The following is a 284508-nucleotide window of genomic DNA, read 5'->3' as shown; positions in this document are numbered from 1 at the left end:
TATTCCTCGTCCTCTTCTTCCTCCTCCTCCTCCTCCTGCTCCTCAGCTGGTTGCCGTATGGCTGGTGGCAAGGGCTGTGCCCTCATAATGGCGAAGTTGTGCAGCACACAGCAGACCACCACAGATCTCCACACTCACTCTGCCGAGTACTGCAGGTCTCCTCCACACCGGAAGCATTCCTTCAGCATGCCAATGGTCTGCTCAATTATATTTCATGTCAGTCATACCATGACTTTCATTGTATGAATGCTGGCCATGTGTGCATGGGTTGTGCACCGGAGTCATGAGCCATGTTGTTAACTGATAGCCCTTGTCTCCCAGTAGCCAGCCTCTGGTTTGTCGTGGTTTCTGAAATGCAGATGGGATAGCGGACTGCCACAGAATGAAGGCATCACGACTGCTGCCAGGATATCGGGCATTGACCCGCATGATGCGCTGAGTATGGCTGCACACCAGCTGGACATTGTGGGTGTGGTACATCTCAGAGTTTACATACGGCGTCCACAAAGTGACGTGCGTGCAGTCAATGGCACCCTGCACCATGGGGAAGCCTGCAATCCTCGTGAAACCACGTGCTCGCTCTGCCTACTGCTCTCTGGCCAGAGAGAAGGAAATGTATTCAGCTCTCTTGAAATACAGAGGGCTGGATTTTACCAGCCCTGAGGAGGTGGGACTGCTGGGAAAAAACCCAAAAATGGGAGCGAGTCCCAAACCCACTCCCAACCCGCCTCCAATCAATCTTCCTGGGAGTCAGGTCCCCAATTTGCGCAGGGTCCCGACTCTTAGAGGCGGGAAGAGGATTACAGCCACTTAACTGCCTGTTAACAGTTGGTTAACAGGCAGTTAAGAGGCTTTTTCCCATTTTTCCACTGCTGCTGTGGGCTTCCTGACATTGGGGAACCCCACCAGGGTAAGTGAGGTGTGATGTAGGTCTACTGTAATTTTTGTGTATATATGACGGCTGCAGAAGTGGTTTAAAGGATTCAATTGTTCACTGGTGAGTGTCAGAGGTAAGGAAAAGTTATGAAAGTAATGTTTAATGTGTTTAGATGTTTCTGCAGGTGACAAGCTGTGAAGTGTTTGTGTAGACTCATCTCATCGGGAGAAGTGACAGATGGCTTCTGCAATCTCAGCTTCAGCTGCCATCTGTTTTATCCTAAGGAGAGGGTAATTGGAGAGCCTGGGTACAAGGGCTCACCTTTGGACAGTGATTGTCAGTGTTTGACAGCACCTCAATGCTGTCAAATACTGTCAAATCATCTGTCAAACAAGTGTGGTGCATACGCCTTTAAGAAAACCGGCAGATGAAGCGTCATTAACTGATGTCATCTGACACTGGCTTTCCCTTAATTGCCCGGCAAGCCCACGGGGCGAGCTTAACAAGGCCAATCAGGAGAAAATAGCATCAGCACGTCAGACGTTGCTGGGGGCGGGACTGGAACCTGAAAACCAGCAGTCCCGCCTTGAACTCGGCCTTCCAGGTAAGGTAATAGAGAACTGGTTGGCAAACAGGAAGCAAAGAGTTGGAATAAATGGGTGTTTTTCCGAGTGGCAGGCAGTGACTAGTGAGGTACCGCAGGGATCGGTGCTAGGACCCCAGCTATTCACAATCTATATTAATGATCTAGATGAGGAAACTAGATGTAATATCTCCAAGTTTGCAGATGACACAAAGCTGGGTGGGCGTGTGTGCTGTGAGGAGGATGCAGAGAAACTCCAGTATGATTTGGACAGGTTGGGTGATTGGGCAGATGCATGGCAGATGCAGTATAATGTGGATAAATGCGAAGTTATCCACTTTGATGGCAAAAACAGGAAGGCAGATTATTATCTGAATGGCAATAGATTGGGAGAAGGGGACGTGCAACGAGACCTGGGTGTCCTTGTGCACCAGTCGCTGAAGGTAAGCATGCAGGTGCAGCAGGTGGTTAAGAAGGCAAATGGTATGTTGGCCTTCATAGCGAGAGGATTTGAGTATAGGAGCAAGGATGTCTTGCTGCAGTTGTATAGGGCCTTGGTGAGACCATACCTTGAGTATTGTGTGCAGTTTTGGTCACCTTATCTGAGGAAGGATGTTCTTGCCATGGAGGGAGTGCAGCGAAGATTCACCAGACTGATACCTGGGATGGTAGGATTGACGTATGAGGAGAGATTGGGTCGATTGGGCTTATATTCACTGGAGTTTAGAAGAATGAGAGGGGATCTCATTGAAACTTATAAAATTCTAACAGGACTAGACAGACTAGATGCAGGAAGGATGTTCCCGATGGCGAGGGAGTCCAGAACCAGGGGTCACAGTCTAAGGATAAGGGGTAAGCCATTTAGGACAGAGATGAGGAGGAATTTCTTCACCCAAAGAGTGGTGAACCTGTGGAATTCTCTACCACGGAAGGCAGTGGAGGCCAATTCATTAAATATATTCAAGAAGGAGTTAGATATAGTTCTTAAGGCTAAAGGGATCAAGGGATATGGGGAGAAAGCAGGGACAGGGTACTGAATTTAGATGATCAGCCACGATCTCATTAAATGGCGAAGCAGGCTCCTATCTTCTATGTTTCTAGGTTCCGCCCAGAGTCTCAGTTACCTCCCTTATGCAACAGTGCACAGCAAACTGGAAATGCTGCAAATATCTCCTGCTCCAGCCTGGAAGGAGCCCAACGCATAAAACTTCATGGCTACCATGATCTTCACAACCACTGGCAAAATGGTCCTCGCCCTGCTCTGAGGTTGCCGTTGTGGCTGCAGCAGGTGGCACATTTCAGTGAGGACCACCTTGATGAAGCACAGAAGTCTCATACACTGTTCCTCGCTGAGGTTCAGGTAGGAATATTGCTCCCTGAATACCCTGGGCGAATATGGCCTCCTGCTGAGAGCCCTTCTCCTCCTCCTCCTCCCTCTTCCTGCAGATTGTCCTGCTGTATGTCACCTCTGCTCATTCTCCCTGTCATGCTGTAGGCCCATGTCTTGGAGCAAGTGGTCTGTGCAGAATCCTAAACGTCAGGACAAAGTCCTTCAGCACCTGCCATACCACTCCCTATAGACGTTAGCAATTTGAAATAGCTGTACAAACCACCAAACACTTCTACAAACTCAACAACAGCCAGTAGATATCAATCAGCAACCAACCTGCAAGTAGTTGATGATCCCTTTAAATAGTGCTGGTGGGGGGTCCTTTCTGCTGCTGAATGTGTTTTCAGCTGTGTGAGCTTAAGAGAGGGCGTTAGCTGGAGCGCTGAGCTCCAAAATGGCAGCGCTGGCATCAAGTCAGCGTTGCACACTGATTGACGTCACGATCTGCCTACTCTGCATACTTCTGGCGCACGCTCTCTGTGCCCGTGCTAACACCCTACCCAGATGACATCTAGCGTGACCTGCACCAGAAGTGTGCACACACGTCGTAGACACCATTTTGGAACCAAAACGCCATCCGTAGCGCCCAAACAATGGGCACTACATGTAATGATCAATAACATGTCATTCTATGGTGGACACTAGGTGGAGCCGTAGAGCTGTGTAGAGCTGTATATAGCTGTCTGTATAAGACTACACTACCCAGCTGTATATATATTAAGACTACATTACCCATGAGGCACTAGGCTACCCACAAGGCAACAGTCAAGATGGAAGCCTCTACAGATACTGTACCTAGTCCACATGTGCTCAATAAAGTAACTAGCAAAAGCTAGCTGTGTTCATAATAAGAATGTTTATTTATTAATGAACATAAGATGGTACCAGGATGGTGAAGATCTGCTAAAAATTGTGAAAAGCGACATGGAGAATTTGGAGCCACCAGAGCGTTTGAAACTCACAGAAAAAAATCGACTACAATTGGCAGACTTTTAAACAACAATTCGAACTCTACATTGCAGCCATCGGATTCGGTACGAAGCCAGACGCAAGGAAGATAGTGTTGCTGCTTACGGTTGCAGGCCCACAGGCAATAGAGGTATTTAATACATTTGTATTTAATCCAGAGGAGAACAGAGAAAAATTAGAAGATGTGCTAAAAAAATTTGATGCACATTGCTCTCCCAAAAAGAATGAGACCTATGAAAGATACATCTTCTGTTCTCAGACACAGCAGCAAAATGAGACTTTTGATAGCTTTATAACTGATCTGAAACTGAAAGCACAGACATGTAATTTCTCTGAGCTCAAAGCATCCATGATTTGTGACCAGATTGTGTTTGGTATTCATGATAAAAAAGTCAGGGAACATCTGTTGAGAGAAACCGAACTAAATTTGGTAAATGCGGTGAAAATATGCCAAGCCAGCGAGCTAGCTCGAAAGCACGCAAAGACTTTCAGTGAAATCAATAATGATGCGATTGTAATGAGTGATAATGCTGCTGTCGGTGCTGTGTCCTATAAGGGGAAGAAACATGGGCAGAACAGAACTGAAAAGCAATCGGAGGATGACATTTTTAATTGTAAATGCTGTGGTTACAAACACCAGTTAAGACAACGCCCAGCGTTTGGAAAAATGTGCACAAAGTGTAATGGAAAGAATCACTTTGCCAAACAATGCTTTTCAAAAGTACAAACTAAGAAAGGGCAACGAGTTAATGTAATTGAGGACACTGATTTAAGTGAGACATTTTTTGTAGGAATGGTGTCATGTGACAATATCAAAAAGGATACAGAAAATGTGCAGCCCTCAGAAATGGACAATGCTGAACATAAAGTTAATGCAGTAAAAGAGGACAAATGGATGATCCCACTGCAGGTAAATGGAGCATTAGTTACCTTGAAACTAGACACTGGGGCAAAAGCAAACTTAATCAGTATGAGTGATATTAACAATATGAAAGAAAAGCCCAAAATACAGAAAAAGTCAGTACTACTGAAGGACTATAATGGACAGAAAATAGATAGTTTAGGTGCATGCAGACTTAAAGTGACAGTCAAAGACAAAGTGCATCATCTCATGTTTTCTGTTGTGGCTGAAAGGCTTGATTCACTACTTGGTGACAAAGCTTGTGAGGACTTAGAACTGGTCAAAAGAGTCTACCGTATAAACTGTGCCATAAGCAGACCAGATGACTCGATGGATTCTGTAGTGAATAATTTCCAGGATGTGTTCAAAGGATTTGGAGTTCTACCATTCACTTACAAGATCCAGCTAAAGCAGAATGCTCAGCCAGTGGTACATGCTCCACGAAGAGTTTCAGCACCCCTGCGTGACCGGCTCAAGAATGAACTGGACAGAATGACCACACTAGGGGCTAGAAATTCAGTTGCGTGTGCGACCAGTTACCACCCAAAGAGGGCTTCTGCACCAGTAGAGGAGTTTGCGCTGATATTCAGCGCTGCGGTAATGGCGGTGGTAGCCGGTAGCGCTGCGCCGGTACCGATGACGTCATCGGTGTGCGCAGTGCCCCGGTTCCGCCCCGCTACCGGCCCGACCCCCATATTTAGTTGCGGCCGCCTCTTCCGCAGCGGCCGCAAACAACGTTCTGAAGACCGGGCCGTGCTGCAGCCTTAGTGGCGCTAGTTAAGGCGGAGGTGCGGCCGGCCGCTTTTTCGGCGGCCACCTGGCCGCACCTCCTTCCCCGGCCTCCTCCACCCCCCCCCCCCCGCAGCATTGCCGGCTGCTTTCCGCGAGCCCAGCACTTCTCCGTGGTGCCAGGCTCATTTGCCGGCACTATCAAGCGGCAAGCTCCCCGTTGCAGGCACCTCCCCCTTAAGAGAAGGAGGAGGCCTGCAGTACCGCAGCCTGCCGCTCCGCAGGGGGTGGCGCAGCGGCACCTACAGCGCTGAAATTCAGTTTCAGCGCCCCAAGCGGGGGCGGGCACACCCTGGAATAGCGCCCGGTTCCGACTTGGGGCGCAAAAACTGAATATCTGACAGGCGCAACTGGCTCCGCGCACAGCGCTAACTTTTGGGCGCTAGCCAGCTGGCGGGGCCTTACTGAATTTCTAGGCCTAGGAGTCATCAGGAAAGTCGAAGAGCCAACAGACTGGGTTAACTCCATGGTATGTGTAAAGAAAAAGAACAATGATCTAAGAATATGCATGGATCCAAAGGACTTAAATGCAAACATAAAACATGAACACTACCAGATTCCCAAGCGAGAAGAAATCACCAGTGAAATGTCAGGTGCCAGATACTTTACAAAGCTCGATGCCTCACAAGGATTTTGGCAACTAAAACTGGATGAAGAGAGCACCAAATACTGTACCTTCAACACACCATTTGGCAGGTATTGTTTCCTCAGAATGCCTTTCGGGATAATATCTGCATCTGAAATCTTTCATAGAGCGATGGAACACATAATTGAAGGTCTGGAAGGAGTTCGGGTCTATGTTGATGACATCATCATCTGGGGCTCCACACTGAAAGAACACAATGAGAGACTGACTAAAGTGCTACAGAGCATACGCCGGAATGGACTGAAGCTCAACAAAGCCAAGTGTCATTTTGGCGTCCAGGAAGTCACTTTCCTAGGAGATAATCTATCTGGTAAAGGAATAGAGCCAGATATGGAAAAAGTAAACGCCATACTCAAAATGCCCCGACCCACTGACAAAAAAGGAATGCTATGCATCATGGGGATGATAAACTTCATTGGAAAGTTCATTTCTAACTTGTCAGCCAAGACAGCCTGTCTGCGAGACCTGCTACATAAAACAAATGAGTTCGCATGGACAGAAAGACATGAACAAGAGTGGATAAACCTCAAAACATTGCTGACAACCACACCTGTACTCACCTTCTTTGACCCAACAAAAAGAATCAAAGTGTCAACGGATGCATCAAAAGATGGCCGAGGTGTGGTCTTGCTACAAGCAGAGGGTGAAGATTGGAAGCCTGTTGCCTATGCCTCCAGGTCTATGATTGATACTGAGTGTCGATACGCCCAGATTGAAAAGGAATGCCTAGGCTTGGTAGTTGGACTAGAAAAGTTTCATGGCTACATATATGGACTTCCCACCTTCACAGTTGAGACAGACCACAGCCCTCTGGTTGCCATCATAAAAAAAAACCTGAATGAGATGTCTCCAAGGATTCAACGACTCATGATGAAGCTGCAAAGATATGACTTTGAACTGATCTACACACCAGGCAAATACATAGTGTTAGCAGATGCACTATCCCGAGCACCCACAATGAGTCATGTGAGCTCTACTGAAGAAGACGTGGATGTTCATGTGAGTATGGTCACTGCTGCGCTGCCCATGTCAGACACAAAATCAAAGCAAATAGCAGAAGAAACAGTAAAAGATACAATATTACAAACAGTAATAGAGAACATTCATCATGGTTGGCCAAAAGGTTCCTGTCCAAAATATTTTCACATAAGGTCAGAATTGAGTGTCGCAAGTGGACTATTACTAAAACAGAACAGAATAGTCATTCCACGGGCTCTACGTCAAGACATGCTCAAAAGGATTCATGAGGGACACCTCGGAATTGAAAAATGCAAATTGAGAACAAGAGACACTGTTTATTGGCCTGGCATAAATAAGGACATTGAGAACATGATAGGCAAATGTGAGACATGTCAGAAACACCAAAACAAACAAGCAAAGGAACCAATGATAGTAGCTGACATACCAACAGCAGCATGGCAAAAGGTTGGTATGGACCTTTTTCGTTTAAATGGTAAAGACTATCTAATAGTGATTGACTACTATTCTAACTATCCTGAGATGGCGCTGCTCTCAAGCACCACAGCAAGCAGTGTCATAATGCATGTGAAATCCATCTTCGCCAGACATGGAATTCCCAGGATTGCCGTTAGCGACAATGGTCCGTGCTTCAACTGTAAGGAGTGGCAACAGTTTGCAGCACATTATGACTTTCAGCACATCACATCCAGTCCTTTGTATGCTCAGTCAAATGGTAAGGCAGAGAAAGGTGTTCAAGTTCTCAAGCAGCTACTGAAGAAAGCGACAGAAAGCAAGTCTGATCCTTATCTCGCCCTGCTGAGCTACCGAGCCTCACCTTTAGACTGTGGTTCTTCACCTGCTGAACTACTAATGGGTCGCAAGTTGCGCACCACGCTACCCTGCTGTGCAAGAGAACAGCAAAGTGAGGAACTGAGACAGAGACTTCAACTGTTAAAGCTGAAACAGAAATCATACTATGACAAGTCATCCAAAACTCTAAAACCATTGACAAGGGATGATGTTGTCAGGATTGAGGATCCAGATGCATGGAACAGGAAAGCTACAGTTCTTGAGGAAGTAGGACCAAGGTCATACACTGTTAGAACTGAGGAAGGACAGATTCTCAGGAGGAACCGCCGTTCCCTCCTAAAAACACAAAAGACTATTCAAGACCAGATTGATGACAATGCTGCAACTGCATCTTGTCATTCACCGCCAGAACAATCTCATGAAGACTCATCAGACTTACCCATGTTGAGAAGATCCACACGTGAAGTAAAAGAGCCTGATACACTTAATCTTTGAGTACAATGTAAAGCTTTGAAAATGTGTTGACTGTTTTGAAAATGTTTATGTTTATAGAGCACTAACAAAAGTGTTACTGATATTATCTTTATTGTTTTCTTGAAAGTTGATTGATATTGATTTTGTTAAACCTCAAAGAAAGGGGGATGTAATGATCAATAACATGTCGTTCTATAGTGGACACTAGGTGGAGCTGTAGAGCAGTATATAGCTGTATGTATAAGATTACACTACCCAGCTGTATATATATTAAGACGACATTACCCATGAGGCACTAGGCTACCCACAAGGCAACAGTCAAGATGGAAGCTGTTAGATCCGTGTGTTAATGGAGACACGGAATGCAGGAGTTGATTTAACAAGTGTTTACTGAACAAAGTCTGGAGGTGAACTAACAACACAAGACGCTACACAGGCTTATATACCCGAGTGGTCACTACTGGTACTACAGTATAGAGGGGCTTCAAAAACATAGTTCCTCTTAAAGGTACATACACTACAATTACTCCCCTTTTAGATAAATAGTACATAACATTTTTACAAGAACAATAATATACACATTTGCTGAAGTTAATCAATTACAAATTCAGTCTCTCTGGAGGCTTCCTGACTCGGTCCGGATAACGCCTCGGTGGTGTAGTAGGTTCTTTTGGCAAGGTCGATTCAGCTTCAATGCCAGTGTCGGGTTCATCTGGTTCCAGTATCACCGGATCGGAGGTAGATACTATGGGTATCTCTGCTTCATCACTAGGCGTATAGAGTTGCGGTGTAGGTTGTCCTTTTTCGGATGACTCTATGATCTGGTCAGCATGGTGCCTTATTATGCTTTCTCCAATGTCCACGGTATACATCAGCGGTCCTAGTCGTGTGCAAATAGTTCCAGGCTGCCATTTCTCGGTACGGTAGTCCCGGGCCAAAACTGGTTGACCTATCTGGAAGGTTCTAGTTGGCCTTTCATTCATGCTTTGAAATTGCTGGTTCTCTACGTCCCTTCTGACGTTTGGCTTGACCAAATCCAGCCGGCATCTTAGTCTTCTATTGAAAAACATCATGGCGGGGATTTGGTTTGTAACCACATGTGTTGCATTCCTGTACGCAAACAAGAAGTTATCTACCTTATGTTGTAGATTTATGTCTTCATTACCCATGGCCTTTATGGCCTTCTTGAAGGTCTGGACAAACCTTTCAGCCAATCCATTGGTGGTGGGATGGTATGGGGCGGACGTGTAGTGCTTAACCCCATTGTTTTTTAAGAACTTCCTGAATTCTTCGGATACAAATTGCGGTCCATTATCAGAACAGATCTGTTCAGGCAGCCCATTCCTGGCGAATATGGTCTTTAATACTGTGATGGTTTTTTCCGTGGTGGTGGAGGACATCTTTATTACCTCCGGCCACTTGGAGTGTGCATCCACCGCGATTATTGAGTCCATAAATGGACCAGCAAAGTCGATATGTACCCTTTGCCATGGAGATGAGGGCCACTCCCATGGATGTAGAGGGGCTTGTGGTGGGGCGCTTTGGACCTTCTGGCATCCTAGACAGCTCTTGGTCATTTCTTCGATGTCTCCTTCGATACCTGGCCACCACACAAATGCTCTGGCTAAGCTCTTCATTTTCACTCCACCCAGATGCCCCTCGTGAAGCTCCTTTAGCACTCTATCCTTGAGTTTGGGTGGAATCACCACTCTGGATCCACACATCAAGGTTCCTCGGCACACTGACAGCTGTTCTCTTCTTTGCGAGAATGCTGGCAACAGTGGTTCGCCATGTGCTGGCCATCCCTTCACCATTAAATCGTAGACTCGTGAGAGAGTCGGGTCATTTCGCGTTTCCTTTTCAATGGTAGAATTTGTCACCGGTAGACATTCCACTATGGTCGAGTGGAATATCTCCACTGGGTCCACTGTAGGCGCCCCTTCCACCGTTGGCAACGGTAGGCGCGATAACCCATCAGCATTCCCATGCTGTTTTGTTCCTTTGTACTCTATGTCATATTGGTGTGCTCCTAGGAAAAGGGACCACCTCTGTAGCCTTTGCGCTGTCATAATGGGAATGCCCTTTTTAGGGTTGAATATGGAGATGAGGGGTTGATGGTCAGTCAACAAGGTAAATTTTTGTCCGTGTAGGTAATGGTTGAATTTCTTCACCCCCCACACCAGGCTGAGTGCCTCCCTGTCGATCTGGGCATTGTTACGCTCAGCTGAGTTTAATGAGCGTGACGCAAAAGCTATCGGCCGCTCCGAGCCATCAGGGAATCTATGCGATAATACCGCTCCCACGCCGTAAGGGGATGCATCGCACGCCAGTCTGATTGGCAGTGATGGGTTGTAATGAGCCAACGCTTCCCTGGACGTGATTAAGCCTTTGCATTTATGGAAGGCACGTTTACAGTCTTCGCTCCATTTCCAAACTACTCCCGTTTGTAGCAGTGCGTTAAGCGGGTGCAGAACCGTCGACAAGTTTGGTAAAAATTTATGATAGTAATTTACTAATCCCAGGAACGACCTTAATTGTGAGACATTTTCAGGCGCTGGGGCCTTTACGACCGCTTCAAATTTTTCAGGTGACTTATGCAACCCTTCTTCGTTAATGACATGGCCACAATATGATATTTGTTTCTGGAAAAATTCGCACTTGGGGCGATTTGCTCATAGGCCCCGTTCTCTCAGCCTCATGAGCACCTGCTCCAAGTTGGCAAGGTGCTCGTTGTCATTTTCTCCTGTTACAAGGATGTCGTCTAGGTAGCATTGAGTCCCCGGAATCCCTTGCAGGACTTGCTCCATAGCTCTTTGCCAGATAGCTGGAGTTGATGCCACTCCGAAAACCAGTCGACTGTACTGGTACAGGCCTTTGTGTGTGTTTATCGTGAGATACTTTTTAGAGGCCTCCTCAACCTCCATCTGTAGATATGCCTGTGCCAAGTCAATTTTGGTGAAACGTTTCCCTCCGGATAGTGAGGCGAAAATATCTTCTATCCTCGGAAGAGGATACTGTATCGTGTGAAGAACCGGGTTTACAGTCACCTTGAAGTCCCCACAGATGCAAACTTTTCTCTGTTCTTCATATTTATCATTATTCAATGTTTTCTTCATGACCGGGACGATGGGTGTTGCCCACTCGCTCCAATCTACCTTGGATAGCACGCCTGCTTTTTCCAAATTCTCCAGCTCTGCCTCGACGGCTGGACGAATTGCGTATGGCACCGGCCTTGCCTTAAAAAAACTTGGGAATTGCCGCATCTTCCACTTCTTTTGAGGCGGTGGTGCCTTTCAGGGTTACTAGTTCCTGTTGAAACACTTCTTTGGCGTTAGCCAAGATTTCTTTTAATCATCCAGGTATGACGTCATCATCATTTTTTTTCTCACTCGTCACCGTCAGTGCCTGAATTCACAACAACGGTGGACCACCATCTTGCAGAATGTATAAATACAACTTCTGTATTTCCTTACTGTTGTATACAACAGGCACCCTTATTTTCCCTCTGGGGTATACTTTCTGCCCCGTATATGTCTTCAAGACAATGGATGTGTCTTTCAAAGGTATATGCGGAAATAGCCGCTCGTAATCCCGTCGACTCATGATGGTCAGAGCTGATCCTGTATCTAGCTCCATTTTGACTGGGGACCCCGCTATCGTGAGGGTAACCCAAATGGTCTGGTAATCTTCTTTGGCAATTACATTATGTAATTTGAGACAGCTTAGTCTCTTGTTTCCGGAGTCGCTATCGCTCTTCTGGTCTTCGGAGCTACTGTCCGTCATCATTTGTACCTTTCTGTACTTTTCCTTATTGACCTTTTTACTGTCAGCGGATTTCTTTCCAGATCTGCATACACGTGCAATGTGTCCCATCTTTCCGCATTGCCTGCATGCTTTGTCCTTGAACCAGCAGTCCTTCTGGTCATGGGTGGACCTGCCGCAACGATAACATCTCTCGAAACCCCGTGTCATTTCATGGGTGCCGAAGTCCTGTGGCTTTTGCTGTATCTCTGCAGCTCCTCTTGCTGCTGCTTCGTATGATACAGCCACACTGAAAGTCTTGTCCAGTGTCAAATCTTTCTCAGAAAGTAGTCTTTTTTGTGTTCCTTCGCTTAGGAGACCGCAGACGAATTTGTCTCATGGAGAATCTGCCAGTCCTGCACCGAATTGGCAGTGCTTTGACAGCTTTCGTAATTCGGTGAGGTAATCAGCGTTACTTTCATTCTTGTGCTGATTCCTCCTGAAGAATTTGAATCGTTCCGCTATCAGCAGCGGTCTTGGGTTTAAGTGCTCCTGTAAGGTATCAACAATCTCCTTAAAATTCTTGTCCGTCGGTTTGGCTGGAGTGATCAAGTTTCGTAACAGCCCGTATGTCCTTGCGCCCATCAGATTTAGAAGTACCGATGCCTTTTTATCATCCGCTACCTCATTCGCCTTGCAATATACCTCCACTCTTTCCACATATGTGGTCCAATCTTCTATATCACTATCGAAAGCAGTAATATTGCCAGTCTTCGGCATCTTGAAAATCTAAAATGGCGCTTCCGCGCTTTTCTTTCTTCCCCGCCGAGTTAAGATGGCGCCTCCCGTGCTTTCCCGCTGCTGCTGCTGCTGCCAACGCTGTTCTCCATGGTTCCCGTTGCGACCTGCAGCTTTTCGCGGTATTTCTATATTTTTTTTATATATCGCTTCAATATTCTCTCCGTAGTTGAAGAACCGTTCCCGTTGTGGAGCGGACCCTCTGGGACTTTCCCCTCCCTCTGCTCGTTCCGAACGCCGGCCACGCCCTGAGTGCTCCACCCTCTCTCTCTCTTTGCTTCTGCTTCCCGACTCGTTGCCCGGCCCAATTGCAGAGCCACCCGATCGAGCTGTAGCCCGCCGCAGCCCAGGAAGGATCAGTGCACTACCTGCCACCAGCCCGTTTAGCTGGGGAAACCACAGACTGGAGACCAAGCCTGGCCCTCGTTTTCGAGTTTCTTTGAGTTATTTTTTTTTTTCTCTTGCTTCTGGCTTCGACCTTCGTCTGAGGAATCAATCCCCTTGAGGTGCTGCCGAATTGCAGGTAAGTTCATTTCTAACTCGTCGCCACTGTTAGATCCGTGTGTTAATGGAGACACGGAATGCAGGAGTTGATTTAACAAGTGTTTACTGAACAAAGTCTGGAGGTGAACTAACAACACAAGACGCTACACAGGCTTATATACCCGAGTGGTCACCACTGGTACTACAGTATACAGGGGCTTCAAAAACATAGTTCCTCTTAAAGGTACATACACTACAGAAGCCTCTACAGATACTGTACCTAGTCCACATGTGCTCAATAAAGTAACTAGCAAAAGCTAGCTGTGTTCATAATAAGAATGTCTATTTATTAATGAACATAAGACTACGGAGCCAAATTTTGCGGCCACTGAGTAATCTTTCTTATGGAGTTAATCCACCTAGTGCAATTTTGTACTATGAATTTCGTTCTATTGGGAACTGGGTTCATGCTGCTTAAATTAATTTTGCTTAGGACCTTCATAGGTCATCAGAAAGAGGATTGTTTTCAGGATTTTTGTCTGGGTTGGATTTGAATTTAGATCCTAGAGCCAAAACAAATGAGCACTTCCTGCTCCTCTGCAGCCAATTATATAAAGTAGTGTAAATATCTCAAGTAGTTAAGGTTGCCTCCCAGTTGGTTCTCAATCTAAGTCCCACTGCTGCCTGTCACTTGTACTCACACTTGACTCAGTTGGCAGGCAGTGCATGTGTACGTTTGGAGGGAGGGGCCGAAGGAATCTGGAAATATTGACATCATCCCGGGTAAGGCTGGTTGAATCGAGCCTCCTGTTAGATGATCAGGAAATTACGTTGATGGTTTTGGGTGGATCTCGAGCTCAGGCTGACTGACTCTCCAGGCTGGAACTAAATGAATGAACACATCCAAACTGAAGATAAACTAGCAGTTCAAGGGATAATTGGTTTAGATTTAAGCCAGGCACTGAGGTGGTGCAGATGTTGGGGAGCCAGTGACTGATGGTACAGTAGTGGGTGGATACAGTTTTAATCCCCCATTTCACTGAGTTTCTAAACTCAGTTGGGCTGTGGGGATGTGGTGTGATGAGGCCCAGTGCTTAGGAAGAAGTGAAAATCAGAGAGGGAGCGACTCTTGAAAGGTTGCTTTATCGTGTCTCCTAGCAGCTGCCTTAAGCATGGCACAGGTGGAGGCCTGAGAACAAGTGTTGCTTGCTCAGTTGCAGAGGTTACACAGCCCAGCATTGTCAGAACGAGGGAGGCTGTTGTCTATGTTCTGCTGACTTTGATGTTACTGGTGCACCCATGAATTGCTGCTTGCTTTTGTCATGGTTCCAATTAACTACACAGCATGAAAGTAAACTGTGAGTCATTTTCAAAATATTTTTTATTGACTAGACAATCTCCCATTACTTACCGCTGGCTGCTGTTGACTGGACAGCACAAAAGTGAGGCATGGTGTAATGGAGAAAGTTGAAGCTGCTTCAAGCAATCTGCCAGTTTGCCATTGTGTCACCATTAGGCAGGCAAATAACCATCTGAACCTCTGCATTAAGTGTTAGCAGGCTATGCAACTGCAAAGGCAGCAGATCTAAGTGTAATTCTGTTGTTACCTAATGTGCACAATCCAGCAGTGATCACCAGATAACGGTTCGGAGCAGGAACCCCAGCTCATTCGTCTATCTCTGAGACCAATTGTAGCATGCCCACTGTTGTTTCAGCTGAGATCAGCTTAGACCATGGATAGAACCTGGCACCTTCCTGGTCTCTACGATCTAGGTACTCACTGGATAAATTCCCCAAGCCAGAGCTTGGTTCTCAAGTTTTAACCAGGGAACATCTGAAGTTGTAACTAAATGAAATTTGAGGCTTGAACCAGATAACATCTGAGCTTTTTATTGCATGGGGAAAAATTCGGTATCGACCGTCTTGGGGTGCTAACTTTAGCGCCTGGCACTAATTAGCGCCGGCGACCGTGAAATTGAGTTTTAGTGCCCCAAGAGGGAAGTGGAGTGCTAAATCAAACGCTACACACTTCCTTCTTAGGGTGCTAACGTCAGAGAGCAGGGCAGAGACTTCAGCAGTGCTGCACACTGGGCCGTGCAGCGCCGCCGTGTTCAAATCTCCTTCCCTCCCTTAAAGGGAAGGTCCATCACTGTAGGCTCTGCAATTTAAAAAGTACCTACCTGGACCACCAAGGCAGCCGTGATCCCACGCGATCAGTCCGGCACTCAAGCAGAGTGCTGGGCTGAGCGATCGCGGGCAGGAGCCCGTGGAAAAAAGCTAGAACAGGAAAGGTAAGTTCTTTTTCCACTTACCTTGGCCACTTCGCCTTTAATCATTGCCCCTGAAGCGGCCAGCCACCCGATGCACGCCTCCTGCAGCTGTCGGTGTTTTCGACCGGCGCTGCTGCAGGGAGTGGAAGTCAATTGCAGGTCCTGGGCACTAGCGGGCGATGCACACACCAATGATGTCACAATCTCCGGGCCAAGGAGATCGGGGCGCAATGTCGTAGCGCCGCCACAAAACTCCTGCCGAATATGGCGGGAGTCAATGTCAGTGCCGCGCCCGGTCGCAAAGCCATTTGTGCCCCATTAACACCCCCCGAGGGCACTAACGGGAGGCGCAAAGACACCCAATTTCACCCCTAGAGTTTCCAAGGGAACTAGGGTACCATAAGACAGTTTATGAACCAGAACTCAAAAAAGGAACAAGAAAAATACATTATCTGAAAGTGAAGGGGGAAAATCTAAGACAGAAACTGAGAAAAAGGTTTTAAAAAGTAACACAGAAAACTCTTCATGCTTATTACTGAAAAGATTGAAAACAACACCCAGGTAAAGTAATTAAAAAATAAAGTGTTAAGTCATTTGGAGAGACATGTCTTTCTCACTAAAGAAGATTAATTACTATTGCAGCAAGGAAAATGAGTTTCATATAAAGTATACAAAAGCAAAATACTGTGGATGCTGGAAATCTGAAATAAAAACAGAAAATGCTGGAAATGTATTTTGTTCTGACGAAAGGTCATCGACCTGAAACGTTAACTCTGTTTCTCTCTACACAGATGCTGACTGACCTGGTGAGTACTTCCAGCATTTTCTGTTCATATAACGTATTCTGTGTTGGGTAGACCTTCCAAAAGATCAGTGTTTGTACTATCTGCAGTAGAGAGTCTAATGTCCATGAATGGTTGGCTGAATGCCTGGCCCAAGACCGCACAAAGTGGAGAAGAAGCATCCGAGAAGGCGCCGAACACCTCGAGTCCCTTCACCGGGAGCAAGCGGAAGCCAAGCGCAAACAGCGGAAGGAGCGCACCCACCCGCCCCTTCAACCGCCATCTGCCCCACCTGTGAGAGAGACTGTAGGTCCCGCATTGGACTCATCAGTCACCTGAGAACTCATTTTTAATGTGGAAGCAAGTCATCCTCGGTTCCGAGGGACTGCCTAAGAAGAAGAAGGAATGGCTGCACAAGATGCTGCAGGGAGCAACATTGTCCACTTCTTACCAAATTGTCACTTCTTTACGAAACTGCAAGGGACTATCTCACAATTGGAGCTACTTTGGGCCAATTTACTTTGGGCCAATCTACTTTGTGCCAATTTTGTATCAAACTATTCAACAACATTTTTTTCCTGGACAACAATGTAGCCAAGAAGTGTCGACCATACAGCAACATGCAAGCGTGGCATTTAGCTTTCTTGTGTAGTGCACTGGTTAACACGTCCTTATGAGGTTGCTTTGTATGCTCTTTTGACATAGTTAAAATAAATGAGTTAACAACTATTTTAGAGAAGCCCACAAAGGAACTTTATGCAAATACATTAACCAATACACCACCAGTAAACAATACTGCATGAACTTGGGCTCCAGAACTTCCAGTTTCATAAAGATAACACCAGTAAATCTTCATATAAATGCAATTGTTCATCCCTGTCACCTTGCACACTTGTGTACAGATTAAGGCAGCAAATTATCTGAATGTAGATGTGAAGTGCCTTCTTATAGATCAAATACAGTGGCAAAAAAGCAGTGAGGCAGAGGAAGTTTACACGATTCTGCAATGTGACATTTAAGAAGATTTTGAAGTGCTGCCGCATGAGATGATTAAGCCACAGGCCGGGCACCAAGAGAATTCTCCTGGGACTGAATGTCCTCGGGTCCTATTTTAACTCTGATGAAAGCATTGAAAATAACAGCAAGGTAAGACTAGCACAGATGTTAAATGACCACGAGGCTGAATTGCAGGTGCTTTACCTGCGTTCAACTGCTGTGGTATTTGACAAGCTCACCATCTTCTTAATGCACAGATTCACAAGGTCCATGATAACATTATGGGTGTGGTGAGGCAACATATTGGCATTAGTGCAGCCAACTGTTTATCCATGTATCTCTACACTATTAAGTATCCCTTAGCGTGATCCTAATTACAACTTAGAAATCGGCAGCTTTCTGTTGGATTTCCGACAAAGCAATTCATGCAATCCACCTTGAGACTTGGCATCACATTCTGTGAATATTTATTTTACCAAGAAGCAGGTACTTTTCTGCAGGCTGCTCTGGACTACATCATTCCTGAATTCATGTAAAAGATCAGATTCTTTTTAACATGCAAAAATGATGGATCACAACAGAAGAATGCCATATTCTTTTGAAGATAGCACACATGTCACTTCCAGATGTTCCAACTGTTTCCACCTGCAGACATGAAGTATTGGATCTCCCTCAGCATGTAATGCACTCTTACACAGTGGATGACATTTTATACCTGGATAGGCTGTGCGGGCATGTTTCAATTTTTCAGTGTCTGATTACTGAGCAGAATTGTGAAATTCTGCCTGGCTTTACCACGTAGAAACACTGGGGTCAATTTTCATCTTCAGCACAAATTATGCGGGCGGTGGGTGAAGGAATCGCAACGCCCGCCCAATGCCAGCGAGAGGCCCGAACCATTTGGATGGCCAGGCCTCCAACAGCGAAGCTGCTGGTGCATTCCAAAGACTGATAAGCAGATCGCTGTTTTTAGTGGGTGGGGGAGACAGTGAGCCATCCACTGAGCATGAGCCTGCACGGGGATTAAAGGGGAGGGCTGGGCTGATCCGTAGGGGGAGGAGGAAGGATTATAGCGAAGCACAGGGAAGATAATTATGCGCATCTTTTTGCCTAAAAAAATACCAAATAAATTATTTTTTATTTCTCAGAGCTGCTTCCAGTGATACCTTTAAGCAATACTGGTTGTGCCCATTTTCCGCACTGTGTAGCGGGTGGGTCCAGCACTCAGCGGGCGCCATTCTTAAATGCATCAAAATGGCATTGGGGCCCTAATGACATCATAGAACCCCAATCTGCATTGAATAGTGAGGCTCTGCCTGTTTCTGGCAGGATTGCTCAGTGCTTAAATCAAGGCTCACTTGAAAATGACAACAGGCATTTATTTTAGTTATTTGGTTTTGTTGCTGCCACGTTCCCACTGAAAAATAGGTTGGCAGAAAGACCAAAATCGGGGCCAATGACTTAAAAAGATGTTCAGTATGATTAAGAGAATCAAGACAGAGTGATGATTATCAATGGACTTTAAGGCCGTGATCTTATCTCGGAAGCGGGGAGGGAGCGCAATTTTGTGGTCGGGTTTCCCTCAGGACCTGATGAATTTAACGGCAGGACCTGATTACCACTTTTTGTCTCTGTTTCCCAGCTGCACCCAGGCAGATTGAGAGGCTAGCTGGCTGTCGGGCGGGTAGGCTTTCAGCACCACGCCGCAGCCGGGGAGCGGATAGGAGGGAGGGAGGTATTGGAAAAGGCCAGGGGAGGGTATGGGGGGTGGTGAAGATTGGAGGACAGAGGGGAGATTGGAGGCCAGGGTCGGGGGAACATTGGGAACTGGGGTAGAGGGGAGATTGGAGGCCGGGGTAGGGGGAAGATCAGGGTCCAGAGTAGATGGGTGATCGGAGGCTGGAGTCGGGACAAGATCGGGGTTTGGAGCAGAGGTGAGATCGCAGGTCAGGCCGGGGAAAGATCAGAGGCCAGGGTTGGGGAAGATCGGATGTCAGAGAGATTGGAAAGGTTGGGGGTAAGTTCAGAGGGTTGGGAGGGAGAGCAGAAGGGTTGGGGGGTGTCCGACCATGGGGAGTGAGTGAAGCAGGTAAACTGGATCAAGCGGGTAAATGGAAAGGCACTTGCCTCCTGGATCCAGCAGTTCTCGCCTCCCTTTAGCTGCTGGGTTTCCCGAGGCCTGGGAAACCTGATCGGCCAGTGTTAAATTTAAAATGGTGGTTAATTCTGAGGCACGGAGTCTCATTATAATATTTAAATGACCAACCCACCTCCTGCGAGCGGGTTGGTTACCCACCCCCATCCTGTCTCTGTTAAAACCAGAAGTGGGCAGGTTGGAGGCAGGTTGGGTTTGGGATTCAGATTTTTAACATTTTAAAATCCCACCTGGGGGTAATATCTGAACCAGCCTGGTCCAATCCAAGCTCAATCATTTTGCAGAACAACTCTTTCCCGTTTCATCTACCTGATGTTGTACTGAAGAGAGCAGAATGCTTGTGTTGAATAAGACAAACAATTCCAAGATCAATGAAACCCACTAACTATGAAGGAGTCATCTGTCTACTGATGCTTCAGACAGACAACATATCCATCCTGAGATTTAAACAAGGCATTCCTCTGGAAATGTCTGTGGTATCTTTGTGCAGAAAAAGGTTTTGATTGAAATTATGCAACTATATGATTCCAGGTATCAAGAAAGTAAGTTATGCTGAAAACGTAAAGAAGCTGGACTTGTTTTCTTTCAAAAAGAAGAAATTTTGAGGTGATCTAAATGATCTAATCAAATTATTCAGTATGGCAAAAGGTTGAAATACCACAGAAACCAAATTAAAATTGAGGAAGTTAGCAGTAAGAAGGGAAGTCAAAAGAACCAAAAAAGTAATAGAATTCTGGAATAAATTAGTAGGGAAGGTAATTGAAACAGACAGTACGAATAGGTTCAAGAGAGGGGTGATGTGATTCTGACGAGAAGGGATTTAGGGATATGATGCAAGTTGTGATTGATCAATCAAAAAGGGACTGATTTGTTGCTCATAAATATTCTTAAATTCAGAATTACAAAAGATATAATAAATCTAAAATATCAAAATCTCCCCAAGAGACTGACCAATCTCCTGCACACCAATAGCATAACTCTCTAATTAGGATATTTTGGAAAGTATAAAACAACGTGCATAATTTTTTTCAAATTATAAACAGAGTGGGAGGTTGGGAGAACTAGCATACTGAATTCCTAACTACTAACAACTTAAAACCCTTTTCCCAGGTACTGTGTGATACAGAGGGAGAGGTGGTAGGGTCATTAGACACTTTCACATTACTGCAGATCAGGCACAGTCAACGGCACTAACAAATATATGAAAATGGAAATGTCAGGCGCAACCAGAAAACAGGATTTTCTATTTTTCAATCACAATGATGGTACCAGTTTCACCCCTTGTGTGTAATCCTGTACAGTGGTTAGAGTAGGACTGTATGCTTAGCTGGTGCATTCAAGGATTTATACAAATGATTCCAGACTGTACAATCACGTATTGTGTCGTCAGTTTTTATTTCCTCTCTCTTGGTCTGTAACTTCCATACAGTGGTGCTTAAAAGTGACAAATCTGCAAAACTTTTTCTTTTTGTATATTTGTCTATATTAACAAAGTACTTAATAAAAGTTAATGAAAGCTATGTTGATATAAGTAAGACTAGCATCACTTGCTATTATCTTCTTTGAACTGTTCATTTATTTATCGTTTCAGTAAAGATATCCTGAGTCTGTATTTGCTGTTTGTTTTCCAATCCATTAAATAGACAACACCTTGTATATTAGCATACTACAATGTGACTTCTATAATACAAGTAAAATGGCAGGCTTAGATGTTAATGGTAATAATGACCAGTAACACTTCTGACTGCTTTTGAGTACAGCATTTTGCTTCACTATGCTAAATATTGACAGATTGGCAAAATTAACAAATTGGGTAACCAACTCCTTAAAAAAAAAATCTTCACTGTGATGTCCAAATGATAAAAATGCTGTGCTAGTCATCAAAGAGTTAAGGTTGGGGGGGTGGGGGTGGGGGGTGGGGAGGAGGGGGGGAGTCAATATCATGGACGAAGGATTTACAAGAAATAAGAACCCTCTCCCCAGGCTCATGCAGCTGTCTTTTCCCCTATAATTTTTCCCTGTCAGGCATTTAGACTATAATTAGCCTGAAGACCTTGGTGACACTGCACAAGTGTGAGTGTGTCTGCAGGGCCTGTCACCCAGGGCCTTAAGCCTGTCTCACTGATTGACAGATTCATATGGAGAGACCTTTACGGCTGTTGGGGGCCATTGGAAACACGAGTTTGAGTAAATATGTCCAGATGGTTCTAGCCAGGCAGTGGCGAGCACTGATGACGGACACTTCAGATAACTATAATGCTCAGATCCTGTGGAAATGACTTGGCAGTGGAGAGCAGAATTAAGCTCAAGTGAGAAATAATTAGCTGATGTCAGCTGGAGGATCAGAAGAAAGGTTTAGGCTTCTATGGTAACCTTTCCTGCAATGACTGGAGGTTTTACAACACAAATGGCTGACTGAAATTGGATTTCACTGGCTCTTCAATTACTTTAATTAAAACTTGTTGCCATAAAATAGCCACGATAGATCTCCATTGAGATATGAATACTTTAGATATGAGTCTGACTGAAATTTGATGATGCATTACTTCAAAATAGTCATGTGAATTTCAGAGAATTATGCCTTCAGGTACATTAAAGCCCTTTAACTTTGAAATCCCTCCCCTTCCACAACACTGGACACAAGGGACAAAGAAGTGTTCCTTGCACCCAATATTACTATGGTGTGGAGATGCCGGTGTTGAACTGGGGTGGAAAAATGTAAGAAGTCACACAACACCAGGTTATAGTCCAACAGTTTTATTTGAAATCACAAGCTTTCGGAGCACTGCTCCTTCGTCAGGTGAAGTGGAGAGATGCCTATAGACACAGATTATATAGTCAAAGAATAATGCCAGATGATTACAGGTAATCTTTCTAACTGCCATTTATCACACCTCGGCAGAGAGATAATCACAGCACTCAAAGGTGTGAATGGTGTCCAAACAGGTCAGTCAGGAAAACATTACATCAAAGACGTAGGGTCATCCAGACTCGAGTCGTCTTTGGCTTGTTCTCTCTACACAGATGCGGCCGGACCTGCTGTGATTTCCAGCAAAGAAAATGTTTTTTGTCTGTTTTTTGTTTTTCATACAGACCCCATTTTACCCCTTGTGACCCCACCTCATTGTTCTTTGATGTAATGTTTTCCTGACTGACCTGTTTGGACACCATTCACACCTTTGATTGCTGTGATTATCTCTCTGCTGAGGTGTGATAAATGGCAGTTAGAAAGATTACCTGTAATCATCTGGCATTATTCTCTGACTATATAATCTGTGTCTATAGGCATCTCTCCACTTCACCTGACGAAGGAGCAGCACTCCGAAAGCTTGTGATTTCAAATAAAACTGTTGGGCCTAGAAATTTAGTTTGGGCCCGCCAGCTGGTTTGCGCCCAAAAGTTAGCGCTGGGCGGGGAGCCATTTGCGACCGTCAGAAATTCAGTTTTTGCGCCCCAAGTCAGAACCGGGCGCTATTCCAGGGTGTGGCCGCCCCCGCTTGGGGCGCTGAAACTGAATTTCAGCGCTGTAGGTGCCGCTGCGCCACCCGATGCGGTGCAGCAGGCTGTGGTACTGCAGGCCTCCTCCTTCTCTTAAGGTGGAGGTGCCAGCAACGGGGAGATCGCCGCTGGATTGTGCCGGCAAATGAGCCCGGCACCACGGAGAAGTGCCGGGCTCGCGGAAAGCAGCCGGCAATGCCGCGGGGGGGGTGGTGGAGGAGGCCGGGGAAGGAGGTGCGGGCAGGCGGCCGCCGAAAAAGCGGCCGGCCGCACCGCCACCTTTATGCGCCCCACTAAGACTGCAGTAAGGCCCTGGTCTCCGGATGTAAGTAGCGGCCGCCACGGAGGAGGCGGCGACAACTGAATATGGGATTCGGGCCGGCATCGGGGCGGAACCGGGGCACTGCGCACACCGATGACGTCATCGGTGCCGGCGCAGCGCTACCGGCTACCGCCGCCATTACCGCAGCGCTGAATATCAGCGCGAACTCCTCTATTGGCGCAAAAGCCCTCTTTGGGCGAAAACTGGGCGCAAAGCCAACCGAATTTCTAGGCCTTGGACTATAACCTGGTGTTGTGTGACTTCTTACATTTGTCCAATATTACTATGGCATAAATGATGGAAAATATGTTGCATAATGTATTCCTGTCTTTTGTGTGTAATGCTGATATTCTCATCTATATTTCAGTAGATGTATTATGTGCCCAATGCCACTTCTGGTGGAAAATGGCCAAGGTGGTGGTGGTGGTGGTGGGGTGGGGGCAGGGGGTGGGGGGGTTGGGTGGGAAGCAGCAGACCAGCTCCTGTAGAACTTTCTGCTGCATTCCTGTTGGCGTTATGTCAGAAAGCTGACGGAACTCCAGCAGAAACTCCAGGCTGCAGTGTTCACAAATTCCAAACAGAATTTCCCCATAGATCACACCTCCTTCCTGTATTCCTTAATTTCTTTAATACATTTTTCCACTTTAAACCCACAAGAGTGTGAGGAAGGAATAGAAGGATAGGCTGATAGAGAGAGAGATGAAGAAGGGTGGGAGGAAGCTCGTCTGGAGCATAAACACCAGCATGGACCGGTTGGCCCGAATGGCCTGTTGCTATGCTGTAAATTCTATATAATACTATGTAAGAGTGGGAACTCTCAAAGAAAATGAGCAAAATTTTAATATTTTAGATAAGTGGTAAAGATATTCAATAGCTGCACTTGGTTGAGCCTGGTGGCTTACATTAACTCAACCCTGCCAATTCACCAATGGACATTGAAAGGTGAACATTTGTTGGTTCCTTTTAGATCCCCATGAAAGATTCAAATATCCTCCCTGTTGTCTTTTTACATACATTGTGCTGTCCCAACTTTAAACTGTAATTTGTTAATGTGGAACTGGAACAAATCTGTGATACTAAAGCTAGTATTTTCCAACGGGGGTTAAAATAGTAAAATATTCCTCAATGATACTAAAACAGCAGTAGGAATGGAAGGGGCACAACAATGGCAGATTAAATTTAATGCACTAAAGTGTAAAGTGCTGCACATAGGAAGAAAAAAAATAGGTGACACACATACTCCATGAATGGTGTTGAAATAGCTGAAGCTTCAGCCTCAGTTTTAACTCTGGGATATTTTGGGGCAGGTGGGCAGTGGTGTGAGTTAGATACTCATCCATTGCTCCAGAAATTAGGCCTGGGCCATTTTAACCCCCCAAGGCCTCATTTAAACCCTATTGCCTGACTTCCCACGCATTCTGGCCAGGAACTCGGTGGAAAGCGACAGAAAATCACACAGCCCAGAAGCCACCTGGCTTGGTCTGTCCCGCAGGGGTCTAGTGATCAAACAGGAAGGCGATTCTGTGGCAGGCTTAAAGGAGCATGCCTTCTCCTCGTGGCCCCACAAGAAAAGTTTTTTTTTAAGTTTAAAAACTTACCTTTTTGGGCTACTTCTAGCCCCGATCCACTTCCCTGTTGGGTTGTCCTGGGGGGAAAACGCACTGCGACTCCCACTCAGGCCACCAAGTTAAAATTCCAGTTAGGTCCCGATTATGTCGTCTAGTAAGTCACCAGGGCGGTTTTAACTACTGTACTGTACCCACTCACCTGGCTTCCACCAGTAGGCTTGACACTAAACATGTCCAACCAATGCAGAGCAGCAATCAACAGACCCAATAGGATATTGAACCGCATAGCAAAAACAATTGAATTTAAATCAGAGAATGTAGTAATCAAACTTTATAGTGCTCTGGTCAGACTACACCCTGAATACTCTGTCCAGTTCTGGTCATCAGGAAACAAGGGAGATATTGGAGTGCTGCAGGAACTGCACAGGAGAGGTACAAGGCTGATCCATTCATGTCAGTGGTGTTCTGAGGAAGGACTGGAGAAACTTTGACTTTTCCGCCTACAAAGGAGGTACTTGAGAGGCCATCTTGTGGAGGTATGAATTATTATTAAAGGGTTGGAAAAAGTAAACTAATATTACTTCAACTTATACTGTGAGAGTAGAACTATAGGCTCAAAATAGTAAGTTATTTTTGGAACTGAAAGCAGTAAATTCTTCATCTCACAAAGAGTGAGCAATGTGTGGAATAGACTTCCAGATAGAGTAGTGGAGGTGAGAACCTTGGAATCATTTAAGGAACAATTGGATGCTGCAGTGGGGACACTTTAGATCTTCCTGGATAGATGAATTAACATGGACCAAAGGGCCTTCCCCAACTGCAATTATCTTGTTATTTTATGAAGAGTAGAGAGATGTCAGGGTTTGCATGCAGAAATCTTTAAAGTGGGAGGATAAGTTAATAAAACTGTAAAAAAAACATGTAGGAGCCTAAGTTTCATAAATGGTGGTACGGGTACAAAAGCAAAGAAATAATGCTAAACCTATACAAGTCATTGGTTTGGCTGCAGTTAGAATAATCATGTCCAGTCGTGGGCACCCTATTTTAGGAAGGAAGTACTGAGTGGGGTGCCTCAGTGTTGGGACCACTACTGCTTCTAATTTATAAAAAATAACTTGGATTCAGAAACTCAATGCAAAATGGTCAAATTTTCAGATGATACCAAACTAGGAGGGACAGTTGAAACAGAGCTCTGAAACTACAGAATGAGTTGGACAAAATATGTAAGTGGGCAGAGCAATGGCAGATGAAATTGAATGCAGAGGAGTGTAGAGGGTTGTACAAAAAAGGGAAAATGGGGATTCATGTTCTCTATGAATAGTGTTTAAATAATTAAGGATGAAGCTGAAGGACATAAGAACATAAGCATTAGGAGCAGGAGTAGGCCATATGGCCCCTCAAGTCTGCTCCGCCATTCAATAAGATCATGGCCGATCTTCGACCTCCACTTTCCCGCCTGATCCCCATATCCCTTGATTCCCTAGAGTCCAAAAATGTATCTATCTCAGCCTTGAATATGCTCAATGACTCAACATCCACAGCCCTTTAGGGTGGAGAATTCCAACGATTCACAACCCTCTGAGTGAAGAAATTCCTCCTCAAAGTCTTAAATGGCCGACCCCTTGTCCTGAGACTATGACCCCTAGTTCTAGACTCACCAGCCAGAGGAAACAATCTCTCAGCATTTACCCTGTCAATCCCCCTCAAAATCTTATATGTTTCAATGAGATCACCTCTCATTCTTCTAAATTCCAGAGAGTATAAGCCCAATCTACTCAATCTCTTCTCATAGGCCAACCTTCTTATCCCAGGGATCAATCTAGTGAACCTTCGTCGCACCGCCTCTAAGGCAAGTATGTCCTTCCTCAGATAAGGAGACCAAAACTGTGCACAGTGCTCCAGGTGTGGTCTCACCAAAGCCCTGTACAATTGTAGTAAGACTTCCTTACTCTTGTACTCCAACCCCCTTGTAATAAAAGCCAACATGCCATTTGCATTCTTAATTGCTTGCTGTACCTGCATGCTAACTTTCTGTGTTTCCTGTACGAGGACACCTAAATCTCTCTGAACACCAACATTTAATAGTTTCCCACCTTTAAAAATATTCTATTTTTCTATTCTTCCTACCAAAGTGAATAACCTCACATTTCCCCATGAGTCTTAGTAGACTTGATATTCGAAATCTCCAATCAATGCAGAGCAATAGTAAACAAAGGCAACAGAATGTTGAACTATATAATTACACCAGTAGAATATGTATCAGAGGGAGTCATGATCAAACCGTACAGTGTTTTGGTCAGACAGCACTTTGTGAACTGCATTCTGTTCTAGTCACTGAGATACAAGAAAGACATTAAAAAACTACAGGCATTGCAAAGAGGAGCCGAAGTGTCAAAGGCCTGAGTTATGAGAAATAACAGAAGAAGCTTGAGATGTTCAGGCTGGAAAGGAGGCCTCTGAGAGATAAGTTTATAAAGGTATGTAAAGGAATGGAAAAAGTAAATCCAGAATGTTACTTTAAATTAAATTGTGATAGTAGGACAAGGGGACACAGGTTCAATCTAGCAAGAGTTACATTTAGTATTGATATCAAAAAATTCTTCTTCACACAGAGAGTGATCAATGTAAGGAAATTGAGTAGTCAAGGCAAGAACTCTAGAATTATCATTTAAGAAACAAAATTCATTGCTGATATGGAGGAAAGTTAGGATCTTTCTGCATGGATGAATTAAGATGGGTCGAATGGCCTTCTTCAGCTGTAATTATCTTGTGATCTTCTGAATTGCAATTCAATAGTTTACAACAGTCCAATGTTAAGATATCCCTTGCTTCCAGTCTAGAACATGACTGGTCTTTAATATTAAGTTTCAAGAGATTTCTGGGAATTTTTAAAAGAGGAAACTTTCCATGGGAATTTTTGGGAATTTATGGGATCTTTGGGAATTTATGGGAATTTTGAGTTTTTTTGCACACTGATGGTTTTTGTCTCTGACCCTTATAATATCTTTGTCATCAAAATAGACACACTCTTCCATACAAATAAAAACAGGCTTTCAAAACTTTTTTTAGGTTATAATTTTAAACTTTATTGAACCCCCACAAAGAAACCCATCTAAAATAAAATAAAAAGAGCGTCAGCTTATTTAGCCTGTAATTTGTCCTTATTTTGTCCCTTTGAGTCTTCTACTCATGAGTCTTCTGAGTCTTCTACTCCTCATTGCTCCTCCTGATTCTCTGACTCTGGCTCTGACGTGTCCATTTCCTCCTCTGTGTCACTGTCTAGCTGTGTGGTGGACACTTCTGTATCTGGCTCAATAAGTTGTAGGTTCGCCTGGATAGCCACCAGTTTCTCCACTCTCTTGCGCACCTTTGTATGCGTATTCCCAAAAAGTGACCAGTTTCGTTCAGAGGCCGCTGATGAAGATGGGATTTGGAGTATCACCGATGCAATGGGTGACAGGGCCTCAGATGCACAAAGTCCCTTCCACCAGGTATGTGCACTGATATGCTTGCATGATTCCCATATCCCATCCCCATTCCAAAGACCTTGCTTGATAGAGAACTTTGCCAGACTTCCCAGAACTTTGCCCACGTCCAGATTGAGGTGGCGTGAGAGGGTAGAAATCACACTGTAAGCACTGTTGATCTGTTCTCCAGAAAGTATTGGTCTCCCAACATGCTTTAGGTCCAGCATGTATGCTGCAGCATGAATTGGCTTGACGCAAAATTCTTGACGCGTCTGTATGAATTGAACAATTGCCTTCTCCTCTGCTTTGAGCAGCAGGGATGTGGGTAGGGCAATGCTGATTTGTTCTTTTAAATCAGCAAAAAGCCTGAGAACATCTGACAAGACAGCATTATCTCCTTCAATCTGAGCAATTGCAGATGCTACTGGTGAGAGTAGTTTAAGGCTGCTAACCACTCTCTCCCAAAACACATCATCCAGCAATATTTTCTTGATGGTGGTTTCCATATCCCCAGACTGGGATATTGCCATTTCTTGCAGCGACTCCTTACCCTCCAGAAGGCTGTTGTACATTATGACAACGCCACCCCATCTAGTGTTGCTGGGCAGCTTCAGCGTGATGTTCTTGTTCTTTGTCATTTGCTTGGAGTTGTAGGTTGCTGCAACTACCTGTTTTCCCCTGACATACTTAACGACTTGCTTGGCTCTCTTGTAGTGTTTCCATGGTTCTCAAACCCATGATGTCCTTGAGGAGCAAGTAGAGCCCATGAGCTGCGCACCCAATAGACGTAATATAAGGGTAGGCCTCCTCCACTTGAGCCCAAGCAGCCTTCATATTCGCAGCATTGTCAGTAACCACTGCAAAGACCTTTTGTGATCCAAGATCGTTGATGACCGCTTTCAGCTCATCAGCAATGTATGTGCCTGTTTGTCTGTTGTCCTTCGTGTCTGTGCTCTTGAAGAACACTGGGAGAGGAGTGGAGACGATGTAGTTTATGATGCCCTCCCCTTGTACATTTGACCACACATCTGAGATAACTGCAACACGGTCTGCCATCTCTATCATTTCTTTGAGCTTTCCTTGGATCCTTTTATACTCAACCTCCAGCAAATAAGTAGACAAAGCATGTCTGGTGGGAGGACAGTATGCAGGGCAAATAACATTGAAAAATCTCTTCCAGTACACATTGGCTGTGAGCATGAGGGGTGAGCCTGTCGCATATACAGCTCGAGCAAGGCACTCATCTGCATTCTTCTGGCTATGGTTATCCATTGTATCAAAAAACCTTCCAAGTGGGCCAGGAGTTGCTGATGATAAGGAGTCTGATGCTGAATGTGAGCCATCCTCTTCTTGCATGGAAGCAGAGGAACTCTGGGCTGACTGCTGTGAGCTTTGAGTGAAGTTGTTGCATTTGGATAAATGCTGCTGCATCTTTGTGGCATTCTTTACATATGGCTTTTTACAGTGTTTGCACATGTACACAGTCTTTCCATCTTTAATGCATGGGGTAAAATGCTTCCACACATCCGACGGTAAATGTGGCATTGTTCTATGCAGAGAAATAAAGGGCATTCATCTCTGTGTCGAACTGCAGTCGATCAGCACGATTGCAACAGGGTGAGTAAATTTTTCTTGATGCTCCATGTGATGGAAGCATGACCTGTGCACGCACGATGCTACATCACCAATAGAGGGAGCTAATCGCTCATCCACTCATCCAACCAATCAGGACACATTTGTTCACAGGCACACACAAATCTTGTAATTATTAAAACAAGTCAAGTAAGAAGATAAACATATATTGATTAAGAAATTCCTTAATAATTAAAATTCCATCTCTGTTAGTAATTTTAAGAGAGGACCTGTGAAAAAAATGAAAGAAATACAAAAAAATACAATATTATGTTAGGATGTGCTTTTTTGAGCAAAATTACCCAAATTCCCAAGCTAAACTTCCCGTGGAAAATTTCTGGAAATTTACCCGAAGTTTTCCACCCCTTCGCAACCCTAGTGCTGAGTGAACAGATACTGCAAATTATAAATGTTTGGATTTTATTTGCCAATTTAGCCTTCATTTGCATAATTTTCAAAGGTCTAATGATGCTGTAGCATATTCTGTGTGTGGGGAATGAATGGCAGTGGACGGTCAGGTCCATGATTTTGGGTGATGTATTATTGGAGCAAGGACCAAGTGGCCTCATTCACACCTAAACTCTGGACTCCACCAGTCCAAATCATACAGACAGATCCACCTCCACTGGACGGAATTCTTTTTTCCCTATGGCGCCAAAACCATTATGACAGGCCATAAACTCAGGGGAATACAAGCATAGGTAATGTAATCTGTTCTCATAATTTAACCCTTTCAAGGCCCACATATCTTTCCTGAGGTTCAGTGGCCATAACTGAATGCAGTACTCCAGATGGGGTCTGACCAAGGCACTGTAGAACTGAAGCATCACTTCCTCACTTTTGAATTCCAATCTCCTTGAGATAAAGGCCAACTTTCCATTAGCCTTTTTGATTACTTTTTGCGCCTGTGCACTAGATTTTAGTGATTTGTGTGCATGGACACCTAAATCCCTTTGCTCCTCCACAGCTCCTAGTCTCTCACCAATAAAAAAAATTCCGATTTGTCTTTTCCGGATCCAAAGTGGATGACCCACATTGAACTCCACCTACTGTATTTTTGTCCATTCACTTAGTCTGTCTGTGTAACTTCCTGCTCTCATCCACACAACTTACTGTGCCCCTTAACTTAATGTCACCTGAAAACCTGGATATATATTTCTCTATTCCTTCATTAAAGTTATTAGTATATATGGTGAAAGGCTAAGGCCACAGTATAGAACCCTGCAAAATCAGCCGCCTGTTGTACGCCCCAACCGACTTAGCTTTGCATTGAGGTCAATGGACAGAAAAATAGGGTGTGACATATAATATATGGGCGATCTGCTACTACCCATTTTGTGCCTCTGCTGAAGTTGAATTTGGACCCAAAAATAATCATGCACCATAGAAAGAATAACTAATAAGAGCTCTAAAACACAAATAATCCATTTAAAATGAAAAGCAACATTTTGGCAGCAGCCTGCACAGCCCCCTCCTGCAATCTTAGACAAGAGCCAGTGCCCTCAGGAAGGAAGGCCATGATCCAGCAACCCACCAATGGAAATAATTAGGCAACATTGAGCGAGCTCTGAAACAAGACCATTCCTTCAGTATTTCCACATATTTTCATCTGCAACCACATGTGGTATAAATAAAATAATTGACAAGGAGGGTGCGATGCATAATAACATTTGGCCTCGTAAATCTATGCAGCTTAAAGCTACGTGCCTGCTGCGCAATTTGATGTCACTCTATCTGATTGTGTCAGCGCCCCCACTCTGTTTAATCATTAACCTGGTAACGGAAAGTAACCTATTCGTTCCCTGATGGCTCAGTGGGCAAAATCACTAACTGATCAGGAAGGCTTCAGGTTGGATCCCCCATCTGTGATGAGTTAGCAGACCTTCGGCAAACGAGGCGGTAAGGGAGCTACAGTTGGCCTCAGCACCACTGGCTAGAGAAGGGAAAGATCAGCCAGGGCTCCCACTTTCGATCACTATCCAGTGATGACTGCTGGGAAGTGCGCATATGTGAAAGCTGAGCGAGAACCGAAGAAAATTGAAGTGGTGATGCCCCCATTGTCGAATAGTCTGATGATGCCATTCGTGTGAAGATTGGCCATCGTGTACGTACCAGAGGGCTACTGCTATCCATAGAACTATACCTCAGCATGAATCACTGTTTTTGGAAGAGAAAATTGAAGAGGAAAAAATCAAAAATAGTAAACAATCCAACTCTGCCCCACTTTCAGAATAGTTGGAGGCCTATTGTGACATACAGTCTACATAACAAGTCATTGCACTCCAAAAGGTAATCCATTGTGTGAAGCACCTGCATTTCAACAATGATATAGTCTATAGAATTTCAAGTATTCTTTGGACAATTTCAATTTTGCAACTGCACCGTGGCCTTGGATGAGACTGTTACTGAGGCTTGGAAGCATTCACTATTACAACTTCTATATCCATATGCATGGATATCTGTACAGGTCTCATTTGTGTGCACCTACATGTGAATGTGCGTGTGGTGCATATATTTACTTCTGAGGTAATAACCATAATTTACTTAAATGGAGGTAATGTATAATTGTCAATTTACTGTATAAGTGGGAGGCCTAGCTTCAATCCACAGCTTCGATCATTTGTTAAAGTAATTGAAAAGATTACTGGAACAAAACCCGACTGTTCGCCTTATATCTGTGCTCTGTGATGGTTGACTGCTGCTGAAAGGTTACAATGCAAGGTAACTCAGTAAGGGAGATTCAGCTGAAGCAGATATAACAGATCCCATACTATCACTACTCATACAGTCACTTAATAAGAGTTTTTATTTTCTTTGTCAAACTGATCTACAGAGGCTCATAACAATGAGACACTCCCAGCACATCCATCCGTGACTATTTCAGGACTAAAATAACCAGTGGACTAGCAAATACTCGACCCCCAGCAAGTTTTCAGACACTTGTTGGAAAGCAGTGAATTTCTGTCCTGCTGACTGAATCATAATAATGAAAGAAAGAAAGATCTTACACTTATATAGTGTCATTTATGGCTCAGGGCATCCCAAAGTGTTTCAGAGCCAATGAAGTAATATCAGTAAATCTATATATCAGTAAAGCAAGTGCCATGCTGTATCTGAAATAAGAGATGTTCCAAAATGCTACACAGGTCTCTGATTATAATTCTCACATTTTGTGTTATAATAAATCACGAAATGAAGAATAGGCACACAAAAAATCCTAGTTGGGTTTTGGGCCATTATGTAGATGAGTGGCACAGCCACAAGGGATTGGATAGAATCCATGACAGGGAAAATTGATCATGATATATGAAAGGAATGCATTTAATGGTCCAATGGTCTTGCCTAGTTTAATGCATTTTTAAAAATTCTTATGTGGGCCAAAAATATATAGGGGCCCCATACAGGTCTGTGATTCATCCACTCACCATCTGTTAATTTTGGATAACATCACTACAAGTTCTATTTCATTAACTCTTTGAAAAATGTCCCATGCAATGTCAAAGACAGTGGCCTGCGCAGATGAGACTGTCAGCAATGGAGAACAGTGGACCTGTGACTTGAGAGGTACATCACACTGCTGCTTCAGATGGGAAATGCAAATTTGCAGAACATACGGATGAAAAAGATATTATTTTTAGAAAACACAATGGAAGTAGCCAGCATTTGGAAATGGAGTTAGGTTTTAGCCATAGGAAGCAAAGGAAGTATAATGCCAATAAATGATTAAATATTATAGAAATGTATTTAATAATTAACCCTAAAGTGCCATTTAAATCATCTACTCCATGATTGACTGTGGGGCTTGGATTTGCCATTAAAAAAAAACTTTTAACATTTTCAGACAGTTTTCAGGCAGTCTGGTGAGTAAAATGGAGCAGAGAAGCCCTCCACTGAAGCCAGGATAGTACAGCACCAGAAAACGCTGGAAAAACTCAGCAGGCCAGGCAGCATCCGTGGAGAGAGAAACAGAGTCAACGTTTCAGGTCGAAACCCTTCGTCAGAACTGGAAAAAAGCAGGAAATAGAATAGATTTTAAAGCAAGTTAGGGGCTGGGAAAAGGGGGAGGGGATGAAAGAACAAAAGGGAAGGTCAGTGATAGGATAGAAAGCAGGAGAGATTAAGAGACATTGAGAGACATTAAGAGATATTCAAGGCAAGAGGAGGTGGTAATGGGACAGATTAATTAACAAAGGATGGCTCTAGATGGAGTGTGAATTGCGCTGGCAGAATGAAGGACAGCTGCCAAGTGGGAATGGGAAAAAAAATATTTAAAAAAAAATAATAATAATTTTAAAAAATATATATGTATATATGTGATAGGGGCCAAGGTTATGATCTGAAATTGTTGAACTCTATGTTGAGTTCAGAAGGCTGTAAAGTGCCTAATCAAAAGATGAGGAGCTGTTCCTCGAGTTTACGCTGAGCTTCCGTGGAACAATGCAAGAGGCCGAGGACGGTGAGGTCTGAGTGGGAATGGGGCGGTGAATTAAAGTGACAGGCCACCGGGAGCTCGGGGTCCCCCTTACGGACTGAACGGAGGTGTTCCGCAAAGCGGTCACCCAATCTGCGTTTGGTCTCCCCAATGTAGAGGAGACCACATCGTGAGCAGCAAGTACAGTATATTAAATTGCAGGAAGTACAAGTAAATCGCTGTTTCACCTGGAAGGGGTGTGTGGGGCCCTGGACAGTGGGAAGGGGGGAGCTATAAGGGCATGTGTTGCATCTCCTGCGCTTGCACGGGAAGGTGCCGGGCAAAGGGTGCTGGGGGTGGTAGAGGACTAGGGTGTCGCGGAGGGAGCTGTCCCTACGGAATGCTGAAAGGGGAGGTGAGGGGAAGATGCGTTTGGTGGTGGGATCACACTGAAGGTGCCAGAAATGGCGGAGGATTATCCGTTGAATGTGGAGGCTGGTGGGGTGAAAGGTGAGGACAAGGGGAACTCTATCGTGGTTCCAGAGGGAGGGGCGGGGGTGAGGGCAGAAGTGCGGGAGACAGAACGGACACGGTCGAGGGCTGTGTCAACCACAGTGGAGGGGAATCCTCGACTGAGGAAAAAGGAAGACATGTTGGAAGCACTGGTGTGGAAGATGGCATCTTCAGAGCAGATGCGGCGGAGACGGAGAAACTGGGAATAGAGTCCTTACAGGAGGTGGGGTGGGAGGAAGTGTAGTCCAGGTAGCTGTGGGAGTCAGTGGGCTTGTAGTGAATGTTAGTCAATAACCTATCCCCAGAGATGGAGACGGAGAAGTCAAGGAAGGGAAGGGAAGAGTCGGAGATGAACCATATGAAGGTGAGGGAAGGGCGGAAATTGAAAGCAAAGTGAATAAAATTTTCTAGTTCAGGGCGAGAGCAGGAGACGGCACCGATACAGTCATCAATGTACCGGAAAAAGAGGTGAGGGAGGGGACCCAAGTAGGACTGGAACAAAGAGTGTTCCACATATCCCACGAAAAGGCAGGCATAGCTAGGACCCATGCGGGTACCCATAGCAACATCTTTGATTTGGAGGAAATGAGCGGTGTCAAAGGAGAAGTTGTTCAATGTGAGAACAAGTTCAGCCAGGTGGAGGAGGGTGGTGGTGGATGGGGACTGGTTGGGCCTCTGTTCAAGGAAGAAGTGGAGCACCCTCAGGCCATCCTGATGGGGGATGGGGGTGTAGAGGGATTGTACGTCCATGGTGAAAAGGAGGCGGTTGGGGCCGGGAAACTGGAAACTGTTAAAGTGGCGGAGGGCATCAGAAGAGTCGCGGATGTAGGTGGGAAGAGACTGGACAAGGGGAGAAAAAGTAGTGTCGAGATAGGAAGAGATGAGTTCCGTGGGGCAAGAACAGGCTGAAATGATGGGTCTACCAGGGCAGTCCTGTTTGTGGATCTTGGGAAGGAGGTAGAAGCGGGCTGTGCAGGGTTGGGGAACTATGAGGTTGGTGGCCGTGGGGGGAAGATCTCCAGAGGAGATGAGGTCAGTGGCAGTCTTGGAAACGGTGGCTTGATGTTCGGTAGTGGGGTCATGGTCCAGGTGGAGGTAGGAGGAAGTGCCGGAGAGTTGGCGTTCAGCTTCCGCTAGGTAAAGGTCGGTTCGCCAAACAACAACAGCACCACCCTTGTCAGCGGGTTTAATGACAATGTCGGGGTTGGATCTAAGAGAATGGAGTGCTGCAAGTTCAGAGGGAGGTAGGTTGGAGTGAGTGAGGGGAGCAAAGAAATGGAGACGGCTGATGTCACGGTGGCAGTTAGCAGTGAAAAGATCTAGAGAGGGTAAGAGGCCAGGGGGAGGGGTCCAGGTAGAACGGGAATTCTGAAAGCGGGAGAAAGGGTCAGCCATGCGGGGGGAAGACTCCTGGCCAAAGAAGTGGGCACAGAGGTGAAGGCAGCAGAAAAAGAGCTCAGCATCGTGCCGAGCTTGAAATTCATTGAGGTGGGGGCGTAAGGGGATGAAGCTCAGGCCTTTGCTGAGGACTGATCGTTCAGGGTCAGAGAGTGGAAGGTCAGAGGGGATAGTGAAAACGCGGCAGGGGGTGAGATTGGGAGAAGGGGGGTCAGAGGAAAGTGAAGGGGAAGAAGGTTCCAGAGGGGCGTTGGTGTTCAAGAGTTGATGAAGCTTGTGATCTTTGACATCAGAAAGGAAGAAAAAAAGTTTTTTGTTGAAGCGTCGGATGAGTCGAAGGATGAAATGGAACTGTGGACCCGGACAGCTTTGAGATAGAGTGCGTCGGTGCTGCTGAAGAGAGAGGTCGAGAGTGTACATGTGGCGCCGCATGCCGTTGAGCGTGGATCTCAAGATGCGGCGAGAGCAGTAGTTCAAGGGACGATGAATATCTTGGAGATATTTGTAATCCTGGGTGGATCCAAAACACGAAGGGTGGAAGTTTAGTTGGAATCCACGTGGAATAAGTCGGAACCGGAGACAGTTGCAGAGGAAAGAGATGTGGCTGTGAAACCGAGTCTTGGCAGATACCTGATCAAACATGACATCATCACAGAGCTATGCCTGACTTGTAGCCTGACAGCACCATGCACATTACAACAGCCGACCAACAGGTAGCCACACTATAGGGTCTACACACCATGGTGGACCTATTTGGAATTTTCCTACAGGTAGTGTCTGAGAAAGCTACATTTCCCACCCTAACATCATCACAGAAATATGCCTGACTTGTAGCCTCTTTCCACAGGGGCACTACATTGTCAGTGGCTGTGAAGGTGACAACAGCACTTAACTTTTATGCATGCAGATATTTCCAGGTGGCCTCTGGTGACATTAGTCACATCAGTCAATTAGCAAGCCATCACTGTATTAGACATAATAATATCTGGCCCTTTGGCAACACAGCAAGGTAACAATGAGGTTGGGCCATCTAGTTTTATGGGTTGCTGGCTTTCCAAAGATCCAGGGTGCAATCAATGGAATCCACATTGCTTTGTGAGCTCCTATAGCAACCCCTCCCCCTCCACTTTTTCAATGGGAAAGACTTCCACACCCTGAATGTACAGATTGTGTGCAACATACCTACGTGTCAATGTGAAATATGCTGAAAGTTTTCATGGTGCATTCAGCCTGCAAATTCAGCCCTCTCTGTCCTCTTCAGGGAATAAAATTATGTCAACGAACGGCTTGTGGGTGACAAAGGCTATCCCCTACTCCCATGAATAGTGATCCTAAACTGCAGCAGAGGAGCACTACAACAAGGCACATACCTCTCTAAGAGTTGTTATTGAAAGGACCATTGGAGCCTTAAAGAGGCACTTTCGCTGCCTGGCTAGGTCAGGAGTTACTCTGCAATATGCTCCAGCTTGCGTGACATGAAGGTGTGAAGGTTGCAGCCTTCTATGCCCTGTACAACTTCACCACACAAAAAGATTTGGACTTGGACATTGCTGGTGAGGTGGCCTTACCTGTTTCAAGGGGCATCTGAGCACATCTTAACACTAAAATCTTCTCCTGTTTAATACAGTCTACCTTTGACATCAGAACCTTACCTCCTTCTCCCCAACCTTCAAATAAAGGAACAATCCTTCAGTCCTGTACCCATCATAGAATATGACAACACATTGGCCCACTTTACTCTTACATGACCATGCCAATAATCATCACCTCATCGAATAAGTTAGCACCAAATAAGTGCATCCTTTCCTGTGCAACTCTAACTTCCAGGAATAACAAAGCACAACATAAGTGCATGTTCTATTTTAATACAACACAGTCCAAAGTAAAGACAAGCCAACCTATCTGTCCTAACACTGTGATTCTATTGGGTGGCTAAATGTACCTTTCTTTCACCTATTCTATTGCTTCTTCTGGGTGTGACCTGAGGGTCAATATCATGAGGTGGTTAGTTGCTCATGTTCTACAAAAGGGTCATGGAACTGAGTTGGTCCTCCTCTCACAACAGCTTGCTCCTGCCAGGGAGATTCTGTTGACTGCTTCTCTGGTTCTTGTTCCTGGGCATCCTGGTGTTGTGTCTTATGTTCTATTGGTGTGGTATTGAGAGGGGGAAGGCCAGAGGCCTGGTATGTACTGCTGTTCTAAGAGATGCCGGTATCAGGCAGGTCAACTCCAGCCATCAACTTTTCACTGGGCCCTGGATCTGTGTTCCAACTGAACTGCGCAATTGTTGGTCTAATCATAGCTATCAGATCCTGCAAGCCCTGAGGGACAGCAGTGTGCTTTCCAGTGCCATGATCTAAAAGCCATTACTCAGGTGCCATTTATTCTCTCCCTTATTGTCACCACAGCTGCAGTCTGCGGAAGTGGAGGCACCTACTGGTGCCTGGCCACCTCTTAGGTGGGCATCCAGTAAAGATTCCAATGAAGCTGTCACATTGATGCCTGCAACTGAGAAGAAGCTTCCCTGATGTTGCCGCAAGTTAGGGTCGTAGACTCTAGTCACACCTGTCAGTTGATGTACATCCTCAGAGTTTGATCTCAGAGCCTGCACATAGGTATGATGTTCATAGAATCATAGAAAATTACAGCACAAAAGGAGGCCGGTTGGCCCATCGAGTCTGCGCCGGCTCTTCCAAAGACCTATCCAGTTAGTTCCATTCCCCCGCTCTTTCCCCATATCCTTGCAATTTTTTCTCCTTCAAGTAGTTTCTTAACATGCTTCTTTTTAGGTGAGGACCTACGTGTTCTGGGTGAGGACCTACATGTTCTGGGTGAGGACCTATGTGTTCTGGGTGAGGACCTATGTGTTCTGGGTGAGGACCTATGTGTTCTGGGTGCGGACCTATGTGTTCTGGGTGCGGACCTATGTGTTCTGGGTGAGGACCTATTTGTTCTGGGTGCAGACCTATGTGTTCTGGGTGCGGACCTATGTGTTCTGGGTGCGGACCTATGTGTTCTGGGTGAGGACCTATGTGTTCTGGGTGAGGACCTACGTGTTCTGGGTGCCATGACTCTAAAGCCATGGGCAGCCTTCTACTCTGCCTCTGCTGAGAAAGTTGCACATCTTCACCCCATCCGCACTCTGCTACCTTGTGCTCTGTGAATCACCCAGTGCCACTTCCTCATTAACACTGACTAATTCCCCCCTGATGCAAGTATCTGAACTGATGACTGGGAGTGAAGAAGCAAGTGACACATGGGTGAGTTCAAGGGTTTGGGGCAGAGGAACACAGAGAAGGAGGTCTCTGCTGAACTCATGGGTGAGCTTTGATCTAACTTCATCTTCATCTCCCTCTTCACCATCATCCTCTTAGTCTTCCTCACCATCATAGTTCAAAAGGAAGTAGTTATGCCTCTGTTCTTCATCCTCCTGTATCCACCCCCAACCCCCCATTTCTGTGTGGCTCTGCAGGAAAGAAAGGTACACGCTAAGAATGGATGAGCATCATTCTCTTGGGATTAAGGAGACAAAGACGGGGGTTGAAGCTTGTGGCTGTGTGGACAGGGATTACAGCAACTGTATAGGTGTTCAGTCACTAACCTGGCATAGGCACTATGCCCCCACCCTCGCCATCTCCTATGGCAAGGGCAGAGTGCTTCCCCATGATCTTCATGGCCTTCTCCTCATAGAGTAACAGTGTCATACTCTTGTCCCTTCTTTGCCAGTCTCTGCCGGTTCTCCTTGTTAGACATGTTTGTAAATTGACAGATTAACAGTCCAGACACATACCCGGTCCAGCTAGCTGACAGTCAATTGACTGAGCCAAGCATTGTTCCTCACTTACCCATTGCTCTCCCAATCTGCTGCAGCTATTTTTAGCCAGGACTGGCTTTTTAAAAGCTGTTCTCTAATTTCCATGCATCCCAGCACATTACTCCCATTTTACATGGGTTTTACGCCAATGGATATGCAAATGAGATGGCCCACGAAATTCTGGTGTAAATACCTATCCAGACTATCGGCTGGTGCAATTAATTTTCAAATGGTGTAAAAGCAGTCGACTGGAATTTCTAGTCCTGTATGTTAATCCCAATGTTGTACACTCCATATGGTCTTGCACAGTTATTTCATTATATGAGGGTGAAGCAAAACCAGCTGCCTTCAAACTGAACCGGATTAATTAAAGATTACCAATGTCAAAGCATCATAATCAGGCACTGGACCAACTCAATAGAAATGATGGAAACATTATTTTTAACTAAATTAACAAAAGTTACAATTCTCCCGTATTGCAAATAGAAAGTGAAGCTTCAAGTTTCTGAAAAATATAATGCATTTCTTAACCACCCGAATTAGAGTAAATGAGTGGGCCATCTTACATTTTTAAAAATTTGTTGACTGTTGTCCCATATCCAAACAAAAATAATGATTATTGGTTTTAAAAAATGTTTAGTAAAATATTCAAGGATACCTCATTGTCACTGTGAAGCAAATGCCTACCAAATGAAGTAACGTTTCAAGCATGATGCTTTGTGAATAATTCCAGTTATTGGATAAAATTATGCAAAAATTGAGCCAGTACAAATGTGTGCCATGCTTGTGGGATTCAGCCATCTGATGCTATAAAATTAGCAGTATTAAAGAAAGATAGGAATCAGGTCATCAATCTTGACAAGGTCCAAATAAATTGGCAACTGATATCAGCTTCGTACAGGACTAACAATATTTGTTCTTTTGTTACCTTGTCAACTCTAAATGGATGTTTTTAAGGAACTTTGTAAGAGCAATGGATACTTGACTATACTGGAAATTCAAATTGCCCACAATGGGACCAGTTCATGTTTGGATGCACCTGTTCCTTAAAAGAAAATGGTGGAGCGCATCTGCAGAGGAACAAGATATATGCAATGATGCAAATTTCCCTGCCATCATGATGATTGGTAATAGGCATTTGATGTGTCGGTTTGTATGGCTCAAGTCACATCAACAGGGGTATATGACTTCCTGTTTTATTTATTTAATTAGGGTTTAACTGTTCATGTGCACGTTTTAACAATCTTATTTGTCCCTATTTGATCCTGTTGCTGGTGCAGACATCACCTTCATCGTAATCTTCATCTTTCCTACCACCTCCTATAGCTTTGTAAGGCTGTCTGTTAGGGCTTAAATTCCTCTTTCACAGGTTTGGTGTTGCTCCCAAGAATTTTGACTTGAGTTTGAAGCTTACACCCTATCATGTTAGTCAAGCCAAGTTTTGACACAAGTATGCTATTCAGAGCCTCAATAAGTTAATTAAGAAATTGAGGGGTACCTCTTATTTCTCTTTAGCTGGGACGATATTCTTACTCCTAGTAAATTTGGGTGGAAGCTCTAACAATAGTAAGTTTAGTCCTCTGAAGCCTCTTGTGTGATATTATATGACTCTCCGATAGCAAGGCCTTAAAGTTCTAGGCATGGGTTTGATGAGTAGAGTTGTATAATTGAATTATTCCCAAGTTTCTAATCACCAGTTTTGACAAAAGATCTACACCCAAAATATTTATCTGCCTTCTCTCTTCTTAAGAGTTGATGGACCTGCTGTATATTCCCAGCCCTTTCTGCTTTTATTTCAGATTTCTAGCAATTTTTATTTCTTGATTTACTATTGGCATGCTTATTTAGTAACAATTTGCATTTATCTTAATGAGCATGATTCCTTAAATATCTATTTAATTCGTGGGAGAAGCATGGGCAATTTAGTAAAAATGCATAGAGATGGTAGAAGGCAAACTAGATGGACCTTGGTCTTTTTTCATCTAGCAATTCCTATGTTCCTATGATGTAAGGAGGCAGAACTGACTATATGAAAATGCTATCACAATGAAGCTTGAAGGCCACTCAACCTTATAGAGTCAAATCTCAATGACATACCCTAGTGCCAGTTCCCAGAATCAAAACTCAATGTTAATCTCCAGTGCTGTTCCTCAGTACCATTGCCTAATGCATCTCCCCAGTGCCACATTCCAGTTCTGCTCCCCAGTGCTAGTTCCAGGTATCTTCCCTATTGCCATTCCACAGCTCCAATCTTGTAAAATATAAATTGGTACTACACTAACGTTATACAGCGAAGAATGGATTTGACTGTTAAAAAAAGACTTGCATTTAAATAGCACCTTTCACACCATCAGGACATCCCAAAGCGCTTTACAACCAACTTTTGAAGTGTAGTCACTGTTGAAAAGCAGCAGCAATTGCGCACAGCAAGCTCCCACAAACAGCAATGTAATAATGATTAGATAATCTGTTTTTTAGTGATGTTGGTTGAGGGGTAACTATTGGACAGGACACCAGGGAGAACTCTCCTGCTCTTCTTTGACGTTCACCTGAGAGAGCAGATAGGGTCTCAGTTAAATGTCTCATCTGAAAGAGCACCTTCAACATTGCAGCACTCCCTCAGTACTGCGCTGGAGTGTCAGCCTAGTTCTTGTGCTCAAGTCTCTGAAGTGGGATTTGAACCCACAGCCTTCTGACTCAGAGGCAAGAGTGCTACCCATTGAGCCACGACTGACACACTGTTGCCATGGTAACACGTCAAGTTTATTTCCCCGCCGGCAAAATTGCCTAAATTTCCCACAAGATGACACAGGGCCATAAAGAAGCAGACACTTTGATTGTTACAGTCAGTTTGCTTTGGTAGCAGTAGTAATGTTACTTTCACTAAAATTGCACAACGTCAAGGCAGATATGAGGTAACTAAAAAGATAAAATAAGTATCTGAGAGTGCTGTCTCTATATAGCAGGCTAGAGACAAGAAGTCGTTTTAAAAAAAGCCCTGAAATTACACGGTAGAATATTAGCATAGAAAAATTTAAACACACGTCTGAAATTTCTCTCTGCTATTTTAGCGGAGGTGCTAACCCATAGTGGAGAGCGGAATTTCACAAAATGCGTTGTGTCATCTGCCAGTTTTCAATGGCATAATTTCAACGTCCAGGTTCTAAGAAATGTTTACTCAACTATGGTAGATCGCAGCAGATAAGTGCAAGAGTGAAGTGCTGAAGCACTGAAGTGTTGAAGCATTGAAGTGTTTCCAAGTATATTCAGTCATAACTGCTAAGTGGACAATCCCACCATCACAGATACCAGTGTACAGCCAATTTGGGGCCCTCTGTGTGACATTAAGAAGCACTGCATGCATTGGACACTGTGAAGACTATGGCCGCGATTTCCCCTACCTCGGCGGGTCCGGTACGACCGGGGTTGGTGGCAGGTCCCGACTTCGCTGTTGGCTCCAGCCCGCTGTCCAAAGTGATTTTACGTGAATTGGGCTTGTTAAGCCCGCCCAGCGCATTTGCCGGCCAATTGAAGGAAGCGGGTCTGATGGCGTCACTTGATGACGCGTCATCAGCCGGTTTCCTTAAAGGGACCATGCGCAAATTTATTTTGACAGTTGTGCTGTCAGTGTTCTACAGCATTGAGGTGCTGCAAACACTGACAAGCACTGCACAAAGGTGCATGACTCCACCCAGGCTCTTCCATGACTCCCTCCATATGCTTATTGAGGGAGTCACAGCATGCAGGGAGGTTCTCTTCCCTTCCAATGGGTGGAAGCGACCTCCCCATGAGATCAATGCAGCCTGGTTGCACATTGCACAGGAGAGCACAAGCAGGGATGTCATCAGGAGGACCAGGCTGCAGTGGCGCAAACCTTTCAATGATCTCAGTAGATCACGAAACGTTACTGCAAAGCCACACTCAACCTCATCCTGCTGTGCCACTCATCACATCCCCATCACTCTGCCTTACCCTACTTCTGCGCATCCTTACTCACACCAACTTACCTTGCACTTCCACCCATCCCTCTCTATCTACATGATCATTTCCCCATCTCACTAGCCACCCCTCACACTCACACTAGTACAATCATACCAGCTAACAACACAAAAGGGTAGGCACTTGGGTGTTTTAGCCAATGTTCATGTGAAGTTTCTGTTAATGTGCTGTCAAACATTGAAAACTTTATTTTCCACACATTGCGTTCTTGGACAGTTTTGTATGCACCTTTGGAAGTGGCTTAGTGAGTTGCAGTGAATGGTGAGACATAATGGTACCCCCGGCAATGGTGATGCATATGAAAGGAATGGCTTGGGCATTGTAGGGATGCTTTATGGTGTTGGCGTAGGGTTGTGCCAACCTGGCGTATCGTGTGGTAGCCAGGGTATACAGCGTCATGTGAAGTAAATCTGGCTATGGTGAGGCCATCCCTGGCCTCCCAGACAGCAATGTGGTCGGGTGCTGATGCCCTGTGTCCTGTGCAACATTAGATGATTGTGGAGAAGGTTGGTGTTGTTGTTGGTGCTGCTGGTGTGCCTGGTGCTCCTGGTGTTGGGGCTGATCGTGGTGGAATTCTGAGGACCAAGTTTCAAGGGCACCGATGCTGATGTAATAGATGGCAGGTGAAGTTGAGATGACAGAAGCGATCTGTCAATGGTGAGAGAGGTTGTTCCAATGAGGTGATACTGGATACAGAGTTTACTCCAAACACTTGCAAGCTGCATAAAGCTCAAACTGTCTTCCAAATGCAGTAAGCAACAGCTTCTGAGCTTGGAAAGTGAACAGCTGTGAGATGGGAGCTTTTATACCTCGTTTGCAGCTGTCAAGTAAAGAGATCATTTCATGGTGACACAACTCCCGACCTCCTTATCTGACGTGATCCCCTAGCCGTGTGGAACCCATGGGCGACCTTGTAAAATTTTAAGGTGAGCTCAAAATTCTCTTTAACAGACTGTTAACAAGCTCTTAATCACTTAAATTGCCTCCCCTGCTGTTTGGTGTCAGGTCTGTTCAGCGCTGACAGACCTGACATCTGGGAAACTAGCGCGGCAGCAGTTCACTACCCGCTGTCAAAAAAATGTTTTCCCCACCCGACCCACCACCAAACGCACCCGCTGACTCCCCAAAAAATTGCCCCTATGGGTCCCAATCATGTCCTGGCTGTAATGCTGAAGACCTGTGCATCAAAACTAGCTAGCCACTAGCCAAGCTACTTCAGTCCAACTATGATACTGGCATTTACCCAACAATGTGGAAAATTGCCCAGATATGTCCTTTCTACAAATAGGCAGGACAAATCTAACCCTGTGAATGTTTTGTTTCATTCATTCTTGGCATGCCAGCAGTTGGCTACAACTGAGGGGCTTGCTAGGCCACTTCAGAGGGCAGTTAAGAGCCAATCACATTGATGTTGGACTAGAGTCACATATCGGCCAAACCTGGTAAGAACAACAGGATTCCTTCCCTAAAGGGCTGCAGTGCTTCAAGAAGAAGGCCCATCACCAAAATCTTAGGGCAACTAGGGATGGGCAATAAATGCGGCCTTGCCAGCGTCACCCACATTCTAAGAACAAATAAAAAAAATTGATGTTGTACAAAATATCAAACTGCACCCAATAAAATGCTCAACTCAAGATATCTAGCTCCCAAACTAACTCACAATACATAGCAGGAGATTAAAAATCACCTTACTGAAGTACACAGGAGTTACTAAGTGGCCAACTAATATGATGCCCAGCTCCCTACTCCAAAGCTTCAGTTACACATGGTTTACTGGTAAACCTTGGTTACTGATATGAATAATTTAGTTTACGCAAAACAAATTGATCTTAGAAGCAACATCCGTGATCTTTTCAAGAGTGATAGAGAAGCCCTGAAGCGAGTTGAATTTCATTGTTTACTTAGATATTAACAGGAGGCAGCAGATCAACACCTTTGATGATAAAAAGAGAGGCAGTGCTGATTTATTGGGCACTTGATTGTTGATTTGATAATTTTCATCGCTCTCTGGCTGCATACTTCTTTGGGTGAGAACTTTATCACGTGTTGGATACATTGTGCTCCCCTGCTGTTGATGTTATTTCCTCTTAAAAGGAAAGGATTACTTTTAGTTGGTCTGTGTGTTAGACACAGCTCCTATCTAACACGGTGTAATGGTTGGCTGCTCTTGGGTTTAATAACGAAATGAATCCAATGGAGGCTTAACAGCTACAAAATGTAGCCTCCACATATAACTGGGAAATACCTGCCAAGATTATCAAGCCCCTTCCCACCCTGAGCAGGGTGACCGCACTCTCCTACATTCCCCCCTGTGTGCACTTCCCCCCTGATTTCTCAGCAGTCATGTCCTACACTGCAGAATGTGTCCACGTCTAGGCTGGCATATAGTAAATAAATGCAAATGATGGAAATATTTCTTCTAACATATTTGTGTAATTTGAGTGCTAGACATAAGGGTCCCAACATTAACAGGGAGTGGAGTGGCGGGGGTGGGGGGGGGGGGGCGCGGCGGGCAGTTTTGCTGTCCCACAGATCCTGCTGAATTTAACAGCAGGACCTGATTACCATTTTTTGACTCAATTTCCCGGCCGCAGCCAGCCAGGTTGAGAGGCTGGCTGGTTGTTGGGCAGGTAGGCCTTCAGCACCAGGCCGCAGCCAGGGAGTGGAGGGAGGGAGAGATTGGGGTTCAGAGGGAGGACATCGATGTGGGGCCGGGGGAGATCGGGGGTTGGGAGGGGTCATCGATTGGGGGCTGGAGAGATTGGGGGAGGAGGGGAGATGTTCGTGGAAGGGACCGGAGAGATCAAGGGAGGAGGGGAGAAGAACGTGGGGGGCCCATGGCCCATGGAGGAAATGGGGGGGGCGGGAGCACATCACGGGCTGTGGAGGACATTGGGAGAGCATCGGATCACCGGGGGGGTGGGGCTGTGGGGCCCGATCACTAGGGAAGTTAACAGGTTTACTTGATGGGCCTGGGGGAAGCACTCCTGCTCCTCTTGGCCCACAAGCAATGCTGGAAAAGTGCTTACTTGTTCCATTCTGCGGTCCTCGCTTCCTTTTAGCTGCAGGGTTTTCCGAGGCCCGTAAAACCCGGCCGGTCAGCGATAAAGCTGGAACAGAGAAAAATTCTGAGGAGCGCAGCCTCGTTAAAATATTTAAATGAGTGACCCGCCTCCTAGGAGTGGTTTGGTCGCTCGCCCTATCCCGCCTCTGTTAAAACCAGAAGTGGGCGGGTTCGAGGTGGGTTGGGTTCAGGTTTGAGATTTTTTTACAATTTTACTTCCCACTCGACCCAAACGTAGCCATTTTTGGGGGTTAAAATTCGCTATTAGGCAGGGTGTCCAACATTCTAAGGTGGGTGCAAGCATTGAAGAAATTATTTTTGGGAGTCAGGGTCTGTCCAATTTCTCAAGGAGTGCTGTCTTGAACAGACCAAAGAGAAGCCAGAATAACTAAAATTATGCCAACAAATCGATGCATGCTATTTAAACAATGTACAACTGCATTAATATGGAAGCCATGTAAACAGTAAAGTATTAACCATTGAGAAATTCCTTTCTCTAAAAAACATTAGCAAAAAATATTTTAAATGTTCCATTTTAGGTGCAAGGGGAAGATTGGTCTTGATGGTATCAGATGATACCGTAGCCATTGCTTCTCACGTCTGCTTTGTTCATGGCATTTGCAACTAATTTACAGTTTTGCTTTTGTGTCATACCTATTAAAGCTTCATCGGACAGATGAAAATTGCACATATCTGTTTTATTTCAAAATGAACTGTTCCTTATCCTACCTAATAAGCTCACCCAGCTGTCTCATAGGCTGAACACTGCCCTGTAGAACTTCTGAAATAACAACAGAAAATGCTGGAAATACTCAGCAGGTCAGGCAGCATCCATGGAGAGAGAAACAGAGTTAACGTTTCAGGTCTGGGACCCTTCATCAGAACTGGAAAAAGCTGGAGATGTAACAGATATTAAGCAGGTGCAGAGACAGGAGTGGGGGGAGGAATTGAAAGAACATACTGTACTTGATGTGCCTCAATAATTCCGAGACTCGATGTTAGCGAAACAAAACAAGGCTTTTATTAACTTAGAAAGTAACACGTAAGAGAGAGAGGTATCTTCCTTCTGGAGACTGAGGCCAGACTGAGCTAGCTTACAAAAGGGGCCAGGTATGGGCGGAGCCCTACACACAGCACATTCCAGCACATTCCAATAAACAATACAATGAGGACTGGGGGAAGGGAAATGACACTGAAACCGACCACAGTCACAGGCAGTGATGAATGGAATATTTCATCACATTCACCCCTTCTATAGATTTAGTCTGTTCGGGGGTTTGATAGTCCTCTGCGACCGACGTGGCTGTTGTGGTGCCGCGGGTGTCGGCTGGGTGTCCCCGGTAGCCTCCTGGGTCTCTGCCGGGGGTGCCGCCAGGGCTGTTGAAGGGGTAGTTGGTGGGGGTGCCGTTGGTCGATGTTCTTCCGGGGGTGATGAAAGAGTAGTGGGTGGGTAAGAGTTGCTGTGATCGTTGTTGCTGCTATTGCCGTGGTTGTTGTCGATGCCGGCTGGGGCGACGTCTTTTATGGACACGGTGTCCTCCCTTCCGTCGGCGTGCCGGACATATGCGTATTGGGGGTTGGCGTGGAGTAGGTGTACTGGCTCCACGAGAGGGTCCGTCTTGTGGCCCCTCACATGCCTTCGCACGAGTACCGGACCTGGGGTGGAGAGCCATGATGGCATGGATACGCCTGAGGTGGATTTCCGGGGAAAGACAAACATTCGTTCATGAGGCGTGGCATTAGTGGCCGTACACAATAGCGACCGTATCGAATGGAGCACATCCGAGAGGACTTCCTGCCAGCGGGAGATAGGGAGGCCCTTGGTCCTTAGAGCTAGAGTGACTGCTTTCCATACTGTCCCGTTCTCTCGCTCCACTTGGCCATTACCCCGGGGGTTGTAGCTGGTGGTACGGCTTGTGGCGATCCCCTTGGACAGCATGTACTGGCGTAGCTCTTCACTCATGAAGGACGCCCCCCTATCCGTATGGATGTAGCTCAGCATACCGAACAGGCAGAACAGGCTGTTGAGGCATTTAATGACCGTGGCGCTGGTCATGTCTGGGCAGGGGAAGGCGAATGGGAACCGGGAGTATTCATCCACAATGTTCAGGAAGTAAACATTGCGGTCGACGGACGGGAGGGGGCCCTTGAAATCTAAGCTGAGCCGCTCAAAGGGCCGTGTAGCTTTGATTAAGTGGGCTCTATCTGGGCGGTAGAACCGAGGCTTGCACTCAGCGCAAGTGCGGCAGTTCCTGGTCAGAGACCGAACTTCCTCAATCGAGTAGGGTAAGTTACGGGACTTTATGAAGTGGAACAGCCGCATGACCCCTGGGTGGCAGAGGTCATTGTGGAGGGTCTGTAGCCGATCCCCGGTGGCGCTGGCACACATCCCTCGTGAGAGGGCGTCAGGGGATTCGTTAAGGGCCCCTGGCCGGTAAATGATGTCGTACTCGACGGTGGAGAGCTCGATCCGCCACCTAAGAATCTTATCATTTTTAATCTTCCCCCTCTGTTTATTATTGAACATAAACGCTACCGACCGCTGGTCGGTAAGTAGGGTGAAGCGTTTACCGGCTAGGTAGTGGCGCCAGTGGCGCACTGCCTCCACGATGGCTTGGGCCTCCTTTTCCACGGAGGAGTGTCTGATCTCGGGCCCTTGGAGGGTCCTCGAGAAGAAAGCTACGGGCCGCCCCGCCTGGTTGAGGGTGGCCGCCAAGGCGAAGTCAGACGCATCACTTTCCACTTGAAATGGAGTGTTCTCGTCCACTGCCTGTAGCGTGGCCCGCTCAATATCCTGCTTAATGCTTTTGAAGGCGGCGTGGGCCTCAGCAGAGAGCAGAAAAGAGGATGCTTTCAAGAGGGGGCGGGCTTTGTCGGAGTAGTTGGGGACCCATTGGGAATAATAAGAAAATAACCCCAGGCACCTTTTCAGGGCTTTGGGAGTGTTGGGCAGGGGCAGCTCCCGTAGGGGGCGCAATCGGTCGGGGTCTGGTCCGATTTCCCCATTCTCCACCACGCTGCCTAGTATGCAGAGGCGCGTGGTGTTGAAAATGCACTTGTCCTCGTTGTAGGTGAGGTTGAGTTTTTGTGCGGTTTCCAGGAACCTCTCGAGGTTCGAGTCGTGATCCTGCTGATTGTGGCCGCAGATGGTGACGTTGTCGAGGTAGGGGAAGGTTGCCTGCAAGTGGTGGTCATCGACCATGCGGTCCATCTCCCTCTGAAAGACCGAGACCCCATTCGTCACCCCAAAGGGGACTCTGAGGAATTGGTAGAGGCATCCGAGTTTCTCTGGGCCACATCCAGGGATCGCGCGGTGTCCGCAGCCTGTTTCAGGTCCAACCCCGTTTTTTCCAGCAGTCTTTGCCGGATGTAAGTGGAGCTGAGGCCTGTGATAAAGGCATCGTGAACAAGTTCGTCAGTGTACACTGCGGCTTTTACATCTCGGCACTTGCAGTCTTTGCCAAGCATTTTCAGGGTGCTTAGGAACTCCTCCACCGATTCCCCAGGTCGCTGTGCGCGAGTAGCGAGCAGATGCCTAGCATACACCTCATTCGTAGGCTGCTGGTAATGCACCTTTAAGATGTCGCAGGCGGCCAGGTACGTATCGGCGTCTTGGATGAGGGGGTAAACCCGGTGGCTTACCCAATTCCGCAGAATTCCGAGTCTCATCCTCGCAGCGTCCGTAGCGTCTTTGATGGCTGCGGAATTGTCCAGGAAGAATTCCATACACTCAAACCAGTGTCCGAAGCGTGCTGATGCGTCCGGAGCATGTTGATCCAAATCCAAACGTTCGGGTTTCAGGAGTTGATCCATAGTGTTGAAAAATAAGTTAATAAAATTGATGTGCCTCAATAATTCCGAGACTCGATGTTAGTGAAACAAAACAAGGCTTTTATTAACTTAGAAAGTAACACGTAAGAGAGAGAGGTATCTTCCTTCTGGAGACTGAGGCCAGACTGAGCTAGCTTACAAAAGGGGCCAGGTATGGGCGGAGCCCTACAAACAGCACATTCCAGCACATTCCAATAAACAATACAATGAGGACTGGGGGAAGGGAAATGACACTGAAACCGACCACAGTCACAGGCAGTGATGAATGGAATATTTCATCACAGTACTTACGTAAGAGGCAGGAAAGATAAAATGTTGCAAATGGGAATGGCAAAATAATACAGCATGAAAAATGGGGGCAGGGGTTATTGTCTGAAATTGTTGAACTCAATGTTGAGCCCGGAAGGCTGTAAAGTGCCTAATCGAAAGATGAAGTGCTGTTCCTCGAGCTTACGTTGAGCTTCATTGGAACAGTGTAATAAGCCGAGGACGGAGAGCTCATAGTGGGAGTGAAGTGGAGAATTACAGTGACAGGCGACCGGAAGCTCAGGGTCACCCTTACGGACTGAACGGAGGTGTTCCGCAAAGCTTACTTCACCTGTGTTGTGCCATTTGTATTGTGGAATGCAGTTTATAACTTGCATGTTGTGTGATATTTACATAATCAATACTTTATACAAGTTTGCAATGATTTAATCTTTGCTACCACATCCATTTTGAATATTGTTATACTTGAATAGTTATAAATACCTTTATGGAAACAAAATGAAATGCAGGGTAGCTTTTGACCATTTATTTGTTACTTTGTTTTTAAAAAAAATCTGGCTTATGTAGGCCAATTTAAGGTACACTGTCTCTTTAAAATTTCAAAAAAAAGTTGTTCTATGGTACCACCAGCTGAAAACTTGTCATTCTGTCCACACTTTCATCAACTTTCCCGTCTCCTTTAAAAACTTGATTGATAACTTGCGTAAATTGTCTCAAAATAAGCTTGGCAATGCTGGTGCTTGTGCTGGCGGTGGCATGTCAATGCAGTTTGTCCAATCAGGGGCATATGTGGAGTGTTAGAAATAGCACGCACAAGCAGCAAGAAAAATAGCTGCTCTATTTTCGTCTAATGTGGGGAGGTGGGGGCAGTGGACACTGCAAAAAATTGGGATCTACTTTCACAAACAGTGTAGAGTTGCAGTGTCGCTTCTCTTTGGAAGCTGTTCAGTCTCATATTGACAAAACCCAGTGCATCCTGTCCTTCTGGTCACCTTGACTTTACCGCCACCTGTTTTTAAAAAAAAAATATTATTTTTTCTCAGAAACAATGATTAGCTTGGTCCTGCACATGGATTAAGCAACCACCTGCTAACATGGGAGAAGGGGGAAGGGAGCATTTCAGCCCCAACCAAATGCTGACATCCCAGTACAGGGTAAAGAGGACACTGCTACTGCGCCAATGTCATTCAGATCAAATGTTGAATTGCAATCCCATTTTTCTGTCTTTGTGATGGATAATAATCCTACAGCCCATAATCCCATATTTTGTTTAAATGAAGAGACATAAGTGAAAGCCCAAGAGCCACAGAATATCACCAAGGCTGAAAACAGTAGTGAAAATCAAGAAAGAATGAGGAGAGGACATATAAACTAAATGGTACAATGCTGAAGGGGGTACACGAACAGAGAGGGGGTATATGTGCACAAATCGTTGAAGGTGGCAGGGCAGGTTGAGAAAGCAGTTAAAAAGGTTTACGGGATCCTGCGCTTCATAGAGGTATAGAGTACAAAAGTGTGGAAATTATGATGAACCTGTATAAAACACTGGCTCGGCCCCAACTGGAGTACTGTGTCCAATTCTGGACACTACACTTTAGGAAGGATGTGAAGGCCTTAGAGAGGGTGCAGAAAAGATTTACGAGAATGATTCCAGGAATGAGGGACTTCAGTTATGTTGATAGACTGGAGAAGCTGGTGTTGTTCTCCTTGGAGCAGAGAAGATTCAGAGGAGATTTGATAGAGGTGTTCAAAATCATGAGGGGTCCGGACAGAGTAGATAGAGGGAAACTGTTCCCATTGGCAAAAGGGTCGAGAACCAGCGGACACAGATTTAAGGTGATTGGCAAAAGAACCAAAGGCGATGTAAGAAAAATCTTTTTTACACAGCGAGTGATTAAGATCTGGAATGCACTGCCTGAAAGGGTGGTGGAGCAGATTCAATTACGGCTTTCATAAGGGAGTTGGATAAGTTTCTGTGAAGGAAAGAAATTTGCAGGCCTACAGAGAAAGGGCGGAGGGAGTGGGACTAGCTGAAGTGTTCTTGCAGAGAGCCGGCACGGGCTCGATGGGCCAAATGACCTTCTTCCGTGCTGTAACCATTCTATGATTCTGTATGCCATACAGGTTGTCCAGGCAGATCTTGTACCGAGTGAGTGAATGAGTGAGTGAGTGAGTGAGATAGAGTGAGTGAGTGAGATAGAGAGAATGAGTGAGTGAGTTAGAGTGAGTTAGAGTGAGTGATAGAGAGAGAGATAGATAGATAGATAGATAGATAGAAGCTGTTGATTGCAATTGCATTCACATGTGCGCCATGCTATTATAGTTGGAAACTAATGACAGGATGTCCACAGATGAATATTTTGACTTTTTACATGTTACTCCCATTTTGTAAAGGGGTAGCCCAAAATGATTAAAATTAGACGACATGAGTATTTGTGATATCATGCCTGACTTTTGTCAAGTTACACATTTGTCTCAGTGTTCATAGTTAGCTGATCTACAGGTCAGGCTTACACACAATATTTTTGTCGCGCTGCACATCTTTACTATCTGTCTGTCTGCCAGTCTGTCTATCTTTACCCATCTTGTACATAGATATATATATCCTGAATTTTGCTGTATCCAAGAGTTGGCAGGCTGCAGATAGAGACAAAGATAGAGACAATGTGTGGAGCAGCAACATCTGTTGAAGGCCACAGGTGAGGAGGTCAGCTGCAAGTGCTCCCTGGGCCACATTATAAGTTCTAGTGCTACAGGTGAAGCTTGAATTGCTGGAAAATGTGCAAATAGTCATAAAGAATCCCTGAGGGCACTGGGAATATGAGTAATACTTCCTCTGTAATGCATATTAAAGCAGAATTCATGGTAGTTGGTTAATAGGAAAAGAAAACAGCTCCTTGTAGAATAAAATGGTTTTACATTTTAAATGTGCAGATACAGTGAAACACTGAGCAACTTGATTTTATTAAGTGAAAATATTGCTCAGAAGAGATAATTGATCTCAAAAGGGATGTAACTATGAATAGACTGGGTTTGGGTATTGGCATAGAATACAGATGTAACCCAGTGGAGCTCCAATGCAAGGTCTTGATCTTCATTGTACCAACCTGGGGGAGAGGCTAAACAGATGGCAATTGCTGGATCAGTCACACCAGCTCTCTCTCTCTCTCTCTTGCACCTGATCAATGAACAACATTGATGGAGGCTGGGAATAAGCCATCTGCCCTCTTGTTTGTGTGATACCTGGTGTACTGGTTACTGAAACCAGGGGAGAAAAGGAAAGAAAGATAATTGAAGAGGGGAAATCTTCACAAAGGGATTTGTCAGTCTAAATGCATCCAATAACAGAAAGGTTGAACATGTTATTTTCAGATATAAATCATGACATTTTTGGCCAGACAGCGATTGGACTCATGCTGGGTGAGTCTCTTCAGATCTTGCTTGAATTACAGGATGGTATGGCACTGTAGTGAATTTCCACCTTGTGGAAGGGCAAAAAGAATAATAGTAGTCTGGTTTAATTTGCCCTTTTTGAATCAATCCAGGGCCCAAAACCTACTGGCAATCCCCCATAGAAGGAATTGCAGCAAGGTGTTCAATGGGCAGTGATGGGTGATAGTGGGATAAAACTGAGTGAAAAAGCACTGAAAAATAATTTAGTAAATTGACTTAATGAGAGGTTTGGTTCAATCATAGTCCATCATAATTAAGCCATAGTGTGGCCTCACTCCCTGGTGAAAGAGCAAGAGAGCAGAATCCCCATCCACCCTATCCCGAAGTCAAAGGCCCCATTCCAAATCCAGGCTGAGGTTATTTGCATGACTCGGGCAAGCTTACTGCACCTGCAAGGGCACTTCAACAGTGCCCTCCTGCTGGAAGGCAAAAGCAGCCCACAGTCACTCCATCTGATGTGCTCCCAAGCCCTTCTGGGTCAAAGAATAAATTGGCCAGAAAATTCTTCAACTCCCAGTAGAGTCATTAGGGGTGAAATTTAACTTTGGCAGGGGTGCAAAATGGACAGTAGTGAATCGGCCACCCGTTACACACCCCGCCTGATTTTACTTGTCATTGACTTCGATGAGTTTGATTACCTTAGTCCCGTAGAGGTTCAGGGCCTTTTCAAAAATCTTAATGGGACTCACACTAGTTCTTAACTAGCTGAGTTCTGCCGATTTCCCATGTTCCCACCCGCCTCTCTGCTATTCTGTTGTAACCATTTACAAATCCTCTAAGTCTCAGATACATCTTTTATTTCTCTCATTATTGCCAACTTTTGTTACACCATTATCACTTCTGTTAATTAATCAGCTCCTGTCCTCCACCGAATCACAGACTATTATCATTTTCCTCCCTGCCCCCTTTTCACTGGCTCTGTTCCTCCTTATAAGCTGTAACATTTCCCAGTTCTAACAAAAGGTCACTGACCTGAAATGTTAACACAACCTTCCTCTCTCCATAGATGCTGCCTGACCTGCTGTATTTCCAGCATATTCTGTTTTAACTGCAAATGAGGTGGAATCCTGGTGTAACTGTTCCCAAAATTCCTGCTGCCCCCCACCCATTGGAAATCAGGCTCTCCACTCTCTGAATTTTCAGAATCATTGTCCTTATTGACTTAAAAGGGGTCCATTGTATAGCTTACAGCTCGTGGCTAACTGGTGTGGAAATCTTTATCCTTGGATCATAATCTTTATGTAATAGCAGTGAACAGGATGGTACACTGCAATACTGTGGTTGGAGCAGGTGTTTACTGGACTCCACTGTGTATGTTGAAAAACTTGAACTGAAAGGGAAAAAGGAGCAGCTGGAAAAAGTAAATAAACACCGTGGAATTCTAAATGTCATCGGGGCAGAAGCTGAGATGGAGAGAAAAGAAAATCAATGGAAAAGGGCAATGGAAAGGCCATAAATCAAAAGGATTTCTGAATCTGATGACAAACCCGATTCGTGTGTGAAGAGAGCAGAGTGATACCCTCACAACTGTCATCGAATCCCCATGCAAGCATCACAGTTGTCAGGGAGGAATCTCTGGACTCTGCTGGGGCATGTGATCATAGGGTTCCTCAGCACCCAAGCAAGCCAAATCCAGAAGCTTGTAAATTCCACTGCGCATTTTGTCACAACCCTCCCTGAGACATTTGTTGAAGGGCATTAAGGATTAAAATGGAGATGATGGACTTCAGTGGAATCTTCAATTGGACTGCAAACTGCAACAAAAAATTATGGTTCATTAATCGACAGGGTTAGTTCTTTTCTATCTGATTAACCATTTGAGTACTGAATTTTCTTGGAAGAAAATTACAGAAGTAAATTAGAATGCACTGTAAACACTGCTGGAAGACTACATGACTATCGAACCATGGTACTAAGTTAAGGACTGCTATTAATCATTACACCCTCAGTTCCCCATGTGGCAACTGCAGTCGTACCATGAGAGACTGCGGGCTGGATTTTGCCACTGGGATTGGGCTGGGGCGTGTCAGGTGGTTTTCGTGTCAGGACCCCGACTCCGATGTGAAGTGAGACAAAAGTGCGATTTTCCCCTAATTGGGCACTTGATTTCCAGCATGTGGGAACCCCTGGCCCAATTAGTCTTTCCATCCTGAAAGTTGCCTCCGATGGCGTCATCAGTGCTGCTGGATTTAAAGCCTGCAAGCAGCCTTGTTTCTTCTGGAGACTGGAAGCGCTTTGGACATTTTATGAAGGACTTCATTTACCGACCATGTCCACCAGCAAGCAAACGTGTGCACCTCGATTTGATGATCCCTCCCTCCAAGCTCTGGTGCAGGGAGCAAGATCTAATAAGGAGGTGCTCTTCCCTTCCTCAGGGAGAAAAAAGCCACCACAACAGACTAAAGCTGTGCGGCTGCAAATGGCCCAGGAGGTCAATATCATAATCATAATCAACTTTATTGTCATTGTTAGTGCACAAGTGCAGTACAACGAAATGTAGGCTTGCGGCTCCCGAGAGTGTACATTTAGATTAAGACATTTAAACATTCAACATTCATTTGGCTTGTAATACATTAACATAAACATAACCATAATAAAGTGCATTGGCAGATGTGCAGGCTTTAGAGTTTATTTGTGGAGTTCAGTAGGATGACAGCCCTGGGAAAGAAGTTGTTCCTAAATCTGGTCGTTCAGGTGCGAATGCATCTGTAGCATCTCCCAGATGGCAGGAGGGCAAACAGACTGTGGCTGGGGTGGGTAGGGTCTTTGATGATGGTCCGTGACCTCCGTAAACAGCATTTCTGGTATATGTGCTCTATGGTCGGTAGCCGGGTACCGGTAATGAGTTGGGCAGTTTTGACTACCCACTGCAGGGCTTTCCGGTCATAGTAGCTACAGCTGCCATACCATACTGTGATACAGTTCATCAGGATGCTCTCTATTGTGCAGCGGTAAAAGTTAGAGAGGATCAGGGGTGACAGGTTACATCCCTTCAGCCTCCTTAGGAAATATAGGCGCTGCTGGGCCTTCTTCACCAGAGAGGGGGTATTGAGGGACCAGGAGAGGTCTTCCGTGATGTGGACTCCGAGGAACTTACAGCTGTCCACCCTTTCCACGACAGCCCCATGGATGTGGATGGGGGTGTGACTTCCGCCTTTAGACTTCCTGAAGTCCACAATGATTTCTTTGGTTTTCTTGATGTTAAGGGCCAGGTTGTTATCGGCGCACCACTTCATGAGATGCTGGACCTCCTCCCTGTAGGCTGACTCATCGTTGTTGGTGATCTGGCCTACTATCGTGGTATCATCCGCAAACTTGATGATGGTGTTGGAACCATGAACAGCCACACAGTCGTGGGTGAAGAGGGAGTAGAGGAGGGGGCTCAGCACACATCCTTGTGGGGCCCCCGTGTTCAGGGTCAGGGGGGGTAGGTGTGGTTACCTAATTTGACAGACTGGGGTCTGTTTGTTAGGAAGTCCAGGGTCCAGTTGCAGAGGGAAGTGTTCAGGCCAAGAGTGTGGAGTTTGGTGGCCAGCTTGTTGGGGACGATAGTGTTGAATGCTGAGCTGTAGTCTATGAACAGCATTCTGATGTAGGTCTCTTTACCATCTAAGTGATTCAGTGCAGAGTGTAGAGCAGTTGTGATTGCATCCTCCGTTGATCTGTTTGCACAATAGGCAAACTGGTGTTGGTCAAGAGAGGCAGGAACACTGGCTTTGATGTGAGCCAGGACCAGTCTCTCGAAACACTTCATTATGATGGGTGTGAGTGCGACAGGTCGATAGTCGTTCAGGCACGTCACAGCCATTTGCTTTGGCACAGGAATAATGGTAGCGGTCTTGAAGCATGTAGGGACTACTGCCTGGGCCAATGACAGATTGAAGATGGCGGTGAAGACATCAGCCAGCTGATCAGCACATTCCTTGAGTACCCGTCCAGGGATGCTATCCAGTCCAGCAGCCTTTCGTGTGTTCACTCCGCGTAGAACACCCCTTACGTCGGAGGTCGACAGAGTGAGCACCTGGTCTTCCGGGGGTGGCAAGGCTTTGGTAGCCGGCTCCCTGTTGTCCCTGTCGAAGTGAGCGTAGCAGTTGTTAAGCTCCTCCGGAAGAATGCTGTCTCTATGTGCAGCAGAACCTGGCAGCACTGCAGGAAGAGGTTTCATGACCTTCTCCGCACAGGAAAAGTGAGTATGACTTTCTCATCACCCTCAATCTCATCCCCATCACCTCTCCTCACCAGCACTCTGCTTTGCCAACCTCTTCTTTCACATCCCACTTGACACTGACATCCCTGCACCCTTACCCATTCCCTCTCTCCCTATGGTCACATTCACTTAACTATTTGACCATGCAGCCCTCACACTCCCTATCACTGTGACGCAATGACAACAACTTACAACACATAGGCAGGGCCCTTTGACTCCTTCTAAGCATCTATGCTATGGATTCTCTACACTCACTCCTTCATTCTCACTCAAACTCCACTTGTGTCCCTCATTGCCGGAAAAGAGAGCTCACAATAAGAGGGAAAGAGCGAGGACAGGAAGAGGGCCGCCCTCAGTAGCCCAGCTCACCACCTTTGGCGGGTGTCCTCTGGGGTTGCGAACCTGTGAGGGCTCGGCAACAGTCTGCTGCTCCTGCGGCTGTGCAGGGGTTGAGACGCCAGTCTCAGTTGGGTGGGGACTCTGGTGGGGCTCTGACCGAGGGCTCTGCAGTGGCATGGTTGTGTGAGAACTTGGAGAGAAGCCCCCACTTCCTTGTTGTATGCCACCAACATCCCTCTCATGGGTCAGCCCCACTTCAGAGCTAGCAAGTGACTGGACAGCACCTTGCTGCACTGCAGGGGGACCATGAGGACCCGTTTCTGCACTAGAAGTCCTACTCCAGAGGACTTGCATGAAGGTCTGGAAATTGCCGGGATCGAGGAGGATTCCCAAGTGGGGGACAGGCAGGCGGGCGCATCACAGCAAGTTGGTGACAGAATAGTTTGGAATCGCTCTCATTGACATTGCATGAGTGACTGATAATGATTCTGATGCTCCAACAGATTGACTTATCATCTGCACAATTCAATGTGCATGCAACCTTTACCTCACATCTCTAACTCTTTCCTTTACTCCCCCACAGGACCATCGAGAGCCCCGTCCCCACTGTCCAGGAGGAAGAGCCTGAGCTTCCAGACTCCTCAGAGTAAGCTGTAACCTCTGAGGGCACTCCGTCAGCAGAATTAAGCGCACCCTGCACCAGCGCAGACACTCACACCTCGGTGGGACCTTTGGGACATAGAGTAGAGTTGTCACCTGGTGTATCACAGCTCACAAGTGAGCATCAGCAGATGGTGGAGACAGGGACAGCAGTGGAGAGTCCTCATCGCAGTGGAGAGGACGCTCCCAGCTCGGCTCCGCTGCATGTCGACCCTGTGCCTCCGGGTCCATCCAGAAGGAGAGCGGTGCTGGAACTCCAGGAACAGGTGCAGGAGTCTTTGGCAGGTTTTGTCTCCAGGGTCGCTGCAAGTGTGGAGCGAATGGAGGAGTCCATTGCTAACATGTGCAGAGCCTTTGTGGAGGCGTTGGTGCATGAATGCATCACCACGGAAAGGATGGCAACCTCCTTGGAAAGGATGGCTACCTCCATGGTAAGGCTGGCTACCATAGAGGAGAGGGTGGCTACGTCCATGCAGGAGCTTAGTCGCCACGGTATGGAAAACATGGTAATTGTTCAGAATAGACTGACATCGCTTGAGGAACGATGGTCAGCTATTGAGCAAACAAACCAGACCTTCATGCAAGTCCTCTGAAGTAGGACTTCTAGTGCAGAAACGGGTCCTCATGGTCCCCCTGCAGTGCAGCAAGGTGCTGTCCAGCCACTTGCTAGCTCTGAAGTGGGGCTGACCCATGAGAGGGATGTTGGTGGCATACAACAAGGAAGTGGGGGCTCCTCTCCAAGCGCTCACACAACCATGCCACTGCAGAGCCCTCGGTCAGAGCCCCACCAGAGTCCCCACCCAACTGAGATTGGCATCTCAACGCCTGCACAGCCGCAGGAGCAGCAGACTGTTGCCGAGCCCTCTCAGGTTCGCAACCCCAGAGGACACCCGCCAAAGGTGTCGAGACAGGAGCAGCAAGAAAGTGAGCAAGGGGCCTCCACATCTGCTGAAGCCACTGGGGAAGCACCACGTAGGAGCACACGTAAGAGGAAGATAATACACAAGTAGTCCCAAGGGTAGTCACTTGGGTCCAGTTCTGATGAAAGATCTTCAACCTGAAATGTTAACTCTGTTTCTCTCTCCACAGATGCTGCCTGGCTGGCTGAGTTTTTCCAGCGTTTTCTGTTGTTATTTTGGATTTCCAGCATCTGCAGTATTTTGCTATTGTACTTGGGTGTAATGTTGTGTTTAATTTTGAAAAGCCATCAGTTGATTATTGTCATAAAAAATTCTGATGGCAAACTGTTGCAGTTGTGGCGTGTGTCATTTCGCTAATGGGACTTCCACATTGAGGGCTTAGGGCGACTTGCAATTGTCAGTATGGTGGTCAGAGTGATAGGAATCTGCAGGTTCTTGGCCATTGTCGATGGTCTGATAAGAAGGTGTGAGGCAAAAGTGTTTGATTGTGCAGGCTAAGCCAATCTGGCCAAGATGAGTGCGTCCCTTGCAGCAATGTGGTCGCACGCTGGCGCCTTCTGGCCTGTGCAGCTTCATGTGGGTGAGCAGCAGCTTGGCGCTCCTGTTGTTCATGGTTCTGCTGCTGCCAAGGCTGGTCTTCATCCGAATCTGATGTCCAGGAGGAAAGGAAATATATGGTTCCCATGCTTCTGGTATATGCCTCAGTTGAGGAAGCACTCAGTCAAGGTGGTGATCGGGTTTCCCAGGAGGTCACACTGGAGATGGGTGTTGGGCTCCAAACTTCCACAACAAGGGGTATGCTTGCTAAAAGTTCCCCCAGACCTGAGACAACAAAGTTCTGCCACCTGCAAATGATGATTGCTGAAAACTCCTTTTTAAAGGTGGAGCTGCAGCTGTTAGTAAGCAGTCCACTTGTGAGGCCGCCAGGATTCACTGGTGTGTTCCAGAGGAGATCTGCAGGACGTGGGAAAAGTGGTAAAATCAGAAAAGCCTCTCAAAATGGGATTATAGAGGCAATGAAGTGGTTGTTAAGGGCCTTAAGGGCCTATCCCGCCTCTGGGAGGTGGGATGGAAACAGGGTCAGAAAACACGCATTTGGGAAAATTGCTCGGCAGCGGGATCGGGCCCACCTGCCATTTTTTGCGATTTTACCACCTCACATCCCTCCAATCCCGCCACCTCGGGCCTGGCAAAATTGAGCCCTGCATCAAGTAGAGGCTAGTCACTTCCCCACATGGAGAGAGGGAAAGCCAGACAGTTGCTTATTGTTGCACACCTTTGCAGCTGGATCAAGAGTTACACAGAGTTGGGCCTGAGATCAGGTTACCTGACAAGAGTGACCACCTGTTTTGAACTGGTGAATTTGAGGAATGAAAAGCAGACAGTAAAAGTCTGGTTTTCAACAGTTTTAATATAATAAAGGTTGTTTGTTTGACTGGGCAGACCCATCTTGCATTTGTGTGTATGGAAGACAACTCACCTTGCATTGGTGCATTCTCGAGCAAACCTTTTTGTGCGCCCATGGTCAACCTGTTTTATGCAGTGTTTTTCAAAAAAATCTCATATTATAATGGGTGAAAGGTTCAATTAAGCACGTTCATAACCAGGCTTTATTCAGCCTTGAATGTAACCATACTTTCTTTATTCCCTGTATACCAGGGCTTTCTTCATCCCCACTTCTACCCAAGCTTTGCTCATCCTTAACTAAACTTTATCCAGCTCAATTTGGGTAATGTTTGGATTTATTTAAATTTGATTAAAGACTCTCCTTCCCTTTTATGAAATGCTAGACGTTTATTGGGATGAAGGAATGAGGCCCATCTGCCGAGCTGCACTTTCCACTTGGTTGGACATTGTTGTTTCTAAAACAGTGAAGGGGATTTTAATTTGGAGCAGGAATCCAGTGAGGAACCGCGCCGGCAAGTTAATTTCCCGCCCGTCAGCAGGAGCAGGAGGCCTTCGCCGATTTTAACCACTGGGCCTTATTTAAATGTTGCCGGTGATCTTTTTGCATGGAATAAGCAGGAAGAAGGCACAGAGCGGCTGCTGGCTACCGAAGATGAGACGCTTCTTGTCCACCTGCTGCTTTCCAGGTAAGCGGCGGGAAGTGGATATTAGGAGGATCTCACTGGGGAGAAGGAGGGGGAGGGTGTCTGGAGCAGGGAAGACAGCAACCTTCCTTGTGGGGCTCTTCCTGAACCCACAAAGGAAAGTTTCTGACTTACCTTTTAGGCCTCTTCGTCCTTCCTGAAACATGCCAACCGCTTTTACCTGCCACAGGCCTCCTTGCTCAGGCCCAGGTTAAAATGCAATCAGGATCGTATTGACGTAATAGGACCCCTATTTGTATAAATTCACAAGACCCGCCTCCCCCCCCCCCTGCTTTATGGGGCGTATCAGCCTCCTGCAGAACCCTGCAAGTTAAGATCATAGGTGTGTGGGGTGGGATGAGTTCCGAGCGGGTAACAAACCTGCTCAGCTTTGACTGCCCACTCGCCTGGTTTCCACCTGATAGATGGGGGTAAAATTGACCCAATGTGTTTTTACACATTCTTGCCATTGGGATGAGTGCAGATACTTTATTCCTTTTATATTACATAATAATAATGCCACGTGGCTATATTTCTCTCTAACTTTACTTGTGTAGCTTGGAAAGTGCCAAAGTATCAGGTGTGTACTGCCATTCCCACATTACACATGTGCTTACTATTAACTTGACAACATTTAGGTGTATGCAGGTCAAAGAATAAACTGCAAGATTAACTCACAGTTCAAGGAATTCATCCTGTCAGGTAGCAGAGGACATTGTTTAGATTGCATTTTGTGGAAATGGAAGCTATGTAAGAAAACTGAAATAAAGTGAAGGAATCACCATGTGTAAGGGATAATGGATAAGTAATGCAGAGGTTCAGGAATGTTCTAAACAGAGGACTCATAGGTAACCTCGTCAGACATGAGTGAGGTCACTACAGACGCCAGTTAAATGAAGTAAGACGTAAACTAATCAAGGAGATGAGACAGGGTGTGGAATAGGGTAAACTAATCATCAGGATGCAGGAACAGTAACAAATGTGTAACCAAAGAGATGGGACAGATTATAGGATAGTATAAGCCAGGAGGAAAAACCCCAGATAGGGAGCGAGGACCTAGGAGCAACACTCGACAGCAGGAACCTGGGGACAGAAACCCTACATAGAGGTTTGGACAGAGATTGATCACCTCGGACCAAAATCGGGTAATATCAATATAAGTTGTGAGTCTTATATTTTGGAATTGTACTTTTGATGCGCCATCAATTACTCAAAAGACTGAGGTTAAGCGAGTAACAACCAGGCTTTTATTAACTAAAGAATGAAGGTCTAGTCTCGAGTGGTCGACCCGTCCAGAATACTAAGGGACTGGGAGGTAGTCACTTATATACCTGGAATAGTGGGAGGAGTCAGCCGAGGCATGTCCAGACCTGTACCTAGTGGAATACACATACACATACAGACAGGTATAACAGTGGTTTACCACATTCACCCCTTGTTTAAAAATGAGTCCGGCGGGGTGAAGTGTATTTAAAAGTTTGTGTATTGGAGTCTCTCCGGAGGTCTTGTCTGCCGCTGTGATCGACATGGCGACGGCAGGGGTGGTGGAGCTTCCGGCGTCGCGTCCCGTGTAGGCTGGGGCACTGGAGTGTAGTCCTCGTGGGTGACGGTCCAAGGCGAGCCGGCTGCTGGGGTTGGATATCGGGTCGTGGGGGGGGTGGTAATGGGTAGTGGGTTACAGCGGTCCCCGAGGGTGTCGTGGGGGGGGGTGGTAATGGGTAGTGGGTTACAGCGGTCCCCGAGGGTGCGAGGTCTCGTATGGAGACTGTGTCCTCCCGCCCGTCCGGGTACGCAATGTAAGCGTACTGGGGGTTGGCGTGGAGGAGGTCGACCCTCTTGACCAGGGGGTCCATTTTATTGGTCCTCACGTGTCTTCTCAGTAGTACCGGCCCTGGGGACGTCAGCCATGGCGGTAACGCTGTCCCCGATGTGGACTTCCTTGGGAAGACAAACATTTTCTCGTGAGGGGTGGCATTGGTGGCAGTGCAGAGCAGTGACCGGATCGAGTGGAGCGCATCGGGGAGCACCTCCTGCCAGCGGGAGGTCGGAAGGCCCCAAGACTTTAAGGCTAGTAGGGCGGCCTTCCAAACTGTTGCATTCTGTCTTTCCACCTGTCCATTCTCCCGGGGGTTGTAACTGGTGGTCCTGCTTGTGGCTATACCCCTAGCGAGCAGGTACTGGCGGAGTTCGTCGCTCATAAGCGATGAGCCCCGGTCGCTATGGATATAGCTGGGGAAACCGAACAGGGTGAAGAGGCTGTTCAGGCATTTAATGACCGTGGCACTGGTCATGTCCGGGCAGGGGATAGCGAACGGGAAACGGGAGTACTCGTCAATGATGTTGAGGAAGTACACATTGCGGTCGGAGGAGGGGAGAGGCCCTTTAAAATCGACGCTCAGGCGTTCGAAAGGGCGAGTGGCTTTTATCAGGTGGGCTCTGTCTGGTCTATAAAAGTGCGGTTTGCACTCAGCGCAGACTTGGCAGTTCTTGGTCATGGTCCTGACCTCCTCAATGGAGTAAGGCAGGTTGCGGGCCTTGATGAAGTGGAAGAACCTGGTGACCCCCGGGTGGCAGAGGTCATTGTGGAGGGCCATCAGCCTATCGATCTGCGTGCTGGCGCAGGTGCCACGCGATAGGGCATCTGGGGGTTCATTGAGCTTCCCAGGCCGGTACAAGATCTCGTAATTGTAGGTGGAAAGTTCGATTCTCCACCTCAAGATCTTGTCATTTTTGATTTTGCCCCTCTGCTTGTTTTTGAACATAAAAGCAACTGAACGCTGGTCAGTGAGCAGGGTAAATCGTTTTCCGGCCAGGTAGTGCCTCCAATGACGCACAGCCTCCACAATAGCCTGGGCCTCCTTCTCGACCGCGGAGTGTCTGGTCTCCGGGCCCTGGAGGGTTCGTGAGAAGAATGCCACAGGTCTCCCCGCCTGATTAAGGGTGGCGGCCAGAGCGAAGTCGGACGCATCGCTTTCCACCTGGAAGGGGATGGATTCGTCCACTGCGTGCATGGTGGCTTTGGCAATGTCCTCCTTGATACGGTGGAAGGCCGAGCGGGCCTCTGCCATCAGGGGAAAAGAGGTGGATTTGATCAGCGGACGGGCTTTGTCTGCATAGTAGGGGACCCACTGGGCGTAGTAGGAAAAAAACCCTAGGCACCTCTTCAGAGCTTTTAGGCAGTACGGCAGTGGGAGTTCCATAAGGGGACGTATCCGGTCCGGGTCGGGACCGATGACCCCGTGTTCCACAACACAGCCAAGGATGGCGAGGCGGTCTGTGCGGAATATGCACTTCTCCTTGTTATATGTCAGGTTCAGGAGTTGGGCGGTGCGGAGGAATTTCTCGAGGTTTGCGTCATGGTCCTGCAAGTCATGGCCGCAGATGGTCACATTGTCTAGGTAAGGGAAAGTGGCCTGCAGCGCGTTTTGATCGACCATCCGGTCCATCTCCCTTTGGAAGACGGAGACCCCGTTGGTAACGCCAAAGGGAACCCTAAGGAAGTGATAGAGGCGGCCGTTTGCCTCAAAAGCAATATACTGGCGGTCTTCAGGGCAGATGGGGAGCTGGTGGTACGCTGATTTCAGGTCAATGGTCAAAAAGACGCGGTACTGCGCGATCTGGTTGACCATGTCAGCTATGCGGGGGAGTGGGTAGGCGTCCAGCAGGATGTAGCGGTTTATTGTTTGGCTGTAGTCGATGACCAGGCGTTGTTTCTCGCCGTTCTTAACGACCACAACCTGGGCTCGCCAGGGGCTGGAGCTGCCCTCAATGATCCCCTCCTTCAGGAGCCGCTCCACTTCGGTTTTGATGAAAACCCTTTCCCCGGCACTGTATCGCCTGCTCTTTGTGGCGATGGGCTTACAGTCGGGGGTGAGGTTAGCAAACAGTGCGGGGGGTGGGACTCTGAGTGTGGAGAGGTTGCATCTGGTGCGCGGCGGGCAATTTGGAGGCTGCTGGCTGCGGACTGTGAGTGGGGGGAGGGGGCCACCGTACGCCATCGTAACGCTTTTGAGGTGGCACTGGAAATCCAACCCCAGTAGAACGGCAGCGCAAAGTTGGGGCAGGACCAGGAGTTTAAAATTATTGAACACAGTCCCGTCTACTACTAGTGTCACCACGCAGTAGCCGCCAATGTCCGCTGACTGGGACTCGGCGACCATAGAAATCCGCTGGTGCGCAGGCAGGACTGGGAGAGAGCAACGCCGCACCGTGTCAGGGTGGATGAAGCTCTCTGTGCTCCCGGAGTCAAAAAGGCAGTTTATTGCATGGCCGTTTACCTTAATGTCCATTTTGGACCGAGCTAGTTGGTGCGGTCTCGTTTGGTCCAGCGTAACAGAGGCCAGCGTAGGGGCCGGTGTGTCGCTGCGGGTATCAGATGGGGGGGGTTGGCGGCCTGCTGCGTCCCGGCTGGTGCCCAAGATGGCGGCATCCATGATTCCCATGTGGCTGGAGTCGTCCAAGATGGCTGCTGCTGCGGTGGTTCGCACATGGCTGGGGAGGCCCAAGATGGCGGCCCGCACGGCCCACACGCGGCGCTGTTGGGGGCCCAAGATGGCGGCTCGCACGGCCCACACGCGGCGCTGCTGGCGTTCGGGGTGGCTTTGGCCTTGCAGACGCTAGCATAGTGCCCCTTTTTCCCGCAGCCCGAGCAGGTCACATTCTTCGCCGGGCAGCGCGCTCTGGGGTGTTTGGCCTGGCCACAGCAGTAGCATTTCTGGCCTTGGGATACTGCTGTCTGGCTTTGGGACACTGCTGCGGTGGTTGGGCCGTTGTTGGGCTGTGGCTGGGGTGGCATGGTGCTATGGGGCTGTCCTACCGTGTCCCAGGTTGTCGTTCCCTGTGGCGTCCACGGTGCAGAGGAGTAGGCATCCATGCCCCGGTAGGCTGCGTCCAGCGTTAGTGCGATTTCGGAGGCTTTGTCGAGGGTGAGGTCACTCTGCTCCAGCAGTCGCTGTCGGGTGTAGTTGGGCCTGTGGCTCGCTACGAAGGCATCCCGGATCAGTTCCTCCGTGTACTTAGTGGGCGTTACCGCCTTACACCCACAGGCCCGGCCAAGCACGGACAGTGCTTGGAGGTATTCCTCAGTCGATTCCCCAGGTTGTTGCTTGCGACTCCCCAGGAGGTGCCTGGCGTAAACTTCATTCACAGGGCGCGTGTACTGGGTCTTGAGGAGCTGGAGGGCGGCTGTGTACGAGGTCGCGTCCCGGATGACTGAGTACACTCGGTGGTTCACCTTGGAGATCAGGACAGGCAGTTTGTTCGCATCCGTTACGACCGCAGTGGAGGCAGTCAGGGATGCCTCGAAGCACATGAGCCAGTGAGCAAACTTGGTGGAAGCGTCCGCTTCCCGACTGTCCAGGTCCAGGCATGCTGGTGTGAGGATCTTCTCCATTATAAAAAATTTAGTTAATAAAATTGATGCGCCATCAATTACTCAAAAGACTGAGGTTAAGCGAGTAACAACCAGGCTTTTATTAACTAAAGAATGAAGGTCTAGTCTCGAGTGGTCGACCCGTCCAGAATATTAAGGGACTGGGAGGTAGTCACTTATATACCTGGAATAGTGGGAGGAGTCAGCCGAGGCATGTCCAGACCTGTACCTAGTGGAATACACATACACATACAGACAGGTATAACAGTGGTTTACCACAACTTTAAACTACGAACGGTGTCTGTTAAGCATTTATTAAAGATAAATCTTTGTACGCGAAATCTGTTGCCTGTGTGTTTGTTCAGACCAAAATTTACATTTGAACCCTAAAAGGAAAATTGCGAACCTATTTGTTCAATCTTTCGAACATCTAGCGAAATCTGAGCAACACATTTTAAGCTTAATATGAGTGCTTGAACCTAGAAATATTCAGAAATAATAGAAATTATATTATGAAGGCAAGTAGGAATTGGTAAATATGAATAGGAAGTAGTTTAGAGTTTTGCATTTTTTAGTTAATGGATTGTGACCTGAAGAAGCAGCATTTCAAGAGGATTACATTATACAGGTTACTCAATTTGCATGCAGATCCGTCAAGGGAAAGCCCTGTGCTGGAACAAGTATCCAAGCAGCTCTGTTGCAGCAAACTGATCCTAACAGTTTTGTTCCTATGGGCTTTAACACAATTCTTAGCCAATCCAGTCCTTCTTGTATAAGCTACTTGATCTGGTAGTGTCTACTGGCACATACAAATTTGATCAGCAGAGGGCACGATTATAGCAGCTTTAAGTTTCAGATGACTGTATCACAATTAGCAACTTTTGAAAAATTGCTCGTATATTTATAGCATTGCACAAAACCCTGAAACCCTGTAATCTGATGATATTTTAATTGCAGTGCACATGTGTAACATGTTTTCAACTAAATGTGAAAGTCAAGAACAAGTTACCATGATGGAAAGAAAGGGCCCAGCTTTTTTCTATTTTCTATCTATTTTAATTCACATTGGTGCAGTCTTAATAGTGATGGTACCATTATTGCACCGAGAAAACTTCCCCACACCCCACATGTTATTTTGTACTTGCGATCAAATGGTGCAGTTGCTGTGTTATATGGAAATGCAGGTTTAAGTGCTCCCAGGTAGACCAGAGTTCTTCTGGGTGTGAGCTGCAGAATGAAATCCCATCACTCTGCTGTCAGCTCCTCCTTACCTCCAGAACGCCGCAATCACCGCAGATGCTGTGTTGTCAGCTGTTAAATTGCATCTTGCACTACAATGCAGATCATGTTTTATGTTTTTTTTACTACAAAATACCACGGAAAGCTTCAGCTGACACACACATAGCCACCTACAGACTTACCAGGAACAGCTGCTTTAAAATTTACATTTCATCGCATGGATTAAACTCTCATTTCCTGTTAAAGTGTGTTAAATTGCATATCAAGCCAAAAATAAATTTAATATTCAGGAATATCGTGACAAAAGATATACTTAACTTCTCCACTACCCAGTGTACAACGAAGGATCCATGTTAAATCCTTGACCTTTGCTAAGTCAGCTGGGATTTTTAAAATTCATTCACGGGATGTGGGCGTCGCTGGCAAGGCCAGCATTTATTACCCATTCCTAACTGCCCTTGACAAGGTGGTGGTGAGCTGCCTTCTTGAACCACTGCAGTTCATGTGGTGAAGGTACTCCCACAGTGTTGTTCGGTAGGGAGTTCCAGGATTTTGACCCAGCGACGATGAAGAAACAGTGATATATTTCCAAGTCAAGATGGTGTGTGGCTTGGAGGGGAACTTGGAGGTGGTGGTGTTCCCATGGGATGGCAGAAAGGGTACTATAAGTGGTCTCAAAGCCAAGGTTTGAAAAAATCAGCCAAGGGTCCTGCTCCTGATTTCTATCCAGTGATCTGCTGGTAGTGTATATGTAGAGGCTGGGAGAGGATAGGATCAGAGTCAGCTGTGTTGTCTCCAGTGGATAAACAGCCTGCCAATACTCACTTCTTGGGTACAAGCACGAAGAATGGATACTTGGGCAAGGTACGGCAGCATAACCTGTGCTCATGCAGCCATACCCCACAAGAAGGCAATGCCTTCAGGAGAAAAGGAGAGAAAAGGGGATAAAACAGGACAAAAGAGGATAATATTAAGTTCTGACAAAGGGTCATCGACCTGAAACGTTATCTCTGTTTCTCTCTCCACAGATGCTGCCTGACCTGCTGAGTATTTCCGGCATTTTCTGTTTTTATTTAATATTAAGCCTACTTGCCCAGCAAAAACTGAGCGGGTGGGCAGTTAAAATTGCCAGGTTACTCTCCCACCCTGAAGACACTGGGAGCTGACCATTCCCAATTTTAACCTGTGCAACCGAGCAGGCAGTAAGGACACCTGCCAAAAGCCGGTAGGGGCCTTTTTGACATAGGCATGTCAGCTCCCAATTATGCATTGGGTCCAACTGCAATTTTAACTCGATAGCCTGAGCTGGAAGTTTCAGTGAGTTTCCCACCAGGCCAACCTAGCGGGGAAGAGGATCAGCAAGCTTGCTTCAACTACATCTCCCAGCTCTGCAACCTCATTTGATTGGGCCTTATTGCTACTCTGTTCTATATCTGAGTTTGATTTAGGCATCATCTCTGGTACTTCCAAAGCTTCAGAGTGCTACTTACAATGTCTGGTTTGTATTGCTCCATCCATTCTCCATTTTGGGTTCCTTCAGTTTGTACCTCTGGAGGTGCAATCTTGGGCCTTCTCTCAAAACATTCAATCTGACTTTCTCCTGTCATTGAGACTGAACTGCAGTCGTCATCTCCATCAATCAAAGGAAGGAAATTGGCTTGCATCAAAAGGTTTCTATGTAAGCTGACCCAAATAATTGGTGCCAGTTACTGTTTGCAACGTGTATTGGGTAGTATGAGGGCCATTTCTCTTTAACTCTTTTGGAAGGAAAATAAACTCAACCTATGCTTTTCTTCTAACGAATCTGAAGAACAAATGTTGGCAGTCCAGTTGGACATGACTTTCCTGCCCTCCCTAGATCATGTTTAGAAGCCCAGATAGTTTAAGTGACCGTATATCTGCAGATCATAACATGGAGGGCCAGCCTGAAACAAAGCACTGAATTTTTCTCATTGTTCAGTCCTCAGTTCCAGTCCTCCCACAGGAGGCAGTGTATTTCTTGCATGTTAAAGAGCAGTATTAGACTCCAGAGAAATTAGGGTTTTAACTAGCAGGATTTATCTTCTCGCCTGCCATGTTTTTCATCCTGCATTATAAAACAGTTCTGTTGAAGCACTACTATTAGGCTTATTCTTAGATAGTTATAGACCCTTAATTGGTGAAGATTGCTGGTCACAGGTCATATTTTGAAGACCGTGAATGTAAGGTGTAGAACCACTAGTAGAAAATCATTGAAAAAAATAGAAGTACTAATAATTGCTCTCAATGATAGTGATGCTGAAGAAACATAGGATTCCTATTGTAACACATCAAGAAAAAAATCCCAATAGAAAAGCAAAATACTGCAGATGCCGGAAATCTGAAATAAAAACAGAAAATGCTGGAAACACTCTACAAATGCTGCCTGACCTGCTGAGTACTTCCAGCAACAACAAAAAATCCCATCTATGTGGAGAGACTACATAAGCTGGGATTGTTCTCCTTAGAGCAGTTAAGAGGAGATTTAATAGAGGTGGTCAAAATTATGAGGGTTTTAGATGGAATAAAGGGGGAAGCTGTTTCTATTGGCAGGACTCAGATTTAATTGGCAAAAGAACTAGAGGGGAGATTAAAAGAATTTTTTTTGTTTTACACAGGAGTTATGATGGCCTGGAATGCACTGCCTGAATGGGTGGTGAAAGCAGATTCAATAGTATCTTTCAAAAGGGAATTGGATATATACTGTAACATTTGCATATTGAATTATCATTGGCCCGCAGGCATCTGTAAGGAATACCTATTATATTCACATGTGATCACATGCTGAGTTGTCATTGGCCTGCAGGCATCTGTAAGGACTACTATTGTTTTGAAGACCTAGGCTAGGGGTCCTAATGCCTAGCTTGCCCCACTGGTGCAGCTATGAGTACGATCACAGACCTAATGCTTAATAAAAGAGTTAAACTGTAATACTCCGTTGTCTTGCAATTTATTATTTTATACAAAGTGTATAAAACAAGACATGGTGTCAGAATAGGGATTGTAAATGGACATCGTTGGAGCTCCCTTGCCTCGAATGGATTGGGAATCTTTGAACTTACTTGGAGAATGGCGCAAGTTCAAGCAACACATGGAGTTGATGTTCTCGGGTCTGCTGAAAAGCAAAGGGGAGGAAGAAAGATGCAGTTACCTACTCCTGTGGATCGGAGAAAAAGGGAGAGACATTTTTAACACATGGTCTCTCACCGCGGATGAATCAAAGGTACGGAAAAGTTATTTTGACCATTTTGAATCATAATGTGATGCCCAAATCGAATATGATATTTACTAGGTACAAGTTTCAGGAGAAAGTACAAGGAGCTAGTGAGTCGTTTGAACAATTTGTGACTGAGTTAAAACTGCTGGTAAAAGACTATGAATATGCAGATAGAGATGAGATGGTCAGAGACCACATTGTATTTGGTATACATTCAGCTAAAGTGAGAGAGAAACTTTTGAATGTTGGGTCCGGGCTAACGCTGGACAAAGCTATGGACATAGCTAGATCGTACGAGATAGCCAAGCACAGTTGAAAACAATAACCGGCGCCACGAGCAGCTTGCGTGAATAGACAGTGCAAGCAGTTAATAGACACACACCAAAGAACACCACCCAGAGAGCGTGTTTCACAACAGAAAGAACAGAGAGTTCTAAAAATGGGCGACACAGACATAAAACGCTTCAAAAACTGTGGATATTGTGGAAATAAGGTGCATGGGGAAAAGGAGCACTGCCCTGCCAAAGCAAGGCAATGTGCTAAATGTGGTAAACGGAACCACTTTGCTAAAGTTTGCAGGACTGTTTTTGGATGAGCAGTACACACAGTGAGTGACAGCCAAATGCCAGATAGAGAGCCAAATGCAGAGGAACTGTTTATTGATTATGTGTCACAGAAAAAACAGATTTCAGAGACTGAGCAAGCCTTTGCAGATATTGAGATAGGAAAACAGGGCACAGAGCTTAAGTTTAAACTAGACACTGGAGCTCAGGTTAATGTAATTCCTCTGAGTGAGTATCACAGCTTGAAGGATGAGTGCGAACTACAGCCCACCTCATGCAGACTGACCAGCTATGGGGGTGAGCAGCTCATTGTAAAAGGCACATGCGTGATGAAATGCAAGTACAAAGAAAGCGACATGATGTTGGACTTTTATATTGTTGACACTCGAGCACCTCCAGTGCTAGGTCTAAACGCATGTTTAGACATCGACCTCGGCAAGCTAGTGCTATCATTGACAGCACCAGTTGAGAAGCAGACACTCATGGCGGAGTTTGCTGATGTTTTCAAAGGAATCGGACTATTCCCAGGTGAATGCGTTATTCACCTTGACCCAGCAGCAACCCCTGTGGTTTGCCCACCGAGAAGGATACCCCTTGCTCTACATAGTCACCTGAAGGAGTAGCTGCAGAGCATGGAGAATACAGAAATCATCGTCCAGGAAACAGAACCGACAGAGTGGGTCAACGCGTTAGTAGTAGTTGAGAAACCACGTACAGGCAAGCTCAGAGTCTGTCTTGACCCCAGTGAACAAGGCTATCAAACGCCCTCACTACCCTCTACCAACAATAGATGACATCACACCCAAGCTAGTGGGAGCACGTTACTTCAGTGTAATGGACGCACGATCAGGATACTGGACTATCAAGCTCACGGAAGAGTCATCTAAGCTAACAACGTTCAACACACCATTTGGAAGCTACCGATTTCTGCGCTTACCATTTGGTCTTATCTCAGCTCAGGATGAATTCCAGCGGAAGATCGATGAAACCTATGAAGGCCTCGACGGAGTAGTTGCAATCGTAGACGACATCCTCATCTATGGCAGGAATAGAGAGGAACATGACAGGAACCTCCGTGCGATGCTACAAAGATCACGGGAGAAAGGTATCTGGTTCAACCCTGAGAAAAGCATAATCGGATCCACCGAGATCAGTTATTTCGGGCATCGCCTCTCAACTGATGGCATTAAGCCGGATCCAGAGAAAATCTCCACCATCAAGAAGATGGAGCCGCCGAAGAACCGCACAGAGCTAAAGACAGTACTAGGCATGGTTAGCTACTTAGCCAAGTTTGCCCTGAGCCTCTCCGAAATAAACGCACCCATGCTTCAGTTGCTCAAACAATCCAATGAGTTCCTGTGGGACAAACAACATGACACAGCATTTCAGAAAATGAAAGACCTAATCACCAGAGAACCAGAACCAGTTCTTGCCTACTTCGACCCCAACAAAGAGCTCAGACTACAAGTGGACGCGTCAAAGTACGGACTAGGCACAGTAGTACTGCAAGAAGAAAAGTCCATCGGCTATGCTTCCAGATCTCTCTCAGACAGTGAAATCAACTATGCTCAAATCGAGAAAGAGCTATATGCAATTCTGTTTGGATGTAAGCATTTCCACCAGTACGTCTATGGCCGACAAGTCATTGTGGAATCCGACCACAAGCCCCTCGAGTCAATCATGAGGAAACCACTAGCCGCAGCACCACCAAGGCTACAGAGAATGATCCTTCAGCTACAGAAGTACGACTTCACAATGATTCACTGTCCAGGCAAAGACATTCCTGTCGCAGACACACTCTCCAGAAAGTCTCTTAGCTACCAGGACAGCAGCCTCAGTGAAGGCATGGATGTGCAGGTGTACATGGTGTACAACAGCTTACCTGTGAGTGACTCAAAACTGAAGGAGATCTGAGCAGGAACAGAGAAAGATGCAAAACTCACACTGCTGAGCAAAGTCATACATGAAGGATGGCCTGAGGAAAGGAGAAAATGCCCTCAGAGCATATCTGAATTCTGGAACCACAGAGACGAACTGTCACAAATCAACAGAACCATCTTCAAAGGGGAGAAAATCATCATTCCTACCAGTCTCAGAGAAGAGATGTTGGCAAAAATTCATGCTAGACATATGGGCATGGAAAAATGCAAACAAAGAGCACGTGACATTATGTTTTGGCCCGGAATGTGCAAACACATTGAGGACATTGTCGGAAAATGTTCCATTTGTCTAGAACGCCGCCCATCAATTGTCAAAGGGCTCATGATACCTCACCGTATCCCAGACAGGCCCTGGCATGTCGCAGCAATGGATCTGTTCACATGGAACAACGAGGACTACATAGTGACTGTTGATTACTACAGCAGATTTTTTTAACTGGACAAGCTTCACAGCACCACATCTGCAGCTTTGATCCACAAGCTAAAGGCAGCCTTTGCCAGGCATGGCATGGTAGAGACTTTAGTATCAGACAATGGCCCCCAATACAAATCAAAAGAGTTCGAGTCATTTGCCAAGGCACGGGATTTCACACATGTCACATCAAGCCCACATTACCCTCAAATTAATGGCCTTGCTGAAAAAACTGTCCAGATTGCAAAAACACTCATGGACAAAGCCAAGGCAGACAAAAGAGACCCCTACATCAGTCTCCTTGAGTACCGCAACACTCCGGTTGACAACCTCAAGTCACCAGCACAGCTGTTGATGAGCCGCAGACTTCGCTCAATCCTTCCAAGCACCAACCAGCAGCTGCAGTCAGAGGTCATCAGCTGCAAGCAAGTGCATGCAAAACGTGTACAGAGACAGCAACACCAAAAGAGATACTATGACAGGTCAGCTAGACTACTGCCGCCGCTGCACAATGGAGAATCCATCAGAATCCAGGAGCATTACTACTGGAAGCCAGCAGTCGTCATCCAGCCAGCTGACACTGAGCAATCGTATCACGTCCGCACCCCAGAAGGACAGGTGTACTGCCGCAATCACAGGCACCTGCTGAACACCAAGGAACAACACCGTCATTCCGACGAGAGGATCAGTTCAACAGAGTGTGATGAACAGAGCAAAACTAATTTAGCCAATAAAATTGATATGCCTATCAATTTATCCAATGAAAAGCGACAAGTTAAGAAAGTAACTATAGGTTTTTATTGGCTAAATAACAGAGCCCACCCTCGTGGGTGATCGGATCCAACAAGGAGGAATACCAGCCAGTCGACCACCTTTATACCTGGGCAGGTAGGTGGAGCCGTGGGCGGAGTCAGCAGTGGTCAGCCCAGGTATAACAGCGTGACAAGAGGTGACCTCGTATAGTGATACAACAGTGTGAACAGTGATAACCATAGAGTAACGATATAACAGTGATAACTATAGTGTAACGATAGTGAACGATAAAAGTGGTTTACCACATACACAAAACACATCATACTTACCTGAACCTAAACCTGAACCTGAATTGTTGACCGATTCAGGAGCATGCTCAGTTTCATACTACACAAGGTCGGGACGAGAGGTCAAGTCTAGAGTTATCCTTGACTTGTGAACTGTCAAAGGGTGTAGGCGGATCGCTGCCTTAAAAAAAAACTGTACATCGTTATTGAAACATTGAGATGTTTTCAGTGCTAGTCAAATGCTGAGTTTACTTATATGTTTATGCTACCGAGAACATGATGTAGAAGAAAGGTTTAAAAGTAATGCATAACATTTTTCTTTTAAAAGAAAGGGTATGTAACATTTGCATACTGAATTATCATTGGCCCGCAGGCATCTGTAAGGAATACCTATTATATTCACATGTGATCACATGCTGAGTTGCCATTGGCCTGCTGGCATCTGTAAGGACTACTATTGTTTTGAAGGCCCAGGCTAGGGGTCCTAATGCCATGCTTGCCCCACTGGTGCGGCTATGAGTAAGATCACAGACCTAATGCTTAATAAAAGAGTTAAACTGTAATACTCCGTTGTCCTGCAATATATTATTTTATACAAAGTGTGTAAAACAAGACATATACTTGAAGGGGAAACAATTTGCAGGGCTACAGGAAAGAGCAGGGAAATGGGGCTAATTGGATAGCTGTTTCAAAGAGCAGGCACTGGCAGGATGGGTCAAATGGCCCCCTTCTGTGCTGTATGATTCCATGAAATGGCACATTTAATGATTAGTGAAAATCTAAAAAGAAAAAAGTGGAAAATCTATCAACCTTTGGTCAGGGAAGGGATGACACCTTCCCAAATCCAACCCCAGTTTAGAATCACTCCCCCTCCCCCAAATGTAAAGGTTGCAATCCAAGGATCACTCTGTTAAATGTCTAACCCCATCCTCAGTGAGACAAGGTTCCAGTAATATACAGTGGAAAAGGCCTCTGCTTAGTTACTAGACATGTAGAATTACAGCATAGACCAGAGAGGGAAAATCCAAGCAAGGCTGGGGATGTGAAGGTCCTGCCATTAGTGTTATGTTCATAAATAAATAGACGTTTTCATTATGAACAGCTAGCTTGAGCTAGTCATTTATTCAGCCATGTGGACTAGTGTACAGGCATCCATCTTGACTACTGCCTTGTGGGTAGCCCCTTACTAAACATACAGCTCCACTTAGTGTACCATTCTAGAATGACATGTTACTGATCATTACATCCCCCTTTCTTTGAGGTTAAACAAAATCAATATCAATCAATCATAACGACATAAACATCTTCACAACAGTCAACACATTTTCAAAGCTTTACTTCATGAACTCTAAGCTTTTCATACTTTTATTATACTTTCCTTTGTGCTCAAAGATTAAGTCTATCAGGCTTTTTTACTTCACGTATGGATTTTCTCAGCACAGGTAAGTCTGATGTGTTTTTATGAGAGCCTGTATGTGTGTTTGTGTTAGATTGTTCTGGTGGTGAGTGACAAGATTCAGTTGCGGCATTGTCATCGATTTGCTCTTGGATAGTTTCTTGTGTTTTCAGGAGGGAACGGCGGTTCCTCCTGAGAATCTGTCCTTCCTCAGTTCTAACAGTGTATGACCTTGGTCCTATTTCCTCAAGAACTGTAGCTTTCCTGTTCCATGCATTTGGATCCTCAATCCTGACAACATCATCCCTTGTCAATGGTTTCAGAGTTTTGGATGACTTGTCATAGTGTGATTTCTGTTTCAGCTTTAACAGTTGAAGTCTTTGTCTCAGTTCCTTACTCTGCTTTTCTTTTGCACAGCAGGGTAGCGTGGTGCGCAACTTGCAACCCATTAGGAGTTCAGCAGGTGAAGAACCACAGTCTAAAAGGGAGGCTCGGTAGCTCAGCAGGGCGAGATAAGGATCAGACTTGCTTTCTGTTGCTTTCTTCAGTAGCTGTTTGAGAACTTGAACACCTTTCTCTGCCTTACCATTCGACTGAGCATACAGAGGACTGGATGTGATGTGTTGAAAGTAATAATGTGCTGCAAACTGTTGTCACTCCTTACAGTTGAAGCACGGACCATTGTCGCTAACGGCAATCCTGGGAATTCCATGTCTGGCGAAGATGGATTTAACATGCATTATGACACTGCTTGCTGATGTGCTTGAGAGCTGCGCCATCTCAGGATAGTTAGAATAGTAGTCAATCACTATTAGATAGTCTTTACCATTCAAATGAAAGAGGTCCATACCAACCTTTTGCCATGGTGCTGTTGGTAAGTCAGCTACTATCATTGGTTCCTTTGCTTGTTTGTTTTGGTGTTTCTGACATGTCTCACATATGCCTATCATGTTCTCAATGTCCTTATTTATGCCAGGCCAATAAACAGTGTCTCTTGCTCTCCTTTTGCATTTTTCAATTCCGAGGTATCCCTCATGAATCCTTTTGAGCATGTCTTGACGTAGAGCCTGTGGAATGACTATTCTGTTCTGTTTTAGTAATAGTCCATGATGTAAGAAAAAGGAGACTTACCATCAAGTAACTTTAAAGTAAGCTTTAAGTAACTTATAAACACACTATATACAAGAGAGGTCTTTACCATGCCTCTGGTAGAAGCCTCTTACAATACTGAACAGACCAGTATTTATACCAGTCCAACAGGAAGTGACATATGACAGGAAGTGAGGTATGTACACAGTTCATAGTTCACAGTTCATAGTTCACAGGAAGTGATGACATAACTTCCCGGAAGTTAGCATTTTTATCACATTCTTCCCTCCTGCAGGATTAGGAGGCTGTGGTCTACCTTTTGGTCCGCAGCCGCCGAACAAGGAAGAGTCGCACCCGTTTGGATTCCCGTCGTAGAGGGTCGCTGGTCCGCTTACATGCGGTTGGCCATTGGTCAGAGTCTGTGTGGCCTGGATTGCCCTGTGAAGGGTCGGGGAGATCATGGCTTCGAGTACGAGCCCCAATAGGTTCAAAGTCGGACTGCCTCTGTTCAGAGGGAGGTGCAGAGCTGGTCTGTGGCGGATCAGTACTTTCTTGCGCGGTACTGGGAGGGTCGCAACCTTGAGCACGGGGTTCTACCGGCACCAAGCTAGTTGGTGTCCGATCAGGATCCTGGAGAGGGGTACCCGATAGGTCCCAAGAGTTTCCTGGTGAAATGCCATCACCCGATGTCCCACTAGGTCCTGGTGGGCAGGGAGCCAGATCCCGTAATGATACGGTAGATTCTCGGCCGTCGGAATATCGTATGTTTGAATAGGTGGGGTTGGCATCGGTTAGTTCAACCTCGTCTACGAGAGGGTCATTTTTAGACGTCCGAACGTATCTTCGGAGTAATACAGGTCCAGGAGTAGTTAGCCATGACGGGAGTGATGTCCCATGAGATGAGCGACGCTGGAATCCAAAGAACCGCTCATGAGGTGTAGTATTTGTGGCTGTAGAAAGCAGGGACCGTATAGAGTGCAATGCATCCGGAAGCACTGTTTCCCATTGCTGGTCTGGTAGGCCCCGAGATCTTAAAGCGAGACGTACGGAATTCCAGATGATACCGTTATACCTCTCTACCTGCCCATTTCCGATGGGATGGTATGGTGTTGTTTTGCTTGTAGCAATTCCCCGTTCTGAGAGGTAGTCCTTGAGTTCCCTTGACATAAAGGATGGACCCCGATCTGAGTGAATATAAGCCGGCATGCCACAGAGAGAAAATACCTGCTCAAGGCAGCAGATTACTGTGGACGCCAGCATATTGGAGCAGGGGAAGGCAAACGGAAAACGTGAATATTCGTCGATCATGGTGAGCAAATATGTGTTCCGAGTTGAAGAGGGCACTGGGCCCTTAAAATCGATGCTAAGTCGTTGCATCGGTTGGGTTGCATGTATGAGTATACCAGCTGAGGGGCGGAAGAACTGAGGTTTTAATTCCGCACAAAGCCGGCATTCTGAGCATATTTTCTTTACATCTCCAGTGGAAAAAGGGAGATTCCGTGATCATACGAAATGTAGCATGCGCGTAACGCCAGGATGACACAAACCATTGTGGACATCCATGAGAGTGGAGGATGACATAGTGGAGCAGAATGCCCGTGTGAGGGTGTCCGGGGCCACATTCTCCTTGCCAGGCCGATAGAGAATGGTATAACCAAAGAGGCCAGTTCCATCCTCCAAAGTTGTATTTTATTATTCTTAATTTTGGTTCGTTTTCGATTATCGAGCATGAAGGCGACTGATCGTTGGTCCGTGATCAATGTAAAGTGCTGGCGAGCTAGAAAATGGTTCCACTTCCGTACTGCCTCTATGATGGCTGTGGCTTCTTTCTCAACCGGAGGATAATGTAGCTCGGCACCTTGTAAGGTCCTGGACATAAATGCTACAGGACGACCTTCCTGATTCAGAGTAGCCGAGATCGCCACCTCCGAGGCATCACATTCAACCACGAAAGGGAGATTCTCATCGATGGAGTGAAGAGCCGCTTTCTCCAACTGTTTTTTGAGAAGGTTAAAGGCTGCAACAGCCGCTGTTCCCAGTGGAAATGATCTAGCATGCAGCAAGGGTTGGATTTTGTCCGAAAAATGAGGAATCCATTTAGCGTAGTATGCAAACAGACCGAGAGCCCGACGTAAAGAAGCCGGATTCTTAGGTGACGGGAGCTCTTGGAGCGGGCGAAGTCTTTCTGGGTCTGGCTTAATGATACCATTGCCTACGCAGTAGCCAAGGATGTTGATGGTCGGTTGCGACTCAACAGATTTGGATTCATTCAGGGTCAAATTACGGCGATGGAGGGCATCCCGAAATTTTTGGAGGTTGGAGTCGTGTTCCTGTTGATCGTGACCTGCAATGGTAATGTTATCAAGATAGGGAAAAGTGTCCCTTAGGTTTTCCTGCTTAACCAGGCCATCCATTGCCCGTTGAAAGACAGCCACTCCATTAGTAACCCCGAATGGGAGGCGACGAAATTGGTACAGCCGTCCATTAGCCTCAAAGGCTGTGTACTGCTTATCTGAGACCTTCAAGGGTAACTGATGATAGGCACTTTTTAAATCGTAAGTTGAGAACACTTTGTATTCGGCCAGTTTATTAACCATATCATCAATGCGTGGCAATGGGTAGGCGTCCAAGTCGGTATATTGATTGATGGTTTGCGAATAATCGATGCATAGTCACTGTTTGTGAGGTTTTAGAGGGTTCTTGACAATGACGACTTGAGCCCGCCAGGGCGACGAACATGGTTCAATGATATCCTCTGCTAGAAGTCGAGAGATTTCAGCCGCAATAAAAGATCGGTCTTCCTGATTAAAGCGCCGCGATTTCGTTATTATCGGTTGGCATTGAGGCGGAATACTGGCAAATAATGAGGGTTCATCAAGTGAAGCTGCTGATAATGCACAAAAAGGTAATTTAGATGGTATATTAGAAATAGTAAGTCCGGGTTTGGATCCACCAAACTCAATGGTGAGTTTCTTATGCTGTTTTTGGAAGTCCAGCCCTAAGAGGAGATCACTACATAAGTCTTTGAGCACCGAAAGTCGGGTGGAGGGATACATACGACCATGAAGTGTCATATCAACAACACAAAAGCCGGAGATTCTGGTATTAAGTGATGACTGGGCCATCGCAATTGCCTGGTCCGATGGGAAGACATGTAGTTTCAATTTCGCAACAATCTGTTCCTTAATGAAACTATCAGTACTTCCTGAGTCAATTAAGGCATCTAAGGTATGCCCTTTAATTGAAATTTTTGTGGCTGCCTGAGACAGGTTCTGTGGGCAAGCAGCTGTAATTGGTGTCGTTGCACAGAGAGTGGCTAAAACTCTCGGTGTGCTTCTTCGGGAGAGAGCTCGAGAGGAAGCTTGATAGGTCCTAGCTGGAGCATCTTGATAGGCCCTAATTGGGGCAGTTCGGTAGGTCTTAGCTGGATTGGCCCTCGTAGAGGCCCTTGATAGGCAAACTTTAGCAAAGTGTCCTTTTTTCCCGCAATAACTGCAGATTGCATTGCGAGCAGGGCAGGTTTTCCTAGGGTGAAAAGCATCTCCACAAAAGAAGCATTCCTTCCTAGATTGCCAAGAGGCTGCTAAAGTGGGGTCGTCCTCCTCTTCTTCATCAGAATTATCAGAATTAGATTCCCCCATGATAGGGTTCACCTGAGACCGCTTGAATTGTCTGGTTGCAGCTACAGCAGCAGATCGAGATCTGGGCAGCTGATAGAGGTCTGCATTTCTCTTTGCCAAATCCAGTGAACAAGCTAGGTCAAAAGCTTTTTGTAGCTCAAGTGTTTTACTTTCTAGTAGACGCTGGCGTATAAATGGAGAGGCAATCCCGCAGATGAAAGCATCACGAATCATTTCTTGGCGGTACAGCTCAGCTGAGGCTGCCTGAAAGTTACAATCTACGCTGAGCCTGCGAAGTTCTTGCAGGAATTCGTCAATTGATTCCCCTGGCCCTTGTCGGGCTGTGGCCAGTAGATGTCTAGCATAGACCTCATTTGGGGTCTTCGCATACAGTTTCTTAAGTGCCCGAATCACCTCTTCGTAATTATCCCAGTCATCAACATATTCGAACACTTTTGGGGTCACATAATTGACAAGTATCTTCAATTTAGCAGGAGCATCCACTTTACATTCATCCAGAAAATTCTCAAAAGTACGATACCAATGCTTCCATACCCTGCCAGCTGCTGGTGTATTCGGGTCCAAGTCCAGACGAATAGGTCTAAGGATTTTCTCCATGATGGGTGGTTCCCTGGATCCTTAACTTCCGAGTTTGTCTGAAGGTCTAGTATTTGTCAGTGTAAATACTAAGTTACTTAAATTGATGTAAGAAAAAGGAGACTTACCATCAAGTAACTTTAAAGTAAGCTTTAAGTAACTTATAAACACACTATATACAAGAGAGGTCTTTACCATGCCTCTGGTAGAAGCCTCTTACAATACTGAACAGACCAGTATTTATACCAGTCCAACAGGAAGTGACATATGACAGGAAGTGAGGTATGTACACAGTTCATAGTTCACAGTTCATAGTTCACAGGAAGTGATGACATAACTTCCCGGAAGTTAGCATTTTTATCACAGTCCACTTGCGACACTTAACTCTGACCTGATGTGATAGTACTTTGGACAGGAACCTTTTGGCCAACCATGATGAATGTTCTCTATTACTGTTTGTAACATGGTATCTTTTACTGTTTCTTCTGCTATTTGCTTTGATTTTGTGTCTGACACGGGCAGCGCAGCAGTGACCATACTCATATGAACATCCACGTCTTCCTCAGTAGAGCTCACATGACTCATTGTGGGTGCTCGGGATAGTGCATCTGCTAACACTATGTGTTTGCCTGGTGTGTAGATCAGTTCAAAGTCATATCTTTGCAGCTTCATCGTGAGTCGTTGAATCCTTGGAGACATCTCATTCAGATTTTTTTTATGATGGCAATCAGTGGGCAGTGGTCTGTCTCAAGTGTGAAGGTGGGAAGTCCATATATGTAGCCATGGAACTTTTCTAGTCCAACTACCAAGTCTAGACATTCCTTTTCAATCTGGGCATATCGACACTCAGAGTCAGTCATAGACCTGGAGGCATAGGCAACAGGCTTCCAATCTTCACCCTCTGCTTGTAGCAAGACCGCGCCTAGGCCATCTTTTGATGCATCCGTTGACATTTTGATTCTCTTTGTTGGGTCAAAGAAGGTGAGTAGAGCTGTGGTTGTCAGCACTGTTTTTAGGTTCATCCACTCTTGTTCATGTCTTTCTGTCCATGCGAACTCATTTGTTTTATGTAGCAGGTCTCGCAGACAGGCTGTCTTGGCTGACAAGTTAGGAATGAACTTTCCAATGAAGTTTACCATCCCCATGATGCGTAGCACTCCTTTTTTGTCAGTGGGTCGGGGCATTTTGAGTATGGCGTTTACTTTTTCCATATCTGGCTCTATTCCTTTACCAGATAGATTATCTCCTAGGAAAGTGACTTCCTGGACGCCAAACTGATACTTGGCTTTGTTTAGCTTCAGTCCATTCCGGCGTATGCTCTGTAGCACTTTAGTCAGTCTCTCATTGTGTTCTTTCAGTGTGGAGCCCCAGATGATGATGTTATCAACATAGATCCGAACTCCTTCCAGACCTTCAATTATGTGTTCCATCGCTCTATGAAAGATTTCAGATGCAGATATTATCCCAAAAGGCATTCTGAGGAAACAATACCTGCCAAATGGTGTGTTGAAGGTACAGTATTTGTGCTCTCTTCATCAAGTTTTAGTTGCCAAATTCCTTGTGAGGCATCGAGCTTTGTGAAGTATCTGGCACCTGACATTTCACTGGTGATTTCTTCTCGCTTGGGAATCTGGTAGTGTTCACGTTTTATGTTTGCATTTAAGTCCTTTGGATCCATGCATACTCTTAGATCGTTGTTCTTTTTCTTTACACATACCATGGAGTTAACCCAGTCTGTTGGCTCTTCGACTTTCCTGATGACTCCTAGTGTGGTCATTCTGTCCAGTTCTTTCTTGAGCCGGTCACGCAGGGGTGCTGGAACTCTCCGTGGAGCATGTACCACTGGCTGAGCATCCTCCTTTAGCTGGATCTTGTATGTGAATGGTAGAACTCCAAATCCTTTGAACACATCCTGGAAATTACTCACTACAGAATCCACTGAGTCATCTGGTCTGCTTATAGCACAGTTTATACGGTAGACTCTCTTGACCAGTTCTAAGTCCTCACAAGCTTTGTCACCTAATAGTGAATAAAGTCCTTCAGCCACAACAGAAAACATGAGATGATGCACTTTGTCTTTGACTGTCACTTTAAGTCTGCATACACCTAAGCTATCTATTTTCTGTCAATTATAGTTCTTCAGTAGTACTGACTTTTTCTGTATTTTGGGCTTTTCTTTCATATTTTTAATGTCACTCATACTGATTAAGTTTGCTTTTGCCCCAGTGTCTAGTTTCAATGTAACTAATGCTCCATTTACCTGCAGTGGCATCATCCATTTGTCCTCTTTTACTGCATTAACTTTATGTTCAGCATTGTCCATTCCTGAGGGCTGCATATTTTCTGTATCCTTTTCGATATTGTCACATGACACCATCCCTACAAAAAATGTCTCACTTAAATCAGTGTCCTCAATCACATTGACTTGTTGCCCTTTCTTTGTTTTTACTTTTGAAAAGCATTGTTTGGCAAAGTGATTCTTTCCATTACATTTTGTGCACATTTTCCCAAATGCTGGGCAATGTTTTGGCTGGTGCTGGTAACCACAGCATTTACAATTAAAAATTCCATCCTCCGATTGCTTTGCATTTCTGTTCTGCCCATGTTTCTTCCCCTTGCAGAACACAGCACCGACAGCAGCACAGTCACTCATTACAGTCGCATTATTATTAATTTCACTGAAAGTCTTTGCGTGCTGTTGAGCTAGCTCACTGGCATGGCATATTTTCACAGCATTCTCCAATGTTAGTTCGGTTTCTCTCAACAGACGTGAATACCAAACACAATCTGGTCATGAATCATGAATGATTTCAGTTCAGAGAAATTACATGTCTGTGCTTTCAGTTTCAGATCGGTCACAAAGCTATCAAAAGTCTCATTTTGCTGCTGTGTCCGTGAATGGAACACGTACCTCTCATAGGTCTCGTTCTTTTTGGGAGAACAATGTGTATCAAACTTCTTTAGCACATCGTCCATTTTTTCTCTGTCCTCCTCTTGATCAAATACAAACGTATTAAATACCTCTATCGCCTGCAGGCCTGCAACCGTGAGCAGCAATGCTATTTTCCTTGCATCTGGCATCATACCAAACCCGATGGCAGCAATGTAGAGTTCGAATTGTTGTTTGAAAGTCCGCCAATTGCAGTCGACATTCCCCGTGAGTTTCAAACCCTCCGGTGACTTCAAATTCTCCATGTCACATTTCACAATATTCAGCAGATATTACCAATCCTGGTACCATGTTATTATGTTCATAAATAAATAGACGTTTTCATTATGAACAGCTAGCTTGAGCTAGTCATTTATTCAGCCATGTGGACTAGTGTACAGGCATCCATCTTGACTACTGCCTTGTGGGTAGCCCCTTACTAAACATACAGCTCCACCTAGTGTACCATTCTAGAATGACATGTTACTGATCATTACAATTAGGACCTCATTATAATTCTTTTCTTGGTGTTTCCCGCCCGGCAGTTGGCCAAATTACCAAGCAGGCAGGCGGGAAACCTAATGGCAGGAAGCCACAGCCGGGGACCCTAGGGGACGGTCGGGAGTGAGAGATCGGGGCTTGGGGCAGGGGAGAGAGAATTCGTGACCAGCCAAGGGGAGGCCGCAGGCTTCCTCGAGGGCCCGGAGCAGCGCTCCGGCTGTGCTGTCTCGAAGGCGGGACAGTGACACGACACCAAACCCAAACCCGTCGCTGTCAAAATGGCAACGGGCGCATGCATGGCCTGTTGGGGCCTGTCTGCCTACCTCCCCGTTTTTTTAAATTTTGAATCCCAACCCTCTCCCGTCGTCATGGGGATGTTAATATCGAGGCCCTATTTGTAGAGTTCACCTTCTGAAAGATGTTCATCCAATGCTGAAGTGTTCGCCACAGATGAGAGTATTTATAAATGATTTGGAAATGGCTGATTTCGGTCCACATCAGACATTCAGTTCTGATTGCCTCCTGCCCCCATGGGGAAACCACAGCTGACTCTTGTTAATGACTGCAATGAGTAATTACCAGGAAAAGGGCCGCTGATTCATTGGTGAATATGGACTTAAGATGGCATCAACTTACTTTGAAGGTTTGTTTTACATTTTTTCTACCATATACTGCATTGTTCTGTCCATGAAGTGACACCGAGGAATAGTTTATCTCCATTATGAGTATAACATCATGCTCATTATTATTCTTAACAGCTCTGCTCCCTTCAACCACATACTGCAGGAAATTTCATGTTGTACAACAAAACTTCTCTTATCGAGCCACACGGGAGATCTAAATTAAAATATTATTTATTTTATTTTGTTGTTTTGAGAAGACCCCATAATTCCCTTGATAGCTAGACATCACTATGTGTCACATCATCATAATTTGCAATAAATTTGCCTCGCTTTTATTAACTTTTTAAGGAATTTTTCTAACACATTGAAAGTGTTATTTTTCTTTCTTTTTATACCTATGGGGAGCAGTAAGCACAATAATTCTGAACAGGGAGACTACTGTGCTCATGACTTTATAACTCATGTATAGTTTATTCTGGTTTGTCTTGGCTACATAGTTTATCCAAGGGGTTACTGACATGTATCCTCTAGTTAAATTTTTTTGTGCAGTTACCATTTTTTTGTTGGGTTGGAATATGGACATTCCCGCCCAGTGTCTTTTCTCTATCTATTAATGGGATATGATGGCCGGCTGATTACACATGCATTTCTGAGGGATAGGAGTGTTCCTCGACACTTTTCCATCAAATGAGATAGTGCACTCTGCCACTGTATGTGCTCCATCTTAAGTAAAAGAATCAATGACATTTGCTCAATTGAGTTCAAATGTCAATGGTGACTGGAATTCAGATTCATGACCTTCTGGGTTGGGAGTCCAACACCCCTACTGCTGCAGCTGCCAGGGTCATCCCTTGAAGTATGTGATATTCTAGGAATGAAATTTGGATCTTAAACCTAGGAAGGCTGCATGTCTTTTGCAGCTTTTTCAATGTGCACTTGTTTACTGCTGTAGTACACCTGTAATAATTGTCAATCCATTTCTAAGAGCGAACATTCTAAAAGAAAATATCACAAGGGTAAAATACAGCATTTCACAAGGGTAAAATCATTTGCAGTATTGTGTGAATAAGATTTTATAAAATATATTTTTGGGGTGCAGGAATGCTCCAGCAGTAACTATTATAAAAACATGGAAACACATTTTCACAAGAGCTGGAAGCTAGGCCTGGAATATAATGTGAGCTTTTAAATAAGTAGAATGATTGAGGAAGGGATTCAGCTTGATGGTTGATAACTATTGTAAATAACCACTTAGAAGAGAATCTCCAAAAAGGAGTCTTTCAAGGGGATCACATTGGCCGTTGAAGCTAGAATATCAGTTGGTTTGAAGCTCAAGATGTAAATCTTCCCTCAAAGTGAAAAAAAGGTGGAATAGTGCCAGACAATAGTAATGCGGGTAAAAGGTTGGCAGAGTTTCCTCTGAGCATAAGCAGAGCTTAAACATCCATGGCCTGATTATAAGTTCAGTATGACGTAGGAGTAATCTGACCACCAGTTATAGCAAAATAATAACTGTACTCTAATGTATACCAGTGGTTTTCAAAATTAGCTGTGTGGGTATCCACTGTAAATAATGATCCACTCCTGGATACCCATGTCCTGACTTTGGAAAGACGGTGTCACAACCCAAAGGAAAACAGTGCAATCATTGCATTAGCATGTTTCTATTAGTACAGCAACAGAAATAAAGTGCTAGTAAGTTAACAATACTGAAAAGTACAGAATGAGTTATTCTAGAGACATTGGAGTACATTTTCATCATTGCCTGGGCGGTAATCTGGGAGATCGGATCACCGTCCTTGGTAGAATCCTCCTGTTTTTCAACCCATTGTAATCAATGGAATGGAAATTGGGTAAGTTTTACAATGGGCGGGTGATCCATTCCACCAGATTACCGCCCATGTGATGAAGACTGTAGTGAAAAACTTTTTTTTTTAAATAGTACGGGCTAGATTTTCAGTTGCTTGCGCCAGCAGTTAGCGCCTTAAGAGAAGTGATTTTCGGGCGCTATGCGTGTAGCGCCCGGGCGCAGCGCAGCTTGCGCCTCGCCCCAAATTAAGTTGGCCGTTAGCGCCGGCGCAAACTTTAGCGCCCGCCCGGATGCGCGCGCAGAAAATGACGTCACATCCTCGTGCAACGCCCTTTGGCCGCCCTGATTCCAAACTTCAGTCGGACTGCCCCATTGTGCGGCCGGCGGCCGGAGCGTTTGTAAAAAGGAACGCAACACAACCAGCGCGGGCCCCGGGGGGCGCAAATTAAAGGGGACGTACCCTCCAGTATAAAGCCCATCCATTTTGCAGCAAACACTCTTGTGCAACGCATTTCTGGACACACAACAAGGAGGATAGCTAACTGGTTTCAAGCAGCAACAGCTCAGGTATTTTTGGACTCAGGCCAGAGCGCTGCAAGTGGCCTTTTGGAAATTTGAGTGTTTGCCAGGATTTGATGGGGGTTGCATGGGGTGCCAACGCGGAGCTGCAGCGCCATGTCCGTAGGGCTCGCAGACGCATTGTGAGAGGGGCAGCCCTGGCTAGAGGCAGAGGGGGCTACAGGCGTCGGCCACGTAGGCCTTACCCAGTCAGGCTGTACCGCCCGCAGCGCTCCTACCTAAACATGAGTGCCGCGCGATGTGTTAGAAGGCTCCGATTCCGAAAGGAGGTGATTGCAGAGATCTGCCACCTGCTTCGCAGAGATCTGCGGCCAAAGCTCAGGTGCAGGACGTCTCTGTCGGTGGAAGTGAAGGTGACGGTGGCATTGAACTTCTATGCCACCGGCTCCGTCCAATCCGCTGCTGGGGACATAGCAAACATCTCCCAGTACGGCTCGCAACGCTGCATCCGCCAGGTGACCGAAGCACTGTTCAGAAGGAGAAGCCAATTCATCTCCTTCCCCATGGCCCTGCAGAGCCAGCATCAGCGCGCCTTGGGATTTGCCAGACTCGGGGACTTCCCCTTGGTGCAGGGCGCCATTGACTGTATGCATGTGGCTTTGCGGGCCCCTCTGGAGCATGGCGAGCAGTATCGCAACAGGAAGGGCTACCATTCTCTGAATGTGCAGCTGGTGTGTGACCACAAGCAGCGCATCATGGCTGTCAATGCCAGCTTCCCAGGCAGCAGCCACGATGCGTTTATCCTGCGGCAGAGTACTGTGCATGACATGTTCGAGGCACAGCCTCCCCCAAGAGGATGGCTACTCGGGGACAAAGGCTATCCTTTGTGTACCTGGCTCATGACCCCGCTCCGCGCGCCCAGGACCGCTGCTGAAGAGGCCTACAACGAGAGCCATCAAACCACCCGCAACATCATCGAGCAAACTATTGGGGTCCTCAAGCAGCGGTTCCGCTGCCTTGATCGCTCCGGAGGAGCTCTCCAGTATTCGCCGGACCGGGTCTCCCAATTTGTGGTAGTTTGCTGCATGCTACACAACCTGGCTATCCGCAGGACTCAGGCACTGCCACCTGACGTTGGAGCAGCACCTCAGGAGGAGGAGCAGGAGGAGGAGGAGGAGGAGCAGGAGGAGCAGGAGTATGTTCCCAGGAGGGAGCGACCAGGGCCAAGGGCCGCGTGACGCCACCTTATTACACGTTACTTCTAAGCCCCCTGTCAGGGAATGCCTTGGGGCCATGAGGGAAGATGAATGGAGCCGCTCCGCAAGCCCTCAGCCGGCGAAGCCAACAAACACTAAAAGAAGAACAACCATGGAGACTGTATGAATAAAGATAATTATTTATTACACAAAAATGAAAACCCCTTCCCACATGAAACCCCAAAAACAGTCAACGGGCCCCACAAAAAGCCCAACAAACGACTCACTCGCACAAACTGGGGAGGAGTCACTCCACATTTGTACAAACCTGGCCTCAACCTCGGCCTTAACGCAAAAAATAAGCCCACGAACCAAACAACCATGGGCAAAAGAAAGATGGCCACCACCATATAAAACAAAAGCTGGCCACACCCTCTACTGAGTGGCCCACGAGGGCGAGACCTTGCCCAGCCTTTTGCCTCCCCTGCCCGGCCTGCTGCTCCTTCACAAGCTCTGCCCAGTGGCTGCTGCGAGGCTGGGGGAAGGCGCCTGAGGCTCAGATGTCCTTCCGCCAGATGCCGCTGGGGGGCGGCCTACACGGCCTTTGGGCCTCGAGGGGCCGTCTGCTGAGTGGCGCACCTGAGCCTGGCCAACATCAGCTCCAGCCGCTTGCCCTTGACGCCCCAGTGGGGGAATGGCGGTGACGGATGGCGCAATGTGGGCCAGCTGGCGTCTGGGATGCGCTGGCTGGCGCTGTGGCGCGCTGGCACTCGGCCGGGCCCGCACTGCAGGATCCGCAACAATCAGCCGAGGGGCGGCTCGCTGGGATGCTCCAGCGCGGCGGCTGCCCTGGCGATGCCTGCCTGAGACAGCGCGTGTGGCAGCAGTGAGTGCCCCTGTTGTCCTGGTGTGCGCCCGCATCACACCCGCCAGGGTCTTGACGGCATCAGTGAGCATGCGGCCACTCGCGGCAGTTGATGCCCCGAACTCGCACACACTGGTCGCCAGCGACTCGATGGCCTCAGGCATGCACCCCACCACGCTCATGAGCTCCGTGTGGCGCCGGTCCGAATCCTCGGCCATCTTGTCCAGCTTCCGCGCCTCCTCCGAGGTGAAGGTGTCCAGACTGGAGTCGCGACTCTCCTGCTGGGGAGGAGGGGACCGAACTAGGGGAACCTTGCCACGTTGGTGGCGGCGAGTGTCCCGATTAACTGCACTCCCCTGTGATCCTTCCCCCCTTTGGGGGGAAGGCCGCGGCCCACGCGCACGGCTCCTGGGTGGCTGGACGCCACTGGTCCCAGAAGCTGCATTCCCCTGCGACAGTTGGTCCAGGCACTCGTCCAGTGAGGATGTGTCAATCATTTCGTCCTCTCCTGCGGGACCTGAGTGTTCCCCCGATGGTCCGGCTTGCTCTTGCTCCTCCTCCTCCTCCTCCTCCTCCTCCTCCTGCTCGGAGGGGCTGTCACTGGCAGCTTCAGGGTCCTGGTCGTCACCAGCTGAAAGCAGGAATGCACAAGAGTAGCTTCAGAGTGAGGAGACGGCATCAGCGAGGGAGTTAGGACTGGTGGCATTCAGCGCATTGGTGGGACAGTGGCAAAGGAGGTAGCTCTGATGCGCAAGTGCGACGCGAGAGGGCCAAAAGGCGAGGTCCTTACCATTGCCGGGCAGTGGAGGGTCGGCTACTCCGCACGCTGTGGGCACGATCAGCCGGGCTCCCATGAGCCCACACATGCGCTCCTCCAGGTGAGTGAGCTTCTGCAGCTTGGCGCGGCCTCCCCTGGCCCTGGCACGGGCCTGGCGATTATAGGCAACTTTAGCCTGCAAGAGAAAGGACAGGCTGTAAGTGCGCAGTGTAGCCCTGATGTAGTGTGCACTGCCTCCCATGGTGGAATAGCTTGGCCAGAGTGTAGCCATGATGTAGTGTGCACTGCCTCCCATGGTGGAAGAGCTTGGCCAGAGTGTAGAGTGCAGAATGGGCAATTGATGCTCATGACTGTCCCAATGCTGCTGGCTGAGGGCTGGCCATTAGGACTTTCAGCTCCCTTTGCCCATCATGTCAGGTGTACATGCAAGAATGAGGAGGAGACTGGAAAGGGTACTCACCCTGACAATCCTGGTCAGGTCGTTGTATTTTTTCCGGCATTGTTTGTGGGTCCTGGGGGCATCGCCGGTGACCGTCACCCTGTGGGCGATCTGCTTCCAGGCTCTGGTGTAGTCGTGGTGGTTCGGATTCCTCCCAGTCTCTGGGAACAAGATCCTGCGCCTCTGCTCCAGAGCTGTGACCATTATTTCCAGATCACCCTCTGAGAAGCGCAGGGCACGCTCACGGGCCTTCTCTGGCGTTGCCATGACTCCCTGGGGCTGAGCAGCAGTGTTGAGGCCTATTTGCAAAGCTGCAGTGTGCAGGGCGTGGCAGCAGACCAAATCGTCCCTTCCCCCTTTAAGAGCTGGTCGGCGCCACGGGGTCTGCTGTCAATCAAAAAATGACCGCACCCGCGCTACGCCCCGCCTCGGCGCTATCCCTCTGCACCGCCAGCTTAGCGCCTAAAGATAGTAGTGGAACACCTCTTTTAGCACTCCACCAACCTCTTAGGGCGAAGCCACTGAATTTCCGGCAAGGGGGCGCAACTTTGGGGCGGGCGCTAACTTGGGGCGGGCGCTAACGTTAGCGCCCCAAAACTGGCTATACTGAAATTCTAGGCCTATATCTTTATGTGGCTCAGTATGAATTTTTTTGTCTGGTTATGCTCCTATGAAGCACCTTGGGACATTTTTACTATGTTAAAAGCGCTATATAAATACAAGTTGTTGTTGTAGAGCTCTCCTATCAATTACATTAGGCTTGGCTGCCCTTTGAAATTTAAAGCCCCCTCTTGCTTTCTCAGCAATACCAGAAACAAAACGGTGTTCCTGATGCCTAAATTTGCTGAGGTGTTACTGATAGGAAATGCACTGGTTGAACTTTTCTGTAACTACTATATCATTTGAATACACCTGACAGAAAATCCCTCCACCATTTCCCATTCCCAACAGCCCTGCTACAGCCCAAAATTGGGCAGTAGCAGCATGGAAAATTCTCCCCGTAAGTTTAAGATTTCTGCTCTGGGGAATCCTGAGCAGAAGTAGGGCCATGTGTGATTTGTACCTGCTTAATGTGGGCTGACACCCCCCCCCCACCCACCCCCAAGGAATACCACTAATTGGAAGCTCGCCAGTTGAGGAGGGGAGTGGGAAGTAGCTTACTGCTGAAGGATTTAATGGCTTGCAGCAACTTAAAGGGACAATCACTCAACTTGGGAACACAGCGCCAAAATTATTGGCAAAATGATGTCTGGTAGCTCTGCAAGAGAGCAGAGAGCCCTTGGGTTCTCAGATGGAGCTGTCAAATTCTGCTGGATGAAGTCAGGCAGAGGAGGGAGGTCCTGTTTGGCATGGAGCGGCACAGACTCTCAAGTAAAGCTGCTTAAGGGCAGTGGAAGATGGTAATGAAAACAGTCAATGCCAAAGCCAACACCCCATGCATGGTAACTCAGTGCCAGAAAAAGTTTAATGATTTTATCAAGTCATTTCAAGCTAAGAGAAACCAGCCAAGAATACATTTTTCTGAGCCAATCTGCCACTTACAATGGCCTCCCCTCACATTGTTTTAAAGTGCCTGAATTGGTGACATCAGGGTTTTATTTTATGTCATTGTAACCAAAGGTGATTCTCCTTTCTTGCACCCATACACTAGTTACTTTCCTGCAAGGACATTGATCCCCTCATTGTTCAGATGAAACCCGTCCATTCTGTACAGACCACCCCTGCCCCCAACTGGTCCCAATGTCCTGGGAATCTGAACCCTTCCCCCTCAAAACCATCTCTGCCGCACTTACCTCCCTTATATTTCTGCTGCTATACTGACTAGCACATGGCAGTGGATAATCCTGAGATTACTACCCTTGAGTTCCTGCTTTTTAATCTATATCTTTATTTCTGAAACTCCCTCTGCAGGATCTCAGTTCTGTGCCTTCCAATGCCATTGGTTCAAATAAGAACTACAATGTCTAGCTATGCCCCTTCTCTCTCCAAAATCTTTTGCACTCACTAACCCCTAAGTCAAAATTACCCCCAACTAGCCCACAAGTAGGAAAGCATGGAATAGGAGGCAAGCCTTTTGAAAATTGGCTAAACCAGAAAAGTCATTTCATAGTTGTGAAGGGAGATGCATTGACATGGCAAGAAATCCCCAGCAGAGTGGTACAGGATCCAGAGATGGGGATATTGCTGTTTATAGTGTATATAAATAATTTGGAGTTGGGGCCAGAAACAAACCTATCAACATTTGGTGCAGATTGGGAAGAGGGTTTCAAACAATTGGGAACAGGCAAACAAAATGCAAAAAAAGCTAGATAGGTTGGCAAAGTGGGTTGATGAGTGGCGAATGGCATTTAATGTGAACAAATGAGATTACGGAAGGGAAATGAAAGATCGGAATATAAAGTAAATGGCTCTAGGCTACAGGGCACGACATAAAAAAGGGATATGACTGATAACACACTGAAACCAACAGAACGTATGTGACCGCAGAAAGAAAAATCTAACCAGATCTTGGGATGTATAGCCAAAGGGATAGAGCATAAATCCCAGAAAGCAGCATTATCCACTGCCGTCAGATATTTTCTAACCTCCTCTTCAATTCTATTTGTAATTATCTTACCTTTTTGACCTCTTGTTACCATTCTGCTGGCCAGTGGAAGCCATCTATCACTATTGAAGTCAATAGAAATAAAAATCGGGAGAGATGTAAAACGGGCTGCCGACACGCTATCATCGTACAGTCAAAATGACCCCCATAAGGTTACGAGAACATTACAAACCGGCACCGCACTAACAGTTGCCCTAAATTTAATTATTTTTGCTCAAAACTAAACCACAATTGACATGTATTAAAATAACAACAGTGGTATTGAATAAATATCTTGTTTAATGTTAGCTGCCAAATGTCTGGCTCTTTGACTTGGGTTGATGTCAGCAAACACTACCTAAAGACTCATGTACCACATATTAATCCTCAGTTGAACTATAAATACACCAGGCATCCATTGAATAAGACATAAATATCTGCTGTCAGTTTCTACTTTAATATTTTCAAAGACAGCCTATCTGGCTTGTTGTGTTGAGGTGGTGTATTTTTGTTTCTGGTAGGACTGTGACCTTGGTGCTGTTGGAGAGAGCTGCAGAGTGTCAGCAGATGCCTGTGATGTTAAGTCCCTTCACCCTGTGTCGTTTATGTGAGTCCATGCATAAGAGCAGCTGAGCACAGTTAGGGTACATTGCACCAGCTGCACAACAATTACTGGAATCACAATTTCTTGCTGGGATTTTAAAAAGTTAAGTCTCAAGACTTAGAGGAGGTCGAAAAGGTTAAAGCCCATTTCACAAACGTTAAGCCTCCTTGGAAAAAAAGCTTAGGCGTTTTTGTATATATTGTCTTTTCCCACATCAAATTCTTATGCAGCATCTGTGTACATATGGTAGCCATATTAGATTTTACAGCTTACATATAATGGTATACTTATGCATATCTTTCATTCCTGCCTTGTTGTTTCCTTTCCTCCACCTGCTTCATAATTTACATCTCCAAAACTTCACAGCCACACAAGAGTGGTGTAAAATGCAAGAAAAGTACTTTAAGCTCTTAAATTTATTGGAACCCTGATTTTGGTTATTTCACAGAAAATAATGCGTATGTAGGAACAAGTTAAGATTGGAATGAGGCATATGTAGGAAAGAGTTACATGTAGAATAATGGGGAAGAAAGACTTTTACATTTAGAAAAATAGGTAAAAGAGAGCTACGTATAGAATAATTGGAAGGTAGTAGAGGGCTATATGTGAAACTAGCTGGGGGGGCCGGCGTTGCCAAGGCTTTTTTGTAAAACGGCAGTTTACAGGGCCGCGCGGTTTACGGCCGGCCACTGCCGCTCCCCCGCTCTGTGTCTCGGGCCGAGCGGTTGTCAGGCCCGGCCCGAGTGACCCCAACTCAGCTCCCGCTCCGGCGGGCCGGGAGCGGGATACTGTGCCGGAGCTGCAATGTGGGGTTTGTTGTGCTGGTGTCGCTGTCGGTATTTAAAAAATGGCGGCGATGTTTCGGGAGGCTGCAGGATTAGGCCCGCCCACACACGGAATGAAACACCCCCCGTGATGCACTGATTGGTCAACCATCAGGTCACTGAACTGTAGGATTGATCCACCATCATGTCACTCAACGCTAATGAGCGGTAGGATTGGTGAACCGCTAATGAGCGGATTTTTGAACGTTTTTTGTCTACTGTCCGAACAATTTTTGTCTGACCAAAAAGTAAGTACGCCTATTAGACTCCCCTGATCATAACCTTTCTTTTGATATAACATACGTGTAGGAACGCTCTATAACTTTTGAGTGTATAGCGGACAGACAGACAAACAGACAGACAGACAGACAGACAAACAGACAAACCAACCGCTTTATTATATATATAAATAAGATAGATAGAAGATAGAAGATAGAAGATAGATAGATAGATAGATAGATAGATAGATAATAGGTGGAAGAATGTTGCATATGAAATAATAAATAGGCAGGAATTAATTGCAGAGTAATGAATACGTAGGCAAGAATTACACATATGTCAGTAGAATCATAGGGTAATACTGACATCCATTCGTGGAGTAGGGTAAATAGAGCTTTACTTTGCAAGATATATCTCACTTGTGGTGCTTAATGCCAAGACAGGGTGAAAAAATAGTAAAAAGTGCCCAATTCCTCAGCACCGATTTACAAAAAAAATATGAGCATTGTGACATCTTGCATGTGACTCCTTTCAAGACATCACCTTAAGAAGTAATATCATTTAGCTTTTAAAATTTGAAATGTGAAGAATTAGTACTGTGCAACAATAGGAGTGCCTCACTGCAGTGAGATGTTTTAAAATATTACATCTGTATGGAATTGTGTGAATAAAAGAGCCCGGAAGCAAATTCAGTCCCATAGACTTTTATAGAATTTTTTTCAAAGATGGTTCAAATGAACCAATGTGAGCTTTAAATATCTGAGTGCATTTGCCATAATCTGATGCCATGTTTTTACAATACTGTAATATGTTATTATACTTTGAGGGCTGAGTGGCACATGGAACATTTATTCCCCTTTCACCTTAAAATTAGGGTTCAAAACCAAAACAGAGGCCTAGAAATTGGCCCACTTGCTGCCGCAATCTGGTCTAAAAATGGCGGCCACCACTCCAGCTCCCTTCTGTGGCACGGGACTCGGTGACCGCCATTTTGGCGAGGGCCTTGGTGCTAGCCCTGGAAATGTAAATTAAGAGAGGGTGGCGTCAGGCTAACTTAACATCACCTCAGTGAACTTGGAACTTAGCGCTGAATTCAGCGCTGGGTCCTAAGCTCGCCATGAAAACCCAGCATTCAGCAGACTGACAGAGGAGCTGACAGCACCTCTTAAAGGGACACGCACATCTTTCAGGTAAGCTTTTGGACTGGATTTTGTCTTATTTTATTGAAGTAGTGACTTGGTGCAATTACATGTTATTAGTTTTTTAATAAAAACAGAAAATGCTGGAAATACTCAGCAGGTCAGGCAGCATCTATGGAGAAAGAAACAGAGTTAACGTTTCCAGCATTTTCTATTTTTATTTCCGATTTCCAGCATCCGCAGTATTTTGCTTTTGTGTTTAAAGTTTTTTAAGTGTGCAGGGAGTGCTGCTGGAAGCTTTCCAGGTCTCGGATGGTAAAGGAAGGCCTCTGAGAAGACAGACAATGCTGGAAATACTCAGCAGGTCAGGCAGCATCTGTGGAGAGAGAAACAGAGTTCACATCTCAGGTCGAGATGCTGCCTGACCTGCTGAGGTTGTCCAGCATTTTATGTTTTTATTTCAGATTTACAGCATCCGCTTGCAGAGGGAAGAGGAAGATGCAGAAGAGGAGGAAGCAGAAGAGGAGGAAGCAGAAGGAAGAATGCAACCCAGACAGCCCCTTTCTGGCTGGGATCTCCGGGATGGAATCATCTGCCTACGGTCCCAGTGAACACAACCCCAATTCCCCTTTCAGCATTAGTCCAACACCTTACTTTGCCTCTGTTACTGATCATCAAAAAGCAAACTTTCTATTCCAACTTTATGCATTCTCTTAGTGCCTTGAGTGTGCCTTTGCCTATCATACTGATGTCATGCTACCCCAGTGACTGCAGCATGGCTGGTGGAAGGCTGTTGACTTTCAGTGGGGGCACTGCAAATAGCCTTGCTGGTCGACCTTGAGGAGCTGGTGGCTGGGAGTGTCAGTTCGAGTGACGGTGGTCTTCTTCTTCTTCTTCTGGCTGGGTAGGCTGCACTTCTTGGGTGTGTGAAATGAGGAGGCACCAGGGTGGAGTTGTGGTGAAGGGAGGGTGGGAAAGCAAGAGGTGCATGCGCGAAGGAAGATAACGAACGAGGATACCTGCTTGAATCCTTTCAGCTCCGCCGCTGGCCAAGGGCTCAGCTATGCCCCTGCCAAGAATGGCCAGCACCATCTCCTCCAAGAGGGTGAGGTGAAGCTAGGAATGGGAGGTGTGCCTCGTGATTGGTACAGATTGTTGGTTGGTGAGTGATTGTGCGGGGGGAGTTGTTCATTGAAAATTGTATGAGGCTAGTGATGCAGTTGGTAAGAGATGGCTTTTGAAGATGCATTCACTGACCTTGACCACTGGTCTGAGGTCATGAAGCTTTTTTGGGCATTGGAGCCAGATGGTGGGGGCAACACTGCTGGCAGTGTCGGCCTCGGTGATGTGATCCCATATCGTTCTTTCTGGAGGGCCTCCTGGCCCCTGTGGGTACAGGACCTCTCTTGTAGTGTTGACCCCTTGCACAAAGCTGGAGTGCTGTGTGTGAGACCCTGGGTCCCCCTTCCCTGGTTTGCTGAGCCATTTGAGTTCTCTTAGTACTGAAGCATTTTTCCCATTTTTTAGGTGCGGCAGGGAATTCAGCTTTAAGAGCTGAAGACTCTCATTTGGGAATTCTTTTTTAAAATTTTTTTCAGAAGGCTGTGAGCTGCAAGGGCTAAAAACTGCCTTTTTGACAGCATTTTTATTTTTTATCATTTCAGAAGGCATTTCAAGATCTCACATGCTTTGCGAAATCACAGCCTCGCTTTCAGAGGCTGTTGAAGCAGCAATGCTGCTTGTGCTCGCCACATTGGGGCCTGATGCCTGGACGAATGCCACCAGGATGGCGTTACACTGTGAGTTTAGCGCTGGGCTAATGATCATGAGTCTCCAGCTCCAATTTTCCAGTCCTGTCGGCGCCACCATTTTCGGCGGCCGTTAACCCCTGACTGTGGTGGCATCAGCAGCTTTCGTGGCGACCATGAATTTCTAGGCCCGAGGCTTCTTGCTCTCATGGCTGTTTAAGGAATTCTAACTTACTTGAGTTTGGTTAGTTGGTACCAATGAGTATAAATCAATAATTAAAATTAGCCAAGTAAATGTCTTGATTTCTGCAGGCATCTCATTGAGTCAGATTTCCAAGTTGTGTCACATTATGCGCACTTTTGTGAAATGGATCCTATCCCACTAGAAACTGAACTGAAACTATCCAACTTCATTTCTTATAGCATCCTTACATGAAGACAAGAGTTACATCACATTAGTCTGGCCTGGATTTGAAATCTGGCACCAGATGTAAAAGAGCATTTTACTAAATCACTACGTCACACATTTTAATAAACCACTATGTCACAGAAGCCCCCATACTGTAAGTATTAACTCAATATGGCATGACAAAGACCGGTGGAGGGGTGGTGGGTGGTGGGGGGGAGAGAGGGATAACAGAAATTCTCATTTGATAGTCAATAATTATTTTGGACAAAGTGTATAAAACTTAAGTCAACATTATGGAAAAATGCTGAGAAAGTCCAACTACTGAGATGTTGAAAACATTTTAACATTTTGGCCTTTTGAGTTCATAACCAGTAGTTCAAGGGTTTAGAGCAATTCCTTTTTAAAATTTTGATTTTTTTATCAACAAAATATGTATTCAATTATAGATTTTTAATTAAAATACTTTCTGTGTTGTTTCAATGGTTGATACAGTGCTGTCGTAAATTTAACTCAACGTTCCTTTCTTCAACAGGTGGAAAGCATTTGTCAAATCGAACATCCAGAGATTGAAGTGGCCTATGGTTACAGACTTGGTTAAGTGCGTAATTATTTTAAGCTCGTCTCTTGAGACATATCAACAAGTGAAGGATAAAGGGAATGTGTATCAGGGGAAGAACTACTACTCAAATATACTGCAAGAATTACTCGGAAGAGATAAACAGAATAATTTACAGTGTTGCCATTTCTAATGTAGAAGTTTTTGTGCTTTAACTGATGCCTGCATGAAGCGGGAGGTGAAGTTTCTGTGGTGACAAGTGTTGATAAGAATGAAGAAAGTATTTCACCTGATTTGCCTTTAACGCTGTTGTTACTGTACAGATTTGGTTCTGAATTCAGCACCAGACTATTAGTACAACAACAACATAAATTGGTAGCTTATAAATTGGCAACCCTACAGTACTTCAAATCAGACCCTTCCAAAGTGGGGGCCTACTGTGCATTCTTCTTGCATTAGTTCCACTATAACTGTCTTGACAAAATACCCCAACCCTCCAACTTGTGTGTATAATGATGTTGTCACATCAGGACACACGTAGAAATCAGTCAATCTATTCATGAATATGATCCTCCCCTACCCCATGTTGGAGAGTAGATTTCAGTGTGTTTATGGCTGCTGGAGAAAGCTGGAGCATCACTGAAAACAGGCAAGGGCAATCCAGCAGGTGTGACTCATTTAATGCACCTCACTTACACAGAGTTGGGCTTTATTATAACAGGTGCACACATGTTATTTTTTGAATTTTGTTTTGTGATAAATTCATAGGTTTTCAACTGATTTGGCCAAAGCTATCTCAATTTTGCTGCCACCAAATTTCACAATTCAGGCTTTTCCTAACACTTTTCTCATGTTCCCTACTGGTCTACAGTTTCCATAAGCAGATCAAGTCTGCTATGAATAAAAAGATGCATCTTTATTACTATCAGATATGGGTTAGAGTAGGCCAGAGTTAACCATCAACTCCAAATCACAGCAAATTGCTTACTGAAGAATATATGAAACACCCACCATCTTCTCTTATAATCTTAGAAGATCTAAAAATAATACCACGAGACCACTGAATACAGGCTAAACTTTTTCTTCAGATTTATTTATATTAAGTAGTATATTGAAACAAAAATACTTGGTAAGATACTAACACAAACTTAGACAATATATAAACTGCTCTGACTAATTAAGACAAAAATTCTCCCCATTTCAGCAAGCCCTTGGGAATAGTTTCTAGTGGTGATTTACATACAATAGCTTTGTCTTGTCTGTCTGAGATGGACTTAAATCAAACCCTTTTTAAGAATATCACACTAGCATTTCACAAATATAGTTCCACCAAACAGTCTTTTTAGCTGTGGGAGAAAGGATTCCAAAAGAGTCCATGCTGCAGTCTGCATTGTAACTAGTAATCCTTATTTAGCCAGTGGGAAATATTCTTTTGGTGACCTGAGAAAATCCATCTGTTCCCTCCTTCATATGAAATATCATAAGCCATTGCCTGTGGACAATTTTGTGGCATCATCTGTTCTGCCAACTCAGTAGGTTGAAGATGGGCAGTAACCAAAAAAATCAAGTAAAACAAATGTGTAACAGATGTGTTTGGATCATTAAGAGAGACAGAGATAGACATATAACTAAAAATACATTTTAGATTACTTGTTCATGTTCAGTTAATGTTCCTTTTTGAGTAAAGTAGCTCACTTCCTTCCATGTTCAACTGGGAGTAAACTGCATCAAATGATCACAACATAGCTACTACTAGGTGTCCGATTTGGTAGGAAAATCTGAACTAAATACCAGACTGCAAATACTAAAATTACACAGCCAAATTAGAAACCCAACATGTTTAAATAATGATGTAACTATGCCAACAAATAATAACTTATATACCAATATTTATGACTCAGTCCAGTTTCTGAAAATAGATGTGGCCTTAAATATTGATCTTATAATTGTAATGTATGTACCTTTAAGGAGAGAACTACTTTTTACAGCTCCTGTATACTGTAGTACCGGCAGTGACCACACCTGTATATAAACCCTGAGTAGTGATCTGTACAATTAGTTCTAGAGTAACCCTCATTCAGTAAACACCTGTTGAATCGTTCCCTGCAGTCTGTTGTCTGATTATTGAAGGACACAACATCAAGATACACGGACATAACAATAATAATCTTTGCTGGTATTGTTGAATTCAATGGGTGCAAAAACGTATGGCTTACTACGAAACCTAGTAACCCCAGAGAAGCCAGTAGAAAAGGATTTTGAAAACATAGTGTCAATCCTACAGGACCACTTAAACCCCACACCACTGCTGATATCAGAAAGATTTAAGTTTCACAAACAGAACCAGCATAAAGATGAAAGTAATGCTGAGTATTTAACGGAACTGCGCAAGCTACCGAAACACTGCCAGTTTGGAACGGGACTAGCAGATACTTTAAGGGACAAGTTTGTGTGTGAACCCAGAAACGGCTTCTATCAGAAAAGGATCTTACGCTGGACAAGGCTTTCAGCATTGCAGTATCACACGAAGCAGCAGCACGGGGCGCTGCAGAGATACAACGGAGACCGCAAGAATATGGCACAAATGAAATGTCATACAGAACAGTGAAGTGCTATCGCTGCGGCAGAACAACACACGACCATAATGATTGCTGGTTCAAGGACAAAGTGTGCAGACAGTGTGGAAAAGTAGGACACATAGCAAGAGTCTGCAGGTCGGGAAAGAAAACCAGCAGCAAGAAATCTCCACAGGAGAAGTACAAGAAGGTACATAAGGTGACGGAGAGTAGTTCAGATGAACAGAAGAATGATACAGACTCCGGAAACAAGGAGCTGGGTTGTCTGAAACTACATAATGTGATCAAAATGGAGGATCACCAAACTATCTGAGTCACGCTCAAGATAGCAGGAGTCCAAGTGAAAATGGAATTGGACACAGGATCAGCCCTAACAGTCATAAACCGAAGGGACTACAAGTGGCTATTCTCACATATACCCTTGAGAGATACAAAGATTGTCTTAAAGATGTACATGGGGCAAAAAGTCTACCCCAAAGGAAAAATAAGGGTGAACGTTATATATAACGGCAAGGAAACACCAAAAATGGACCTATATGTATTGCCAGATGCAGGACCACCACTACTAGGATGTGAATGGATCCGGAAGATACAGCTAGATTGGCATTCCATACAGGCACTGACTGTGGCTGACAAAAAGGATGATGACGTCACATCTGGGCGACTGTCAAAGATCCTAACTGACGCGAAAGAAGTGTTCCAGCAAGGACTCGGAACGCTAAAAGGCATGACAGCGATGATTAAAATTGAAGAAAACGCAAGCCCAAAATTTTTTAAGGCCAGACCGGTACCTTATGCGATCCGCCCAGCCATCGAAGCAGAGCTGGAGAGTCTGGAATGTTCAGGTGTTCTGTCCAAGGTAGGCTGGAACGAGTGGGCTACACCCATCGTCCCAGTGATGAAAAAGTCATTGAGCAGCACGCCTGGGGAACCAAGGAAGGTTCGCATCTGTGGGGACTTTAAGGTAACAGTGAACCTGGTCCTTCACACCGTACAATATCCACTTCCGCGGATTGAAGATATTTTCGCCTCGCTACTGGAGGGAAACGCTTCACTAAGATTGATCTGGCCCAGGCGTAATCTGCAAATGGAGGTAGAAGAAGCATCAAAAAAGTACCTCACAATCAACACCCATAAAGGTCTCTACCAATACAACCGGCTGGTATTCGGGGTAGCATCAGCTCCAGCTATTTGGCAGAGGGCAGTGGAACAAGTCCTGCAAGGGATCCCAGGGACCCAGTGTTATTTGGACGACATCCTGGTCACGGGCGAAAATGACAGTGATCACCTTGCCAACCTGGAGCAGGTGCTCACTAGATTGCAGGAATATGGGCTCCGAGCTAACCGCCCCAAATGCGAGTTTTTTAGAAAACAGATCTCGTATTGTGGCCACGTTATCGATAAAGAGGGGTTACATAAGTCCCCAGAGAAGATTGAGGCAGTAGTCAAGGCTCCAGCACTGGAAAATGTGTCACAACTGAGGTCATTCCTCGGGCTGGTAAACTACTACCATAAGTTCTTGCCAAATTTGTCCACAATACTACACCCACTGAACACCCTACTGCAAACTGGGGTGCCATGGAAGTGGAGTGACGAATGTAGACGAGCTTTCCAGAAGAGCAAAACACTAATCACATCGAAAGAGGTATTGGCCCATTACAACTCGGCATTACCAATTCGGTTGGCATGTGATGCGTCACCCTACGGCATTGGAGCGGTGCTGTCGCACAAATTCTCGGACGGCTCAGAGAGGCAAATAGCCTTTGCATCACGATCACTAACCTCAGCCGAGCGTAACTACGCCCAGATTGACAGGGAGGCCCTCAGCCTAGTGTGGGGAGTGAAAAAGTTCAAGCACTATCTGCACGGGCAGAAGTTCACCTTGCTGACTGACCACCAACCACTTGTCTCCATCTTTAATCCAAAGAAGGGCGTTCTGGTGATGACTGCGCAACGGCTACAAAGATGGTCCCTTTTTCTAGGGGCGCACCAATATGAAATCGAGTATAACGGCACGAAACAGCATGGAAACGCTGATGGGCTAGCACGCCTGCCACTGCCTACTGCGGAGGAAGCACCAGCAGTGGATCCTGTCGAAATATTTCATTCGACTATAATTGAATGCTTGCCAGTAACTAACGCTGGTATAGAGGAGGAGACCCGAAATGACCCGACACTGTCTCGGGTATATGATTTGACGGTGAAGGGATGGCCAGCACATGGCGACTCACTGTTGCCAGCATTCAGAGAACAGCTGTCAGTATGCCAGGGGACCTTGATGTGTGGATCCCGAGTGGTAATTCCACCCAAGTTAAGGGATGGAGTGCTCAATGAGCTTCATGAGGGTCATCTGGGAGGGGTAAAAATGAAAAGTCTAGCCAGGGCTTATGTGTGGTGTGTGGTAAACCACTGTTTGTACTCCACTGTGTACATGCCTGGACATGCCTCGGCTGACTCCTCCCACAAGTCCTAGTATAAAGGTGACTGCTCCCCAGCCCTTTGTATTCTGGACCGGTCGACCACTCGAGGCAGACCTTCATTCTTTTGTTAATAAAAGCCTTTAGTTACTCTCTTAACTCTCAGTCTTTTATGAGTAATTGATAGCGCATCAATTTTATTAACAAAATTTTTATAATGGAGAAGATCCTCACACCAGCATGCCTGGACTTAAATCATCGGGAGGCGGACTCATCCATCAAGTTTACTCACTGGCTTAAGTGTTTCGAAAAATTCCTGACCGCCTCCGCAGCAATCAAATCGGACGAGGACAAACTGGATGTCCTGACCTCCAAAGTGAACCACCGAGTGTACTCAGTCATCCAAGACGCGACCTCGTACGCGGACGCTATCAAGCTCCTCAAGGACCAGTACACGCGCCCAGTGAACGAAGTGTACGCCAGGCACCTTCTGGGGAGTCGTAAACAACAACCTGGGGAATCGACCGTGGAATACCTTCAGGCACTGTCTGTGCTTGGCCGGGCCTGTGGTTGTAAGGATGTAAAGGCCGCCGTGTACACAGAGGAACTTATCCGGGACGCTTTTGTAGCGGGCCACAGATCCAATTACACCCGACAGCAACTGTTGGAGCAGAGTGACCTCGACCTCAACAAGGCCTCTGAACTCGCACTATCATTGGATGCAGCCTACCGGGGCATGGATGCCTACTCCTCTGCACCGTGGACGCCGCGGGGAATGACAGCCTGGGACACGGTAGGACCGCCTCATAGCGCCGTGCCACCCCAGCCACACCCCAGCAACGGCCCAACTACTGCAGCAGTGTCCCAAGGCCAGACAGCAGTGCCCCAAGGCCAGAAATGCTACTTCTGTGGCCAGGCAAAACACCCCAGAGCGCGCTGCCCGGCGAAAAACGCGATCTGCTCGGGCTGCGGGAAGAAGGGACACTACGCTAGCGTCTGCAGGGCCAAAGCCACCCCGAACCCCAGCAGCGCCGCGTGTGGGCCATGCGGGCCGCCATCTTGGGCCTCCCCGGCCATGTGCGAACCACCGGTACAGCAGCCATTTTGGATGCCTCCAGCCACATGGGGATCATGGACGCCGCCATCTTGGACGACAGCCGGAATGCAGCAGGCCCCCAACACTGCCTCATCTGATACCCGCAGCGACACACCGACCCCTACGCTGGCATCCGTTACACTGGACCAAGCGAGACCGCACCAGCTGGCCAGTTCCACAATGGACATTAAGGTAAATGGTCACGATACAATCCGCCTTTTTGACTCTGGGAGCACGGAGAGCTTCATCCACCCCGACACGGTGCGGCGTTGCTCTCTCCCAGTCCTGCCTGCGCACCAGCGGATTTCTATGGCCTCCGAGTCCCAGTCGGCGGACATCGGCGGCTACTGCGTGGTGACACTCATAGTAGACGGGACTGTGTACGATCATTTTAAACTTCTGGTCCTGCCCGACATCTGCGCTGCCGTCCTGCTGGGGTTAGATTTTCAGTGCCACCTTAAAAGTGCTACGATGGCGTACGGTGGACCCCTACCCCCACTCACAGTCCGCAGCCAGCAGCTTCCAAATTGCCCGCCGCGCACCAGGTGCAACCTCTCCACACTCAGAGTCACCCCCCCCCCACTGTTTGCTAACCTCACCCCCGACTGTAAGCCCATCGCCACAAAGAGCAGGCGATACAGTGCCGGGGACAGGGTTTTCATTAAAACCGAAGTGGAGCGGCTCCTGAAGGAAGGGATTATTGAGGGCAGCACCAGCCCCTGGCGAGCCCAGGTTGTGGTCGTTAAGACCGGCGAGAAGCAGCGCCTGGTCATCGACTACAGCCAGACAATAAATCGCTACACCCTGCTGGACGCCTACCCACTCCCCCGCATAGCTGATATGGTCAACCAGATCGCGCAGTACCGCGTCTTCTCGACCATTGACCTGAAATCAGCGTACCACCAGCTCCCTATCCGCCCTGAGGACCGCCAGTATACTGCCTTTGAGGCAAACGGCCGCCTCTACCACTTCCTTAGGGTTCCCTTTGGCGTCACCAACGGGGTCTCCGTCTTCCAAAGGGAGATGGACCGGATGGTAGATCAAAATGCGTTGCAGGCCACTTTCCCATATCTGGACAATGTGACCATCTGCGGCCGTGACTTGCAGGACCATGACGCAAACCTCGAAAAATTCCTCCGCACCGCCCAACTCCTGAACCTGACATATAACAAGGAGAAGTGCATATTCCGCACAAACCGCCTCGCCATCCTTGGCTGTGTTGTGGAACATGGAGTCATCGGCCCCGACCCCGACCGGATGCGTCCCCTTATGGAACTCCCACTGCCCCACTGCCTCAAGGCCCTGAAGACCTAGGGTTTTTCTCCTATTACGCCCAGTGGGTCCCCTACTATGCGGACAAGGCCCGTCCGCTGATCAAGTCCACCTCTGTTCCCTTGACGGCAGAGGCCCGCTTAGCCTTCCACCGTATCAAGGAGGACATTGCCAAAGCCACCATGCACGCAGTGGACGAATCCATCCCCTTCCAGGTGGAAAGCAACGCGTCCGACTTTGCCCTGGCCGCTACCCTCAATCAGGCGGGGAGACCCGTGGCCTTCTTTTCACGAACCCTCCAAGGCCCGGAGACCAGACACTCCGCTGTTGAGAAGGAGGCCCAGGCGATTGTGGAGGCTGTGCGTCATTGGAGGCACTACCTGGCCGGAAAACGATTTACCCTGCTCACTGACCAGCGTTCAGTTGCTTTCATGTTTAACAACAAGCAGAGGGGCAAAATCAAAAATGACAAGATCTTGAGGTGGAGAATCGAACTTTCCACCTACAATTACGAGATCTTGTACCAGCCCGGGAAGCTCAATGAACCCCCGGATGCGCTATCGCGTGGCACCTGCGCCAGCGCGCAGATCGATAGACTGCGGGCCCTCCACAATGACCTCTGCCACCCGGGGGTCACCAGGTTCTTCCACTTCATCAAGGCCCGCAACCTGCCTTACTCTATTGAGGAGGTCAGGACCATGACCAGGAACTGCCAAGTCTGCGCTGAGTGCAAACCGCACTTTTATAGACCAGACAGGGCCCACCTGATAAAAGCCACCCGCCCCTTCGAGCGCCTGAGCGTTGATTTTAAAGGGCCTCTCCCCTCCTCCGACCGCAATGTGTACTTCCTCAATATTATTGATGAGTACTCCCGTTTCCCGTTCGCCATCCCCTGCCCGGACATGACCAGTGCCACGGTCATTAAATGTCTGAACGACCTCTTCACCCTGTTCGGTTTCCCCAGCTATATCCATAGCGACCGGGGCTCATCGTTTATGAGCGACGAACTCCGTCAGTACCTGCTAACTAGGGGTATTGCCACAAGCAGGACCACCAGTTACAACCCCCGGGGGAACGGACAGGTGGAAAGAGAAAATGCGACAGTTTGGAAGGCCGCCCTGCTAGCCTTAAAGTCTAGGGGCCTTCCAACCTCCCGCTGGCAGGATGTGCTCCCCGATGCGCTCCACTCTATTCGGTCACTGCTCTGCACTGCCACTAACGCCACCCCTCATGAGAAAATGTTTGTCTTCCCAAGGAAGTCCACATCGGGGACATCGCTACCGCCATGGCTGACGTCCCCAGGGCCGGTCCTACTGAGAAGACACGTGAGGACCCATAAAACGGACCCCCTGGTTGAGAGGGTCGACCTCCTCCACGCCAACCCCCAGTATGCTTACATTGCATACCCGGACGGGCGGGAGGACACAGTCTCCATAAGAGACCTTGCACCCTCGGGGGCCGCAGTAACCCACTACTCACTACCACCCACCCCCACGACCCGATATCCAGCCCCAGCAGACGGCAGGCCTGGGCCCCGCGACCCGCTCGACATCTACGAGGACGACACGCCTGTGCCACAGCCTACGCAGGACTCGACGCCGGAAGCTCCACTACCCCTGCCGTCGCCACGCCGATCACAGCGGCAGACAAGAGCTCCGGAGAGACTCCAATACACTAACTTTTAATACACTTCACCCCGCCGGACTCAATTTTAAACAAGGGGTGAATGTGGTAAACCACTGTTTGCATTCCATTGTGTACATGCCTGGACATGCCTCGGCTGACTCCTCCCACAAGTCCTAGTATAAAGGTGACTGCTCCCCAGCCCTTTGTATTCTGGACTGGTCGACCACTCGAGGCAGACCTTCATTCTTTTGTTAATAAAAGCCTTTAGTTACTCTCTTAACTCTCAGTCTTTTATGAGTAATTGATAGCGCATCATGGTGGCTGGGAATCGATAAACAAATCGAGGACCTGACCAAGAGCTGCTCAGGATGCCAGAAAGTCCAAAATGCACCACCACAGGCCCCTCTACACCCATGGGAGTGGCACTCATCTCCATGGCAACGGGTGCATATTGATTTTGCTGGTCCATTCATGGACTCAATGTTTTTAATAGCCGTGGATGCGCACTCGAAATGGCCTGAGGTCATCAAAATGTCCTCCACCACCACGGAGAAAACTATTGCAGTCCTACGGACCATTTTTGCCAGGAATGGCTTGCCAGAACAGATTTGCTCCGACAACGGACCACAGTTTGTGTCCGAAGAGTTCCGGAGGTTCTTGAAAAAGAATGGGGTAAGGCATTACACATCCGCCCCGTATCATCCAGCCACAAATGGATTGGCTGAGAGGTTCGTACAAACCTTTAAGAAGGCAATAAAGGCTATGTACAATGACAACATTCCGCTGCAGCACAAGGTGGACAATTTCCTGTTCGCCTACTGGAATGCGACACATGCAGTCACCAACCAGGCCCCAGCCATGATGTTCTTTAACCGAAGGTTAAGATCTCGCCTGGATTTGCTCAGACCAAATGTACGAAGAGATGTTGAGAGTAAGCAATTCCAGCACATCCATGAGAAGCCAACAAGGAGCTTCAATGTAGGGCAATCAGTCTTGGCCCGCGACTACCGAACAGAAAAATGGCAGCCAGGAACAATATGCACACGGCAGGGCCCACTAATGTACACAGTGGACGTTGGGGAGAGCATCGTGAGATGCCATGCTGACCTGATCCTAGAGTCACAGGAACAAGTCAACCCCATGCCTCGCCCATACGTACCTGGTGATGAACCCGACGTACAGGTAGCATCTACCCCAGAAACAGTAACATCGGAAGCTGATGAACCAACCGACGACAGGGGGCCAGAATCGCCTCCGCACCAAGAGCAAGACACTCGGGAAAGGCGCTATCCAGAAAGGATCAGGAAGCCTCCCCAAAGATTGAATTTATAAATAGACTATTTTCAGCTAATGTTGCATGTTAAAAGTGTTAATTGTAATTAGTTTGATATTTAATTGTTAAATGAGTGTTATGGTACTGTTAATCTAAAAGGGGAGGAATTGTAATGTATGTACCTTTAAGGAGAGAACTACTTTTTACAGCTCCTGCATACTGTAGTACCGGCAGTGACCACACCTGTATATAAACCCTGAGTAGTGATCTGTACAGTTAGTTCTAGAGTAACCCTCATTCAGTAAACACCTGTTGAATCGTTCCCTGCAGTCTGTTGTCTGATTATTGAAGGACACAACATTAAGGTACACGGACATAACAATAATAATCTTTTCATAGAGTCATAAGGGCACAGAAGGAGGCCATTCGGCCCATCGAGTCCGTGCCGGCTCTCTGTGGAGCGATCCATTCAGTCCCATTCCCCCGCTCTATCCCTGTAACCCTGCAAGTTTATTTCCCTCAAGTGCCTATCCAGTCTCCCTCAAGTGCCTATCCAGTCTCCCCTTGAAAACATTGAGGCCTAGAAATTCAGTAGCGCCCCGTTTGGGGCGCCAGCCTTGCCAGGGCGCTAAAAGTAGCGCCCCGGAAGTAGTCACGGCCGCCTGCCAGAAATTCACTTTGCGCGCCCCAGAGGGAAGCGCGGCGCTACTCGAGGCGCCCCGCATCCCTCTTGGGGCACTGCAGCTGAAGATCGCGGCACATCATGCCGCAGCACCACACGCTGCGGCACAGCACGCTGCGGTACTGCAGGCCTTCCTCCCCTTCTTAAAGGGGAGGGGCCTTCTGCAGCGCGATCGAAGATCGCGAGTGCCGGCAAAAGAGCCCGGCACCGAGGAGAAGTGCCGGGCTCTTGGAACGCAGTCGGCACTCCGTGGGGGGGTGCTCAGGAGGCCGGGGACGGCAGCGCGGAGAGGTGCTGGCAGGCTGCCAGCAAAAAAAATGGCCGCCCCGCACCTCCTTTAATTAGCGCCTCTACCGCCGCAGATAGGCCCCCCTGAACCGATTGCAAATAGTGTCCGGCGTTAAAGCAGGGAGCGCAACTAAATATCATGATCGGGGCGGTAGCGGGGCGCTGCGCACACCGATGACATCATCGGTAGCGGCGCAGTGCTAACGGCTAGCGCCGCCATTAGCGTTCCGCTAAATTTAGCGGGAGGCGTGGCCAGTGGTTTCCGACCCACTTAGCTCCCTCTTAAGGTGCTAATGATTGGCGCAGCCCACTGAATTTCTAGGCCTGAGTGTCTCCGCTTCCACCACTTCCGTCGGCAGCGAGTTCCAGTTCCTCACCATTCGCTGCATAAAAAAGTTTTTCCTCGCGTCCCCACCTGTATCTCTTGCCCAAAACCTTAAGGGGGAGAAATTGGGTGGAGCCGCAAACGGGGCGCCAAGCTCGCCTCGGCGCCAGATTTAGCGCAGCGTTTGGAGCAGTAGCGACCGCCAGAAATTCAGCTTGAGTGCCCCAAGAGGGACACGGGGCAAGGCTCGAGGTGCTCCGCGTCCCTCTTAGGGCGCTGGAACTGAATATCGCAGCGCAACGTGCCGCAGCGCCACACACTGCGGCACGGCACGCTGCGGTACTGCAGGCCTTCCTCCCATTCTTAAGGGGGAGGGGCCTGCACCAGCACGATCAGAGATCGCGAGTGCCGGCAAAAGAGCCCGGCACCGAGGAGAAGTGCCGGGCTCTCGGAAAACAGCCGGCAATGCCGCGGGGGGCGATCAGGAGGCCGGGGATGGAGGTGCTGGCAGGCGGCAGCCGAAAAAAACAGCCGCCCCGCACCTCCACCTTAATTTGCGCCACTGCCGCCACAGGAAGGGCCCGTGAACCGGGCGCCATTTGCGAACGGCGCTACAGAGGCGGTCGCTGCCAAATATCGAGATCGGGGCGGTAGCGGGGCGCTGCGCACACCGATGACGTCATCGGAGGCGGCGCATCGCAACAGGTTAACGCCGACATTAGCGCCCCAGCTAAATATCGCGGGAGGCGCGGTCAGTGGCGCTAAAGCCACTGAGTGCCCTCTTTAGGCGCTAACTGGTGGTGCAGCCCACCAAATTTCTAGGCCTAAATCTGTGTCCCCTAGTCCTTGTATCATAAACTAGTGGGAACAGCCTTTCCCCGTCTAGCCTACCCAAACCTGTCATAATCTTTTACACCTCTATCAAATCACCCTTCAACCTCCTTTGCTTTAATGAAAACAAATCCAGCTTTTCCAACCTGTCCTTGTAGCTAAGATCCCCCATTCCTGGAACCATTCTGGTAAATCTGCTCTGCACCCTCTCAGGGGCCTTCACATCCTTCCTAAAGTGTGGTGACCAGAACTGAATGCAATACTCCAGTTATGGCCTAACCAGCGCTTTATAAAGGTTCAGCATAACTTCTCTACTTTTGTACTCAATACCTCTATTTATGAAGCCCAAGATCCCATATGCTTTGCTAATGTATTTAATGTTGTATTTTAATATATCGTACTGTTAGTTTTTTAGTATTCTACTGTTTAGTATTTAGCATTCTAGTTTTAGTATTAGTAGTTTAGTTGTGTTTTTTTTAAATGTTCTACTGTTTAACCGACCTGTATGGCTTATGAGGGTAGCCGCTGTTTTACGAGCTCGTCCACAACTTTCCACTTTATTTATTATTTTATTGTTATTATTAAACAATTTTGTAAGTACTGTTTCTTCACTTATCCGCTACGACCGTCAATCACTTCTGGACATAAGATCGTCCGGAGATATAGGACCTACCCCCGATTTTTCGAACTGGGATTCTGCTGCTACTACCATCTACCCTCCCACCTGCTTACCTGACTTCATTCCTGTGATCAGGAAGCGACGACGGCGCAAGCGGGGCAGACGAGCAGGTGCATTAGTGAAGCTGAGGCGACATGAACACCAGCCCCCCCTTCCGAGTATTCTCCTGGCGAGTGTGCAGTCACTGGACAATAAGCTGGACGAACTCAGAGGGAGGCTCACCTTCCAGCGAGACATTAAGAACTGCAATGTCTTGATTTTTACTGAGACTTGGCTTGATCCATCGACACCTGCTTCGGCCATTCAACCAGAGGGATTCAATATTCACCGGCTAGACCGAACAAAGGGCTCGGGGAAAAATAGAGGGGGTGGAGTATGCTTTATGATCAACAATTCTTGGTGTTCCGACGTGGAACTACTTACATCTTCTTGTTCACCCGATCTTGAACACCTGATGATCAAATGCCGACCCTTCTGCCTCCCGAGAGAGCTCTCATCCGTGATCATTACAGTGGTGTATATTCCACCACAGGCCGACGCAAATAGGGCACTAAACGAGCTGTATGGGACCATTAGCAGGCTTGAAACTTCCCATCCAGAGGCTGCATTCATCGTGGCTGGCGATTTCAACAAAGCCAATCTGAAGAAAGTACTGCCTAAATACCATCAGCATATCACCTGCCCAACGCGAGCCAAGAACACACTAGATCACATTTACACTCCATTCCGGGATGGATACAAGGCCCTCCCCCGCCCTCCCTTCGGCAAATCAGATCACGACTCCATCCTGCTGCTACCCACCTATAGGCAGAAACTGAAACAGGAAAAGCCTGTGATGAGATCTCTACAACGGTGGTCGGATCAATCAGACGCTATGTTACAAGGCTGTTTTGATTCCACTGACTGGGATATGTTTCGGAATGCCTCGGACAATGACATCAACACATATACAGATTCAGTCATTAGTTCCATAAACAAGTGCATAGACGACGTTGTTCCGAGGATTGTTGTACAAACATTTCCCAACCAGAAACCATGGGTAAATGGCAATATCCGTGCTATGCTAAAAGCACGGTCCATCGCATTCAACTCTGGGGACATGGATGAGTACAAGAAATCAAGGTACGACCTCAGAAAAACCATCAAAAATGCAAAAAGACAATACACGGACAAAGTGGAGTCACACTATCATAGCTCAGATTCGCGAAGGATGTGGAGTGGACTACAATCTATTACAGACTACAAAGGGAAACCCAACTGTGTCATGCCCAGCAATGCCTCTCTCCCGGATGAGCTTAACACTTTTTACGCCCGGTTTGAGGCCAACAACAACTGGCCTGTTACAAGGGCGCCCGCGGCTCAGGACAACCGGGTCTTCTCAATCTCCATGGCTGATGTGAGCAAGACTTTTAAGAGAGTGAACACCCACAAAGCACCCGGTCCAGATGGAATCCCTGGGCGTGTCCTTAGAGCATGCGCTGACCAGCTGGCAGCCGTGTTTACGGATATATTCAACCGTTTACTGTACCAGTCTGTAGTCCCCACCCGCTTCAAGATGACATTGGTTATTCCAGTCCCCAAAAAAACAAAAGTAACCTGTTTAAATGACTACCGCCCCATAGCACTCACTTCTGTCATCATGAAGTGCTTTGAGAGGCTGGTCAAAACCCACATCAACTCGTTACTACCTGACACACTGGACCCACTCCAATTTGCTTACCGCCCAAACAGATCTAGGGATGATGCCATCGCCACTGTACTGCACACTGCCTTATCACACCTGGATAAGAGGAACACCTATGTGAGAATGTTGTTCATTGATTATAGTTCAGCATTCAATACCATTATCCCCTCCAAGCTTGTCAACAAGCTCAGTGAGCTAGGACTTAACACCTCCCTATGCAACTGGATCCTGGACTTCCTGATGGGAAGACCCCAGGTGGTGAAAATAGGCAGAAACACCTCCTCCACACTGATCCTGTACACGGGAGCTCCCCAGGGTTGTGTGCTCAGCCCCCTTCTGTACTCCCTGTTTACTCGCGACTGCGTGGTCACACACAACTTCAACTCCATCATCAAGTTTGCTGATGACACTACCGTTGTAGGCCTGATCACAGATGGCGATGAGACAGGCTACAGGGAGGAGGTAAGAGCCCTAGGAGAATGGTGCAAGTACAACAACCTCTCCCTCAACATCAGCAAAACAAAGGAGATGATCGTGGATTACAGGAGGCGGCAGGGGGAGGGACACACCCCAATCTACATCGAAGGGGCTGAGGTGGAGAGGGTCAGCAGCTTCAAATTCCTGGGTGTATTCATTACGGAGGACTTAACATGGTCTCATCACATTGACGTTGTAACCAAGAAGGCATGCCAATGCCTGTTCTTCCTCAGGAGACTGAAGAAATTTGGAATGGCCCCCCAGATTCTCACCAACTTCTACCGGTGCACCATCGAGAGTATCCTGTCCGGCTGCATCGCTACCTGGTATGGCAACTGCACCGCCACAGACTGCAAGGCTCTACAGATGGTAGTGAAAGCTGCACAACACACTATAGGAATTAAACTACCTGCTGTGCAGGATATCTACCCCGAGAGGTGCCGGGGGAAGGCCCTGAGAATCATTAAAGACGCGAGTCACCCCAGCCACAACCTCTTCGCCCTGCTCCCGTCCGGTAAGAGATACCAAAGCATATGGTCTCATACCAATAGGTTTCGAAACAGCTTCTACCCCCAGGCCATAAGACTCATGAACGATTAATTTATTGTTATTTATTACTGTTGTTTTATTTATTATTACTGTCTTTCTATTAGTATTTCTATTAGTAATTTTATCATTGTTATGCCATATTTATTCCAATGTTGGGAGGACTCGTAAAAATCAACATTTCATTGTGCAGTACACACGTCTGTTGCATATATGACAAATAAAATTGAATTGAATTGAATTGAATTGAATTGAATTAAATTAAATTAACCACTCTCTCAATATGTCCTGCCACCTTCAGGGTCCTATGCACATTAACTCCATCTGTCCCTGCACACCCTTTAAAACTGTGCCATTAAGTGTATATTGCCTCTCCCTGTTCCTTCGGCCAAAATGCATCACCTCATACTTCTCTATATTAAATTCCATCTGCCACTTGTCTGCCCATCCTGCTAGCCTTTCTGTGTCCTGCTGCAGTCAATTGGTATCATCTTCACTGTTTGCCACACCCCCAAGTTTGGTGTCATCGGCAAATTTAGAAATTCTACTCTGTATTCCAATATCCAGGTCATTTATATATATCACAAAAAGCAGTGGCCCCAGCACTGACCCTTGGGGAACACCACTGTCTACCATCCTCCAGTCTGAAAAGCAGCCATTTACCACAACTCGCTGTTTTCGATCCTTAAGCCAATTCCTTATCCAAGCTGCCACTGACCCACCTATTCCATGAGCCTCAATTTTGTTAACCAGCGTTCTATGTGATACTTTATCAAACGCCTTCCGAAAATCCATGTAGACAACATCCATTGCATTCCCTTCATCAATCCCCCCTGTTACTTCATCAAAAAATTCAATTAGATTAGTCAAACACTACCTGGCATTTACAAATCCGTGTTGGCTCTCCTTAATTAGCTTAAACCTCTCCAAGTGCTCGTTAATTTTTTCCTTGATTATTGTTTCAGTAGGAAAGTCTTTGCAATCACCTGCACAGAATGACCAAACGAAGGAAAACACATAAGGTTTGTGTAGAATTTCCTAATGTGGTGAATGACTCTTTTCGATAGCAAATTTCCTCTGCAATGTGATCTGTGTGTGCTCCACATTTGTAATGGCTCAAAGGGGCAGACCTGCTGGCCTGAGCCACAGTGATGCTGAGAATAATTTAAATACACACACAAACATATACACACATCCCCATGTTAAATTATATACTGTGGCGACACGCCACCACTGGACATAATCTGCACACGGCGGCATGGACAGTTTAAGCAGGCACCCCCAGCCGGGGGCCCTTTCCTCCAGCAACTTGTTTCCCGCAGGGACAGGCTGCCGGGAGCACTTCCTGTCTGGGGAGTATTTAAGTGGTTGCACGGGCTTTTCCAGTTTCTCTTTGCCATGAGGTTGATTAAAGCAGTTGTGTTTCACCAACTCTGGTCTCGACTCCCACGTTTGCCGCGGTATCTCAACACTGGTGACCCCGACGCTCAGGACGAATCCTAAGCTAGCATAGCGGATACAAACGCAGTCACGGTTAAACTACCGGACTTTTGGGAGAACCTGGCCGAGGCCTGGTTCGTTCAAGCCGAGTCCAGATTCCGGCTGAAAAACATTACAGTCGACGCCACGAAGTACGACTACCTCGTCGCCTCTCTCACCTACGCCACAGTCCCCAAGGTTTGGGCAGCGCTGCAGGATCCACCAGTGGAAGGCAAGTAGGAACATCTGAAGGCCGCGCTCCTTAAAAAATTTCAAGTGTCCTCTTACCAGCGCAACTGCCAACTCCTCGACCTCCCCGGCCTTGGTGACGCTTCACCGTCGGATCTGCTTTCCCACATGCTGTCCCTCTCGGACGACAAAAACCCCGGCGCCCTCTTTCGCACGCTTTTCATTCAGCAGCTCCCAGCCAGCATCCGCCCGCTCATTGTGGAGTCTGGCTCCATGGACCTGAATGAGATAGCTGGAAAGGCCGACCGGCTGCTCTCTGCGCAGACCGCCCGCGATGTCGCACCCTACCTCACGGCAACGACCACGCGGTCTCCCCGGCCCACTAGGCCCGACCGCCCTACCACTCCGGGTCACTGCTACTACCACACCCGTTTTGGCACTAGGGCCCAACACTGCATGCCACCGTGCACTTTCAAACCCCCCCCCCCGCACCGGCCCCCACGATGGCCGTGGGGCAAAAGGGGCCTCTACTGTACGTCACCGACGACAGCACCAACCGCCGATTTCTGTGCGACACAGGGGCCCAGCACAGCATCACCCCCGCCTCCACCCTCGAAATCCAACGCGACGCACGGGGTATCACGCTGGCCGCAGCCAATGGCTCTGACATCCGCACATACGGCACCCGCATGGTCACGCTCGACCTCGCAGGCCGCCGCTACCGCTGGGAGTTCCTCACAGCCAGGGTCCTCTGCCCACTCATCGGCGCCGACTTCCTACGTGCCCACGGCCTCCTTGTCGACATTCCGAGGCACCGCCTCGTCGATATCAATACTATGGCCCCCATCCCTGGCGCATTCACCCTGGCCCGTTCGGCCGGCCTGACGACCTACTGCCTCGCCAGTGCCACGGACGACTACTCGGCACTTCTAGCCGAGTTTCCCGCCCTCACTAACCCGACCTTTTCAGCCAAAGCCGCCAAACACGGTGTGGAGCACTATATCCCCACCACCGGCCCCCCGGTTTCTGCCCATGCCCGCAGACTCAACCCGGCCAAGCTGGAAATCGCGCGGGCCGAGTTCACCACTATGGAGCAACTCGGCATCATCCGCCGCTCCAGCAGCCCTTGGGCCTCGCCCCTCCACATCGCCCCCAAGCCCGGCAGAGGCTGGCACCCCTGCGGGGACTACCGCCGCCTCAACGACGCCACCACCCCCGACCGATACCCGGTGCCGCACATCCAGGACTTCTCGGCCCGACTGGCCGGACGAACCGTCTTTTCCAAGGTCGACCTGGTGCGCGGTTACCACCAAGTCCCCATACACCCCGCGGACATCCCCAAAACGGCCGTCATCACCCCATTCGGCCTGTTCGAGTTCCTGAGGATGCCCTTCGGCCTCAAGAATGCAGCCCAGGCTTTCCAGCGCCTTATGGACTCAGTCCTCCGGGACCTGAACTTCCTATTCGTCTATCTAGACAACATTCTCGTGGCCAGCTCCTCCCAACAGGAACACCTCGAACACATTCGCATCCTATTCAGGCGCCTAGCCCAACACGGGCTCATCCTCAGCCCGGCGAAGTGCCAATTCGGCCTAGCCGAGATTGATTTTCTCGGTCACCACATCACCCCTGCTGGGGCCGTCCCCCTGCCCAACAAGGTGCAGGCCGTCCAGCAATTCCCCCGCCCCAAAACCATCAAAGGCCTCCAGGAGTTCCTCGGGATGGTGAACTTCTACAACAGGTTCATTCCCAGAGCTGCAGCCCTCATGAAGCCCCTATACGACTCCCTCCGAGGTAAATCCGGCAAGATAGCCGTAGCCTGGACCACTGACACGTCAGCCGCCTTCGACGCCACCAAAAACGCGCTCGCCGACGCCACCCTGCTCACGCACCCGAGGGCCGATGCCCGGGTCACGCTCACCACCGATGCCTCTGACCACGCGGCCGGAGCCGTGATCGAGCAGTGGGTCAATGGCGCGTGGCAGCCACTTGCCTTCTACAGCCGCCAACTGCACCCCCCGGAGGTCAAATACGCTACTTTCGACCGCGAGCTCCTTGCGCTCCACCTGTCGGTCCGCCATTTCAGGTTCCTCCTGGAGGGCCGCCCCTTCACCGCGTACGTGGACCACAAGCCGCTCACATACGCGATGGCCAAGCACACCGAATCCTGGTCCGCTAGGCAGCAACGCCAGCTCGCAGCCGTGTCCGAGTTTACTACGGACATCCAGCACGTCTCCGGCAGAGACAACGTTGTCGCCGACTGCCTTTCCCATCCCGCCATCTGCGCGAATCACCTCGCGGTCGACTACACGCAACTAGCAGCGGCCCAGCTCACGGACCCAGACCTCCTCTCGGCGGCTACCAGCCTGCCAGTGCTACGCCTAGCCAAGGTCGCGCACGGGCCCGAAGCCACGGCAGTCACTTGCGACGTCTCACTCGGCCAACCCAGGCCGGTCGTCCCTGCAACCTGGTGCCGCCGCATCTTCGACGCGCTACATGGGCTCTCCCATCCGGGTTCCCGCGCATCCGTCAAACTCCTCTCCCAGCGCTTCGTCTGGCGCGGCCTCAGCAAAGATGTTCGTACTTGGGCCACCTCCTGCCTCGCCTGCCAATGGGCTAAGGTACAGCTGCACACAAAAGCACCCCTGGGAGACTTCGAGGTACCCAGCCGCCGCTTCGACCATGTACACGTCGACATCGTCGGTCCTCTGCTGCCATCGCAAGGCCAAACTTATCTCCTCACGATGGTCGACCGCTACACATGCTGGCCTGAGGCAGTGCCGCTGACCTCCACCACCACAGCCGACATCGCCAGGGCGTTCATTAACACCTGGGTCGCAAGGTTCGGCGTACCAGCCGACATAACCTCCGACAGAGGCGCCCAGTTCACCTCCGAACTCTGGACGGCCACAGCACGCAACCTCGGGGTGACGCTCCACCGAACCACGGTGTACCACCCGCAGGCCAATGGGCTGTGTGAACGCTTCCACAGGTCACTCAAGACCTCACTCCGCGCCGGCCTGCAGGACAGTACCTGGACTGACCGCCTACCGTGGGTGCTACTAGGCCTATGCACCGTGGTCAAGGAAGACCTCCAGTCCTCGGCAGTGGAGTTAGTCTACGGACAACCGCTGCACGTACCAGGCGAATTCCTCCCGGAGGCTACCACGCCTTGGTCGGCCGAACAGCAGCGGCTCAACTCTTTCTCTTCCGCTCAACAGTTCGCCCCACTTCCGGTCAACCGACACGGCAAGCTCGCACCTCACATCCCGCCAAACTTACAGCAGGCACGCTTCGTCTTCGTGCGACACGACGCGGACCCCTGCGACCCCCGTACAACGGACCGTACGAGGTACTACAAACCGGGGACAAGTTATTCAAGCTGTGACTCGGCGACAGGGTCGACACAGTCTCCATCGACCAGCTCAAACCAGCACACACAGAACCAGGGGAACAGGTCCCCGTGGCCCGACCTCCAACTAGAGGCCGTCCTGCCAGCAAGCCAGCACAGCCGGCGGCGAACTGCCCGGCCCCACCAACTAGACCGGCGACCACTCAGAGCCGCTCCGGCAGAACCATTAGACCACCGTCACAACTCGTCCACTCCTCCTAAGCGGATTCTGGGGGGAGCTCTGTGGCGACACGCCACCACTGGACATAATCCACTCACGGCGGCATGGACAGTTTAAGCAGACGCCCCCAGCCGGGGGCCCTTTCCTCCAGCAACTTGTTTCCCGCAGGGACAGGCTGCCGGGAGCACTTCCTGTCTGGGGAGTATTTAAGTGGTTGCGCGGGCTTTTCCAGTTTCTCTTTGCCATGAGGTTGATTAAAGCAGTTGTGTTTCACCAACTCTGGTCTCGACTCCCACGTTTGCCACGGTATCTCAACAATACTATACATGTATACTTACCCTTACAAACACATACACAAAACAGCATGACACATAAACATACAGATATATGTACTGTATTTACACTAACTAGCACATGCGCAAATCAACAAGCAATTACACATCAACTGATGCACGTGATAGACCATAAGATCTGGAATCTTATGAACGTAGATTCACTCACTTAAGTGCATAATACATACAAGACTCTCATGCTTGCTCTTTTAAATATATTCCCAGGACCCACCTGAGGGGCACTGGCAGGGAGGCAGTCGGCCCAGGTTCATCCTCGTAGAACCAGGGAGCCGCCTATGGATGCCCGATTGGCATCTGCAGCAATTTGCTGATGATGCCTGTGGACCAATTTCAGGTGAGCCACAGGCCTCTGGCTTCTGGCACGCACTCCCAGTGAGCAACCTATTTCAGGCCCAGAAATGGGCCAAAACGAATTTCCACCCCTATAAGTTTACTCCAGGATTTTTTTCTATGCCACCTATAATCATCAATGTACAAGGTGGAGCGATAACTTGGAGCAAATGAGGAAATTCAAGGTCCTCATTGGTAGCAGATGGGCTACCTATTCTTTACACTTGGTAGCCTAACAAAAAATGTCTGTTGTCCAAATCATATGAATCCATTCAGTCTTCTGTCTAATAATTACAATTTTATTCCAAATTTCAGCTCTTTGTTCTTGAAAGAGCTGACCCATGCTTGGAAATGGCTCCACTAGCATTGTCAGTCCTCAGAGATCCTCTTAAGTGGCCAGTATTTATGTTGGCAGACTGTCCAACCATTCGGGCATCACAGGCATGCTGAATCCCATCTTCACCCAATGTCCACAAACCTGCACACTTTCAAACAAGGATTATTGGATAGTCATCTGCAGCAGTGATCTTGGCTGCTTTTGCCATTCCCTAGCACAGGGACACTAAGGAAAATTGTAGTGCTCTTACCATTGCCTTGGCCCAACTAGATCATCACATCTTAGGCCTGATCAAACCTGACACCTTCTTGGTCTGCATGGCTTAGTTCTAATGGAAGTACCTATTTTCATATGGTTAACGTTTTATTATTTCAGCCTGTTTACCACATGAAGATTGCCTGTGAATTATTTTACTATGTGAGGTGACACAACAGAAGTGTGCAGCTGAAGGGAACTATGATGGGGACAAATGGCTCACAAAAATAATCCTGATGGTTACTAAAAGCACAAATTAGCCGTAGCAATTTGTGTTGGGTACCAAAATCCACACCCTATCTAATCATAGAATGGTTACAGCATGGAAGAAGGCCATTTGGCCCATTGAGCCCGTGCCAGTTCTCTGCTAGTCCCACTTCCTGCCCTATCCCCGTAGCCCTGCAAATTTATTTACTTCAGATACTTATCCAACTCCCTTTTGAAAGATAAGATTGAGTCTGCCTCCACCACCCTTTCAGGCAATGCATTCCAGATCTTAATTGCCAACCACCTTAAATCTGTATCCTCTGGTTCTCAACCCTTTTGCCAATGGGAACAGTTTCTATCTGCTCTGTCCAGACCCCTCATGATTTTGAACACCTCTTTATCAATTTTTATCCTATCAAGTACCTCCACTACCTCCTCCTTCACTATGTCTATGGCAGCATCCTCTTCCTTGGTGAAGACAGATGGAAAGTACTCGTTTAGTACCTCAGCCATACCCTTTGCCTCCATGCATATGTCTCCTTTTTGGTCCCTAATCAGCCCCACCGCTCCTCTTACTACCCTTTTACTATTTATATGCCTATAGAAGATTTTTGGATTACCTTTTATGTTGACTGCCATTCTATTCTCATACCCTTTCTTTGCCCCACTTATTTTCTTTTTCACTTCTCACCAGCTGTGGCTCAGTAGGTAGCACACCTGCCTCTGAGTCAGAATGTTGTGGGTTCAAGTCCCACTCCAGGTACTTGATCACATAAATCTAGGCTGTGCTGAGGGAGTGCTGCACTGTCGGAGGTGCCATCTTTTGGATGAGATGTTAAACTGAGGCCCTGTCCACGCTCTCAGGTGGACGTAAAAGATCCCATGGCACTATTTCGAAGAAAAGCAGAGGAGTTATCCCTGGTGTCCTGGCCAATATTTATCCGTCAATCAACATAACAAAAACAGATTATCTGGTCATTATCACATTGCTGTTTGTGGGAGCTTGCTGTGTGCAAAATGGCTGCCGCGTTTCCCACATTACAACAGTGGCTACAGTCCAAAAGTACTTCATTGGCTGTGAAGCGCTTTGAGACGTCCAGTGGTCGTGAAAGGTGCTATATAAATGCACGTATTTCTTTCTTTCTTTATTCTCATACCCTCTCTTTGCCCCTCTTATTTTCTTTTTCACTTCTCCTCTGACCTTTCTATATATAGCCAGATTCTCAGATGTATTTGCAACCCGACATCTGTCATACGCACTCTTTTTCTGCTTCATCATATTCTCTATCTGTTTCGTCATCCAGGGAGCCCTGACTTTAGTTGCCCTGCCTTTTCCCCTCGTGGGAGTGTACCTCGACTGTACCTGAACTATTTCCTCCTTAAAGGCAGCCCATTGTTCCATTACAGTTTTGCCTGCCAATCTTTGATTCCAATTTACCCGGGCCAGATCTGTTCTCATCCCACTGAAATTGGCCTTCCTCCAATTAAGTATTTTTACTCTAGATTGCTCCCTGTCCTTTTCCATAGCTAATCTAAACGTTATGATACTATGATCGCTGTTCCCTAAATGTTCGCCTACTGACACTTGATCTACCTCATTCCTCAGAACCAGACCTAGCAATGCCTCCTCCCTCGCCGGGCTGGAAACATACTGATCAAGAAAGTTCTCCTGAACACACTTCAGAAATTCTTCCCCTTCTCTGCCCTTTACACTATTACGATCCCAGTCTATATTAGGATAGTTGAAGTCCCCCACTATTGCACCTCTCTGTAATTTCTCTGCAACTTTGCTGTTTCATATCTTTCCCACTATTTGGTGGTCTATAGAATACATATAGACCACCAAACATAATAACCCTGTTATTCAGCAACTGATAGTTACTTCTGCGCTGCAGCTTCAGCACATAAAGCGAAAGAGCTGCAGATCGATAAGCACATATATTATGAGTATGTTTTCAACCATGGTATAATGAGAGCAGACATTCACTATCATAATAATGATTTCCATGTGCTTAAATCACTAAAGTGGGCATTCTAGCCAGTCTGCAAATATTTGAAATTTATATTTTTATACTCTTGTAAATTGGGATTACTGTGGGGTTTTTCTCCATTTCTTCTCCGGTTATCCAATTTTCTCCCCTCTTAATGAAGATGAAAATCTGCGTGAGTGTTTGGTATGCCTTTCGACCATGAGGCACATCAGAACCAAGCCTGATCTTGTCCTCACCTGACATATACACTCACAGTCAATTCAGGTTTGGACTGTTGAATAGCAATCAGGATACAGTATTGGCATTTTCACAACCAAAGAACACTAAAACCATTTGTAAAACCTAATTGCCACTCTAGCTGAGATGGAGCAACCAAGGACAGAATATGGATTGAAGCTAGCTGTTCCTCCCTGGTATGGTTGATTAATACATGGTGCATTTTATGCACTTTAGTGAGAATTTCATTCTTTGCAATGATTACATCAGTAGTCAGTGACAATGTTATCACCTCTGACTCATTGTCCATCACAAAACTAGATTGATGCTTGGTCTTAGTTATGAATTAATTGATTAACAGAACTGCACAACATTATAATTTCAGTTTTAACAGAGACCATGGGCTGGATTTTGTCAGTGTGTGCGGGCTGAGGCGTGTCAGGTGGAAATCGTGTCAGGACCCCGACTCCTAAGTGATGTGTTGAAAAAGTGGGATTTTCCCCTAATTGGGCAACTAATTTCCTGCGTGTGGGAACCACTGGCCCAATGAGTCTTTTCATACAGAAAGTCGCCTCCGATGACGTCATCAATGCTGTTGGATTTAAGGCCTGCAAGCAACCTTGATTATTCTGAAGACTGCAAAGACTGCAATTTATATGAAGGAGTTGAATTGTGGAAAATGTCAACGATCAAGCAAAAGTGTGCTCCTCGGTTTGATGAGCCCTCCCTCCAAGCTCTGGTGTATGGAGCCAGCTGTAATAAGGAGGTGCTGTTCCCTTCCTCAGGGAGAAAAAAACCACCCCAGCAGACAAAAGCTGTTTGGCTACAAGTGGCCCAGGAGGTCAACTCCATTTCAATGAGCCGCAGAACTTGGCTGCAATGCAGGAAGAGGTTTCATGACCTTCTCCGCACAGGAAAAGTGAGTATGACTTTCCCATCACCCTCAATCTGATCCCCATCGCTTCTCCTCACCAGCACTCTGCTTTGCCAACCTCTTCCTCCACATGCCACTTGACACTTACATCCCTGCACCCTTACCCATTCCCTTTCTCTCTATGGTGACATTCACTTAACTATTCAACGATGCAGCCCTCACACTCCCTATCACTGTGATGCCATGACAACAACAACTTACAACACACTGGGAGGGCCCTTTGTCTCCTTCTAAGCATCTATGCTATGGATTCTCTACACTCACTCCTTCATTCTCGCTCAAACTCCACTTGTGTCCCTCACTGCAGGAAAAGAGAGCCCACAATAAGAGGGAAAGAGCCATGACAGGAGGAGGGCCACCCTCAGTAGCTCAGCTCACCCCCTGGGAGGAGGCGGCCCTGGAAATTGCTGGGATCAAGGAGGATACCCAAGTGGGGGGATCGACAGATGGGCGCATCACAGCAAGCTGGTGACAGAATAGTTGGAATCTCTCTCATTGACATAGCATAAGTCACTGAAAATGATTCTGATGCTCTTACAGATTGACTTATGATCATCTGCAATATTCAATGTGCATGTAACCTTGGCCTCACATCTCTAACTCTTTCCTTTACTCCCCCACAGCACCATCAAACGCCCCCGTCCCCACTATCCAGGAGGAACAGCCTGAGCCTCCAGACTCCTCAGAGGAAGCTGCAACCTCTGAGGGCGCAGCGTCAGCAGAATTCAGTGCACCCAGCACCTGTGCAGACACTCACATCTCAGTGGGACCTTTGCGGATAGAGTAGTGTTGGCACCTGGTGTATCACAGCTCACGAGTGAGCATCAGCAGATGATGGAGACAAGGACAGCAGAGAGCGCAGGACTCTGCCAGCTCGGTTCCACTGCATGTCGACCCTGTGCCTCCGGGTCCATCCAGAAGGAGGGCGGTGCTGGAACTCCAGGAACAGGTGCAGGAGTCTCTGGCAGGTTTTGTCTCCAGGGTCGCTGCGAGTGTGGAGCGAATGGAGGAGTCCATTGCGAACATGAGCAGAGCCTTTGTGGAGGCATTGGCGCATGAACGCATCACCGCGGATAGGATGGCAGCCTCCGTGGAAAGGATGGCTACTTCCATGGTAAGGCTGGCTACCGTAGAGGAGAGGATGGCTACGTCCATGGAGGAGCGTAGTCGCCAGGGTATTGAAAACATGGTCATTGTTCAGAATAGAATGACATCTCTTGAGGAGCGATGGTCAGCTATTGAGCGAACAAACCAGACCTTCATGCAAGTCCTCTGGAGTAGGACTTCCAGTGCAGAAATGGGTCCTCATGGCCCCCCTGCAGTGCAGCAAGGTGCAGTCAAGCCACTTGCTAGCTCTGAAGTGGGGCTGACCCATGAGAGGGATATTGGTGGCAGACAACAAGGAAGTGGGGCTCCTCTCCAAGCGCTCACATGACCATGCCACAGCAAAGCCCTCGGTCAGAGCCCCACTAGAGTCCTCACCCAACTGAGATGGGAGTCTCAACCGCTGCAAAGGCGCAGGAGCAGCAGACTGTTGGCGAGCCCGCACAGGTTCGTCACCCCAGAGGACGCCCGCCAAAGGTGTCGAGACAGGAGCAGCAAGAGAGTGAGCAAGGGGCCTCCACATCTGCTGAAGCCACAGGGGAAGCACCATGTAGGAGCACGCGAAAGAGGAAGATATAGCACAAGTTGTCACAAGGGTAGTCACTTGGGTGCTGTGTTGTTTTGTTTTTGGACCAGCCATCATTGTGATTGTATTATAAAGTCTTTTGATGGCAAACTGTTGAAGTTGTGGCCTGTGTCATTTCGCAAATGGGACTTTCACATTGAGGGCTTAGGGCGTCTTGCAATTGTCAGAATGGTGGTCAGGGTGATAGGATTCCGCAGGTTCTTGTCCATTGTCGATGCTCTGGTAAGAAGGAGCGAGACTAAAGTGTTTGATTGTGCAGGCTAAGCAAATCTGGCCAGGATGAGTGCGTCCCTTGCATCCCGGGCAGCAATGTTGTCACGCGCTGGCGCCTTCTGTCCTGTGCATCTTCAGGTGGGTGACTAGCAGCTTGGTGTTCCTATTGATGCTCCTGCTGTTGGTGCTGCTGTTGCTCATGGTTCTGCTGCTGCCGCGGCTGGTCTGCATCCGAATCTGATGTCCAGAAGGAAAGGAATTAAATGGTCGCTATGCTTCTGATATATGCCTCAGTTGAGGAAGTGCTTAGTCAAGGTGGGGAGAAGGGTTTCCCAGGAGGTCACACTAGAGATGGGTGTCAGGCTCCAAACTTTCACAACACTGAGTAAGCCTGCTAAAAGTGCTCCCAGACCTGAAACAACAAAGTTCTGCCACCTGCAAATGATCATTTGTGAAAACTCCTTTGTAATGGTGGCGCTGCAGCTGTTGGTAGGCAATCCACTTGTGAGGCCGCCAGCATTACCTGGCGTGTTCCAGAGGAGGCGTGTAGGATGGGGGGAATGTCTAAAAATTGGAAAGGCCTCTCAAAATGGGATTATAGAGGCAATTCATTGGTTGTTAAGGGCCTTAAAGGAAAGGGGGGTCAGAAAAAACGCATTTGGGAAAATTGCTCAGAGGCTGGATGGAGGCGGGATTGGGCCCGCCCGCCATTTTTGGCGATTTTAACAACTTGCACGCCTCCAAACCTGCCTCCTCAGGGCTGGTAAAATGCAGCCCTATCTCGATTCCCCAGCACACATTCCTTTTCCTGTCACCTGACTCTCTTAAGTTGGGGGGTGGCAACTAATTCTGTGATTGACAAGAATTACTCACAATACTAATGTCATTTTCCAACTTGTATGTAAACAAGAAAATAAATTGCACAAGAGTTTTTAAAATAATCTGAATCTTTCATGCAATTAAGCCAAGGATTTGTTACTCTATGCAATAGTCCAAAACTTGTTGGGATTTTAAAGTTTAGGAAACCTATAAAATACTATTGGATAAAGATTTCGTTTGATTAAAAGTTGTAATTTATCTATGGTTTAATTTAGACATCTGTGTGATATTTGACTTGAGAAGCCAATAGGATTACAAATTCAAATTAAAGGCATTTAAAAAAAAATAAAGACCTTGTTTGGTCTTAAATCAGGCTTAATTGTTCAACAAAACTTATTTTTGCTTCACTTTTATTTGATGGTTAATGAGAAATTCTACCAGTATTGTTTATTGGAGTAGTGAGGGAAAGTAACAAATCTTGAATAGGAAAATGACTATTTGAGCCTGTTAGAAATAGATTAGTATTGTACATCTTATCTGAGCACTGCTAGAAGACATTGATGTGCATACCATCTACGTTATATTTAAAAATGAGCCCATATCTGGGCCAGAGATCCAACAGAATCTGAAATTGGGAAGTATCATTGATTTGAACCAGATTCAAACTTACAAATCCAAGCCAGAAATTGGAATAGGCTGAGCCAAGCTCTCCCTTGTGGTATTGTATGGTCAGCAATTGGACTGATTCAGATCTAACTTCCAATTCAACAGGATGGATTTGCTTCACATAAAGATCAAACCAAATCACGCAAGGGATCCTAGGACAGTGTGCTCATCCTTACCACATCTGGAGCGATTATCATAGAAATGTGACATTTTTGGTGTTGCATCTGCAACAGATTTAAACTCTTTTTGTGTTTGATTTATTGCAACATATAAAATGCGCACAACTTTAGGAGACTCCAAATGCTGAAATGAAGATTTTTTTTGTGATTTACTGCACCCAACAAGGAAATTGGAAACATTAAGGTCTGTGAGAGATGTAGTATGGGCACCCAAATACGTGGTTTATTCACAGAGAATGATGTATGTGTGTTTAAAAAAAAGAAAAGCATTCACGTAAAAGATTCACAACCAATGTAAGCAATTCAGAATTATTTATTGAAACATTTCTCTGCTCTGTCACTATATACACCATTTCATGTATAGGTTTCTTCCCTACACTTTTTACATATTACATATACCTGACTGGTCTGTTTCATTATCTATATTACTGATTTACCATTAAGCATATAAATATGAGTCTTTATGAACAACACATCACAAAACAGATTTATCTAATGCTATCATCCATCAAATCTGATTTTGTTACTTAATGGAGTCAATGTTAGCTTACTTAACTTTTGTAAAACTATATAATTGATATGACTTCCAAAACTTGTTAATAAACTTGATTTAATGCACATATTAGGATATCTACCATCATGTTTCATGTCCAATTATGGCAAACTATTGGTGTCAGCCACTGGAAGAAGCTCACCTAGAATTTTGCATACACAGAAGATTCCACTTCCTTTTTCTTCTTCAACCTTGTTGCTTTATATCACATCCTGCTTCAAGAATAGCCAACCAAAATAAAAGCTGTAGTTTGACTTTCTACATTCTGCTTTTTGTTTCAGGGTGATTTCCCAAATGATATTTTATAAAAGAATTGTGGGGGAGTTGCTTGCAACCACATTTTCTTTCAATGGAAGCAATACATAGTGACTTTCTAGGCACAACACTGAAGGGACACAAAACGGTGTTTCCTTCGTATCCAAAATGGAGATGGCCTACATTCAGGTTCTGACACCAGCAATGAGATTCTAAATTGTGTCTATCATCCCTTTTGTGGAGATCAACAATGATTATTACTGTTACCTTATCATGTAAATTGCTCCATAAAGGCTCATGGTCAATGATTACATGAATCCCAGCAGATTTATAAATTGTTCAAATTTGAAGGACAAATTGCTGCAACAAGGCTCAAGTTGCAACAGAAACAGAACTTGCTGCAGTTGAACTGTTTATCAGTGGTTATTGTGATGCAAATATTCCCATAGGCTAGCCCTGAAGACTCCAGGAACTGAACCTGTACCCTAACATGACAATGACCCTTTAACTGTTTGGTTCAAATATCTTATTTTCCTTCTGCAGGCATGATTGTTGGTAGCAAATAATACTAATACTGTCAAAACAAAGTCTTTATGGTTATTTTTGAGAGTTTCAGAAGTGAGCAGTTTAAGCAATATGAGATATAATTGTTAAACAGCTATAAGATGTATTGCAGGGCTTTTTTTCAGAAACTTACCCCAGCAGCATGAGTGGGTCGGTAGTACAAACATTACTAGTATATAATCTTTCAGCTGGTGTCCAGTATTTAGAAAGATAAGTCTTTGAATTGCTCATTATTATAAAAATTGTCTTTAAATATGTTTCTGTTAAATTCAATTGAATATTCTTAACCAGCAGAATTTCAATTCTGAGCAGATATAGTTTAAAATGTTGGTTACTGTGGCTCGATTTCCTCAGAAGTAGAATGTAGTTTACCTAATGAAGCATGTTATCTCACGTAGTCACAGAAGACTAATATTTATAGTAAAATAATATGAGCAAAGCAAAATATCAGCCTGAATTAAGCTTCTAATACTGCTTGCTTTGAACCGGTTTGGTACCAATTGACTGAGTCTGAGGCTGTACCAATATAACTTGTTCCTGAGTTTGTGCTAGTGTGAGGCTGGCACATGGTGCTGAGCGAACCTGAGCAAGATATGAGCAGTCCAGTGCTGGGACAGTTATCTTTTTGTAGAAAATTCTGAAATTCAGAGCATCCCATGATTACAGGTTGGTTTCTTTCAGGACAGTAATGATAATCACATCACTTAAGTAATCCGCTAAACATGGATGTACAATGGTGTTGCGTGTACAGAAGCTGAAGTTTGGACCATCATTCATTACCATATTAAAATGGTTACTTATAGGCAAGAAGCCTTTAGAGGGCAAATGGGAAAAAGTGATTGGGGGGGGGAAGGGGAAGAATAAAAATAAATTAACAAAACATCAAAGTTCCTATAACCACCAATAAAAAGCATTGAATTATTTATTAATATTTTACACTCATAATTATGCACTTTGAAACCCTGAGCGCTCACTAGGCCAATTAAATTATCCCTCAATTAAATAATTTGATTTAAAATATTTATTTTTACCCACCGATGTAGATTTAGATTCCTTGCGCAATACACTGTTTATTCCGTACAATCCCTCTATGTGTAAGGTACTATTCAGCTCATACATTCCAGCAAAATATATTACCCAGTCCATAGTGCTCTCCTGTGTAATGTACCATTCGGTCAAAAGAACTTCCTTATAATTGCGCTGTTGGGCCAACACATCTCCCTAATGTAACACACTATTTAATCCAAAGAGCTCACTAGTATAATACTGTTTAACCCAGAGGTCTCCAGTATAATATACTATTTAATCCTGCAAGTTCTGCTGTATAGTACACTGTTTCATCCTCCGTATGCTCTCTAGTACATCCATAGAGCTCCCCATTGTGATACACAGTTCAGTTCATGGAGTTCCTCTCAATGAATATTGCTCAGTTCATTCATCTCCCTTATGTAATGCAATAAGCAGATCATGTTCATCTGAAGATAGCATTGAAATGCAGACACCTGATACACGAGTACACATAGAAATGAAAATGGCAATCCTGATCTTATTCATAGTTGCACACCTAATCTGGACTAGAAAAATCTAGACCTGTAAAATAAGTGACTGTTGTTTCTACTTCCAAGTATTTTAAACTAGAATAAAGTTATCTTGCAAAAAATAAACTTCAAATGTAGAAAATTAATTATCATTGGATATTGGTTTTGTCCAGGAAAATTAGGGCTTTTTGGTTGTTCATTTAGGAAACTATAGGGCTTCTTGTAAAATTTGTTGGGTTTTTTTCTTGGAAAATCAGGAGCCTGCCCATGAGGTTGCTTATTGTGACAAAGCTTTCCCTGTGACTTTGAGGCTGTTTAATTTGTCCATCTGGGGGATTTTCTACAGGGTTTTGTTTCATGTCTACAATAGTAGGAGTTCCTTGGGGTAGAAAGGAGTTATTCCTTTCCAAGAATTTGTAAGATTTAATCAGTAATGCCACTGAGTTTGTTCGGGTCGATATAAGTAGCTCCTCAAAACAGTTTGGCTTCTCCCAGAACTTCCAGAAAGTGCAAAAAAATTGTCTGTAAAGCAGTTCTATATCCGATCCACTTATCCTTCTTGTGGAAAGAGGCAGCTTCACATAATGTCTGGTGATGGGGAGTTGAAAGGACAATATTTGCAGTCTGAACAATTGAGTACAGCATACAGGAAGCCATTGCTGGTGTAGCTATTATTGTAGAGCTGTGGTGAAAAAGTGGCTGTGTAGGGAAAGGTTTATTCTCTTCAGTATAACTGAATTTTTGAAGAAAATTTCATAAGAAGCACTTGTTAGAAGCAATTATAATTGGGAACTTTCTAGAATGCTTAAACATAAATCTGCATTGGAGGTCACTAATTCATCCAAAGGCACAAAGAAGGGAATTTTTAAGAAGGGCCCAAGTTCATTAACAATCTTTTAGAAATGCTCTATGAATCTAATTTTTGAATATAAATGTTCAGTCTAAATAGGGAAAGGTGATGCAGTTGCATGGAGTCAGCCTGAAGACATTTATCCGGGCTTCTTTCCCCAAATATGCAGTTCGCTGCTGCAGCTGTGCATTTCATTGCTTCAACCTCTCTTGTTCCAATTAACAAGCATAATGTGGCCTGAATACCGCAGATCTTAATCATGTCTGTTGTCTGGCGGTTAGTGAAGCTGTGCTGAAGGGTTTGCCTATTTCCAACATAAATTAACCCTTCATTTTTTTACAGTGCAACACAATCCACTTCATAAGCACAATTGTAATGGGAGCATTTGTTTAAAAGGAACATTTTCACAAGCACGGTTTCATTCCCCACACATGTTTAATTTGATTTACAGGAGCAGTTTACAAGGCACAATTATTTGAGCCATGGAAAGTTTCCATTGTTAGATTAGCAGATCCAAACACTCAGCACAAAAGAGTCAAGAGGTTCCTTACGTGTAGTTCACCAAGTTCTGTGACCATTTTGGTAAGTGCTGATTCTTCTTTTGGTGAAGATGTTGCCCCAATATCCAGAGACTGAGTAGATTTTGTGTGCCTTTCTGCTATTTCATATGACACACCCAAACTAAGGAGTTCAATGGGACAGCCTAATACACTTATCACCTAATAGGGTTAGTTAATGACTTTTGTTCTTTGCCACTTGCACAACATTGTGCCCATCTGGATCAGTGCGCTTACTTTCAATAGTGTTTATTTAATAAGAACAGTGGGTTGAAAGGAGCATTTTAGAAATAACGAAGTTTCACAATTAATAGGTTTCTTCAGCATTGATTAGAAATGTTTGCATTTTCTTCACGGTGAACTCAAATAGATACTGTCTGTACTTTCTATACTTTGTTCAAGTTAGGTCAACACTACATTTTTGCAAAATTGCAAAAGAAAAGAAAAAAAACAAATGAGCTTGTTTCTCAGAAACTTAAAACAAAGTTCTTCTGTTAAGGGCCTTAACACAAAGAGATGTTGGAATGGGCCATTCTTGAAATACTACAGTATGTGTACAGTACAACTGCATGATGAGACAATTCTGAACACAACTATATGGAACTCGGCACAGTAAGGGTTCAAAAACAGGACATAATACTTTCCAGTATTGAGAAAGGCAAGCAGCTTTTACTCAAATCTAGACAACGTACGTTGTCCACAATCAATGCAAATCACATGTGTCGCTACAAAGGACAGGCATTAACTAGTTTCTGGAAATCAAGCTGCTTGTTGAAACTGAATTGTGTTTATATGCTGTAACCTGTGTTAAAGGATAAATATCAGCAAATTCTAGACAATGATAGAGACCCAATTACATTTACATCTTCTGTGCTCAGTATAGTTTAACTAAGGGTTTGCTTATCCCAATATCACTACAGCGTCAGAGATCATTGTGTTATGGGTGTTTGTAGGACAGTTAACTTAGGAAGATTAGTATTAATGTGCTTTGTAGACACTATTTTACTGTTGCTGGTACTGACATCAATCCACTGTGGAGGCCCTAGTGCATAGCGCTGTACATGTATGAACAACTCAGGTAAAGATTTTTTTTTTTTTTAAATATTGCTTTTATACCATATGTACTGACATTTGTGAAGAACTCCCTGGGACAGTCCCATACTGTCTGGTGTCACACGCATTCTGAGGCTGCTGGGAAGGAGTGGAGCCAATCACATGCATCCCATCCATTCCCGTGGACAAGAACTGTCTCTCGCTGAAGGCCCCATTGGGTGAAGAGGAGCAGAGTAAAGTGCTTTGGGAGGCATTGAGTTTCTCAGGGCTGGCTGCCAGTCTGGGGGAGGCAGAGAAGTTGTAACCATAAAGGTTATATGGGTTGTGTAATGAGAAGGCATTGTAGGAGCTCTGTTGGACATGACTACCACTAAACATGTGAGATGAAGCAGTGTTAGAGGTAGGACTTCCTGTTTGCATGACGTATTGAAACTGGGAAGCAGTAAATGGTGGCAGTTGACTGCTGTAAGCATCCATCTTGTTGCCTTGTAATGAAGACGGGGTGGGTACTGCAGAAATTAATGAAGAAGTCCTCTGTGGAACAAATGTTTCTGATGGCGGTTGAGAAGAGGCACTGGGACCTTGTAATCGGTTGTATCCACCCTCAGCTAGAGCAGGATAACTCTGCAAGGTAGCCATGTTGCCTCGGGCACAGGCTGGATATTCAGAGAGGTTGAGATTGCAGAGTTGACTCTCCCTGCAGCCAACATTAAAGGTGTTGGGGGCCAGATGGAAAGTTGGCGGGGAGCAGGATGGAGACAGTAGGTGGGAAGATGCTGAAGGGGATGGAGTTCCTGGACTAGAAGTTGTTGGAGATGTTCCTGTACTGCCTCCTAAAACCAAAACAAAACACCAGATAAATAGAGAACATGTAAATCAAAACAGTTTCCAGTGTATTCCACAAGTGAGGATGACTTCATAACCCCATAGCGAAGGGTCACAACGCTGAACGGGTAATTAAAATCTTATTCACTAGTAAAATAAGCTTCCTTTTATTGTTGAGATAAAGTAAGAATATAAGACAGCAAGGAATGAGGAAAGGCCATTTGATACGTCAATGCTCTTGACTGTGTAAACTCATGGACATTTGCTCTAGCCATCTAATCTCCCAAGAGGCAGTTCTTAACTGCTTCCTGATTTTCAAAGGTTATCAGGTAAAATTCCACAACGTTCCTCTATCCAAATATGGAATGCTGCCTTCAATATAGACAACACCCTCCACACCTCTTAGCCACCCCCAAAAATAAAAAACAGCCTCTTCAGCATAAGAACCATTGTATCTCATGGGTTATCATTACATTCCACACCTATAAATCTCCAACCTCCTTTGCAATCAGATACTTTTCCCGTTTTTTTTGCAGAAGTTAATCAACACACCATTAACTGCTTTTACTGAGATTGTTGCATATGTTCATTCCATGGTGAAAAGGTTTCATCTTACTTGAATCTGGTACTTTTTAAACCATTCTCCACTAGTTCTACGCTCTGAGCCCAACTCCAAAAGCTGAATTATATCTACATTATCCACACTTTTGTACCTCTCTACTTTTTAAAAATAGGGGGTGTGATTTTGGTCTCCTTACAGCCCTGTTTTTGACTGAAAACAGGGAGTAGCAAACAGAAAATAAAGGGGCAGAAATTGGACCCCGTTATGCCCATTTTACTGGAGTAAAAAAAATTTAACAACGCCCAATTTTGGGGATCAATGTACTACGGCCATCTAAATCAGGCATTAAGTCCCTTCCATTCCTAAATGAGGGGCCTAATGCTTGTTTTAGGTCCCCTCACTGAAATTGGTCTACAGTGAACAGGGTAGGAGTCAGGCCTTCCCCGTTCAGGATTCATCAGTGTTCTCCAACAAAAGGTGAGCTTTTTAAAAACAAAAAAATGTAAACATTCTTTGGGAGCCAGGAGGATCAGGCTGGGCCCACATGAAGTGAATAGTGGACTCCACCATACTATTCATCATGTGGAAGCTTCCTGGCAGGCAGTCCAACCCATTCAGCAAGTGCTGCTGCACAGAAATCATCTTTCTTTTTTAAGTGCTGTGCCCTTGATTTCAGCACCTCAGTCCTCTTCAGCAGAGCTAGAACGTGAACTGGCCTTGGGCTTACCTCATTCTTTTGCTTTCCTAGCCACCTCCACCTACTCCTGCAACAAGCATTGCTGTGCCGGCTGGAGCAGTTGGCTGTATGTCTTCTTGCAAGATGGAACACAACACACACTGCTTCTCTAGAGAATCAAAGCCTTCTGATGTACCATTCCTCAGGGAACTGCAGGTATGTTGTTCCAGGATGGTAAGGATTCCTCCACACATGCCTCCTCTTTGATCTCCCTCTAGCTGCTGGCTCCTTCCCCCTGCTCCTCTCAGAGTGGGATTTTTACATGGATCCACATGAAGAAACAACTACAATGCTAGAAATCCCTTAATAATAGCAGTAGCAACTACAAGGACTTTCAAATCTTTTGTCAAAAGGACACAAAAGACTGTATTAAAAAAGTCTTCAAGAGCTCCATATAGTTGTATGTGAGAGTAGCTGTGGATCCCTTGAAACAGTATTTGGAAATGGTTGCCTGAGGACCTGTACCACCCATAGTTGATGGGCGGGAGCAGGAAATGGTGTTAGCCAGGCGGTGAAGTTGATAAATGGCACTGGCGGGTAATTACATCACCTGATGCTGATTTGAATTTATTGGTCAATGGAAAGGAAAATCGGACATGGCGATTGGCTACTGTCCGTTTTGTGCCACTGCTGAAGTTGAATCTCACCTCCAATGTGAAGTTGAATGTTAACCCCCAAAATACTAGGGCCATCTCTGGCTAACAGATATTGTTTCATTTGCTGTTTCCTGTTCCAATACACATTGCTTTATATTTATCTATATGAAAATCTAACACCATTCCTTAACCCATCTGTTCAAATTGTTCCTCATCACTTTGAATGCTGTTTATCTCATATATATTTTCAACTTGATATTATTAATAAATGTTATATTATACAAAGTACTTTTTTGTCAAATTGTTTATGAATAGTGTGAACAATAGGGACTGAGAACAGAACCTGCAGAACTCTATTAGCCTCCACCATCTGACCTGCCCAAACCATCATGGTGGTGGTGTAGCCCATCTCACTAAATCACACCTTAGAGTCATAGAGTCATAGAGTAATACAGCACGGATAGAGGCCCTTCGGCCCATCGTGTCCGCGCCGGCCATCAAGCCCTGTCTAATCTAATCCCATATTCCAGCATTTGGCCCGTAGCCTTGTATGCTATGGCATTTCAAGTGCACATCCAAATGCTTCTTAAATGTTGTGAGGGTTTCTGCCTCCACAACCCTTTCAGGCAGTGAGTTCCAGACTCCAACCACCCTCTGGGTGAAAAAGTTCTTTCTCAAATCCCCTCTAAACCTCCCGCCCTTTACCTTGAATCTATGCCCCCTAGTTATTGACCCCTCTACTAAGGGAAAAAGCTCCTCAGCATCCATCCTATCTATGCCCCTCATAATTTTGTACACCTCAATCATGTCCCCCCTCAGCCTCCTCAGCTCCAAGGAAAACAAACCCAATCTGCCCAGTCTCTCTTCATAGCTGAAGCGCTCCAGCCCTGGTAACATCCTGGTGAACCTCCTCTGCACCCTCTCTAACGCGATCACATCCTTCCTGTAGTGTGGCGACCAGAACTGCACACAGTATTCCAGCTGTGGCCTAACCAGTGTTTTATACAGCTCCATCATAACCTCCTTGCTCTTATATTCAATGCCTCGGCTAATGAAGGCAAGTATCCCATATGCCTTTTTTACCACCTTATCCACCTGTTCCGCCGCCTTCAGGGATCTGTGTACTTGCACACCCAGATCCCTCTGACCCTCCGTCTTGCCTAGGGTCTTTCCATTCATTGTGTATTCCTTTGCCTTGTTAGTCCCCCCAAAGTGCATCACTTCGCACTTTTCCGGGTTAAATTCCATTTGCCACTGTTCCGCCCATCTGACCAACCCATCTATATCGTCCTGCAGACTGAGGCTACCCTCCTCGCTATTTACCACCCTACCAATTTTTGTATCATCCGCGAACTTACTGATCATACCCTTTACATTCATATCCAAGTCATTAATGTAGACCACAAACAGCAAGGGACCCAGCACCGATCCCTGTGGTACCCCACTGGCCACAGGCTTCCAGTCACAAAAACAACCTTCGACCATCACCCTCTGCCTTCTGCCACTAAGCCAGTTTTGTATCCAATGTGCCAAGGCACCCTGGATTCCATGGGCTCTTACCTTCTTGACCAGTCTCCTGTGCGGGACTTTATCGAAGGCCTTACTGAAATCCATGTATACCACATCCACTGCGTTACCCTCATCCACACACCTAGTCACCCCCTCAAAAAATTCAATCAAATTAGTCAGACATGATCTTCCCTTGACAAAGCCATGTTGACTATCCCTGATTAATCCTTGCCTCTCCAAGTGGAGACAAATTTTGTCCCTCAGGATTTTTTCCAATAATTTTCCTACCACTGATGTTAGGCTCACTGGCCTGTAGTTCCCCGGTTTTTCCCTACTACCCTTCTTGAATAATGGTACTACATTAGCGGTTCTCCAGTCCTCTGGCACATCCCCTGTGGCCAGAGAGGTCCTGAATATATGTGTTAGAGCCCCCGCAATCTCCTCCTTTGCCTCACACAGCAGCCTGGGATACATTTCATCCGGGCCTGGGGATTTATCCATTTTTAGGCCAGCTAAAACCGCCAATACCTCCTCCCTCTCGATGTTAATATGTTCGAGCATATCACAGTCCCCCCGCCCTATTTCTATGTCTACATCGTCCTTCTCCATAGTGAAAACAGATGCAAAAAATTCATTTAGAACCCCTCCTACATCTTCCGGCTCCACACACAGATTGCCACTTTTGTCCCTAATGGGCCCTATTTTTTCCCTAGTTATCCTCTTACCCTTAATATACTTATAAAACATCTTCGGATTTTCCTTTATTTTGCTCGCCAGTGTTATTTCATGGCCCCTCCTTGATCTCCTAATTTCTTTTTTAAGTATCCCCCTGCACTTTTTGTACTCCTCTAGGGCTTCCTCCGTCTTTAGCCTTTTGTATCTACCAAAAGCCCTCCTTTTTTTCCTAATCCATTCTCGTATATCCCCTGACATCCAAGGTTCCCTGTGGTTTTTGGAACCACCCTTGACCTTTACGGGAACATGTTGCCATTGTATGATCTCAATCTCCCTTCTGAAAGCCTCCCATTGCTCCGATGCGGATTTTCCTACAAGTAGCTGATCCCAGTCCATTTTGGCCAGATCCTGCCTTATCCTATTAAAATCGGCCTTCCCCCAATTTAGAACCTTTATTTCCGGCCCATCCCTGTCCTTTTCCATGGCCACCTTAAATCTTACCATATTATGGTCACTATCACCAAAGTGCTCACCTACTAGCACTTTTTCCACTTGGCCGGCCACATTCCCTAGAATTAGGTCCAGTACCGCCCCCTCTCTTGTAGGACTTTCTACATGCTGGCTCAAAAAGCTCTCCTGGATGCACTTTAAGAATTCTACACCCTCTGAGCCTTTCACACTCTGACTATCCCAGTTAATATTGGGGAAGTTGAAATCCCCCATTATTATTACCCTATTATTTGCACATTTCTCTGAGATTTGCCTACATATCTGTTCCTCTATCTCCCCCTGACTGTTTGGAGGCCTATAGTACACTCCCAGCAAAGTGCTTGCCCCCTTTTTGTTTTTAAGCTCCACCCATATGGCCTCATTAGAGGACCCTGCTAATATATCATCCCTCCTTACTGCAGTAATTGACTCCTTAATTAATATTGCGACACCCCCTCCTCTTATACCTCCCCCTCTGTCTCGCCTGAAGATTCTGTACCCCGGAATATTGAGCTGCCAGTCTTGCCCTTCCCTCAACCATGTCTCCGTGATAGCAACAATATCATACTCCCATGTGTTTATCAACACCTTCAGTTCATCCACCTTATTTGCAAGACTCCTTGCATTAAAATAGATGCCATCCAGCCTTGCCCTTATATATTTGCCCTGTCTACCAAGCTGACTTGTTTTTTTCTCTATAATTGGCAGCACATCCCCCCCTATTTCAGCTCCCCTCTGTATCCCATCCCCCTGCCAAGTTAGTTTAAACCCCCCCCAACAGTGCTAGCAAACCTCCCCGCAAGGATATTTGTCCCGCTCTGGTTCAGGTGCAACCCGTCCGACTTGTACAAGTCCCACCTTTCCCAGAAGCAGGCCCAGTGATCCAGGAAAGTAAAACCCTCCCCCCTACACCAACTCTTTAGCCACGCATTCATCTGCTCTATCCTCTCATTCCTATACTTACTAGCACGTGGCACTGGGAGTAATCCAGAGATTACAACCTTTGAGGTCCTGCTCTTTAATCTGTTACCTAGCTCCCTAAATTCTTGATGCAGGACCTCATCCCTCTTTTTACCTATGTCGTTGGTACCAATGTGGACCACGACCATTGGCTGTTCACCCTCCCCCTCCAGAATGCCCTGCAGCCGCTCAGTGACATCCTTGACCCTGGCACCAGGGAGGCAACAAACCATCCTGGATTCACGTCTACGGCCACAGAAACGCCTATCTGTTCCCCTTACTATAGAATCCCCTACCACTATTGCTCTCCCACTCTTTTTCCCCCCTTCCTGGGCAGCAGGAGCACCCCCAGTGCCAGGAAGTTGGCTGCTGCTGCCTTCCCCTGGTGAGTCATCCCCCTCAACAGTATCCAAAGCGGTATACTTGTTTGAAAGGGGGATGCCCGCAGGGGTTCCCTGCACTACCTGCCTGCCTTTGTTGCTCCGCCTGATGGTCACCCCCTGTGCTGCCCTGCCCTGAGGCGTGAACAACTCGCTAAACGTGCTATCCACGAGCCTCTCAGCATCGCGCATGCTCCAAAATTCATCCACCTGCAGCTCGAGCGCCGCAATGCGGTCTGCAAGTAGCTGCAGCTGGATGCATTTCCCGCACACATGGTCGTCAGGGACACTGGCAGCGTCCCTGATTTCCCACATGGAGCAAGAGGAGCAGAACACGGGTCTGAGCTCTCCTCCCATGACTTACTCCTTTAATGAATTTAAAAATTTATTCAATACCCCAGTTACAGGTATACTCTAGGGCGCTTTATTTACCAACTGTCCCCACTACACCAGAGACCCTAGAAATTTAACACCACAGAAGTCAAGCTTGTATTGAAAAGAGAGAACTACTCACCAACCAATCACTTACCTGCTCCCTGGTGACGTCACACACTGATTACTTTTTACCTCTCTCCTCTGCTGTTGATTTGGTATGCCTCTGCCTTCGACCTTGGTCCCTCCCCTGAATCCTCTGATACCAACTCCTCGTTTGAGCACCTCACCTTGTGCCAACACTCTTGCCTCTCCTTTAAAATCCTCATTCTCAACCAACCCCACCAATCCCCATCCCGAGTTTCTCAATGAGATAGCCACCCTTCTTTCCTCCTTCAGTCTCTGCACTAAATGACTCCTCATCTTTGATTTCAATGTACATCTCAACTCATTTTACCTCTCCTCTGATTTCACTGCTTTCCTGTCCTCCATATAAACTCTCATATTCAAGGCCACCCCCCGTTGACTTTGCCATCTCACGTGGCCTCTACTCCCATGGTCTTGATCACAGACACTTCCTTGTATTCCTCACCACCCACATCCCCCTACTCTCTTCCAATCCTACATCCTGCTGAGTCTAAACCTGGAATAAACTTCCCAATCCCTCAAGTTACTTACAACTGCACTTTCAACTCCCAAAGCATAGGCTTTGGCATGGATTTTATCTAAAAATTATGTAAAAACAGAGAGGCGCTAAAGCCAGTCAGATATATTTAAAGTCTGAGTCATCAGAGTTATTATTATGATAAATAATGGTACATCTAGAATAAAGTTTTATTTTAATATCTTAAGATTTAACTATAAAAACATGATCCATCAGGCTGACTGGTTTGCCAATAATTTGGGGATGGACAGGGGGTAGTGTACATATATGCACAGTAACTGAAAGAAGGATCTTAAACTTTATAATCAGTGATAATGGCCCAGTAATTCCGGGCACAACGCGTGAGTAAGGACGGGGTACTCACGCGTGTGCCCGGAGGAATTGCCGGTTTTCAGCATGCACAGCGCATGCGCTGAAAACCGGCATTTCCTGTCCTCTGACCCAAGGGGTTAAGAGGCTGAACGCGTGCGCGGTATCGTGCGACTTGGATTTCCTCTATTTTTAGAGAGTTGCGCGTGTGTAAAGGCCTCCGGTATTTACGCATTGAAAAACCACACGTAAGTACTTCGTTTTACAGGTAAGTGGTCTATTATACAATTGAGAAAATTTTTTTCCACAGGTTTGTTATTTTTAAAGAATTTACAGTAAGGTAAGTTTAGTTTTAGCCCCGATTTTTTATATAATTTTTTTTTTCAAATTTTAAAATTGTTTAAAATAGTTTTTCAGAGTTCTTTATGGTTCATTTAGGTACTGCAATGTTTTTTTTAATTTTCTTTCAAGTTTAAGTAGTGTTTTGGGGCCAGGAGTTTTCATGAGTTTGACAGCTCTTACTGTCAAACTGATGAATGAACTTTTGCAACCTCCCATTGGTTGCCCTGTGCTCACGTGATCCCAGCCGGCTCATCGCACTAAGTACGCCGCTGGGTCACGCACGCACAGCGCGGCAGGACCTCAAGCGGGCCAGTGAGAGGAAATGCAATGCGGGCCAGAATTAAAATGTCAGCGCGCCGGGTAAGTGAACATCGGGGGCTTGCACGCGCGGCGAGCTCCCGATCCTAATTTCAGGGCCATTATCAAATATTCTCAGAGGACACAGGTTAAATGTAAAAATGAAGCCCCACTATGCTCTACTCTAGAAGAAGAGTACTTGGTCCTCTATGCCACACACAATTCCCAGGCTGAGAGAGATGGCATTGTTTTCATTATAACATCTTTCAGAAATAAACTGAAATAATATAGTGCCAGTAGTAGCTTTAGAATGCAGCTTTGTGCAATGGGCCTGAGCCCCTGCCCTAGGAGACCAGATTGGAAAAAAAACAGAATACTGTTGGCCAGACCAAATATTATGGATTGTTCCTAAAATATGGCATCTAACAGAATAAGGTAACTAAGTAAGATGAATCAAAATATGAAAATAAATCAATCTGCCAAAGTTGGATCAATTCCAATCCATGGTTGAGGAGAAAACTGCATTTTATTCAACTTTTGGCACTTGAACAAAATTTTCCCAATGATTTTTTCTGTTTTTTCTATGACATCATAAAAGGCTGTCTTAGAGGATTTATTACACATATAGAATGTGTCTCCAATTGAAAACAATGGGAGAGTGTGAGAGAAGTAAAACCATGCGTTGCTCTGGGCAGTATGAAATTGGCATACACAAGAACAATCAATTGGTTTTAAATGGGAGGAAAATACAAGTCACATTCATTGCCAATTAGGCCAAAGGACAAAATAGCCATTATTAGAATGTAATTTGCTTATTATTTACATTAATACGATGTTTTAATATTGAATCAATAAAAAAAAAATATAATTGTCTTTAACATTACTTTTGGGAATTTGAAGATATCATAGGAAGACATTTTACTTGGTCCTACATTCCAAAATCTACACTGAATCTCAAAACGTTATATGAGACAACAATCTATTGTTCTTCCATATCAGCAAATAAGTATCAATAAGTAAATATTAACAATGCACTACACCACAGAAGAGTAAGTTGGAAGTTCTTCTACCATTATTCTCCATATGGTTAGTTCAAAATATCAAAATTAGTTGTGTTATCTAAGAGATGCACTTTTCCAGAGAAAGGGAGCACAGAATACAATCCTCATGCAGATCTAGAAGCAGGTTTAATGCCTTCTCTCTCAGCCTGGGGACTGTGTGTGGCCCAGAGGGGGGAAATAATTTCAAAGTAGAAAGGGGAAATAAAAATCAACATTTAAAATAAAATAATTTTAAAAATAGATTTTCTAAATATGAGAATAGACACTGAACTAAGCTGCCCAATATTACCTGGTACATGTTTGGTGTCTATCAGTAGCATTCTGGTACCAATACCATTAAAATCCATCAGAAATCTGTGATTTCTGAAATAAGTGTCAGCTTATTGCCTTGAGATAACTCCAGCTGACCTATGCCATGATGACTGGGTCTTATTACATGCTTATATGTTTACTATCATTAATACAACCAAAGCAGCCTAGCCTAGCAGTTTCAATATTGACTTTTCTGTCAGAAGGACAAGAGGTTGAGTCATTCAATCTGCCTCTCAAATAAGCTGGCTACAGTAAGATTGAGCACTTAATTCTCAGACTGGCTGCACAGCATCTTCCTAAAATTTTGGCAATGCACCTCAAAGTAGGGAAAATATAACAATGTCCATCTCTTCAATGCTACACAGTCACCTTAAATCAGCTTCAAATGAAACAGGATTAGTTCCTGAAGTATGTTATCTTACCTGTAGAAAGAGGCCTCAGATTGAGAGGGGCACTTACTAATTAAATACATGTACAGACTGAAATGATTTGTTAAATGAGGCAGATTAATAAAACTGAGAGCTGTTTATTATCACTTTGTACACCTGGAAGAATCTATTTTCTTACAATTTGTCACAAACCACTTATTCCAACAGTCAGTTGTGTTTCACAGTGCAGTTATAATGCTCATTTAACAAGTTTGCATCTCGGTGATTCTAAATTCAAGTCTCAGGGCTGTCCAATACTTGAAACTTCCAGTCTGAATTACGAACTGTCTTTCAGTTGGGATACCAGTAAAGAGTGTCACATGGCAATAGGACTTCTCTAGAGAAGGAATTGGAGACACAGCCTGACAGGAACCTTTTTTTTTATTCATTCCTGAGATGTGGACGTCACTGGCAAGGCCAGCATTTATTGCCCATCCCTAATTCTTAAGAGCTTATCAAAGAGTGGCAGTGACAATGGCCATTCCAAATTCTATAGCCTGTACAGGGAAAAAAATAAAAATACAGGTAAACATTCTGCCCCATTACCTTGTTGCTTCTGCATGTTGGTAAAATCCTCAAATGTGAGGGTCCGAACAGGAGGTCTCCAGAAGGCATATGTCTCCATGATGGCCTCTAGGCCAGTCCTGATCAAAAGAAAGCAAAGAGGAAATATAACTGTGTACAGCTTCAACACACACATCAATCTCCACATTGTCCTGTTTCCAGCTGGTTCATTTTTTTCTCACACTGTTCCAGTCAGATTTATGTTCCTACATTTCCCACAAAATCTATTCTTAACCCCTTAACCAGTCAATTTTATATGTTGGAAATCCCTTATTCTGAGTCTTGGCTCTTCTAAATTTTCAGGTTGTGAAGGGATGTTGTTTAATTTTGTAATTTTTGCTTTATAAAGCCCTTGTATTTAAGTAAGTCTCTGAAGTGTATAATTGGTTTTCCACAATTCTTACATATTTGTTCTAAGTCTACTCCTTGCTTTCTTTAAATAAACATGGCTTACAGGCATGTTTTATCAAGTTATTTTACTTGGTGTGTAATCTGAAGAGGCAGCACTGTAAAATAGACAGGACATTGGTTTGATGTTTCCTAGGTCATTAAGTACTCAAACATAACTGGTGTTAATGTTACTTTTGTGTTGCTGTCTATGATTTCTTCTGCCTTCCTACTTCTTTTGTACACATCTGGTCCTACAACAAAATAAAATAATAAATGCAGGAGGAACTTGATTACTAAAAGGGTGTTCAGTATGTGGAACAGATTATGGGCGATGGAAGAAGAAACTTAATAAGTTTCAAGAAGGAATTAGGCAGGTTCTTGTCAGGATTCAGGGTTATTAGAAATGCATCAAGGTAATACAGTGGGTTAGATAGGCCAAAGATCTTTTCCTACCTGAAACTGTAACTATTTTAATGTAACTTACCTAATTGAGTAGCATTGTGGCCCAATCAGAGGGGCATGACTTTGAATTCTATTTCTTCTGATAGGAAAAGGTGACTGGGTAAACATGCTGCAGAAACAGGGAGAGAGATGAAAAGAGAGGGTGGGAAGAAGGGCAAGATAAAGGATTGGACGTAAGGTGTAAGAATGCATAGGGAGTATTCTGTAGAACCAGAGAGGTGTAAAAGATGATAAGCGAGCAAACTAAAGGATGGGGAGAGATGTGAAAAGGTAGGGGAACAAGCTTAAGACTGGAGAGGTGTGAAACAGGATAGGTGAACAGAGAAGACTGTTCAGTATAAAAGAAAACAGGTGGCGAGGCTATATGATTTGGCTGGAGAGGTTTAAATGAGGTTGAAAGAACAGTCTAAAGAAGTAAGAAAGATATTTAAAAGACAATATTTATTTTCTGATGCTTAATTTGATTAATTTTGTGTTGAGGTAGCAGGCTGATGACCAATGGAATTCTATGTGGATATATCTAATCACTAGTGCATGGGTAGGTGGTTCACACTATAAGGAAACTTGGTGCTGGCAGAAAAATAAACTGCCAACGGTGACCCACACCTGTGTTTATTCAGTTGCATCTCTTTCATGTGCACCTCAGCCACACAATTGAAGCCAGCCGGGATATGTTATGGCTGTAAATCTTTCAATGTATCTAACAGTAAGCACATACCGGAAATACGCCTCCATGGAGACATAGTAGCAAAACAAATTCCAAACAACCAATTCAAAACAAAAGAGAAAACAGGCAAATTTTAAAACCTGGAGAGTATGATTTCCACCTGAAACAGTGAGGTAATTATAGGAGCATAATTATGTGTGATAATGGAAGACATATCATAGCTTCTTCAAATGTAGATCATTTTTTCTCACATCATTGAAAATGTCAACTGCTATACCACTTGTATATAACCTTGAATTTCTACATGAAGTTATTTAAAGCCCATCCATATAGAAAACTGTTGCATTGATGATCTCTTTTACTATACACCTTTAACTAAATCTGCCTTTAATCAAACTCAGTCCAATTCTTGCATTTCACCAGACAAGTCTCAGAGGATTCCTGTATTCCCTCTGTGTTTGCTAGTCCTCATTCAGCAGGTAGTTTTATTCCCATCACCATCTATTCTACTGAAGCTCTGTCCAATTAGAGAAGCCATCTATCACTGCTTTCCTGTAGTATGTGTGTGTTGCTAATGCAAACACCACAGGCCATATGGAATTGTAGTTGTGTTGGACAGTAGTACTATAAGACTCTTCTACACTCCAGATATGCTGCTGATGTTCTCAGAACTCCAAGTTTCTGCTGCAGACTTCATCTCAACAATTAATTGATGTAATATATGCAACAATATAAACAATCACAATTGATTTCCATGGGCTATAAACCTTTTGAAGAAACAACGCATGACAGAAATAGAAAATTGAACACAACCAGAATGTATCAACTATGTCACTCTACACGAAAGGCAAAGCTAACTTTACATGTAACTCTTTTACAGGGTGCTGTTGGAACATGCTGAGCTGTATACACAGTACAAGAGAAATGACAAGAGTTTTAGTGGAATTAAATGATTATTTGTTAAAGATGAAAAAATAACCAGTAGCTAATCATCATTGAACAATATAGTAGAAGTGGGAGTCATTGATGCTGTAAAACATTGTGAAACATGGCAAATTTCTCATAGATTTGGATTTTCGGAACCTTTGCACCCCACAAGGTCACCATCTATGTAAAGTATTTCAACAACAGGAGCTGCAATTTCTTCACAGAAAAGATGCGGAAAAACAATGGCCTAGAGTTTCCGTTAGTTTCGCCGGAAATTGGCCAAACCAGCGTAAAAGATCGAGGAATTTTAAGCACAAATTATGTCAAGGGTAAAACGAGTTTTCACGCTCTTTAACGTTGATTTAAAAAACATTGCGCTGGAAGCCGACCCCACCCACAGAACTGGCCACGCTCCCAGCTCAAAATAATAAGTATGGCAAGTTTCCACCGATTGTGTCCGTTTACAACCGTTCGAGAAGGCTCTTAAAATTAAGCTTTTTTTTTACACCAATGAAACTAGTAAATGGTTCAGATTAGTTTTATTAAAGTCATTTTCAGTGATTTAAAATCAGGTTACTTACAGGTGGTGGACTAGACACACTTATTAAAAATGTTTCTGTTTTGTGGTAAACCTGCATTAATAAAACTGCACCAGGTTACCACTCTTAAACACATCAAGGAATATTTTTTTAATTGGAAAAAAAATAAACAATTACGTTCTATTACATTGTCCATTTGCATCTGAAATTAAATAATACTTCCACTGTTTCACTAAATACTGGAAAGGTAACTCATATTTTTGCTGATATTGCATTTTAATTTAAAAAAACAAGTTAGTTCATGCAAAATTTTGGGTTTGTGATTATGCAATTGTGTTTGAGTGGAAACTTGAGCCATGACTTCACTTTAGAAAACCAGCGCAATTTCAAGTGCAATTTGCACCCAGATTGTTGACTGCGCCCAAAACGGAAACTTTACCCCAATATTTCTGAATCTTGTTGAAATCCCACAGCCCTCAGATTTGTAACAGTTCTCTTTGCCAGCTTCATGTTTCCTTAGGGAATGTTGCATGGCTGAGTTAAACATTGCAATAAATTCCAAACACAAAATTATTAAAGTAGGCCAGGTTGAGTTGGCTTTCTAATGAACTGCCATTTTACATGTCCCATTCTAGGCCTCCGTGATATCACAGTATTTGTCAGTGGGCTTCATCCATCAGTATACATTTATTTACAACTGACATAAGAGGTGCCTATATAAAACAGATGTATTCTGTTGCTATGGTGTAGGGTAATGGGGGAATTGCTTTTAATCTGCCGCAAAACTTATATATTGTAAGCACTGGCAAATCCTTGCATTGCAATCATTTGACTTTGTTTTTTATTACTTTTTGTGTATTTTCTGCCTACTAATAGTAAATGATTTCAATGGAATGAAATGCTTTGTTTTCTCACATTGTTGAGTTCATTACCTTCCATATTGATCAAAGGTCTCAGTCTGAGAGGCAATGGGATTTTTCCGTACGGTAGAGTTTCTCAAAGTTCAAGGGGCTGTCGATGGAACCCATATATTTGCATAGACTCCCTTTATTCGTTGTGTCATGTAGCAACAGAAAAGGGTTCTACTCCATATATATATATACAGCCAGTGTGCGACCATCATCACGAATTCATGCATGGTGAATGCTCCTTATCTGGTGAGCTGTCATGACTTTCATCTTGAGACAGTGTTTCCACTCTTCCAACACGAAAGACAAATGTCCACTGGGGCCGTAAGGGATAAATGCCTCCACCTTCGTCTTGGTTAATGACACGGTTGAGGATCCTCAGGAGCCCAGCCGATCACAGGTTCAATGAGGACTATTCTGCCACCATGATGTTAATCGAACACATCATCAAAATGCTGAAGGTATGCTTCCTGCTCGTTGATCGGTCTGATGGAGCACGCCAGTCGATGCCTGAATGAATCTCCATAACAGTGCCTATTCTGCTGCATGTTGCACAATTTTGCACTGAAAATTTACCAAGAGGGAACTCACAGAGACCACAGAGGTAGGCGCGGTCCAGCAGCAACAAGAGGAAGAGGATGCTAAGGAGAATCCTATGACAGCAGCCAAAAATATCTGCAACACTCTCCCAGTCGACTCCTCTTAAAAAAAGTGGTATTCCCTACTCCATGCAATACTGTTCGCCCTGCCTATCCTTGACCATCCCCGTGCCCACAATCATCGGATGAACCAGTAACACGAGGTTGTTTGCAGGGAGCCTGCAAGAGGATTTCCACCACCCCAAGTGCAGACTGCCAACCATTAGCAGTGAGTCTATCCCGGTATCCAAATCCAACATGCACACGGACAGATAAAAGTCTCCACCTGCCGCACACCTACCGCCGTAACAGCCAAGCAGAAGATCCAGCTCATTACAAGTGTAGATGATCCCAGTAAAATGTTTAGAAACAGAAAGCTTACAATGGAAAGTGACAAACTTTCTAGAATGTGCCATCACTAAGCGCTTGATAACTAAAGTTTCAAATTTAATGTGATTGGTTACATTTACTAGGCTACTCAAAAGCTTTGGTTAAATGAATAATATTTGTTAAAGATTTGCATTACAAATTTACAAACAAAATCCTAAAGAACAAAATTTGCAACGTCAACTGAAGGATGACTGTTAGCCTTGGATTGGGCTTTTAGTATAGTTCAGTTCAAAGTAACAGAAGTCTGACACATTTTGAACCAGAACTGTTAAAGTTGCAATTTCTTCCTATAAATCAATGCCAGAGAAGTAGGTGAGTTCCAGATTTCAGGGCCAACCAAACATGTACCATTCCCCCATTTAGAAAAAATGGCAAGTATATCAGATCAAAACGGAGGAGTGGGGGCGGGGCGGGTCCGGTTATGGAATGAGACGATCAAAATATTAAGGAGTAGAAATTGGCATATGTCGTGCTTGATTTCTGGAGGACTATTTTTGGGTGGCAGTTTCCTGCGCCCAATCTCTCCCGTTATGTACCGGCTACCAAATAGGCAATCGTGGCCTCAGAGTGCCCCGGGCGCCGAGAACAGGCGTTGGGCTCCTTGATTATGCTAATTATGGGTTTAAAACCTGCTTCAGAATGGGGGTCACCAATTTGGGGGTGGTTGCGACGCCGGCAATGGTCCAAATTGGGGAATAACAGCAGAGCCCGGGCCACGCATGCTTTGTTGGTCTATGGCGGTATAATCAGTGATCCTTAAAGGGGGCGCTGGAGGCCGCCGAAGAAGAAATGCGTTTTATTTTTAAGCTTAACTCAAGGTGGAAGCAAGAGGAGCGGGAACGCTCCACCCGGCTCCTCAGCACCACTGTGAGCCGGCGCTCGCCTCCCTCTCCAGGACCTACCACAGGACCGCAGCCGGCGTCACAACTGACCCAAATTGGTGACCTCCAAACTGACGAGCTGCATCGGGACACCCGATCGGCGTCCGCGGCTCGTTGGATCAATTCATTGGAGACCCGGTGCTGGTACAGCTGAATGCACGGAGCGATCGATCCGCTAACTTGCTGCAGGTTGTGGTGGCAAGTTCATTTCTAGTAAGAATTGGAGTAACTTCAATTTGTATTCATAAACATAGTAGCATTTTCAGCTCTGCTGTTCAGTGTCAACTGAAGCTCAGCATAAAGGAATTAGCTCATAAATTAACATTCAATAAAGTCCATCTTCACTTTTGTAACAATTTTGCCTCCTCTGTGTTAGTTCTTTTCCTTTCTACAATAAAAAAATTCGACTTGGTGTAAATCATTTAGTGTGTTGTATAAGAACAACAAAAGATTTCTGCAATATTGGCAGTTTAATTGGTTCCACATGCATGTATATGTATTAGGGCAATGTTTCTTTCCTTTTCCATCTTCAAATATTTTCGACTTGAGAAGAGCTACAGACTTTTTATTAAGTGTTTTTTAATGTCATTCATTCTGACTCTGGCATTTTCATTTTGTGTTTGCTTTCTCCATGTGGTATGTTATTTCTGTCTGTGCTCAAGGAGCCGAGCTAAGGTTGATACAAACGAGCTGGGCACTTGGGAGACACCCAGTATAAATTTGCATCCATGTGGGTAGGAAGATTCTGACTAATTTTCCAGGGTTTTATGATTCAACCATTTCAACCCAGTTTTTTCCAGTTCCGACAATCCAATTTAAAAAAAAAGATCCTAACCCTTCTTTTCACACATCACTTCCTGTTTACTCTGAGTTCCACTGCTCTGCAGCATATCCAAGACACTCAAAGTTTGGTGTACTGCATTAAATTATCATTTCTTCAGTGCTTATTTCCCCTGCAGCCAACCAAATAAATCATGGCCTAACATGTTATTTAAAAAATAGATAATTTCACGATTGAATAAATTCCTTAATGTTTTGAGAAACTTGATGTCCTCATCTCTTCTTTAAAATAAGTTTTCTCGACTTCCCCTCTGCCAAGTTCACTGCCTTTGACATACTTCTTCCTTCAAGGGAACTGAGGATTTCTTCAGTGGTCCTGCAGAGATTTGATAAAGAGCAGCTAGTCCTTGTAATATTGGCTCTTCCTAAAGCTGAAGTCCTTGATCGTTTTAATGTGGTTTATCTAGCTGCCCAACCAAGAAATGGCAAAACTTGCACAGTCAGTGAAGGTAAGTCTGAGTGTAAGATGAAGCTGCAATTCAAAGTCACGATGCTCTTGTCTAAAGTCTTACATTCACCAATTCAATCACTATAAATATAATTTATAAATAAACCCAATGGTATATAGTGAGCCAAAAGGACAATCACTTAGGTGGTCACATGAGTTTTATATATATTTATTACAGACATGTTCTGTGGCGTTGCTGGCAAGGCCACATTTATTGTACAGTCCTAGTTGCCCTGAGAAGGTGGTGGTGGGCCTTCTTGGAATACTGCAGTTCTTGTCATGATACTGCTCCCACAATGGTGTTAGGTAGGGAATTCTAGGATTTTGACCCGGCATCAATGAAGGGGAGGTGATACTTGACCAAGTCAGGATGATGACTTGGAGGGAAATTTGGAGGTGATGATGTTCCCGTGATTTTGTTGCTCTTGGTCTTAGGGGTTGTGAGGCTGGGATGTGCAGTTGAAGCAAGGTTAAGTAGTTACAGCAGTGCATCCTATAGACAACACGTAATGCAGCCGCAGTGCACTGGTGATGGAGGGGTTATATATTAACCCCAGTACCAGGGTGCTAATCAACTGAACTACTCTGTTCTGGATGAGGTCAAGCCTCCAATATTGTTGTAGCTGCACACATCTAGACGACTAGTGAATATTCCACTACACTCTTGACTAGTGCCTTGTAGATGGTGAAGATGTTTGGAGGATAAAGAGGTGAGTCACTCATCACAGAGGAACAAGCCTTTGCCCTGCTCTTATAACCACAGCTGGATCAATTACATTTTTAGTCAGTGGCATCCCCAGGATGCTGATGGTTGAGGTCTCAGCAATAATGGTGTTGTAGCAGGTCAGGGAGAGGTGTTTGGGCTTTCTCTTGTTGGAGATGGTCATTATCTGGCACTTGCATGGTGCAAATGTTAATTTCCACTTGTTAGCACAAGTCCTGCTGTAGGCTGGCATGGGCTGCATCATTATTGAAGAAGATGTGAATGGAACTGAACACTGTAGAATTGTTAGCAAGTAGCCCCACCCCTGACTTTATGATGAAGGGAAGTAGCTGAAGATGGCTGGATAGAAGACGTTGCCCCGAGGAGCTCCTGCAGTGACAACCTGGGGCCACAATGGCTGTCGTTCAGCAACCACAGTCATCTCTCAGTATCAGGTATGATTCTAACCACTTGAGGGTTTTCCCCTTGACCCCATTAACCTTAGTTTTTAATGCTAAACTTGGTCGAATTCTGCATTAATGTCATGGGTGGCTATTGTCACCTCTCCTCTGTTATTCAGCTCTTATATCCATATCTGGGTCAAGGCTGTGATGAGATCTGAAGCTGAGTACTTCTGATAGAATCAGAATTGAGCCTCGGTGAGCAGGTTATTGGCAATAGCACTATTTATGATTCCTTCCATTGCTTTACTGCTGATGGGGAAGAGACTGATAGGGCAGTAATTGGCTGGGTCACTGTACATCTACCAAACCATTTTGATCAAAAACTAATAACAGACTTTCCAAAAGAGAAAGGACTGGAGAGGACCTCATTTTTCTTATCATGAAAGTTGAAGAACTCCAGGAAGGGTTAAGGAAAAATAAACCAGAATAAAATAAATCCTACAAGCTCACAATAAACTAAAAGGATGATACTGCTGAAAACATTTAACAGAATTAAAGAACCAAATAAAAGGAAAATAATATGTGATTTAACATAAAACAGTAAGTTATGAATAGATTTTACCAATACAATTCTACTGGATTTAGATATTTATTCTGGCTTTTCCCACTAGAGCCGTTCATCACTATGCAACTTATCTCAGCTATGATTTTCATCAATACCATTACATTCAATTGGGTGTAAGTACATTTGTAGTGACTGAGCCAACTCCCTCCACTGAGATGAAAGGTCCCCATGTACCAAAAACACCCCATCAAAGAGACCAACCAACAGTTAAAGGAATTCATTCCTAACAATGGGAACCAGCCCTCAGACTCCGCACTTCAGCCATCTGAATGGAAAGTAAAGGTCCTGTTGCCTCTGTTACAAGACTGTACACCAGCACAATTAATTCAGACTAAAGAGTTTACAAATGACCCTCAGTTGAGAAGCAATATTCAATTCTTTTTAAATGACTTGACTACATTTTTAAAGGATCTTTAAGTCAGATCTTGCTTGTCAGAGCAGCATAACATATTTTCACCATTAATTGCATTTTACTTTTGCAGAAAATAATGCATTTATAATATTCCATAAATCATGGCTTTCCCCCATTTTTGTACTTCTATTTATGGATAAAGCTTCCTGATTTCTTTGAGTATATGATGCTGTCTGATATCAGTCAGTGAAATGTGCAATTCACAAATGTTTTCCAAGGACTGAAGAAACTGAATGAATTAGTAGAGTACGGCTGTGGTGTCACTACTTAGAAATTCTACATGAACACAAAGTGCTGGTGACAGCAGTAACTCTGAATGAGTTGGGTTCTGAATGAAAGAAAACACAGGGTCCCCCAATATAAAAGTTTGATTTATGCATCAAGTCAATATTTGTTCTTTTCTGAGAAGGAAATTTAAAAAAAATCTCATGGATTTTTCCATATTAATACAATGGATATTGGATATTACTTAAATACTTCAACTGTCAACTTGGCTGCTTGAAACATCTCTATTAATGATATTCGTTATACTCTTTATAATTGGGAGCATTTTCTTCCACAATTTCACCCTATTGAATATTCACCTATTACTTTCTGTCACTATAATTGCTGATTGAGGTGGAGACTGGAGCAGTTATGTCCATAAAATTAATTTGGATCCATTAATGTCTGAGTGTCGAGCCATGTGTTTGTGAGGAGAGAGCAGAACTCACAATTTCCCCTCTCACCCCACCCAATGAGATGGAGTAGCGTTGACCAACTATGTTCCATCCAGCAGTCCAGCCAACAATTCTTGAAGCTCACCCAATGACAGCAAAATAATTCTAAGACTTCATTTCAGTACCGACTGTGTCAAGAGAAATCAAACCTTTTAATAATGTTAAAATATGATTTGCAACATAGCACACTATCAGGTATAGTGCATCATCTGATTGGTACTAGATTAATACCAGCTTGGGTGTTGCAGAAATATACTGTACACATCAATTACTAAATATTTAAAGATATAAAACAGTTAAATCATTCCTTCAGATGTCTATATCACTAGAAACACACTTCAGTACAGTCGGTGCTGGTTATTTCAAATAGCTTTCAGCACGTTAGAATCCATCTCTGAACAGTAGATTAGAAACAGGTTTCTATCACAATCTATCTATTATGACAGCACTGTATGAGCAGAAAGTTTCCAAATTCATAAAATCATTAAAAACTGCTGCACAATTTTCTTTTAACTGCATCACTGTCTATACAGTCTTCAAATGCATGTTTAATTCTGTAGGACATCTGGGCCTATATTCCGTAACCGTAACTCAGTTGTTACCAATTAGCTACGGACAAACACAAATATAATAGTGTTTTCAACATGCCATTAATGCTAAAAAGATGGGGGCTACTTTTAACTAGTCATAAAAATCAACATTTCTGCATGGAACTGTAGATTCACTTTTAAAGTTCAGTCATTGTGGCTCTTAGATGTAGAAACGCATACATAAAGAAGCAGCCTTACCATCAAGATTCCTTTTAAAGATAAACTAGTTAAGATCAACTAGGATCAACTTTGACATTTCATTAATTTTTTCTGTCATTCCACTCAAAGATTTGTTTAAACATGGAATGGTAATGAAATCAACAAGGAAAAGACTTTGAGGAGTTAATGAACCCAATGGTATAAGGAAACACACACATGGTCCTGAAGTTGCTGTTAATGCAGCTCTTTAATACAATTGCATGCAAAAAACTGCCATGTAACTAGTGAGTAAAGTTGCTAATCTGATGGCACATCAAATTCTGGAAGAACTGCAATCACCTCAAGGAACTAAGCTCACACCACCTGGTTTCATACTGGCGACAGTATAAATGCAGCCATTGTGCAGGCATCTATTTAAAAACTTTATGTATAAAATTAAGGAGATTCCAGGTGATCTGTTCTTCACTTTAAAAGTCTGCAAATTTAACATTTTCAAACCAATTTGAGCTTCATACCAACACTAAACTGGCAGTATAAATCTGGAGTCAGGATCTAACCTGACTCGGAGTGAAGGGGAGTGAAACTCCCTGGGAGGTGGAGGGGATTTGTCTGACATCACTTTGGCTTGACACCACATAAAATGTAAATCCAGTGTGGTGTTAAACTTGATTTACAAAGTTCTCAGATGGTCCCACGGGGGAATCTGAAAACCCACCTAACCTCAATTTAAATGTTTAGAGATTTAAGATTCTCCCCTTCCTGCTTTTTAAATATTTGCATTTTTAGCTGTTGGGATAGAGTGTAGCACAAATTTGCATCACTTGCACACAGCTCTCTCCTAGGCAAGACTGCTACAGTTCTAGCTAGGCAATGTAAACATGGTTCTGCCTGTCTGGAACCCAAACTGCAGCTACCAGCATCGGAACAGTAGCTGCAATGTAAGTGCATCCTAAGTTTTTAATATTTGTGAAGAGCTGAGCATCTTCATTAACTTTGAAAATTTATGTGGCATTTAAATGTCAGTGAGTTAAGTTTAGCCCAAGAACAGAAGAGTGGAGAGCTGGCAGTATAATTCAGCCTCTGGAGTTCTAACTGTTCTAAATAGGTACCAGTTTCAAACCAGTATCTGCATTATAAATAAGCCACAAGATAAGGAGGTGGGGGTGCACAATATATAATGCGTGTCTCTGTAAATAAAAGCTTGTAAGCAACTAAAGACTAGACTTTCATGTTCTATCCCACCTGGCTATCTGACTTTACGCCTTCAACCATGCAGCACTCCCTCAATACTGCACTGAAGTGTCAGCCTACATTATGTGCTCAAGTCTTGGAGTGGAGCTTAAACCTACAACTTTCTGATTCAAAGGCAAGAGCGCTTCCACTGAACCAAGCTGACACTTAGAAATATGAGAGTACATTTTGTATTATACAGGATTGGAGACAATGTCAGGACAATAGTATTATGCACAATGAAAGACACTGTCAGAACATTTATATTATAAACTGAAATACTGTGAGAGCACTTCTGTTTTACAGGTTTATAGAATCTGTCTGGATGCTAGTATACACAGTTACAAACTCAACACAGTTCTTGGTGGGCTCCAGCCAACAGCACAAAATTACCATCATTAAGAACAAATTAACAGTTCATTGTTAATCTCACTCAGAGCTGCCACAAGAGATTGTTGGTGTGGAAAGCGGAAATAATTGCACTGGTGAAGTAAGGATGCTCTTCTAAGGTTAAGGCACAAATTAGGGAGAGTAGACAGAGTTTTATTCTGCATCTGGTCAGTCTATACCTGGAACATTAGTGCCTAATGCTGATAGTGAGTGATAAAAGTGGAAATGTCTTGCACTTTCCAGTGCCCACAGCACTCACTGTGATGAGGACAAAAATTAACATGCAAACAATGTACAAAAAGCACTGTGAGGAAACTTGTATTTTCCTGGATTATGTAACCCTCAAATTAATTCCCCCATCCACACACATGGTCACCTCTCATCACACCTCTGAAATCTCCAGCAATGAGAGGTGTCGCCCCAACCATTTCCTTACCTTCATTTCCATCCACATCCTGCCTGCCCCCAAACTCTTCACTGTCATTTTCATCCCATGGAAGAAAAAAAACAACCCCCCAATTCACACTCAAGCTTCCTCTCTAATCCTAACATAAGAACATAATAGGAGCAGGAGTCGGCCATTTGATTCTTCCAGTCTGCTCCGACATTCAATAAGATCATGGCTGATCTTCTACCTCATCTCCACTTTCCTGCACTATCCCCATATCCCTTGATTCCCTTAATATTCAAAAATCTATCGATCTCTGTCTTGAATATACTCAGTGACTGAGCCTCCACAGCCCTCTGGGGTAGAGAATTCCAAAGATTCACCACCCTCTGAGTGAAGAAATTTCTCCTCATCTCAGTCCTAAATGGCCGACCCCTTATTCTGAGACTGTGGCCCCTGGTTCTAGACTCCCCAGCCAGGAGAAACATTCACCCTGCATCTAACCTGTCAAGCCCTGTAAGAATTTTTTATATTTCAATGAGATCACCTCTCATTCTTCTAAACTCTAGAGAATATAGGCCTAGTCTACTCAACCTGTCCCCATAGGACAATCCCCCCAACCAAGGAACCATTCTGGTGAACCTTCGTTGCACTCCCTCTATGGCAAGTATATCCTTCCTTAGGTAAGGAGACCAAAGCTGTATACAATACTCCAGGTGTGGTCTCACCAGGGCCCTATATAATTGCAGTAAGACATCTTTACTTTTATGCTCAAATCCTCTAACCTTTCCCTCCTCTGGTCTGCCACCCACGATAACATTGATGCCTCTATCAACCTCCTCCACAACTATCTCACCTCCACTTCAATGTCCCCACCACCTCAGATCCCAAATGATCTCCCACTCTTTCACTCTCCCTTGTTCAAAACCCATCTCTGAATCACTGAACATGTTTTGATCAACCAGCCTTGCTGTTCACTGTTGAATTGGGCTGGACTACACTGGGGTTTACCATGTCTCTCCCCTCCTGGATAAAACTGTTCAGTATTCAAAGATCACCCTGGAGAACAGAAAAAATACCAAATTTCTCATCTCTAGCAGTAGTAGTCTAACCAGTCCTCCCTTTTCCATACCCCCATCCTTAGTCAGGCTCAAAATTTAAGGAATTTATGAACTTTTATGTGCCCATAATTGAGACTATCAGCAAATCGCATTGGGTATGGTAGTGTAGTGGTTATGGTGCTAGCAATGCAGAGGTCATGAGATTCAATCCCACCACGGTAAATTGTGAAATTGAATTCAGTAATCTGATTATTTGTGGGCTATCATGAAAGTTGCTGGATTACTGTAAAATCCTAATTGATTCACTAATATCCTTCGGGACAGGGAATCTGCCACTCCTACCTGGTCTGACCTTCACATGACTCCAGTTCACAGTATGCAATGCCACTCTTAAGGCCTTCTGAACAGGCCCACCAAGCCACTCAGTTGTAAAAATTCTTGGACAGATGGGAATGGACAACGAAATGCAACCTAGAGTTACCCACATCCCGAGAACAAATATTTTTTAAAAACAGCAACCACTGTTGTTCTGATCTCTCCCAACTCCCAGGAATCCCTCCTGCCCTTCACTCAACTGAGCCCTCACCATTCCCATTCTCTGCAGTTTCTCACCCATCTTCCCCTCAGGACACCCATTTAATGAAGTCTAACACCTGCTCTCAATCCCCTCTCAGCTCATGCAGTTCCTGACTACCCAACTCCATCTCCTCAGTCCTGTGCTTGCCGATATCATTACCTTTTGTTTTTCCTCCAGCACAAGTTGTACCTTCCTCTTGCCCCACTGTTATTATTCCTATCCTCAAGACACCCACAGGCAAACTCTCCACTCTATCCAGCTGTCACCCTATCTCCAAGCTTTCTTTTCCTTCCATGGTCCTAAAATAAAATGTTGCCTCACAAATATGCTGCCCTACCACTTGTTGTTCTAAATGCTTCATTATGGCTTCTGCCCTGCCCGAAGCACTGAGACAGCACTGGTCAAAGTCACAAATTATATCTTCTGTCATGCCTCCTGTCTCTCTTTACACCAACAAATGCCTCTTTTCTCTCTTCATCCTTCAACACCATTCCATTCTCCTCCAATAGCTCTCTACTGAAGTCCACCTCTGTGGCACTGTTGTCACAGAATCACAGAAACCCCACAGTGCAGATAGAGGCCATTTCGGCCTCTGCTGGTTCTACTCGTGCCTGTTGCAAGGCTGGCACTACACTGTCTGAAATAGCTTCTCCTCCTCTATCCACATGGTCTCCCCTTATGTGCTCCAGAGGTCTATCCTCAACCCTCTCCTCTTCACTCTTTACATGCTATCCCTTTCAATATCATCCAGATGCATAGGGTCAGCTTTCACATGTGTGCAGCTCTACTTTTATGCTTTCTCCATCAATCCAACAGCTGTTACTACACTCTCCAACCACTTGTCCAACATCACGACCTGAATGAGTCAAAATATCCTCCAGCTTCATGTCAGCAAAACCAAAACCATCCTCTTTGGTTTCAGCCAGCAGCTGTATTTCTCTATCTTTGACTTCACCAGCCATCCCAGATGCCCTGTCAGGCTATCAGGAAGTGCGAATTTTGGTACTTGCTTGATCCTGAGCTCAGCTTCATCTTTCCTATCCATATCATTACCATCTTATTTCACCTCTGCAACGTTGCCCACCTCTGTTCCTCCTCTTCACCCACCTCCACAGAAACCCTAATCCATACCTTCAACACCTCAAAACTCAACTTCTCAAATGCCCTACTTCAATCATCCAAAAAAACACAGCCTGCATCCTCAGATACACAAAGTGCCACACTCCCATTACCCTGTCCTCTCCATGTTCCCCATGCGACTATGAGTTAACTTCAAAATTCTCATCCTTATTTCCAATTCCTCTATAGACTTGTCCCGCCAGTCGTTTCATGGGCAGCTTTGCTTATTCAAATTGTTTTGTTAGTGAGGGAAGCTTGAATTATTTTGCTACTCTGGATCAACACCCACTCATCCATACTCAACATCACATAAAAATAATTCAACCAACCTAACATCTGCTAAGTCTGTCTGCTGCAACCAAGACATAATGGCCCAGATTTTGTGGTAATAATAATGGTGACGCTATTAGCACTCAAGGTTATTACAGGGTAAATCGGACAGCAACTTCCGGCGTTCGCACACGCGCAGTTAAACGTGGAAATCAGAAGTTGCTGTCAAAGATACCGTGCTCCTCCACAGGGTGTACTGTTGCAGTCCTCGCCAGCATTGAAATGACTGCAACAGCGTGAACTTGCTGAACTTGCCCACGAGTTCCACATTAAAGACAGCTGAAACTTAACTGGACCAGCCACATAAATACTGTGGCAACAAGAGCAGGTCAGAGGCTGGGTATTCTGCAGCGTGTGTCTCACCTCTTCACTCCCATAAGCCTTTCCACCATCCACAAGGCACAAGTCAGGAGTGTGATGGAATACTCTCCACTTGCCTGGACGAGTGCAGCTCCAACAACACTCAAGAAGCTCGACACCATCCAAAACAAAGCAGTCCACTTGATTGGCACCTCATCCACCACCATAAACATTCACTCCCTCCACCACCAGCATAGAAACATAGAAACATAGAAGATAGGAGCAGGAGTAGGCCATTCGGCCCCTCGAGTCTGCTCTGCCATTCAATGAGATCATGGCTGATCATCCAAATTCAGTACCCTGTCCCTGCTTTCTTCCCATATCCCTTGATCGCTTTAGCCTTAAGAAATATATCTAACTCCTTCTTGAATATATTTAATGAATTGGCCTCAACTGCCTTCTGTGGTAGAGAATTCCACAGGTTCACCACTCTCTGGGTGAAGAAATTCCTTCTCATCTCTGTCTTAAATGACTTACCCCTTATCTTTAGACTGTGACCCCTGGTTCTGGACTCCCCGACCATCGGGAACATCCTTCCTGCATCTAGTCTATCTAGTCCTGTTAGAATTTTATAAGTTTCAATGAGATTCCCTCTCATTCTTCTAAACTCCAGCAAATATAAGCCCAATCGACCCAATCTCTCCTCATACATCATTCCTGCCATCCCAGGTATCAGTCTGGTGAATCTTCGCTGCACTCCCTCCATGGCAAGAACATCCTTCCTCAGATAAGGTGACCAAAACTGCACACAATACTCAAGGTGTGGTCTCACCAAGACCCTATACAACTGCAGCAAGACATCCTTGCTCCTGTACTCGAATCCTCTCGCTATGAAGGCCAACATACCATTTGCCTTCTTAACCGCCTGCTGCACCTGCATGCTTACCTTCAGCGACTGGTGCACAAGGACACCCAGGTCTCGTTGCACTTCCCCTTCTTCCAATCTATTGCCATTCAGATAATAATCTGCCTTCCTGTTTTTGCCACCAAAGTGGATAACCTCACATTTATCCACATTATACTGCATCTGCCATGCATCTGCCGAATCACCCAACCTGTCCAAATCATACTGGAGTTTCTCGGCATCCTCCTCACAGCACACACGCCCACCCAGCTTTGTGTCATCTGCAAACTTGGAGATATTACATCTAGTCCCCTCGTCTAGATCATTAATATATATTGTGAATAGCTGGGGTCTGAGCACCGATCCCTGCGGTACCACACTAGTAACTGCCTGCCACTCGGAAAAAGACCCATTTATTCCAACTCTTTGCTTCCTGTCTGCCAACCAGTTTTCTATCCAAGTCAGTACCTTACCCCCAATCCCATGTGCTTTAACTTTACATGCTAATCTCTTATGCGGGACCTTATCGAAAGCCTTCTGAAAGTCCAATTGTAAGGAAGGATATTAGCTCTGATGATGTGGAATCTGTATGGGTAGAATTGAGAAATACCAAGGGGCAGAAAACATTAGTGGCAGTGGTATATAGACCTCCAACCACTAAGGTGGAGGTTGGGGATGGCATTAAATGGGAAATTAAAGAAGCGTGCAATAAGGGCACAGCAGTCATCATGGGTGACTTTAATCTACATATAGATTGGGCTAACCAAATTAGTAACAATAGTGTGGAGGAGGAATTCCTGGAGTGTTTACGGGATGGTTTCCTGGACCAATATGTCGAGGAACCAACTAGAGATCAGGCCATCTTAGACTGGGTATTATGTAACGAGAAAGGATTAATTAGCAATCTTGTTGTACGAGGTCCCTTGGGTCGGAGCGATCATAATATGATCGAATTCTTCATTAAGATGGAGAATGAAGTAGTTGACTCAGAGACTAGGGTCCTAAATTTAAATAAAGGAAACTACGATGGTCTGAGGCATGAGTTGGGTAGGATTGATTGGGGAATGTCACTTAAAGGGTTGATGGTGGATAGGCAATGGCAAACATTCAAAGACCGCATGGATGAACTACAGAATTTGTTCATCCGAGTTTGGCATAAAAATAAAACAAAAAGGTGACTCAACCGTGGCTAACAAGGGAAATTAGGGATAGCATAAGATCCAAGGAGAGGACATCTAAATTGGCCAGAAAAAGCAATAATCCTGAGGATTGGGAGCAATTTAGGGTTCAACAAAGGAGGACAAAGGGATTAATTAAGAAGGGGAAAATAGAATATGAGAGTAAGCTTGCAGGGAACATAAAAACTGACTGTAAAAGCTTTTATAGATATGTGAAGAGAAAAAGATTGGTGAAGTCAAGCGTAGGTCCCTTGCAGTCAGAATCAGGGGAATTTATAATGGGGAACAAAGAAATGGCAGACCAACTAAATACATATTTTGGTTCTGTCTTCACAAAGGAGGACACAAATAACCTCCCAGCGATGCCGGGGAACATAGGGTCTGATGAAAGGGAGGAACTGAAAGAAATCAGTATTTGTAGGGAAATGGTGTTAGGGAAATTGATGGGACTGAAGGCCGATAAAACCCCAGGGCCTGATAATCTACATCCTAGGGTACTTAAGGAAGTGGCCCTAGAAATAGTAGATGCATTGCTGATCATCTTCCTACATTCAATGGAATCTGGAACAGTACCCATGGATTGGAGGGTAGCTAATGTGACTAGTGGGGTACCGTAGGGATCGGTCCTTGGACCCCAGCTATTCACAATATATATTAATGATCTAGACAAGGGAACTAGATGTAATATCTCCAAATTTGCAGACGACACAAAGCTGGGTCGGCATGTGTGCTGTGAGGAGGATGTCGAGAAACTCCAGGATGATTTGGACATGTTGGGTGGTTGGGCAGGAATATGGCAAATGCACTATAATGTGGATAAAAGTGAGGTTATCCACTTTGGTGGCAAAAACAGGAAGGCAGATTATTATTTGAATGGCAATAGATTGGGAGAAGGGGAAGTGCAAAGAGACCTGGGTGTTCTTGTGCACCAGTCGCTGAAGGTAAGCATGCAGGTGCAGCAGGCGGTTAAGAAGGCAAATGGTATGTTGGCCTTCGTAGCAAGAGGGTTCGAGTACAGGAACAAGGATGTCTTGCTACAGTTGTACAGGGCCTTGGTGAGACCACACCTTGAGTATTGTGTGCAGTTTTGGTCACCTTACCTGAGGAAGGACATTCTTGCCATGGAAGGAGTGCAGCGAAGATTCACCAGGCTGATACCTGGGATGGCAGGAATGATGTATGAGGAGAGATTGTGTCGATTGGGCTTATACTCACTGGAGTTTAGAAGATTGAGAGGGGATCTCATCGAAACCTATAAAATTCTGTCAGGCCTGGACAGACTAGATGCAGGAAGGATGTTTATGATGGCCGGGGAGTCCAGAACCAGGGGTCATAGTCTAAGGATAAGGGGTAAGCCATTTAGGACTGAAATGAGGAGGAATTTCTTCACCCAGAGAGTGGTGAACCTGTGGAATTCTCTGCCACAGAGGGTGGTGGAGGCCAGTTCATTAAATATATTCAAAAAGGAGTTGGATATATTTCTTAAGGCTAAAGGGATCAAGGGTTATGGGGAGAAGGCAGGGACAGGGTACTGAATTTGGATGATCAGCCATGATCTCATTGAATGGCGGAGCAGGCTCGAAGGGCCGAATGGCCTACTCCTGCTCCTATTTTCTATGTTTCTATGTTTCTATGTTTCTATGATCGAATTGAATGGCGGAGCAGGCATGAGGGGCCGAATGGTCTACTCCTGCTCCTATCTTCTATGTTTCTATATTTCCAAATACACCACATCCACTTGTTCTCCCTTATCTATTTTACCAGTTACATCCTCAAAAAATTCCAGTAGATTAGTCAAGCACGATTTAACTTTTGTAAATCCATGTTGACTTTGTCCGATCCTGTCACTGTTTTCCAAGTGCTCTGCTATTACATCTTTTATAATTTTCCCCACTACCGATGTCAGGCTTACCGGTCTGTAATTCCCTGTTTTTTCTCTACCACCTTTTTTGAATAGTGGGGTTATATTACCTACCCTCCAATCCATGGGAACTGTTCCAGAGTGTATAGAATTTTGGAAGATGACCAGCAATGCATCTACTATTTCTAGGGCCACTTCCTTAAGTACCCTAAGATGTAGATTATCAGGCCCTGGGGATTTATCAGCCTTCAATCCCGTCAATTTCCCTAACACCATTTCCCTACAAATACTGATTTCTTTCAGTTCCTCCCTCTCATTAGACCCTAGAAAGACCCTTTCAAAGAAAAATGGCGGCGCGCATGGACGCAGTGGCTTTGTCTCTCCCGAGACTGAGCGTTTTCACCCTCCTTCTGAGTCTCTTCTGGACTCTGCTGATACGGGAATTGAGGGCAGACCTACCGTACAGCCGGCAGACGCTCCTAGACATCGGGGGCCAACTGCGTGCGGCTCACACTCAGCGACATCGATCTGCCTCCCGACATCGCCCGACCCCCGGGACCAGCGTGGCATCCTTCCCCAGCCGGAAGTCGGCGCAGACCGCGCAGGGAACGCAAGCAGAAGCGGGGTAAGAGGGCCGGTATCCAAAACAGGCTGAAGAGGGCCCCACACAAACCCTCCCTCCCAAGTATTTTCCTGGCCAACGTCAGGTCACTAGAAAACAAAATGGATGAGATCAAACTTGATCTCTCCTCACAGGAAAGGACAAAGGAATGTTGCGCCATGATCTTCACAGAGACCTGGTTGAACAACGGCATCCCTGACACCACCATCCAACTAGAAGGACGCACGGTCTTCCGCGCCGACAGAACTGCAGACTCCGGTAAGAGCAAGGGAGGCGGTTTGTGCATTTACACTAACAATGCCTGGTGCACTAACACGGACATAATCGATAGATCCTGCTCGGCTGATTTGGAATTCCTCATGGTAAGGTGCAGACCCTTCTACCTGCCTCGGGAATTCACGGCTGTTATCATCACTGCGGTCTACATCCCACCACACGCTAATGCCAAACTAGCACTGAAGGACCTCTACAGGGCCATCAGCGAACAACAAACTGCGCACCCAGACGGAGCTTTTATCATCGCGGGGGACTTCAATCACATAAACCTAAAAACTGTACTACCGAAATTCCACCAGAATGTTTCCTGCCCCACAAGAGGGGAGAACATACTGGATCAAGTCTACACGAGCATTGTAGACGCTTATAAGGCCATTCCCTGCCCCCACCTTGGGAAGTCTGACCACCTCTCCCTATTTCTAGCCCCGGCATACAAACCGCTCATCAAAAGAGGGAGAACATCAGTGAGAGCAGTGAAAGTACGGCCAGAGGGGGCAGTATCGGAGCTTCAGGATTGCTTCGAACGCACTGATTGGGGCATGTTTGCCCATAATGACATCGAGGAATACGCATCCACAGTGCTATTCTACATTAACAGCTGCGTCGAGGTCGTCACGACCCATAAGAATATCAGGACATACCCCAACCAGAAACCCTGGATTAACGGAGAGGTCCGCTCACTGTTGAAAGCACGCGACGCAGCATTTAAATCTGGCGACGCGGCGGCTTACAGTGCAGCTAGGACCAACCTAAAAAAGGGTATCAGGACTGCCAAAAGGAAACAGACACTGCGGATAGAGGATCATTTCCACAACAACTCGAACCCCCGGCGCATGTGGCAAGGCATCCAGTCCATCACTGACTACAAGGGCAAAAACACCAGCCCCCGGTTAGTGATGCCTCCCTTCCGGAGGAGCTTAACAACTTCTATGCTCACTTCGACAGGGACAACAGGGAGCCGGCTACCAAAGCCTTGCCACCCCCAGAAGACCAGGTGCTCACTCTGTCGACCTCCGACGTAAGGGGTGTTCTACGCGGAGTGAACACACGAAAGGCTGCTGGATCAGATAGCATCCCTGGATGGGTCCTCAAGGAATGTGCTGATCAACTGGCTGATGTCTTCACCGCCATCTTCAATCTGTCATTGGCCCAGGCAGTAGTCCCTACATGCTTCAAGACCGTTACCATTATTCCTGTGCCAAAACAAACGGCTGTGAAATGCCTGAACGACTATCGACCTGTCGCACTCACACCCATCATAATGAAGTGTTTCGAGAGACTGGTCTTGGCTCACATCAAAGCCAGTGTTCCCGCCTCTCTTGACCAACACCAGTTTGCCTATCGTGCAAACAGATCAACGGAGGATGCAATCACAACTGCTCTACACTCAGCACTGAATCACTTAGATGGTAAGGAGACCTACATCAGAATGCTGTTCATAGACTACAGCTCAGCATTCAACACTATCGTCCCCAACAAGCTGGCCACCAAACTCCAAACTCTTGGCCTGAACACTTCCCTCTGCAACTGGACCCTGGACTTCCTAACAAACAGACCCCAGTCTGTCAAATTAGGTAACCACACCTACCCCCCCCCGACCCTGAACACGGGGGCCCCACAAGGATGTGTGCTGAGCCCCCTCCTCTACTCCCTCTTCACCCACGACTGTGTGGCTGTTCATGGTTCCAACACCATCATCAAGTTTGCGGATGATACCACGGTAGTAGGCCAGATCACCAACAACGATGAGTCAGCCTACAGGGAGGAGGTCCAGCATCTCGTGAAGTGGTGCGCCGATAACAACCTGGCCCTTAACATCAAGAAAATCAAAGAAATCATTGTGGACTTCAGGAAGTCTAAAGGCGGAAGTCACACCCCCATCCACATCAATGGGGCTGTGGTGGAAAGGGTGGACAGCTTTAAGTTCCTCGGAGTCCACATCACGGAAGACCTCTCCTGGTCCCTCAATACCTCCTCTCTGGTGAAGAAGGCCCAGCAGCGCCTATATTTCCTAAGGAGGCTGAAGGGATGTAACCTGTCACCCCTGATCCTCTCTAACTTTTACCGCTGCACAATAGAGAGCATCCTGACAAATTGTATCACAGTATGGTATGGCAGCTGTAGCTACTATGACCGGAAAGCCCTGCAGTGGGTAGTCAAAACTGCCCAACGCATTACCGGCACCCGGCTACTGACCATAGAGCACATATACCAGAAACGCTGTCTACAGAGGTCACGGTCCATCATCAAAGACCCTACCCACCCCAGCCACAGTCTGTTCACCCTCCTGCCATCTGGGAGACGCTACAGATGCATTCGCACCCGTACAACCAGATTTAGGAACAGCTTCTTTCCCAGGGCTGTCATCCTACTGAACTCCACAAATAAACTCTAAAGCCTGCACATCTGCCAATGCACTTTATTATGGTTATGTTTATGTTAATGTATTACAAGCCAAATGTATGTTGAATGTTTAAATGTCTTAATCTAAATGTACACTCTCGGGAGCCGCATGCCTACATTTCATTGTACTGCACTTGTGCACTAACAATGACAATAAAAAGTTGATTTGATTTGATTTGATTTGTTCCCCGACATCTCTGGGAAGTTATTTGTGTCCTCCTTTGTGAAGACAGAAGCATAGTATGTATTTAATTGATCTGCCATTTCTTTGTTCCCCATTATAAATTCCCCTGATTCTGACTGCAAGGGACCTATGCTTGACTTCACCAATCTTTTTCTCTTCACATATCTATAGAAGCTTTTACAGTCAGTTTTTATGTTCCCTGAAAGCTTACTCTCATACTCTATTTTCCCCCTCTTAATTAATCCCTTTGTCCTCCTTTGCTGAATCCTAAACTGCTCCCAATCCTGAGGTTTGCTGCTTTTTCTGGCCAATTTATATGTCCTCTCCTTGCATCTTATGCTATCCCTAATTTCCCTTGTTAGCCACGGTTGAGTCACCCTTTTTGTTTTATTTTTATGCCAAACAGGGATGAACAAATTCTGTAGTTCATCCATGCGATCTTTAAATGTTTGCCATTGCCTATCCACCATCAACCCTTTAAGTAATGTTTCCCAATCCATCCTAGCCAACTCACGCCTCATACTATCATAGTTTCCTTTATTTAAATTCAGGACCCTAGTCTCTGAGTCAACTACTTCACTCTCCATCTTAATGAAGAATTCTATCATATTATGATCGCTTCACCCCAAGGGGCCTCGCACAAGAAGATTGGTAATTAATCCTTTCTCATTACATAATACCCAGTCTAAGATGGCCTGATCTCTAGTTGGTTCCTCAACATATTGGTCCAGGAAACCATCCCATATACACTCCAGGAATTCCTCCTCCACCGTATTGTTACTAATTTGGGTAGCCCAATCTATATGTAGATTAAAGTCACCCATGATAACTGCTGTGCCCTTATTGCATGCGTCTCTAATTTCCCGTTTAATGCCATCCCCAATCTCAGCATTACTGTTTGGGGGTCTGTATACAACTCCCACTAATGTTTTCTGCTCCTTGCTATTTCTCAGCTCTACCCATACAGATGCCACATCATCAGAGCTAATATCCTTCCTTACTATTGTGTTATTCTCCTCTTTAACATTTTTGCCTGTCTTTCCTGAATATGGAATGTTGAATTCCCAGCCTTGGTCACCCTGGAGCCATGTCTCCATAATCCCAATTACATCATATCCGTTTACATCTATTTGTGCAGCTAATTCATCCACCTTATCACGAATGCTCCTCGCATTAAGACACAAAGCCTTCAGGCTTGTTTTTTTAACACTCAGAACTTTCAGAATTATTATTTACTGTGGCCATGTTTGAGTTAAACCCTTGATTTCTCTGACTGCCGCTTTTCCCTTTCTCCTTCTTGTCTTTTGCTTCTATCCTTGCCTCACTTTCCTCTGTCTCCCTGCACATGTTCCCAACCCCCTGCCATTTTAGTTTAAACCCTCCCCAACAGCACTAGCAAACACTCCCCCTAGGACATCGGTCCCGGTCCTGCCCAGGTGCAAACCATCCAGTTTGTACTGGTCCCACCTCCCCCAGAACCGGTTCCAATGTTCGAGGAATTTGAATCCCCCCCTTGCACCATTCCTCTAGCCACATATTCATCTGAAATATCCTTCTATTTCTACTCTGACTAGCATACCGTGGTTGCAGTGTGTACCATCTACAAGGTGCACTGCAGCAACTCGCCAAGGCTTCTTCAGCAGCACCTCCCAAACCCGCAACCTTTACCACCTAGAAGGACAAGGGCAGCAGGCACAGGTGAACACCACCACCTCCAAGTTCCCCTTCAAGTCACACACCTTCCTGACTTGGAAGTATATCATCATTCCTTCATCATCGCTGGTTCAAAATCCTGGAACTCCCTCCCTAACAGCACTGTGGGAGTACCTTCACCACACGGACTGCAGTGGTTCAAGAAGGTGGCTCACCACCACCTTCTCAAGGGCAACTAGGGATGGGTAATAAATGCTGGCCTTGCCAGCGATGCCCACATCTCATGAATGAATAAAAAAGTTAGGGCTGGTGCATTCTGGAGTAAATTTGTTTTTAATGGCGTGATAAGTGATAATTATTGCTGAACAACCTCTCTGGCCCTGAGTGGAGTGCAGTGGAGTCTTATTCCCTCAGAAGAAAATTAATGTTGGAGATTGTTTTTAAAATTAAAGTTTACTTTTTTTTTACTTTTCTGTCTGGCTCTGTTATCTCTTTCCCTTAATCCCATCTGTATTTCTGAACCTTTATTTCACTTTCTGTACATCATTTAAATCTAACATATTTACTGCTTTATATTTCCTGGTTTGGACTCTCCTTGGCTCAGTGAGGATTCTTCAATCTGATTGGTTGAAGAGCCTCGCTGTTACTTTGCCTGTTCACAGATGCCACAAATGCCCTGTAGAGGGCGACACACTGGAACAGACATCGGAATCAAGGAAGCCTGCGCTCCAATGCCGGTCAAAACTTTGTGGGAAGCTGCCAGCGAGGTGAATAGCAAACACAGTTCCTTCGCTGCTGACTGCACAATCCGGGCCAATATAGAGGAATTAAGCACTTTATGATATTAATTTTCAATTTAGTGTAAAATATATGTTGTACATCAAAATTTCAATAAAATTTAAAAAATCATTACTGCAAAAAGACAACCAACTCAAATATACAAATTGGGAGCCAACTGTTCCAAAATGTTATGGTGCCACTTTCATACCAATGCAAAATAGTTCTCGATGAGCACTCAGGCAAAGAAGGAGCATCACAAATACAATAACAAAAACCTGCATTTATATAGCACCTTTAACATGTGTTTTCAGATGATGTCTCAAGAGCCAACATGTAGGAGGAATCAGGTACTGATGGAAGTCGGGAATGCATTAAAGCCAAGTATCATGAAATTCTCTCGCAGGCTGTCTCATTTTGGTTTGAAATTGCACTGGCTACGGGTGCAACGCTGCATTTTAAATGATCACTTAAATGAAAATGTTTAATTTTCGGAGAAAGTAAATGCTCCCACCTGCACTTTCCTAACATTAGCCGCCCAAGGAGGGAAGCTCTGAGTGTGGGTCCAAGCACACATGTGCTTTGTGGCTGGCCTCACGGCGACTCACGGGATGCAGCAGTTCACAGTAAAAGTCCTCTCTGCTGGCTGAGCTTACTCCACAGCTACCCGTGACTGGTTAGAGTGCTAACTGCCAGTTGTTGCTGACTGCACCGAAGCCAGTGACAAAAGGAGCTCTGTGCATGTGTTCTTGAATCCAAGCGGTGTTATTCCCGGCTCCAGCTAGTTTTAAATACTTGCAGCGGGGATAGGAACGTCAACTTTCTTCCAACATTAGAAAGCCATACATTTTTCAAAACCCCCACGAGATCCTGGACGCTGATTAAATGTGGCTTTCCATTAGTGTTGATACTATCCCTGGTACCAGACTATCTGCTGTACTTACTGATGTTTGAGCTCATCAAGGTGAGTGTTGTAAAACTGAGGTTTGATTCCCGATTTATTCTGCCATTTCCACCTTGACGTGCACCTGAAACCGCTGTGCACGGATGTGGAAGTGGCGCTGGAACTGCAGCCTGAAATAAGGGCTGTGTTAAAATAGTTTAATGTAACTAATATCACTACCGTATTACAGATAAATCGGTAAAGATTCTGTAATTTTGTTTTTAAAATAGCTATTTTGATTTTACCACATAGTTTGCACGCATCGTATTCTTCATAGCGACTGTGCCTTTCCTTCCAGGTTCAATGAGAATTCGAGTATTCGGGGAGTTGCTGTGACCGCGATTACAGCCACCTCGGAGATGGGAGCAATCGTCAGTCGCCGGCGCCGCCGCTTCTATTTGGGAGGAGGCGATCACTAGGAAGGACTGAGTCCTGGGCCCATACCGAAAATGGGAAAAAGCTGTGGCTCCGGTAATTACAATATGGTCAAAACTCAACAAGCTGCTGGCGCACTCCCCAAAACTTCTTAAAGATGTTTGACCACCTCCTGTTGTGTACGGACATCTCTCATCTGCACAGTATCTTTATATTTCGGATTAAAAGTACAAAGCGCTTGACTCGAGTGTTATGTTTTGAATATTTATTTCGAAAGCATTTTTAAGCAGTGACTCCTCACCTGTTTCTGCCCGAGTCCCGGAATCCTTTCGCGAACGGATTTCTGTCGATCTTCAGCCTTGTAATCTGGGGAATAAAGGAACACATTCACCTTTCAAGCGGCGGCGAGATGAGAATAGTTTGCCGGCAGGTGGAGAGAAACCCGCTCCTGGTTTCTGTGTGAGAACATAGCGCGAAAAGGTTTGACTGTGGCTGTATTTACACGCGCTTTAGAATGGAATTTAGTTTGAAAATAAAATAAACTCCAAAGTCAAAAGCCCATTAAATAATAAGTGAAGCAAAGGAAATGAGAATATTTTCTGTTACAAATGATGTTGTTATTAAAATAATTCCCAATACAATCGATTGATCGGCGTCAAGAAAGGAAATCAGTGAACGTGGATTTAGATCAAAAGGATTTTTTTCGGGAAACTGTAGTTAAAATATTTTAGCTTATTCCCACGCATCAAATTATTCTTCTCAATGACATTAATAACAATATTTTAAAATCGTATATTTAATTTATACCGTTTAAATGCTTCACATAAAGGTTTCAGATTTCCAGGTTTTCTGCCGTTAACTGGTTGATCTGTCGCATTTAGAGAAAGGATGTGAAATCTGAAAGAACGTGTCCTATAAGAATATTCATAATGGAAAGGGTTTTTAATATTTAAATTGATTCTTTTTGTGGACTTTTGTTTTATATAAAAAATGTTTTTAAACTGGACAGAAAATCCCTCAATCAGCTTTAAGAGTTTCCCAAAATTGTCAGAGTGTCTGGAGATGAGTCTAGACCGCTTCCAACCACTTGCCACGCATCACACTCAGCAGCATTGCGTGACTGAGCGCCCGGCTCTCCTGGAATACAGCCTCCGTGTCGGGGAAATGTTAGCAGTACTAGGAAGAGTAAGACAGGCGCATATTGCAACCCTGAAATGCACAGGAAGTTCTGTTGTAGAATCGCCGTGTTGGCATTGCTGGGAGGGAGGGAGGGAGGGGGGGGGAGTTTTCATATTAAATGATAGTGTAACTCCCAACTCTGGTCCAGAGCCCGGCGATGTATAAGTAGCCTACAGGAAGCGGCTCACACCATTAGGTTTAACCTGGTGTATGGTAGAACTGAAGTGTGGTGTCAAACTTGGTTTGAATGGTGCTCAGGGCCCCCTTCGATCTCCCGGACACCGCATCAACATGTGTAGATGTTTAAATGTTTTGAGAATCTAGGCGCTCCAATGGCTGTTCCTTAAACATAAATCATTAACAGGGAGGAGTGGAGCTCTGGTACTGGTAACAATGTACAGATCTTACTCCTGGTTCTGAAAACCGGATTTGTAGCCGGGCTGTAGCTAAAGTCTAAAAGTGAAGTGTATTAAAGATAACATGCCGCATGATCACTCCGAAAGAGTAACTGTTGACGGAGCCAGAGAACGCGGATTCACGCTTTTTCACAGTCCTCGTTGATGTTTAAAAGAAAAACAAATCTCCTTTCGGGGAGCCGAGGGCTATTAGAGACTTTAGAGTTTAAATAGAAAGGGGAGAAATCGGTGGACGTTTCTCTCTGTAGCCCATACAATTCCAGGAGATGTAAATAACCTTGCATCACTCAAAATACCTGCTGTTAAATCGTCTTTAAATTAGATTAAATTTCAGTTTAAATATTTCACCAACGATTTTTCTCAGGAAGAAATGAATGTTTCTATTAAATACTTGAATTAATTAAAATCGTGTGAGCATTTTAAAGCTCTAACGTTAGTAGTGACAGCCTCGAAATAGTGTATCTGACCAGTACTGCTCCCTGACTTCCACAATGCGGGACGTGCTGTATACACACAGTGTATCTGACCAGTACTGCTCCCTGACTTCCACAATGCGGGACGTGCTGTATACCACACAGTGTATCTGACCAGTACTGCTCCCTGACTTCCACAATGCGGGACGTGCTGTATATACACAGTGTATCTGACCAGTTCTGCTCCCTGACTTCCACAATGTGGGACCTGCTGTATACACAGTGTATCTGACCAGTTCTGCTCCCTGACTTCCACAATGCGGGACGTGCTGTATACACACAGTGTATCTGACCAGTACTGCTCCCTGACTTCCACAATGCGGGACGTGCTGTATATACACAGTGTGTCTGACCAGTTCTGCTCCCTGACTTCCACAATGCGGGACGTGCTGTATACACACAGTGTATCTGACCAGTACTGCTCCCTGACTTCCCCAATGCGGGACGTGCTGTATACACACAGTGTATCTGACCAGTAGTGCTCCCTGACTTCCACAATGCGGGACGTGCTGTATATACACAGTGTGTCTGCCCAGTACTGCTCCCTGACTTCCACAATGCGGGACGTGCTGTATACCACACAGTGTATCTGACCAGTTCTGCTCCCTGACTTCCACAATGCGGGACGTGCTGTATACCACACAGTGTATCTGACCAGTTCTGCTCCCTGACTTCCACAATGCGGGACGTGCTGTATACACACAGTGTATCTGACCAGTTCTGCTCCCTGACTTCCACAATGTGGGACGTGCTGTATACACACAGTGTATCTGACCAGTACTGCTCCCTGACTTCCCCAATGCGGGACGTGCTGTATACCACACAGTGTATTTGACCAGTTCTGCTCCCTGACTTCCCCAATGCGGGACGTGCTGTATACAGTGTATCTGACCAGTACTGCTCCCTGACTTCCACAATGCGGGACGTGCTGTATACACACAGTGTATCTGACCAGTACTGCTCCCTGACTTCCACAACAACCCATGTTGCGGGAAAAATAATGAAAGAAATCTGCTTCTCATTTTCAGACATCAGAATTAGTCTTCAAATATAAAGGTAGTCTCGGCGGCTCCTGTCCGTTCCACAGACTCACAACGTGCGTTTTCTCTACTGAAATAATTAGTTAGGAACACAATTTGAAATGACTGCTCCAGGTATTGAAGGGATTATATTAGGGTTTTTTTTCTTAAACGTGGATGTGATCATAACAGTGACGGCTAACGCCGTGCATTGACTGTTGCGATAATACAGGTGTGACACTGAGAAAGTTGGTCAGCCACATTCAAATTTGCTCAAACATTTTATACAAGTAAACCAAGAATAATGAGAACAATCTCGCCTAGAACAAGGAGTTGGAAAGGATTGGAACAGGAATCCAGTTGCGGAGTCAATGAGCTAGGGAAAGAATCGCTCCTGGGCACAGCTGCGAGTGAAATTCTCCCTCTCATACTGGAATGGTTTCTTTTTTTAATTGTGCAGAATAGGAATTTTTTGTTTTTAAATTCTACCATAACAATTTGTACTTTGATAAGTAACGGCGCCCAGAAACGCCGTTTGAGAAAATAAAATAAAAAAATAAGTCATGGAAATATTTATACATATTATATATAATATATATATATTTGTTTACTCGTTCATTTATTTAAAGAGCCAGGAGTTCCAGTAAAGTCTGTGACGGGATATTTTGAAGATTTCTAGATAGCATTTTCCAACTACATTTATAATGTTGGTCTGGATTATCAGCCTGTACAGTCAAGGCCCTCTCTGGGAAGGAGGTTGTGTCGGTTGTAAAATGTATTTGTGTTTATGCTTCTCATTATTTCCGTGTTTAACCTGTAATGATTAAATATCTATTAGTTACAATAAAATAACCCGCAATGGTCCGTAACAAGATTTGATTTTTTTTTAAACTTTAAACCTGACTGTAAACAGTAAGAACAATGCACGAAGGCCAATGATTCCACAGAATTAATCATTTGCTTCTTTATATTATTAGATTAAATCTGCATAGTTTCCAGAGGAAAGTTCAGGAAAAAAATTCTTCAAAATAAACACAGACTATAAATAATTTTCATTTTACTAATTTTATTTAAACACGAAATACGCCCATTGTTTCGTTAGGATTAATTGCAGCCAGTTTTTCAAACGATAAATATATGTTAAAAATAAATCGCACGCATTCTTTTTGAAAGAATTTAGTAACAAACAGGATGCATACTCGTCGGCTTCCATTCGCCCTCACTGCAATTTAAACAAGAGATGCTATAACATTATTTTTTTTCATCGAATATGAAAAATGCATCCTTCCTTTCTGTGTAATATTAGAGAGCTGGGAGCCTACCTGCTGGTTCTGATATGCCGTCACTGTGGTGAAGACGGTCTCCGGGAAGCTGAAGGTTTTCACCCCCTCTCCCCCAGGCACTGGTTTGGTTGGGCACAGCTCGCTGCTGAAATCCTTTCGGATCACATGCACCCGGGGCTGGTACTTATGCATGGAATGAAGAATTATCTGTTAGAATCCAAGCGGGGGGGGGGGGGTGGGGAGAGAGGAAGAATAAAGACAATTATTTTGTTTCACGTGAGCCAAATAAAAAATAAAGGCAAATATGGTTTACGTTGTACTGTAATCGGACAGAAATGCAGCCAAAAAAATGAACATGAACGCTGGTTAAAACATCACATACTGGTTTCAAATTAAAGCGCTTTCCCGACATATATATGGACACATAACACACCCGCCATTTGCTTGCAATTCAAAGCGTTATTTTCTTCCAGTTAATCTATTAAATTAATAGGATAATCCAATAAAGTAGATTTACATATAATGATGTTATTATATCATAATAAGCATGGCAGCTTTTGAAAAGAGGAGGAAGGTGGAAGGAAATATATCATTTTAAACAGAACTCTCACGCTCTGGGTAGTAATTTGGTTAAATTGGGAAAACACGAATATTTCAATCTTTTACTAGTTTAAAATTGACTAAAATTTGCACAAATATTAATTGCGTAGGAAGATGAATCGTGCTTCGGCAGATTTGGCGGGCGTTCAAATCCGATCTCTGCTTTATATAGTGGTGACTGGGCGATATTTTGAGATCAATGCGTTGTTAAACTTTAACTGATGCAAACTGGTAGTAATCAATTTAATCTGGTTTTAGACCTGTTACGAATACAGTGATCAGAAATGTAGCCACTAATCATTGAGCAAGTGATACCTGAATTAAACGGATATTTGCTCGACTCTGCAGTTAAGCAGACTCCATTCAATGAGAGGACAAAAACCTCGGTACCAGATTATTAACCAGCTTTTTATTACATTGAAATGACTAACAGGATCTGTTCATTATTTCGGAACACAGCTCTAACTCTTGGATTTGGGGGCTCTGAAAGTTAGTGATTTGCTTAGGTCATATTAGAACTTTATTCCCAGCAGACTACAATTCAATGAAACTGGTTTGTATTTAAAAAGAACATAACTCTGCCATTACATCTATTTTCCTTGCAGAGCTTTGCATTAACAGGACCTGGAATACTAGCCAGTTGAATAGGTGGCTGCTGGTGGGTTTTGGGGAACATGATGTTGAATTGAGCCACGCCGGTATGGGACAGGCGTCAACTGCTCTGTTCCTGTTCATCATCTTGGTATGTCCCTATGCATGTTCGTATGAATTTAAAATGAAACCTGCTTGTCAATGTCTTTTGCGTTCATTATTTTAATTGTATGCAACTGTAGTTTCACTGCTAAGTACCGGCCAAAAAGACTTGCCTTTCCAAATTCACTTTGCAATTTTTCTTATAACAAAGAGCAGATACGTTTGCTTGACAAACGATGGCACATTACCAAAACAATTTTGTAGCAGGGTCCAACTAATAGATGACAATCAAAAAATTGGCGCAGTCCCTTTTTTAGGTCCTTCTTGTTGCCTCTTATGGTTATTGTTCTTTTTTTTAACAGCTGAGGGGTGAAAACCTGTCATCTCTTTCACCCTGGCTGTCAGTGCCACTCTACCAACAATCAAGAGATGGTTCATCAGGACCGGCCCTGCCAGTTTCCCCACCACCTGAAGATGCAGCATAACGCCAGCACATACAAGAGAAGCGTTTCCAATGAGTTTGTACTGGGACTCAACCCTGAGGCCCATCAATTCAGCAACACACCAGGCTGGGACAGGCTGTACCAGTTGTTGGCATTGCACTGTTTTCAGGCCAATGTATTAGGAGTGGAGATCATAACAACTATTATTAAATACAAATAAATAACTCTCAATCATCTGTTGAAAGTGGACTTTGAATCAGGAAGAATGTTATATTTTAATTGGACAACATAATTATGAGAAAATTATGGCCATCTGTAGCTTGTTGTACATAAACAAAGTAAATTAAGCATATGCAGTCAATTATTAAAATAATTTGTAGTTTCTAAATAATGACACGATGTCTGGCTAAAATTATTGTCATGACATTCTTAACTACCATGGAGTTTATATTAGAATTTCATTACATTTATAAACTGACTCTGAAACTATTTATTCTTATGACTTGGCGACAAAGTGCATTAAAGCATTCCTGTGATCTGGCTTGTAATCCATCCCAGACCCAGAGAAATTAGGTTTTTTCTCTTTTCTTGAGGAACCTAGTGTATAGTTTATTGGAATATTGTCCTAAGTTTAGTATAGCCCCAAAGTAGGGAGCTGTCCTCCCTCTCTCTGTGTAAGGGACTCGGCAGTACAGTTTATTGGAACACTGTCCTCTGGGCTTGATTTCAGATCTAACCCTGGCAGATGAAGAAATATTCTGTTTCCATGATGAAGGGTGTGATGGTATCATTTTTTAAAATACAGCCTACTTGTCTCCAGAACCTGGGATGGAGTCCAGCCCAAACAGAGAGAATGAAAGTTTCCTTTCTCTGAAAGAAAAACAGAATAATTTCTCTGAAGAGTTTAATCAAACTTCTGTGAAATGAGTTTGGTAAGGGCTTGTATCCAGACATTTAGAACTAGTAAGCACTTAAGAAAATAAAGACACAATTTGTATTATCTGCTTATTTATATAATTTATAATTATGCTTTAAATAATTTGCTTATTTTATCTGCTTTACATTTTGTGTTGGTGCAAATTGGTTTTGGTTTTGAGTCAATGTGAAATATGTAGCACAACTGTGGTGTAAATTGGATTTTAGCAACAATAGCAAGACCACCACGCCACACCACTTCAACTTCACATTGCTGTTGGTATAACTGTAGCTGAAACAAAATGAATTTTACAGTTTCAGGCACTCTTGGGTGTAGTATAATTCTATTCTGGTGCAAAGCCACATTTTAAAATTACCACGGCTGTCTTAGGAACTTTATAAATTGATGTTGATTCTTTTTAATGTAATGTAACGAGAGACATCCTGAACGCGCTATCATAACATTATGCTAAACAAGACCCAGGAGTGGAATCTATGCAGGTGCTCAAACACTCAAACATAGACCGCTGCTGTTAAGGAGCTCAGTACAAGCCTCAACAAGGCTTAGCCAGCAGTGTAACTTGAGTCTGCCCCCTGCGCTTTATGCTATACAGATAAGGTATGGCGACCAATTATATTTTGGATTATAACTGGCTGTTTAAACATTGAACAGGAAGGGCCACAATTTAATTCATATTTCATACAATACCTTTCCTTAACATAGTTGAACAGAGGCCTAGATCAATTTATCACCACACATGGTATCACATGTTAATCTGTAGCTTGAAGGAAAATGCTAAATGAAAGGATCATGGGAGGAATAGGCAGTGCAGAAGGTTGGACATTGTCCTTTGACTTCTGGAAGCTGGATTGGAATCCACCTGACACACAGGGTGTAGGAGTTTCTTTTTTATAATAGCTGATATGGGGAATGAGATTTGACTATCAATCCAGTTCCCAATGGACATAAATCCACAGCATAAAAGTGCCCACAGAGTTGGCAGCAACTGGCATCAATTGGAAAATTATACCTTTGGAGGACACAAGAATAGAAAGTACGGAGAATGGAAAACACCACTGATGTGGTACAGAGTGTTCTTTAGAAGCTGCAGCTGAGGCACATTTTGGGAGTGGAAGATTTGGATCACATCTGGTCTGTGCTATTTTTGACCTTAGAGGGCTTGGGGCCATCACAGAGTGCAAAGCAGTTTAAGTTTACAATTATTCACTGGCCGTCGTTTTTAATTTTAAAAATAGTTTTTATGTTGAAAAGAGCAACAGTGGGTCTGTTTTAAAGTGAATATATCCTATACAGTTTATCACTGCTGATTTATAGACCTGTTGCATGCATCATGAAAACTATTCCTACAATTTGTATCACAAATATCAAACATAACATTTGTGTAATTTGGTGGCATTTGGTTATATGCAATAGTCAGAAATGACCAACAGTTGCTTATAAGTAGACTTCCATATAGTAAGATTGACAGTGTATATATTTATTAAATTAGGAAGTTGGTTAAAATATGCAAATTAGCAGGATTTTTTATATATTGTGCATCAGATTTGTACTGATTCAGGTTTGACGCGATTTATTAGTTTCTTAGTTAAGGTAAGATTTTTCACAATCCGTATTTGAAAGCTTTAATCTGGAATCAGGCAAGAAAAGAATACATCCAGAAAGTAAATCAGTAAAATGATATTCTCTCCAGAATTACTTGATGATGAGAACTATGGAATTGAAATGCCAAAAATGTCAACATATAACTAACCTTTCAATTCAGTGCTGAATGATTACAACAATAACCCACCAATGAGTTTGGTGCTGTGTTTATTAGTATGCTGAGCACCTGCTCATGTAACTACCTATTGCCAGTGGCCATCAGTCTGAGAAATTTTGCTAATCAGTCTGAGTAATTTTGCTCATTAGTCTGAGTAATTTTGAAATGAGCTACTTCTGCATCAGGAATAGTCATTAAAATATAAATTATTATCTACATACATGTCCTTGATCATCCAACTCATTGTTTGTAAGTTTGAGTTTATCAAAGCTGATGACTTGTCGCATCCATGTGTCCCCAGAAGCTAGAGAATCTGGATGGATATACACCCGAGGAGGCACTGGTGAATCTGCATTCCCAGCCACCATCCACTTTGAACTGTGATAAACGTATCTGTGGACAGAAAGGAAACAAATAATAAAATCAGGAAACCTCAGTGGAACCCAGAACAACTCGCTTCCATTTGCCTTTGTATCACTGGATCAGTAATTGAGATTATAAACTGTAATAAGGTCTCGCTTATGACCATTGGTGACTTGATAGTGAGCACAAGCTGAAAGCTAGATTTGCATGTGAACAAATTAATGTTTGTTGAACATTCAAATTAAGATGTTTAAATTTGTTATTTACATATAATTGTGCTAGTCATAAAAACTTACACTTGTCCTTTTTTATCTCAGGTCCTCCTGCTATCATGCACTCCCCTTCAAAGAGGCACAATCATTAAGACATTTTAATTGACATACTTAATTTTAAAAGAATCATGCTACACCTACTTTTCATTCATTTCAATGTGCAGAAAGGCAAGCCTGCATTTTTCTAGGCTGGGTGTTTCAAAATAGAGCAAGCGTCCAGCTCTAAAAGAGCTGCTACTTGCCGTTGAAGGGGAGTTTGCTTTATTTAATTCCCTTACACTGAAAGGAGGTATAAAAGTATAGAGTTGGAGAGATGTGTGCAATGAGGGCTATGTTTAAGACTCTCTCATTGAAGATCTTGCTATAGGAGGAACAGTGAAGGAAGGTGACATTCTTTGGTACCAAAGGTCTCCCAGCTATTAAATTTGAGGTGCAAGATGCATGGGTGGAGACTGCTGAGTGAGTGAAAGCAATTTTCGAGTCTGGCATGCCAGGGGGAAAGTGTGCCAAGGTAGGTGTAGTCACCTTTATATATGCGCTTATTCTTCATCTATAGAAAAGTGGATCCAATGTGAATGTTCATCTCCTGCATCCTTATGGAGAAAGCATGCAGGGAACATTAACTCCTTTTTGCAACGCTTCTTCATAAAGCATAAGGCATAAGTGCAGTAAGACACAGTAATATGTTGCACATAGTAGTTCACAGTTCAACCTGCATAGAGTACTGCCAGCAGAAACATCATCAAGGCTAACCTGCAAAGGCCAAGCACAGGTAAGCAGGTGGATTGGGCACAGGAGTGCTGTTTGGGGTGATCAGGCAGTTACTAATACAGTACTTTGCTAACCACTCTCTCAATATGTCCTGCCACCTTCAGGGACCTATGCACATTAACTCCCAGGTCCCTCTGTCCCTGCACACTCTTTAAAACTGTGGCATTATGTGTATATTGCCTCTACCTGTTCCTTCTGCCAAAATGCATCACCTCACACTTCTCTGTATTAAATTCCATCTGCCACTTGTCTGCCCATTCTGATAGCCTTTCTATGTCCTGTTGCAGTTGATTGGTATCATCCTCACTGTTTGCCACACCACTCAAGTTTGGTGTCATCGGTGTCTGTCAAGCTGAGGTGGGAGTTCAGTGGCCATTGAATCAGCTGTTGAGTTGACAGCTTCAAATGTACAGGAAAAGCTCCCACCTTACAGAGTTATCTTCCCTCGGCCATAAACTTTTCCTCACTGCATTTCTACAACAGATTCAACATGCTGCAAGTCTTTGCACAAGTCTCCACTCAATCTGCCCTCATTACCAATGTTCCTCTAATTTTTATTTGTACTGAGTGCGCCACAAACTCCTCCCAGCGACTTTTTTGTCCCTGGGAACATTTTATAACAACAACATCATCATCTTGTATTTATATAGCGCCTTTAACGTAGTAAAACATCCCACGGTGCTGCACAGGAGTATTTTAAGACAAAAAATTCAACACCGAGCCACATAAGGATAAATTAGGGCAGGTGACCAAAAGCTTGGTCAAAGAGGTCGGTTTTAAGGAGCATCTTAAAGGAGAAAAGAGAGGTAGCGAGGCGGAGAGGTTTAGGGAGGGAATTCCAGAGCTTAGGGCCCAGGCAACAGAAGGCACGGCCACCAAAGGTTGAGTGATTATAATCAGGGATGCTCAAGAGGGCAGAATTAGAGGAGCGCAGAATTCTTGGGGGGTTGTGGGGCTGAAGGAGATTACAGAGATAGGGAGGGGTGAGGCCATGGAGGGATTTGAAAACAAGGATGAGAAATTTGAAATCGAGGTGCTGCTTAACCAGGAGCCAATGTAGGTCAGTGAGCAGAGGGGTGATGGGTGAATGGGACTTGGTGCGAGTTAGGACACGGGCAACCGAGTTTTGGATGACCTCAAGTTTACGTAGGGTGGAATGTGGGAGGCCAGCCAGGAGTGCGTTGGAATAGTCAAATCTAGAGGTAAAAAAGGCATGGATGAGGGTTTCAGCAGTGGATGAGGTGAGGCAAGGGCCGAGATGGGCGATGTTACGGAGCTGGAAGTAGGCGGTCTTTGTTATGCTGCGGATATGTGGTCAGAAGCTCATTTCAGGGTCAAATATGACAGCAACAAATTTCATTCACCTGAGCCAAATGGACAGCCAAGGTATGGAGTCTGGGATTGTTTAAAGCGTGTCCTAGCAATCGTGTGCACTCTGAGCAAGCTTGTGAGTGCTAGGGAAGGATTCAAAGACATTGACAGACACTGCTGCACGCTGCCGCTCTGCCTTGATACAACTGCCCCTCAAGTAATTGGCTCAATTCTCTCTGAACTACACCACAAAGCAAACTATTGAAGCACAGAGAATAGCACAGCACAGAAGGAGGCCAATCGGCCTATCGAGTCTGCGCCTGCTCTCTCTCGCAGAGCGATCCAGTTTGTCCCACTCCCCCGCTTTTTCCCCATATCCCTGCAATTTTTTCTCCTTCAAGTATTCATCCAATTCCCTTTTGAATTCCCTCAAGCCGTGCATTCCAAATCCGAACCACTCGTTGCGTAAAAAACTTTTTCCTCCTGTCGTCTCTGGTTCTTTTGCCAATCACCTTAAACCTGTGGCCTCTGGTTATCGAGCCTTCAGCCTTTGGAAACAGTTTCTCTTTATTTACTCTATCTGAACCCGTTATGATTTGAAACACCTCGATCACATCTCCTCTTAGCCTTCTCTGCTCCAAGGAGGACAACCCCAGTTTCTCCAGTCTGTCCACTTATTATTCTGCATGCAGCTTAAAATATAATATTTGTCATTAGACCTGTCAATGCCCTGTTCATTTTTCTCCTTTAATGCGTAATGTTCACTCACTGTTTTTAGTTTTGTTGAGCGGACCCTTTCAGTCCAGCTGGCCAGCTCTGAAGTTCCAAAAATACAATCCTGTCCTGTTAAGATGATTCAAGCCTCAGGATTTCTAACAAGCGATTTTTGGTCAGGGTGGGGAGGGAGGAGAAGCTGCATGGAGCGATCCCAAAGACTGGGGATGGAAAACAGTGCCATGGGGGCGGGGGGGCTCCCTGACTGAGGAAGGAAGTATTAGAAAGGTGGAGGGTGTTGTTTTCAATAAGGATTTGAGATATGAGACATAAGAACATAACATAAGAAATAGGAGCAGGAGTAGGCCATTTGGCCCTTCGAGCCTGCTCTGCCATTCAATAAGATCATGGCTGATCTTCTACCTCATCTTCACGTTCCTGAACTATCTCCATATCTCTTGATTCCCTTAATATTCAAAAATCTATCAATCTCTGTCTTGAATATACTCAATGACTGAGCCTCCACAGCCCTTCAGACTGTTTGCCACAAGGCCCTAAGGTAGAGAAGCTCTGCTGGAAATTACATCCCAAAATGAGCACAGAAACTCAAATTCAAGTAACAAACCCAGCACAAGATGTCAGAAAGACCCACACCCAGAATGAAGAGCTTCACTTGATTTTCTACCCGAGACCATCAGACCTCAAAACCCTTTCCCTTAAATAGAGGCAAAATCTCAACTTCAATGTTACAAACACAAACATTGGCCAGTCTGTTTTATGGAGGGAACACTCAGATATGAAGCTGATAGAACTTGCTCGCAGCTACAAGGGACTTTGCTGCATGACTCAAGAAGTTTGGAGAGGATTAACTTCGAGACTAAAGAATTGACAAACTCTCTCATGCTCACAGTGTCAGCTGTGGCTCAGTGGGTAGCACTCTCTATGTGGGAGGGGATAGGAGTAAGCAGGTGCTGCTGAAGTTGGAGTGAACTTGTAAAAAGTTGCTGGTGGTTTTTTTTCAGGTTTTAGAGTCTTTTTAGTCCATAAACAGCAGCCAAATGGCTGCTGAGGAGCCCAGAGCCGGGCCCCTCAGAGGACAACATTCCCAAGATGAATTTAATTAGGGGAGAAAATGTTGGGGGAAGGGAGAGAAAAAGGCACAAAGATTTGGGCTGGGACCCCAGGAGGTTTGGAAAAGTAAACACAGTGGTGGTTCCGTGTGAGGATAAGGAGATACGAGTTTGGGACATTATCCATGCGCTACATGAGGACTGCGGTGAGGGAAGCTGCTTTGTCTGCCAACCAAAGCCGAATGTTGGGATTAAGGTGACGGTCAGTGACTGAGAGGAGGTGGAAAGACTTTTACTCAGTTTGAAGGTTGGTGATAAGTTCTTGGAGGTATCTCTGCTACATTCAGAAGAGGTGGTGGTCTCGTTCTTAAACTTGCCAGTTTATATTGAGGACGATGCGCTAATCAAAAAGTTGAAGTTGTGGGACATTAAAATTTCCTCGGCAATAAAGAGGAGATACTGTACTATTCAGGAACATGGGTAGCAGATGGAACCCGTTACGTAAAGGTGCGGTTTGCAGAGGGGGTGAAGTCGTTGCCGTACAGCATGAAATGTGAGACAACGGAAGGAGTGCAGTACTTCCAGGTACTGCATGATAACCAAGTGAAGGTTTGTTATTAATGTCTTGGACAGAGTAGACCCAGAGTAGACCCAAAGCATGATGAGCAAGACCAGTGATGGTGACTGAGGGAGAGCAGAAACCTGCCAGTTGAAATGCCAGCTCATAACCTTCCTCAGCTGCAGCGCACAGGCAGTTAGACCTCACAGTGCCTGCATTTAAAAGATGGATGCTATCTTAATGCTGATGCTTTTTGCTGTCATTAAACGGTATTACAAACATTCTGCAATTCTGCTGGTGACTGTAGAGGAGTTCACTACCCTACATCAGTGCAGCTGTGCCTGAGTGCTTGGGTTAATGCTTGATGCACACATGAACAGACCTGTTGGTACCTTCAGGGTCACTGTGAGAGTTCTGCTCTGCTCTGGGCTGTGGGTGTTCAACTTTCTCCTCCTGCTTCACTGCTTAGGCTTCTCTGGATGGAAGGTTTTGCAGGAGGCAACAGACAATAGCCTTGGAGATCCTTGTGGTGGGGGAATGCAGAACAAGGGGACATACTCTTAAAATTAGAGCTAGGCCATTCAGGGGCGATGTCAGGAAGCACTTCTTCACAGAAAGGATAGTGGAAATCTGGGACTCTCTCCCCCAAAAAGCTGTTGCTGCTGGGGATCAATTGAAAATTTCAAAATGGAGATATTTGTTAGGCAAGGGTATTAAGGGTTATGGAACCAAGGAGGGTAAATGGAGTTAAGATACAGATCGACCATGATTTAATTGAATGGTGGAACAGGCTCCAGGGGCTAAATGGCCTCCTCCTGTTCCTATGTTCATATGTTCCCAGCAGGATGTACTTGGATCTGTCCATGCATCTAAAGCAATGATTCAAGATGTCTGTGGTCTGCTATTTCTTCAAATAATCCAAAAGCAGGTGAATCATGACTTCTGTCTGAGAAGCAGGAAATGCCTGGCATGATCTTCCTTAGAGGGCCATTGACCATCAATATCTTCCATAGTTAGTCAGCTTGAGGTGGGTTCACCAGAGTTATATGAAGAAGCAGCAGAGTGGAAAGGTGGCTCTTAAAAGACCAAGGGGGAAAAATTCAGTTGCTTTGCACCTCCCGTTGCCCTAAGAGGGCGCTAACGGGGCGCAAAGCAACTAGCGCCCGTGCGTGGTGCCGCTAACGCCGCCTGTGAAATTCAACGGGAGGTTAGCGGTGGTGGTAACCGGTAGCGCCCGTGGAGCTGTGCCTCCGCCGATGACAGCATTGCCGTGCGCAGTGCCCCGCTCACGCCCCGGCCGCCAAATTCAGTAGCGCCCCCTCAGGGTGCTTCCCGCCTCCCTCTTGGTGCGCTACCAGTGAATTTCGGGTGCGGGGCGCTAACATTCTTGGGGCGCTAAAAGTAGCGCTCCGGTGAAGTTAGCGCCCCAAAGGTGGTGCAACCGAATTTTTCCCCCTCTGACTCCTACCCGGGCATTGGCCCAGATCCTGCTCATCTCCTCCAATCCACACACACTGACATCTACACTGCCATTGGCCCAGAGCCTGTTCACCACCTCCAATCCACACACACTGACTTCTACCTGGCCATTGGCTGAATGCCTGCTCACCTCCGCCAATCCACACACACTGACTCCTACCCAGCCATTGGCTGAATGCCTGCTCACCTCCTCCAGTCCACACACACTGACTGCTACCCTGCCATTGGCCCAGGGCCTGCTCACCTCCGCCAATCCACACACACTGATATTCCTCGATACTAAAATTCTCATCCTTGTTTTCGAATCCCTCCATGGCCTTGCACCTCCCTATCTCTGTAATCTCCTCCAGCCCATCAACCCCCCGAGATATCTGTGCTCCTCTAATTCTGGCTTCTAGAGCAACCCTGAATTGCTCAACCATTGGTGGCCATGCCTTCAGCTGCCAAGGCCATAAGCTCTGGAATTCCTTCCCTAAACCTCTCTGCCTCTCTACCTCTCTTCCCTCCTTTAAGATGCTCCTTAAAACCTACCTCTTTGACCAAGCATCTGTCCTAATTCCTCCCTGTGTGGCTCGGTGTCAAATTTAGTTTTATAAAACTTCTGTGAAGCACCTTGTGATGTTTTACTGCTTTAAATATGCTCTGTTAATATAAGTTGTTGTAGTTATTGCTGAGTGAGTGGAGAGCTACAGACCTCTATCTGAATAGGTGCTGCATAATGGGGCGACATCAATCGTTGATCAGTGAAATCAGACTGATGGGTTTTTGTTGGGTGAGGTTATGAAGGCATACGGAGCAATGGTGGGTGAATGGATCATCCAGGATCTCACTGAATGGCGGAGCACATCCGAGGGGCTGAATGGCCTCCTTCTGTTCCTATCTTCCTGGAAGTGTTTTTTGGAGGGGTGGACGCAGATGGAAATAAGTTTGGAAGGTGGTAGGAGGTTGCGGGTGATAAAATGAATGGTCAGAGATGGCCTTGTCAGTGATTGAGAACATGCAAGCAGTGAGGACAGGAGAGTCGACAAAGTAGAGGGGTGGACGTGATGGGTAGGGGTGTTTAAGGGACAACAGGAGGGCAGTAAAATCGGAGGAGAAAGGACAGGGGGAGTTGAGATGGAGATTAAAATGACCGAGGATGAGGAGTCACTGAGTGCAGAGGCTGAAGGAGGAAAGCAGGGAGGATATGTGGGTGAGAAATCAGGGGTGGTGGGCAATAGTCAACAAGGATTTTAAAGGAGGCAAGAGTAGAACAAATGTCACAACGGGCTGCTCTGATGTCACAACGGGCTGCTCTGATGTCACAGCAGCTTCCTGATGACATCATTAAGCAGCTTCAATCCCTGACACATGAAGATCCCAATTTGGGGCAATTCTGCTAGAAATGTCTGTCCGACACCCCCATTTCCACATCTTTTGTCACAAGTACTTTGAGTGTCTGTGGTACGGTGGGTTCTTTATTAGGAACAAACAGCTGCTCAATCCAATATGGCTGCCAAGGGTTGGGAATGTTGCCTTGTCCGTATGGTCTGTGTCTCAGGTCTGGGCCTTAACCCCCAGCACCCACCTTAAACTGACACAAAGAGCTGGCAGGACTTATATGGGCACATGATCCAGGGCCACATCACAACCGAGGGCTTATGTAACCTGGCCTCACAATGGAAACCATGACAACACAGAAACCCAGGGCTGGACAAAATACAGCAAAGTGCTACAAACTGTGCATTTCTGCATGAGATGGATGTTGTGACAGAGATAAAGTGTCTCAGGCTAAAATCACAAATGGACATCCTTCTTAACAAGCTCCACCAGCAGACTTGCATTTTGCTGGAGTCTACTGATGATCTTGCTCTGAAGAACCAGACTGAGATCCTTTGCTCTTTCAGAGTTCTGGCTCCAGCTTATTCAGACAAAATAGTGGAATTTCTCCTATCTCGGTTAGAGAACGCTGACCAACGAATGAGAGTAGGAACACTCACTGTACTGAAGCACCTCATCACATTGGTCTCCTCGCACTTGGAGAGGAAGAAGGCTCAGATTGTGGCTGCAATAAAACCAGTCCTTCTAGACAACAGCAGCAATCAGGAGAAGAAGCTCATTGCCCAGGTAATGTGTGTCATGGCCGAGCAAGGTTACCTTGAGCCCGAGGGAGGAAAGGCAATGGTGCAATTCCTCATCCAACAGTGTGCGGCACCCGTTGGTTCAGGGACCCTGGTACCACCCAATCATCAGCCAGACCCAGTAACGGATGAAGAATTAGTTATACTGTGTAAAAGAGTGATGTGTTTGATCACAACTGCACCGAAGATGGAGGATGTCCTTTGGCCATCCTTACTGGTGTTTGTCACTATGACCCAGTACACCAAGGCTTTAACAATAATCTGCAGTTGTTCAGCACATATTGGGAAAAAGAAACTATGAGCCGGTAGAGAAAACTTTTCCCTTACTTACAATGAAGATGCCAATCTCCCTAAAGCCCAGGCACTGCTGACCCGGCTCCTCGCTGTGTCTTGTTGCCTATATCAGGGAGGAGGCCGAGGAGCTCCGGCACTGAGTCTACTGAAAGTCCTGATTCTCAATGTCCTCTCACAATCAGTGAGGTGGTGGGAGGACGAGCTGGCCCCATTAGTTGACCATTTACTGAATAATTCAGAGGAGACTCTGTCCCAATCGGAATGGGAGAATAAATTATTGGCGGTCTTGTGCCTAGCTTTAAATACGATTGATGACAAGGAGTGGATATGTCAGCTCGCTGACAAAATAACAAAACAACTCAACATCAACCATCACTCCCCACAAAAGAAGGGCTTTCTATATAAATCTCTTGCGTCAGTGCTCCGCCAGACCCGCACTAGGAACGTAAGGGAGGAGCTTCACCAAATGCTACTGAGTGTGCAACACAGTGAGAGTGCGGAGCGAGAGGGAGCAGCCCTCGCCATCGGTTTCTGTGCCATGGCACATTTTGATGATGTGCTCAGTAGCCTGGAGGAGTTTGCTAACGCCAACCGATTTAGTGTCATGGATGATGAGGAATCGGATAAAGTCAAAAGCACACTGGTTCTATGCTATGGGAACATGGCGGTCTGCGCACCTGATGAACTGCTCTTCACAATCGAGAGCCACATTCTGCCAGCTCTTAGTCAGTTAATAACAAGTGGACAGGGGATAAAGGCTGAATCCAGGGATCTCACACTAAAGCTCAGCCTAATACAGACCGTGACTCAGATAGTCAGATCCCTATATATAAATCGCTGGAGACTTCCCATCAACTTTATTAGAAACAGAGTGCTGCGGACCTACATGCAGGATCTTATCGCGGCCGAGCCACCAGAGCTGCTGCAGAGCCCTGTTCGACAGTTAGCAATGGACGCCTGCACGCATCTCGTGAAACTACACAGTGAATCAATCCAAGCTGACTACTGCCAATTGATTCAAAGCTGCCTGATCAGTACTTTCGGCTTGGTACCTCCAGACCTGAACAATGATGAGGACACGAATGATAACACAAAGGAGACGACCATGCTTTATATCCAAACCACAGATTCTCTGCAAAATCTGCTGAAGCAAGTAATACTGTCCCCTCACGGACTTGAGGCTGTTTTCAAACATGTAGAAGCCTGGATCAGTTCAACGAAAGACCATGAATGAGACAGAGCCATGGAAATGACCTTGGAGCTTCTGAAACTTTACTGGAGGAAGCTCAATGTTAGTAAGATAGTGCCTGGTAATAACACGGGGACTCTGATTGGGCGACTGATGCCGCGTTGTGCAGACCCATCGCTTCCCGTTCAACAGATGGCCCTGGACTCTTTGTACTTAATCCCGCCATTCATTTGTTGTGTGAAGGCACCAATCTAGTTCAGCAAACGGAGCAGTTAGAGGGACTGGAAAGGGTCAGAGAACAGTTGGTTAACCCTGACAATTCAGTCCTCTTTAACTCATGCTCTCAAATCACAGAGGTCATTTCCAAATGTTTGCCCCATGACTAGTTGGGCAACTTACTCTTCATGGTCTTCAAAGGACTGTCCGACCAACAGCCCAGCTGTTCCAATGCTGCCACTGTTCTTATACAAACTACCATTAAACTACGAGGCAGTGAACTTGGGGACCAGGTCTCGGAGATAATTGACGCACTGAGACTAGAATTGCAATCAATTCCTTACGAGCAGGTGAAACTTTCAGTTCTGCGTAGTGTAGCCATTCTGGCCTCACACAACACAGCAAGAGTTGTGTCGTGTCTCCTCACCTACCCCGTCCCTTTGGACAAGTACGTCAGTGACATGTGGCGATCACTGGCTGAGGACACAGAATGTGAACAATGGGAGAGCTGCTGGACATACTGAAAAAGCAGTTGCCATTTGGGATGAGCAGAACCTGTCCCGTCAGTGAGAACGCGCCAGAGTATTCAACCCTTGAATCCCTGGCTGCCATCTGTGGGCTGCGACAGATGATCACTAAGCCCGAGTCAGTAAAGGCGGTGACTGCATTATTCCTGCAGTTATTCAGCGCCCTGCTCATTCATTGCAACTTTTCCATTCAAGTTTCTCTGCTCAATAGTTTTGTTCCTGGTGATAAATTCAACCAGAGACAATTCTCAGCTGTGTTTGAAACATCTAAATGTAGAGATCTGTGTGTGAACTGTGTGAGGGTACTAAAGGGCCTGCTGGCTCGGACAAACAATAGAGAATTAACTACTTACATGGTGAACAGTGGAGGATGGAACCAGATGAAGAACCTCCACATATTTGACAAGGGGGTTGTCTTGCTGGCCAGAGGAATGGTGCAATTTGTTGGCATCAGCCTGCCTGGCATTGTGGAAGAGCTGGCAGCTCAGATCCATACCATCCAAAAGTGTCAGGCAGTCACCGTTGCTTCCTTCTTTGGAGAGCTATTAAAATCTCCACTGGTTTCACAGCTGCAGCTCACAGACACTCTGGTCAGCACATTGCTAAGGTGTTTGCCTGATGCTTGTCCAGTTGCCCAGTTGCTGTGTGTCAGGGGCCTGGGCAACATTACAATTGGAGCCCATTACTGGTCTCATCAAGTGATGGGCACAATGCTGAGTCTGCTCGGGACCAAGGAGAACCAAGAGGAAGTGCTAACATTTGAGGTGCTGTCGTGCCTCTCCAAGAACATAACGAAATTGAGAGAGAGCACCATCCAACCCTTTGTAAACAAAATCCTCACCAGCATTCAACCACTCTTTGATGCCGAGTGTGATCTAGTGCAGGCTAAAGCGATCAGCATGTTGGGGAACTTAACCAAATGTGGAATCGGAGGTTCCAGATCCTTCTTCTACAGACTGATCCATTCCAACCTTGTGCGTTTGTTGCTGCACCTGGACGGAAAGAGTGAGGTGGTCACCAGGTCTTGCAGTTCAACACTGCAACTGGTTGTCCCCCTCATTGGACCGGCCGAGGCTTCCTCATTAATCAAGAACTATCTCGGGGAGCCTAAGGGGAACTACATGGATCTCCTAAGGGACCTTTCACGACAGTTGGTTGAAGATTTCCCCAACAGAATCACTTCCTACACCATGGATTGCCAGTCCTTCCTCCACAACCCCCAGGAGCAGCTCCGAGCACATGCAGCGGCCTTTTCAACTTTACTTCTCCAGCACTCAGAATGTGTCCGATCTGCCCAGAGGCTCACCTGGTGGAACAGCTGCATAAGGAACTGCTGCTGTTGCTGTCAGAATGAAGCCTAAACACAAAACCCTGATCGTCCTCCACCTCCTCATCTTTGAATCAAACTGAGCAATTTTCCAACATGACTTGTAAATATGTAAATTCAAGAATTGTAAATAAATAGATATCCTGTTGTTGCAACTGTCGGTCGATCTTCAAATGGTGCGGGTTCCGCGGCTGTGTGACTGGAAGAGTGTAAACACACTTACTTACACTCACACATACACACACACACCCTCGCACACACAAGCACTGAAACCGCTCTTAGCAAAGTCACAAATGACATCCTATGTGACTGTCACAAAGGTAAACTATCCCTCCTCGTCCTTCTCGAGCTGTCTGCAGCCTTTGACACGATTGACCACTCCATCTTCCTCCAACGTCTCTCCGCCGTCGTCCAGCTGGGTGAGACTGCACTCGCCTGGTTCCATTCTGATCTATCTAATTGTAGCCAGAGAACCACCTGCAATGACTTCTCTTCCCACTCCCGGATCATGACCTCTGTTGTCCCCAGCGATCTATCCTGGGCCCCTCCTATTTCTCATCTACATGTTGCCCCTCGATCACATCATCTGAAAACACAGCTTCACTTTCCACATGTACGCTGATGACACCCAGTTCTACCTCGCCACCACCCCTCTCGACCCCTCCACTGGCTTGAAATTGTCAGACCGCTTGTCTGACATCCAGTTCTGTATGAGCAGAAATTTCCTCCAACTAAATATTGGGAAAACTGAAGCCAGTGGGCTGGATTTAGCAGGGGATCTGCGGGCACAATCGGTGGGGGGTCGGGTGGGAATGTGTTTTTTCCCCAGTGGGTCAGGACCCCGTTGTGAACCCACCGCCACACGCCTTTCCTCAATGTCGGGTCTGTCAGCGCTGAGCAGACCTGACACGCAGCGGCGGGTTCACTGCAGGGGACCCAATTCAGGTAATTAGTGGCTTGTTTAGAGCCACTTAAGAATGAATTTCAGCTCAGCTTCTGTATTGGACAACTGGCCCACGGGCTCCACGCTGGTCGTGCACCACGTAGTCATAATCATAGAGTCATAGTCATAGAATAACGGCACAAAAGGAGGACATTCGGCCCATCGAGTCTGTGCCAGCTCACAGTAGAGCAATCCAGTCAGTCCCATTCCCCCGCTCTATCCCCGTAGCCTTGCAAGTTTATTTCCCTCAAGTGCCTACCCACTCTCCCATTGAAAACATTGAGTGTCTCCGCTTCCATCACTTCCGTCAGCAGCGAGTTCCAGGTCTTCACCACTCGCTGAGTAAAAAAGCTTTTCCTCATATCCCCCTGCATCTCTTGCCCAAAATTTAAATCTGTGTCCCCTAGTCCTTGTACCATCAACTAGTGGGAACAGCCTTTCCCCGTCTAGCCTATCCAAACCCGTCATAATCTGTACACCTCTATCAAATCACCCCTCAACCTCCTTTGCTCTAATGAAAACAAATCCAGCTTCTCCAACCTGTCCTTGTAGCTAAGATCCCTCATCCCCGGAACCATTCTGGTAAATCTCCTCTGCACCCTCTCAAGTGCCTTCACATCCTTCCTAAAGTGTGGTGACCAGAACTGGACACAATACTCCAGTTGTGGCCTAACCAGCGCTTTATAAAGGTTCAGCATAACTTCTCTACTTTTGTACTCAATACCTCTATTTATGAAGCCCAAGATCCCATATACGTATCTTCCTAAATGTGTTTTGCTTACAGGTCAAGGTGGCACACAACCACCAAGAGAGAAACAAGGCAGGCAATGAACAAACTATGCTGAAACAGCTCACCCATTATAAGGAGATGGTGATGGCCCTTTACAGCCATGAATCTGTGGAGAGGATCGGCAAGGGCGAGTTTGGAGATGTGGTAACACTACCCAGCAAATATCCTCCATTTATTGTTTTTTCACACTGGCTCACCTTCATAGTCCTCACAGTGACAATTTGCATTTATATCGTGCCTTTAATGTAGGAAAATGTCCCAAGGTGTTTCACAGGAGCGTAATCAAACAAAATTTGACACTGAGCCAAAGAAAGAGAAATTAGATGGGGTGACTAAAAGCTTGGTCAAAGAGGTAGCTTTCAAGGAGGGTGTTAAAGGTGGAGAGAGAGGTGGAGAGGTTTATGAAGGGAATTCCAGAGGTTAAGGTCTACACAGCTGAAGGTACGGCCACCAATGGTGGGGCAAAAAGCGTGGAGCATGCGTAAGAGGCCAGAGTTCGAGGAACACAGAGTTCTCGGTAGGTTATATGGCTGGAGGTGGTTACAAGGATTGGGAGGGGCAAGGCTATGGCGTGACTTGAAGATGAAGATGAGAATTTTAAATATGATGATTGTTGCTTGAAATTCCTATCATATGCTTGACAGTAACTTGTATGGATCTCACTTTATGTGTGCTCTTCTTCAGGATGGGGGTTTCTAATTTGGGTCATGAGTCATGGATGCAAAAGGTAGCCCTGGTTCTCCAAAAGTCAACTATTCATTCAAATAAGATAGGCATTGTGGAATACTGCATAATAAAAGTGTCATGGAGCTGTCTCTCAGAGACATGGAGGTGGTGAAAACAGGTCTCCTCTGATATACCCAGATAGCAGTAATGTGGTCTGTAAAGATAGGCCATTAGGTATTAACAGCAGCCTGAGGTGTTGACCCTGAAGATATTTTCCTCATGAATTCATTGCCTTTATCCAATCATTCAGCAGTATGGGAATAGCCAAAGGTATTTCAATCCTTTCAGATTGGTTAACTGCAATTTGTACTACAATTGTCAATACCTCAGGAAATTTTTACTTAGCAAACTGACAACTTTAGCAAAAAGGCACCAATGCACAAGGGGGATATAGTCTGCAAGATCTTCAAATGTAAAAGTAAATAAATGTTCACTACCAAAGAAAATGACACTCCAAAACTAACTGAAACACCAGAAGCCTTGCTTTAGGAATTAGTCAAAGGCAGACAGGTACCCATTTTATACAGGCAAGATGCATGCTGAGGGCAGAGCCTTGTCCACTGTTGTGAAATTCTGAGTGGGTCTTAATTTGACTACTTTGATATTTAAATGTAGCCTGTGCTTGCTTGTAGTGTAGCCCCCTTTCTGCCCCAAAACTTGTGAGGGCACACGATGGAATGTCCATTGTTACAACCTGCACATGCCACAAACAAGGCTCTGTGCTGCCAGTGAATGCTTGTAAAATTGAGGCTGAAGTGTTAGTTCCACATGATGTTGAACCTTGTGTAAAATGTATTCAAGGCTAGCTTCATTGTTTACAGAATTCTGATGCTGCTGCCCACACATCATAAACATTTCAATTTTAATTGCTGGATGAGGAGCTCTGCTCATATATGCAGGCCCTCATGTGCAGGACAGAATTGAAGTTTCAGCCAGACAACTGCAGGAACCCAGAGATCCTTTGTAAATTATGTCACCTTTTGGTATAGGAAACTTCAAGTACATCATAGTAAACCAAGCTAAAATTAGTTCAACAAAACATGTGCCAAATCAATTAACAAATTACATCAGATATAAGTTTGAAGTGATGTTTCATTTTGACTATTACAGTGAATTATTCAATGACTATTCACATATTAGACATGTTTTAGTTTGACAATCGTATGGAAACATCTTAGAGGAGCAAACAATGAAAGCCAACCCTATAAAACAGAAATGCTTCATTAAGATATGTGGGAACTAATTTAACATAGACAATGTTCTTGTTGTAGTTCTCCTTCGAAAGTATATCCTTCGGTATCTACATTATCAAATGATCATGGAATAACCAGATTGAAACCCAAATTTTTGTACTGAAATTAAAGATATCCATACAATTAAACTGAAATGGCCCAAGTACTGTGGAACATACCGGTATCTCTTGTTATCGACAGGGATGATATCCATTGCTATGTAGTATTGCTGATGAGGATCCAGCCCTGTGACCTTCACTCTCATTGCTGGGAACATTCGCCTGTGAATAAAATTAACCATGTTTTCTAATGTAATTAATTAATTCATTCATAGGTTATATATTCCCCTTTGCCTTTTAAGCCCCATCAAGTCATTACCATTCCCTGACCAGGAGCACAAACAGATTGCTAATTACCAGTGCAGTAGATGCATAAGAGCATTCTGGGAGTTGACTCCTCCATTTCCCCTTCTTTTCTTTAGGCCTGCACAGACCGCTGAGAGGGAAAGAGGGGGAGGTGTTCCCCCACCAAACTTTTTTGGTATATGTTTTGTCCTCCTCTCCCCCCGCTCAAATCTTAGAATTGCTCAATGTCCCCACTAACTCATGGTTACCCCTCTGGCAGTAGGGAAACATCTAGTTTCTCTCATCATATCCTTAAACCTTAGTGTGCGAGAAATTTATGGATGTTAGCTCATCCTCTAGTCTATAGCTAGGTTATAGAGTTTGGCTATTATATACAACCCGAGGTGTAGCATCCAGTAAAAATCAAAATTACATGCTTTTGGTCGCTAGCTGTTATTCAAAGCTCCGAACCCCATAACGGTAATAGTTGTTTTTAATCAATTCTTGACCAGTTCCAGCTCAATAGTACGGCTCCATTTGAAGCTTCACAATGCTGAATCAAAATAGCAGGCTGTCAGCTTTGCTAATTATTCCTACAGATAACCAATAAGTCCGCTTCAATGAGTAAACTTGCCTTGGTTCTGAATGTTCTGTTTTGATTTATCCCGAGCTGACACCAGGAATATTCTGAACTATTGGGCAAGTGTAAATGGGTCTAGTGTTTCGGCATGACTTAATTCATCCCAGTTATTAATCCATTTGGCCTTTATAAATTACGACATATTCAACAACATAAACACAGTGTATCCTGGATAAAGGAAACTATATGTAACAAGCAAATCCTGGGAGAGAAAAGAAATAGGGTGCAAATCAGAGATAAAACAATAGGAAAAGTGAAGAGCAATTGTTTTCATTTATTCTAGAGCATATAATAGGAAAATTGAATTTATATGGGGCAGAATTTTGCCGCGCTCAAAGTGCAGGTTTGGAGGTGGGTCCGCTGTCAAAATCACAAAGATTGACAGCGGGTCGGTATTCCGCTGTAAACCCGCCTCCTGGTCAGTTTCCCAAATGTCGGGTCTGTCATCCCTGAACAGACCTGACACCAAGCTGCGGATCAGCCAGTTTAGATTGTTAAAAGCTTCTTAAAAGGTAGTTAAGAACCATTTTCCTATGTACTTACCATTTTCCCAGGTTTTCAATGAGGTTCCTGGAGAGCAGCTATCACGTCAGGTAAGTATGTCGGGTTCTCAATGACTGTGGATTGCTGTGAATAGGTGAAAGCTGCAAAAGTGGTATAAAACCTACCATTTCACAGCTGTTCACTTCCCAATCTTAGAAGCTGGAGCATTAATGATTTGGAACCCACTTTTGAGCTTTATGCACTTTTGAAGTGTTTGGAGTAATCTCACCTCCTTGGAACAACCTATCTCAACATTGACAGATTACTTCTGTCATCTCAATCTCACCTGCCATCTATTCCATCAGCATCGGTGCCCTTGAAAAAATCTCACCTTGGTCCTCAGAATCCCAACACCAGCATCACTGGGCACACCAGCAGCACTAACATCCACACCAACCTTCTCCGCAATCACCTGATGCTGCACTGAACACAGGACATCATCACGTGTGCACATTGTTGCCCGGGTCGCCAGCAATGGCCTCACCATGGCCAGATTTACTTCACTTGATGCTGTACACCCTGGCTGCAACATGATGCGCCAGGTTGGCACCACCCCACACCAGCACCATAAAGCATTCCTACAATGTCCAAGCCATTCCTTTCACACTCAGCACCATCGTGGGGGGGGGGGAAGTTATGTCTCACCATTCACTGGAACTCACTAAGACACTTCCCAAAGGTGCACACAAATCTGTCCAAGAGCGCAAAGTGCCTACCTTTGTGTGTTGTTAGTTTGAATGATTGGACGAGGATGAGGGTGAGTGTGAGGGTGGCTAGTGAGATGGGGAAGTGATAATGTAGATAGAGAGGGATGGGTGGCAGTGTAAGGTAAGTTGGTGTGAGTAAAGATGTGCAGGAGTAGGTTAGGGAAGGCAGAGTGATGGGGATGTGATGAGTGGCACAGCAGGATGAGGCTGAGTGTGGCATTGCAGTAACATTTTGTGATCTACTGAGATCATTGAAAGGTTTGCGCCACTGCAGCCAGGGACTCCTGACGACATCCCTGCTTGTGCCCTCCTGTGCAATGTGCAACCAGGCTGTGTTGGTCTCCTGGGGAGGTGCATTGGGAGAACCTCCCTGCATGCTGTGACTCCATCCATAAGCATATGGAGGGAGTAATGGGAGAGCCTGGGTGCAGCCGTGCACCTTTGTGCAGTGCTTGTCAGTGTTTGCAGCACCTCAATGCTGCAGAACACTGACAGCACAACTGTCAAAATGATTGTGAACATGGTCCCTTTAAGGAAACCGGCTGATGACGGCATCATCAAATGACATCATCAGACCCGCTTCCTATTAGTTGGCCGGGAACCTCGCAGGGCGGGCTTAACAAGCCTCATCAGCGGAATATCTTGTTGGAGGCCGGGATCGACACAGATGCGGGGTCCCCACATGCCACCGACATCGCCTGCCACGGACCCGCCGAGGTTGGAACAATCCAGCCCCATGGCGTTTCCTTGTATTTGGTAATAGCCAACATTATGTTTCTGCACCTTAGAGAAGTATGCAAAGGGAAACTTATTTCTATGTAATTGAAAGGCGGTGAGTCCAAGAAGGGTTAATTCTGTTTGAACCTGATTTGCAAGCTGTCCATTCTTGTACAGATTCAAATTCACTTTCAAAGGGTTTTTGAGTTCCAGTCATTTTACATATGGCCTGTCGAGCACAGAATAAGTGGTGACATAAATGCATAATGCAGGAGAGTTGTGTGCTCAGAATTCATTGTAATGAAATTTAATGCCAGTTTGCATTTTCGCCTTTGCCCTCAGTCAAAAAAAATTTCAACAAGGGAATAAGTGAAAGTGAAATTATATGGCAGAAACAGTTTAGGGAGGGGAATTAAAGGCCTATTTTTATTAACTTTGACTGCCCCAGGGATTTCCTTCCCCTTTAAACTTTTCAATGTTATACGCTTATATTTAGTTCTGAATGAAATCAGTGCAGGGTAAGATTCTGAAAATGATTCCTTGACATGGTCAGTAACATCTGTGTGATTTGTTTCACAATCCTTTTCCAGTTATATTTCACTGACTCGTTTGAAAACATTTTCAGAATAATTCCATGTTCAAATTGTTTACTTGCAAGATGAAAGTTGTTCCATCAGGTTCATGGAGGTTTTTTTTGGCGAGGGCCTGTATGATGCTTGGGGGGGTGGTGCAACATGATGGAGCACTAACAGGTTATTACACAGAATGGTAGATCTGCCTTGTCAGTGATTCCTTATTTATTCCTAATTTCAGCTGAGCCGTCTGGACAGGGCTGTACAATCAGGGGCCAAGTCAACTCAAAGTTCCCTGATACTTTTCCTAGCAGCTGAAGAGCTCCATAAACAGTGGTCTGGGAGCAGGTCACCTGCCAAATCTTTCGGTCTTGGAATGGTGCATCATGTTGGTGGGATTGGAGTTTTATAGAGGAGAATTAAATAAGTGCACATTGAGAGAAGGAGTTCAATTCATGAAAAAGAAAGTTTCAGAATAAAAAATAAAGCAACACAGTTTAATCAATGGAATCGGTGAATAGGATTAACATAGATGAGAGATTTATTGCAGAATGCAGATGCATGTGCACACACTCCCTGACTCAGGAGAGTGCCTTATTTGAACTGGGTTTAATCCTTTAAGTTTTGCTGAGGAAAATACTGTAGAGAAGTAATACTTTGTGAAAAGAGCATTACTTGGGAAATCCTAACACCTAACCCAGAAGGAATACACACTGGCCCCGAATTGGCGGGGGTAGGAGGGGCAGAGGTGGGGGTGGTTGGGGGCGGGGGGGGTAGGTGCGGTGGTATCAGTTCAGACAAGGGAAACAGCCTGGACTCCTGAAGAAAGGTACAAATTTATTTTTTGCCATAAACTTTACACAGGGGGCTGAAGAGGAGATGGCTGGAGTATTAGGGAGGAGGAAGGCTTTGGCAGTCACCCAGTGGCAGACAGGCGGGGTATTTTCCAGCTGCATGGGGCACACGGGCACCAAAGCTTCACACATTGTGACGTGGGCACCCACTGATCCAATGCAAATGAGGGGTCCTCCTACAGACCCTGCAAACTGTGGTGCGATCAGTGCTGGAGGGCGCAGGCGGGTGCCATCCCAGCGTAACAACCAGGATCGCAGTCTGTGGACTTTTAAAACACAGCCTCCAAAAGGCTTAAGCCAAAAAATAAAGCCATAAAACTCAGATCAACATTTCTATTAATAAATCATCTCCAAAAATTTAAATATTGGGGGAAAAGGTTAAGTAAATTATTTCAACAATTTAATTCCTAGGAACTATGATTTGAATAGTTTCCTTTTCAATCCCTGTATTCCTAACCAGATGTTGGCAGCTTCAAATCTCATGAATCCAAGTTTTGTTAATTCTTGGCTAGGCTGCTAAATTCACATGAAGTCTTCCATGTAGAAAGGGTGGTGGGGGGGTCGGAGGGGGTGGGGGCCACGGGGGAAACCAAGGGTATTTCTTGAAAAATATGTAATGTACTATAATTCTAAGAATGCAATAAGTCTAACAAAAGGTAAACATTTTCAACTGTTTGAGGTGATTTTGCCAACCCTGGGGAGGCGGGTATGGAGGCGGGACTGCCAGGAAAATGGCAGAATTTGGGGGCGGTTGCACAACCCGGCCCCAACCCGCCTCCATATCATCTTCCCAGGAGGCGGGTAGTCGTCCCGCGCTGGGTTCCGTCTCCTTGAAGGCGGGAAGGGATTAAAGCCTATTAACTGCCTGTTAACGGGTAGTTAACAGGCAGAAAATAGGATTATCTCCTTTTTACCCTCACAAGTGCGGGCTTCCCGAAGGCTCCAAAACCCACCAGCTCAGCGAGGCGAGTACTGGGTCTGCGGGCATCGGGGTGGTGCAAAAGCGTGCTGTGGAGTTAAGTGATGGGTGCAAGAGTGTAGAGGTGAGTCTCTGAGGTAAGTGCACACTGTTTTTAAAAGTGTACTTACCTTTGTTTCTTCCTGCAGGCTTCAGTCGGTGTGTATGCGGAGAGTCTCGGACCGCCGTGTTGCAGATGAGAGATGGCCATTGCATTCTCAGATGCAACAAACATCTAATTTCTGTTAAAGAAAGAAGTTTGATGGGGTCTTGTATGCAAGACCTCAGCAAACTGCAGAGAATGTCACTGTTTGACAGCTTTACAGAGCTGTCAAACAATGACAATTTACTGTCAAAAATTTTTTACGTGACGTGCTCTGCAACCGGCTTTCCCTTAATTGGCCTGCTAAGCCTGCAAGGTCAATCAAGGGAAAATAGTGTGGGTTGGTCACAAATCGATGGAGGCGGGACAATGACCCGTCAAGCAGCAGTCCCGCCTCCAACGCGCCCCCAGTCAGAAAATCGCCATTTGAACTTTTCTCTTCTCTCCTGTCCTAAAGACATGGATTCCTTGCTGGGGTACAGCTCAACAGGCACTGTGGCCTTCTGTTACCCTGCCCAATGGCCAACATTTACAGTGAGTGTTAGCAGGTGATTCGATTGTGGAATGGATCACAACCCAACCTAATCCTATCCTCACTCGCTATCTCCAGACACATACACTTACAACAGTGCTTACTAGATGGTAATCAAGAGTGGGAACCATAGCTCCCTAACATAGCATGCTGAAGCTATTTGCAGCAACAACAACGCACACTTATGCAGCACCTTTAACAACATTCCAACCCACTTTACAGGAAATTGGAGCTCAGCAAGCAGAAGGTGAGAGAAATTACAGAAAGTAACCAGAAGAACAGACAAAAAGGTAGGTTTTACGGAGGCTTTTGAAAGCGGGGAAACAGGTTACTAGGAGGAATTTAGGGAGGGAATTTCAGAGTGTAGGGATGTGGTGACTAAAGGCTTTGCTGCCGACAGTGGAGCAGAAGGAGGGGGACACAAAGAGCAGTCCAGAGTCAGAAGAGCAAAGGCTGCATGATGAACATAAGGCTGCAGAAGATTGATGAGGAAGGGTAAAGAGAGGCCACGGACCAATTTAAAAACAAAAATTTTTAAATCAATGCTCTGTGGGTTGGGGAGCCAACAGCGGTCAGCAAACGTTGAGTGATAGGAGACAAGAGGTACAGTTCTAGAAAAACTGGAAATTATGTAAGGAGGAACTTGGTAGTTTAGCCTGAATATCATTGGGAAAATTAAGCCTTGAAGTAGGGCTTCAGGCTGAGGTCTACTCAAATGGCACATATTTAAATGATCAAAAGAAAATCTTGTTTGGTACCTTCCAGCTTTGGTAATAATCATTTCGGTGCCAATGTCATGAAATCTTTTCCAAAGATCGGCACATTGTAATTCCATCTGAATCTCATCCATGGAGGAGGTTGGGAGAGATGAGGTGGAGTTAGAAGTGAGTTCTGTGGGAGAGCTGTAGGAACAGGCTGTATGTTGGGTTGGGCTCTCACCCTCTGCTCCTGGGCTCTGCTCCTGATCTGAGCTCAGCTGGGACTCTGCAAACACAATGAAAGAAATCTCATTAGACAATATTCAGGGATAAAGGAAACGAAGAACACGAGAAATATAAGGAAAAATATAACATTTTGGAAAATAGGTCAATCAGCACCAGAAAGAAAATGATAGGTTAGCAATTCATGTGCAACCCTTCATCATCACCCGTGTAGGCAGAAAGGAAATGTTACTAAAGGATACTGGAGGGCTGGATTTTCTCAGTGGGGAGCTTTTGGAGGTGGGACTCCCACTTGTCGGGTTTTAGTCCTGCCTCCATCGACTTGTGGCCAACCACGCTATTTTCCCTTGATTGACCGTATTAAGCCCGCCCAGCGGGCTTAGCAGGCCAATTAAGGGAAAGCCGGTTACTGGTGATTTCAGCAAGTGACGTTTTATCTGTCAAGAGCTATTGATAGATGAATTGTCATCGTTTGCCAGCTCTGTGAAGCTGTCTCAAACACTGATAATCTGTCTTCTAAGTTGTGTCTTTACTCAAGACTCAATTAGAAAACCTTCCTGACCAGAAAGCGGAAGGCTGCAGCTTTTGACAGTTCAGCGGCCATTCTGCCTTCTGTGCCGGTGAGCTGAGGGACTCCTGAGACCTGAAGGGAGGAGGCCTGCAGGAAGTAAAGGTAAGTAAAACTTATTAAAACACTTTACACACACCTCACACACTTACCTCTGCACACATGCACCCATCACTCACCTGCACACCGGACATCTCGGCCCCTCCTGTAACATTTGCATATTGAATTATCATTGGCCCGCAGGCATCTGTAAGGAATACCTATTATATTCACATGTGATCACATGCTGAGTTGTCATTGGCCTGCAGGCATCTGTAAGGACTACTATTGTTTTGAAGACCCAGGCTAGGTGTCCTAATGCCATGCTTTCCCCACTGGTGCTGCTATGAGTAAGGTCATAGACCTAATGTTTAATAAAAGAGTTAAACTGTAATACTCCGTTGTCCTGCCATTTATTATTTTTTATACAAACTATGTAAAACAAGACATGGTGTCAGAAGAGGGATTGTAAATGGACATCGTTGGAGCTCCCTTGCCTCGAATGGATTGGGAATCTTTGAACTTACCTGGAGAATGGCGCAAGTTCAAGCAACACGTGGAGTTGATGTTCTCGGGTTTGCTGAAAAGCAAAGGGGAGGAAGAAAGATGCAGCTACCTACTCCTGTGGATCGGAGAAAAAGGGAGAGACATTTTTAACACATGGTCTCTTACCGCGGATGAAGCAAAGGTACTGAAAAGTTATTTTGACCGTTTTGAATCATATGTGATGCCCAAGACAAATACGATATTCGCTAGGTACAAGTTTCAGGAGAAAGTACAAGGAGCTAGTGAGTCGTTCGAACAGTTCGTGGCTGAGTTAAAACTGCTGGTAAAAGACTGTGCATATGCAGATAAAGATGAGATGGTCAGAGACCGCATCGTGTTTGGAATACATTCAGCTAAAGTGAGAGAGAAACTTTTGAATGTTGGGTCCGGACTAACACTGGACAAAGCTATGGACATGGCTAGATCGCACGAGATAGCCCAAGCACAGTTGAAAACCATAACCGGCACCACGAAAGTGCACGCAGTTAATAGACACACACCAAAGAACACCACCCAGAGAGCGTGTTTCAGAACAGAAAGAACAGAGAGTTCTAAAAATGAGCGACACAGACATAAAACGCTTCAAAAACTGTGGATATTGTGGAAACAAGGTGCATGGAGAAAAGGAGCATTGCCCTGCCAAAGGAAGGCAATGTGCTAAATGTGGTAAACGGAACCACTTTGCTAAAGTGTGCAGGACTGTTTTTGGAAGAGCAGTACACACAGTGCGTGACAGCCAAATGCCAGATAGAGAGGCAAATGCAGAGGAACTGTTTATTGATTCTGTGTCACAGAAAAAACAGATTTCAGAGACTGAGCAAGCCTTTGCAGATATTGAGATAGGAAAACAGGGCACAGGGCTTAAGTTTAAACTAGACACTGGAGCTCAGGTTAATGTAATTCCTCTGAATGAGTATCACAGCTTGAAGGATCAGTATGAGCTACAGCCCACCTCATGCAGACTGACCAGCTATGGGGGTAAGCAGCTCATTGTAAAAGGCACATGTGTGATGAAATGCAAGTACAAAGAAAGCGACATGATGTTGGACTTTTACATTGTTGACACTCGAGCACCTCCAGTGCTAGGTCTAAAGGCATGTTTAGACATGGACCTCGTCAAGCTAGTGCTATCATTGACAGCACCAGTTGAGAAGCAGACAGTCATGGAGGAGTTTGCTGACGTTTTCAAAGGAATCGGACTATTCCCAGGTGAATGCACTATTCACCTTGACCCAGCAGCAACCCCTGTGGTTTGCCCACCGAGAAGGATACCCCTTGCTCTACATAGTCACCTGAAGGAGGAGCTGCAGAGCATGGAGAATACAGAAATCATCGTCCAGGAAACAGAACTGACAGAGTGGGTCAACGCATTAGTAGTGGTTGAGAAACCACGTACAGGCAAGCTCAGAGTCTGTCTCGACCCCAGAGATTTGAACAAGGCTTTCAAACGCCCTCACTACCCTCTACCAACGCTAGATGACATCACACCCAGGCTAGTGGGAGCACGTTACTTCAGTGTAATGGACGCACGATCAGGATACTGGACTATCAAGCTCACGGAAGAATCATCTAAGCTAACAACGTTCAATACACCATTTGGACGCTACCGATTTCTGCATTTACCATTTGGTCTTATCTCAGCTCAGGATGAATTCCAGCAGGAAATCGACGAAACCTAGGAAGGCCTCGACGGAGTAGTCGCAATCGTAGACGACATCCTCATCTATGGCAGGAGTAGAGAGGACCATGACAGGAACCTCCGTGCGATGCTACAAAGATCACGGGAGAAAGGTATCCGGCTCAACCCCGAGAAAAGCATAAACAGATCCAGGGAGATCAGTTATTTCGGGCATCGCCTCTCAACTGATGGCATTAAGCCGGATCCAGAGAAAATCTCCGCCATCAAGAAGATGGAGCCGCCGAAGAACCGCGCAGAGCTAGAGACAGTACTAGGCATGGTTAACTACTTAGCCAAGTTTGCCCCGAGCCTCTCCGAAATCAACGCACCCATGCGTCAGTTGCTCAAACAATCCAATGAGTTCCTGTGGGACAAACAACATGACACAGCATTTCAGAAAATGAAAGACCTAATCACCAGAGAACCAGTTCTTGCCTACTTCGACCCCAACAAAGAGCTCAGACTACAAGTGGATGCATCAAAGTACGGACTAGGCGCAGTATTACTGCAAGAAGGAAAGCCCATCGGCTACGCTTCCAGATCTCTCACAGACAGTGAAATCAACTATGCTCAAATCGAGAAAGAGTTATATGCAATTCTGTTTGGTTGTAAGCGTTTCCACCAGTACATCTATGGCTGACAAGTCATTGTGGAATCCGACCACAAGCCCCTCAAGTCAATCATGAGGAAACCACTAGCCGCAGCCCCACCAAGGCTACAGAGAATGATCCTTCAGCTACAGAAGTACAACTTCACAATCATTCACCGTCCAGGCAAAGACATTCCTGTCGCAGACACACTCTCCAGAAAGTCTCTTAGCTACCAGGACAGCAGCCTCAGTGAAGGCATGGATGTGCAGGTGCACATGGTGTACAACAGCTTACCTGTGAGTGACTCAAAACTGAAGGAGATCCGAGCAGGAACACAGAAAGATGCACAACTCACACTGCTGAGCAAAGTCATACATGGAGGATGGCCTGAGGAAAGGAGGAAATGCCCTCAGAGCATATCTGAATTCTGGAACCACAGAGACGAACTGTCACAAATCAACAGAATCATCTTCAAAGGGGAGAAAATCATCATTCCTACCAGTCTCAGAGAAGAGATGTTGACAAAAATTCATGCTGGACATATGGTCATGGAAAAATGCAAACAAAGAGCACGTGACATTATGTTTTGGCCCGGAATGTGCAAACACATTGAGGACATTGTCGGAAAATGTTCCATTTGTCTAGAATGCCGCCCATCAAATGTCAAAGAACCCATGATACCTCACCGTTTTCCAGACAGACCCTAGCAGGTCGCGGCAACAGATCTGTTCACATGGAACAACGAGGACTACATAGTGACTGTTGATTACTACAGCAGATTTTTTGAACTGGACAAGCTTCACAGCACCACATCTGCAGCTGTGATCCACAAGCTAAAGGCAGCCTTTGCCAGGCATGGCATGGTAGAGACTTTAGTCTCAGACAGTGGCCCCAATACAAATCAAAAGAGTTCGAGTCATTTGCCAAGGCATGGGATTTCACACATGTGACATCAAGCCCACATTACCCTCAAAGTAATGGCCTTGCTGAAAAAACTGTCCAGATTGCAAAAACACTCATGGACAAAGCCAAAGCAGACAAAAGAGACCCCTACATCAGTCTCCTTGAGTACCGCAACACTCCGGTTGACAACTTCAAGTCACCAGCACAGCTGTTGATGAGCCGCAGACTTCACTCAATCCTTCCAAGCACCAACCAGCAGCTGCAGCCAGAGGTCGTCAGCTGCAAGCAAGTGCATGCAAAACGTGTACAGAGACAGCAACACCAAAAGAGATACTATGACAGGTCAGCTAGACTACTGCCACCGCTGCACAATGGAGAATCCATCAGAATCCAGGAGCATGACTACTGGAAGCCAGCAGTCGTCATCCAGCCAGCTGACACTGAGCGATTGTATCACGTCCGCACCCCAGAAGGACAGGTGTACTGCCGCAATCGCAGGCACCTCCTGAACACCAAGGAACAACACCGTCATTCCGACGAGAGGATCAGTTCAACAGAGTGTGATGAACAGAGCAATACACAAAACACATCATACTTACCTGAACCTAAACCTGAACCTGAATTGTTGACCGATTCAGGAGCATGCTCAGTTTCATACCACACAAGGTCGGGACGAGAGGTCAAGCCTAGAGTTATCCTTGACTTGTGAACTGTCAAAGGGTGTAGGCGGATCGCTGCCCCAAAAAAAAGCTGTACATCGTTATTGAAACGTTGAGATGTTTTCAGTGCTAGTTAAATGCTGAGTTTACTTATGTTTATGCTACCGAGAACATTATGTAGAAGAAAGGTTTAAAAGTAATGCATAACATTTTTCTTTTAAAAGAAAGGGGATGTAACATTTGCATATTGAATTATCATTGGCCCGCAGGCATCTGTAAGGAATACCTATTATATTCACATGTGATCACATGCTGAGTTGTCATTGGCCTGCAGGCATCTGTAAGGACTACTATTGTTTTGAAGACCCAGGCTACGGGTCCTAATGCCAAGCTTTCCCCACTGGTGCTGCTATGAGTAAGATCACAGACCTAATGTTTAATAAAAGAGTTAAACTGTAATAATCCGTTGTCCTGCAATTTATTATTTTTTATACAAAGTGTGTAAAACAAGACACCTCCAACCCCCGCAGACCCACGGCTCACCTTGCTAACCCTGGCAAGGTTCGGAGCCTTCGGGAAGCCCACACTTCAGGGCTTAAAATAGGGATTCTCCAAAAAACTGCCTATTAACTACCTGTTAACAGGCAGTTAATTGGCACTAATCCCCTTCCCACCTCAAGGAGACAGGATCCGGCGCGGGTCGGCTACCCGCCTCCTGGGAAGATGGCATGGAGGCGGGTTGGGGGGCAGGATGGGTACCCATCCCCAGATTCTGCCATTTTCCCGGCAGTCCCGCCTCCAATCCCGCCTCCCCAGGGCTGGCAAAATCGCACCCTAGTGTTAGCCATCATCCCTCCAAAAAGGAGGTAAGGCCTAGTTATCATTCTTTCCTTTATTATCTTAAATGCTACTTGATAATGATCGCCTCTTTTTAAGGGTCATGTTCCTTCACTCCACTATCAGTGGCAGAGCCCTCAGTCATCTTATCCCTGAAGTCTGGAAATCTCTTTCTAAGCCCCATTGCCCAACCCTACCTTGAAATGCTTTTTACAAAAACTGTCTCTTTGACTGCACATTCATGAACCTCCCATAACTCCGCTCCTACTCCTGCTCACTTCTGACTCCTAAATGTAAAGTGCTTTAGTATGTTTAACTAAGATAAAGCTGCTAATAAATGTAGATTGTTGTTGTAAAAAGCCCCTTCTTGTCATCTGAGGCCTTTATTATTGATCTTCTTGTACAGCTTATGTATTGTCAGCTACCACGTCTTGTTATATTTTAGCACACTAGGAGGGAGGTGTTCCTTTCTTTTTCCATCTTTGTCAGCTTCCAGGAGAGCAGGAGCTAAAAAGCTGCACAAGAGGGGACAGAGAACCAGCGGTGAATATTTCTACATTCCAATCATTAAAGTAAAAGTAAGGTCTCTAGTTTAGAGTAAGTAGTGTTTAAAAGGGAAGTAAGGTCCCTAGTGTATTTAATATTTTTTAATTTAAAGGGAGTAAATTAAGGGTAGGACATGGCAGGGCAGCTCGGCAGTGTGGAGTGCTCCTCCTGTGCTATGTTGGAAGTCAGGGACACTTTAGGTGTCCAGGGTGAACACATGTGCAGGAAGTGTCTCCAGCTGCAGCTACTCGAAATCCGCGTTTTGCAGCTGGAGCTGCGGCTGGAGTCACTGTGGAGCATCCGCGAAGCTGAGATCTTCGTGGATAGCATGTTTAACAAGGTGGTCACATCGCAGGTAAAGAGTGCACAGGCAGACAGGGAATGGGTGACCGCCAGACAGAGTAAAAGAACTAGGAAGGTAGTGCAGAAGTCCCCTGGGTCCATCTCCCTCTCTGACAGATTTTCCGTTTTGGATACTGATGGGGGAGATGGTTTCTCAGGGGAATGCAGCAAGAGCCAAGTCCGTGACACTACAAGTGTCTCAGCTGCACAGGAGGGGAGGAAAAAGAGTGGGAGAGCAATAGTGATCGGGGATTCTATCGTAAGGGGAACAGAAAGACGTTTCTGTGGCCACAGACGTGAATCCAGGATGGTATGTTGCCTCCCTGGTGCCAGGGTCAAGGATGTCACTGAACGGCTACAGGGCATTCTGAAGGGGGAGGGCGAACAGTCAGAGGTCGTGGTTCACATTGGTACCAACGACATGGGTAGAAAGAGGGATGAGGTCCTGCAACAAGAATTTAGGGAGCTAGGTAGCAAATTAAAAGGCAGGACCTCAAAGGTTGTAATCTCTGGATTATTCTCGGTGCCACGTGCTAGTGAGTATAAGAATAGGAGGATAGAGCAAATGAATGCGTGGCTGAAGAGTTGGTGCAGGAGGGAGGGCTTTAGTTTCCTGGATGACTGGGTCTGCTTCTGGGGAAGGTGGGACCTGTACAAGTTGGACGGGTTGCACCTGAACCGGAACGGGACCAACATCCTTGCGGGGATGTTTGCTAGTACTGTTGGGGAGGGTTTAAACTAACTTGGCAGGGGGATGGGATACAGACTGGAGCTATAGTAGGGGGTGATGCAAAGCCAAATATAGAGGAAATAACAAGTCAGCCTGGAAGGCACAGCAAATATGTAACGGCACAAGTGAGTATGGCAAGGCTGGATGGCAATAATTTTAATGCAAGGAGTCTTGCAAGTAAGGTAGATGAATTGAAGGTGTTGATGAACACATAAGAGTATGATATTGTTGCTATCACAGAGACATGGTTGAGGGAGGGGCAGGACTGGCAGCTCAATATTCCGGGGTATAGAATCTTCAGGTGAGACAGAGGGGGGTGTAAAAGAGGGGGTGTCGCAATATTAATCAAGGAGTCAATACTGCTGTAAGGAGGGATGATATCTTAACAGGTTCCTCTAATGAAGCCACATGGGTAGAACTTAAAAACAAAAAGGGGGCAAGCACTTTGCTGGGAGTGTACTATAGGCCCCCAAACAGTCAGGGGGAGATAGAGGAACAGATATGTAGGCAAATCTAAGAGAAGTGTAGAAATAATAGTGTAATAATTGTATGGGATTTCAACTTCCCCAATATTAACTGGGATAGACAAAGTGTGAAAGGCTTAGAGGGTGTGGAATTCTTAAAGTGCTTTTTGAGCCAGCATGTAGAAAGTCCTACAAGAGAGGGGACAATACTGGACCTAATTCTAGGGAATGTAGCCGGGCAAGTGGTAGAAGTGTCAGTAGGAGAGCATTTTGGTGACAGTGACCATAATTCGGTGAGATTTAAGGTAGTCATGGAAAAGGACAAAGATGGACCGGAAATAAAGGTTCTAAATTGGGGGAAGGCTGATTTTAATATGATAAGGCAGGATCTGGCCAAAGTGGACTGGGATCAGCTACTTGTAGGAAAGTCCACATCAGAGCAGTGGGAGTCTTTCAGAAAGGAAATAGAGAGAGTACAATGCCAACATGTTCCTGTGAAGGTCAAGGGTGGGACCAACAAGCCCAGGATGTCTGAGATGTCGAGGGATATACAAGAATGGATTAGGGAAAAAAGGGAGGCTTTTGGCAGATACAAAGGACTAAAAACAGTGGAAGGCCTAGAGGAGTATAGAAAGTGCAGGGGGGTACTTAAAAAAGAAATTAGGAGAGCAAAGAGGGGGCATGAAAAAACACTGGCGGGCAAAATAAAGGAAAATCCCAAGGTGTTTTATAAGTATATTAAAGGCAAGAGGATAACCAAGGAAAGAGTAGGGCCCATTAGGGACCAAAGTGGCAATCTGTGTGTAGAGCCAAAAGATGTAGGTGAGGTTTTAAATGAATATTTTGCATCTGTGTTCACTATGGAGAAGGACGATGTAGGCATAGAAATCAGGCAGGGTGATTGTGATATACTTGAACAAATTAGTATTGAGAGGGAGGAGGTACTAACTGTTTTAACAGGCTTAAAAGTGGATAAATCCCCAGGCCCAGGCGAGATGTATCCCAGGCTGCTATGTGAGGCAAGGGAGGAGATTGCAGGGGCTCTGACACAAATTTTCAGAACCTCTCTGGCCACAGGGGAGGTGTCACAGAACTGGAGAACAGCTAATGTAGTACCATTATTCAAGAAGGGTTAGTAGGGATTGATGCGCCATCAATTACTCAAAATACTGAGGTTGAGCGAGTAACAACCAGGCTTTTATTAACTAAAGAATGAAGGTCTAGTCTCGAGTGGTCGACCCGTCCAGAATACTAAGGGACTGGGAGGTAGTCACTTATATACCTGGAATAGTGGGAGGAGTCAGCCGAGGCATGTCCAGACCTGTACCTAGTGGAATACACATACAGACACAGACAGGTATAACAGTGGTTTACCACAGGGATAAACCAGGGAATTACAGGCCAGTGAGCCTAACATCAATGGTAGGGAAATTATTGGAAAAAATCCTGAGGGACAGAATTAGTCTCCACTTGGAGAGGCAAGGATTAATCAAGGATAGTCAGCATGGTTTTGTCCGGAGGAGATCATGTCTGACCAATTTGATTGAATTTTTTTGAGGGGGTGACTAGGTGTGTGGATGAGGGTAGTGCAGTTGATGTGGTCTACATGGACTTCAGTAAGGCTTTGACAAAGTCCCGCATGGGAGACTGGTCAAGAAGGTAAGAGCCCATGGGATCCATAGCAACTTGGCACATTGGATCCAAAATTGGCTTAGTGGCAGGAGGCAGAGGGTGTTGGTCGAAGGTTGTTTTTGTGACTGGAAACCTGTGTCCAGTGGTGTACCGCAGGGATCGGTGCTGGGTCCTTTGCCGTTTGTAGTGTACATTAATGATTTAGATATGAATGTAGGAAGTATGATCAGTAAGTTCGCAGGTGACACGAAAATTGGTGGAGTGGTAAATAGCGAGGAGGGAAGCCTCAGGCTACAGGACAATATAGATGGGTTGGTTAGATGGGCAGAACAGTGGCAAATGGAATTTAACCCTGAAAAGTGTGAGGTGATGAATTTTGGGAGGACTAACAAGGCAAGGGAATACACAATGAATGGTAGGACTCTAGGAAGGACAGAGGATCAGAGGGACCTTGGTGTGCATGTACGTAGATCCCTGAAGGCAGCAGGACAGGTAGATAAGGTGGTTAAAAAGGCATATGGGATACTTGCCTTCATTAGCCGAGGCATAGAATATAAGAGCAGGGATGTTATGATGGAGCTGTACAAAACGCTAGTTAGGCCACAGCTGGAATACTGTGTGCAGTTCTGGTCACCACACTATAGGAAGGATGTGATTGCATTGGAGAGGGTGCAGAGGAGATTACCTGGATGTTACCTGGGCTGGAGCGCTTCAGCTATGAAGAGAGACTGGACAGGCTGGGGTTGTTTTCCTTAGAGCAGAGAAGGCTGAGAGGGGACCTGATTGAGGTGTACAAAATTATGAGGGGCATAGATAGGGTAGATAGAAAGGAAATGTTCCCCTTAGTAGAGGGGCCAATAACCAGGGGGCATAGTTTTAAGGTAAGGGCAGGAGATTTAGAGAGGATTTGAGGGAAAACTTTTTCACCCAGAGGGTGGTTGGAATCTGGAACTCACTGCCTGAAAGTGTGGTAGAGGCAGGAATCCTCACAACATTCAAGAAGCATTTAGATGAGCACTTGAAACACCATAGCATACAAGGCTATGGACCAAGTGCTGGAAAATGGGATTAGGATAGACAGGGCTTGATGGCTGGCACGGACACGATGGGCTGAAGGGCCTCTTTCTGTGCTGTATAACTCTATGATTCTATATAGCTGCACATTAGACAAAGAAGAGGTTTGACTGTGGTGATTTCTTTGGCATTGTCACACAGTATTGATATTTTTGAGATTTTTTTAGACCTGTGAATCACAATTATATTTTCTATATTAATTTTCAGTTTCAGCTATGCAAAGTTTTGGTGTTCAGACTAATCTAGTCTATTCTTCTCACAGCGCTGTGAAAGTTTTCAGAGTGGGGCTCCTTTTAAACTGCTAATACCACCAAATTATTTACAACGTTGTTGAAACAGGAACTGCGAAGAAGTGAATTGACGATGGCATTGGGATTTTATAATTGCAACCCTAGGCCTATTTACACAAGAGACTTGTACAGATCCATTACCAGTGCTCAAGGTTTTAGTGTAAACCCTTGTTAAACTAGTTCCAGTGTAAGGTGTAAAAAGCTGACTCATCTGGATCATGCACTGGTATATAGCTCAAAACAATAAGCAAATTAACAGCAGTAGAAACACCTCTCCCCAATTTGCATGCTATTCTTGATATGAATCACTTTTCTCCACTGCCTCTTTACACATAATAGGTTTAATTTTGCTGGTGGTTAACCTCTGCTGAGTACATAAGGTGATTTAAGATTAATTTAGCTACTGCCTCAAGATAAAATACAAATATATATGATTGAACATCAAATTCAAGCAGTTAATAAATCAACTGTTATCACAATAGACATTACAGCAATACTGGATCATAGACATTTACCACATTTAAACAAGTTAAAGCCAATGTTTACCCAGCATTCAACAGCAGAATGCTTCAGTAACAGAGATGATGAAAATATGCAAGTGTGAGGTGTTTAACAATTACCAAGCCAGGCTAATGAATTGCTTATTGTTTACACACTTTGGGGAAGAAAATTAGCTTCTATTAGCATGTTAACCATCTATATCTCAATGTCATTTTTAACTTATGCAAATACATTATGGCCTAGAAATTCAGTTTGGGGTGCCCAGCTCGCCTGGGCGCCGGAATTACCGCTGCGCGCGGAGCCACTTGCGCCAGTGGGATATTCAGTTTCAGCGCCCAAGTGGAAGCTGGCTGCTAAACAAGGGTTTCGGCGCCCCGCTTGGGGCGCTGAAACTGAATATCGGCACGGCAGCCTGCGGTACTGCAGGCCTTCCTCCCACTCTTAAGGGGGAGGTGCCTGCAACAGCGCGATCCCCACTCGCGAGTGCCGGCAAATGAGCCCGGCACCAAGGAGAAGTGCCGGGCTCTCGGGAAACAGCCGGCAATGCCGCGGGGGGGGTTGTAGGAGGCCGGGGACGGAGGTGCGGGCAGGCGGCCGCCGAAAAAGCGGCCGGTCGCACCTCCACCTTAACTCGCCCCACTACCGCCACAGGTAGGCCCCTGTGTACCGGTCGCTGTTTGCGGCCGGCGCGGAGGAGGCGGCAGCGACCAAATATGGCCAGCAGGGCGATAGCGGGGCGCTGCGCACACCGATGACGTAATCGGTGTGCGCTGTGCACACCGATGACGTCATCGGTGGCGGCGCAGCGCTACAGGCTAACGCCGCCATTAGCGCCCCGCTAAATATCGCGGTGGTTGTGGCCAGAGGCGCAAAAGCCCTCTTTGGGTGCAAACTGGTGGCGCAGGCCACTGAATTTCTAGGCCTATGTGTTGAAATATAGCGTTCAAAAAGTAACTCTTTTTCCAAAAAAGGTGTTTGTGGAAAAATGGTCCAAAAATCCTAAAACATGACACAAATAGTTACTTTTAACCTTAAGTTTATTTAGATAGAAAAAACACTTGTGCAACATCAGAAATAAAATAATTCAGGGTCACTTGGAAAGATCCAAAAAACAAAATCCACCATACCTATTAATCACTGAGAGGAAGCTTGATGTGCTCAGAATTCTTGAAGGGCAGAATCGACCAGAGCCAGTTACCTCTGTTATATTAGTGACTCCATTATGGTTAACAGTAGATCAGTGTTTCCAACATCTGCAGTATTTTGCTATCGTACTAGTGTTTACAAGCTCCATTTAACTTGTGTTAATCACACTTTCAGCTGAAATATCTTCACATCCAGACAAAATGAAAATTCTTATTTGGAGGGAAGAGTGAATGTACAGCTGAATCCTGATGAATATATCGCTAGACTGCCAAGAATGTTTATGCTTGGATGAAAATTATGCTTGGATGAGGAGTTTTGTAAATTGCACGTTAAAAGTAGCCAGTTGGCAGCGTATTTGCACCGCAGCCTAATAAATGATTCAATCAGTCTAAACAACATTAACAGAAAACACTTAACAAAAACACACATTTTGCTTTGAGATGATTGCATTTCTGAAACATGGTGATGGCTCTTGTAAAATGTCTGTGCATTAACTTTAACTGGTGAATTTGAGTATTAAAATCCAGAACATGGGCAAGACTCAGCTTGAAGGAGAGTTCTGTATCTAAATGTTATGAAAGAAAGACTTACATTTATATAGCACCTTTTGCAATCTCATGACATCCCAAAGCACTTTACAGTCAATGAAATGTAGTCACTGTTGTAATGTAGGAAACGCGGCAGCCAATTTGCACACAGCTAGCTCCCACAAACAGCAATGTGATAGTGACCAGATAATCTGTTATTAGTGATGCTGATTTAGGGATAAATATTGGCCAGGACACTGGGGATAATTCCCCTGCTCTTCTTCGAAATAGTGCCATGAGATCTTTAACATACACCTGAGAGAGTAGACAGGGCCTTTGGTTTAATGTCTCATCTGAAAGATGGCACCTCCGACAGAGCAGCACTCTATTAGTTATTTTGTAGCCTAGTCTTTTGTGCTCAAGTCTCTGGAGTGGGACGTGAACCCACAACCTTCTGATTCAGAGGTGAGGCTGCTACCAACTGAGCCATGGCTGGCTTCAATGAGGAATCTTATATAATGGGAATGGCCCCAAATGATTTGGCAGATTTGAATTCTCTGCATGGAATAGCAATTCAGATATCTGGAGTAGACTGTATTTTATAAGAACTGTAAATCAAATTACTCAATTTCAAATGCTGGACCACGGCAGCTTGCAATGTATTATGGAACTATGGTGATTAGGAGTGAGTATTATAAATGGGGAGTAGAGTACAAGAGTAAAGTAACATTTGTATAAAACATTGGGTAAACCACTGTTAGAGTCTTGAGTGCAGTTTTGGACACTACATTTTAGAAAGGTCATTAAAGTGTGTATATCATAGATTCACTCTAGGTTGATGCCGCATTCAACTGAGTCAAAGTGCAGCTGTTAGCAACGAGGTTGTCAAATACTGAGGTGTATCTCAAAAACATTTGATTATAAATTGAACACATTACAATAATTCACTGGTAAGGCTACAATTAAAATATTGTATGTAAGTTGGACATCCTGGGGGAGAAATGGCAGAAAAGGTTATTCCACTGATCTTCCACCAAAGTTATGGCAGGCGATCTGGAAAACCCTGCCGAAATTCTCCCCAGGCTGTCCACATTGCGTATAATATCAGGTTCTCTTGAATCTACTGCCATAACTTTAGTGGAAGATCAGTGGAAACTTGGAGGAAACAGCAGAAATGATCTTCCACCAAAGTTATGGTAGTAGATTCAGAAGAACCCCCAGGGAAATTCCAGGTTCCTATCTTCAAAGGAACATTGATGCATTGGTGAGAGTATTGAGAATTATGGCTCCAAGTTACGACAACAAACTTACAGAAGTCAATTTATTTTCACTGTAAAAAATGATTGAAAGGGAACACGATCCAAGATTTTAAAATACTGAGTGGAATGGATAATTCAGATGTAGGTATGCAATTTAACTTAGACTATGATTACAGAAATGGAGAACAAGAGCAAAGAATTCACAAGACTCAAGCAAGATGAGAGATTCAAAGAATTTTCCACCACAGGGTAATGGATATGTGGAACAAGTACAGTAATTTGATATGGTGGGTGTGAATGGGATGTGAAATGGTACATTGGAGTTGTATAGAATGGGACTAACCAAGATGTGGATAGGCACAATGGGATTCTCTGCTGTATCAGAATTATATTTGAAGTTGCTTTGTATTTATCCAGAGTTTTATTAAAGGATGTAGGCATAGGATGGGAAGAATTTTACAGATTATTGTTGTTAAAAAAATGAAAAATGAAAAATGAATAAAATGTAAGAACAGTTTAATATATACTACAGTGTCACATAGAAATATAGAAAAAAAATAGGAGCAGGAGTAGGCCATTCAGCCCTTCGAGCCTGCTCTGCCATTCAATATGATCATGGCTGATCCTTTATCTCAATACCATATTCCCGCTCTCTCTCCATACCCCTTGACGCCTTTTGCATCTATAGAAACATAGAAAAATAGGAGAAACTTAGAAAAAGTGACAGCTCTAGACCTGAAACATTATATAATACAAGTCATCAAATTTGACAACCCTATAGAAAAAAATGATTAAAAAGAATTTGCAGAGCAATGCAACATTGATGTTGCAGAACATCAGTGTTCAACATTTCCTGCGGAGAAAGTTTCTTTGGTTTACATGCAGTCGCTGTTCCTACCCAAATTAATAACTTAAGCAACAGCTCTTCAAACCTCGATCTAAGTTTAGCAGTTCATAAAGCAAGCTAGACTGGCACACAGAATATAGTTGACAGATCAGAGGGCGGGTGTTGCACATTCCTGAGTAATACAATATTTGGAAACACTGTATCTAAAGTATTACATAATGTCAATGTACAAATGTAGCAGTTTTAAGAAAGTATGTTGTTATGTTAAATCATTCCCTTATATTATATAGTGTGCAGTATATTTCCCATTAATCTACTGCTGATCTCCCTTCGTGTTGTTGGATGTTGTGATGTAGGAGCTGAAGACACATGACTAATTATTACTTTTATTACCCGTTCACCTTAATATGTTGCTTTAACTACAGGCAATGCAGCGGCCAATTAATGGTGGAGAAATCTAACTTTAAAAATATATATATACTACAGACTACATAATATATAGAATATCAAGCATCTGGCAGATCGAAAAGTAGTAATTGAGCATTACAATCCTACTGGGATTTATAAAGTGCCCGAGGCTCTCTGGTTATGACATTCTCAGAAATATTCAATTGAATTACAATCTTGTAACTCATTCTCATTCATCCATTGCTCTACATGCATCTGATCCCACTGTGTATATCGTTAATACATGTAAATTTCCACTTTAAAAGTACACGTCTTGAAATATATTAATCCACCTGGGTTTAAATGTAAATTCAAGATAAGGCACAATGGAGTGGCACATTGAAGCTTTGTGGTGCCATGAAATGGTGGGATGTGGATTAATTCCAAAGGTCTCCTACACCATGGAGTTGAAATGTTTAGCCACACCATGTGTAAAGTGTAGAATGGAGGCCAGCAGTCTCCCCAGAGGGAAGGAGATAGAGAAAATTAAAGTGGAAGTGATTTCCAAGCCAGCCATTCTTTCATACCTCTAGGTTTGATGCAACATTGATGGAGGTTTGTCACCAGGATGCTTTCTTGGTTGCGAATTGCTCATGGGGTAGGAATATCCAATTGAGTAAAGGGGAAAAAATAACAAAGAGGGCTGCTATCTACACAAAAAAAAAAAATAGATTCAAAGTACTAGTGTCAACATTTAAGGTTCTCATTTTACATCAGTGATTCCCCTTGGTATTAGGTAAATGAATAAAATGTTACAAATAAAAAAGTCAAAAATGATATAAAATCACTAGACTGCACTAGCTTTCTTAAACCACATAACAATTTGCATAGCTTTAAATGGCATGTAAAGTTGAATGGGGCAATTGGTTTGAGTCACAGATTTCTATGACATATGGCTTCCCAGCCCAAATGCCTCTGACACTGAAAAATACTTTTGCAATTTCATCAGTTCTCATTCCAGCTGCCAGGTGGGAAGCGAAGAAGCTTGCCTTCAGGGCAAAAAAACCTGATGGAAGTCCAGCTCACGTTACATTTATTTAACCATCATCTTTGGGTTGAACAACAGTGTGACCCCAGGATGTCATGGAAGCAATTTCCAATGTGTACAATACTTTGCCTAAGGACATTGAGCAAAAGTCGACTAAATTAACCAAGATCTAGACTTAGCAAGCCACATCTAACTTGTGAGGTTAGTTGGTTGTACTTGCCTCCATTTGAATATGCATTCTCTATATTCTGTTCCCATTATAGAATTTAGAGGCACCTGTTAATCCATTTTGTACTGTACACAAGGGAACCAAGAGATTAAAATGAAGTTAAGTACTTCCAAGCGTCTTGATAAAAAATTTTAGACGTCAGAATTTACTTGAAGGGCAAACAAGCTAAATGTTTCTATTATAGATTTCCCTCCTCAATCCTTTTCTATCCTTTTCTCTCATCCTTTCCTGAATGTAACAAGTCAGTCTTGGAGTAGTTCTGCAGGTGTCTACTGCTCTTTAGTACCTTGTTCAAGTGGGCATTTTCCATGAGTGAACCTAATTAGTGAATATCATGAGGCTAGTTAATCATGGGGAGTATTGCATCCATGCCTCATGTGCCCTTGACATCCACATGCATGCTCCTTTCAGCGTGCACCACTGGATAATGAGTAGGAGCAGGAACCATTGCTGATTTTCCACTTATCAGCACAGGGTCTACGAATATTATTAATTTCTCAGCTATCTGCTCCTGTGGTGTTTACTCTCCTAGCTTTAAGTTATTTGTTCAGTATACAGCATATATTTAATTGTACAGAGAGAATTGCTTGTGCTATACATGCCAATGATAATATCTCATCATAGTTGGTATAGCCACATTCTGATATATAATCAGATTGTGAGAATTTAAGGTCAAACACAGAACACTCCTGAAATTAAAATGTAATTTATGAAATAAATTCAGTAACATCTGAAAATCAGGTAAGTTATGAAGCTGGGAGAAAAAAAGAAAATGTATTTATTTTACTTCCGAACTCGGTGGGTATAGTAAATGTTAACGGAACTGCTCCCATTTTTATTCCTGCCCGTCAATCAAAACTACATGTGTGAGCACTTACACTGGAAATTTCATCTGGCAGAAGTAACATTTGAATGGGGAAAGTACAAAAAAAATCAGAAATGTGTCTTTAATAAGAATTCCTGTTTTGTTATTCCTCATATTGACCATAGAGGGTAAGGATATTTTGTAATTGCAACTAACTGCCTGCATTCTGTCTTATGTCCAGCTCTTTCAATTTTATTCCAATTTTACTGGATGTTTAAAAAATCCAATTGCCCTGCCCAAAATTTTAACAAAACAGATCATCTAAAACCCTTGTTACATTTGTAATTCTCTGCAAATAAAAATCAGACAAATCTTGTCTGTGTTGTGTTGTGAACTTGAGTTATATTATACATCAGAATTTGAAATGTCAAGAAAGTTAAATGTAAAAGGTACTATTTTATATACATGTATTTACAATTACAATACATATTAATAAATATATTATGTATCATTAAAATAAGTGATTTGACTCCATACATCACATGCTGCAGCACAGTATCACAAACATATTGAAAGTATATCTTCAAAGAATATGCCATTTTTAAAAAATCAATGTACTTCCACTCAATGGCCCAATGGATAAGAGCACCACCCTCTGGAGTACTGAGCTCAATAGACCAGGAAGGTCTCAGGTCTAATTCCTACTCTACACTGTTAGTTAAGCTGGCAGTGGGAGCTCTACAGTCAGTCCTGGGCTAGAGAGGTGAGAAGAACCAGCTAAAGATCGAGCCCCTGATTGCTATCCAGTCACCTGTGCTGGAACATCAGGTTAGGATAGGAATGGGCCCAAATGATCCTAAGTTCACCTGTTGTGACTCACACATGGCTACCTGGGCAAGGTCCTAGAGCTATATCAACACTTCAGCTTCTAGGGGGAGAAAAAAAAGAAAGTAATTAATCAAACGATATTTTGAAGACTTCAGAAGATGGATTGTTCATTGAGAACTAGCATCCCAGTTCGATCATATATTACTATTTAAGTTCACTTTGTTTTTACAAATGAACAGGCTAGATTGTTAAAAAGTATAGATGTCACTTTAGATAAATCCACTGAGGGCAACCTGCTGACTCAGCACAGAGTTGCATCAATGTTGAGTGGAGCAGTTGGTTCACACCTGTGATTTCTGGATATTTGCTCAGCTGTTTGGAGGAGGTGTGAAATGAAGCAATTCCCCACAGGAAAGAAAGGAAAAGCCAGTGTGGGTAGTTCTCAAGGATCTGTCAGCGGCAAATCACAGAGCAACTTTGGTAGAAGCCTGGGATAAAGTTAACTGCCACCCTATTGTCTGGCGGATGGTGAACAGACAAAGCAGCCAGTGTAGATGATAGTTGAGATGCAGCATTTTGGTTATATGGATAGTGAATATCTTCATTCAGGCCCATTGTTTTCTGATAGTTTAACGTTTTCAACCATAAAGCAGATTCCAGGTTTTAGATCACTACTCTTTGAAATGATTTTAAAAAATCATTCTCAGGATGTGGCATCGCTGGCCAGACTGGCATTTATTGCTGACCCCTAGTTGCCCTGATAAGATAATGGTGGGCTGCCTTCTTGAAGCGCTGGTAGTGGTTTGATACAACTGAATGACTTGCTAGGCCACTTCAGAGGGCAATTAAGAGTCAACCACATTGGTGCAGGACTGGAGTCATATATAGCTCAGGCTGGGTAAGAACAGCAGCTTTCCTTCCCTAAAGGACATTAGTGAATCAGTTGGGTTTTTACAACAATCTGACAGCTTCATGGTCAGATTTTTTAAAACTGAATTCAGATTCTCAAACTGCACTCATGTACTCTGGATTATTAGTCCAGGCCTCTGGATTACTAGTCCAGTAACATAACCACGACACTACCGTACCTGAATTGCGATATGCGCGCTGAAGAAACATAATCTTACTTTTAGGATCATGAGGAGAATTGATCAGGTGGATGTAGAGAGGCGCATTGTGAAAACCGGGTTGAGGGACCAAAATAGAACATTTAAGGCTAGAGAAGTCGCAAGTCAAATATAATTTAAGGAATAGCTTCTTCATGTTTGGAGTTATGGTACAGGCTGGCACCTAGAGGTGATGATGTGATCAGGGTGCAGTGGTACAGGAACTGCTGCTCTCCATGCGTTGAGTCCACCTGTCCTCCACTGAGCTGTCATTGTTTTGTGATGCAAGGTCAGTTCATTTAAATACATTTTCGGACTTAGCACATTAAGTGTTGGGAGTTTGCTGGCTGAGCGGGTGGGTCATTGGCAATACTAGCTCTTAAAAGGAAACTAGTTGTAAAAGTAACAAAATGCCAAAGCAAGGCACGGAGATTGAATAGTGCCATTCCAAGATGTAGCTTTGGAGGTGCTCCTGCAGGGAGTGCGACAGAGAAGGGTGAATCTTTTGGAAATGGAAGGGCACCCTGCAGTCAAGGATACTGCCAAGAAACCTAGGTAGAGGTGAGAGGTAGAGTGAATTCTGTCTCACCTGTGTTTCAGATCTAGGAGCAGGGGAAGGATAAATGTACTGGTCTACTCAAGGTTGCCAAGGTAAGTCTGCTCACGCTTTGCATAATTTAACAATGTTGTCTTACAATGCATCATAACAGCACTCTAATGTAACTGTGGTGCAGCATCATAGATAAAAAAAGAAAGACTTGCAATTATATAGCGCCTTTCACAACCTCAGGACATCCCAAAGTGCTTTACAGCCAATTTTTGAAATGTATTTTTGAAGTCACTGCTGTAATGTACAGTGTACAGCTCTATATAGTTCATGTGCTTTCCGAATGCACAAGCATACTCATGTTAAAATAAGTCACTTTGCATTGCTACCAGCACGATGTAGCCCAAGAAATGTTACAAGCAACAAACACCAAGCACGCTGCCCACAAGGTTGCTGCAGCTGCATGTTGACACCTTTACATAAGGAGGCTGCTGGTCTGGGCACTTGGGTCACACATATCTCTCATATTGCTTTTTACAACACATGTTCCTGTTTGGCATCAGTAAAGGCAGATAGGAAGGTCACCGATGCTGCTGCCATTGACTCCTTATAGGAGAGGGTATTGCAGATGCTGGATATTTTGGCAATAGCTAGAGTATGGGAGGGAGTGTTTTCAGACCATTCCTGTAAAGTCTGTGGGTTGTATTGCAAATAATACACAGACTCCAAGATTAACAAATAAAACAGGTCTTTACTATTCAGAGGTTCGGGCGAATCTGCCCTAGTTAACGTATCACAACCCTTATATACTGGTGTGGTCACTATCGGTATTACAGTATACATGAGCCAACAAATAGGGCCACACCTAAAGTAGTGCTCTTAAAGGCGAACGGTTACATTCTATAGTTCCCTTAAAGGTAAACAGGTACATACACTACAATCCTCCCTTTTTAGCTTTTTACTTACAGAATCCCGTTAAACATACAATCTTCAACTTTATATAAACAGTTTGCAGATATACTCTCGATGGAGTCAACGTCATATAACAATTTACAGATATACTCTCGATGGAAACAGTTTACAGGTTCAGTCTCTGTGGGAACAGTTCATAAATTCAGTCTCTGGTATTAATTCGTCCCAGACAGCATCTTTTTGGTGTAGCCGGTTCACCTGGTAACGTGACTCCTCCATAGCCTTTTTAACAGCTTGTACTTTCGTCCTGTTGAACCAGCAGTGCGGACTTATACAACCCACTGGCTGTCTTGATAATGTCCCTGGATTTTTTTTTTACAAATTTAGCACCTTTCGTAGTGTTCGGACTGAGGTAGTAGAAGTAATAATATTTTAAACAGTTATTATTTTCTGCTTCTTTTTCTTTTCTGCCTTTTTGAAACTCTCCGAGCTCCTTTCTCGGCTGCCATCTGTAGCGCCACCAACTCTCTATGTTCCTTAGACCTTAAGTGCTTCATCCGGATTTCAGCACTTTGAGAGTTTTCATCACAAGCTGGGCAGACCACATCCTCATAATATTCAGTGTCACTCAACAGGTCATGGTAATATTCAGGTTCATCCTGAGTTAGTCCATCGAGAGGCCCTTCTACTTCTTCCTTACCCAACTGGACGCTAGCCGACTGCTGTTCCTTCTCTATCTCTCTTTCTTTAAAAGACTTCCTCATGCGTTCATAGTCATCCCGCTCTTCCTGGGTTTCCTGCAAATCCTTCACTAAGGACCTCATTTGTGATTTCAATACTTCCCCTTCCATCGGGGATTGATTGATCGGGCTATTCAATCCTTCTACTGGAGCAGCTGTTTCAACATTCTGTTGTTCACATAGACATGATTCAGTGTACTTTTGGCATCCCAGTAAAATCTGTGTTGCAACCTCAGCTATTTCCATAACTTTTGAGAGCTCCGAACTCCTTCCCTTTGAAGATTGAAGCTCGTGTTCAGATTGTTCCCATTGCAGAGTCTTGTCCCTCAGCATATGAAGGAGTTGGCTGACCGTTAACTCTTCCACGGGAACACTGTGGATCAGAGTCTTCTCCATTTCATCCACCTTTTCCTCCAATGCTTTCACCTTCTTTTCCTCTTGTACTTTGGCTTTCAGCGCTCGGAGAAGTTGCGCCTTCATGCTCTCTAGCTCATGTTCAGGGGCCATTCTTACAGTCTCTGTGTTTCTTACAGTTTCCTTTTCTTCCACTGAAAGGATTCCCAGTTGAATCTGTTCTTCAAGTTGTTGAACCTCAGACATTGCCGCCTCATATTTGTCTTGGGTGTCCTTCAATGTTTTTATAAGTTCTTGGACATCCTGTCTTTCATGCTCTGCCATGATTTTCACCTCTAATTGCTCATCTATGGATGGAGCTTCTATCGATGAGTCTGTCTTGGCCTTGAGCTCATCAAGAATTTCCTGCAGCCTTTGGACTTCTTGCTCATGTTCAACCTTTAGTTGTTCATATGCTTCTACTGAAACTAGCTTCTCGGAGGCTGCCGAGTTAACCCCCTTCTGAATTGTAGCCTGGGCCTGTTCATACTGTTCTTTCAACTTCTCACACTCTGCTTGTAAGGAGTCGTAAAGAAGAACTGGAATAAAATCCTGGCTCCCTGAAGATTCCTCTTCCTTTGGTTCATTCTGTAAATATTCTAGTTCCTGAACAGCATCAGGGGAATGTGATTGGTATTTGGCCATGATGGCTCTATGGTCGCTCTCTGCTTGAGCTAGCTGTCTCTGTAGTCTTTCCAGGTTCCCCCATTCGGTGTCCCAGAACTTTTTCATCTTTTTCATCTCCTGTACGAGACGATCACTCAACTGTTCTAATTGTTGTCGTACTTTGACATAAGTTTGCGTCCGAGCTCGGTGTTCTTCCGTCATGGATGAATCCTTTGCTTGAACAGGCTCAGAATTCTCTGTCAACCTGGAGTTCTGCTCTGCAGCTTTATTCTTCTTGGTACCATAAGTCCTTCTGCCTGTCTTCGTTTTCGACTTGGTCTTATCATCATCCATTTCAGAATCTGAGCTGATAGCTTGCACCGAGTCCTCCTTCCCTATGGCTTTTAGGTAGTGCCATTCTATGTTTATTTTCTGCATCCACTCCCGCCCTAGGAGTGGTGGTCCTCCCTCAGGTAATACGTACAGATTCATTCGTGGGTGTTCTTTGCCCCTCTCTCTCACTTTGACTCGTATTTTTCCCATGGGGTATACATTATGCCCCGTGTATGTCTGTAATACGAATTTAGTATTTCTTAAGGGTATGTGAGAGAATAGCCGGTGGTAGTCCTTTTGGTTGATGACTGATACAGCTGATCCCGTGTCCAGCTCCATTCGTACTTGGACTCCAGCTATTTTTAGTGTGACCCAGATCGTCTGTAGATCAGTTACTTTACCCACATTGTGGATTCTCAGACTATCCAGCTCCTGGCTGTTTGGGTCTGAGTCTGAATTTTGTTCGTCTGAACTCTTTTCAGCCACCTGATGCACCTTGTTGTACTTTTCTTGTGGTGGTGGCTTCCTTTGCTTGTTGGTCTTCTTTCCGGACCTGCATACCTTTGCGATGTGACCCAGTTTGCCACATTTCCTGCGCTCTTGGTTCTTAAACCAGCACTGATTCTGGTCGTGCGTTGTCTTTCCACAACGGTAGCATTTGGAAATGCTTGCAGTAATTTGGTCCACCCCGAGTGCCGCCGCCTTTAGCTGCATTTCCGCCGTTCCTTTCGCTGCAGCTTCGTGCGATGAAGCTATGAGGACAGCCCTGTCCAGTGTGAGGTCGTTTTCTTCCAGAAGTCGCTTCTGCGTTCCTTCTTTGGCCAAGCCGCATACGAACTTGTCCCGCAGCGCCTCTGTCAAATTCCCTCCAAACTGGCAGTATTTCGTTAGCTTACGCAGTTCGACTAAGTATTCCGCATTGCTTTCATCTTTCCTCTGGGTTCTTGCGTAAAATTTAAATCGTTCAGCCAGCATCAACGGTGTGGGGTTCAAGTGATCCTTCAGCACTGCTACGATCTCTTCGAAGGTCTGGTCCACTGGTTTAACTGGTGCTATTAGATGTTTCAAGAGCCCGTATGTTTTTGCTCCCATCGAATTTAACAAAGTTATTGCCTTGTCGTCATCCTCAATTTCGTTGGCTTTGCAATATATTTCTATGCGTTCCTCATACGTGGCCCAGTCCTCTATCTCAACATCAAAATCATTAATATTTCCTCGCTTAGGCATCTTCTTCTCTTCTCGAGGACAACACAAGTATTTCTTTACTTATTATTATTTTTCCTCTCTTCTTGAGAACACCAGTATTTCTTTAAATTCTTATTATTTTTCTAAGATGGCGGTTTCCCGCTTCTGTCTTCTTCCCCGGCGGTTTTCCCATGAAAAATGGCGGCTTTCCCGCGCTTCTCAGCTCTCCCCGCCCACTTTAATGGCGGTTTTCCCCGCGCTTTTCTGTTCTCCCCGCCCACGGCAATGGCGGTTTCCCGCTTCTTCCCCTGGCGGGAGGGGTACACTTTCCCCCATGGGCGACGGCCGCTGGCTACCGGTCCCCAGCCTGTGCGTCGGCTTCAGCGCTCTCCGCTGGCTTTCAGACCCCCAGCCCGCGCGTCGGCTTCAGCGCTCTCCGCTGGTTTTCAGATCCCCAGCCCGCGTGTCGGCTTCAGCGCTCTCCGCTGGCTTTCAGATCCCCAGCCCGCGCGTCGGCTTCAGCGCTCTCCTTCCTGCGGCAGGCAACCGGCTCCAGGTACCCCCGATGACGGCGGACAGTTACAGCCTCTGAACTGGCTCTCGGCCAATTCCCGATTTCTCGGCTCTGTCTCACCCGGCCTGCTCCCGGTCTCAGCGCCTCTGGACCCGACTTTGTCTGGCTCCTTTCCCCCTCGACCGTGGTCGAGTGTACCGCCCTTATCCTCTGGTTTACTCCTTCCTTATTTTCTTTTACTGTTCCCTTACTCACAGTCCGTGGCAGCCTTGCCTCTCTTGTCGATCGGCTCGCTCCTCACTGTGGCAGAAGGGACCGTCAGTGCCTGTTGCAGATGGAAGTTTTCAATGCCAAAATCTTCCTCTTTGCTATCGCTGCAGTCTCGAGTTTTCACCCAGCAGAACGACGAGGGCGGGTGCCTCACTTCGACGCTCCTTAGTTGCTTAGGAACTACTGTTGCCGCAGGGTACGATCGGCCTCGTCGCCATTGTAAAGTCTGTGGGTTGTATTGCAAATAATACACAGACTCCAAGATTAACTAATAAAACAGGTCTTTACTATTCAGAGGTTCGGGCGAATCTGCCCTAGTTAACGTATCACAACCCTTATATACTGGTGTGGTCACTATCGGTATTACAGTATACATGAGCCAACAAATAGGGCCACACCTAAAGTAGTGCTCTTAAAGGCGAACGGTTACATTCTATAGTTCCCTTAAAGGTAAACAGGTACATACACTACAATCCTCCCTTTTTAGCTTTTTACTTACAGAATCCCGTTAAACATACAATCTTCAACTTTATATAAACAGTTTGCAGATATACTCTCGATGGAGTCAACGTCATATAACAATTTACAGATATACTCTCGATGGAAACAGTTTACAGGTTCAGTCTCTGTGGGAACAGTTCATAAATTCAGTCTCTGGTATTAATTCGTCCCAGACAGCATCTTTTTGGTGTAGCCGGTTCACCTGGTAACGTGACTCCTCCATAGCCTTTTTAACAGCTTGTACTTTCGTCCTGTTGAACCAGCAGTGCGGACTTATACAACCCACTGGCTGTCTTGATAATGTCCCTGGATTTTTTTTTTACAAATTTAGCACCTTTCGTAGTGTTCGGACTGAGGTAGTAGAAGTAATAATATTTTAAACAGTTATTATTTTCTGCTTCTTTTTCTTTTCTGCCTTTTTGAAACTCTCCGAGCTCCTTTCTCGGCTGCCATCTGTAGCGCCACCAACTCTCTATGTTCCTTAGACCTTAAGTGCTTCATCCGGATTTCAGCACTTTGAGAGTTTTCATCACAAGCTGGGCAGACCACATCCTCATAATATTCAGTGTCACTCAACAGGTCATGGTAATATTCAGGTTCATCCTGAGTTAGTCCATCGAGAGGCCCTTCTACTTCTTCCTTACCCAACTGGACGCTAGCCGACTGCTGTTCCTTCTCTATCTCTCTTTCTTTAAAAGACTTCCTCATGCGTTCATAGTCATCCCGCTCTTCCTGGGTTTCCTGCAAATCCTTCACTAAGGACCTCATTTGTGATTTCAATACTTCCCCTTCCATCGGGGATTGATTGATCGGGCTATTCAATCCTTCTACTGGAGCAGCTGTTTCAACATTCTGTTGTTCACATAGACATGATTCAGTGTACTTTTGGCATCCCAGTAAAATCTGTGTTGCAACCTCAGCTATTTCCATAACTTTTGAGAGCTCCGAACTCCTTCCCTTTGAAGATTGAAGCTCGTGTTCAGATTGTTCCCATTGCAGAGTCTTGTCCCTCAGCATATGAAGGAGTTGGCTGACCGTTAACTCTTCCACGGGAACACTGTGGATCAGAGTCTTCTCCATTTCATCCACCTTTTCCTCCAATGCTTTCACCTTCTTTTCCTCTTGTACTTTGGCTTTCAGCGCTCGGAGAAGTTGCGCCTTCATGCTCTCTAGCTCATGTTCAGGGGCCATTCTTACAGTCTCTGTGTTTCTTACAGTTTCCTTTTCTTCCACTGAAAGGATTCCCAGTTGAATCTGTTCTTCAAGTTGTTGAACCTCAGACATTGCCGCCTCATATTTGTCTTGGGTGTCCTTCAATGTTTTTATAAGTTCTTGGACATCCTGTCTTTCATGCTCTGCCATGATTTTCACCTCTAATTGCTCATCTATGGATGGAGCTTCTATCGATGAGTCTGTCTTGGCCTTGAGCTCATCAAGAATTTCCTGCAGCCTTTGGACTTCTTGCTCATGTTCAACCTTTAGTTGTTCATATGCTTCTACTGAAACTAGCTTCTCGGAGGCTGCCGAGTTAACCCCCTTCTGAATTGTAGCCTGGGCCTGTTCATACTGTTCTTTCAACTTCTCACACTCTGCTTGTAAGGAGTCGTAAAGAAGAACTGGAATAAAATCCTGGCTCCCTGAAGATTCCTCTTCCTTTGGTTCATTCTGTAAATATTCTAGTTCCTGAACAGCATCAGGGGAATGTGATTGGTATTTGGCCATGATGGCTCTATGGTCGCTCTCTGCTTGAGCTAGCTGTCTCTGTAGTCTTTCCAGGTTCCCCCATTCGGTGTCCCAGAACTTTTTCATCTTTTTCATCTCCTGTACGAGACGATCACTCAACTGTTCTAATTGTTGTCGTACTTTGACATAAGTTTGCGTCCGAGCTCGGTGTTCTTCCGTCATGGATGAATCCTTTGCTTGAACAGGCTCAGAATTCTCTGTCAACCTGGAGTTCTGCTCTGCAGCTTTATTCTTCTTGGTACCATAAGTCCTTCTGCCTGTCTTCGTTTTCGACTTGGTCTTATCATCATCCATTTCAGAATCTGAGCTGATAGCTTGCACCGAGTCCTCCTTCCCTATGGCTTTTAGGTAGTGCCATTCTATGTTTATTTTCTGCATCCACTCCCGCCCTAGGAGTGGTGGTCCTCCCTCAGGTAATACGTACAGATTCATTCGTGGGTGTTCTTTGCCCCTCTCTCTCACTTTGACTCGTATTTTTCCCATGGGGTATACATTATGCCCCGTGTATGTCTGTAATACGAATTTAGTATTTCTTAAGGGTATGTGAGAGAATAGCCGGTGGTAGTCCTTTTGGTTGATGACTGATACAGCTGATCCCGTGTCCAGCTCCATTCGTACTTGGACTCCAGCTATTTTTAGTGTGACCCAGATCGTCTGTAGATCAGTTACTTTACCCACATTGTGGATTCTCAGACTATCCAGCTCCTGGCTGTTTGGGTCTGAGTCTGAATTTTGTTCGTCTGAACTCTTTTCAGCCACCTGATGCACCTTGTTGTACTTTTCTTGTGGTGGTGGCTTCCTTTGCTTGTTGGTCTTCTTTCCGGACCTGCATACCTTTGCGATGTGACCCAGTTTGCCACATTTCCTGCGCTCTTGGTTCTTAAACCAGCACTGATTCTGGTCGTGCGTTGTCTTTCCACAACGGTAGCATTTGGAAATGCTTGCAGTAATTTGGTCCACCCCGAGTGCCGCCGCCTTTAGCTGCATTTCCGCCGTTCCTTTCGCTGCAGCTTCGTGCGATGAAGCTATGAGGACAGCCCTGTCCAGTGTGAGGTCGTTTTCTTCCAGAAGTCGCTTCTGCGTTCCTTCTTTGGCCAAGCCGCATACGAACTTGTCCCGCAGCGCCTCTGTCAAATTCCCTCCAAACTGGCAGTATTTCGTTAGCTTACGCAGTTCGACTAAGTATTCCGCATTGCTTTCATCTTTCCTCTGGGTTCTTGCGTAAAATTTAAATCGTTCAGCCAGCATCAACGGTGTGGGGTTCAAGTGATCCTTCAGCACTGCTACGATCTCTTCGAAGGTCTGGTCCACTGGTTTAACTGGTGCTATTAGATGTTTCAAGAGCCCGTATGTTTTTGCTCCCATCGAATTTAACAAAGTTATTGCCTTGTCGTCATCCTCAATTTCGTTGGCTTTGCAATATATTTCTATGCGTTCCTCATACGTGGCCCAGTCCTCTATCTCAACATCAAAATCATTAATATTTCCTCGCTTAGGCATCTTCTTCTCTTCTCGAGGACAACACAAGTATTTCTTTACTTATTATTATTTTTCCTCTCTTCTTGAGAACACCAGTATTTCTTTAAATTCTTATTATTTTTCTAAGATGGCGGTTTCCCGCTTCTGTCTTCTTCCCCGGCGGTTTTCCCATGAAAAATGGCGGCTTTCCCGCGCTTCTCAGCTCTCCCCGCCCACTTTAATGGCGGTTTTCCCCGCGCTTTTCTGTTCTCCCCGCCCACGGCAATGGCGGTTTCCCGCTTCTTCCCCTGGCGGGAGGGGTACACTTTCCCCCATGGGCGACGGCCGCTGGCTACCGGTCCCCAGCCTGTGCGTCGGCTTCAGCGCTCTCCGCTGGCTTTCAGACCCCCAGCCCGCGCGTCGGCTTCAGCGCTCTCCGCTGGTTTTCAGATCCCCAGCCCGCGTGTCGGCTTCAGCGCTCTCCGCTGGCTTTCAGATCCCCAGCCCGCGCGTCGGCTTCAGCGCTCTCCTTCCTGCGGCAGGCAACCGGCTCCAGGTACCCCCGATGACGGCGGACAGTTACAGCCTCTGAACTGGCTCTCGGCCAATTCCCGATTTCTCGGCTCTGTCTCACCCGGCCTGCTCCCGGTCTCAGCGCCTCTGGACCCGACTTTGTCTGGCTCCTTTCCCCCTCGACCGTGGTCGAGTGTACCGCCCTTATCCTCTGGTTTACTCCTTCCTTATTTTCTTTTACTGTTCCCTTACTCACAGTCCGTGGCAGCCTTGCCTCTCTTGTCGATCGGCTCGCTCCTCACTGTGGCAGAAGGGACCGTCAGTGCCTGTTGCAGATGGAAGTTTTCAATGCCAAAATCTTCCTCTTTGCTATCGCTGCAGTCTCGAGTTTTCACCCAGCAGAACGACGAGGGCGGGTGCCTCACTTCGACGCTCCTTAGTTGCTTAGGAACTACTGTTGCCGCAGGGTACGATCGGCCTCGTCGCCATTGTAAAGTCTGTGGGTTGTATTGCAAATAATACACAGACTCCAAGATTAACTAATAAAACAGGTCTTTACTATTCAGAGGTTCGGGCGAATCTGCCCTAGTTAACGTATCACAACCCTTATATACTGGTGTGGTCACTATCGGTATTACAGTATACATGAGCCAACAAATAGGGCCACACCTAAAGTAGTGCTCTTAAAGGCGAACGGTTACATTCTATAGTTCCCTTAAAGGTAAACAGGTACATACACTACAATCCTCCCTTTTTAGCTTTTTACTTACAGAATCCCGTTAAACATACAATCTTCAACTTTATATAAACAGTTTGCAGATATACTCTCGATGGAGTCAACGTCATATAACAATTTACAGATATACTCTCGATGGAAACAGTTTACAGGTTCAGTCTCTGTGGGAACAGTTCATAAATTCAGTCTCTGGTATTAATTCGTCCCAGACAGCATCTTTTTGGTGTAGCCGGTTCACCTGGTAACGTGACTCCTCCATAGCCTTTTTAACAGCTTGTACTTTCGTCCTGTTGAACCAGCAGTGCGGACTTATACAACCCACTGGCTGTCTTGATAATGTCCCTGGATTTTTTTTTTACAAATTTAGCACCTTTCGTAGTGTTCGGACTGAGGTAGTAGAAGTAATAATATTTTAAACAGTTATTATTTTCTGCTTCTTTTTCTTTTCTGCCTTTTTGAAACTCTCCGAGCTCCTTTCTCGGCTGCCATCTGTAGCGCCACCAACTCTCTATGTTCCTTAGACCTTAAGTGCTTCATCCGGATTTCAGCACTTTGAGAGTTTTCATCACAAGCTGGGCAGACCACATCCTCATAATATTCAGTGTCACTCAACAGGTCATGGTAATATTCAGGTTCATCCTGAGTTAGTCCATCGAGAGGCCCTTCTACTTCTTCCTTACCCAACTGGACGCTAGCCGACTGCTGTTCCTTCTCTATCTCTCTTTCTTTAAAAGACTTCCTCATGCGTTCATAGTCATCCCGCTCTTCCTGGGTTTCCTGCAAATCCTTCACTAAGGACCTCATTTGTGATTTCAATACTTCCCCTTCCATCGGGGATTGATTGATCGGGCTATTCAATCCTTCTACTGGAGCAGCTGTTTCAACATTCTGTTGTTCACATAGACATGATTCAGTGTACTTTTGGCATCCCAGTAAAATCTGTGTTGCAACCTCAGCTATTTCCATAACTTTTGAGAGCTCCGAACTCCTTCCCTTTGAAGATTGAAGCTCGTGTTCAGATTGTTCCCATTGCAGAGTCTTGTCCCTCAGCATATGAAGGAGTTGGCTGACCGTTAACTCTTCCACGGGAACACTGTGGATCAGAGTCTTCTCCATTTCATCCACCTTTTCCTCCAATGCTTTCACCTTCTTTTCCTCTTGTACTTTGGCTTTCAGCGCTCGGAGAAGTTGCGCCTTCATGCTCTCTAGCTCATGTTCAGGGGCCATTCTTACAGTCTCTGTGTTTCTTACAGTTTCCTTTTCTTCCACTGAAAGGATTCCCAGTTGAATCTGTTCTTCAAGTTGTTGAACCTCAGACATTGCCGCCTCATATTTGTCTTGGGTGTCCTTCAATGTTTTTATAAGTTCTTGGACATCCTGTCTTTCATGCTCTGCCATGATTTTCACCTCTAATTGCTCATCTATGGATGGAGCTTCTATCGATGAGTCTGTCTTGGCCTTGAGCTCATCAAGAATTTCCTGCAGCCTTTGGACTTCTTGCTCATGTTCAACCTTTAGTTGTTCATATGCTTCTACTGAAACTAGCTTCTCGGAGGCTGCCGAGTTAACCCCCTTCTGAATTGTAGCCTGGGCCTGTTCATACTGTTCTTTCAACTTCTCACACTCTGCTTGTAAGGAGTCGTAAAGAAGAACTGGAATAAAATCCTGGCTCCCTGAAGATTCCTCTTCCTTTGGTTCATTCTGTAAATATTCTAGTTCCTGAACAGCATCAGGGGAATGTGATTAGTATTTGGCCATGATGGCTCTATGGTCGCTCTCTGCTTGAGCTAGCTGTCTCTGTAGTCTTTCCAGGTTCCCCCATTCGGTGTCCCAGAACTTTTTCATCTTTTTCATCTCCTGTACGAGACGATCACTCAACTGTTCTAATTGTTGTCGTACTTTGACATAAGTTTGCGTCCGAGCTCGGTGTTCTTCCGTCATGGATGAATCCTTTGCTTGAACAGGCTCAGAATTCTCTGTCAACCTGGAGTTCTGCTCTGCAGCTTTATTCTTCTTGGTACCATAAGTCCTTCTGCCTGTCTTCGTTTTCGACTTGGTCTTATCATCATCCATTTCAGAATCTGAGCTGATAGCTTGCACCGAGTCCTCCTTCCCTATGGCTTTTAGGTAGTGCCATTCTATGTTTATTTTCTGCATCCACTCCCGCCCTAGGAGTGGTGGTCCTCCCTCAGGTAATACGTACAGATTCATTCGTGGGTGTTCTTTGCCCCTCTCTCTCACTTTGACTCGTATTTTTCCCATGGGGTATACATTATGCCCCGTGTATGTCTGTAATACGAATTTAGTATTTCTTAAGGGTATGTGAGAGAATAGCCGGTGGTAGTCCTTTTGGTTGATGACTGATACAGCTGATCCCGTGTCCAGCTCCATTCGTACTTGGACTCCAGCTATTTTTAGTGTGACCCAGATCGTCTGTAGATCAGTTACTTTACCCACATTGTGGATTCTCAGACTATCCAGCTCCTGGCTGTTTGGGTCTGAGTCTGAATTTTGTTCGTCTGAACTCTTTTCAGCCACCTGATGCACCTTGTTGTACTTTTCTTGTGGTGGTGGCTTCCTTTGCTTGTTGGTCTTCTTTCCGGACCTGCATACCTTTGCGATGTGACCCAGTTTGCCACATTTCCTGCGCTCTTGGTTCTTAAACCAGCACTGATTCTGGTCGTGCGTTGTCTTTCCACAACGGTAGCATTTGGAAATGCTTGCAGTAATTTGGTCCACCCCGAGTGCCGCCGCCTTTAGCTGCATTTCCGCCGTTCCTTTCGCTGCAGCTTCGTGCGATGAAGCTATGAGGACAGCCCTGTCCAGTGTGAGGTCGTTTTCTTCCAGAAGTCGCTTCTGCGTTCCTTCTTTGGCCAAGCCGCATACGAACTTGTCCCGCAGCGCCTCTGTCAAATTCCCTCCAAACTGGCAGTATTTCGTTAGCTTACGCAGTTCGACTAAGTATTCCGCATTGCTTTCATCTTTCCTCTGGGTTCTTGCGTAAAATTTAAATCGTTCAGCCAGCATCAACGGTGTGGGGTTCAAGTGATCCTTCAGCACTGCTACGATCTCTTCGAAGGTCTGGTCCATTGGTTTAACTGGTGCTATTAGATGTTTCAAGAGCCCGTATGTTTTTGCTCCCATCGAATTTAACAAAGTTATTGCCTTGTCGTCATCCTCAATTTCGTTGGCTTTGCAATATATTTCTATGCGTTCCTCATACGTGGCCCAGTCCTCTATCTCAACATCAAAATCATTAATATTTCCTCGCTTAGGCATCTTCTTCTCTTCTCGAGGACAACACAAGTATTTCTTTACTTATTATTATTTTTCCTCTCTTCTTGAGAACACCAGTATTTCTTTAAATTCTTATTATTTTTCTAAGATGGCGGTTTCCCGCTTCTGTCTTCTTCCCCGGCGGTTTTCCCATGAAAAATGGCGGCTTTCCCGCGCTTCTCGGCTCTCCCCGCCCACTTTAATGGCGGTTTTCCCCGCGCTTTTCTGTTCTCCCCGCCCACGGCAATGGCGGTTTCCCGCTTCTTCCCCTGGTGGGAGGGGTACACTTTCCCCCACGGGCGACGGCCGCTGGCTACCGGTCCCCAGCCTGTGCGTCGGCTTCAGCGCTCTCCGCTGGCTTTCAGACCCCCAGCCCGCGCGTCGGCTTCAGCGCTCTCCGCTGGTTTTCAGATCCCCAGCCCGCGTGTCGGCTTCAGCACTCTCCGCTGGCTTTCAGATCCCCAGCCCGCGCGTCGGCTTCAGCGCTCTCCTTCCCGCGGCAGGCAACCGGCTCCAGGTACCCCCGATGACGGCGGACAGTTACAGCCTCTGAACTGGCTCTCGGCCAATTCCCGATTTCTCGGCTCTGTCTCACCCGGCCTGCTCCCGGTCTCAGCGCCTCTGGACCCGACTTTGTCTGGCTCCTTTCCCCCTCGACCGTGGTCGAGTGTACCGCCCTTATCCTCTGGTTTACTCCTTCCTTATTTTCTTTTACTGTTCCCTTACTCACAGTCCGTGGCAGCCTTGCCTCTCTTGTCGATCGGCTCGCTCCTCACTGTGGCAGAAGGGACCGTCAGTGCCTGTTGCAGATGGAAGTTTTCAATGCCAAAATCTTCCTCTTTGCTATCGCTGCAGTCTCGAGTTTTCACCCAGCAGAACGACGAGGGCGGGTGCCTCACTTCGACGCTCCTTAGTTGCTTAGGAACTACTGTTGCCGCAGGGTACGATCGGCCTCGTCGCCATTGTAAAGTCTGTGGGTTGTATTGCAAATAATACACAGACTCCAAGATTAACAAATAAAACAGGTCTTTACTATTCAGAGGTTCGGGCGAATCTGCCCTAGTTAACGTATCACAACCCTTATATACTGGTGTGGTCACTATCGGTATTACAGTATACATGAGCCAACAAATAGGGCCACACCTAAAGTAGTGCTCTTAAAGGCGAACGGTTACATTCTATAGTTCCCTTAAAGGTAAACGGGTACATACACTACAATTCCCAAACTCATGGCTAGTATCATACTTTGCATTTCATGCTTTCTCTCCTTATTTATTCACTCCCTCCCACACAGAAACATTACAAAGTCTTGCCACATAAAACTCTGCTTCAGGGGGTGTCTTACAGCATTCCAAAATATATTCTTCTTCTGTTCCTCTAGGTGCCCAAAAAAGTGTCAGAATCCAGTGTGCAGCCTCAATTAAGCATTTCACATAACTCACTCCTACAAAGGCAATGTATCCAGATATATTCACACTATGATGGTTCCATCAGGGAGTACTTAGTGAAGCACATAGCACAAAGAAAGTACAGGTACATTTGGAGGAACTTCAAGCTGCTGGCTGGAGGGCCAACTCAAGGACTTGTGCAGCTGACAAATGTAGCCATTTGAGAGTGAGCAAGAAACCATTACAGTTTGAGGCATCTGTTGAGGAGTCCACAACTTGAATCCGTGCAGTGTTATATCACCATGTAACAAAGTTGTGCAACACCCATGGAAAATGTGACTCCTTCTGCAGGAGAGCCCCTTTGCCTGATCTTCTTAGTGCAGCCAGAGGTTCCTTAATGAATGCTAGGAGTGAGGCTCTGCAGACCTTGGATTCCAATGTCACCATGTTTGGGAATCAGGTTGAGACAGCCATAACATGTGTCTTCAACAACCTCACAAACCTTTTCTCACACAGATCTCTGAGGAAATGCCCAACCTCAGGTGAATGGCGGGAACTGGCAAGGATGATGGAGATGTTTCTCAGGATGGCACCACATCCATCATACCCAGTCGCCCCACTCAAATAACTATAAAAATATCAAATAACATATAGGCACAGGCAGCCATTTAAAAGCATTTTTTTATTCGTTTATGGGATCAGGGCGTCGCTGGCAATGCCAGTATTTATTGCCCATCCCTAGCTGCCCTTGAGAAGGTGGTGTTGAGCTGCCTTCTTGAGCCGCTGCAGTCCCTGTGGTGAAGGTACAGCCACAGTGCTATTAGGTAGGGAGTACCAGGATTTTGACCCGGTGACGATGAAGGATCAGCAATATACTTCTATGTCAGGATAGTGTGTGACTTGGAGGGGAACTTGGAGGTGGTGGTGTTCCCATCCACTTGCTGCCCTTGTCCTTCTAGGTGGAAGAGGTCGCGGGTTTGGGAGGTGCTGCCAAAGAAGCCTTGGCGAGTTGCTGCAGAGCATCTTGTAGATAGTACACACTGCGGCCACGGTACGCCGGTGGTGGAGGAAGTGAATGTTTAAGGTGGTGGATGGGATGCCAATCAAGCGGGCTGCTTTGTCCTGGATGGCGTCGAGTTCTTGAGTGTTGTTGGAGCTGCACTCAATCAGGCAAGTGGAAAGTATTCCATTACACTCCTGACTTGTGCCTTGTAGATGGTGGAAAGGCTTTGGGGAGTCAGGAGGTGAGACACTCGCCGCAGAATACCTAGCCTCTGACCTGCTCTTGTTGCCACAGTATTTATGTGGCTGGTCCAGTTAAGTTTCTGGTTAATGGCGACCCCCAGGATGTTGATAGTGGAGGATTTGGTGATGGTAATGCCATTGAATGTCAAGGGGCGGTGGTTAGACTCTCGCTTGTTGGAGATAGTCATTGCCTGGCACTTCTGTGGCGCAAATGTTACCTGCCACTTATCAGCCCAAGCCTGAAAGTCATCCAGTTCTTGTTGCATGCGGGCATGGACTGCTTCATTATCTGTGGAGTTGTGAATGGTGCTGAACACTGTGCAGTCATCAGCGAACATCCCCATTTCTGTCCTTATGTTGAAGGGAAGGTCATTGATGAAGCAGCTGAAGATGGTTGGGTCTAGGACACTGCCCTGAGGAACTCCTGCAGCGATGTCCTGGGACTGTGATGATTGACCTTCAACCACTACAACCATCTTCCTTTGTGCTAGGTATGACTCCAGCCAGTGGAGCATTTTCCCCCTGATTCCCATTGACTTCAGTTTTACTAGGGCTCCTTGATGCCAAACTCGGTCAAATGTTGCCTTGATGTCAAGGGCAGTCACTCTCACCTCACCTCTGGAATTCAGCTCCTTTGTCCATGTTTGGACCAAGGCTGTAATGAGGTCAGGAACCAAGTGGTCTTGGCGGAACCCAAACTGGGCATCAGTGATGAGTAAGTGCCGCTTGGTAGCACCTTCCATCACTTTGCTGATGATTGAGAGTAGACTGATGGGGCGGTAATTGGCCAGGTTGGATTTGTCCTGCTTTTTGTAGATAGGACATACCCGGGCAGTTTTCCACATTATCGGATAGATGCCAGTGTTGTAGCTGTACTGGAACAGCTTGGCTAGAGGCGTGGCTAGTTCTGGAGCACAAGTCTTCAGCACAATAGCCGGGATGTTGTCAGGGCCCACAGCCTTTGCTGTATCCAGTGCACTCAACCGTTTCTTGATATCACATGGAGTGAATCGAATTGGCTGAAGAATGGCTTCTGTGATGGTCGGGACCTTGGGAGTAGGCCGATATAGATCATCCACTCGGCACTTCTGGCTGAAGTTGGTTGCAAACGCTTCAGCCTTGTTTTTTGCACTCACGTGCTGGGCTCCACCATCATTGAGGATGGGAATATTCTTGGACCCTCCTCCTCCCGTTAGTTGTTTAATGATCCACCACCATTCACGACTGGATGTGGCAGGACTGCAGAGCTTTGATCTGATCCGTTGATTGTGGGATTGCTTAGCCCTGTCTATAGCATGCTGCTTCCACTTTTTAGCATGCATGTAGTCCTGTGTTGCAGCTTCCCCAGGTTGGCACCTCATTTTTAGGTACGCCTGATGCTGCTCCTGGCATGCTCTTCTACACTCATTGTTGAACCAGGGTTGGTCCCCTGGCTTGGTGGTAATGGTAGAGTGAGGGATATGCCGGGCCATGAGGTTACAGATTGTGGTGGAATACAATTCTGCTGCTGCTGATGGCCCACAGCGCCTCATGGATGCCCAGTTTTGAGCTGCTAGATCTGTTTTGAATCTATCCCATTTAGCATGGTGGTAGTGCCACACAACACGATGGAGGGTGTTCTCAGTGTGAAGACGGTACTTTGTCTCCACAATGACTGTGCGGTGGTCACTGCTGCCAATGCTGTCATGGACAGATGCATCTGCAACAGGTAGATTGGTGAGGATGAGGTCAAGTAGGTTTTTCCCTCTTGTTGGTTCACTCACCACCTGTCGCAGGCCCAGACTGGCAGTTATGTCCTTCAGGACTCGGCCAGCTCGGTCAGTAGTGGTGCTACCGAGCCACTCTTGGTGATGGACATTGAAGTCCCCCACCCAGAGTAAATTATGTGCCCTTGCTACTCTCAGTGCTTCTTCTAAGTGGTGTTCAACATTGCATCAGTACCCACAGTGCCTGTAGTTGCAGGGCCAACTACTGACACAGCACAAGAATTAATTGGCCAACTTCATCCCTACAGACAAACACTGACATACAATAACCAATTACCTCACTTCCTCTTGTCACTGGGAAAACATTTAGAAAGGGCACACTGTTAGGAAGTAGACATACACCACATACTTTCACTAAAGGGAAGCACTGGGGCAAGCCACTCTGAATATATCAGTGTTAGTTAGCTATTCTATGATGAAGGGCATTAAGACATTCCCAGTTCTGTCTTTACTTCACATCCATGCATGTGTGCTGTACATTCAGAGCTGGAAGCCTGGCTGACCCTTAAAAAAATTCAATTTCTGTGTTTGCTACTGACATTGAAAAGAAGTAGATGATTTTTGCTGAAGGTATAGTACACCAGATGTCAACACAGCAGTTAAGCAGTGGAAGCCACCCATTTGTGAAAAAAACTATACACGGAAGCTCTATGCTTAATGAGATTTTGAACATTTTCTACCACTGTAGTGAGGTACTGGACTACTTTTACTGATCCTCTTCCATTATTTTATCCACTGACTCTTCTTCCATTCATTCAAAAGTTCTCCAGGGCTCTGCCCTCTCTGCCGCTCTGTTCCTTCTTCATATCTGTCTATATTTTATATAAAAGTTTTGAGAGTGTCTGTCTTTATTCTAAATTCGTACTCCAGAATTCACACTCTGGGCATCATATTTTGCATCATATATGAAAAATCTTTAAAAAGTATACCAAATGGAAAAGAAATCGAGGTATTTTCTGCTGTTTTTCCGATCTTGAGATAACCTGTAGCGGTTGTTGGGATAACAAGGAGAGGGGCCAAGCAGCTGCTGTTTTACAAAAAATTCCTACAACAACAATAATTAGCCTCTAACTGACCTTCGGGACTATTTAGGCCACTTCCCCAGAGGAAGTACCTGACGTGGTCTTACAGGGGCAGACTGAGCGAGCAGCTAAGCAATATGGGCTCCATTTTACCCACAGTAGATCAGCTAAACCAAGGGGAAAATTTTAAAACGAGCACTCTCCAAGACCATGCTGAGATACTCTGACACTTCCCACAACAGAAAGAATTCCTAACAATCTAACAAAGATGCTACACATCTATACTATAATAATTTATATACACATGCACTGTAATAAATTCATGACATTGGAGAATGATTTAGAATCTGGAATCTAATCTCAGGCTTTAGCCGACAATTAAAAACTACTCAAGATCAACTTGTGAATTTTGATTTTCACTCGCTTCCTGATGCCATTACTATTCTGTACAATAGAATGCATTGCAGGTTATGTTCTCATAAGCCATTGCCAGAATCAAACCCAAGTTGTTCTATCGCTCCTACCATGATCTGCCACATACATCCTGGTCCTATGTCAGTACTGTGACACTCTTAACCTGCAGTTAACAACAACAACTTGTATTTATATAGAATTTATATTGTAGCTATGATCTCAGATTAATAAATACAGTGTCCATTCACAGCCAGCAACTCCCTGTTTATACCATCCGACTGCAAATTTGATTCTGCCAGCCAGAATAGTTTTGAGATAGGCAGGATAGATCTCTGTGCACACGTGCATACAGACACATGCAGACTTCCGCTCTTGGCCAGAAAATGTTAAATATATTGAGAAGAAAGGTGGGAGTGTTCTCACATTCAAGTCATTGAAATAAGTTCTGCTTTGGTTTATAATGGGTATGATATGGTAGAGGACAGATAACCCAGAGTTTGTGAGTTCCTATCCCGCCGTGGTAAAATGTAACATTGAATTCAATACATCTGGTCATTTATGCCCATCAGTTGACCATGCAAGCTGCTGGATTGTTGCAAAAACCTAAATACTTCACTAGTGTCTGCCAGTGAAGGGAATTTTTCATTCCTACTTGGTCTGGGCTACACGTGATTCCAGTCCCACACTACATAGTTGACTCTTAATGCCCTCAAGGCAACCAGGGATGAGCAATAAATTCTGCCTTGCCAGTATCACCAATTTTCAAAGAGCAAAGACAAAAGTGTCCAGCAGGTCCAACGGAACCCAGAGCACTTTTTTTAACTAGGCTTGACACTACACTTGACTTCGGTTTGTAGTCCTAGCAGTATGAGGTGGTCTCCTCCCAGAGGATCTCAGATTGCTACTCGCCATAGGTACACTATCACTTTTGTGTCACTTTGAAGCAGAAACAGCTTCATAGTGATGCAAAGCGGCAATATAACTGAGACTCTTCAGTCTTTCGCTTCTGCACATTCATTTTATAACAATTAAAAAAAAGAAAAATAGAGTATTTTTTAATCAAAATTCTGCACTCCATAAATAATAATAGATAGCTGTCAATCTGTTTAAGACACTCTTGAACTACTTTTGAGATTCATAAATCTCTCGAGTGTCACTTTTGCACATTGGATCCCATGATCAAACTTGTAACACTGCTATCTGTACACTATCCTTTATATTATATATACCAGGCTCTTAGTGGAACAAGGTAGGTATGACCAATGATAAGAGATTACTTAAATTCTCAGATTTAAATAGTCCACTTTACAAGGCTCTTTAATGGGGTCCTAGATACAAATTTTAAAGTGAGTGGGCCTGTTAGAATAATGCAGCAAGTCTGCAGAGGATGATTACCACCATTGTATTGCCTCAAATGGTTATATAGAGCTCACCGAGGAGTTGTGTAAATAGGAATATTTTAAAAATTAAAAAGTAAAATGTTAGTTAAAAAAAACTAAAACCAGTGAGCTACCCTGTGAATATCATTGATAGTAATTATCTGAAGGAGTTACCCTCCCTTTAATTCATTCTAATTTGCTTTAGCACTGCAAAATTATCTATTTATTATATCCCTCCTTGAATTATATGGCTATATTATCCAACTATCTCTTTTAAGTCTCTAAGCAAATTCAGCTCTAGTTTAAACTGTTCAAATTTTTCTGAGAATGCAGTCTAGAGAATAGAGAAATTCCATATGGTAAACTATGAGTGCAAGGTTCCAATATAATATAAGAATTCATAACAGTTCATACGGAAACCTGCTCTCATTGTGGCTTATGTGTCAGCTGTGGCTCAGTGGGTAGCACTCTCGCCTCTGAGTCAGACGGTTGTGGGTTCAGGTCCTAGGCTGACACACAAGTACGGTACTGAGGGAGTGCTGCTCTGTCGGAGGTGCCGTCTTTTGGATGAGACATTAAACCGAGGCCCGTCTGCTCTCTCAGGTGGACGTAAAAGTTCCCATGGCACCATTTTGAAGAAGAACAGGAGAGTTATCCCCAGTGTCCTGGCCAATATTTATCCCTCAATCAACATAACAAAAACAGATTATCTGGTCATTATCACATTGCTGTTTGTGGGAGCTTGTTATGTGCAAATTGGCTGCCGTGATTCCTACATTACAACAGTGACTCCACTTCAAAAGTACTTCATTGACTGTAAAGCACTATGGGATGTCCTGAGATCGTGAAAGGCGCTATATAAATGCAAGTCTTTCTTTCCTTCTGATTCCTAGAGAAAATTAGAGTAAATTCCAACCTTATTTGGGTCCAGGCAGTTAGAATTGTATATATGGTTTCATATTTCTACTATTGACCTCTATCAATCTATCAAACATAAGATTAATCAGTGTTCAGTGTGGAATTACAGGTCAAGCCAAGCCTCTCTAATACCAGCCTACAGCGGGACCATTGGCTAAACCAATGATGACATAACAGGTCATTAAATAGAACTGATAACATCATAAATCCTCCTTCTAAAACTTACTTGCTTGTTGTACATATGATGCAGGGAATCAGTGATAACACATTTAAGTTGTATTTTTCCCAGTACCATGGTCAGAAGTGTGTGAAATTGAAACATAACTCTGTGAATGTGTGTGTTGTGTACTTGTTATACTGCAATCGTGCACTACTGAGCTGGTGGGAGACTCGTATCTGCAGAGCTTGATTTGCAGCTGCCAGCACCAGAGTTATGCTGCAGACTGTCAATCACCTTCAAACAGCCAGTAGGGAGCTCCAGTCTTACGCCCATTTTCTGTAAATATTTAAACAAACCTCTGTTAAGTTAGTAAAGGGTCCAGGAAGCCTAAGCACCTGACAATATGCTGGAGTTATACTCCAACTGTATTCCAGAGTCAGATCAAGATCTAAGATAAACCCCGGCTCCTATTCTCTACTGCTAACCATCTTCTTAAATCCCTCTCCCCTGTCTCCTCCATCCTCACCTCCGACAATAAGTGTGAGGAGCTCATGGACTTCTTTGTCTCTAAGATTGAGACCATCCGTTCAGCTGTCTCTGCCACTTCCCTTCCTTCCCCTAGCCCACCAGGCCAATCTTCCTCTAAGGTTCCCCCCTGCCCTAGCCCTGAACTCACATTTTTCTCCAGTTTCTCTCCAATCTCCCCTCATGACCTCTCCACGCTCATCTTGTCCATGAGACCCACTTCCTGCTCCCTTGACCATATTCCCACCAAACTGCTGACTACCCAACTTCCTTTTCTGGCTCCCATGTTAGCTGACATTTTTAACGGTTCTCTCTCCTCAGGTACGATCCCCCTCTCCCTCAAATCTGCCATCATCACCCCTCTCCTCAAAAAAACAACCCTTGACCCCCTCCGTCCTTGCAAACTACCGCCCCATCTCCAACCTCCCTTTCCTTTCCAAAGTCCTTGAACATTTTGTCGCCTCCCAAATCCGTACCCATCTTTCCCGCTATTCCATGTTTGAATCCCTCCAATCAGGTTTCCGCCCTTGCCACAGTACCGAAACGGCTCTCACCAAAGTCACAAATCATCCTTTGTGACTGTGACAAAGGTAAACTATCCCTCATCATCCTTCTTGACTTGTCTGCAGCCTTTGACACGGTTGACCACTCCATCCTTCTTCAATGCCTCTCCACCGTCGTGCAGCTGGGTGGGACTGCACTCGCCTGGTTCCATTTTTATCTATCTAATCATAACCAGAGAATCACCTGCAATGGCTTCTCTTCCCGCTCCTGTATTGTTACCTCTGGTGTCCCCCAAGGATCTATCCTTGGCCCCCTCCTATTTCTCATCTACATGTTGCCCCTTGACGACATCATCCAAAAACACAGCGTCAGTTTCCACATGTACACGGACAACACCCAGCTCTACCTCACTACCTCTTCTCTCGACCTCTCCACGGTCTCTAAATTGTCAGGCTGCTTGTCCCACATCCAGTTCTGGATGAGCAGAAATTTTCTCCAATTAAATATTGGGAAGACCGAAGCCATCGTTTTCGGTCCCTGCCACAAACTCTGTTCCCTAGCAACTGACTCCATCCCTCTCCCTAACATCTGTCTGAGGCTGAACCACACTGTTCGCAACCTTGGTGTCATATTTGACCCTGAAATGAGCTTCTGACCTCATATCCGCAGCATAACAAAGACTGCCTATTTCCACCTCCGTAATATCTCCCGTCTCCGCCCTTGCTTCAACTCATCCGCTGCTGAAACCCTCATCCATGCCTTTGTTACCTCTAGACTTGACTATTCCAATGCATTCCAGGCTGGCCTCCCACATTCTACCCTACGTAAACTTGAGGTGATCCAAAACTCGGCTGCCCACATCCTAACTTGCAACAAGTCCCGTTCACCCATCACCCCTGTGCTCGCTGACCTACATTGGCTCCAGATTAAGCAATGCCTCGATTTCAAAATTGTCAAATCCCTCCATGGCCTCACCTCGCCCTATCTCTGTAATCTCCTTCAGTCCCACCGCACCCCCCCCCCATGCCACCACCCCCTCCAGATATCTGTGCTCCTCTAATTCTGCCCTCTTGAGCATCCCTGATTATAATCTGTAGTGTCCGTGTGTAGATAAAGACACTGAAGACAGGAGTTGGTTCATAGGTATTTACTAAGCAAGTCTGGGGGGGGTTTCTAAAGGATATACACAATACACAGGCTTATATAGCCCAAGTGGCAATTACCGGCATTACGCACACCTGGGGCTCTTAAAGGCACATACACCATAATTGCTCTTAAAGGCACATACACCACAATTCCTCCCCTTCTAGCTAACTAGTACATCATATTTTAAGTAATTATTAATTACATGTTATATGCAAAATAATATACATTGCTGTATTAATTAATTATAAGTTAGTCTCTCAGGAGGCTTCCTGACTCGGTCCGGATAACGCCTCGGGGGTGTAGTAGTTTCTGGTGGTGTAGTAGGTTCTTCTGGCAAGGCTGATTCGGCTTGAAGGCCAGTGTCGGGTTCATCGGGCTCCAGTATCACCGGATCGGAGGTAGATATGGGTATCTCTACTTCATCGTTAGATGTATAGAGTGGTGGTGTAGGTTGTCCCTTTTCGGATGACTTGATGATTTGGTCAGCATGACGCCTTATTATGCTGTCTCCGATGTCCACGGTATACATCAGTGGTCCTAATCGTGTGCAGATAGTTCCAGGCTGCCATTTCTCGGTACGGTAGTCCCGGGCCAAAACCGGTTGGCCTATCTGGAAGGCCCTAGTTGGCCTTTCATTCATGCCCTGAAACTGCCGGTTCTCCACGTCCCTTCGGATGTTGGGCTTGACCAAATCTAGCCGGCATCTTAGGTTTCTATTGTAGAACATCATGGCGGGAGTTTGGTTAGTAACCATATGCGTTGCATTCCTATATGCAAATAAGAAGTTATCCACCTTGTGCTGAAGTTTTATGTCTTCATTACCCATGGCCTTGATGGCCTTCTTGAAGGTCTGGACAAACCTTTCAGCCAATCCATTGGTGGCGGGATGGTATGGGGCGGACGTGTAGTGCTTTACCCCATTGTTCTTTAAGAACTTTCTGAATTCTTCGGACACAAATTGCGGTCCATTATCAGAACATATCTGTTCCGGCAGCCCATTCCTGGCAAATATGGTCCTTAATACTGTGATGGTTTTTTCCGTGGTGGTGGAGGACATCTTTATTACCTCCGGCCACTTGGAGTGTGCATCAACTGCGATTAAGAACATTGAGTCCATAAATGGACCAGCAAAGTCGATGTGCACCCTTTGCCAGGGAGATGAGGGCCACTCCCTTGGATGTAGAGGGGCCTGTGGCGGAGCATTTTGGACCTTCTGGCATCCTAGGCAGCTCTTGGTCATGTCTTCGATGTCTCCATCGATACCTGGCCACCATACAAACGCCCTAGCTAGGTTCTTCATTTTCACTCCACCCAGATGCCCCTCGTGAAGCTCCTTTAGCACTTTATCCTGGAGTTTGGGTGGAATCACCACTCTGGATCCACACATCAAGGTTTCTCGGCACACTGACAGCTGTTCTCTTCTTTGCGAGAATGCTGGCAACAGTGGTTCGCCATGTGCTGGCCATCCCTTCACTGTTAAATCGTAGACCCGTGAGAGAGTAGGGTCATTTCTTGTCTCCCTTTCAATGGCAGAATTTGTCACCGGTAGACATTCCACTATGGTAGAGTGGAATATCTCTACTGGGTCTACTGTAGGTGCCTCTTCTATCGTTGGCAACGGTAGGCGCGATAAACCGTCAGCATTCCCATGCTGTTTTGACCCTTTGTATTCAATGTTGTATTGGTGTGCCCCTAGAAAAAGGGACCACCTCTGTAGTCTTTGTGCCGTCATAATGGGGACACCTTTTTTAGGGTTGAATATGGAGATGAGGGGTTGATGGTCAGTCAGCAAGGTAAATTTTTGTCCGTGTAGGTAATGGTTGAATTTCTTCACTCCCCATACCAGGCTGAGTGCTTCCCTGTCTATCTGGGCATAGTTACGCTCAGCTGAGTTCAATGAGCGTGACGCAAAAGCTATCGGCCGTTCCGAGCCATCAGGGAATCTATGGGACAATACCGCTCCTGTGCCGTAAGGGGATGCATCGCACGCCAGTCTGATTGGTAGTGATGGGTTGTAATGAGCCAAAACTTTCTCGGATGTGATTAAGTCTTTACATTTATGGAAGGCACATTTACAGTCTTCGTTCCATTTCCAAATCACTCCTGTCTATAGAAGATCATTAAGAGGGTGTAGAATAGTTGATAAGTTCGGTAAAAATTTATGATAGTAATTTATTAATCCCAGGAATGACCTTAATTGTGAAACATTTTCAGGTGCTGGGGCTTTTATAACTGCTTCAATGTTTTCAGGTGACTTATGCAACCCTTCCTTATTAATTATGTGGCCACAATATGATATCTGATTTTGGAAAAATTCGCACTTGGGGTGATTTGCTCGTAGGCCCCGTTCTTTCAGCCTAGTGAGCACCTGCTCCAAATTGGCAAGGTGCTCGTTGTCATTTTCTCCTGTTATAAGGATGTCGTCTAGGTAGCATTGAGTCCCCGGAATCCCTTGCAGGACTTGCTCCATAGCTCTTTGCCAGATAGCTGGAGCTGATGCTATTCCAAAAACCAGTCGATTGTACTGGTACAGGCCTTTGTGTGTGTTTATTGTGAGATACTTTTTAGAGGTCTCCTCAACCTCCATCTGTAGATATGCCTGTGCCAAGTCAATTTTTGTGAAACGTTTCCCTCCGGATAGTGAGGCGAAAATATCTTCTATCCTCGGAAGAGGATACTGTACCGTGTGAAGGACCGGGTTTACAGTCACCTTAAAGTCCCCACAGATGTGAATTTTTTTCTGTTCCTCAGAGTTATTTTTCAATGTTTTTTTCATGACTGGAACGATGGGTGTTGCCCATTCGCTCCAATCTATTTTGGATAATACGCCTGCCTTTTCCAAATTCTCCAGCTCTGCCTCGACTGCCGGACGTATTGCGTATGGCACCGGTCTTGCCTTAAAAAATTTTGGAATTGCTGTATCTTCCACTTTTATTGAGGCGGTGATGCCTTTCAAGGTTCCTAGTTTCTCTTGAAACACTTCTTTGGCGTTGGCCAAGATGTCTTTTAATCGTTCAGGTATGATATCATCATTGTTTTTTTCCTTACTGGTCACCGTCAGTGCCTAAATGGAGTGCCAGTCTAAGCGTATCTTCCTTATCCATTCACGTCCCAACAACGGTGGACCACCATCTTGTAGAATGTATAAATACAACTTTTGTATTTCTTTGCCGTTGTATACCACAGGCACCCTTATTTTTCCTTTGGGGTAGACTTTCTGCCCCGTATATGTTTTTAAGATAATGGGTGTGTCTTTTAGAGGTATATGCGAAAATAGCCTCTCGTAATCTCGTCGATTTATTATGGTTCGAGCTGATCCTGTATCTAGCTCCATTTTAACTGGGGACCCTGCTATTGTGAGGGTAACCCAAATGGTTTGGTAATCCTCTTTGGCAAGTACATTATGTAATTTGAGACAGCTTAGTCTCTTGTTTCCGGAGTCGCTATCGCTATTCTGGTCTTCGGAGCTATTGTCCGTCATCATTTGTACCTTCCTGTACTTTTTTTTAATTGATTTTTTGTTTTCTGTCAGTGGATTTATTTTGTCCAGATTGGCATACCCGTGCAATGTGTCCAATCTTACCACATTGCCTGCATGCTTTGCCCTTGAACCAGCAGTCCCTCTGGTTATGGGTGGATCTGCCGCAGCGATAACATCTTCCGAACTCCTGTGTCATTTTATGGGTGCCGAAGTCCTGTGTCTCTTGTTGTATCTCTGCAGCTCCTTTTGCTGCTGCTTCGTATGATACAGCCATACTGAAAGCTTTGTCCAATGTTAAATCTTTTTCAGAAAGCAGTCTTTTTTGTGTTCCTTCACTTAAGAGACCGCAAACAAATTTGTCTCGAAGATAATCCGATAGTCCTGCTCCGAATTGGCAGTACTTTGATAGCTTTCTTAATTCGGTTAGGTAATCAGCGTTACTTTCATTCTTGTGTTGATTTCTCTTGAAGAACTTGAATCGTTCCGCTATCAGCAGCGGTGTTGGGTTTAAATGCTCCTGCAGGGTATCAACAATTTCTTTAAAAGTCTTGTCCTTTGGTTTGGCTGGAGTGATTAAATTTCGTAACAGCCCGTATGTCTTCGCGCCCATTAAGTTCAGAAGTACTGAAGCTTTTTTTTCATCTGCTATTCCATTTGTAGTGCAATAAACCTCTACTCTTTCCACGTATGTGGTCCAATCTTCTATTTTGCCATCAAAAGCCTCAATATTACCAGATTTAGGCATTTCAGAAAAGATATGGCGCTTCCCGCGCTTTTTTTTTTCTGTAGCAACGATATGGCGCTTCCCGCGCTTTCCCGCCGCTGCTACCGATAACAACGCTGTTTTACTGTGGTTTCCGTTTATTCACTGTTGGCGACTCGTTCCCGACGGAGGTCTAAACGCTGACCTGCTTGCCGCGCCGGCCGTTTCTCGAGTGCACCCTCCCAGTCCGTTATTGCTTGCCTCCGATTTCGCTGCCTGTCTCAGCTGTAGAGCCCGCCGCTGGAGCTCCAGCCTGATGCCCAGGAAGGATTAGCGCAGTACCTGTCACCAGCTTGGCCAGCTGGTGAAACCACAGTTTCTCTTACTTCCTTGAGCCTTCTGGACGCTGGAGGAATCGATGTCCTTGAGGTGCTGCCGAATTGCAGGTAAGTCCGTTTCCACTTCGTCGCCACTGTAGTGTCCGTGTGTAGATAAAGACACTGAAGACAGGAGTTGGTTCATAGGTATTTACTAAGCAAGTCTGGGGGGGGGTTTCTAAAGGATATACACAATACACAGGCTTATATAGCCCAAGTGGCAATTACCGGCATTACGCACACCTGGGGCTCTTAAAGGCACATACACCATAATTGCTCTTAAAGGCACATACACCACATAATCGTTCAACCATTGGTGGCCGTGCCTTCAGATGCCGAGGCCCTAAGCTCAGGAATTCCCTGGCTAAACCTCTCCGCCTCTCTACCTCTCTTTCCTCCTTTAAGACGCTCCTTAAAACCTACCTCTTTGACCAAGATTTTGGTCACCTGCCATAATTTCTCCTTATGTGGCTCGGTGTCAAATCTTTTGCCTTTTAATACTCCTGTGAAGCACCTTGGGACGTTTTACTACGTTAAAGGCACTATATAAATACAAGTTGTTGTTGTTGTTGATTTATACTATCACTTTTACGTCACCTTTTCCACTTTACAGTGAAGCAAACGTGTTAGTATAACTGTACCCTTGAACTAAAAGTCTTCAATGTAACTCTAATTCATCTTAATCGGACACTGGTACATAGATATTGTATGGTGAATCTATTCAGGATTCAATGAATCAGAATAAATCGACATGAGCAAACTAGGATATTTTTCAGAATCTTTCTATATAGTAGCCTTCCCTCACATCTGCATGGGGTTTGGATAGTAAATACAAGTTACCAGTATCTTCTAACATCAGAACATAGCTCCGTAAAATGTATTTAATGTAATTTTAAAAATGATTTTGAATAGCCATTGCAATCTGAAATTCGATGTACTAATTCACTAACAGGCAATAACACAGAGGATAGACACGAAGCGACCTACCAAACCGTGACTCCAAGCGGATACACTGCGCTCGCAAGGTTTGCCCTACACACAAGGCGAGGACTCCAATGCATGTACATGTACAGCAGCTACCCTTTAATACTGCTCAAGTACACTCAGTGTACCGGGCCCATACAAGGGCAGAGGCCTGCGAACAGTCTTGGGTCTTTGCCCTGATCAGTTTACTGTGAATTTTATAATCTGCCCAATTTTTCTGTTTTTTTTAACTAAACAGGGTGTAGGAATGCTGCCTTCTGTTTTATGAGCTATTATTAGGATCTAGAAAATAATACAGAAATGGTGTAAGGTTTTAGATGGCTACTAAAATACTGATGATGTTAGATATTTCTATTGAATCGGATCCGTTTTAGTGTTGCTTAATTTGTCAAATTGAATGTTATAATAAATGTATATCTATTAGTGCTATTGTTTTGAAGGATCGATATTTTTCATTCCAGGTTAGTTACATGACTATTAACTGCATTTCTCAGCATGCAATGCTTTATAGAATCTAAACATTTCCCTTATCTATCTGGTAGAGCGATGCGGTTGAATGGTTGTTTTGTTTTGCTAGTTTGTTCTAATAGTCAATGTAGCAAGCAAGGCCTTTGAAATTAACTATTAAACAAATGGTTTAAAATGACCCAGGATCTGAGTATATTTATACCAATGTTTTATAACTATACCCAATATTGCTGTCATTTTTTGAGATCTACAAAAGTCTCTAACCTACATTATAACAGTGACTACAATTCAAAAGTACTACATTGGCTGTAAAGGTGCTATATAAATGCAAGTCTTTCTTTCAAACAGTACAAATAGTCCATACAACTGGTACATTATCCTTGTCTTGCAATGGCTTCTCTTCCCGGTCCTACACTGTCGCCTCTGGTGTCCCCCAAGGATCTATCCTTGGCCCACTCCTATTTCTCATTTACATGCTGCCCCTCGTTGACATCATCCAGCAACACAATGTGAGTTTTCACACATACGCCGATGATACCCAGCTCTACCTTTCCTCCACCTCTCTCGAACCTTCCACCATCTCTATACCATCAGACTGCTTGTCCGACATCCAGCACTGGATGAGTAGAAATTTCCTCCAATTAAATATCGGGAAGACCGAAACCATTGTCTTCGGTTCACGCCACAAGCTCCATTCCCTTTCCACTGATTCGATCTCTCTCCCAGGCAACTGTCTAAGGCTGACCAAGTCTGTTCGCAACCTTAGTGTCATGTATGATCACGAATTAAGCTTCCTGCCTCATTTCCATTGTAACACTAAGACTGCCCCTTTCCACCTTCATAATCTTGCCCATCTCCACCCTTACCTCAGCTCATCTGCTGCTGAAACCCTCATCCATGCCTTTGTCACCTCTAGACTTGACTATTCCAATGCACTCCTGGCCGGCCTCCCTAGTTCTATCCTCCATAAACTTGAGGTCATCCAAAACTCTGCCGTCCCGTGCTAACTCGCACCAAGTCCCGTTCACTCATCACCCCTGTGCTCGACCTACATTGGCTCCCAGTTAAGCAATGCCTCGATTTTAATATTCTCATCCTTGTTTTCAAATCCCTCCATGGCCTCGCCCCTCCCTATCTCTGTAATCTCCTCCAGCCCTATAACCCCCCTAGACTTCTGCACTCAGCCTATTTTGGCCTTTTGAACATCCCCGATTTTAAACACTCCACTATTGGCGATGGTGCCTTCAGCTGCCTAGGTCCTAAGCTCTGGAATTCCCTCCTGAAATCTCTCCACCTCTGCACTTCTCTTTCCTCCTTTAAGATGCTCCTTATAACCCACCTCTTCTACCAAGCTTTTGGTCATCTGCCCTACCGTCTCCTTATATGACGCAGATGGTAGTAGTTTTTGATAACACTCTTGTGAAGCGCCTTGGGACGTTTTATTACGTTAAAGGCTCGATATAAATATAAGTTATTGTTGTCTGCTCGGCTCTCCGGTCACTGTGCTGAATAATAAAGCCGCAACTTTTCTTCCATATATTATACAGGAGAGTGGAAAGGCTATTTACTAGTGACGGATCTTTAACAGATTATTTATCTTTAACTTTGTGCCGAGAATCTCTCTTGTTTAGAAATAAATATTCGATTTTAGAAGAACAAGCAGGCATTGGTATTGATAAAATCCACCATGCCCTAAATATCATCTCACTTTGTATCGTTACCTTTCTTTCTAATAAATAATACACTCCTCCGAATAGTTTAGAAGTATGTTTACCCAATGTTGGGATCCTTATTGCTGATAGTACCATAAGATTGAAGAGTTTCTGGTCGGACCCACAGGATTCGATGAAAACACACTTTTGGTGGGAAATAATCGGACTGATGATTTAATTTAATTACTTTCGGATATTACAGGAATCTCGCCGCCTCTAGATTTCACCGAGCCCTGTTTGAGCCGGTAATCAAAACCAACGCTAGATTTATTTTCACCCAGTCTTTCGGCGGCACTGCGATGTCACAACATTCGGGCCTTCTGGGTCTCACCATCTCCCTGGAGCTATGCAGCATCTATCAGTTCTCCAGCCCGTTTACATTACAATCGTTTTTCAGCCAAACATTTCATTTGTCATTTTTAAGACAGTGGATTTCACTGGCTCTGAAATGAACCATATAAGAGCAGTGAGACAGGGAATTGTTGGGGTAAAATGAGTTTCCGCATTGGGAAAGTCTACGTTATTCTTACTACAAAGACTAGGTGAAAACTGCCAGACCAGGGGAGGTCTCCAGGACACCTTTCTGACGTTTGAATAGAAACGAGAAATGTTCTATTCTTTCTGCCTGGTGTTTTGCGCCAAGTTTCAAAATCTTCATATTGCATTCATGGGTGATAAAATAAAGGCGTTATTGTTTGTTCCCGGAACGGTCAAAACTTAGTGTAGATATTGTGAAGGGTTTCTGGGAAACATTAACAATACATTAAAAAAAAAAAAAAAATTAAGGTTACTGATTTTCAGACAGAATTTGATGCCAGCGAAATTTGTTCAAACTGCCTTTCTGCCAAGCAGCATGACAAATCAGAGGCAGTGGTGGGATTGAGAGAGGTGGTGGTGAAATAGAGCTGGGTACCATCAGCGCACATGTGGAACCTGATGTTGTGCTTTCGGATGATGTATATAGAAATAGAAGGGGACTAAGGATAGATCCTTGGGGGACTCCAGAGGTAACGATGGAACCAGGTGAGTGCAGTCCCACCCAGCTGGACAACAGAGAAGAGGTGTTGGAGGAGGATGGTGTGGTCAACCTGTCAATGGCTACAGACAGGTCGAGAAGGATGTGAAGGGATAGTTTATCATGGACACAGTCACATAGGATGTCATGCGTCTTTATGTGAAAGAGAACTTGATTATAATGTAGTCAGAGCTATCTAGTCTGAATGTGGATAATATGCAAACCCTGTGGATAGGGATGAGAGACATAAAGGGGAAGGACATTAACAATGGACATCTGATATAGGCCACTCGGAGAAAGGATTGGACCAAGAACTTTATCGACAAGAAAAAGAAACATACATGAACAGAAGCAGTTGTTAGGAGTGACTTCAATTTACCAGAGGTAGATTGAGAAATCTACTAAAGGTACAATAGGAGTGAAAACATAATCCTAGATACAATATTGGATGGTTGCATGGAACAGTTGATCAAGGAAATCAAACAGGAAAGAATTGCTATTGGACATAACTTTGAGTTAAAACCAGGAGCTGAGAATGGACGTCAAGTCAGCAAACACCTTGAGAACATTGACCACAGCATGATGAAGTTTAAGGTTAAGGAAAGTAAATGGGTACAATTAAAATACTCTTCTGTTGGATTTGATGACTGGACTTGGCTCATAATAATTTGAATGTTAGTAAATTAGATGGATTTTGAGGGGTTGAGAGATGAGTTAAGGAAACTGCACTGGACAGCACTGCTGGAATAAAAGAAAAGTAGATCATGCTTAGAAATATTATACACAAAGTAAAGTACAGATATGATATGTATCATTAGGTAATGGAGGGAACAGTTCAATTTGGGCAACAACGGAAGTAATGCTGGGAATAAAGACAAAAAAAGAGAATGTTGGTGAATCTCTGTCGTGGTTCCTCAGCTTGTCCCCTGTAAATGTGACGGGAGAGCAGCAAAAATGCCAGGGAAATGATGGAAACAGTTTTTATAAAGTTTTTCCAGGGTTTCCACGGCTCTTCCACCGAAGTTACGGTGGAAGAGTGGAAGAATCCTCATGGAAATTCATCCTCATTGTTCCTAAAGTTTAAAGTTATATGTAGCATGCTGGACTGAGACAATTATAAAAACCAAGTAAAGAAGGTTAAGAAACTGGTCAGAGAGCTAAAGTGTAAAACAAGGTTAAGATGGAAGAAGAATGTCAAGCATTTGTAAAAACCCAACTGGTTCACCAATGTCTGGCCAGCATTTATCCTTCAAACAACATCACAACATCACCAAAACAAATTATCTGGTTATTTATCTCTTTGTCCGTGGGACCTGGCTGTGCACAAATTGTCTGCCTTGTTTCCCTACATTACAGCATGGAGTACACTTCAAAAGTATTTAATTGACTGTGAAGCACATTGGGACATCCTGAGATTGTAAAAGGCTACAGGTTAAACCTCCAGGTGTGGAGGAGGGAAGAGGAAGTCCTAAAAGAAATAAAAAATTCAGATAAGAGTCATTGATAGGCTAAGAAAGTTAAAGGAAATCAAGGCACAAAAGCTGGATGGACCAATGCAAGGATATTTAAAGGAATGACTAGGGAAACTGGTCATGTCCTTGCTACTATCTTTAGGGGATTATTAGAAACAGGTTTAATGCCTGAAGATTGGAAAGTAGCTAATGTAAAACACATTTTTAAAAGATGCATTGGGACTGTAACGTGTTTGGGATTCTTGTAACCTTTTTATTCTAGGTATTTTTAGTTTCCTATTTCAGACTACTCTTATATGGGAGCTGCAGCTCCCGACATTCCAGAGAGTGTGTTCGTTTACCTTGATATCTAGGTAAAATTTGAAGGAAGTCTGAATAACAAACAAGAAAAGCTTTTATAAAATATTTCAGCTATTGGTTCTATCCTGTGCATTCAAAGGGCTCCCCTTGTCTTTGAAAGGGGCAGGACAACACTACACTATCAACCTGTCACATAAGAACATTAGAAATAGGAGCAAGAGTAGGCCACTCGGCCCCTCGAGCCTGCTCCGACATTCAATAAGATCATGGCTGATCTTCTACTTCAACTCCACTTTCCTGCACTATCCCCATATCCCTTGATTGCCTTAATATCCAAAAATCTATCGATCTCTGTCTTGAATATACCCAACGAATGAGCCTCCACAGCCCTCTGGGGTAGAAAATTCGAAAGATTCACCACCCTCTGAGTGAGGAAATTTCTCCTCATCTCAGTCCTAAATGGCCGACCCCTTATTCTGAGACTGTGACCCCTGGTTCTAGACTCCCTAGCCAGGGGAAACATCCTCCCTGCATCATCCTCCCTGTTTTTCAGGCTTTACCTGACAAATATACTTATTAAATAGTAATTGAACAGTAAATAGTAGCATTAGCACAATATATATTTTTATAGTAGTTGTTAAGCTTAGCTAGTTCCTTTTTGTAATAGAAAATAATATATAGTTTACAGCTAATATGCTAAACTAATTTATGCATTTGATTTTTACATAGCAGCTCTTTTTCTTTTTTTCTCAGCAATTGCAGAAGCTATCTGTCCTCATTAACTCTCTTTGAAAGCTCCAGACAAACTCTCTTCAGAGACTCCAGGCAGACTAATCCATTTCAAAAAGACAAGCTGATAAATAACTTCAGATTGAAACCTAACAGAATTTAACTAACTGCTCAAAAGTATATTTGAACAAACCACAAAGAATATTTTTTGAATTGAAGGACTTGACCCCTCTTCTGGAGATAAACTTCTGACTAAATGTTACAACAAATGTATCAAAAATGAGCTGGAACACATTTCTATGCGTGAAGCTGGTTTTTAATCCCTTATGCACTGACAGAACTAAAGAAGATTATACCAAGCTAAGTTGTAGAAAAAAAATACATAACTTTTGTCACAAGGATGACTCGGGAAACTACAGGCTCGTGAGACTAACATCGGTTCTGGGTAAAGTGTTAGAAGGCATCCTGAAAGAGAGGATAATGAAACATTTAGATAGGGATGACATGGTAAGTGAGAGTGAGCGTGGATCTATGTGATGGAAGGTCTGGCAAAATTTAGTGGAGTTCTCAGGGGAAATTACAACAGAAATTGTGTGGAGTAATATGTTCAGATTTCAGGAAAGCTTTGGAAACTTGTACCACACTAATGACTCGCCCACAAGGTCAGAAGGCATGGAATAGGAGAAAAGATGATTGGAATTTGACAAACTCAGTGAAAGCAAAGCGGGGGGAGGGGGTTGTTCTGAATAGAGTTGTGTCAACGTGGCAAGGGATCACTAGTAGGGTGCCACAGGGATAAGTGCTGAAGCCAATGCTGTTTCCAGTGTATATCTACGATTCGGATTTGTGGACAGTGGTAAAGCTGTTTGAGTTTTCAGATGATACCATGAAGTGGGTGGTGAGGGGTGGGGGCGGGGGGATGATGGGCATTCAAACAATACAGAATAAGCAGACCAAATACAAAAAGATCTGGGCAGTTTTGAAAGCTGGCATGATTCGTGGATAATACCATTCATCATGGACAAATGCACAGTATTGATTCTAGGGAAGGGAATTATACAATAAACTAAATGGGTCTAGGCTGCAGGACACAACACAGGAGTCGATCTAGGAGTATTGGCGGAAATGAACTGAAATCAACAGCACAGTGCATGGAAGCAGTAGGGAAAATTAGCTGGACCTTGAGATATATAGGAGAGGGATAGAGCACAAATCCCAGAAGGTGACAATATGTCTGCAAAAGGTGACAATATGTCTGCGTAAGCCATGTCTCATTTGGTAGCGCCTTGCGTCAGATGGTTGTGGGTTCAAGTCCCACTCCAGAGACTTGAGCACATAATCAAAGTTGATACTCCAGTACTGAGGACGTACTGCACTGTTGGAGGTGACGTCTTTCGGATGTGACATTAAACTGAGGCCATGTCTGCCCTCTCAGATGGACGTAAGAGATCCAATAGCAGAGCAGAGGAATTCTCCCCTGTGTCCTGGCTAACATTTATCCCTTAAACAACATCTAAAAACAGATGATCTGGTCATTAGCTCATTGCTGTTTGTGCGAGTTTGCTGTGCACAAATTGGCTGCCGCATTTGCTACATTACAACACTGACTACACTTCAAAAGTACTTAATTGACTGTAAGCATTTTGGGACATCCTGAGCTCATGAAAGACGCTATATAAATGCAAATTATTTCTTTCTTTTGACACACTGTGTATAATTCTGGTCACTCTACTACAGCAAACATTGGATGTAGTGGAGAAAAGGGATACCAAACTAGTACCTAACTTAAGGAATCTGAGGGATGAAGGGTCTGAATTGTATACTATAGAAAAGAGAAGGCTCAGTGGAGATATTATTCAAGTATTTAAAATTCTAAAGGTTGTAGATAAATTGAACCTGACATAATGTTCACAATTTTCACTCTAGAACCAAGGATATGAGTTCTTGCTTAGAAAAGGGAAGATGTACAATTTAAATGTAACCACACAGAGGGTGGTGAACATGTCAAGCAAATTGCTCAGGGAGGCAGTGAGAAAGATAGTGTGGAAAAATTGAAGGAAGAATCAGGTAGATAATAGAAGAAGTGGGAAATTGACAGGAATTACTTTTTTGGACTGGTTGGATGGCTTTGTACTTTCCTATGTTCCTAAAGTATTGCACTGAAATTGAAATACTCTTTTGTAAAATATTGCAACAAAATTATAACAATGCATATCCCAAAATATTACACCAAAATTACAACAAAGCCTTTGTTTAGGTACTTTACCAAATAAAAACACTCCTTTTACCAAAATATTGTAATGAAATTACAAGGCTTCCATCACTAAAGCATCACACTGAATTTACAACACTTCTAAAATATTACACCAAAACTGTGATACTGTCACCTCTAATATATTATGTTCTAAAAAAGTACAAAAATGCCTGTTCAAAAATATTATATTGATAATTCACTGCCTTTTAAATGTTACACTAAAATTGCAACACTGTCTCTTCCTGAATGTTAGAATGAAATTTCAACACCACAATATTTAATATCTATTATATATTAAATTCAGTGTATGGGATGCACACTTCATTGAAAACTCCTGCAGTACTTGTTAGGTGGTCCTGTGATCTGCCTTTTCACCATCTGATTGCACAATTAGTTACACACAAAATTAATCAAAATACTTTACGATTTTTTCGTCTATCTTTTTTGCTTCAGTAACTGAAATTTCTAATGTCCAAAGTAAGGTTTAAATAAAAATGTAAACTTTTTTTTTTAATTACAAAATCATTAAAATTATCCACTGTGTTGTCTTTTGTGTATTTTAATGCCTGAATCAAAGTCTTTTACTTGAAGAAAACGCTCTCCCAACAGCCTGGGTTTTGACACATTACCTATGACTCTGTGAGCTGAATTTGGATTCTGCAGTCTCAGCATGCATGTCTAAATCCCCAGGAAGCATCAGCGCCAGTCAGCTGTACTTTTGGAATATGTTTCTTCATATTCTAGCACTAACTACTCAGTAGTTTTTCTGCAAATAATTTTGAAAACCAAGAAGATATTTTTGAAAAGCCTTTATTGAGATAAAATTTATATTAAGTATATTTTTTCCAAAAAGAGAAGCTGTGTGTGTGAAAGAGAGAAAGAGAGAGAGATAGCGAGAGAGAGGGAAAATAACAGCATTCTGATTACACACCTGTTGTAGTTTTGTTTTGTGTTTTCCATTAACTTCAGAAACTGTGTTAAACTGAGGGGGAAAGACGGGAGAGAGAGAAAGTTTCTGGCTCCAAAAATCCATGGGATTCAATCCCAGCAGTTGCGCTCACTGGTGTTCTCCACATTTCTGGAACCCACTTGCCCCATACAGCCTTTTCTAAAATGCTGCACTGAAACTACAACACTGTCACTGGTTAATTATCACACTGACATTGAAACACTGACTCTTCAAAAGTGCTTCACCCCAATTAAAATACTACCTGTTCTAAAATATGACAATAAAATTCCAACACTTTTAACAAATTACATTGAACATAAGAACATAAGAAATAGAAGCAGGAATAGGTCACTTGGCCCCTCGAGCCTGCTCCGCCATTCAATAAGATCATGGCTGATCTTGGGCTCAAAGCCACTTCCTTGCCCATTCCCCGTAACCCTTCACTCCCTTATCTTGCAAAAATCTGTCTATCTCCACCTTAAATGTATTTAATGACCCAGCCTCCACGGCTCTCTGGGGCAGAGAATTCCACAGATTTACGACCCTCTGAGAGAAGAAATTCCTCCTCATCTCAGTTCTAAAAGGGCAACCCTTTATTCTGAAACTGTGCCCCCGTGTTCTACATTTCCCCACGAGGGGAAAAATCCTCTCTGCATCTACCTTGTCGAGCCCACTCAATATCTTATATGTTTCAATAAGATCACCTCTCATTCTTCTTAGCCTCGTGTAAAAAGAAACATTTTACATATCTTTTACAGAATCACAACAGATCTATTTCTAAATTAATAACTGAAATTACAATAATGCCTCTTCTAGATTATTACACTAGAAGTGCAACACTAAAATATTGCAGTGAAATTAGAACATTGCCTACTCCGACATATTACACTGAAATGACAACTGTTCCTCTTCTAACATATTACATTCCATTTACAATCCAAAACATTTAACTCAAATTACAACACAGCCACTTTTAATATATTACATGGAGATGACAAAACTGTCTCTTCTAAACTATTGAACAAATTACAATGCTGTCTCTTCCAAAATATTACATTGTAATTATAACACTGCCTTTTCAAATAAATTAGATTAGAATTCACAGAATCACAGAAACCCCACAGTGCACATCACTGTTTCTCCTAATTTCACATTGAATTTACAACACGTTCACCTCTAATATTACAGTGAAACTGCAAAACTTCTAAAGTATTGCACCCAAAATACAATGCTGCTCCAAAATATTAAATAGATATTAGAGCACTGCAATCTGTAATATATTATATAGAAATTACAACTCTGCATCTTATAAGGAACTTCACTGCCTCCTGTACGGCAGTCCACTGAAATTGCAGCACTTCTGTTTCTAAATTATTACACTGAAATTACAAATCTTCTTCTTCTAAAGAACTACAGTCAAATTATAGCACTGTATTCTCTAAAATATTACACTGAAAGTACATCATCTCTGCTAAAATACCACTCTAAGAGTATAATAATGGCAATTTTAAATATTACACGAAATTGCATCACTGCCACATCTGAAGTACTTCAGCCAAGTTATTGCAATGCCTTCTCTGCAGAACTACGCTGATGGTGCAACACTGTCTCTTCGAAAATATTACAGTCAAATAACAACACTTCGTCTTCTGAAGTGCTTCATTCAAATTGCAGCACTAGCTCTAACTGAATATCTGCCACTTCGAAGTTATTACACGGAAAGTACAACCTACCTCTTGACCGTATTATACTGAAATCCCAGCATTGCCTCTTCTAAAATATCGTGTCGAATTCACAGCCCTATTTCTTTAAAGATATTGCACTAAAATTACAACACTGCCTCTTCTAAAATAATTGACTAATTACAACAACATCGCTTCCAAATTACTACGCAGAAATGATAACAAACCATTGCACAGGAATTACACCAACACTTCGACTAAAGTACTTTTCTCAAATGGCAAACTTGTTTTTCTAAAAAATATTACGCTGAAATTACGCAATTGTTTTCTTCTCAACTATTCTGCCGAAGCTTATAACATTACCTCTTCTAAAGATTGTCATCCAAAGTTCAAGACTGCCTGTTCCTAAATATTAAAAACGAATGCACCACACTGGAATTACACTCCGGCTCTACTAAGGTATTAAACAAAGGTGTGATCCAAATATTAGCAGATTCGGTCCACATTGCTTCTACTAAAGTATTACACAGAAATTCAAACTATTGTGTGTGCTAAAGTATTATAAAGAAATTGTGTCGTTGAATCATTAAATCTAAATTCCGATACTGCTGATGTATAAACCGAAACTGGCCTTTTGTATAATTAGAGATATAGAACAATGCCTCCAACAAAGCATTAAACAGAAATTCCGAAGCAGTCTGAACTAAAGTGTTGAACCGAAGTTCCAATACTTTGTTTACTAAAGTATTAAACGCCGTTCAACGCCGCCCCTTCTAGAATATTAGGTAGAACTGCCTGTTCTAAAGTGCTTTTCAAAAGGCCTTCCCAAAGACTTTTTGAAGGTTCTTACCCCTCTGTCTTTTATCCTTTTTAGTTATTAGCCGCCCCTGAAGAAGCCGCGAGATGTCCGGCTCCCTTGCACAGCCCTGAAGTTACTGATAAATCACTCTTCCAGCTCGGGATCAACTGTTGGCTTCTTGAAAGGGAAAGCTAGCCCAGCGAAGGGCACAATACTGTGAAAAGGGGACAAAACCGGTTCTTTTCAGAATCCAGTCAATGTTGTACGAGAATCATTCGAAATAAACAAGTGACCAAGACGGCAGTTTAAAAAAAAATAATCCTGAATCCAAAAACATATCTGGAGTGAACAGACAAAGCAAACAGTTCACAAGGAGAAATGAATGAAAGGGATTTCATATACAAGAAGCAGTTTTGCGTTAAATCGCAGAAGTTAACCTGCGGCTCGCTCCTGTGCGCGTCTGCATTTCTTTCGCGGAGTCTGTTTCCAGTCTCTTTTCCCTCGGATCACATTTCGAAAATTGACCGAAGTCGTTTGATCGAATCACAATTTCCTCATTGTAGTTACGGGAGGGATAGTGTCATTAATGTAGATGAACAATAAGAAGCATCGGAATAATTAATATATGTTTTAAAAGCAAGCCCTTTCCGATTCCACTTGCAGAGTGTAATAGAAAGGTTTGGCGGCTTTTCCCTGATAGTCAATGCTGATATCAGAAGGGCCTCTAGCTGAAAGGCTAACTTTATCCCCTCCTAATTTCAGATCATCTTTATTCCCAGCACTGCCCACTTTCTGGGATACTCTGAAGTGGGAACTTTTAGTTGGGGCTCCAGGTGTTTGGGACAGAAGAACGTGCGGTTGTCAAAACCACGGATTGTATTCCCCTAAATAAAGGATTAACCAGGGGATAACAGAGTCGATGGAAATTTCAACATTTCTTTGAAAAAGAAAACCCGTTCATACCGAGGGTGAACTGAAGAGCTAACCAAATGCGTGCGTGCGTGTTGGAGATTTCTGAAACACAGGACGGAAAGAGCAGCAAACCCAACCTGTTGGTGCTGGGAGGATAGCAAAATACTGCAGATGCTGGAAATCCGAAATAACAACAGAAAATGCTGGAAAAACTCAGCAGGCCAGGCAACATCCGTGGAGAGAAATTAGAGTTTATTTATTTTATTTCCTTTCCAGTTTGAAAAAGGGTTAGACCCGTAACGTTGACTCTAATTTCTCTCCACGGATGTTGCCTGGCCTGCTGAGTTTTTCCAGCATTTTCTGTTGTTATTTCTGTTGGTGCTGGGAGCGGGACCCTGATCTATTTGTCTTTTAAAGCTACCGCTTCCATCCGAAAGAGAGGAGTGTTGTGCCAGTGTTTGGTTTGTTTGCATAATTATATCTCGAATAAATAAAAATAGTAGCGCCCGATTTCTTTCCCCTTTGAAGAGCAGCCCAGAGAAAATCTCCAAGTGCCCGCCGCCATCGCAACCTGGAAAGGGCGGGAGCGGCCGCTGGCACTGGCACCTGTCAGTTACCCGGTCAGCGGCGATGATGTTTATCCTGCACACTACAAACTATCTGTGAACACGCATTCCCTCTCCATCCTAGCTTCCCATTCTCTCCCTACAAAAGGAGGGCGGCCGAGCGTTACACGAGGGCTGATAGAAACATCCTTATTCAGTAACGGGCTTGTTGCCTGCAAATCACCAAATGTAATTGTAAAAAGAAACCGAATCGGACCCGTTTCTGCAGATGGAGTTCACATTTACAATGCAATAAAATGATCAGTGGGAAATAGAAACGAGTGAAGGAGCTGTAATAATATTATCATTTTACGTGCACGCCCGCCACGCTGTTCCTTGCACCAATACAATTGGAACCGTATGCCTTATTATAAAACATGTTTCTTTTTTATTCAAATCCTACATTTTTCTAATGTCGGCCCGGTTCTAACGCTCGGATTGTAGTGGAGCTAAACCCTTTTTTTCTGGATAATTGTGAAATGTTCCTGGCGGTGGAACTGAAGCGCTAAAACCGACCCGGTGTTTGACAGCGAATGAAAGGTGTGCAGTCAGCGGCCAGACTCCTGGGAGACGCATCTTTAACAGTCTTACAAATACAGAAATAGAATGGCAAGGTTTTTGTGAACTATAATTCTCCTAAATAGAAAGTAGTTAGACAGGGAACATTTGATAATCCTTTTCAGTTATTGAAGAACTACAGAGATCCTTAATAATAAAATATAAATACATTTTACAGGATGTAAGCAAAACACAACAAATAGAATCAAATCGAACCGCTAACTGTTTATAGCATTCTCTAAAATAAATATCAGGTTTTAATCTTGTTGGAGCCGGTGCACGACTATCACGGTGGATTCCGATGGGGATAGAAGTTGAACCTTTTTGGCACAATCTGGCGCTAGATTGGGGACCATTCCATAACAGAACAAGATGTGCAACCAGGATTGGGAATGAATTGCGCGGTGTGTGTGGTGCAGAACAGCGGCGTGCGACGTTTAGGTATCATTCGGGCTGTTACACGGTTTATGTTAATGATTCAAGCTGGGCAGGAAAAGAATAGTTGGACTCGTCCACACCAAGTAACAGCAACAGAGGACATATCCGCCAGTTCTGACTCCTGACTCGCTAAACAATCTGTCAAACAGCGGGGTCTGTGCCCACAGTGCAGAGCAGAAGTGCGCAACTTAACTAATGGTCACACTAATTCAGACATGGGGAAAGGGGGCCACCTCTTATTGCGAGTTTAAGGTCTCAACTTTCCGATTTAAAAAAACTTAGCCACACAACGCCCGGCCCAATAAAGCGGAAAAGACTAAACAGCAAACCTTACAGACCGAATAGCGGTCCGGAGCTATCCCTCCAGAAACACTCGACAAAACGGCAGCCTGGCCGCTTATTAAGAGTGAAAGCGGGCAACACGTGCACAGCGCCAGATCCTAAAGTTTTAAACCAGAAAATGACGGAAGAGTTTTTTTTTAAATAACTGGATATTTCCTTTTTTTCCAAATGGAGAACAAAACGGAATTTGGTTCTCCCACCAAGAATAGCATGTGTCCCTGAAAACGGGAGGGGGGGGGGGGATTTGCAAAACTAATTCGGGAAAATAAAAGGGAGGTTTCGTTTTAAGAAAAGTAAACTTCAGATGGACGATTGTGTCCGAGAAATGATCTCCCGCCACACTTCTCGTTTGTAGAGTGTAGCTGAAGTCAGGAAGATGTGTCGGAGGAAACCGAGTGCTTTTTGTTTCAAACACTAACCCGAGTTGATCTCCATACACTGGCTTGAGTCCACGTTGTCTGCAATCTCCGAGTCCGGGCTCATACTGTCCACACTCAGTTCCATGGTCTTCTCGCCCCATTCCTGGATTTTCCTCTTTTTATTTGTCCCGATCAGTGCTTCCACGGAGAAGGCGTGAGCCCTTGAACTGAGGGCAGCTGCAGATCTCCTCCTTTCACTCATCGCCCGAACAAGGAAAGTCCAAGAACAAGCAAACACCAAACCGTCCTTCAAAGACACCAATTTCAGAAGTTGAGAGCCGGCACTGTGTACAGTTGCAGTTTCCAACTTTAAAAAAAATCAAAATAATGGCTGCAAGTTCAGTACTTCACACACACACAACACACACACACACACAAGGACTACAGAAGCCCAGAGCTGGTTACATCTCTCACAGTCCCAGTTAGCATGTTGCTGGCTGAGTGAGAGCAGTAATTGAATTTAGACCACTTTCTGCCTCCACTCTGTCATCTCCCCCTGGCTGATTGATGCAAACTTCTGCCGCATTTTACTGCAGGGGAGAGGTCTGAGTGTCTGTCAAACTCTGCCGTCCAATAGACACGCAGCCAGCAACCGGTATCCAATGACACGCCAGCAAGATCCCAAGACAAACAACCGCAAATTTGGACATTTTGTCCCCACCAGACACCTTGATGCTCAGCGACCGAAAAGCGCTCGGATTTAACCCTTTGCGAACCGGAGGCGCCGGTTTACAAAGTTTGTGGCCAACTGTATTCGAAGCGCTACCATTTCCCTGCCACATATATCGTGTACTGTTTTAAAATGGAACAGAACTATTTAGGACTAACCGTGTGGCTGCTGCTGACACACTAATGTTGGTGCTGGAAATTCTATTAATAACAAATTTAGACACAATTTTGTTAAATTTCCTCGCGCATTTCTGACCCCGATGGCGGTTGACAATGAATACCTTAGTTCGGAACCACATTGATGCTAGAGCAACTTTTGAAGCAACACTAATTTTCTGCATTTTTTAATTAATTATTTTCCTGCCGTTAAGTGGTTAACTCCCATATGTGGTTCTTTCCCTGGAACAGGAGAGCGAACTAGAGACAAGCACTGCGAAATTATAGTGTTCGAGAAATAAAGCAGAAACGCCTCTGTGTTCCAGAAATATTGCAGCGTGATTTTATCCTCGGTGCCCCTGTGTTGGGCACATCAAAGTGCATTCGGAATGATTTTCAGGACTGGAGCAGCTTTCTGTACTTTCTCGGCGGGATTTATTTTTGTTCTCGATGAATCAAGATGAGTTATGTGCTGCTTAGAGGAATTATTAAAACAAATAAAAAGGCAAAAATTAAAAAAAAGTACAAAACAGCCAAATATTGACCACTCAGTCATGCCTCCCTTGAATATTCCGCGCTGTTGAAAAGATACAATTTAGATTTTTTTAGGGAAGAAAACTAATATTCGTTGGCTGCGGATGTTGTGTGCCGTAGTTGTTTTAATATTCAGTATTTTTTAAATGTATATATTCATGAATGAAATCCACTTTGCTTTTGGGATATGTAGTCACTTTGTGGGAGCATTCGTTTTAAAAAAAAAATCTATGCGAGTCCAGTCGGATTTAAAACTGTAGGTTCACCGCCCTGCTGCGGGGTACGTGTACCAACGGGAATGAACATGAAACAGATATTCTGATGTAAAACAAATCATTTGCAAAAAATAAAGTTTCAAGCTAATCCTCGCTGGGAATCTATTGCAAGGTGTACAGTTCAGCTGACAAAGTGCTGACTGTTCTTGACGCCAAGAAGGAATGAAATTAAATTTTAAAAAGTGCTAGAAATACACACCAGCGCTATTGGAATCTGTACAGAGACAGGTTAACGATTCGGATATAGAGCTTTGCTCGTTGCCCCCCCCCCCCCGCCCCACCCCAACACACACACACATGCTGTGCATTTGCAGGTTTTGCTGTTTGATTTCAAATTCCCATTTTTTTTTGAAGACCTGCTCCTGAAAGTGGAGCACGCGGGAACACTCCGGGCTTTGGCTTGTTCACAATGCTATAAACGTCTTCATAAATTAATCAGTAAATCTTATTAGTTGCTTTGTTATTTTTTCTGCTACTTAATTAAAACATTTTAGTTCGGAAATAACCCAAAGTAAGCCCACAAATCAAGGTTCTAATTATTCAAATCAGCAATTTAAATCACTGCTGGGGGGGAAAAAAACTAGCGGGTAACCAATAAATGCCGATAGCGAATATAATATATATGTATATATTTGTGTGTATAATAGACGTACGCATATGTTGCTTGGAAGGTGTAATGCGCCGTGCGCGCACATATCATGCAATAATAAACCATCAAATAAAGCCTAGCAGAAAATATTAGTCTGCAATGGGGATCACTTCAGTACTGTCATCTCTCCGTTACCCATTCGCAAATAACAACTGATACTCAGTACGTTTTAAATGACTGCAAATGAATCCCACTTAATAAATAATTGTCCATTGAATATTGTCCCTCTACCCTTCCCCAGCAGCTTGGACTGCTCCACCAATGTTCTACTCTTCCCGCTCCAAGGACCTTGCCCCCTCCTCCCGCCCCAACCCGCCGAAAAACGTTGGTGTCACTCGGCAACACTGTTCCCGGGTAGCAAGAATAAAGGAAATGGAAAGATACCGAGACAATTAAAGGAAATTAAGAACTTAATGAAAGGAAGAATTTAAGAAAGTGCATCGAAGGGAAACTGTCTACCTCCAATACTGGTAACTTTCTTACTTCAATATATATTTTTTTATATTTTGCATTTCACCCAACGTTATTTTTTTTACAGAATTATCTGCAAAGAAAACGGGAAACCTTTTATTTTATTTTTCCATTTGGCTTTGATTTCATTATTGAGTTCAAGGGCTAAGAGAGACACCATGCGTGTATTCTCTACTACATTTCTTGTAATTGAAGAGCAGGTTATATCGATAGACAGCAGACAGGACTGGCCGCAAATTATGGGTGATCGGCTTTGCGTCTTTCACTTTGGATGTATTTTCAGAATAATTATAAGGACCAGGAGAATAAACTGTTGCAAAATGTCCCGCTCGCTCACACACACACGCACACACCCACACACAAACCCACCTAAAAAACTGGGAATTAATTCCTAAATCTAATTTAGGAGTTCTGATAAATCTTTCAAGCTCTGTGAAATGTCATCTAAAATACATCTGTAAGAAGCGGACATATCTGACCGTATTAACATGGACTGGTGATGCAAACAAAAATACAACAGAGCCCAAAGAGAGCCTTGAAGGTGTGGGATTAGTTATTAGTGTAAAGCACAGAAATAGGATTACAGTGTTCTGCGCGGATATAATAATCTGCGCTAATGATTGTAATATGATCGTGTTATTAGCCTGGATCTGAACAATCTGCACATTAATCATTGGAGGTGTTTCGGACAGTTTTACAATTCATTACATCACATTCCGGAGCTAATAGAATGCCTCTAATACATAGGCATGCTGTATAAAACGGAATTATATTATATGTATATATATGCGTTTCTATTTGTGTATACTATATGCAGTGATACATATATTTGTAATATCTATTAATACATGCATATATATTTAACTATCCCTTTATTTGTGTATTTTTTGAATTAACTCTATTTTAGTTGGTTTGTTAGTCATTATCAGAGACCAAACATAAACCCCATAAACAAAATGAATGAATACCAGAATCCCTTCACAACCAACAGAATAGGACTTGGATACAGTTTGGTGGCGGATGACGCCCAACATCTGTGTGTCCCGAAGACCCTTCCTAATATTGAATTGTGTTCTATAGATGGATGGTTACCTTTCGGTGCCATGAAATTAGGATTTTTTTGATACAGAAAATTAGACCAGTTTTACAGGACCTTTTTTCCGCAACTACATTCTTTTCCTTCAGGTTAATTCAACAGCTGCTATGTTCGTGCCTGCGGCCCTTCTAAACATTATAGAGTGGACGTTGGCCCGGAAACTATGGGATATTGAAAATAGTGAATGGCGACATGGCCATTGAATCCACGAGTAATGGAATTGTCGGCAGGATATATAATGATGTAATAATCACTGGATAATTTCCATATTCATGGGCTCCTGAATTAATTTTAATTATGTCACAAAACTATTGCGAAATCAAAAAAATCTCGTTACTTTAAAATCTATACTCAAAATAAAGTTGGAGACTTTTTCCCGTGATGGCGGCGTCACATCCGACGGTGTCAGTTAGTTATGATTGTTATGGTATGGAGCTAGGCCCGTCACACTCTCCATCGCTAAACTCGAAGGAATACATATTCACAAATATGCCATTGATATGGTGTGACCCTGGGCACCAAGCAGTAGTGAATCGCACTGTGCCTGGTGCTGGGCTCTGGTCGTGCCGTCAATTACATGCCATTGCCGCAGCACAAGCTTAGATTTCAAGCAGCCCTGCGTGGTAATCAATGGTTTGGCGGGATATTTTCGCAACATCGCATTCTATTTGTATCTAAAGAAAGAGAGAAGCTACATCTATGTAGTGCCTTAATAGATCCCAAGGACGTCCCAAAAACCTTGACAAGTAATGGTTGCTTTTGGAAGTGCAGTCACTATTATATAGCAATCGGCGCGGCCAATTTGTGCACAGCAGGGTTCACACAAACAGCAAACGAACGAATAACCAGTTAATTCGTTTTTGTTGGTCTATGCTGAAGGACGAATGACGGCCTGGGCACCGGAGAGCTACGTGCTTTTCTAACTAGGCCAGTTCTTGGGTTATCTCTGTTTATACAATCTAAAAAAGTTGAGTTCTGAAATGGAGAGTGGTGGTGAGGCCCAACGCCAAGGACAGGAACTAAAGATTATGGGACTTTGTATATTGTGGTGTTATTTAGTGTTAAAGCCTCCTGCTCTCCTGCTGTTATGACATTAGAAGCCCTGGATTAATCTCCAACCTTCTAACTTTGTCTCAGGCACCTTTTATTCTCGGCGCTGTGTATTTCTAATGTTGACGAGGGGATTGCCGAATCAGAATATAAAAATTCCAGAGTAAAATTGCAGCCCAACTCCACTCACTTTAATAATTGAAAGAAGTATTAGCAGAATAAACATCAACCGCATTTCTGTCAATTCTACTTGATGGATCATAATAATAATAAAATGCCAGTTTTCCGAAGCTCTTGAAGGCGTCAATCAAAATGTATCCCAAACAAAAGTCACCTCTTCCCGGCGTTCTGTAATGATCGCTTCCTGGTCGCGCGTGTTCCTGTCGAAAGTGAATACATTGTTTATCGCAGCCCTCGGTGTGTGGAAACTCCAGCCCTGGCACACAATGACCTGATTTCTGTTTTGATCGCTGTTAACACGGAGCAGGGGGAGAGCGGAGCTGCCCGCCTGGGTGATGTGCAAAGGTTCGTGAAGCACCGAGAGCGAAAGATTGTTCTTGGAATTTGGGGTTTTTAGAAAAAGTGGAATGAATGAAACCAAGAGTTTTTTTTTAGATTATATGGGCCAGCCTGCCCCATCCGGTCAAAGGGAAGTAAAGTCTCCTGCCTCAGCTCAAAATAGCCAGGCAGCTTTACCTGGAACTAAATGAAACTAACTGCAATGTAGGTGGGTCAGGAAAACTCCGCTTTCCTAAAGCTTAAGCCACATTGAACATTAACACTTAGATATTTCTGTCCCCGTGTTAAATTAATGACACGCACACGGATCGAAGGAAGTCAGAGGACATTCATTCAGAAAGTTTTTAGCTTTCTTTGACTGGGACAACTTCATCTCAGGTTGAATAGGAACCGCGATCTTGATCGGATATCGACCCGAAACATCAGATCTTATGCCCAGGCCGAGAATCCAGCGGTAGAACTGGTTAGGATTTGCATCGCTGTACAGTTGTTGGAGTAATCATACCTTACAGAGCCTGACTGCACCCTAGGCTCATGGATCTTGATTCGGCAACTGGCTGTTGCAATCATACTATTACGGAATCTAATGGATGTGTGTTTGCTCAGACACACTATGCGTTCCGTACAAACATCGGGATAACATAAATCGTACACACTGATCCTTTCTTCATTAACATTAACATCTGTCTCACGTGTTTTCAAATCCAAACCATACTTCCCCCCCCCCCCTTTTAACCAACCCATGGCTGAATCAAAGAGATGATTTACAAAATAAAAATTTAACGGGTTTTCTTTGCAAATCCCAGGTTCGTTTTAACCGCGAGGAGCTCTGGACTTTATTCACGACTGCTTCGGTCCTGCACATGTAACAGACCCAGCTTGCTGAATATCTTTGCAAGCCCAATCGTGCTAATCTTTGCCTGCGCGTTTCTCGATATCTAATTATCTGTGGTGTTGGCGATTTATTGATTTTGCCCGTCGCAGTTTACATTCACAGTGATCGTCCATTTATTGTGTAGTGCAACAGAAAAGGTGTATTTTCACCTCTGTCGGTTGATGGGGACAGTCTGACCCACAGGATCGTTACACCTTTGATCGGTGACGAACGCAGATGATTAAAAACGTTCCTGTAAGAACACAGCACGCCTCACCTATCGGTGTAAGCGGAGTCTCACAACCAGTGAGAACGAACAAATGAGAAACAAGAGAGATCGAAGGGTTAGAGAGCGCGTCGGCTATTGAATTTCCATCGGTAATTAGGGGACTTTATTTACAACATTAATTAGATGATTATATAGGCTTTACCAATATAGTTCTGCTCATTTAATACTCACGTTCTTTGAAATATTAAGTATTAATTATTAAAACGTTTTAACGGTGATATTTCATCAGATTTGTCTCGTTTTATTACACTTTGACAATTCACGGGCGTATGGTCGCAGCTAAACTTTTAAAAAGACTCAATACGGCCAGAAACTGTATTTTTACCAACTCCTTATCTTACATAATTTGCAAAGTGAACATTTTACTATCGGCACAATGTTACGCGGGCAATTATTGTTTAATCAGACATTTAATGAAATCTTTAACGCCATGTAATTGTTCAGTGCAGTTAGTGAGCGTCGTTATTACTAATGAAAATTACTCAATACTGAAGTGTATTGGACTGTAACTTTGACCGCCATTAAAGGGATACAAAGAGGCGAGCCCCTGCTCCCTAGTGCTTTGCCTGGGTTTACACCCTCGAGTGAACTTTTATATATCTATTAAAATATACTAGATAAAACGGGAACCGCTGGTTTTCCCCACCAATTTGTTTCAGATAACCAGAGACTCCGGTGTTACAGATATACTCAGTCAGTTCCCAGTGTTACAGGTATACTCAGGCGGTCTCCAGTATTACATGAGAACATAAGAATTAGGAGCAGGAGTAGGCCATACGCCTCCTCCAGCCTGCTCGGCCATTCAATAAGATTATGGCTGATCTTTAACCTCAACTCAACTTTCCTGCCCATCTCCATATCTCCTGATGCCCCATGAGTCCAAAAATCTATCTATCTCAGCCTTGAATATACTCAACGATTCAGCATCCACAGCCCTTTGGGATAGAGAATTCCAAAGATTCATAACCTTCTGAGTGAAGAAATTCCTCCTCAGTCTTAAATGGCCCACCCCTATCCTGAGACCATGACCCCTAGTTCCCAGTGTTACAGATATACTCAGTCAGTTCCCAGTGTTACAGATATACTCAGTCAGGGGAAGCAACCTCTCAGCATCCACCCTGTCAATCCCCCTCAGAATCTTACATGCTTCAATGAGATCACCTCACATTCTTCTAAACTCCAGAGAGTATAGGCCCATTCTACTCAATCTCTCCTCACAGGACAACCCTCTCATCCCAGGAATCAATCTAGTGAACCTTTGTTGCACTGTCTCTATTGCAAGTATATCCTTCCTCAGATAAGGAGACCAAAACTGTGCACAGTACTCCAGGTGTGGTCTCACCAAAGCCCTGTACAATTGTAGCAAGACTTCCTTACTCTTGTACTCCAACCCCCTTGTAATAAAGGCAACATGCCATTTGCCTTCCTAACTGCTTACTGTACATGCACGCTAACTCATAGGATTACATAGGATATACAGCACAGAAACAGACCATTTGACCCAACCAGTCTATGCTCCAGTCGAGCCTCCTCCTGTCTTTCCTCATCTAACTCGATCAGCATAACCCTCTATTTTCTCCTCCCTCATATGCTTATCTACCCTCCCCCTAAATGCATCTATACTATTCGCTTCAACCACTCCCTGTGGTAGTGAGTTCCACATTCTTACCACTCTTTGGGTAAAGACGTTTCTTCTGAATTCACTATTGGATTTCTTGGTGGCAATCTTATATTGATAGCTCTAGTTTTGCTCGTCTCCACAAGTGGAAACATTCTCTCAATATCCACTCTTATCAAAACCTTTCATGATTTTGAAGACCTCTATTAGGTCACCCCTCAGCCATCTCTTTTCAAGAGAAAAGAGACCCAGCCTGTTCATCCTTCCCGGATGGGTATACCCTTGCATTTCTGGTATCATCCTTGCAAAAAAAAATTTCAGCCTCTCCAGTGCCTCTATATCCTTTTTGTAATATGGCGACCAGAATTGTATGCAGTACTCCAAGTGTGGTCTAATCAAAGTTTGATGCAAGTTTAACACAACTTCTCTACTTTTCAATTCTATCCCTCTAGAAATAAACCCTAGTGCTTGGTTTGCTTTCTTTTATGGCTTATTAACCTGCGTCACTACTTTTAGTGATTTGTGTATTTGTACTCTGAGATTCCTTTGCTCTTCTACCCCATTTAGATTCTTATTTTCCAAGTAATATGACCTCCCTATTTTTCTTACCAAAATGTAATATCTCACACTTATCTGTGTTAAATTTCATTTGCCAATTATATGCCCATTCTGCAAGTTTATTAATGTCTTCATGTAATTTCTAGCAGTCCTCCTCAGTATTGACACCCCCCCCCCCCAATTTGGTGTTTGCCGCAAATTTAGAAATTGTGTTTGTGATTCCAAAGTCTAAATCATTAATATAAATTATGAACAACAGTGGTCCCAGCACTGATCCTTGTGGAACACCACTTCCTACCTTCTGCCACACTGAATAGCTGCCCATTACTCCCACTCTCTACTTTCGGTCTTGAAGCCAGCTAACTATCCATTCTGCTACTTGTCCCCTGACTCCGCATTCTCCAACCTTATTCATTAGTCTATTATGTGGTACCTTATCGAAGGCCTTTTGAAAATCTAGAAAAATTACATCTACTGTATTACCCTTGTCTAATCTCTCTGTTACCTCTTCAAAAAATTCAATGAGGTTGGTCAAGCAAAACTTTCCCTTTTAAAATCCATGCTGACTATTCATGATTATATTTTTGTTTTCTAGATGTTTTTCTATTTTCTCCTTTAGTAGGGATTCCATTATTTTTCCTACCACTGATGTTAAGCTGACTGGTCTATAGTTCCCTGAACATGTTCTATCTCCCTTCTTAAATATAGGTATTATGCTAGCTATCCGCCAGTCCTCTGACACTACACCTTTTCTAATGAATTATTAAATATGTTTAATAGTGCCTCTGCTATCTCTTTCCAAGATTCTTTTAAAATGCGCAGATGTAATCCATCTGGACCGGGGTTTATCCTCTTTGAGTTTGATTAGTTTATTTAATATTTCCCCTCCTTTTATTTTAAATGCCATTATCTTATTTCTAATCTCATCGTCTGATCTGTCTCCCTGGTTAATACTGAAGCAAAGTAATTATTTAATATTTCTGCCATTTCTCTATTGCTGCCTAAGGTTTCATCCTGCCCATCTCTTAGTGACCCTATTCCCATCCCAACTTTCCTTTTTTTATTTATGAGTCTGTAGAATATTTTACTATTTTACTTTAGGTTCTTTGATAATTTAATTTCATAGTTCCCCTTTGCCTTCCTAATTTTTTTTTACTTCTCTCCTAATCTCTTCATATTCTCCCTAGTCATGCTCTCCCCTGCTGTCCATGTACTTAGTATATGCCTCTTTCCTTACCCTGAAATTTTCTCATGTCTTTATTCATCTATGGTGTCTCTTGTTCTTGTTTTATAGCGGAATACATTTTCCTAGATTCTGTTGAACACCATTTTAAATGTTTCCCATTGTTGTTCTATATCATTGTTTGCAATATTGTTGCCCATTTTATTTTCCCAAGTTCTATTCTCAGCCCCTCAAAATCATCTTCTCTCCAATCTATTACCCTAGTCTTCATCATACTTATGTCCTTCTCAATTATTATCTTAAAGCGTATTATATTATGGTCACTATTGCCTAGATGTTCCCCTACTTTTACTTCTCTTATCTGCTCTGGTTCATTCCCCATTACTAGATCTAGTAGCGAATCCTCCCTTGTTGGGCTTCTTACATATTGGGTTAGAAAGGAGTCCTGTACACATTGTACACATGCTGTGTTTCCTGTACAAAGACACCTAAATCTCTCTGAACACCAACATTTAATAGTTTCCCATCATTAAAAAAAATATTGTTTTTCTATTCTTCCTACCAAACTGAATAATTTCACAATTCCCCACATTATACTCCATCTGCCACCTTATCGCCCACTCACTTAACCTATTTATATCCCTTTTCAGGCTCTTTGTGTCCTCTTCCCACCTTGCTCTGTATCGTCAGCAAACTTGGATACATTACACTCGGTCCCGTCATCTAAGTTTTTAATATAAATTATAAATAGCTGAAGCCCAAATCCTTGTGGCACCCAACTAGTTACAGCCTGTCAACTGGAAAATGATGTATTTATCCCAACTCTCTGTTTTCTGTCTGTTAACCAATCCTCTATCCATATATTACCCCCCAACCCCATGAGCCCATATCTTGTGCAACAACCTTTTATGTGGCACCTTATCAAATGCCTTTTAGAAATCCAAATATACTACATCCACTGATTCCCCTTTATCTACCCTGCTAGTTACATCTTCAGAAAACTCTACAGTTACAGGTATACTCAGGCAGCCTCCAGTGTTACAGGTATACTCAGGCAGTCTCCTATTAAATCAGCATTCATTATTGTAAGTAAAATCGGCAATGTTACTAGAACCGATCGATGGACATTAAATCATTCACATTCATCTTCGACGGTTTTCACAATCATTCTTGGATTCCCTGAAGGACGTCTCAGAAAAATGTTAATAAATTCATAACAGAATTAGAGCGTTCAAATCCTGTAAAAATCCCGATCACGCCAAGGAAAGCAATACGATTATAAGTTTAGGGAAATAAATAATTGCATTAACAAGATAAACGTTAGTGTCGCTATATAATGTAATCGAATGAACTGGTTTTAGGACAGATACAGGTACAAAATCTTCCCGGAAGTATATATATACACCTTATAAATGAGGTATTATTTTGCAGTAAAGTATCTACTTAACTCCATTTGGCTACATTTCCACAGGCTAGGCATTCGAGTAGTTAATTACAACTCGGGGGATTCGTGGGTCTCAGTTGCTCCGAACGGCCCCTTTCGGTTGGATTATTGTTGTTTTCTGCTTTGTACACATTTGATACATTAAACACGCTGTAGTGTCCTCTGCTGGCAGAGCGGAGTCACACAGCAGTAAATCAATGCACCTGGTCAGCAGAGAACCATCTCCTCACTGCACCTTACTGCACGCACTGAACTGCATCAACCACGGCAACATAGGGAAAGAAAAGCTAACAAGCTCTAACATTGACTTCGTTATCGGAAATTATAATATATGTAAACGAATATTACAAGTTATTGTATATGGGTCCAGTAGCCTCAGAGGTCGTAAATCTGGTAATTTGTGGGCTGAAATGACCCTAAAAGCTGCTGGATTGCTGTAAAAACTCAACTGGTTCATTAATGTGCACTAATTTTTTCAGGGAAGGGAATCTGCTGCTTGTACCCAGTGCCACATTACCGGGCTGACTTTTAATACCTTCTCTTATGCAGCTCTGTTGTAAATCAACTGCTACAAACCAGAGCAAGAGGAAAAATATAATCCAGCCTATTGGCAATGACCCAGGCATCAGATCAGGACAAGACTTAGGCAAACCAACGCCATTCGACCCTGCAAAGTCCACCTCATTAATATCTGGGGACTGGTGGACAAATTGGGAGATCTGCCCCACAGATTAGTCAAGCAACAACCTGACATAGTTCTATTCACTGAGTTTGAGCCTGCACCAGATTTTTCCATCACCATCCTTTGGTCTATCTTGTTCCACTGGCAAATAGATCCACCAGAAATGAGGACAGAGTGGTATACTATCAGGGAGTCGGCAACATTGATTCAGAACCCCATGATGTCTCATGGCTTCAGGTCAAATAAGGCCATCCACCACCTCCCTCATTGATTATTCAGTACTCCTTTGAATACCACTTGGAAGGAGTACTCAGAAGAAAAGGCACAAAATGTATTTTGGGTGAGGGTTTCAATATCCACCGCCAAGAATGGCTCGGTAGTACTAGCACTGATGGAGCTGGCTGAGTCTTTAAGGGGTCAACTGCCAGAATGGGCCTGCATCAGGCGATGAGGATACTAATACAGGGATAACCTGCTTGACCTCTTCCTCGCCAACCTACCTTTTGCACTGCTGAAGATAGATCTGATAGGAATGATGACCACACAATCTTTGTGAAGTTTCGTATTCATGTGATGACACTACCTTCATGGGATTGACTAAAAATAGATGTAGCAGCCCAAACTGGGCATCTATGAGGTGTTATGGGCCATCATCAGCCACAGAACTGTATATCAAAATCTGTAATCTCATGGTTCCATCTCCTTCAAGCCAGGAGACTAACACAAGTTTAATGAGGAGTGTACAAAGGCATGGCCAGGAGTAGCAGCAAGTGTGAATGAGGCACCAAACTAGTGAAGCTACAACACAGGACTACCTGGGTTCTAAGTGTTTGCAAGCATCTTCAGCCAAAACCACCATGTATATGGCCTTAATCCTCCTCCTGCCAAGGCCCCCATCATTATAGAAGCCATTGGCCAGTCAATTTAGTTCACTCTTCATGATATTAGTGTTGTTGAGTACACTGGACACAGCAAAGGCTATGGGCTCTTATGAGATTCCAGCTGCAGTGCTGAAAACATGCACACAAGTACTAGCTGGTCTCTAGCAAAGCTATTCCCGTACAGCTATGTGACAATGTGGAAAATTGCCCAGGTATATTCCACCCACAAAAAGGAACGACAAATCTACCCCAGCTAATTACCATCCTTTCAGCCTTCTCCTAATCATTGGCACAGTGATGGAAGAAGTAATCAATAGTGCAATCAAGTAATACTTACTTACCAATACCTGACTTGCCTATGCTTAATTCAGCTTCCACCCAGAACTGACCACGTTGCAGACATGGACCCGAATGGAATGCAGTGAGAATATCGGCTCTCAATATCATAGCAACGTTTGCCCAAGGGATATACATAAGTTACGTAAGCACAGAACTAGAGTAGATGTCAGGAAGTTTTTCTTTTCACAGAAGGTAATTCAACTCTGGGAGAGTGTGGAATCATTACACGTGTTCAAGGGGAGCTGGATGAGTTCCTAACTATGGTCAATATTACAGCTTATGAAAGGTAGGTGGGGCATTGGGCAATGTGTCTCATGATCATTAATCTTCTGGAATTTGTTTTGATCACCTTTGGGGATCAGAGAAGATTTTGTCAGACTTTTTTTTTTCTCTTTAGGAGTTTTTTTTGCATCTCCCGGGAGATCATGGTGGGTTAGGGGCAATGGGAGTCATGATGCTCAATTGCACCATGATTATGCACAAGTTGGTCTTTACTCATTTGCCATTTTCATACGTTCGTATGGCACCAAGGCACCCTAGCAAAACTGAGGTCAGTGGGTGTTCAATGGGAAAACTCTCCCGTGATGGAGTCATACCTGATAGACAGGAAAATAGTCGTGGTTGTCAGGGACCAATCACTCCAGTACCAGGACATCACTGCAAGAGTTCCTTAGGGAAACATCCTCTGCCAAACCATCTTCTTGGAGATTTTACACTTACTGCATGTAAAATTTGTAACTATACAATGAAACATTATCAATAATCAAATTTGGCTATTCTCTAAGATATGATAATTTCAAGCAACATGGAAATAAGAATATTCTACAGAACACAACAAGTCAGTCAGGATCTGTAAAGAAAGAGACAGGCTATGACACTTTGGATGTGTTCCCTTCATCAGAACTAACCCAGCTGCTGTGTATTTCCAATATTTTGTTTTTGTCAGATTTCCAGTATTTACTAGTTTTCTGCCCAATTTTATCAGAGTATTGTACTAATGTGTTATTTTATTACAGGCCCAGCATGAGCATCACTTGTCACATGGAAATTTCAGAAAAAAGTGTAAGGAAATACACCCTTAATAGCAACTCTTTAAAGATCTGCACCCTAGAGCTCTCTGTTATGGTGGGAGTGCAGATCGAAAAGACCTTAGAGACAAATGGTATTTTGGGCTATTTACATAAGGGTAATTGAATAGAAAAGCAAGGAAGTGATGTTTACTGTGTATAGGACATTGGTTAGGTCACAGTTGGAATGATGCATGCAGCATCCTGGGGACCCCACAATATAAGTATATTAGAGCCACGGAAGGAGCATCAAGAAGATTCATTAGAATACCAGGAATGAGAGCTTATTACTACAAAGAAATGTTTGAAAAAATTG

General features: G+C 44.8%; 1 protein-coding gene across 2 annotated transcripts; it reads right to left on the bottom strand.

The window, feature by feature from the left end:
- Positions 1-130821: 130821 nt before the first annotated feature.
- On the bottom strand, positions 130822-270333 carry tbx15 (T-box transcription factor 15). Of its 2 annotated transcripts, XM_086006805.1 has the most exons (10): positions 269839-269928; positions 222698-222771; positions 220835-220877; positions 205682-205907; positions 199133-199234; positions 183272-183443; positions 178658-178825; positions 174550-174614; positions 146958-147055; positions 130822-136727 (listed from the first exon to the last, which is right to left on the bottom strand). In XM_086006805.1, exons 2-10 carry the CDS (start codon positions 222713-222715, stop codon positions 135952-135954), a joined length of 1668 nt encoding a protein of 555 aa, XP_085862931.1. In that variant the 5' UTR covers positions 222716-222771; positions 269839-269928; the 3' UTR covers positions 130822-135951. The 2 variants fall into 2 exon arrangements, with proteins under 2 accessions (XP_085862931.1, XP_085862930.1); XM_086006804.1 differs by lacking the exons at positions 220835-220877; positions 222698-222771 and having other exon boundaries at positions 269839-270333.
- Positions 270334-284508: the final 14175 nt, after the last annotated feature.

Source organism: Somniosus microcephalus, chromosome 14 (genome assembly GCF_052327205.1).
Source record: "Somniosus microcephalus isolate GS21.2 chromosome 14, FLI_Smic_1.0, whole genome shotgun sequence".
In the NCBI taxonomy this organism is placed as follows: Eukaryota; Metazoa; Chordata; class Chondrichthyes; order Squaliformes; family Somniosidae; genus Somniosus; species Somniosus microcephalus.
Note: the sequence above shows the minus strand (reverse complement) of the source record. Positions and strands in the feature narration are given on the sequence as shown.

Excerpts from the sequence above, each read along its gene's own strand:
- tbx15 (XM_086006804.1), bottom strand. The coding sequence starts at position 270,040 with ATGAGTGAAAGGAGGAGATCTGCAGCTGCCCTCAGTTCAAGGGCTCAC. Across the intron at positions 199,235-205,681 it reads ATTATTACCAAAGCTGGAAG|GCGAATGTTCCCAGCAATGA; the intron begins GTACCAAACAAG and ends TTTTATTCACAG. Across the intron at positions 136,728-146,957 it reads CAACATGCAGAAGCAACAAG|GAGGCAGTACAGGAACATCT; the intron begins GTAATGGGGCAG and ends TTTTGGTTTTAG.